The sequence below is a fragment of the Eumetopias jubatus genome, unplaced genomic scaffold (genome assembly GCF_037043125.1).
Source record: "Eumetopias jubatus isolate StellerSeaLion01/CBP00866 unplaced genomic scaffold, mEumJub1_p1.0 scaffold_5, whole genome shotgun sequence".
Lineage (NCBI taxonomy): Eukaryota > Metazoa > Chordata > Mammalia > Carnivora > Otariidae > Eumetopias > Eumetopias jubatus.
The window spans coordinates 33395891-33610435 of NW_028274811.1; the positions used below are offsets into that span (position 1 = coordinate 33395891).

Consider the following 214545-nt stretch of genomic DNA (forward strand, 5'->3'; position numbering starts at 1 on the left):
CCTCAGTGGCTCAGAATCTGAGACGGCAACTTGGGTCCCCTCCCCCACACAGACGCTTATAATCAGAGCAGACGCAGACACACCCAGCCCTGTGCCTGTCCCAGATCAAGGCAGGTCTGAGCCTGAGTCGCTCCACCCTGGTTGGGGGGGGGGGGTGTGTGTGCCTAGGGGAAAGGGCTCTGTACATCAAGAAGTGCGGGCGGGCCTCACCTTCCATCCCCTCCTCTTGCAGGGTGGGAGGGCCTCTGAGAACCAAAGTCCAGAGCCCCTGGCTCCAGCTCAACCCCCAGGGTGGTCCCCCTCCTTCTGCCCTTTTTTTAAGACACTGAGGTGCTTTGAACCAGCTGTGCATGCACACATACTGCTCCTACCTACCATCTGGGGTCTTGGAATGGGGGTAAGGGGTTATAGAAGAATGCCAATGCTAGGGTGTGCAGGTGAGGTACTCTTGGGAGACCCTCTCTAACTTGTCCATGGAACACCCTCTCCCAGCCCACACTCCCTGGGCGTGGCTGGCTGGTGTCACCTTTTGGAGCCAACCCCTGGTGGCTAAGTGTGGCAGCAGCCTTACCTGCCCTGCTGCTATCTGTCCTCATCTTCATGGACCAGCAGATCACAGCAGTCATCCTCAACCGTGCTGAATATAAACTGCAGGTAAGGCCTGCCAGGTAAGACCCTAGGTCCCTAGACCGAGGGACAGAAACTCTAGGATGGAGTCCAGGACCTCCCTCTCCCACTCCAGAGGAGAGAGAGCCCAGGTCTGGTTTAGTTTCACCCTCAGTGCTCCACCACTACCTGCAGAAGGGAGCTGGCTTCCACCTGGACCTCTTCTGTGTGGCTCTGCTGATGCTGCTCACATCAGTGCTGGGGCTACCCTGGTACGTCTCAGCCACAGTCATCTCCCTGGCCCACATGGACAGTCTTCGGAGAGAAAGCAGAGCCTGTGCTCTGGGGGAGCCGCGCAGCTTCCTGGGGATCAGGTGAGGCCAGCATTCAGGAGGCTAGAGTGAGAGGTGGTCAGTAAGGTGGTATGGTGGGATACAAAGCACTTATTTGGACAGCTTAAATTCTAAGCTGGTGACTCCAGAGGGCTCTCTCACTGCTCCATGAGCACTGCAGTGGAGTGAATGGATGGGTTCTGGGCTGAGACGGGTGTGTCAGATCTTCCCCCATTCTCCTTCAGCCATGGGATTGGGTGGGCCCTCGAGAGGAGCCTCATAGATGTAAAGGCAGAGGCAGCCAGGGCTGAGCGAGGGTGAGGTGCCAGCTAATTACCCACCCCCCTTCCCCTCCACCCCCCAACCCCCCCCCCCCGCTCAGTGTAGGAGTACCTCACTGATGTTACAGAGTTACCATCATAAAAACAATTTTGTAACTATTGGAAACACAATCTGTGGAAAGTATGTGAAATTAACTTTGAAACCGTGAAGTAAAAGTTTTTATGGCAGTGTAAAAATTGCTAACTTTTCATCAAAATCAAAATAAAAACCTATGAGCTTGAGCTGATGGAGAGGCCTGGGGCAGCCAAACTGAAGTGCCGTGCCCCTTCCTCTCCACCAATTTTGCACACCGTGCTAAGGCCCCCTCCCTGCCAGGTGACTAGTGGGGGATCCCTCCACTTCCCTCCTGCCAGTGCCTGTAGTAGTACCTGGTCCTCATCTCCAGTCCGGCACCTTGGGGGCTCTCCCAGACCCTGGCTAACTCTTCCCTCTCCGCATCACAGGGAGCAGAGGCTGACAGGCCTGGTGGTGTTCATCCTCACAGGAACTTCCATCTTCCTGGCACCTGTACTCAAGGTACCTTTGTTAGGCTGGCGTCAGGGGCTGGGCATGGCAGTACCAATAATAAAGAAAGCAAGAACTGACACTGGCTAAATACTGTGCACCAGGCACTGTGCTGTTTTCTCCACACTTGGTCTCATTTGATCCTCCCATGAACCCTGAAGGCATCCGTACTTTGCAAATGAGGAAGCTGAAGGTTAAAGAGGTTAGCTTACAAAAGATCACCAAGAGAGCTAGTTTCTCAGGTCCATCTGAGAACACAACCTCTTACCCAGAGGGCTTTCTACCCAGTGGAGCAGGGTGTGGGCATGCCACCTTCCTCTATGGGCCAAGTGGTATGGTACCCTTGCTCCAGCCTCCCAACAAAGTGTGATCATCACGCCCCAGAAAAACCTTGAGGCAAAACCCCTTCACTGCTCCCTTACCAGATGTTTGTAGAATACCTGCCATGCGCAAGGCTCTGCTAGGCACTTGGGAGAAGCGGGTGGGGAGCAGGAAGGGGCAGGAGTATTGAAAAAAGATATGGAGCCAAGTCCCTATCAGCAACATACACACATGAACAAAAATTAAGTAACAGGTAATCACAGAAAGTTTCAACAAGCCAAAGCAGCAAAGCAATCAAGGAGGGCATGGAGAATGGCATACAACAGTCACCAGTGAGGAGAGGTTTGGGGAGGGAAAGGTCATGGAGCTGGGTGAGAGTGGAGTAGTTGAAAGAGCCAGATGGACCGGATCAGCTGCTTACTAACTAGGTGACTCTCATTCAGCAGCTATTTACTGCACATAAACCATATGCTAGGCACTGTTCCAAAGACTGGGGATATAGTAGTCATCAAAAGAGACCATCAACTGCTTATAGTCTGGTGAGAAGAGACAGATGAAAAAAATTAATAAAATAGGATAATTTCAGATGGTGATTACTTCTAATGAAAAATATAAGAGGGTAAGGTGATTAAGAGTGCAAGACGTCTACTTTAGATTGAAAAGGTCTCACCCTTCTGGGATGTCAAGAGATGAGCAGTGAGAAAGCCTGAGTAGTGAGAAGAAAGTCAAGGAAGGCCATTGTAGGTGGAGGGACATAGCAAAGCAAAGCAAAGGGCTTTGCAAGGGGGTAGAAATAAGCTTGGGCATGTTGGGGGAAGGAAAGGAAGCCATATAGCAGGAACAGAGAGAGCAAAGAAGAACGTGATAGATAAGATTGGAGAAGAAGGCCAGTTAACTTAGTCTCTCTAAAATCCAATTCCCCCTTCTGTAAAATGGAGACAATTATAGAATTTACCTCTTCTGACTGTCTTGAGGATTCAGTATCAGGCATGCAAAGTCGGAAAGGAAAAGAAAGGGCTGGGTGGGCTTAGACGTAGATACTGGAGGCTGGAGTTGGAGGCTCAGTGGGGGGCGGGGGGCATCTGGGCAGCTGGCACAAGTGAGCTCCTTTGCCAGCTCTCCACTTCTTCCTACCAGTTCATCCCAATGCCTGTGCTCTATGGCATCTTCCTGTACATGGGGGTGGCAGCGATTAGCAGCATTCAGGTGAGCCCACTATATTTACCACGCAGTCCCACTCCTCCTCCTCTTTCCTGCTGCTACCTCCTGCCTACACTTGCCAAGTCCTCTCCCATCCTCTTTTCCTGACTCTCCTGGGCATAGGACCCTGCTGCCACGCTCTGAATGGGGAGGGGGCCTCCCCCCCCATGCTAGGCTTCGATAGCTAACAGTGACACCCTCCAGGCTGAACACCCTGCTTTCCTCCTCCTCTTGTTCCCCTAGTTCACAAAGAGGGTACAGCTATTATTGATGCCAGCAAAACATCAGCCAGACCTCCTGCTCTTGCGCCACGTACCTCTGAGCAGGGTCCACCTCTTCACAGCCATCCAGCTTGCCTGCCTGGGTTTGCTTTGGATAATCAAGTCTACCCCTGCAGCCATCATCTTCCCCCTCATGGTGACTTGGGGCAGGGCTGGGTAGTGTCCCAGGGATCCTGGGAGACTCTGAGCCTGGGAGGGTGGCCAAAGCCTCCACAGGAGGAAGACTCTCCCCCTCTCACTTGCCCTGACTCTGCCTGGTTGGGAATCTTAGGACAGAGAAAGATGGCTGAGAGATGCCCACAGATAGGCTGATCCTGGGATACCTGATTCAACTCCATTTACAACCTCTTTGGCTGATCAACCACAGACAGGGATATAAAGTCCAAAAGAAAACCGAGGCCCTGGGAGAGGCAATACTGGCACTTTTGTTACTCAGTGAGGCGATGCCACTGGTGGTTTTGGGCCTTATCCTTAGTCCCTGAGGAAATTAAGAGCCCTGGGCTTTCTAGTAGGACCAATCTGATTATCGGATCCCAGCTGTGTGACTTCTGGGAAGTTTCTAAACTCTTAGGGCTTCAGTTTCTTTCTCTATACAATAGGAACAATTATATATATATCATAGGAATGTGTTAGCATTAAATGAAACAATACACAATGCCTAGTACACAGGAAGTGCTCAATAAGTGCTACTGCTGCTCATGTTTCTGCTGCTATTGCTGACAGTCCTGGGTCTTGTTCCTATCCCTGCAGTTGCTGGGCCTGGTGGGGGTCCGAAAGGCACTGGAGAGGGTCTTCTCACCACAGGAACTCCTTTGGCTGGATGAGCTGATGCCAGAGAAGGAAAGGAGCATCCCTGAGAAGGGGCTGGAGCCAGAATATTCACTCAGTGGTGACAGTGAAGATGTGAGCCCCAGATGGGCCCTCTCAGGAGAAGGGGGCAGGGGTGGGGAGAGCACTTTTGTCCAGGAGTTATCCCTAAAGTCTAATATTTCTATTAAACCTGAAGATCTGATTAACACAATAATTCCCCTTAGGGGGACATAGGTACACTGAAGGGGTGAGGGAAATCTTTCTTTAGAGGGCAGGGGCCCTGGTTTATGAATCCATGGGGGTAGAAAGGTCTGGGGACAGCTCTGGTGGTCCTTTTCAACCATAATCTTTGTCTCAGTGTGGGTTTATATCCTTTCACTTTCTGGGCCCCTTTCTCTCTGCTCTGTCTCTGTCTACTCCCAACTTATCTTGGGATCTTTCTTTTGCAGTCAGAGCTGATGTATCAGCCAAGGGCTCCAGAAATCAATATCTCTGTGAATTAGCTGGAGTAGGAGTTTTAGGAATAGAGACTCCAGGAAACTGAGCACGAGGTGAGGATGTGAGGGAAGTGCCCCTGGGGTCGAGGATGGGGAGGTGGGGGCTCAGACCTTGGAAACCTCCAGTGTGCTGGCTACCCCTGTTTTCCCTTCATGTTCCAGTTCCTCACGAACTCCAAAGTAGGGGAGGGAATAGAAAGGTCTCTCCAGAGGCAAGAATGAAATAAGGGAGGATACCTGGGCTTGGCTCCCTGTGGCACTGAAGTCTGGCCAGTAGAGGGAGCTCAAGCTCACACCAAATTGGATGTAGAGATGTAGGGCTGGGGAGGAAGAGGTATAATGACAAAAGAATGGTAGGGAGTGGGGAGGAGAGGGAGGGAGGATAAAGCTCCCTGCTGCTTTCCTTTGCCCTGGAGGCCACTCCCTTAGGCTGCTGAGAACCACACTCCAGACAAGTGGAGGGATTCTCTGTCACTTGCCCACTTTGCCATTCCTTCCATTTTTATTCATCCATTTATCAAAACAGTTTATGAGTACTATACTTGAGTATCTAGATACGAGATACAGTGGTAAGTAAGATAATTATGGTCCCTGACCTCATCAGCTTAAAATCCACTGGGAAAGACCAATAGGGAGTTTTTGGAGTGGGATAGTGTTTGCTAAGGCAAGCATCAACTGTGGGAGCAGAGAGACCTCTAAGCCCTTCTTGGAGGATGGTGAAGGTGGGGTGGTGGGAGTTGGAGAAGAGGAAATGGTCCATAACTTGAAATTTGAAGAAGAACGAAGCATGGCCAGAATAAGGTGGAGGGAAATGTTCTAGGCAGAGGGTGCAGCATGTGCAAAAGCCTGGCATTTTTCCCCCTTGATAAGCTAAATTCTCTTCTTGCCACAGAAACCCTTCTATCCATGCTTTCCAAGCTCAAGAGCCCAAGAAGCCCCACCATTTGCAGTGGAAAATTCTAGAGGGCAATTCAGCAGCTATCCCAGAACAAGATCTCCCGGGCTTTCCATATCCCCTATAGCTCCTTTGCAATATTCTTTGCCGTACTGTGCCCCTGTGCACTTGCTCTGACCCCACGATGTCTTCTCTCAGTTCACAGGTGTTACTCGGAAGTCAGGATATTGTTAGCCTTTGGCTTAACTGCCACATGCTCAGTCGACTGGAACCAGTGGGGCAGGACTGGAGGGCAGCTCGCCAAGATTTCCGTCACCTTCCTGAGCAGGGGGTAGAGAGTGGCAGCGATGGCGCGCCTGCGTGGCTCAGTGTTGTTAAGCGCCTGCCTTTGGCTCAGCTCACGATCCCAGGGTCCTGGGATCGAGCCCCCGCATCGGGCTCCCTGCTCAGCGGGGAGCCTGCTTCTCCCTTTCCCTCTGCCTGCCGCTCTGCCTGCTTGTGCTTTCTGTCAAATAAATAAATAAATAAATACAATCCTAAAAAAAAAAAAAAAAAAGACAGAGAGAGTGGCAGGGAAGAAGCAGGTTTGCTGGTAAGCCTGGGGGACTGACCAGGCCCCCATTCACTCTCTACCCCATTAAAGGGACCCGGAAACCCTTCTCAATTTGAACTTTCTGTCCTCACAAATTCTCTTTTACAGAATTAGGGGTCTTTAGCGAACTCTTTTCAGTTTGCAAAAGGGGAAAAAATCTTTCCAGAAAAATTATTCCTCTATTTAAAATAGTTTTTATACGTATGAAAATAATCCTTACTGTTTTTTATCACAAAAGTAAATGAGATTAGTGCAAAATATTAAGACACTAAGGAAATATATAGTTTTGAAATGAAAACCATACCAGTGATGATCAGTGTCCAAATTTTAGTGTATATTGTTCAAATTTATTTCAAGGGACACATTACTATTTTCATTGAAGTGAGATTATACGTTGAGTTCTACAACATGCTTGTCACTTGATATGCATTGAATATTTTCCCCATGCCAGTACATACATATCTACCTCTCTTTTTGTAACCTGCATAGAATGAACAACCTAATAATCTGAAAAAGATACCATATATACAAAAGAGTATATAAGGGGCGCCTAGGTGGCTCAGTCGGTTAAGCGTCTGCCTTCGGCTCAGATCATGATCCCAGGCCCTGGGACTGAGTCCCACATCAGGCTCTCTGCTCCGCAGGGAGCCTGCTTCTCCCTCTGCCTCTGTCTCTCATGTATAAATAAATAAAATCTTTAAGAAAAAAAACAGAGTATATAAAATGTCTTCTGGAAGTATAAGAATTTCTTCAGAGCATATACCTAGGAGTGAAATTAAAGAACAACTAAAAAGAGAACACTTGTGTATGTCAGTTTATCTATGAATTCTAAAGTTAAAAATTATATTTAATCTAGCATTTTAGTTTTTTAGTTAGGAAGGTTGTTCAGAAATTTTAATCTATACAATGCCAGAAGTGGAAATTCTTTTTTATTTTATTACATTTTATTTTTAGGTAATCTCTACACACAAGGTGGGGCTCAAACTCATGACCCTGAGATCAACAGCTGTTTGCTCCACCAATTGAGCCAGCCAGGTGCCCCAGAAGTGGAAATTCTGATGGGTCTTTTTAATGTTTTAAAGAAGACTCCTAGGGGTGCCTGGGTGGCTCAGTCGATTAAGCATCTGACTCTTGATTTCGGCTCAGGTCCTGATCTCAGGGTTGTGAGAGCCTCAAATCAGGCTCCACGCTCAGCAGGGAGTCTGCTGGAGATTCTCTCTCTCCCTCTCCCTCTGCCCCTCCCCCACTCCCACTTGTGCTCCCTCTCTCATAAATAAATAAATCTTTAAAGAAGGCTCCTAAAATTATATCTAAGTATCTACTGATTGAGAGAAATATATGCCAAAAGTATAATTTAAACTAAGATAATTATATATTTTGCCCATTTCAGCAGCATCTACATATTGTTGAAAACATCTTCATTTAGTTTTACTTAAACACTGAACAAATACTTAGTGAATATCAACAATGTCCCATCAAATAAAGTTTCTAACTTCATGGAGTTTATACTAAAGGACAGAAATAACAAAGAAAAAATATGATTATCTGAGATAATGACAAGTATCCTGAAGAAAATCAAATAGGGTAATATGACAGGGACTGGGAGAAGATTGCTTGAGGTAGATGTTCAGGGGAGGCCTCTCTGAGTAGGTGACCTTTAAGCTGGGACCTGAGTGACAAGGAACCAACTAAATTATCATCTGCCTGCAGCCAAGACATGGTAAACATACACATGAATTTAAGTGCTCTACAGTCCCCACATTGGGAACCACTGTCATAAGGGAAAGACTGAGGTCAGCTCTGGCTTAAATCTTAGTCCTTAGCTTGCTCTGTCCAGGCCATATGAGCCTGCAGCATGCCTTTCCTGGCTCTAACCCATAGGCTTCAGTTTTCTGTCAGTAAAATGGGGCCAAGAGCCCAGATTGTAGGGTGCTATAAGGGTTAATTTATGCCTATAACATTCTTTAAGATGTTTAGATGAAAAACCTAGGGCTGTATAGTGGGTTATTAGAGCCTCCCAAGCCCCAGGGAAAATCTCTCCCTATCAGTAATGTAGGTCTTCTCTTCTCCAGTCTGTAGATGTGGGACAATGGTTTTCAAACTTTTGTGGGTATTAGAATCAAAGATTGTCATAATATGAATTCTTGGACTCTTGGCCTGAGGTTCTGGGCTCTTATCTTCTTAGTTCTATGTTCTTCTGTCTCCTCGTCCAGTGCCTCATGCTTCCCAATATTATAGATTTTTGTCTTTGCAAATGGACCTGAGCATGCACTTGTCCATATATACTATGATCGGAGACAACTTTGGTCATTTTTCCTAAGAGCAACCCAGAGCAGAGACTGGGGAAGGCAGGAATGTGTCTGTATCTACTTCTCAAATGTAGACAGACATTAGGAAGAGGGTCTAGGGGAAAACTTTGAACAAAAGAAGGGAGGAATTGCTGATTGGTAGAAAATGAGAGAAGAAGGTGAGTACAAGGAAAATAACCCTGGTGTGAGGGTCAGTTCACTGCTTCTTAACACTTTTCCTGGTGCTGAATCCCACTATAGGGGCTGTCCAGGGCTTGACTGATCAATTTACTCATTCATTCAATAGATAAATACATATTAAATGTCTATTACACGCCAGGTAGTATAGTCTATTATATTCCTATGTGTAGGAATTCAATGTGAAATAAGACAAGGTCTCTGCTTTCCTGAAGTTTCCACTCTATTGGGGGAGACAGAAAATAAATAAATAAATACAATGATATAAATATGACTATTTATTATATAATACAGCATAATGCAATAAAGAGGGAGGGTTTGGTGGGTGGCTACCTTAGACAGTGTTAATAAGGGCCTCTCTGAGAGGATAACATTTGAGCAGAGACCTGAATGACAAGGAGTCAGCCTTGGGATTAGGGGAGAGGCAGGGAGAAGGAGTGGAAGGAAAGCATTTTTGGCCAAGGGAATATCAGTGCAAAGGCCCTCAGGCAGGAAGGACTTTGGAATGTTTGAGAAGGCCCATACAGCTAGAGTGGAAAAGTGAGGGAAAGAACACTGCAAGGTGAGGTTGGAAAAAAATGGAGATCAGTATGGTAGGCTACATAATGAACACCTTGGAAGAGGCAGTGTGGATGAGGCCCTGTCCCTTGGGGTAAGAATAGTAGGGGCCAAAGTAGAATAGCCAAAACAATCTTGAAAATGAAGAACCAAGTTGTAGGACTCATAGTCTCTGATTTCAAAACTTACTTCCAAGCTATTATAATCAAGACAGTGTGGTACTTGCATTTGGAAGTACATACAGGATTGACAGTCTAGGAACACACACTCACACTTATGGTCAATAGATTTTTTTGAAGAGAGTGTCAAGACAATTCAATGGTGAAGAATAGTCTTTTCAACAAATGGTTCTGGGAAAACTGGGTATCTTTATGCAGAAGAATGAAGTTGGACCCCTACCTCATATCACATACAAAAATTAACTCAAAATGCATCAAAAACCTAAATGTAAGAGCCAAACCATCTCAGAAGAAAATAGGTGTTAATCCTCATGACCTTGGATTTGGCAATAGTTTCTTAGATATGATACCAAAACACAAGGAACAAAATAAAAAAATAGATTAGACCTCATCAAAAATTTAAAACTTGTCCTCCAAATGGCACTATCTACAAAGAGAAAAGACAACCTGCAGAATGGGAGAAAATACATGTAATCATATATCTGATAAGGGACTTGTATCTAGAATATATTAAGAACTCTTACAACTCAATAATAAGAAAGGGTGCCTGGGTGGCTCAATCGGTTAAGCATCCAACTCTTGATTTCAGCTGGGGTCATGATCTCAGGGTCATGATTTCAGGGTCATGAGATCAAGCCCATGTGGAGCCCTGTGTCAAACCCCATGTGGAGTCTGCTTAAGACTGTCTCTCTCTCCCCCTCTGCCCTTCCCCTCCCTTGCTTGCGCTCTCTCTCTAAATAAATAGATCTTAAAAAAAAAGAAGACAGGGGGCTTGGGTGGTTCAGTCAGTTAAGGCTCTGCCTTCGGCTCAGGTCATAATCCCAAGGTCCTGGGATCAAGCCCCGCATCGGGCTCCCTGCTCAGCGGGAAACCTGCTTCTCCCTCTCTCACTCCCCACTGCTTGTGTTCCCTCCCTTGCTGTGTCTCTCTCTATCAAATAAATAAATAAAATCTTTAAAAAAAAAACTTTAAAAAATTATTTATTTATTTACTTGAGGGGGGTGGGGCAGAAGGAGAGAGACAAGCAGACTCTGCTGGCATGGAACCTAACTTGGAGCTCTATCTCATGACCCTAAGATCACAACTGCAACCAAAACCAAAAGTTGGTTGCTCAACCAACTGACCAGCAACCAGGCACCCCCAAATAACTCAATTTAAAAATATACAAGAGAAGGGGTGTCTGGCTGGCTCAGTCAGTGGAGCATGCAATTCTTTGATCTCAGGGTCGTGAGTTTGAGTCCCCTGTTAGGTGCAGAGCTTACTGAAAAAAAAGTGGGGGATCCAAATAGACCTTTATCTAAAGAATATATATTAATGGGAGGCACCTGGCTGGCTTAGTTGGAGAAGCCAGAGACCCTTGATCTTGTGGTCATGAGTTTGAGTCCCATGTTGGGTGTAGAGATTACTTAAAAATAAATAAATAAGCTTAAAAAATTAAGATATATTAAATGGACAATAAGCACCTGAAAAGATACTCGACATCATTAGCCATCAAGAAAACACAAATCAAAACCACAGTGAGATACCATTCACACTCATTAGGATGGCTATAAATAATGAGTATTGGTAAGGATGCAGAGAAGTTGGAACCCTCACACATCACTGGGGGGGAATGTAAAATGATGCAGCAACACTGAAAACAGTTTGTGTTCTTCAAAAAGATAAATACAGAATTATCATATGATCCAGCAATCCCACTCATAAGTATATGCCCCCAAAGAATTGAAAGCAAGGACGAAAACAGATACCTTACACCAATGTTCATAGCAGCATTATTCACAATAGTCAAAAGGTGAAAACAACTCAGATGACTTAACAACCCAAAGTTCTGAATAAACAAAATGTGTTATATCCATACAGTGGAATATTATTTAGCAATAAAATGGCATGAAACACTGATACATGCTACAACATTGATGAACTTTGAAAACATCATTCTAGGTGAAAGAAGCTGGTCACAAAGGACCACATATTGCATGATTCCATTATGTGAACTATCCAGAATGGACAAATCTATAAAGACAGAAATTAGACTTTTGGTTGCCAAAGGCTTGGGGACTTGGGGAGGGTGTTGAGAGATAATAGCCAAGAAGTATAAGATTTCTTTTTAGGGCTGATGAAAATATTCCAAAATAAATATGATGGTTGTACAACTCTGCGAATATAATAAAAGCCACTGAATTGTACTCTTTGGGTAAATTGTGTGGTTTGTCAATCATATTTCAATAAATCTATTAAAAAAATAAAAACATTGGTGGGGCAGAGCTATATTTTAGCAGGTCACAACAGGGAGGTCAAAAACCTCTAGGGCCTCCAAGACCAAAGGAATTACAACTGCTGGGCAAGAACTGAGGGAATTTTCTAATACTGACTCCGGGAACCTTACAGTTAAGTGAACCCAAGGGAAGAGCCACAGTCTTGAGAGGTTTCTCCAGGTTGTTTTCAGAGACCTGTGTTTGTTCATCTCCTGTGACTATATCCATGTCCAAAGGGGATAATGTATAGTGATGCAAACTAGAGCTGTGTTCCCTTTCCAGATCCTTTGCTCTTTTCTTTTCTTCTTCTTCTTTTTTTAAAGATTTTATTTATTTATTTGACAAAGAGAGAGACAATGAGAGAGGGAACACAAGCAGGGGGAGTGGGAGACGGAGAAGCAGGCTTCCCACTGAGCAGGGAGCCCAAAGTAGGGCTCGATCCCAGAACCCTGGGATCATGACCTGAGCCGAAGGCAGATGTCCAACTGACTAAACCACCCAGGCGCCCCTCCTCGGCTCTTTTCAATGAGAATACATTTATGACAGAGTCCTTAGCTCCAGCCTGACCTGTCTTTTATTAATAACCACAGGATCACAGTGCTGGAAGATCATCTCATTTTAAAGACGCAGAAACTGAGGGTCCAGAGAAGGAGAGTTACCTACTTGATCACACAGCCAGTAAATGGCATTGAGGGGACTCAAATCATGGTATAATGACTTACCCCTAAATTCCCCCTCCTAGTGACTAAATCCCTAATGACTCAGTAACAGCCTAAAGAAGGACAGAGGCTCAGGCCAAGGTGGAGGTGTATGTGGAGGTGGATGCGATGTATGTGGCAAAGTAGTAGTTGTTACTGTGTTGGTTTACGTTTTTTTTCTCTTTAAGTTTGATTTCTTTCATGTCAGCCTATTCTAATTAACCATATGGGATTGTGGCCTAGAAGAATTATTGGTTCTTAAAAGTCATTGAAGGCTAGGTCATTTTAAGAAATGGGCCAGAACGGGAGGAAAGAAATACAAGTATCATTGCTCTAGGAGTCGTCCCTGGCTCCTCTCAGTTCCTGATATTGAGCCCAAGTGGACCAGCAGTGGCCCCTTATAGCTTGTCTTTACCATTTAATTTCAGGGTTTCTAAATAAACTCCTTAATGGCTGGGAAGTTCCCTCCCTGCCCTTTCTAGTCTCTCTCATCACCCTGTGCAACTGCTAAGTCTTGTCTGGAGACTTAGAGAGGGGCAAAGAAGGAAAGGAGTGCCTTTTCCCTTTCATAGATTCACACCAGAGATGCCCTAGTTCAGAGCTCTTGCTCCCAAGCTTTGACTGCTGGGTTAAAGATGAGAGTTGGCTGAGTAAGGAAAGACTGAAAACCCAGCAGAGCCTTCACAGGTCATCCCTTCCATCCTTCTGCCTCCCCTGCAACTGCTATATAGTATTGCAGCAGTTCGGAGACTTTCTGGTCTCAGAACCCCTGTACACTCTTAAAAATTATTAAAGACCCAAAGTCCTTTTATTTATTATTAAAGACCCAAAGAGCTCTTGTTTATATATATGGGTTTTATCTATTGGTATTCAGTGTAACAGAAATTAGAACTGAGGAATTTACAAAAATCTGTTCAGTTCATAAATGTGAACATAAGTAACATATTTTTGAGAAAAATATATTTTTTCTTTTCTTAAAAGATTTTTTAATTTTTATTTATTTGACAGTGAGAGAGACAGTGAGAGAGGGAACACAAGCAGGGGGAGTGGGAGAGGGAGAAGCAGCCTTCCCGTGGAGCAGGGAGCCCAATGCGGGGCTTGATCCCAGGACCCTGGGATTACGACCTGAGCTGAAGGCAGACACTTAACGACTGAGCCACCCAGGCGCCCCAAAAATATATTTTTTCAAAGCAAAATTTAGTAAGAGTGAATTTTAATGTTTGGCTTAACAAAAGACAGATTTTCCTATCTGCTTCAACATTCAGTTAATTGCAATATACTATTTTCGTTGAATATGAAGAAAATCTGGACTCACATGGATATGTAGTTGAAAAGGGAGGGATATTTTAATGTTTTTTTTTAGATAATTGTGGTTATTATCTTTTTTTAAAAAGATTTATTTATTTATTTTAAAGAGAGAGCAGGGGGAGGGGCACAGAGAGAGATAATCTCAAGCAGACTCCCTGCTGAGCTCGGACCATGGAGCGCAATGCAGTGCTCTATCTCATGACCCATGAGATCATGACCTGAGACGAAATCATGAGTAGGACACTTAACTGACTGAGCCACCCAGGTGCTCCTCATTATTATCTTTAATATCACGCCAAAATTCAATAACTGTTAGTTTTCTAAAGGTTGAAACTGTAACTATAAATTTTTCATACTCTGTTACATTAAAATCCACTGGTCTATCTTTGCATGTTCTTTTATTTATGCATGGTTTTATATCCTCATGTATTGGTCATTTGGGAAATACGGTTCACTGAGTTATACAGCTCTTGCAAATACTGACACAGTTTATTATATAATGTCAAAAATACATTTGGCATATCATCACCTATCTCATCAAAAAAGTCTTTAAGTTTGGGGAACTGTTAACCAATGACAGTGGATACAATTTTTCCAAAAATCCTCATTTTTGCCCCAAAGCTTGAATTTTATATTTGGAAACAAATACTGTCAGCTGTTTTCCTGCAAGTGGCAGAGTCCAGAAAATGTCTGCCAAATACACATGTCTGAATTACCAAAATTTATGTCAGTCATACTTTCAAGTAAAAATGATGTTCCATGAAAAAATGGTTAGTTCAATTTACAACAAAAATACTTGTATGAATGTTTTTCCTTGAGACAACCAATGTTCAGAAGTGCTCTATGTATACTTCCCATTTCTTCACATAGAATATTAAAAATATATGTACCCAAAGGTTGAGATTTAATGAATAAAATTCATCTTTACTGCTTTATCAGAACAGATTTTTTTAAACTTTTTATTTTTTATTTTTTAAAGATTTATTTATTTGACAGAGAGAGACACAGCGAGAGAGGGAACACAAGCAGGGGGAGTGGGAGAGGGAGAAGCAGGCCTCCCGCCGAGCAGGGAGCCCGATGCAGGGCTCGATCCCAGGACCAAGACCATGACCTGAGCCGAAGGCAGACGTTTAACAACTAAGCCACCCAGGCGCCCCTATTTTTTTAAACTTTTAAAAAATTTTATTTATTTTTGAGAGAGAGAGAGAGAGAGAGAGCACTAGCAGGGGGAGAGGCAGAGGGAGAAGGAGACTCCCTGCTGAGCAGGGAGCCAGATGTGGGACTTGATCCCAGGACCCTGGGATCATGACCTGAGCCGAAGGCATACACTTAACCGACTGAGCCACCCAGGATCCCATTATTAGGACGTTAAAAAAAAAAAAAGATTTTATGTATTTATTTCAGGGAGAGAGAGTGAGCATGAGTGGGAGGAAGGAGCAGAGGGAGAGGGACAAGCAGACATCCATGCTGAGCGTGGAGCCCTATGTGGGGCCTGATCCCATGACCCTGAGATCATGACCCCAGAAACCAAGAGTCAACTGACTGAACCACCTAGGTGCCCCCATTAAGGCATTTTTTTAAAAGACTTTATTTATTTTAAAAAAAGAGAGCGAGCATGTAGGAGCCAAGGCAGGTGCAGAGGGAGAGTGAGAGAAGCATAGTCCCCTCTGAGACCTGACCCTAAGCCAGCTGGATCCCATGAATCTGAGATCACGACCCAAGCCAAAATCAAGAGTTGGAAGCTCAACTGACTGAACAACCCAGGTGCCCCTTAAGTGAAACTTTTCTCTTCTCTCTTGAGAGCTTAGCGCTTGGATTTTGCACACCTGGGTGAGAAATCCATCTCTCACTTTCCACATGTACAACTTTTTTTTTTTTAAGTAGGCTCCATGCCCAGTGTGGAGCCCAGTGAGGGGCTTGAACTCAGGACCCTGAGATCAAGATCTGAGTGGAGAAAAAGATTCAGATGCTTCACCGACTGAGCCACCCAGCTGCCCCTATACGTCCCATTTTTGCAACAGCATTTGCTCACTTCATGTCTCTTTGTCATATTTTGGTGATTCTTGCAATATTTCAAACTTTTTCATTATTATATTTGTTATGGTGATTAGTGATCAGTGATGTTGCTATTGTAATTGTTTTGGGGTGCCCTGCATGAACTGTGCCCACAGAGGGCAAACTTAATAAATGTTGTGTTCTGACTGCTTCACCCACCACCTATTCCCCTATCTCTCTCCCTCTCCTCAGTCTCCCTAATCCCTGGGACACAACAATATTGACATTAGGCTGATTAACCCTATAGAGGTCTCTAAGTGTTCAAATGAAAGGAAAAATGGCATGTCTCTCACTTTAAATCAAAAGCTAGAAATGATTAAGCTTAGTGAGGAAGGCATGTTGAAAATCAAGATAGGCAAAGTAAATTGAAAACCTTCTGTAAAGGATTCACCATTCTAGATGCCATTAAGAATGTTCAGGATTTAAACTACCAACATTAACAGGAGTTTGGAAAAAGTTGATTCCAACCCTCATGGATGACTTTGAGGGGCTCCAGACTTCAGTGGAAGAAGTAACTGTAAATGTGATGGCAACAGCAAGAGAAATAGAATTAGAAGTGGAGCCTGAAGATGTGACTGAATTGCCACAATTTCATGGTAAAACTTTAACAGATGAGAATTTGCTTCTTACGAATGAGCAAAGAAAGCAGTTTCTTAAGATGGAATCTACTCCTGGGGCACCTGGGTGGCTCAGTTGGTAAAGCATCTGCCTTTGGCTCAGGTCATGATCTCAGGGTCCTGAGATGGAGCCCTGAGTCCAGCTCCCTGCTCAGCAGGGAGTCTGCTTCTCCGTCTGCCCCTTCCCCTGCTCCTGCTCTCTCTCCCTCTCAGATAAATAAAATCTTAAAAAAAAAAAAAAAAGAATCTACTCCCAATGAAGATGTTGTAAAGATTGTTGCAATGACAATAAAGGATTAATAATATTATATAAACTTAGTTGATAAAGCAGCAGCAGGTTTTGAAAGGATTGACTCCGGTTTTGTTTTGTTTTTAAGATTTTATTTTTAAGTAATCTCTCCACCCAACATGGGGCTCTACCGAGCCAGACAGGCACCCCTGGATTTTTCCAATTTTGAAAGAAGCTCTACTGTCTGACAGCATTACATGCTACAGAAAAATCATTCATGAGAAAAAGAGTCCTTTAATGAGGCAAACTTCATTGTTGTCTTATTTTAAGAAATGGCCGCAGCTACCCCAGTCTTCAGCAACCACCACCCTGATCAGTCAGAAGACATCAACATTGAGGCAAGACCCTCCACCAGCAAAAAGATGATGACTTGCTAAAAGCTGAGATGATGGTTAGCATTTTATAGTTGCACCACTACTTATTTAACTACTTATTGATGGACAAGCAAGGTTTAAGTGAACACCTTCATACACTATTTTTGAACTCATGTGTGAGTGTCTCTGTGCCAATTCCCCCAGAATTGGAAGTGGATTTTGCTAGATCAAAGGGTGAATGCATTTAAAAATGTGAAGGCAACTCCAAACTGATTTCCCTAAAGATTTTATCAATTTACACTCCTGCTAATGGCATATGAGAGTACAACAAGGAATTTGTGAAAATAATTGTTGAGAATGAGATGATCAGGCTCTGAATAGTGGTCTCACCAGTGCTTTTGAGGGAATCCCTCTCTAGGAATTCTGATTTTTTTTAAAGATTTTTATTTATTTATTTGACAGAGAGAGTATAGTGAGAGAGGGAACACAAGCAGGGGGAGTGGAGAGGGAGAAGCAGGCTCCCCGCTAAGCAAGGAGCCCGATGCGGGGCTCAATCTCAGGACCCTGGGATCATGACCTGAGCTGAAGGCAGACACTTAACGACTGAGCCACCCAGGTGCCCCTAGGAATTCTCATATTTATATGAAACCCCTAGTACACAGAACAGTATTGCTCCTTTCTTTGGACTCGCTTTTATGGCTCAATCTTGGTTAAAAACCCTGCCAGCTTATGAGCAGAGGCACTGGGACAGACTAGGGCTTTAACCAAACCCCAGCTTGCCCATTTCTCAGACTTTTGTCCTACATAACTCTTGTAATGGTGAAGCAATCCTCTTCAAATGACAAACCTTTTTCATCTACTAGATCTATGCTGGAGAAGTCCAACCCTGGCTGTTTTTTTCTTCCTTGTCACCAGTGGTGCCAATGCCAGGGTTTAAGAGGTCCCTCTAGGTGAAGAGTTTCAGAGTAGAGTTTTGACCACAATTTTTCTTTTAGCTTCTGTGAGCTTATACCAGACTCGTGTTTCAACTAGACTGTCTATAGGTGTCCTCTTGGAGCCACAGCAAACACCATGCCACTTCCTTGGGGAAGAACATCTGGGAGGTGGCACTGTTACCTGCCCTGCAGGTGAACGCCATGCTGCGTCTCTTGTTTTATAGGCCTGCCTTGATGAGCAAGGGGTGTGGTAAACAAAGTTGAGTTCAAACACTCCACAAGAGTCTCTAAGAACAGTCCTCAGAGTGACTCATTTCTCACTTATAAGCCAAAATTACTCTTTGAGTTGGAATCTGGGGCTTGCTCTCTTCTCACTTTGGTAAGCAATGATGTACTTCTGATTCTTACAGGAAACATCAGAGGGTGATGGATGGAAACATCACCTTAGAGATTTTTGCAGGAGGTATTGACCCTAATGCCCAGTCCTCCAGTTTCTTCTTTCTTAAAGGGGTAGTATGAGACCTAGAGGACTCCTTAAGGGTCCTTCTGATTCAAAAGTACTCATTCACTATGAGTTGGACCACCTGGAAGATAAGTTGAGTCTTGCTGTGGGGTTTTCTATCTAACTGTTCTCTCATCAGGAAAGTGCTCAGAAAATGAGATTCTAAACTTTTGCCAGTCCTGGGACCTTCTAGAGTCTGTGGCAGAATGCCCTGTACCTTGCAAGGAGAGTTCTAGAGAAGGTAGGTGTGGCTGCCCAACTTGCAGGGTATAAGAGGACATAAGGAAACAGGATGTTTGGAGTATTTAGTCTCAAGTTTCCCACATCTGTGGAATAGGAGAGGTAGGGGCTTCATTGTGATGCACATGGTAAAGTTCCGAGTTTCTTCAAAGGATTGATTGCAGGCTCTTAGAACCCTGTTATTCTCAATGAGCTTATACATGTGGATCAAGGTATCTGGGCTGACGGCCTATACACTTGCTGATACTTATTTATCAGTGTGATTCTTGGGCTTCCCTTTTAATTACTACTGAGGGTTGGAGAAAAGTATATTTTCAGTATGCATCTTTCTGTGGAGGCAATACCCAAAATATATTCACCAAGGACTCATATGGGGGAAAAGTGGCTTAATCTTCATTGCTCACCACATGACCTTTCTGCAGCAAGATGTTTTCTTTTATGAAAACCAAAGCTACGACTTGACATCTTTTAAAAATTTGTTTCCAGGGCCGCCTGGGTGGCTCAGTCAGTTGAATATCTGCCTTTGGCTGGGGTCGTGATCCCAGGGTCCTGGGAGCACTGGGCTCCCTGCTCAGTGGAGAGTCTGCTTCTCCTTCTCCCTCTGCCCCTCCCCACTGCTCATGTTCTCTCTTCTCAAAAATAAATAAAATCTTCAAAAAAATTGTTTCCAGTTACAGTAAAGATATTTATCTGTGTTTCTGTTGTGTATGTTTCTCTTGGGGGTTTCTGGAGGACTTACCATATAATGTTGTACATATCTAAGTTCTTTCCATTGCAGTCTGAAACCAACCACATAAAGTGAACCCATTACCATCTTCCTTACCTGAAAAAGAAAAAGAATCGTTCCTGCTTAATTTTCCCAACCCTGCCAATAAGGGTTTAATCAATCCTCTGATTTTACATCTATAGTGATTTTTTCTTAAAACCTTTATTACATATTTTTCTGATTACCAGAGTAATACATTACTTATAGAAAAATTAGAAACATAAATAAATAGATAAATAATAAATAAAACCCACTATCCCACCATCCATAGATAATCTATCTCTGTCTGATGTTTGTTATTTTTTTTGTTTTGTTTTTTTTGGTGTTTTTTCTGTATTTAAGTAATCTCTACAGCCACTGTGGGGCTTGAACTCATGACCCCAGGATCAAGAGTCACATGATCTTCTGACTGAGCCAGCCAGGCACCCCCTGATGTTTGTCATTTTGATGTATGGAAATACTCTATTCATTGTAGTATATTTAGAATATTATATACCTTTTGTTTTATAACTCTATTTTTATTTAATATAATGTGAACTTCATTTTTAATGACTGTAGAATCAAATTATATATCACAAGAGTTAGCCATTTTCCTGTAGATATTTAAGGTGTATTGATATTTTTTGATATATTTTTGTGCCTATGTCTGATTAACTTATTTTTTTAAGATTTTTTTTTATAAGTTATCTCTACACCCTAATAAGAGGCTTGAACTCACAACCCTGAGATCCAAGAATTGCAGGCTCCAATGACTGAGCTGGTTAGGCACCCCAACTCTTTTTTTTCTTTTTAAAGATTTATTTTTTCATTTCAGAGAAAGAGAAAGCACAAGTGGGAGGTGCAGAGGGAGAGAGAGAATCTCAAGCAGACTCCATGCTGAGCATGGAGCCCCCTGTAGGGCTTGATCCCATGACCATGAGGTCATGCATGACCTGAGTCTAAACCAAGAGTCTGATGCTCAACCGACCGCACCACCCAGGTGCTGCCACACCAACTCTTACACATAAATTCCTAGAAGTCCAAAGGAATAAGCATTATTTATTTATTTATTTATTTATTTTAAAAATATTTCATTTATTTATTTGCGAGAGAGAGAGACAAAGAGAGAGACAAGGAGAGCATGAGCAGGGATGGGGCAGAGGGATAGGGAGAAACAGACTCCCCACTGAGCAGGGAACCTGATGCGGGGCTCCATCCCAGGACCCTGGGATCATGACCTGAGCTAAAGGCAGATGCTTAATGACTGAACCACCCAGGTACCCCCCAAAGGAATAAGTATTTTAAAAAAATAAACTTTCACAAGAAGGTAGATCTTTATAACTTTTAAGTTACAAAGAAAAATTTGTAACTATGTGAGGTAATGTATGTTAATTAAACTTATTGTGGCAATCATTTTGCAATATATATGTATATCAAATCAAACTTAAGGTTGTACACTTTAGGGTGCCTGGGTCGCTCAGTCAATTAAGCGTCTGCCTTCGGCTCAGGTCATGATCCCAGAATCCTGGGATCAAGTCCTGCATGGGGCTCCCTGCTCAGTGGGGAGCCTGCTTCTCCCTCTCCCCTTGCTCTTTCCCCCTTCTCATGCTTTCTCTCTCTGTGTCAAATAAATAAATAAAACCTTTAAAAAAAAAGGTTGTACAGTTTAAATTAATACAATGTTATAAATTATATCTCAACAAAACTGAAAAAAAATCAAAATAAAACAATTTAAATTTTAGAATAGTTTTAGATTTAACATTTTTGGGGGGGGTGGAGGGAGAGAGAATCTTAAGCAGGCTCAGCATGGAGACCAACATAGGGCTCAATTGCACAACCCTGAGATCATGACCTGAGTTGAAATCAAGAGTCAGATGCTTAACCAACTGAGCCACCCAGGCGCCCCATAGAGTAGTTTTAGATTTTAAAAAAAGTTGGGAAGATGGTACAGTTTCCACACAGCCTATATCCAATTTCCTCTATTACTAATATCTTACATTAGCATGGTACATGTGTCACAATTAATAAACCAACATTGATATATTATTAGCTAACTGATACATTATTACTAAGATCCGTGCTTTATTTAAATTTACTTCATGTTTACCTCATGTCCTTTTTCTGTTCCAGTATTCCATCCAGGATACTATATTACATTTTGTCATCATGTCTCCTTAGGCTCCTCTTGACTGTGACAGTTTCTCAGACTTTTCCTGCATGTAATATCAAGGGTATATACTATCAATATGAGTTATCACTGTTGATGTTAATCCTGATAACCTGGTTGAGGTAGTGTTTGTCAGGTTTCTCCAGTATCAAGTTACTCTTCCCCCTCCCCTTTCCATATTTTACTCTATGGAAGGGTATCACTATGCACAACCCAAACTTAGGGAGAGGGAACTTCACCTCCTTAAGGGCAGGGTTTCTACATAAATTTGAAATTCTTCTGCTTGGAAGACTTACCTATTTGACCCATTTATTTATTTATTCAAACACTTATTTATACCCATATGGATTCAAGGGTATTTATTTTATACTTTGGGCCATCATTCAATACTATTTATTTGTTCAAATTATTCCAGCTTTGGCCATTGGAAGCTCTTTCAGTTAGCTCCTATTATCTCTCTCAGATGTCCTCATTAGTTTGTGTGTGTGTGTCTGTGTGTCTGTGTATGCATGTTTACTATTTTCTTACTTTCTGGCACTGTAAGATGCTCCAGGTTCATCTTGTATATTTCTTGCCCCAATCCTAGACTCAGCCATTTCTCCAAGGAGCCAAGGTTCCTCTTATTGGAGAATGTTATTAAAAAACAAGATGTGGGTACAAGGTATGCATGTTGCTACTGGAATGGCATTTCTTGGTCTAGTATCATACAGAATTTTACCAGTCTGAAAAGTCCCTGTGTTTCATCTATTCAACCCTTCCCCCATTCCAACCCCCGGCAGTTGTTGATCTGTTTACCATCTCCACAGTTTTGACTTTTCCAGAATGTCACATATAAATAGAATCATACAGTATGCAGCCTTTTCAGACAGGCTTCCTTTACTTAGCAATATGCATTTAAAATTCATCTATGTCTTTGCATGGCTTGATAGCTCATTCTTTTTTATTACTGAATAGTATTCCATGTATAGCGATAACACGTTTGTTTATTCACTTTTTGAAGGAGACCTTGGTTGCTTCCATGTTCTGGTGATTATGTATAAGGCTGTTATAAACAATCACATGCAGAATTTTATGTGGATGTTTTCCTCTCAGTGGGTAAATACCTAGGAGTGCAACTGTGGATTGTATGGTAAGACTATGTTTAGCTTTAGGGTTCTTTAGGGTTCTAGAGGGGAGGGGGGTAGGGGGATGGGTTAGCCTGGTGATGGGTATTGAGGAGGGCACGTTCTGCATGGAGCACTGGGTGTTATGAACAAACAATGAATCATGGAACACTGCACCAAAAACTAATGATGTAATATATGGTGATTAACATAACAATAAAAAATTTAAAAAAAAATAAAGACTATGTTTAGCTTTGTAAGAACCTTCCAAACTCTCTTCCAAAGTAGTTATACCATACTAGCAGTGAGTGAGTTCTTGTTGCTTTGCATCCTCATCAGCAATGAGTATTACCAGTTATTTGGATTTTAGCCATTCTAGTAGATGGAAATAAAAACTTAATGAAAGGATTTTTTAATCAACTCTATGCCCAAGTGGGGTGCAAACTCATAACCCTGAGATCAAGAGTCACATGCTCTACAGAGTGAGCCAGCCAGACTCCGGTAAAGAAAGGATCTTGATACATAATGCCACATTTCTCCTCAGAAATTTTGTATCCGTTTTTCTGGAGTAACTTTTGTTCCCATACTCCTTGTTCCCTACATTTAATCAGGTACGAAGTCATGCGGTTTCTTTATGATTGCTGACAGTAAATTTTACTCCATCTGATAGTCACTCCTCTGATCTGGCTTCCTTACCTCACACCTGGACTGAGTGCAACAGCAAGACTGCTTATTTCCCAGACTCCAGTATTTCCTTGTTCTAACAAAACTCATGCAATGCAGCCAAAACAAAACAAAATTGTAATCATCCCTTAACAATTTTTATCTTGATAACTTTACTTTTCAAGAACTATGGTGGGTAGCCTATTGAACCAAATTTAAAGCCCTTGGTCCAGTATTTAATATTTTTTTAAACCAAATTTCTCTTGAATTCTCATTTTGATTTCTCCGTATTGACCAAGTTAGTCTTTTTACCATCCTGACATACAATTTGAAGACTTACTTCTTTGTCAACATTCCTATCATTTCTTTCCATTTGGAATGCTCTACCTCTTCTGTTTCCCTCAGTCATTATCCTAGCTCAAAATGGTCATAATCAAGCTTTTCCCCAAATAAACTTACTCCATTTTAATTTATCTTTTATTCCCTATCAGTGCTGTAAAATAGTTTGTCATACTGTCTTGAATTTGTCTGTTTTCTATTATTCCCTGTGCATTTTATCTACCTAATCATCAACCAATATATATATACATATATATATGCATATCAGTAGAGTTGAAAGAAAGTACATTAACTCTTCTGTTTCTTTTGTTTTCTCTAAAGCAGTTGGCACACTGCCATGCACATAGCAGGAATTGAATGAATACTGGTTGAATGAACAGATGAGAAAATTGCAAAACTTATTTGAAATCAGTTTACTTAATTTAAATACTTAATTTTTATTACACAAAATATATGTTAACTATGGAAAATCCAGAAAGGCCTAGAAAATATAAATCTTCAAAAAAGAAAAATAATTTTATAAATCTCTGTATAATTCCATTACCCCGAGATAATTAGTACTTTTTTTACTGTTTTTTTAAAAACATATTTTTTAAAGATTTTATTTATTTATTTATTTGAGAGAGAGAATGAGAGAGAGAGAGACCATGAGAGGGGGGAGGGTCAGAGGGAGAAGCAGACTCCCCGCTGGGCAGGGAGCCCGACGTGGGACTCGATCCCGGGACTCCAGGATCGTGACCTGAGCCGAAGGCAGTCGCTCAACCAACTGAGCCACCCAGGCGCCCCTTAAAAATATTTTTTATTTTAGAGACAGTGCACATGTGAGTGGGAGGAAGGGCAGAGGGAGATGGAGAGAGAGAGAATCCTCAAGCACACTAACTGCTGAGTGTGGAGCCCGACATGGGGCTTGATCCCAGGACCCTAAGATCATGACCTGAGCCGAAACCAAGAGTCAGCTGCTTAACTGAATGAGCCACCCAGGCACCCCTTTTTACTGTTTTTTTTTTTTTTAAATATGTTATTTCTTAAGTAATCTCTGCACCCAACGTGGGGCTCAAACTCACAACCCTAAGATCAAGAGTGGCATGCTCTACCAACTGAGCCAGCCAGGCACCTCCCCCACTGGAGATAATTACTATTAATCTCAGTTTTACATGTAACTGACCATACTTTTTCTATGCATGCATGATATTTGAAGTGATGACTATGTCTTATAACATGAAATGCTTAAGTTATGTATAACTTTAAACTTTAAAGTATACCTTTAAAGGTCAAATGTACAAACTATCTAGGTCTAAGAGCGTCACATACAGAAGTATACCGGTCACCTGAAGTAGACTTGCTGTTTCTGATTCCCAGCTCAGAGATCCTCCCACCAAATCCTACTTCTTCTTGATAACCCTAATGTATATTCTCCTTGACACGCTGTCCTTTATATAACAATTCAAGGATTAAGAAATTCTCACAGAGCCCCAAGGAAGAAGGTGGATATTAATTATTCCATTGTCTCTCCTTTGTTGAGAACCTGGGTGATTCCACCACAAGAGGTATTTATATACTCATTAGTTTTAGAAGTTTGAAAAAAAAAAAACCCAAAAAACTATTCTTGGCACTAAAGGTGTATAATCAAATGGAGCAACATCACTTACTGACCTCATTCTCTTTTTTGGGGGGGGGAGGGGTAGAGGGAGAGAGAGAATCTTAAGCAGGCTCCATGCTCAGCACAGAGCTGGATGCAGGGCTTGATCTCACAATCCTAAGATCATGACCCGAGCTAAAATCAAGGGTCGGATGCTTAACCGACTAAACCATCTAGGCACCCCTACTGGGCTCATTCTTGTTGGGCAGGCAGTAAGGATAGAGCTTTTAGGAGGGAAGCAGACATTTTGTATATATATATATATATATGTATATCCCCTTTTCAGGAAGGGTAAGCTCAATAGCAGAAGAAACTCTAGGAAACTTTCTGAATAATTTTCTTAGGCTGTGTAATGTGGTAGTCTAGCTGCAGGCATAACTCCTTATTTTTCAAAATATGCCCACTTCCTAGATGTTGCCAGACATCTTGCAGGTGTATTCAACTATAGCTCAAATAAGTAGTAGCCTTCGGTTTCTCAATTAAACTAATATGTTCCCAGCACCTCCTTGAGGACAGACAATAGATTAGAAAGCTACACATCTGTAACACTGTTAAGGGGGCGGGGGGAGGGAAAATCTTAATATTCAACACTAAAGACTGGATAAATCATGTAAACAGAATACTATGAAGTAGTAAACAAGAATGACAGAGCTCTTTATATGCTAATATGAAATAGCTCTAGAATAAATCAGGTGAGAAAAGCAAGGTACAAAAGTGTGTATAGTAATATGCTGTCATTTGTGTTTAAAGGGAAAAAATGAATGGACATGTACGAAATTGCTTATATATTTAAAAATCTCTAGAAAGCTATTTTCTTTTTTTTTTCTTGGAAAGACAGAGAACGGGTGCATGAAAGACAGGAACGGGGGGAGAGGCATAGGAACAGGGGGGTAGGTGAGGAGAGGGAGAGAGAGAATCTTACGCAGGCTCCATGCCCAGCACAAAGCCTGATGTGGGGCTCAATCCAACAACCCTGAGCTTGTGACCTGAGCCAAAATCAAGAGTTGGATGCTTAATCAATGGAGCCATCCAGGTGCCCCTCTAGAAGAATACTTTAAAACCTAATAAGATGGTTTGGGCAACTCTTTCTGCCCACAGGTCCTGTCCCCATGCTTCAGTAAAACCATTCTAAGTAAGTAAATAAATAAATAAACAAATAAGACCTAATAAGATGGTTTGCTTATAAGAGGGGATCTGAGTATATAATGGGCAAAGTAAAATGACTCCTTTCATTGTATTTTTAAAATTCTTTCTGAAATTTAAACCACGTGAATATATTAACTATTAGATTTCTTAATGTGAAATTACATGGTCTAAGAAATTAACAATATAGTTGGAAAAACCAGAAAATGTTTTAAATTAAGTGTTTCCAGTTGTTATAAAAGAGAAAGATACTAAATTTGGTGGCAGTCAGGGATAACTCCACTAGAGTGCTAATAATTAGCAGGTCTATAAGAAAGATATAATGATTGGATTATTATATCAGTTTATCTGACTGATGAAGTTCCTCTGCCTTTGAGGGTACCAAGGAATCAATGTGATATAGTGGAAAGGGCATGGGTTTTGAGATCAGGTGGAAATAAAGTCAAATCCTAACCTTTCCATATATTGGTCTTATAAGCTTGGGTAAGTTATTTAACCTTTTTGGAGTTTCAACTTCCTCATCAGAAAATGGGTGAAATCTTAATAAGTTTATTATAAAGGTTAAATGACATGACATCCAAGTGCAACGTATTTTTTGGTTTACTTCCTTCCTTACATAGACAGGCTGACCTGAGATGCACTGACATGCAGAAATTAAGTGTCCTGAGAAAAAACAAGTTGCACATGACAGAACTACAGTTAAAGTAGTTAAAGTAGCTTAAGTCCCTGTATCTACAATTTGTCAATCTCATATTTCTTTTTCTTTTTAAGATTTATTTATTTATTTATTTATTTGACAGAGAGAGACACAGCAAGAAAGGGAACACAAGCAGGGTGAGTGGGAGAGGGAGAAGCAGGCTTCTCGCAGAGACCTTGGGATCCTGACCTGAGCCAGAGGCAGACGCTTAACAACTGAGCCACCCAGGTGCCCCCAATCTCATATTCCTTATAAAAAAATGAAGATTTTTTTATTACTTCAAAAGTTTTAAAAAAACTTGGGATATACAGTTTCTCCTTTTACCTTTCCCTTTTATGTCTGAAAGATGGTCAAAAGGAAGAGTGCTTTGAAATACGCTATAACTACACCTTAAACAATACTCCTGCTGCTTTTTGGAGGAAAACATTTTATCCTAAGGCTCATTTCTAACAAATATATGTATTTCCTAAAAGAGGGATTTTGCTCTCTACTGCTTATTTAGCATTTGAAAAACCAGTGTATTTTCTTTAGTAGCAAATACCATCTTAAGATACGATGTATCAAAACCAACATTACCCAATAAACCACATTAAACTTATTGATATTTTACATTGAATACTTTGAGTGTGATTTGATATATTCACCAAATGTATTACTTGATATAGTAATTGACTAAATGATTTCTCAGGGGCTCCTGGGTGGCTCAGTTGGTTGAGCAACTGCCTTTGGCTCAGGTCATGATCCTGGAGTCCCGGGATCGAGTCCCGCATCGGGCTCCTTGCTCAGCAGGGAGTCTGCTTCTCCCTCTGACCCTCTTCCCTCTCGTGCTCTCTATCTCTCATTCTCTCTCTCTCTCAAATAAATAAATAAAATCTTTAAAAAAATAAATGATTTCTCAGTTTTCACTTTTGTAACACCACATGATGTGGTATGTATAGAAATATTAAATTCGGGCGCCTGGGTGGCTCAGTTGGTTAAGCGACTGCCTTCGGCTCAGGTCATGATCCTGGAGTCCAGGGATCGAGTCCCACATCGGGCTCCCTGCTCAGCGGGGAGTCTGCTTCTCCCTCTGACCCTCCCCCCTCTCATCTGCTCTCTCTCTCTCTCTCTCATTCTCTCTCTCAAATAAATAAATAAAATCTTTTAAAAAAAAGAAATATTAAATTCATGTTTAATACAGTCTCAACAACAGTAGTCACCAAAATCTAGAAGATTGGGAGTTACTAAATCCTAAAATGATTACTCAATTGTTGTCAAACTCCTGGTAACAAGTGTCTCAGGTAAAGATCCAGGTGAAACAAAGATTATTGCTCAATCATATTTTCCTGGCTACACGCAGGGTTGATCACTAGGCACTGAGTAAAGAGTGTATATTTCTCTTTCAAATATATTGGGAAAAATGCATATGCCCAGATTTCCTTTCTCTCTGTTCTCAAGATTCGTTACATTTGTTCAAAGAATTTAATGAGTTTGTTCAGGGAGTTGCATCAGAAATTATTTTTGTATTAATGGTAGGAATGACAAGCAGTTCCTTTGTAATGTTGCACCAGTCAATACCTGTTTTTGCCTAGGGATGTATCCATACCAATTCTGGATAATCCAGCTTTGAAGTGGGTTGGGCAGAGCTGAGTTTTTTTCCTTGGTGCTATTAGTTTGGGTTTTGACCTCTCACACATGCCTTCAAAATTTAAACATCGCTGAGAATACAGGCTAATTAAATTCCATAGATTCTAACTAAAGACAGTACACAGGGCATTTATATCAAAATAGTTTTGTAGAAAAGGTACAAGAATTTTTTCCATTTCCTACAACTTATTATCTAGAAAGAACATTCACCTAACATATTCTGCTTATAGAAAAGACTCCCTTTTTTGTATGTGAAATGCCAAAATTAGAAATTACCATGCCAAAGAAATGTTCACAATCTCCAAAATGTTCTTTAAGCTTGGCAGAATCAAATTTTAAAAAATTGTTATGTATATATATTTAATATTTATTTTAGAGAGAGGGATCGCCAGCGAGTGGGGGGAGGGGCAGGGGAAGAAGGAGAGAGAATCTCAAGCAGAGCGGGAGCCTGACCGCGGCTGGATCTCACCACCGATGAGATCATGACCCGAACCAAAATCACCAGCCGGTCGCCCTACTGACTGAGCCACCCAGGCGCCGCCAAATCGTTATATTCTTTACAGAATTTTCAGATTACAGTTCAAGGTAGGTGAAATACTAAAAATTGCAAATCAAGATATACAAAGACCTTTGTTAGAGTTGTAAGAGAGGAGATGTGCCAAATCTTTTGCTTTTAGCCAACCTAAGTCATATGGACATTCTCTGGGTCAAAGGACATTTGCCATACAAACTTCACCAAACGCCTTTCTGTTGTTCTTTGATCATAGGATTAGTTGAAGCATGAGTATTTTAAAGGCCCTCTTTATTGACAAAGGAGATAGAGGCATAGAGATAGGGATAACAGAAGTAGAGACAGATCCTTAGAAGGGGGAAAGACACCTCCGCACGCCGCTCCCCACCCTCCCCGCCAACTGCGGCCCCCTGCCTTAGCTAGCTTGTTTTGCATCACCGAGATCTGACAAGAATTAGTTTGGTTGGCAGGACCCAGGAGCAGGTGGAAGACTCCTGAAGGAAGAGTAACTAACCAAAATGGGTCTTTAAGTTTGGCACTTTGCTAACCGCCCCATGTTAGTTATCTGATGTATTCATAACAACAACGCAATGAGGGACGTAATGATATTAGCCCCATTTTACAGATGAACGAACTGAAAGTCAGAGATCCAACATAAAACGCCCGTAGGTCACACAGCCAGTAAGTGGCGGCACCAGAATTCCTAACAGCTCCAGAGCACGCACTCTTCACACCGCTTTCAGCCCTACGGTCTGATTTCCTCGAGCTGCTCGCGGCCTTCCCACCTTCCTTGGTGGGACAGTTCCCAGTACTGAGGCATGGCGCTGTCCAGCCCTCAGGCCCGCCGCCTTCCACAAGCAAGAGAACGCGGCGCCGCGAGGCCATCCAGCCCGCAGGTTGTAGAACTGCCGCGCCCAGCCACGTCCCGGCACGCGGGCGGGCCGAATCGCCTCGGGGCGGCCATCCCAAGCAGCCCCCCTGGGTCCCCTCAGCTTCGCGCGCTGGGCTCCACTCGGAAAGGCTGGAGGTGCCAAGCAAGAAGAGCCCTGCCTCCTCGCCTGTCCCAGCCCCCTACACCCGCCCAAAGAGCCAGAGGCGTAGGTTACACAATCTCACCTGTCCCAGAGGTGGCGACCGCTCTAGTGACTGACGCTCCGCTCCTCCAACCAGGGGCTGTCAGGAAGGTGGAGACTAGCTGAGACTGATTGCTTCTTTCCTCCAATCCCCGTGCAGCAACTCTCCGGCCGCAGTCTCGGCGTCTGGCGGAGAGCGACAGGTGGGAGCTTCGTAACCTCCGTACCTCTTGCATCCTTGACGGATAAGCCCCACCAAACTCAGGGTGAATTCTACTCCAAATCTTACCAATCGTTAAGGGTCGTCACCTCTGCCATCATTTTAATCAGAAGTGGAAATTCCCCAACCCTTTCCCGTCACCTCAGAAGGGGGCGGGATGAATGGTACTATTGCGGGCCAATTGTACCACGCGACGTCCTGTGACAAAGTGATCGACACTTTATGGCGCCAATGAAGCCTCCCATTGTCAGGGGTCACTATGACTGACCACAAGGCGAACTAATCCACTTTCAGGTCGTGACGCAATAGTTAGAGAGGTTGACCAATAGACGTAGAAAAAGACCGGAAGTCGGCGCGTGGGGACTAGGAGGCGGGTGTTCGCAACCGCCTAGGCCTACGCGGGTCAACGCAGCTTGGGGGCCGCGAGCCAGCAAGCCGCGCGTGACGAAGAGCCTGAGCGACGGGTTACCTTGGCCAATGATCTGCAGCCGCTGGGGAGCTGCAGCCAGTGGCGAGTGTGGGGGGCGGGAGGCAGCAGGTTAGGCAGTGAGAAGTTAGTGGCGCTGCTGGGACGGGGGGAAGGAGAAGCTTCTTCCTCCTGCTGTTCCTCTCGTTCCCGGGATCGGCGGCGGCGGTGGCTGCGAGTGACTCGGCAGCGTCTCCGGCTCCGCGTGCGAACCATGCTGACCGATGGCGGAGGCGGCGGCACCTCCTTTGAGGAGGATCTGGACTCGGTGGCTCCGCGATCCGCCCCAGCCGGGGCCTCGGAGCCGCCTCCGCCGGGAGGGGTCGGGCTGGGGATTCGCACCGTGAGACTCTTTGGGGAGGCCGGGCCCGCGCCGGGAGCCGGTGGCGGCGGCAGCGGTGCGGCCGGAGGGGACGCGGCGCTGGATTTCAAGTTGGCGGCTGCCGTGCTGAGGACCGGGGGTGGAGGTGGTGCCTCTGGCAGCGACGAGGACGAGGTGTCCGAGGTACGCTTCCAGGACCCCCGCGTCCCATACAGTGTGAGGCATGAATTCTCTTTGGGCCGGCACAGGGCCCGGGCCACGCTCTGGCTCCCCGGGCGGAGCCGTTCTCTGACAGTGATCGGCTCCATGGCGGCAGTGGCAGCGGTGCGGGCCTAGTGCGCCCTCAGCTTACTCTTCAGCCGGCGGCTCGAGCCGGACCGGTTCCCGTCACCATCCGTAGACCCACAATGGGGAGTCCTCTGGTCTCTAAGCTTCGCGCGGGAACAAGGACTCCTCTCTGGCTACCTCCCGCCCACCCCGCTTTGGAGATGGGGGGGCGGGGTCTTGCCAGAGTCCCTGCCCTTGGTACTGAGAGAGCGAGCGAGACTTGGAGAGGGAGAGAGAGAGAGAGAGACGGAGACAGAGCTTGCTAGCTCAAAGAGCATTTCCACTGTATGCATGTTCCCAGAGTTGAGTTGTCTGTCATTTATTTGCCCTGTGCCTTACCTGTGTATGAAAGAAGTGTTCTTAATTTCCTTTTTTAGTTTGAGACAGGTTAGTATGAAGAAGCTCTCTGCTTTTACCCTAAGAAAGCACGTGAGTCTTGCACCTGGGACCTTTTGTGAAGTTATGCAGGAAAAGGAAATCCCAGTGCATCTTTGAACTTCAAAATAGCTGGATAGCTGAAGTCTGTATTTTTTAGGCTTGGAGAAGGTGAAACACTGAACAGCTTTTGCGGCAATTAATGATCAGATCCTTCATTTCTTGTAACTTTTTAACTCTTAACTGTGCCTTTCTAGGTCTGAGCAACCTGGGATGGACGGCATCGTCATCTTTTGGGCCCTAGGGAATAGGGATATATATATATATATATATATATATATATATATATATATATATTTATTTATTTGTATGTATATATTTTTATCTCGACCATGGCTTGGATATAGTACTGTTCCTTGATGGCTATTGTTCTAAGTGCCCAGAGTATTCTATTTTGGTTCTAAGGTGCCTGGTTCATTCCCCTATGGCCAATTATTTTAGCCTCTGATCTTGCTGTTAAAAGTACAGAGATTTCTCTGTGTACAACTATCTTGGCTGTTGTATTTGAGAGGAATAAGAAACTATTTATGGGTTGCAGAATACAGTTAGTGCATTGTCTTACCATTCTACCATTGTCTTACCATGTCTGAACAGGAGTTCATTTAGATTTAAAATGTTAGTAGATTTTAACTCCAATGTTTTGCTTTGGAAAAAATAGTGTATGGGATGTAAGGAAGCTAGTCCCTTGAATGTCTGTATCTTTGAATTTCACTTTAAGAGAAGTAACTTCTAAGTCAAAGTGGGACAGGATTTTATTTGAGTTATAGAGAGAGTCTCTGGAGCACCTCCACTCTTGTGCTTATGGAAGACTTTCTTTCCTTCTTTCAATGAAAATTGATGAGAGAGGAACCTAAAACACATGTACTTTTTACCTACAAAATGAAGTGGGAATACTTTTAGATTTTAAAGATTAGAGTCTTTTTTTTTTAACTTGTAAGAGAGCCTGAAAAGGTTTGCTTTGGTCTAAATGTAATGTCCTTGATTTTCTGGACCATTTTTACATAATTTTCATAGGTAAAGTGAAAGATAACTAATTCACTTTTACATAAATAGTATTCTTACATTTTTACAGAGGTAGAGTGATAGTGAGCCTCCAAAGTCATATATTTCTAACTCTTTTGGCTCATGTGTTGTATCTGGGAAATGAGCTTTTGAGGTAACCATTTCTGTGAGGCTTGTACACACACACACACACACACACGCATGCACGCACACACACACAGTCTCTCTCTTCTAAAGCTTACTGTATTTCATTTGGATTCCCCATACCATGTGATTAAAGCTGTGAGCAGAATCCACACCTTTTTGTTTTTTTGATGTTTATTGTGGAAGTTATTTATTGATGATTCTTGTATTCATTTAGGCTAATGGTAGAACTCCTTAGTTTCCTGTTAAGTTTTCTGTGCCAGGATTTAGATATAAAGTGTAAATGGGTGGGCCTCATTTTTGGAATGAATGTGTCTGGGATACCCAGAGACTTTATCATAGTCTTAAGATGATGCTCAGGGTGCACATAGATTCTTTCTTAAGCTGTAGAAAAAGGAAATTTTGTTTTTATGTCTTCTTTCTTCCATATCACGTAGAGAAGAAATTCCTGGAGTATCTAGTCTTTGCTGTACAGTATGTGTGGTATAGTATAGTCTATATGTTTGTGAGTGAAATGACCTATTTTGCCCAAGCAGATTTCTTTCTTTTTTCTTTTCTCTTTCAAAGGATTAGCCGTTTTCTCCCATATCATGGCCTTTGAATTTCCATTATGAAGAGATCGTAATGTTCAAAAAACACTCACCCAATTGGCATTTGATGAATAATACTAAAATCTTTATTTTTGTCTTCCCTAGATGTTTTAGAACCAAGTATTTAGAATCTAGACATCCAGAAACATAACGAGTTATTTTATAGATCGAGAGCAAAATTTGTCTTGTTCCCCAAATGGGGCAGGACTCGGTGAGAAATAAGAAATGTGGAGGCCTAGTTTATTTGCTCTGGAATTAATTGAAGTCTTATACATTTGGTGTACAGAGGCATAGATACTCTAAGGACCTCTCTTTTGTTCATTATGAGAGCCAATAGCTAAGAAAAACCATGCTGTTTTCCCTTGGCTGGCTAAGTTAAAAGACTTTTTAGTTTAAGGAATGGGTTTGGGTCTTTTTGTAAATTTTTTATTAGAATTATAGTAGCTTAGAGAATGCCACCATTTGGGATCTTTGGTTCTTGTTTTAAAAATTGGTAAATATCTGTTTTGTATTTCTTCAGGCATAGCAAGAATGTTCCTTAGCTGTCCAAGGCCTTGAATAGAAATCACAACTTGCATTGGATCCTATTGAAATGTACCATTGTTTAGAATAGAGATCAGGTTGAAAATCCTTTAAAAAAACAATTTTTAAATGTTGATTTTGGATTTGTAGTCTTTTTTAAGCAAGTAAAAAAGAAGAAAATAGTACCTGAAGAAAAGACTTTTGTTAGGCTTATGACTTAATTTTCTGTTATAAGAATATATGTATATATATATATATGCGTGATATTCTCCTTTTATTTTTTTTTTAAAGATTTTATTTCTTTGAGAGCAAGAGGGTGAGAGAGAGAGCACGAGCGGGGGTGGGGTGGAGGCAGAAGGAGAGGGAGAAGCAGGCTCCCAAGGAGCAGGGAGCCCAAGATGGAGCTCGATCCCAGGACCCCGGGATCGTGACCTGAGCGGAAGGCAGACGCTCAGCCAACTGAGCCACCCAGGTGCCCCCTCCTTTTAAAATTATAAAAGTCATGGGCGCCTGGGTGGCTCAGATGGCTGAGCGTCTGCCTTCGGCTCAGGTCATGATCCCGGGGTCCTGGGATCGAGTTCCGCGTCGGGCTCCCTGCTAGGCAGGGAGCCTGCTCCTCCCTCTGCCTCTGCCTCTGCCTCTCTCTCTCTCTCTCATGAATAAATAAATAAAACATAAAAAAAACGTTGATACTAAAAAAAATTATAAAAGTCATATAGTCTCATGTTGAAAAATTCAACAGTGTAGGTAGTAGATATAAGGTGCAAAGTAAAAGTCCTTCTCACCCCCACTGACCCTTCAAATCCCATTCTTCAATGATAACCAATATTATAATTTTTTTCATTAAATTTTCTAGGCCTATATGAGCCTATGTAGTGTGTGTATTTGTTTATATATATACACACACTTTAAAGATGGATACCCAGTTAGACAGCATAGCTTTATATCATATTGAGGTTTGGGTTTTTTTTTTTTCTTGAGGCAGGTGCCTTATTTATAAATGAGTAGAAACACACAAACTGTATACAGCAGTTTATAGGAAATTATAGTAAAAGCTTTGTAGGGAATTTTTTTTCCGTGAAAATTATTTTTAGAGGCAAAAGTACAGCCATACAGAATTTCCATTTTGATTTTCTCTCATTGAAGAGATGTATCATTTGCTTTAGAGTTACTTATAATCTATAATCTAGAGCAAGGTTTCTCAACAGCAACATATTGACATTTTAGTCCAGATAATTCTTGTTGTTAGAGGCTGTCCTGTGCATTAGCAACATCCCTGGCCTTTACCCACTAGGTGCCACTAGAACCCCTCCAGTTGTGAGAGCCATAAATGTCTCCAGACATTGCTAAATGTCTCCTGGGGACAAAATCACCCCCTGGTTGAGAACCACTGGTCTAGAGTCCATTCTTATCATCAGGGATGGCAATTTTATCATGAATACTCTGTATTCAAACTTTAGGTAAACAGGTGAGTCACTGCTTTTGGTAGCATCTCAAGGTTTATGTTCATAATCTGGACAAGAGAGAAATTGAAGGAGGGTACTGAAAGGTTTAATGCTGTAAATTTTCTATGGTAAATTTATCATTTTGAGTAACTTTAACTTAAAATACTGTATTATTTTTGAAAAATTCATTTATTGTCCATGAAAATAAATTTCTAAAAAACTTTTATTGGGACTTTGTGCAAGGTAGAAAGTGCTTTATTCCATAAATTATCAATACTACTGATAAAATAGGAAATAGAACTTTGTACTCTAGTGAGCAAATTTTGGAGACATTAGAAATGTTTACAGAAGGAAAACTACATGTTATTACTCTAACAATTTGTTATATTGCATGAGTATCAACTTTACATAAGTTTCATTCTGTAAAGCCTTAAGACTTTACATATAAAATGATGTGTTGATAAGTATGGTTATATGAATGGTGGGTCAAACCAGAGTTGATAAGATTTGGATTAGATTAGATTTCACCTAATTGTGAAACTTGAAGGATGTAGGGTTTTCTTACGGTTATTACTTAGTACATTTCAATAGGTGATTACATGCGTACAGTTTGAGTCACAGTGACATAAGGGCAAATACAGTGAAAAATCTTGAGCTAACCCTTCCCAAGTATCCTGCCCTTTACACTTCTAATGTCTTTTTTTTTCTTTCAGAATTTATGGAAATACAAATATGTATTTTTATTTTCCCTATTATTATACAAAAGATAACATACTGTATATGTGAGATTTCTAAGAGGTAAATTTGAGAAGGATTTAGACTTTTTCTAATTAGAATGATAAAACATTTTTAAGAATGAAGCATTGGAGATGAGTTTAAGCACATTCCTTCCTGAGTCTATCTGGTAGTAATGTGATAATGTACTAGATAACCTCTGAAAACTAATTCCAGCCTTCTGATTCAGTGATAGGTTAGCTAAATAAAATATTTTGCTTTAAAGAGAATGCAAAGCAGTTTTTAAAAAGTATTAGTCTTGAATTGGCAAGTAAAAAGAAAAGAAATGAAGAGTCTACCTTTTTGTTTGTTTGTTTTTTGCCAAATTTACCTTCCTACATAACCAAAAGTATAAGAAATAAAATCAGGGGTGTCTGGGTGGTTCAGTCGTTAAGCGTCTGCCTTCGGCTCAGGTCATGATCCCAGGGTCCTGGGATCGAGCCCCGCATCGGGCTCCCTGCTCTGCGGGAAGCCTGCTTCTCCCTCTCGGACTCCCCCTGCTTGTGTTCCTTCTCTCGCTGTGTCTCTCTCTGTCAAATAAATAAATAAAAATCTTTAAAAAAAAAAATTTAAGGTTATAAAAAAATCAATTCCTTTTTTTACCCATTATAAATTAACTCTTTTTTTTAAAGATTTTTTATTTATTTATTTGAGAAAGAGAGCATGAGTGGGGGGAGGAGCAGCAGGAGAGAGACAAGCAGACTCCCCCCTGCGCGGGGAGCCTGATGTGGGGCTTGATCCCAGGACCCTGAGATCATGACCTATGCGGAAGGCAGATGCTTATCCAACTGAGCCACCCAGGTGCCCCTAACTATTTCAATATATCTATCTTCTTCGACTTTATTATTTATAGTTTTCCTTTTCTGTTGCTTGTCTATAAAGTCATAGAATCTTGGTGATAATCCTGTCTCATCTCATTTTTAGGTAACTGCTACCATTTATTGAATGCATATTATATGCCAGTTCTATACTAGATACTTTCATTATTTAATTGTTTCAACACCCCTTTAAAGTAGATACCTGCATTTTTATAGATGAATAAATGTAGGCTCAGGGAAATGATGAATCCATAAAACAAAAAATTAAAAAATGGTTAAAATGTTACACAGCCAGGTAAAGCTAGGATTTGAATCTAGTACTGAATCCAAAACCCATGCTATTATTTTGCTTCTTCAGATTAAGAAATAGGCAGTTTTGGGTTATAAAATACTGTTTCTCCAATAAATGCTTGCTTAGTCCCTGTAGAAGTTTTCATTAAAGTGAAATGAGAAAAGTAAGGACAGTATAGTGAACTTCTTATAAAGCTATTTTTTCCATAATTTTCTCTATATTGAGATAATGCTCTTCTTACTGTTATGAAATGAATTTTTAAAAATAACCACATTTGACAAAATATCAAATTGGAAACTTCATGTCAGGACCCTGGGCAAAGCCTTACAAGTCTGGAAACAGTTGAGCTAATTGACTTACCCAGGATAACACAGCTAATTTGTAGGAGAAAATAGGTCATCTGACTCCATGCTAAAAGTTATCTTACTTGTCTTGCTGACTGTTTCTTTTCTGGTGCATTGTACCAATGAATTTAATTAGTTGCTTAAGACATGCCTGTCTCAAACTAGCACATAATCCATAGTTGACCTTGTTGGGAAAGTTTTCTATTATTTAATGAAATTGGTGACAGCTGTGTAGATCAGTATATTAAGAAGGCAGTTAAAAGTATACCATTGAGTACAGGAGGAGCACTATTCTAAGATAATTTTGTAATTGAACTTATTTGAAAAGTTCAGTTCTTGTCATCATTCATCTTAAAAGAATTAAATAAATATTAAAACTACTGATATAGAAAGACATATCCCCAACTTTGCACCTTTGCCAATATGGAAAACATTGATTTTGTATATTGTTACACTCTAATTAATTTGTAGAAATTAAAATCTATGTGCTGTTCTATTGGTAGTTAATTATGGTGTGTAGTTCCTATGAATGAAGATCATTTGCCTTGTGATGATTGACTGGCTTACCTTTTCCTGGCCAATTTTACCTAAACCAGGAAGAAAGTGAAGTTGTATATAAAGCTCTATTTTACTTCCTAGACTGAAATTTAGCAGCTCTTTGTCAAAGAGCACATTTGATCTTCCTCCTTTACATACACTTCTGTTCTCATAAAGTTTTTCCCTTAATGGATGTTTTCAGTAGTAGAAAGGGTGTTTTTGTTTTTGTAAGTAGATATCCCAGTGTATCCTGGCTGTTTGATTTACCTGCATTAGTGTGCAATTTTGAAAAGAGAAAGGCAGGTATACCCCTAGGGATTAGCCTTAAGAAGCAAAGAATTGGGGACACCTGGGTGGCTCAGGTCATGATCCCAGGGTCCTGGGATTGAGCCCCACCTCGGGCTCCTTGCTCAGCGGGAAGTGTGCTTCTCCCTCTGTCTGCTGCTCCCCCTGCTTGTGCTCTCTCTCTCTGACAAATAAAATCTTAAAAAAAAAAAAAACCAAAAACTTGTACAGGAAAGCAGTTTATTAAGTTGCCAAGGTAAGTTTGATTTAACAGTTTGTAATTGAGGACAGTTAGATTGAGAACGTTTTGTTTTTGTTTTTGTGTGTGTGGTAAAGTATACAGAGACAAAATTGACCATTTTAACCATTTTTTTAGTTGTCTTAGAATATACCTAACATAAAATTTACCATTTTAACCATTTTAAAGGGTACGGTTCAGTGGCATTAAGTACATTCACATTGTTGTGCAACCATCACCAGCAGCCATCTCCAGACTGTTTTCATCTTCCCAAATTCTGTATCCATCCCTATCATACTTCCCCACCCTCTAACAATCACAATTCTACTTTCTTTTTCTGTAAATTTAACTACTCTGGGTACATCAAATAAGTGGAATCATATGGTGTTTCTCTTTTTGTGACTGGCTTGTTTTGCTTAGCATTATGTCTTCAAGGTTCATCCATGTTATAGCATGTGTCAGAATTTCATTCCTTTTGGGCGCCTGGGTGGCTCAGTTGGTTAAGTGACTGCCTTTGGCTCAGGTCATGATCCTGGAGTTCCGGGATCGAGTCCCACATCGGGCTCCCTGCTCAGCGGGGGGTCTACTTCTCCCTCTGACCCTCTTCCCTCTCATGCTCTCTGTCTCTCATTCTCTCTCTCAAATAAATAAATAAAATCTTTAAAAAAAAAGAATTTCATTCCTTTTGAAGGCTGAATACTATAATATGTATATACCACATTTTGTTTATCCATTCATCTGTTGATGGACACTTGGATTGCTTTTACCTTTTGGCTATTATGTATATGTTTCTATGAACATGGGTGTACAAATACCTGTTCAAGTCCCTGCTTTCAATTCTTCTGGGTGTGTACCTGGTAGTGGGATTGTGGGATCATATAGTAACTCTATTTTTAATTTTTTGAGGAATTACCATACAGTTTTCCGTAGCAGCTATAGTATTTTACATTCCCACCAGAATTGCACAAGGGTTCCAGTTGCCACACATTTTAGCCAATACTTGTTTTTTCTTTTTGTTTTTGATAATAGCCATCCTAATGTGTGTGAAGTGGTGTCTCATTGTGGTTTTAATTCGTATTTCCCTAACGATTAGTGATATTGAGCATCTTTTTTATGTGCCTTTGGCAATTTGTGTATCTTCTTTGGAGAAATGTCTATTCAAATCCTATCCCCATTTTTAGTTGGGTTACTTTTTCGTTGTTTAATTGTAGATGTTCTTTGGGTATTAATCCCTTATCACATATATAATTTACACCTATTTTTTTCCCCTTCCATAGGTTGCCTTTTTACTCTGTTGATAGTGTCCTTTCATTCCTCAAAGTCTTTAATTTTGATGAAGTCCAGTTTACCTATTTTTTCTTTTTTTTTGTAGTCATATGCATGAAGTTGTTGCCAAATCCAGTGTCATGAAGCTTTTCTCCAATGTTTTCTTATGAATTTTATAGTTTTAGCTCTTAATTTAGGTCTTGGGTCCATTTTGAGTTAATTTTTGTATGCAATGTAAGGTCAGTGTCCCAACTTCATTTTTTTGCATATGGATATCATTTTTTCCAGCATGATTTATTGAAAAGACTATCATCTCCCAATTGATTGGTCTTGACATCCTTGTTGAAAATCACTGGGCCACATATTGGAGGGTTTATTTATTTATTTATTTAAAGATTTTATTTATTTATTTGACAGAGAGAGACACAGCGAGAGAGGGAACACAAGCAGGGGGAGTGGGAGAGGGAGAGGCAGGCTTCCCGTGGAGCAGGGAGCCCAATGTGGGGCTTGATCCCAGGACTCTGGGATCATGACCTGAGCCGAGGCAGACGTTTAAGCGTCTGAGCCACCCAAGCGCCCCTGTTTTAATGCAAATCTTAATGTAATTGTTTTGGGGCACCTGGGTGACTCGGTTAAGTGTCCAGTTCTTGATTTCAGTTTGAGGCATGGTCTCAGGGTTGTGGGATCGAGCCCCGCTTTGGGTTCTTTGTTTGGCGTGGAGTCTGCTTGGGTTTCTCTTTTTCCCTCTGCCTCTCTCCCTCACCCCCTCTCAAAATAAATAAAATCTTTAAAGAAATCTTAATGTGATTGTTTTATCACATTAGATATTAACAAATCAAAAGGTTTGAGTTTGACAAAATAATAAAAATCATATATAATAGGAGAGGCTGTATGAGCACTCAGTGGTGTCTTCCCTAAAGGCATTGAACCCATTTAACATAGGATAGTGTAGATGAGATGTTTCTGAAATATAATCCTCATTTTTTCCTGATTCATTCTCATATTGACTAACTTGTGATTGATCACAGTGCTTAATATATTGATTAAATGCTAAGAAGAGTATGTTTTATCCTTTATATCACTAGTGGTGAGTTCAGTTTTAAAAAAGTTATCTCAGTATGGTATTAAAGCTAGATAAATGAGCCTTAGTATTTTCTTTAATGATGTAGAATTGAAAAGTTTTTCATGTAAGCATTTTATGAAATCTCAGAAAGTAAAGGTTTGGCCTTGTCAGTTGATACGGACGCTTAACCCACTGAGCCACCCAGGCGTCCCTGTCAGTTGATACCTTGAGTGGTACACTTTGGAAGGAGTTTCAGCTCTTACCAGCTTCTAATTGATTTTTTCTCTGTTTACTTATTCTGCTATATCTCTACATTTTTATCTTTGCCTGTAAAAAATTGTACAGTCCCTAAATTCAGTAACATAGGTGAAACAAACTATCATTATCAAAGAGCAATCCCAAAAGAGGCAATAGTCCAATTATATTGGATACATTATCTTTGTTACTTTTTATTTTGATGTAATTTCAAACTTACTGGAAAGTTGCAAGAATAGTACAAGGAACTCCTCCCCATATCCTTTACCCAGACTCAACAATTGTGTTCATACTGTCCTATTCTCTCTCCCTCTCCATAAACAAATAAATGAATAATTTATTTTCTGAATAATTTGAAAATAGGTTGCATACATCATGCCTCTTTACCCTTAAATTCTTCAGTGTACATTCCCTAAACATTCTCTTACATAACCACAATGCATTTATCAAAATAGGAAATTGAACAGATTTCCAAAGTATTTTTCAAATTCAAATTCCCAAAGTTTTATTTTTTATTTATTTACTTTTTAAAGATTTTATTTATTTGTCAGAGAGAGAGAGAGCCCAAGCAGAGGGAACGGCAGGCAGAACAGGCAGAGGGAGAAGCAGGCTCCCTGCTGAGCAGGGAGCCCAATCCAGGACTTGATCCCAGGGTTCTGGGATCATGACCTGAGCCAAAGGCAGTCACTTAACCAACTGAGCTACCCAGGCATCCCTCAAATTCCCAAAGTTTTAAAAATTGAAATATAATCCACATATCATAGGTTCATTCTTTATATACAATGGTTTTTAATATATTTACAAAGTTTTACAACTACCACCATCTTTTGAAAACATTTTCATCACCCCCCCACTCCAAACAAAACCTTGTACCCATTAGCAGTGATTTGCTATCCATCCTCCTGCCCCCATCCTGCATTCCCTGATAATCACTAATATGCCTTTGTCTCTGGATTTGCCTACTTTGGGCATTTCATATAAATGGAATCATATGACATGAGGTCTTTTGTACCTCACTTCTTTCACTCAGTGTATTGTTGCCAGTGTTTCTACGTGTTGTATCTTGTATCAGTACTCCATTGGAAAAATATTCCATTTTGTGGATTTACCACATTTTGTTCATGGGTTATTTCTACATTTTGGCCACTATAAATAAAGATGCTGTGAACATTTGTGTACAAGTTTTGCATGAACATTTCTTGTCAGTTCTCTTGGGTGTCTACCTAAGGAGTGTAATTGCTAGGCCCTATGATAACTAACTCCATGTTTGACTTTCTGAAGAACTGCCAAACTGTTTTTTATGCAGCTGCACCATTTTACATTCCCATCAGCAATGTATGGGGATTCCAACTTCTCTACAACCTTGGTAACCTTTTTTTTTTTTTTAATATGGCCATCCTAGTGGGTATGGAATGGTATCTCATTGTGGTTTTGATTTGCATTTCCTCGATAACTAATGAAGTTGAGCATCTTTTCATGTGCTTATTTGTATATCTTTGGAGAAATGCCTATTCAGATCTTTTTCCCATTTCTTGATTGGGTTGTTTTCTTGTTGAATTGTGTTTTTTATATATTCTGGGTACTAGTCCCATATCAGGTACATGATTTGCAAATATTTTCTCTCATTCTATTGGTTGTCTTTTCATTTGATTATGTCCTTAACATTTTAAAATTTGGGGGAAGCTTAATTTTTATATCCAGCTATTTTTTTTCTTTTGTTGCTTGTGCCTTTGGTGTCATGTCTAAGAAACTGTTGTGTAATCCGAGGTCATGAAGATTTATGCCTGCTTTCTTCTAAGAGTTTTGAGTTTTAACTCTTACATTTATGTCTTAGATGCATTTTGAGTTAATTTTTATATAAGGTGTGAGGTAGAGATCCCCCCTCATTCTTTTGAATGTGAATAACCAATTGTCCCAACACCATTTGTTGAAAAGACTATTTTTTTTCTCCATTGAACTATCTTGGCACCCTTGTCAAAAGTCAATTGACTGTAAATGTGAGGGTTTATTTTTGGAGGTTTTATTTCTGTTAAATTCAGTTTATCTAAATGTCTTATGCTTATTCCATACCATCTTGATTACTGTAGCTTTTTGCAGTAAGTTTTGAAATTGGGAAGTGTAAGTCCTTCAACTTTGTTCTTTTTCAAGATTGTTTTAGCTTTTCTAGGTTATTGGATATGTTCTCCTTCTCTTGATCGGGTCTTCAGAAGAGTTTAATAGGGAGTATTTAATATGCTGCAGAATTTGTGGTCATATGTAAAAGACCCTCCCCTGCCATTAGTAATATTCTAACTCTTGAAATTTCTGCCCCTCTTATTATACACTCTTGTTGGACTAGGGGGATAACTCATGTGATTTAAACCTGTGTGTATCACGCTATGAGAAGAGCAAGTTGTCACAATACTAGTATTTGGGGTTTTTTTCATGTATCCTCTCCTTGACAAACTATGGATATATGTTTGAGAGGAGATAAAACTGAGGTGGCAGGAGATGGTTAGTTTCCATAGTTGTAGGCTGAATGCATCTGATGTGGCCTATAGTCTGCATGAAGATTGTGGATGGCATTTCTTTTTTTTCAGGGTAATAGATGAATAAGTGGAATAAAATATAAACCATAGTAATTAGAGTTTTTGCATTTGGTATCTTCTAACAACCACTTAAGAGGTGTGAATCCAATGTTTAAGTAACATACAATTTGCTTGACACTCAAGCTAGTGTTATCACCTATGTGATTAAATTGCAAAAACAAATCTTAGATGTCACTGCTCAAATGGTTGCAATTATTTTAAATTATTAGTTATTTTCATTCTATGAACAGTGAGAATCTGTACTATACTTTAGTACCTGTTTTACTTAGGATTTGATAAACAAAAGTTTATTTTCTTTTAGTTTGAAGAGAGCATTAATTAAGGCTATACTTAAATCAGGTGCATGGATTTGATCTATTATTCCTCCCCCAACAAAATTTTGAATAATATGATAATACAGTATCAAAGGTACTTTTCTATTGTGTATTATTATCTCCTTGTTGCTAATCTGTTACAATCATTCATTCATTCTCTAGAAAAGAAAATCAGAGTTTAGTTTTGGGTAATACCTCTTCTTCATGAATTCACGTCAAACAAAATAAAGTTATGTCTTTCAGAAATTAGAGTCCTTGGCAGTCTGTTTGATTCTGATAGGTATTGTAGAGTGGATTTGTTTATTTGACAATAATTTATGTAGAGCCTACTATTTGATAAACTTTGTGCTAGGTTTTGGAATGACAAAGATGAAAAATTGTGGTCCCTGCCCTTAAAGATATCAGTCTTTTCACAAGCATGAACATTTCAGGGAACTTCTTAAAACAAGATAAATTATTTATTCAAATTATATTTGTCCTTCCAAACTCCTCACATATTAACAAATTTTATTTGAGTGTGTTCAAGTCATTGTGTACTTTAATTGCATTACCTCTTTTAATATTTTCATGGTCTTGTGACAATCCCAGATCCTAAACACAAATGTATGGATCATTGTCCTGGGTAAGTTGGATGATCACTATAAAGGTTGACGTTTGGATGTCTTCAGGAGTTTGATGGGTTTTAAGTGGCAAGTTTAAAGGGGCAATGATGAAAAATGAAAGGATACAAAGTCCATCAGCATAAGCTTGTCTTGTGTTCATATTTAAGCAAAACCACATTATGTTCTGTAAACTTTCCAAGCATGTCCTGCTTCAGAGCCTTTGGCATTTGCAGTTTGTTCTCTCAGGAGCATATGTCTCTTAAATATCCATGTGGCTTCCATCTCCTACTTTTAGCGGTCTGCCAAGATGCCTTCCAACTGCCTACTATATGTTTATTGTATAAACACCTCAGGGTCACCAGTTTTAATTCTGAACTCATCATTTCCCCCTCCACCCCAATTATTTTTTACTTCCACCTTTGTAAATTACATTGTCCTAAAGTTACTTGCTGTAGTCAGAAACCTCACGTCTCATACTCGCATCTCATATCTGCTATTTCTTCTCACCGTACGCATCTAAGCAGGCATTAAGTCCTGTAGGTTCTTTCTTAACATCTTGTTTATTTGTCCCTTTCCCTGTTTCCTTAATGGTTCTGCCATAAATAAAACCATCATCTTTCACTGGCACTTATTTCAGTAATCCCTGGCTCTGTCTACCTTCAAGATTATACCCCTCTAATTCTTACTCTACCTTGCTATCAGAGTAGATTCTCTAATGTCAGTCCAGTCATACCACTCTTTTGACAAAAAGCCTTCTCATATCTTAGATAAAGGATAAAGCAAATTCCTTGATGTGGCATACAAGGCTATTTAGGATTTGGTTTCTATTTTTTAAACTCTATCCTTTTTTTTACCCTACTTTATTCGCTTTTTGTTTCCAGTCATGCCTAATTGTTGTAGTTCTCTGAACATATCAGGCTATTAAAGGCCCTGGTTTAATTTGCTTCTGCTTCTTTGGCTTCTAGAATCATAATAATAGCTACTGTATGTTGAGTGCTTATTGTCCACTGGGTTAAGTACTTACCTATATATTCTCAAACTTTACCAGTACCATATGAAGATTTTGATTTTAATCAAAAATCAAAATTGCAAAAACAGGGCATCTGGGTGGCTCAGTCAGTTAAGTGTCTGCCTTTGGCTCAGGTCATGATTCTGGAGTCCTGGGATGGAGCCCCACATCCAACTCCGTGCTCACCGGGGAGTTTGCCTCTCCCTCTGCCCCTCACCCAGCTCGTGCTCTCTCTCTCTTCTCTCACTTTCTCTCTCTTAAGTAATTTTTTAAATTGCAAAAACAATTGGTCCCAAATTACAGATGAGGAAACTGAAGCTTAGAGACATTGTGTGACATACACAGAGTCATATATCTAGTAATGATGGAGTTGGGATTTTACTTTATTTTATTTTTTAAAGATTTATTTGTTTATGGGGGGAGGGGCAGAGGGAGAGGGAGAGAATCCCAAGCAGACTCCCTACTAAGCGTGGAGCCTGGGGTGGGGCCAGATCTCATGACCCCAAGATCATGACCTGTGCCAAAATCAAGAGTTGGATGCCTAACTGACTGAATGCCCTGGAGTTGGTATTTTAATTCAGGTATCTTGGACTCTGAAGCTCATGTTTGTAACTATGACTATACACTGCTGCTGCTGTCACTGATGTCCCTTCTTACCCATCCTGTTGGATACCTTCTTGTTCCAGAGTTGTTATCTTTAACTCATGTCCTTTATTACTACTTGAATTGGAATTGACTGTTCCTTCTTCTGTGTTCTCATGTTGTCTGTATATAACTACTATAACATCTGTAATACTTTATTGTATTTATTGTCTATCTTGATTAGCAAGAGTCATGTCTTACTTATTTTTGTGCTTTCAGTATATAATACAATGTTAGGCATATAGTAGGTGCCTAATAAATGTTGAGTGAATATATCTGTAGTGCTTAATATACTCATGTTACTTGTTGGCCTAAAATGAGTATAATGGGTTCTGTATTTTTGTGGAGTGGGGAGTAAGAGTATAGGAAGGCAGGGCCAACTGACCTTAATGATAGTAGTGGTGGTGATATTAATAAGAATAATAACAACTAATATTTGTTGAGCAATTATCATGTGTTAAGTACTGTTGTGCAGTTTTAGATATAGTATCTAGCTTACTCATCAATAACCCTGTGATATGGTTACTGCTGTCCTTATATTATAGCTGAGGTAAATGAGGTTAAAGAGGTAAAACAAGTTAGCTAAGATCACACTGAGAGATGAGCTAGTAGTCTCAGAGTCTTTGCTCTTAGTCATTATGCTTTCCTCTCCTTATTGGTACTAATTGGAGGTTTATTGGTTTTTGAGGCTCTTTTTAACTTATTAAAATCAAGTATTACTTTGGAGTGTTGAATGCTTATTTTCTATTTGGGATAATGAGTAGAAGCCAGGACTCCTTTACCCATTTATTATGATAGAGAAAATATAAAGTTTATCCTTTCAACATTAAGATTTTCTTCGCTTTAATTGCCAGATACTTCATTTCTTGTGACTTTTCTAATGAGTATGTGAGCAGTCTTCTTTTTAAAAAACCTATTATGGCACAAATTTTGTTGTACATGTGTTGTAAGTGTACATTAGAAATAATGTAAATGTGGGTGCCAGAAATTACTAAACGAAAACATGATTTGTCTGTCTTTTTAAGAACTCTGCCAGAGAGGGGCGCCTGAGTGGCTCAGTCATTAAGCGTCTGCCTTCTGCTCAGGTCATGATCCCAGGGTCCTGGGATGGAGCCCTGCATCGGGCTCCCTGCTCTGCAGAAAGCCTGCTTCTCCCTCTCCCACTCCCCCTGCTTGTGTTCCTGCTCTTGCTGTGTCTCTCTCTGTCAAATAAATAAAATCTTTAAAAAAAAAAACAAAACTCTGCCAGAGAGTTGTTAGTGGGTTTGATAATCTTGATTACATTTAATTTTATTTAAAGAAGTTTTTTCCTGGGATGCTAGGTGGCTTAGTTGGTTAAGCCTTTGGCTCAGGTCATGATCCCAGGGTCCTGGGAATGAGCCCCACATCAGGCTCTCTGCTCGGCGGGGAGCCTGCTTCTCCCTCTCTCTGCTGCTCCCCTTGCTTGTACTTTCTCTCTCTGTCAAATAAATAAATAAAATCTTAAAAAAAAAAGGTTTTTCCTGACATTGCTACTGTTAAACTGAAGCATTACCGTACTTGTAGTTTTTGTGCTTACTTTGTTAGTATTTGTTTTAGTTATACTCCATTATTGAGAAGATTCACTTAATACAAAGAATATGAGCTTTGGAGTCCAAAATATATGGCTTCAGATCCTGTATGATTATGGGATATTGGGCAAGTCACTTAACTTTTCTGAGTTTCAGTTACTTACAATGAAAGTCAGTTAATCTACTAGTAGTTAAGATGATCGAATGGGGGGCACATGGGTGCCTCAGTTAAGCTTCCAACTCTTGGTTTCTGCTCAGGTCATGGTCTCAGGGTTGTGAGATTGAGCTCCTAGTTGGGCTCTGAGCTTAAGATTCTCTCTCTCTCCCTCCCCTCTACCCCTCCCCTGCTCTCTCTCTAAAATAAATAAATCTTTTTTTTTTAAAAGATGATTGATTGGAATAATATATAGAAAATGCTGGCAGATATGAGGCATTTTATTAACAGTAGCCTATTTTTTTTAATGAACTTAATTCATGGTAGCTATTTTTTTTAAACAGCAGAGTTTTTAATTTTTTTATTATTATTTTGTTAAGCAAATTCTTTGCCCAAGGTAGGGCCTGAACTCATGACCCTGAGATTAAGAGTCGCATGCTCTACCAACTCAGCCAGCCAGATACTTTTAAGAAGACCTTCCTTTCTCCCATCTTTAATTAGAAAAATAAAAAAAATAGATTCTGTATTAAAACTATACATTATAAATTAAGTTTTTGTAGTTGAGCAAAGTGAAGTTAATTTTCTCTAGCTTTAACTTAGAATTAGGAAAAGCACACTGGTTCTCTCTTGTACTGTGTGAAACTAATCAACTTCAGAAAGCCCAAGGTACTATTACTGTTTTTTGAGAAGAGGATTGTGGGTCTGAAATTGGGAATACAATTTTCCTTGTAGAAAGAAGCTTGAAAAGTTTTTATGTTAAGGAATATAGCCTTTTCATTCCAGTATTCCAAGATGTTTTTGCTGATTTTATTGGGTTTTACAGTATCAGCAAAACTCATTCCTAAATTTATCATTATTTGGTCCTAAATTGCAACTGTATTGCTTTCTCCCTTTGAATACATCTTGGGGCATTTTTGTGGTGATACTACTGTCAAAACTTTTGAATACTGTTTTTTGCAAAAAAGAAATGCTCTGTCTGTCAGTAATTATCACTTGGAACACTGATCCATACTTTTTGCTCTTCCAAGTAAAGATCAATAGTAAACCACCTGCATTCTAAAATGGTATAAATACTGATTCTGACTTAAAGTAGAGGACTTACTTTGGGTGGGTAAAAGTAAGACATACTGGTCTATCCAAATATAAACTGTACAAAAGAGAAGAGATATAGCAAATACATTTTAGAAAAATGTTTCAGATGTTTACAATGTTTTATTTAGCTTTTCATTTTAAATTATCAAATCTGAGTCCTTTTTTTCTTTTTAAAGAGAATTTTTTATAAATTTATTTATTTATTAGTAATCTCTACACCCAGTGTGGGGCTTGAACTCACAACCCCGAGATCAAGAACTACACACTCCCGACTGAGCCAGCCAGGCGCTCCTCAAATCTGAATCTCTTAAGGGAGCTTTATTTTTGAAAGTTTGTGAGAAGAGGTAGTGTAAAACATTTACCCTTCTCATAGCTCCAGTTGGAATTCATGAGAGTGATGATTAGTCTTAAAGGTTAGCAGACGTACTACAATTTGTGGCTACTAATATTTTAGTCCCCAACTCAAAATACAAACTTACTTAACATGTTTAAAATAAAAGTTTTGTAATTCATTGTTAGGTTAAAAGGTGTTCTATATAAAACAATGTATTTTCGACTTGTATTTGAGAGGTTGGTAGTCTTTATTTGCTTGTTGCATAATATGACCAAGTGACTGGAGAATATATAAACAAATATATATAATGTATATGTTTTATAATCAAATGTTCCTTTTTTACTAACATTTTCTCTAACTAGCAATTGCTATTTCCATTTGTTATTGACAAATGTATAGGTAAGGTTTTATTGTTTTACTTTTTTAAGACAAAACATATTAATATTGTTAACGTTTTAATTATAACACTGCTTACTTAGACTTGATAGAAACTGTATGCGGTTTTTGTTATTGTTGTTTTTTTAGTGGAATTGAGTTTTGGCCAAAGCATAGGTTGGTTAATAAGTGATTTTTCTAACTAGATTTTGGCCAGGTAACTGACTTCGTTTTTTTAAGGTGATAGTAGTTGAGTCTGTGGTTAATCTTCCTAGTAACTGTTGCCATCCAGTTGTTCCTTTCTGAAATGTCAAATGGGATAAAAAAAATAGGATAAAATGCTTATTCCCCTTTTCCACCCTGCCCCTCCCTTTGTTTAAATTCTAGTTGAAGCTATGATACTCATGTTTTTTTAAAGAAGGAAGGGTGAGAAAAGACTTTTGAGAAGGAAGACGTAGGGCGCCTGGGTGGCTCAGATGGTTAAGCGTCTGCCTTCGGCTCAGGTCATGATCCCGGGTTCCTGGGATCGAGTCCCGCATGGGGCTCCCTGCTCCTTGGGAGCCTGCTTCTCCCTCTACTTCTCTCTCTCTCTCCCCCCCTCTCTCTCCCTCTGTCTCTCATGAATAAATAAATAAAATCTTTAAAAAAAAAAAAAGAAGGAAGACGTAAAGTGTTTTACCTGTAGCATTTAGAAGAGATTACCTATAAAAGAAAAATAGTTTTTTGGGGCCAGATTCCCTCTCATCTTTTTTCTTCCACCTTTTGTTTTTGTACCTAATCAGAAGATAGAAAAAAAAATCTGCAATCTTAAAGACTTGAAATAAACTTTCTTGTCATTGGCAAAAACAGTACCACTATAGGTGGGTGTTTTATGTTTGCTGCTCAGTGCAGCTGCTGGATCGAGAGTTATGTAATTATCATTGGGTAGTAGGGACATTTCTGTGATCCTTTAGCTTTATGTAAGACACTCGGGGGCTTCTCTCTTCATTTATATGATAAAGACAAATTTGGTTAGGTATAACATTATTTTGGACTTACCCATTTTCTAGATGTGTTTTGGGGGACTATATCACCAAGTCTTTTATGTTAAATATACGGAATTGGTCTAATTTAGTATTTCCATGTCGCTATAAATGGTTTCCATGTTGGCTGGTTGAGGTAATGCTATTGCAATCTGAATTACAAAAGTATGTATTTCAACAGATTTACCAGGTAAGATATTTATGAACTGCCAAAAGCAACCCCCCAAATATTCCAAAAATAATAGGCATAACTGGATATTTTGTCCTTTTATTGATTCCACATTGAGGCAGGCTTTTAAAATTTTAGAGAGAGTAGGACAAAGGATATATTAGAGTTGAGCGCTTTTTGGCATATCTAATTGTATTCAAATCATCTGTGTGTATAGTTATGCATAATTACAACTCATGCTGGGAAACTTAAGATTTTTTCCCCACAAGTGTTATAGGTATTTAAATTTTGATCCTTTTATTATTCATTTATTTATTTTTAAGTTTTATTTATTTAAGTAATCTCTGCATCCCATGTGGAGCTCAAACTCATGACCCTGAGATCAAGAGTTGCACATTCCTCTGACTGAGCCAGCCAGGCGCCCCTAAAATCTGATCTTTTGGGTCAGAACTTAAATATAAAATGCCTAAAATAACACTTGAAAATTGGAAGTGATCATCACAAGAAAAAAATCGTAACTGTGAAGTGATGGATGTTAATTAAACTTTCTGTGGAGATCATTTCACAGTACATACATATATGAAATCATTACGTTGTACCCCTTAAGCTCATACAATGTTGTATGTCAATTATATCTTAATGAAACTGGAAAAAATAAATAAAATAAAAAGAATTCAAGTACATTCTGATGAAAATGTATTATGTGAGATTCTCAGTGAATATCATTCTTCCAGTTTGAAAGGGCGTAGAAGATAGACACTGGCAAGGGACAGAACAAAAAAGTAATTACACAGAATTAATATCCTAAAAATTACATTTATATAGTGTTTTATTATTTTCAAATTATTTTATCTTATTTCATCATTTCAATAGTGCTGTAAGATAGATGGGGCAGGTATTTTATTTATTGAGGAAGAAATGGAACATCGGAAAGGCAGAAAGTGACATGCCTAATGTCGTCACACATAGTGCCTCATGAAACTGATACTTCAACCTAATTCTGATCTGTATCACAGTATTCTTTCCATTATGTCATGTTGCCTAACTGAAACTCGAATTTACATGCATTTTAAGATGTAGGAGAATTAAACTGAATAAATTGTCTTATGAATTTTAATTTTTTTAAAGATTTTTTATTTATTTGACAGAGAGAGAGACAGCGAGAGAGGGAACACAAGCAGGGGGAGTGGGAGAGGGAGAAGCAGTCTCCCCGCTGAGCCAGGAGCCCGATGTGGGACTCGATCCCAGGACCCTGGGATCATGACCTGAGCCGAAGGCAGACACTTAACAACTGAGCCACCCAGGAGTCCCATGAATCTTAATTTTTAGAGAGAAGTTATAAGCCTTTTGGAGACTAGGGACACATCTCTCTTTTGTGTTTTTTTCTAACTTGATTCTTCCCAAGCACTTGGGAATGTGCTGTCTTGTGTATGTGATAGTAATATTACTGACATCCAGGATAACATTGCTGCTGGTTCTCTCTCTCTTTCTAGTGGAGGTGACCAGGTAGACCATGAGCAGTCTGTCACCTTTTGCATGATCTCATTTAAATCTATCGCCAGTTGTTCTTTCTAGCCCAAAGCCATAGTTGTACTCTAGGCTCTTTATTGTTTTTTAAAAATTTGAGATAAAATTTACATACCATAAAATTTAGCATTTTAAAGTGTACAATTCATTGGTTTTTAGTATATTTACAAGATTGTACAGCATTCACCACTATCTAATTCCAGACATTTTCATCATTCCAGAAACTTTAGACCCATTAATAGCTACTCCCATCCCTCCCTCTGTGTTTCTCCACTTAACCACCAACTTACTTTTTGTCTCTATGAATTTCTATACTAGACATTTCATAAAAGTGGAATCATACAATAATTGACTTCTTGTTTCTGGTTTCTTGCACTAAGCATAATATTTGCATGGTTTGTTTATGCTATGGCATGTGTCAGTACTTACTCCTTTTAATGGTAGAGTAATGTTCCACTATTTGGATATACCACATTTTTTTTTTAAAGATTTTATTTATTTGAGAGAGAGGGAGCACATGAGAGGGGGGAGGGTTAGAGGGAGAAGCAGCTCCCTGCTGAGCAGGGAGCCCATTGCGGGCCTCGATCCAGGGACTCCAGGATCATGACCTGAGCCGAAGGCAGTTGCTTAACCAACTGAGCCGCCCAGGTGCCCCCACATTTTGTTTATCCATTTACCAGTTGATGGATATTTGTGGGGTTTTTTTTCTACTTTTTGTCCATTATGCATAATAGAGTTAAGAACTTCTGTATACAGATTTTTGTATGGACATGTTTTAAATCCTTTTATGTACATAGAAGTGAAATTTCTGGGTCATATGTTTATTCTGTGTTTAATTTTTGGAGAACTGCAAAACTGTCCTACAGTGGCTGTGTCATTTATATTCCCACCAGCAGTATTGGAGAGTGGACCACTCATCACTTTCCAAATGCATCTTCAAGCCCTTTTTTTATTTCATTCCCTTTGATTTCTATCCCCATGTCTGACTGTCTAGTGAAATTCTATGCATCCTTCAAAGCCTAACCCAAATGCTGCTTCTTGTGCAAAGTCTTAGATTACTGGGGCTGGAAGCAAGTTCTCTCTCTTTAATGCATGTAGTTGTACCCATTTATTTCTCTTTGAGGCCTTTTGTGATAGTCATGTTGCCTTTGACTACTATCTTCTACCACATTTTTGTACTGTCAGGGCGCCTGAGTGGCTCAGTCCGTTAAGCGTCTGCCATCAGCTCAGGTCATGATCCCAGAGTCCTGGGATCGAGCCCCGAATCGGACTCCCTGCTCAGCAGGAAGTCTGCTTCTCCCTGTCCCCCTGCCCCTCCCCCCTGCTCGTGCGCACACTCTTTCTGTCATGTTATCTCTCTCAAATAAATAAAATCTTAAAAAAAAAAAACAGGACTTCAGTAAATACTGGGAAAATGAGTAAGAGAGAATATAGAATCCTTAACTTGGATTTTTTAAAACATTACACAGTACAAATCTGTATTTGTCTCCAAAATATGTGTAATACCACATTAGACCATTGCTTTTTATAAAATAGAAATGTTAACTTTGTTTAAAGATTTTTTTATTTATTTGTCAGAGAGAGAGAGAACAAGCAGGGAGAGCTGCAGGCAGAGGGAGACGCAGGCTTCCCGCTGAGCAGGGAGCCCGATGTGGGACTCAATCCCAGGACCCTGGGATCATGACCGAAGGTAGATACTTAACTGACTGAGCCACCCAGGCTTCTAAATACTATCTGTAATAAAAAATTCAGAATTTGGCATGATGGTTTGATCTGTCCTCACAATTGGCAAGTATATATATTTACAAATACCTAATAATTTCTTGGGCCTGTGAAATTTTTATTGTACAAACAGTTATCTTTTCATATCATTTAACAACTGATAGGATACATTTATCTACTGGCATGGATCTAGAATGGCATCTTTGTCTGTAATTACATATTAAAGAAGCTGTATTGCAGGGTGTTTCAGTCGGTTAAACATCTGCTTTCGGCTCAGGTCATGGGATCGAGCCCCACATCGAGCTCCCTGCTTGGTGGGGAGCCTGCTTCTCCCTCTTCCCCTGCTCGTGCTCTCTCTCTCTCTCTCTCTTTCAAATAAATAAATAAAATCTTTAAAAAAAAAGCTGTATTGCAGCATAGTAATGTGGTTCAGTGTTATTAGATGTGAAGTTAAAGGTGTATTTTGTAAAATTTTATCACTAGGTGATAAAATGTATCCAAATCATTTTAAGTTTACAGTCTTTCTTAGGATTTTTATTTGGTGGCCATTATGAAACTGATGACAAACTACCAAATTTGCCAAATAATGTAGTCCAAATCCTCTGGCTGTCTGAAGTAGCATTGCCTAGTAGTTCAGAGCATAGACTCTATAGCTATGTGGTGGGGTTTGAAACCTGTCTTTGTCATTTATTAACTGTGTGACCTTGGAGAAGTACTTAACCTTTCTGTTCCTTTTTTTCTATCTGTCTACAAATATGTTAACCTCCCTGGTTACATGTATTTACATATTGTAGACATATCTAGGTACATAAATATATACTCATGATTATATACATGATAGTCATGTTCATGTTTATATACATATATGTATACTTTTAGCAAAATAAAGATCATACTGTTTTGAATCTTGTGATTTTCACTTCACTTTATGAATATTTTCTCATGTCACCAAATTTGCTTCAGAAACATTGTTTTTAATGACTGCATGGTAGTCCATCCTGTGAATGGACAGAATGTGTTTACCAAATTACCAATTGTAGTTTTTTTCCTCTGATTTTTGGAATTTGCGTTAATGTGCAATGACCATCCTTGATTATTTTTGTCTTGCTTTCAGATACTTTTTAAAGGATAGATTCCTTAAAATGGAATTACAGAATCAATCAGCATGAGCCTTTTAAAGCATTTTGATACACACTTTCAAATTACTTCCCAGAAAGATTGTACATATTTTATTTAAGAAAATTCATTTAGAATTAAGTTGATTTGAAATTAGAGGGTTACATATTTATTTTTATTAGTTGCTTTTGCTTATACCATTCATTCATTTCAACAAATACGGATTTAATACCTACTGTACATGAGATATTCTTAGGCCCAGAGGACAGAGCAGTGACCAAACAGGTGTGGTTCCTAACTTCATGGAGCTTTCTTGTCTATAGGGCTCCAGATATTTGATAGCGTATTAAATCTTATTTTCTTTTAAGAATCAGAATTTAATAAATTGATTAAAAGAGAGGAAAAACTGAGCCTTAATGACCTGTCCATGCTATCTAGTCTTTTTACTATCTAGTCCTGTTTACATCTTCCCAGGGACTGTGGTCATGTACTTATTTCATTAAAAACAAAAACAAAAGCTTCTTTTCAAGCTCTGTGCTAGGCACAGAATGTACAATGTTCTTCAGGAAACTTGAATCTGGTGTGTCTGAGTTATACTGTAGTCATGTCTGAAGATAAGCATGTAGGAGTCTCCCTCAAAGTCCCTTCCCACAGCCCCATGTTTCTACAGTAATTTATCTGCTTATACTTAAGTTTCAAACCAGAGGTCATATTATCTTAAATTGCAGTTATTCTAACAATATCGAGATCAGTTTCATGGATATTGCATTTTTAATTCATAAACAGGTCGAATCATTTATTTTGGACCAAGAAGATCTGGATAACCCAGTACTTAAAACAACATCAGAGATATTCTTATCAAGTACTGCAGAAGGAGCAGACTTACGTACTGTGGATCCAGAGACACAGGCACGATTAGAAGCATTGCTGGAAGCAGCAGGTAATTTATTTTTTGTTTTCTTATTTTCATCTCTTTAAAAGTCAAGATCTCTGCACAAAGCTGTATAAGATTACCCCAGAATTATATGACATTATATGAAATTTGAACTCCTAAGATGTATTATATTTTTATTTCCTAAAGAAAATTCACATTTTGTATTTTAAAAATTTTTAGTTGAACATTTTTTTAAATTTTATTTTATTATGTTATGTTAGTCACCATACAATACATCATTAGTTTTTGATGTAGTGATCCAGGCTTCACTGTTTTCATATAACACCCAGTGCTCCATGTAGTACATGCCCTCCTTAATACCCATCACCAGGCTAACCCATCCCCCCACCCAGTTGAACGTTTTCAGTGGATGATTCTAGGGCTCAACACTGTTTTTAAGGTCTAAGATAATCAGCTAGTTATCAAGGAAAACTTACTTATTACCAATTACATTATAAATGTGGGAGATAAATTTGGTTCATCAAATTATGACTCTTTGATATTAACTGATTTAGGGTATTCTGCATGTGATTATTTACTTATTCACTTTCATCTAGGGGTAACTTAGTAATAAATTGCTATTTTTTTCTTAGAAGACAGTTAAATAAAAATTGAACACAAAATTAGACTGAAATATACCAATCAACTTCTCGTTCTATGGTAGCATAAGAGAAAAACCTGTGATAAGCATGCTTTCTAAATAATATATACTCATCACTATTTTATATTGTACAACCTGCATATTATTTGCTGTACCAAGTTTCCACTCCACTATAATGAAAGCCTTTTATCAGCTAAAATTGTTTTAAGAAGGAAGTTAAGTTTTTCTAATCTTTGTATATTGCTTTTCTTTTTTTCTGTATATTGCTTTTGAGATATGTTCACTTTGTATGACACTCCTTTTACTTATCTAGCATAAATATATGTGCATATTAAATACACGTAAGAATTTATTTAAAAATTTTTTAAGATTTATTTGTTTATTTGTTTGAGAGAGAGCACAAGCAGGGGGAGGGGCAGAGGGAAAGGGAGAAGCAGACTCCCCGCTGAGCAGGGAGCCCCGCTGAGCAGGGAGCCCCGCTCAGGGCTCAATCCCAGGACCACATAATCATGACCTGAGCCAAAGGCAGCTGCTTAACTGACTCGGCCACCCAGGTACCCTACATGTAAAAATTTAATCTAGAAGAGTGTGTAGGTTATTTTTGAAAATAGTGCCCAAAAAATAAAAAATAAAGTAGTGCCTAAAAGCTTGTTAGAGTGCCATATACATACCTTACCCATGTTAAAACCATTAAAATGCAGAAAATTCAAAATAAAAAGTTGTTTTTTTTTTAAGATTTTATTTATTTGTTTGAGAGAGTTAGAGAGAGTGCATGAATGGGGACAGGCAGAAGGAGAGGGAGAAAGAATCTGAGCCCGATGTGAGGTGAGGCTCAGTCCCACAACTTGTAAAATCATGACCTGAGCCAAAACCAAGAGTTGGAAGTTCAACCAACTGAGCCACCCAGATGCCCCATAGAAAGGTTTTAAAAGTATAGAAAATTTCGAGAGGACTGGGTGGCTCAGTCAGTTAAGCACCTGCCTTTGCTCAGGTCATGATCTTAGGGTTCTGGGATTGAGTCCTGCATAGGGCTCCCTGCTCAGCGGGGAGCCTGCTTCTCCTTCTGCCTGCCACTCCCCCTGCTTGTGCTCTCTCTCTCTCTCTGACAAATAAATAAATAAAATCTTTTAAAAAAAAAAGTATAGAAAATTTCATTCGGTTTCTGAGTACTTCTTTTAATTTTTAAATTTTTTTAATGCTTGTTTATTTAAGTACTCTCTATACCCAGTGTGGGGCTCCAACTCAAAATATGGAGATCAAGAGTCACAAGCTCTTCTGACTGAGCCAACTGGGTGTCCCCAGTTTCCAAGTACTTTAATAAATATGATATTAAAGAATGGTATTCAGAAAAATCACAGCAGCCTTTTAGCACATTTCATATTGACTGAAGAAAAACAGTATTACATTTGACCAAATAATGACTAGGACAAATAAGAGCTAAAATAAATTGAGCATTTTTATATTATTCTTGGAAAGATATAGATGTTATATTAAGGATGAGCTTACTTGATATCATTTTGTTATTTGTCCTGTTATGGAAAAGTATAGGTATAGTTTGTAGCAGATTGACTTTTAGTCTACTTACTGTGTCTTTTTGGAACTGATAGTAACTTAAAATTAAACACAACAAAATAAGACTGTTTAAACTAAGGCAGAACTAGTAATTTTTTTTTAAAGATTTTATTTATTTATTTGAGAGAGAGAGAGAATGAGAGATAGAGAGCACGAGAGGGAAGAGGGTCAGAGGGAGAAGCAGACTCCCTGCTGAGCAGGGAGCCCGATGCGGGACTTGATCCCGGGACTCCATGATCATGACCTGAGCCGAAGGCAGTCGCTTAACCAACTGAGCCACCCAGGCGCACGAACTAGTAATTTTTTTAAGAAAGGTATAAGGATCACATTAGTAATAACATTGAATGTCCCTCCCTTAGAGTCTGGATTTCTAGTGTGTCTCCTACTTGTGATATAGGGATATACTATATAAGATTCCTGAACTGGCAGTGCCATGATCACCCTCTAATTTTGGGTTCTTTGTTTGTTTGTTTTGCTTTGGAACCTTACATTATTTTGCTTAGAGCAGAGAGAAATGTGTAGAAAAGACACCTCTCTTCTCCAGGTCTTCTCTGCTTTCCTTTTCTTCCCCAGATCAAGCTTTGTTTACTGGTGGTAGTACATTTTTACTCTCAGGTTTAGGCTTGCGCTTCACACGTGTTGTGAGTATTACTTCTTAATCCCTAATTAAGGGTTTTAAACTCATTTTTCTTTTTTTCTGGGCACCTCATGATTCTCATTCAGGGCTGTTTTCTGGTACATTAAGCATTTTTCTTTCCCTGTTTTCTCCTTTTGTTAAGTAGCAAGATATCTTAGAATTGCTTATTTTTCATACCTATATTGATAGACAATAAACCTTAAAAATAATGATTATCTGCCTTCCAGGGGTTGTGAAAAACTATTGAATTTTTCAATTTTGTGTATTTTGACAATTTAAACTCCATACATGGTTGGATAGAGTGTTCTGTCTAAAGAAATTATCAGATTATTTTAAGATTTATTTATTTATTTCAGAGAGAGAGAGCTGGATAGAGGAGAAAGCACGAGTTGGGGGAGGAACAGAGGGAGAGATTGTCAAGCAGACTCCCCACTGAACACAGAGCCCGATGGCAGGGCTTGATTTCACAATCCATGAGATCATGACCTGAGCTGAAATCACCAGTTGGTTGCTTAACCAGCTGAGCCACCCAGGGCCCCAGTCAGATGTATTTTAAAATGATGTGGTCCTTTCGTTTGTTTTTGTTTTTTTTTAAGATTTTATTTATTTATTTGACAGAGAGAGAGCACAAGTAGGCAGTGCGGCAGGGAGAGGGAGAAGCAGGCCCCCCGCTGATCAAGGAGCCAGATGTGGGACTTGATACCAGGACCCTGGGATCATGACCCGAGCCAAAGGCAGATGCTTAACCAACTGGGCCACCCAGGCGCCCTGATGTTGTCCTTTCTAAGACCTGTGCAAGTTGACTGTTGGATCAATATTTTCTTTTTGTGCTTCAGTATTTTCATTTGCTTTTTGGATGTTTTGTTGAGGAATTTTTAGATTCTTTGTTTTTGTTTTTTTTTTTAAAGTAGTCTCTATACCCATGGGTTTAGAGGGGCTCGAACTCATGACCTTGAGATCCAGAGTCACATGCTCTTCCAACTGAGCCAGCTAGGTGCCCCTAGACTCTGTGTTTTTAATTATAAGAACATATTAGGGATTACTAGGCTTCTTAAGGAAGATAGAATTCTTGACACTATTTTAACTGAAAAAAGGAATTTGAAAAAAATTTTTCTTTAAAATTCTTTGATATTCTTAGAGAAAATTAAGAACTAAAATTATTTCAGGGGTGCCTGACTGGCTCAGTTAGAAGAACGTGTGACTCTTGATTTCAGGATTATGAGTTTGAGCTCCATGTTGGGTGTAGAGATATTTAAGTAAGTAAACTTTAGAAAAAAAATTAAAGCTATTTAAAGAAGAATTTTAAAATTATTTTCTTTCTTTTTTTTTTAAGATTTTATTTATTCATTCGAGACACAGATACAGAGAGAGAGAGCACGAGCAGGGGGAGAGGCAGAGGGAGAAGCAGGCTCCCCACTGAGCCAGGAGCTGGACGTGGGGCTCAATCCCAGGACCCTGGGATCATGACCTGAGCCAAAGGCAGACCCTTAACCATCTGAGCCACCCAGGCACCCCAAAATTATTTTCTGAATTATAAATGTAATACAATTAGAAATAGCTAAAGCAGTATGAAATGTATTAAGTAGATAATAAAACCTTCCCACTGTTAAAGTTTACATATGCTTCCCGATTTTTTCCTTTGTAGCTTTATAAATACATGTATATGTTTAAATATACATAATTTTTAAAATAATGAAGTAGGGTCCTAGTACACATAATATAACTTCCTTTTTTTTACTTTATTATGAGCATCCTTCTATAATATGGTATGTCTGTCTTTCTCCTTCATTTATTTATTTATTTAATTAATTTATTTTTTTAGAGTGGGGAAGGCAGGGGGCACAGGGAGAGGAAGAGAAAGAATCTCAGGCAGGCTCCATACCCAGCACAGAGCCTGGCATGGGGACCTGGAGTTCACGACCTAAGCCGAAACCAAGAGTTGGACACTCAACCGACTGAGCCACCCAAACAGCCCTATGTTTCTCCTTCTTTTAAAGGATAAGATAATATTCTCTTACTTAGATGTACTATAATTTATTTTACCAGTTCCTTATTGAGAGATACTTAGATTATTTCCTATTTTCCAATATCACAAATAATGCTGTAGTTTATATACATATGTAGCTTTTCTTATTTGTGCAAGTATCTTTATAGGACAAATTATTAGAAAGTGGTATCACTGTGTCAAAGGATGTTTATATATAAAATTTTGATAACTTGTCAAATTTGCCCTGACCCTGCCAACTTTGTACCAGTGGACATTCCTATCAGCAGTTTCAGAAGGCCTTACTCTTCAATTTTTTGGTCAGTTTCATAGTTTGTGTTCCTTTAATATCAGTAAGTTACATCATATTCTTTATAAATGATAATAAATTTATTGGGTATTGATTATTTTCAGTTTTTATTTTGCCTTAATTTTATGTTGTGATTAATTATATAGAAATGTTTACTGAAATTAGAAATGTTTCATATCACATGTATTAATCTTTTATTTTGTGGCTTTTGGAATTTGTCTCATACTTAGAAAAGTCTCCCCTAGGGGTGCCTGGGTGGCCCAGTCGGTTAGGTGGCTGCCTTCAGCTCAGGTCATGATCCCAGGGTCCTGGGGTTGAACCTTGCATCCGCCTCCCTGCTCAGCAGGGAACCTGCTTCTCCCCCTCCCTCTGTCTGCTGCTCTGCCTATCTGTGCTCTCTCTCTATGTCTCTGTCAAATACGTAAAATAAAAAATCTTAAAAGAAAAGAAAAGTCTCCCCTACATCTGCATTAGAAAAATGCTACATAGTATAATAGTACTTTTCTGGGTTTTTTTTTGTTTTTTGTTTTTACATTTAAATCTTCAGTCTACCTGTATTTATTTTTGTGAATGCTGTGAATTAGAGATCTTAATTTTCAGTTGGTAACCAATTTCTGAACAGTGTTTTTGAAATAAGCCCTCCCATCTCCTTTGATTTGAAATTGCATGTCTATACACATTGAATTCACAAATGATCTAGGGTCTTTTTTTGGTCTCTATTATATATCCTTGATAGAATTATCTATTTCTGTGTATCATACTGTTACAATTTGCCTGGCATCATAATACATTTTATATCTTAATGGGCAGGTTTTCCCTTCTTGTTTTTCTTGTTGTTCTCCAAACCTTTATTGACTATTTTTCTCTCATTTTCAACAGTGATCAGGCAGTGATATTATCATTGAAATTTTCTGTTACAGTTGTCACTGATTCCTCACTGAATCTAGAGAAAAAGTTTCATTCGCAACTTAGACATCTATTAGTCCTACTAGACTGAGCTCTGTAAGGATAGGAACTATGCCTTATCCCTTTTTGTCTGAGTGCCATGCACAGCATAAGCACATAATAAATATTAGAATGAATTTATTTTAATTTACACTGTTACCCTAGAAGATGATTCTAGGTGGCTATTCAACCAAAGGGAGAAACTGTTGGATTGTTTGTTGTATTAGTGCTGAATACCCACTTCATTACTACTGAAAATAGTATAAGTATGGTCTTCTACTAGAGATCTTATTGTATGACTATATATTTTGAAAGAACTTTCATTCATTTACGCCAATGAGCATCATGTTAAGTTACATTTGGAGTTAGGTACGGGACAAATTAATATTATATGCCTTGTAAAGATGTGGTTATGTGATGGCCTTTTGATGTTAGTGGCAAAATTGATACCAACCTTATATTCTGATTGTCAGCTTTATCTATGGAGACTATGCTGTTTTGCCCTAGATAATAGTGTTTAGCAATGTAATTACAATTTGCACTTTTTTGCTTTTTCTTCCCCTGCACTACCTGATTGATTGACGCATACTGAAGGAATTGGCAAATTGTCGACTGCTGATGGTAAAGCTTTTGCAGATCCTGAGGTACTCCGGAGACTGACATCCTCAGTAAGTTGTGCATTAGACGAAGCTGCTGCTGCACTGACACGGATGAGAGCAGAAAACAGCCACAATGCAGGACAAGTAGACACGTATGTGTATAATGACTTTTTCTGGGTATCAAACATTTTCTTGAATGGAATTTGGGGAAGTAGCAACTTTTGGTTAATTCTGTCTTTTGGAGGGGATTATAACTTTAAATGGATATTAGAATGGATATTATATTTTAAGTAGATACATATATATATGTTACATAGATATGAAATGGGATACTATATTTTTATTCTTGCATTCTACTCATATTCATTGAGCATTCTCGTGGCATTTACTATACTAGACTTTGTAAGAAATCCAAAGATCTTATTTCTCTTTCTAAGGAAATTACTTGTTCTAAAGATTATAGTAGTAAACTCTGAGCTGACTGCCTGAGTAAATAATAAATGAAATGGGTTGTTAATTCAGTAAATCCAGGTGCGTGCTACTCAGATATGGTCCATAAGTAGCAGCATCAGCATCACCTTAGCGCTAGTTTGAAATGCAGAATCCCAGACCTCACCTCAGAACCACTGAATCAGATTCCACATTTTAACAAGAAACAGGGGTGATTTGTATGCACATTAAAGTTTGAGATTTATTGATTTTGTTAACCATTGTGCAGTGAAATATTTACATAATTTACATCTTCTGTTACCAAATAAAATTTTAAGCCATAGAATTATATCCCAAATATCTTTGGGAATTATTGCATTGGTAGAGTTTAAAAACTTGAAAATTAATATGACGGGTGGGAGGGATGGGGTGGCTGGGTGATAGACATTGGGGAGGGTATGTGCTATGGTGAGCACTATGAATTGTGTAGGACTGTTGAGTCACAGACCTGTACCTCTGAAACAAATAATACATTATATGTTTAAAAAAAGAAGAAGAAAAAGATAGCAGGAGGGGAAGAATGAAGGGGGGGAAATTGGAGGAGGAGACGAACCATGAGAGACTATGGACTCTGAAAAACAAACTGAAGGTTCTAGAGGGGAGGGGGGTGGGAGGATGGGTTAGTGTGGTGATGGGTATTAAGGAGGGCACGTTCTCCATGGAGCACTGGGTGTTATACACAAACAATGAATCATGGAACACTACATCAAAAACTAATGATGTAATGTGTGGTGATTAACATAATAAAAAATAAAAATTAATATGACAATATGTTAGAACATTTTGAAAAATAAAAATAACAGCTGTTTTCATATTCAATTTATTGCCTTTCTGGCTTGGTTGGCCTACATGAATAATTAGTATTACAGACACACAAAATGTTCGTACAATTTTTCTCCTTACTGTATAAACATTTTTCTGTGTATGACTCTTTGTATTTAATATAATTTATTATCATAGGTTTCTGAGTCTTTCTTTGTTGGTTAATTGTTGATGGTTTTGTTTTCAGTCGTAGTCTGGCAGAAGCTTGTTCAGATGGGGATGTGAATGCTGTTCGTAAATTGCTAGATGAAGGCAGAAGTGTAAATGAACATACAGAAGAAGGAGAAAGTCTGCTGTGTCTGGCTTGTTCAGCAGGGTATTATGAATTAGCACAAGTAAGCAGAAATTATCTTGAGTGATTGAAATTGTGGAAGGATTTTGATGTTTTGTTTTTATTACTAATCAAAGAAATTATCATTAGAGGCCAAATTCCTTCCTTTTGGGCAGTAGGTAAAATAGAAACTGGTACATAATTAATTTTGTTGCCTACACATGTAACTGGGCATGGTGCATGTTTTTGCCCTTTACTCAAAACTGTCCCTAATGAATAAGAGTCTCATGCTCTACCAATTGAGTTAGCCGGGCAAAACTGTTCCTAATGAATAAGAAACACATAAAAGTAATAGTGATATTTTCAACTTGTCTTTAGAAATAATTTATTATACAGCTATAATGGAAAGTAGTGATTTATTGTCATTTCATCCAGATTACCTCAATTCTTTTAATTTGTTGTCTGATATAGCAATATTGGGAAATAACCATGTGTTTGCCAGTTAGTTTCTGTCTTGGGAGTATAGTTTTGCTGTTCTGTTGCTAGATAATCCCAAGTACAACACAAATTCTTTCACAAGAGCAGTTAACATTTTATGTTGCATTTATGCATTTATTTCTCTAGAAATACTATTAATAATAAGAACTGACAGTTTCTCTCTCTGTGTAATGTGTTTTAAAGGTATTGCTTGCTATGCATGCTAATGTTGAAGATAGAGGGAATAAAGGAGACATAACTCCCCTAATGGCAGCATCCAGTGGAGGTTATTTAGATATTGTGAAATTATTACTTCTTCATGATGCCGATGTCAACTCCCAGTCAGCAACAGGTAAGTAGAAAATTTTGTGTTAATTTGAGGAAAATAAATTGATGTAATTAATTATAACCTAAGAGATAAAAATTTTGTTTTTACAACTGGAAAATCACGCTACAGAAAAATCTTAGCCGTTTTCTAGAAACTCTGAGTAAAATATAAATTAATTTGCTATCTTCAAAAGACTGAGATTCTCTGCCTAAGATTGACAGTTTTCTGCTGGATACAGTTTCTTTTTTGCCATAATGTTATGTAACATATAAAGAGGCAAAATTATGAACTGTATGTCTTATATTTCTTTATCTCATTTAAATCCTACTGCCGGGCGCCTGGGTGGCTCAGTTGGTTAAGCAACTGCCTTCAGTTCAGGTCGTGATCCTGGAGTCCCAGGATCGAGTCCCACATCAGGCTCCCCGCTCAGCGGGGAGTCTGCTTCTCCCTCTGACCTTCCCCCCTCTCGTGCTCTGTATCTCATTCTCTCTCTCAAATAAATAAATAAAATCTTAAAAAAAATAAATCCTACTGCCTTGACTTTAGATTGTAGATTAACCTGAGGGTATTTACCTGTGGGGTTTTTCATGTCAGGCATACTGAATGCATTTACTACTAAGATATTCTTGTGGCAGAATGAAATCTATTCTAGTAAGAATTATTCTTTTAGTTATAGTTACCAGACACATAGATAGGAGGAGCGTTGGTCATGTGTCTTGAGTTACAGATACAGTTTTAGGAGTAAGATTACTTGGATTTAGTGAGGCAGCAACATATAATCAAAGTGTACGTTGTTCCATACCATTAAGTGAATATTAAATATAGATGAGCAAGACTTCCTGGAGGGGATTGTAGACTATTTTGCTGACCACTTTGTCTTAGTTGTAATGATAGTAACATGCATAATGTGTAAAATGGTTGAAAAGTTGAATTCTGAACATATTGGATTCTGGAATGTTACTTTTCTTTTTCTTGCTGAATTTTTAAAACCGTCTTCTTCAGTGCCATACTATTAGATAGTTAAACCATCTCCCTTACCTCCTCTAATAAATAAAAATCCTCAAAACAAAATCAGGAAAGAAATAAGTGGCAAACCAATAATGGGATAATGACCTTTTAAAGAAATTTTTCTTTTGAAGGAGTTATGCTGAGGGGTTATATCTTCCTACTTTATTAGCTTGTCAAGTAAGATGAAGTGTCATCTTGAAAAATCCCTTTCAATATGTTTTTATTTAAAATATTCTAATGTATCATTCAAAATTACTCCTTATTCTTTCAGTACTGTACAGCCTAGAAATCCTTAACATTTTCTTTCTATGTATATTCATTTCTTAATTTTCTTTTACCTTTCCTTTGTCTATGCAGATTTATTCATAAGACTTTCATTGTTTTAGGTACATTTTCCTTCTGACGCATATCTTTAATCTAGTAGGAAAATAAGTAAATTGGCCTGTTTATAATAAATCTTTTATTTATTTATTTTTAAAGATTTTATTTATTTATTTATTTGAGACAGAGAAAGGGAGAGAATGAGCCAGGGTGGGGGGCAGAGAGAGAGAGAGAAAGAGAGAGAGAAGCAGACTCCCTGCTGAGCAGAAAGCCCAACATGGGGCTCCATCCCAGGACCTGGAAATCATTACCTAAGCCAAAGGCAGACACTTAACCAGCTGAGCCACCCACGTGCCCCTATAATAAATCTTATAATTAGTGAGAAAATTAAGATGATGCTTCTAACCAAAAGAACAAAAAAACGTGAGATGATAGTTCTAGCAGTTTATAAGGGAATTGAAGGGGTAGAACTAGAGCATAATGTAGTTATAATTGTATCCACTTTATCATAATTCTGTATATCTTTTTTTCTTTGTTAGGAAATACTGCACTAACGTATGCCTGTGCTGGAGGATTTGTTGACATTGTGAAAGTGCTACTTAATGAAGGTGCAAATATAGAAGATCATAATGAAAATGGACATACCCCCTTAATGGAAGCTGCCAGTGCAGGTCATGTGGAAGTTGCAAGAGTTCTTCTGGATCATGGGGCAGGCATCAACACTCATTCTAATGAATTCAAAGAAAGTGCTCTTACCCTTGCATGCTACAAAGGTACTCTCTCTAAATATGAATATTTACAATTTTTTTCATAACAGCTTCGAATATTTAAATATATGAGTATTGAGTATTTGAATTAATTTTATACTTATGTTTTCCCTGTGCTGTCGAATTATGTAACTTGTAAGAGATTATATAGAAAGTCCATTTTAGCCTGTATTTCATAAAGTATAATTTCACAGTGTATGTTTATTATTTTAATTCAAATTTATTCAGGTAACTATGAAGTCAATGAAAACTTGTAGCACAGATTTAGAGGGTTTCCATTATTTAATAACTTGTTTTATATGATTTTTCCAACCTTTATTTCAAAAATAATACACGCTCAAATAATGGTAATAATCACAGTTGATACAGAAAACCTCAAAAACACAGAAAAGCATAAGGAAAAGAAATTTTACAATGACATGTATTGTTACCACGTAAAGATTAAAGCATGTAAGCAGTATTTTAGTATATCTATTTCCAGTGTTTTTTAAGCATATATATAAACAAATATATATATGTATATATATTTAAACTAAACAACCATACTTGTTTTATAGTCTGCTTATTATATTTAGCAATATATCATGAACATTTCCCATCTCAATAAGTATTTTTGTAACACAACTTTTGATGACCACATAGTATTTCACTATTTCAGCTAGGAGTGGGTATGGATGCATGTGTCATGAAATCTAAATTAATAATGATTTAAACAAAAGAGAAGCTTGCTTTTTTTTTTTTTTTTACATATATCAAGTCCAAGGGTATAGGCTGTCTAGAACTAGTATAGCTGTTCTGCTATCAAGATCTCAGAATTCTGTTTTTCTGTTCTACCTTCCTACTATTTGATTTCTATTCTCAAAATTACCTGTAATCCAAGATGGTAGCTAAAGCCCCAGCAATCTATGTTGTAGGAAGGACAAAGAGGCTAAGGGCAAAATGGGGAGTGCTTTCCAAATCAGTAAGCTACCTTTAAGGAATCTTCGTAGAAGTTCTGCCTTATAGCTCCCACTTACATCTCATTGGCTACACATAGCAAGGGAAGCTGGGAAATGTAGTCTTTTAGTCAGGCACGTTGCCACTCATAAAAGTCAGAGTTCTGTTACTATGGAAGACTGAAAGAGTGGGTATTGAGTAGGGAACTAGTAGTCTCTGCAAATACATCAGATGGATGTACCATAATTGCCTATTGTTGGACACTTGAATTGTTCCCAGTTTTCACTATTATTAAAAACACTGTAATAACATCCTTGTGCAGACATCTTTGCCTAATCTCTGATTATTTCCTTAGGATAAATTCCTGGAAGTGGAATTGCTGGGTCAAAGGGTATGGACATTTTTAAGGCTTTTGATACATATTGCCAAATTGCCTTCTAGAAAGGTTGAAACAATTTACACTCCCACCAGCAGTGTTTGAGAGTGCCCTTTATCCCACCCTACACCCTCACCAACACTGGGTATTATCATTCTTTTTAATATTTGCCATTTTGATAGTAAAAAATGGTGTCTTATTTTAATTTGCATTTGTTTAATAGGAAGGTTTAATTTTTTTTTTCAGTTTAGTATTCATTTACATTTCTTCTTTAATAACCATTTCATGTCCTTCATCCATTTTTCTACTGGAGTGTTTGTCTTTTTCTTACTGACTATTAAGGCTTTTTATATATTAAATGTATCCAGAGGGTTGAAATTATTTTGAATGGAGTTTTCTGTACCTGTTCATTGCCACAGTGAGTTTATGGTCATTATTTTAATGCTGTTTTTATGAAAAATATCCAAACATATTTTCCCTGGCATTCTATTTGATTTCAGTGTTTTGATTTGATAGTTTGATAGTTTATATAGATTAAGTCAAAGAATAAGTATTATTGCTTTACTTGAGTTATGTGCTTTCTACTAATTCAGTCTTTAAAACCTAGATACCTTGATGAGAGCGTGCTTATTATTTTGGATTGGCTTTGTAAAACTGTCATTCCTTTACTGAATGAAAAATCAGTTCTCATAAATTTTTGTATAGATACCTGAAAGAAAATGATTCCCCATTTTAATTCTTATGTATTAAATTAATACTCAATTCTTTAGAAATACAGTTTGAAAATTCATGTTCTTTTTTTTTTTTTTTTAAGGCCATTTGGATATGGTTCGCTTTCTACTTGACGCTGGTGCAGATCAAGAGCACAAAACAGATGAGATGCACACTGCCTTAATGGAGGCTTGCATGGTAATTTTAAATTGTACTCATTTGAGATGACATTGAAAAGCAATGCTTTGTTTAACCTTTGTTTTTGTTTTTAAATATTTTATTTATTTGTCAAAGAGAGGGGGAGAGAGAGAGAGCGAGTGAGCACAATCAGGAGGAGCAGCAGGCAGAGGGAGGAGCAGGCTCCCCTCTGTGCGGGGAGCCTGATGCGGGACTCGATCCCAGGACCCTGGGATCATGACCTGAGCCAAAGGCAGACACTTAACTGACTGAGCCACCCAGGCGTCCCTGTTTTGTTTTGTTTTTTAAAGAAAACTTGTTAATGCTTTTATGTACAGAAAATTCAACAGCATACACTTAGCCCAGTTTGGTAGCCAGTTCTTTAGCCTTTGTTTTTTCCATTTTGGCAATGTGAATCACTGAGTTTGGACCTAGGACCTTGCCTCCCCAGTGACAGCAGAGCTCATCATATCCGTCATTATAATTGGTCCTGATAGCTTCTGCCAGCTTAGCCAGAGCTCCTCTGTTTTCTGAGTTAACCTGTGTGAAGGCGACAGTGTTGCAGGTCTTCCTGTGGACCAGACACCCTAGCCTGACCTTCTCCTTGATAATGAAGTAGGAAGCCCCCATCTTATCACACAGGGCAGGCAGAAAGATAACCAACTCAGTGGGATCCACATCATGTGCAGTCACTATCAGCTAAGCCTTCTTATTTTCTCCTAAGATGGTGACATTATTAAGCCCAGCTGGAAGAATAGGCGACCTTAGTGGGGACATTCCCTTTGCCAAGAGCTTTCTTCTCAGCCCATGTCAACAATCACTCCTTCTTCTCTTTGTTTCTGGCGTGTATTTGTGGGCCAGCTTAAGCAGTTGGGTAGCTATTTGGCTGTCCAAGGCCTGGGTGAACTGGTTAATTGTGGGAGGCACTTTTAGGCATTTATAGAAAATAGCCCTTTTGCTGCTACAGGCAGATGTAGCAGCACCATTTGACAAAGCAGATGAGGTCCCTTTTGGGCTGGATGTCCCATTTGATGCCAAAGTTCTTGGGCCTTTTCTTAAACAGGATTGATGACCTTCTTGGCCTTCTGCTTCTTCATGATAGCAGGGGCTGGGGCTACTTTCTTCCCCTTAGCCTACTTTCCTTTCGGCATCTTGGATGGCTGGAGGAGAGTTGTTTAACTTTTTTTTTTTTATTAATTTTTTTGAAAGATTTTATTTGAGAGAGAGAGGGAGAGAGAGCGTGAATGGGGGGAGGGGCAGAGGGAGAGGGAGAAGCAGACTCCCTGCTGGGCAAGGAGCCTGCCTCGGAGCTAGATCCCAGGACCCTGAGATCATGACCTGAGCTGAAGGCAGAGTTTAACCGACTGAGCCACCCAGGTGTCCCAGCTTGTTTAATAGTAATAATACTTGATAGTAAATCTGTCAATGTAGGAAACAGTACATAAGGCAGGCTTGGCTCTGTCATTTCCAACGCACTGATAGATTTTTATTTTCTTCCCAATTTTTTTATTGTGGTAAAAGACACATAACAGAATTTGCCATCTTATTTTTTGTGTATAGTTCAGTGTATTTTTTTTTTAAGACTTTATTTATTTTTTGACAGAGAGAGACAGCGAGAGAGGGAACACAAGCAGGGGGAGCGGGAGAGGGAGAAGCAGGCTTCCCGCGGAGCAGGGAGCCCAATGTGGGGCTCGATCCCAGGACCCTGGGATCATGACCTGAGCTGAAGGCAGACACTCAGTTACTGAGCCACCCAGGCATTCATAATGTTATATAACAGTCATCACCATCCATCTCCATAATTCTTTTCATCTTGTAAAACTGAAACCCTGTACCCATTAAATAACAGCTTCCCATTCCCTGTTCTCCCCAGCCCCTGGCAATCACCATTCTACTTTCTGTCGATGATTTTGACTACTCTATCTCATTTAAGAGTAATCATACAAAATTAATTAGTTAATTAATTAAAAGAAGAGGAAGCATACAGGATTTGTCTTTTTCTGACTGCCTTATTTCACTTAGCATAGTGTTCTTAAGGTTCATCCATGTTATAGCATATGTCAGAATTTCCTTACTTTTTAAGGCTGTATAATATTTCATTGTATGTATATAACGTATTTTGCTTATTCAGTCATCCTTTGGTGGACACTTGGGTTGCTTCCATGCATTAGCTATTGTGAATAATGCTGCTTTGAACACAGATGTACAGATATCTGTTCAAGTCCCTGCTTTCAGTTCTTTTGGGTATATACCCAGAAGTGGTATTGCTTGATCGTATGGTATTTTTATTTTTAATTTTTTGAGGAATTGCTACCATACAGTTTTTCCACAGTAGTTTTTCCATTATTCCATTTCCACAATGTACAAGGGTTCCAATTTCTCTATATTCTCACCAACACGTGTTGTTTCCTGGGGATTTTTTTGGTAGTAGCCATCCTAATGGTTGTGAGGTGGTATCTCATTGTAGTTTTTTTTTTTTATTTTTTTATTGTTATGTTAATCACCATATATTACATCATTAGTTTTTGGTGCAGTGTTCCATGATTCATTGTTTGTTCATAACACCCAGTGCTCCATGCAGAACGTGCCCTCCTCAATACCCATCACCAGGCTAACCCATCCCCCTACCCCCCTCCCCTCTAGAACCCTCAGTTTGTTTTTCAGAGTCCATCATCTCTCATGGTTCGTCTCCCCCTCTGACATACTCCCCTTTTCTTCCTCTCCTGTTATCTTCTTCTTTTTCTTTTTTCTTAAAATATGTTGCGTTATTTGTTTCAGAAGTACAGATCTGTGATTCAACAGTCTTGCACAATTCACAGCGCTCACCGTAGCACATACCCTCCCCAATGTCTATCACCCAGCCACCCCATCCCTCCCACCCCCAACCACTCCAGTAACACTCAGTTTCTTTCCTGAGATTAAGAATTCCTCATATCAGTGAGGTCATATGATACATGTCTTTCTCTGATTGACTTATTTCACTCAGCATAACACCCTCCAGTTCCATCCACGTCGTTGCAAATGGCAAGATCTCATTCCTTTTGATGGCTGCATAATATTCCATTGTGTATATATACCACATCTTCTTTATCCATTCATCTGTCGATGGGCATCTTGGCTCTTTCCACAGTTTGGCTATGGTGGACATTGCTGCTATAAACATTGGGGTACACGTACCCCTTCGGGTCCCTACATTTGTATCTTTGGGGTAAATACCCAGTAGTGCAATTGCTGGATCGAATGGTAGCTCTAATTTCAACTGTTTGAGGAACCTCCATACTGTTTTCCAGAGGGGTTGCACCAGCTTGCATTCCCACCAACAGTGTAGGAGGGTTCCCCTTTCTCCACATCCCCGCCAACATCTGTCATTCCCTGACTTGTTAATTTTAGCCATTCTGACGGGTGTGAGGTGGTATCTCATTGAGGTTTTGATTTGGATTTCCCTGATGCCGAGCGATGTTGAGCACTTTTTCATGTGCCTGTTGGCCATTTGGATGTCTTCTTTGGAGAAATGTCTGTTCATGTCTTCTGCCCATTTCTTGATTGGATTATTTGTTCTTTGGGTGTTGAGTTTGATAAGTTCTTTATAGATTTTGGATACTAGCCCTTTATCTGATATGTCATTTGCAAATATTTTCTCCCATTCTGTCGGTTGTCTTTTGGTTTTGTGGACTGTTTCTTTTGCTGTGCAAAAGCTTTTCATCTTGATGAAATCCCAATAGTTCATTTTTACCCTTGCTTCCCTTGCCTTTGGCGATGTTTCTAGGAAGAAGTTGCTGCGGCTAAGGTCGAAAAGGTTGCTACCTGTGTTCTCCTTTAGGATTTTGATGGACTCCTGTCTCACGTTTAGGTCTTTCAACCATTTGGAGTCTATTTTTGTGTGTGGTGTAAGGAAATGGTCCAGTTTCATTCTTCTGCATGTGGCTGTCCAATTTTCCCAACACCATTTGTTGAAGAGACTGTCTTTTTGCCATTGGACATTCTTTCCTGCTTTGTCAAAGATAAGTTGACCATAGAGTTGAGGGTCCATTTCTGGGCTCTCGATTCTGTTCCATTGATCTATGGGTCTGTTTTTGTGCCAGTACCATACTGTCTTGATGATGACAGCTTTGTAATAGAGCTGGAAGTCCGGAATTGTGATGCCGCCAGCTTTGCTTTTCTTTTTCAGTATTCCTCTGGCTATTCTGGGTCTCTTCTGGTTCCATACAAATTTTAGGATTATTTGTTCCATTTCTTTGAAAAAGGTGGATGGTATTTTGATGGGGATTGCATTGAATGTGTAGATTGCTCTAGGTAGCATTGACATCTTCACAATGTTGATTCTCCCAATCCATGAGCATGGAACGTTTTTCCATTTCTTTGTGTCTTCCTCAATTTCTTTCATGAGTATTTTATAGTTTTCTGAGTACAGATCCTTTGCCTCTTTGGTTAGATTTATTCCTAGGTATCTAATGGTTTTGGGTGCAATTGTAAATGGGATCGACTCCTTGATTTGTCTCTCTTCTGTCTTGTTGTTGGTGTATAGGAATGCCACTGATTTCTGTGCATTGATTTTATATCCTGCTACTTTACTGAATTCCTGTATGAGTTCTAGCAGTTTTGGGGTGGAGTCTTTTGGGTTTTCCACATACAGTATCATATCATCTGCAAAGAGTGAGAGTTTGACTTCCTCTTTGCCGATTTGGATGCCTTTGATTTCTTTTTGTTGTCTGATTGCTGTGGCTAGGACTTCTAATACTATGTTGAATAGCAGTGGTGAGAGTGGACATCCCTGCCGCGTTCCTGACCTTAGGGGAAAAGCTCTCAGCCTTTCCCCATTGAGAATGATATTCGCTGTAGGTTTTTCATAGATGGCTTTTATGATATTGAGGTATGTACCCTCTATACCTATACTCTGAAGAGTTTTGATCAAGAAAGGATGCTGTACTTTGTCAAATGCTTTTTCTGCATCTATTGAGAGGATCATATGATTCTTGCTCTTTCTTTTGTTAATGTATTGTATCACGTTGATTGATTTGCGGATGTTGAACCAGCCTTGCAGCCCAGGAATAAATCCCACTTGGTCATGGTGAATAATCCTTTTAATGTACTGTTGGATCCTGTTGGCTAGTATTTTGGTGAGAATTTTTGCATCCATGTTCATCAAGGATATTGGTCTGTAATTCTCTTTTTTGATGGGGTCTTTGTCTGGTTTTGGGATCAAGGTAATGGTGGCCTCATAAAATGAGTTTGGAAGTTTCCCTTCCATTTCTATTTTTTGGAACAGTTTCAGGAGAATAGGTATTAATTCTTCTTGAAATGTCTGATAGAATTCCCCTGGGAAGCCATCTGGCCCTGGGCTTTTGTTTCTTGGGAGATTTTTGATGACTGTTTCAATTTCTTTAGTGGTTATAGGTCTGTTCAGGTTTTCTATTTCTTCCTGGTTCAATTTTGGTAGTTGATACATCTCTAGGAATGCACCCATTTCTTCCAGGTTATCTAATTTGCTGGCATAGAGTTGCTCATAATATGTTCTTATTCATTGTAGTTTTGATGTGCATTTCCCTAACGATTTGTGATGTTGAGCATCCTTTCATGTGCTTATTGGCCATTTGTATATCTTCTTTATTGAAATATCCATTTAGATCTTTTGCCTCTTCTTGAATCAGGTTGGTTGTTTTTTGTTTTTGAGTTTTAGGAGTTCTTTATATATTTTGGATATTAATCTCTTACACCCATTATAAATATATCCAAGTATTTTCTCCCATTCCGTGGGTTGCCTTTTTACTTAGGCAAATGATAGTGTCCTTTTATATATAAAACTTTTTAATTTCATGAAATCCAATTTATTTTTTCTTTTGTTGCCTCTGCCTTTGGTATCATATCCAAGAAATCATTGCTAAATGCAATGTCGTGAAGCTTTTATCCTATGTTTTCTTTTAAGAGTTTTAGAGTTTTAGGTTTTTGATCCCTTTTGAGTTAATTTTTATATATGGTCTTAGGTAAGGGTCCAGCTTCATTCTTTTGCATGTGGATATGCAGTTTTCCCATCATCATTTATTAAAAAGACTGCTCTTTCCTAATTGAATGGTCTTGACATCCTTGCAAAAATCATTGGCCATATATAGATGCAAAGGTTTATTTCTGGGATCTCTCTTCTATTCCTTTTGTCTATGTCTGTCTTTATGCCAGTACCAAATATTGTGATTATTGTAGCTTTGTATATGTTTTGAAATCAGGAACTGTGAGTCCTCCTGCTTTATTCTCCTTTTTCAAGATGGTTTTCGGGGTCCCATTAGATTCCATATGATTTTTAGGATGGGCCTTTATATTTCTGCAAAAAACACCAATGGGCTATTTATAGGAATTGCATTGAATCTATAGATTGCTTTAAGTAATATTGACATCTTAACATTATTAAGGCTTCCAATCCATGAAAACAGAATGTGTTTCCACTTATTGCTAGAAGAAATTAAAGAAGATATAAATGTTTTGGGTTTTCATTGTATTTTACTTCCTTGATTAATTCCTAAATATTTTATTCTTTTTGATGCTGTTGTAAATGGAATTGTTTTTCTAATATACTTTTCACAATTTTCATTGTTATGTGTTGAAATGCAACTAATTTTTGTGTTAACTTTCTATCCTACTACTTTGCTAATAAATTCATTTATAAGCTCTAACGATTTTTTTTTTGTGTGTAGTCTTTAGGATTTCCTACATATCATCTGTGAACAGAGATAATTTTACTTCTTCCTTTCTTATTTGGATTCCTTTTTTTTTCCCTCTTTTCTTGTCTATTTGCTCCGGCCAGAACTTCCAGTACTATTTGAATAGAAGTGGTGAAAGTGGGCATCCTTGCCTTGTTCCTGATCTTAGAAGAAAAGCTTTCTGTCTTCACCATTGAGTAGATGTTTCCTGTGGGTTTTTCATATTTGGCTTTTATTATGTTGTGGTAGTTTCCTTCTAGTCCTAATTTGTTGAGAGTTTTCATCATGAAAAGATTTTGAATTTTGTCAGATGCCTTTTTTGTATTAATGGAGAAGATACTTTGATTTTTTTCCCCTTTATTCTGTTAATGTGGTGTATTACATTGTTTTATTTTCTTACATTGAACCATCCTTGAATTCCAGGAATAAATCCTCCTTGATCATGGTGTATAAACCTTTTAATATGCTGCTGAATTCACTTTGCTAGTATTTTGTTGAGGATTTTAGCATTGAGTATTCATAAAAGACATTGGTCTGTACTTTCCTTGTAGTGTCTGTGGCTGACTTTGGTATCAGGATAACGCTAGTCTCATAGAATGAGTTAAAAAGTGTTCCCTCACCTTCAATTTTTTGAAGAAGTTTGAGAAGGATTGGTGTTAATTCTTTTTAAAATGTTTGGTAGAATTGGTAGAATTCACCAGAGAAACCATCAAGTCCATAAGTTTTCTTTGTTGGGAGATTTTTTTTTTTTTATTACTGATTCAGTCCCTTTACTAGTTAAAGTTCTATTCAGATTTTCTATTTCTTTGTGATTTAGTCTTGATAGGTTTTGTGTTTCTAGTAATTTGTCCATTTCATCTAGGTTATTCAGTTTGTCGGCATACAATTGTTCAATGTGCTATCTTATAATCCTTTTTATTTCTGTAGAATTGGTGGCACTCTCCCCACTTTCATTTCTGATTTTACTAATTTAAATTTCTTTTTCTTTGTCCATCTAGCTAAAGGTTTCTCAATTTCGTTGATCTTTTCAAAGAACCAGCTTTTGATTTCATTGATTTTTCTCTCTATTGCGTTCATCTCTGTTCTAACCTTTATTTCCTTCTGCCAGTTTTGAGTTTAGTCTTTTTTCAGTTCTTTTAATTGGTGTCTAGTTTGTGTAATTTTTTACAATTTTTATTAAGTTATTTTATTTCAATATAGTTAACATACAGTTTTATATTAGTTTTGGGTGTACAATATTCTTATTCAACAAATTCTATACATTCCTAGTGCTCATCATGATAAGTGTACTTTTTAATACCCATCGTGTATTTCGCCCATGCCCCTACCCAACTCCCCTCTGGTAACTATCAGTTTGTTCTCTGTAATTAAGAGTCTGTTTCTTGGTTTGTTTCTCTCTTTTTTTTTCCCCTTAGTAATTTGTTTTGTTTCTTAAATTCTGCATATGAGTGCAATCATATGGTATTTTCTTTTCTGACTTATTTTACTTAGTTGTATACTCTAACTCCATCCATGTTGTTGCAAATGTCAAGATTTCATTCTTTTTTAATGGCTGAATAATATTCTGTCGTGTGTGTGTGTGTGTGTGTGTGTATCTATATGTGTATCTATATGTGTATCTGTACACGCACACAGCACATCTTTTTTTTAAAGTAAAATGCCATTTTTTCTTTGTTCAGAATGCTTGTTTTTAAAGTTAACTGAAATTAAAAATGGTTTGTTTTCCATTGAAGTTAACACCCAAAACTATTAACTTCAGTATTAAAGGTCTATAACAAAAATGGACCTATATTTAATCTCAGCTGATATCTGAATAGTTATATATACACTATACAATGACATCTATTCTTTTTAACAAAGCACAGCCTCCCGATCAGACACAGAAATGCAGAAGTAACAGTGTTACTTTCATTTTTTCCCACTTGACTAAAATATTTTAATCTCTAGAATTCATAAACTCAAAACTGTTGATACAATTTTAATTGTTTTTTCTTGTTCATGTCTGAAGAGGAGCTTCTTTCTCTAAGAAATTTTATATTTTATAATCTTTCCTTTGAAATAGAAGAAAGATATGGAATCTCCTGAGTTATATATGCAGCTTATACATTATTTAAAAGTTATTTTTTTAAAGCTTTTTTTTTAAGATTTTATTTATTTATTTGACAGAGAGAGACAAAGCGAGAGAAGGAACACAAGCAGGGGGAGTGGGAGAGGGAGAAGCAGGCTTCCCGCTGAGCAGGGAGCCCGATGCGGGGCTCGATCCCAGGACCCTGAGATCATGACCTGAGCCGAAGGTGGACGCTTAACGACTGAGCCACCCAGGCGCCCCTAAAAGTTATTTTTAAAATATTACAAATTAATCATTATGTTCATAATACACATCCTTGTTATTCATATATTCCTTTAAGCAACATTCAAGTAAATTTGTGCTTTGTACGTTTACATTACTTTAGAGCCTATTTTTAGCTTTCAATAAAACGGTATATAAAGATTTCTCAAATATTTAATAAATGACCCAAAACAGCCATTATGAAAATATAAACTGCTATTAGAGCTTTTCCATCTCTCATTTTTTATGCATTTCCTGTCGACCATGTCATTTCCTATTCTGCAGGGCACACACCACATCTTTATCCATTCATCTATTGATGGACACTTGGGCCACTTCCATAATTTGGCTATTGTAAATAATGCTGCAGTAAAAATACGGGTGCATATATCCTTTTGAATTAGTGTTTTTGTATTCTTTGGGTAAATACCCAGTAGTACAATTACTGGATTGTATGATAGTTCTAATTTTAATTTTTTGAGGAACCTCTATACTGTTTTCCACAGTAGCTGCACCAGTTTGCATTCTCACCAATAGTGCACAAGGGTTCCTCTTTCTCTACATATTCGCCAACATTTGCCATTTCTTGTGTTTTTAATTTTAGCCATTCTGGCTCGTGTGAGGTGATATTTCATTGTAGTTTTGATTTACATTTCCCTGATGATGAGTGATGTTGAGCATCTTTTTATGTGTCTGTTAGCCATTGGTAATGTCTTCTTTGGAGAAATGTCTATTCATGTCTTCTGCCCATTTTAAATTGTATTATTTGTTTTTTGGGTATTGAGTTATACATATAAGTTCTTAATGTGTTTTGATACTAACACTTTATCAGATAGGTCATTTGCAGATACCGTCTCCTGTTCAATAGGTTGTCTTTCAGTTTTGATGAGCGTTTCCTTTGCTGTGCAGAAGCTTTTTATATTGAGGTGGTTGCGATAGTTTGTTTTTGCTTTTATGTTCCTTACCTCAGGAAACATCTAGAAAAATGTTGCTATGGCCAATGTCAGAGAAATTACCGCCTGTGCTCTCTTCTAGGATTTTTATGGTTTCAGGTTTCACATTTAGGTCTTTTATACATTGAGTTTATTTTTTTATTTTATTTTTTTTAAGATTTTATTTATTTTTTATTCGAAAGAACGCATGCATGTGCATGCGCGCAAGCATGTGCGTGAGCAGGGGGAGGGGCAAAGGGAGAGGGAGAAGCGGAGTCCCCACTGAGCAGGGAGCCCAACGTCTGGCTTGATCCTAGGACTCTGGGATCATGACCTGAGCCAAAGGCAGACTCTTAACCTAGTGAACCACCTAGGTGACCCCAGTGAGTTTATTTTTATGCATGGTGTAAGAAACTGTCCTGTTTCATTCTTTTGCATATAGCTGTCCAGTTTTCCTAACACCATTTGTTGAAGACACTGTCTTTCCCATTGCATATTCTTGCCTCTTTTGTTGAAGATTAATTGACTGTATAATTGTGGGTTTGTTTCTGGGCTTTCTATCCTGTTGCATTGATCTTTGTCTCTTTTTGTGTCAGTACCATACTGTTATGATTACTATCGCTTTGTAATATAACTTGAAATCTAGAATAGTGCTACCTCCAGTTTTTGTTTTCCTTTCTCAAGACTGTTTTGACTCTTCAGGGTCTTTTGTGGTTCTATGAAAATTTTAGGATTATGTATTTTAGTGTTGTAAAAAATGCTGTTGGTATTTTGATAAGGATTGCACTAAATCTGTAGATTGCTTTGGGTAGTATGGACATTTTAACAATACTTGTTCTTGCAGTCCTTGAGCATGGAATGTCTTTCTATTTCTTTGTGTTATCTTCAGTTTCTTTAATCAGTGTTTTATTTTTTTGAGTATAGGTCTTTCACCTCCTTGGTTAAGTTTGTTCCTAGGTTTTTTATTTTTGGTGCAATTGTAAATAGGATTGCTTTTTTTTTATTTTTTAAAGATTTTATTTATTTATTTATTCATTTTTAATTTTTTTTTTAAGCTTTTATTTATTTATTTGACCGAGAGAGACACAGCGAAGGAGGGAACACAAGCAGGGCGAGTGGGAGAGGGAGAAGCAGGCTTCCCGCGAAGCAGGCAGCCTGATGCGGGGCTCAATCCCAGGACTCTGGGATCATGACCTGAGCCGAAGGCAGATGCTTAATGACTGAGCCACCCAGGCGCCCCTATTTATTTATTTGAGAGAGAGAGAGCATGAAGGAGAGATACCACGAGCAGGGGTGAGGGTTAGAGGGAGAAGCAGACTCCGCACTGAGCAGGGAGCTTGATGCGATGTGGGACTCCATCCCAGGACTCTGGGATCATGACCTGAGCCAAAGACACACACTAAAATGACTGAGCCACCTAGACACCCTAGGATTGCTTTCTTAATTTCTCTTTCTCTTGATTCATTATCAGTGTATAAAAATGCAGTGGATTTCTGTACAGTGATTTTGTATCCTATGACCTTACTGAATTCATTTATCAGTTCTAGTAGTTTTTTGGTGGAATCTTTAGGGTTTTGTTTATGCAGTATTGTGTCATCTGCAAATAGTGAAAGTTTTACTTCTTCCTTACCAGTTTGGATGCCTTTTATTCCTTCTTCTTGTCTGATTACTGTGGCTAGGACTGCCAGTACTGTGTTGAATAAAAGTGGTGAGAGGGGCGCCTGGGTGGCTCAGTTGTTAAGTGTCTGCCTTCGGCTCAAGTCATGATCCCAGGGTCCTGGGACCGAGCCCCGCATTGGGCTCCCTGCTCAGCGGGAGACCTGCTTCTCCCTCTCCCACTCCCCCTGCTGTGTTCCCTCTCTCGCTGTGTCTCTTTCTGTCAAATAAATAGAATCTTTAAAAAAAAAAAAAAAGTGTTGAGAGTAGACATCCTTGTCTTGTTCCTGATCTTAGGGGAAAGCTTTCAGTTTTTCACCATCGAGTATGATAATTCCACTCTGTTCTTTAGAATTTCCTTCCTTCTCCTCCTTTGGGTGTGTTTTGTACTTCTTTTTCTAAGCTTTTGAAATGTGAGCTTAGGTTATTGATTTTTTTCTCTTCTAATTGTATGCACTTAGTGCTATCAATTTCCCTCTCAGTACTACTTTAGCTGTGTCTTACAAATTTTGTTGTTTTGGGGGTGCCTGGGTAACTCAGTTGGGTAAGCATCTGCCTTTGGCTCAGGTCATGATCTCAGGGTCCTGGGATTGAGCCCCATGTCGGGCTCCCTGCTCAACCCCATGTCAGGCTCCCTGCTTAGCAGGGAGTCTGCTTCTTCCTCTCCCTTTGCCCCTCCCCCTCCTAATGTTTTCTCTCTCTCAAATAAATAAATAAAATCTTTAAAAAAATTTTTATATGTTATATTTCATTTTCATTCAGTTCCATGTATTATTTTTTATTTCACTTTAGACTTCCTCTTTGACCCATAGGTTATTTTGATGTGTGTTTAGTTTCCAAACATTTGAAGATTTTCCTGTGATCTTTCTGTTAATGATTTCTGGTTTGTTTCCATTGTGGTCAGAGAATACATTCCATAAAATTTCAGTTTTTTTAAATTTTTGAAGTTTGTTTTATAGTCAGGATGTGGACATATATTCCCTGTGCATTTGTGGAGAATGTATATTCTGCTGGTTGTGGTAGAGTGTTCTGTAAAAGTAAATTAGATCCTGTTGATTGATGGTAGAATTCTTCTACATTCTTTCTGATTTTCTGTCTAGTTTTTCTGAGAGTTGTGTTAAAATCTTCAGTTGTACTTGTGGATTTGTGTAGTTCTTCTTTTAGTTGCTTTTCATTTTTTTCACATTTTTTCACACACTAGAGCTCTGTTGTTTGGTACCTATACATTTTTAGAATTGCTATGTTTTCTTCATGATTGACCCTTTTATCATTATATGACATTTCTCTTTGTCTGGTAATCTTTGTTCTGAAGTCTCTTTTGTTAACATAGCTCTTGATATTAATGTAGCTACTCTTGTTTTCCAGTAATTGTTTCCCTGATAAATGTTTTTATCCTTTCTTTTAAATCTTTGATATGTTTGATATGCCTCTATTGTTATACTGAAGTGAGTCTTTTGCAGACAGCATATTTTTAGGTCATGTTTTATAATCCACTCTTTAAGTCTTTGTTTTCTAATTGGTTTGGTTAGACTATTTACATTTAAATATAATTATTATTATTTTTTTTTTAATTTTATTATGTTATGTTAGTCACCATAAAATACATCATTAGTTTTTGATGTGGTGATCCATGATTCATTGTTTTCGTATAACACCCAGTGCTCCATGCAGTACGTGCCCTCCTTAATACCCATCACCGGGCTAACCAAGCCCCCCCCTTCCCCTCTAAAACCCTGTTTGTTTTTCAGAGTCCATAGTCTCTCATGGTTCGTCTCTCCCTCCGATTTCCCCCCCTTCATTTTTCCCTTCCTTCTCCTAATGTCCTCCCTGCTATTCCTTATGTTCCACAAATAAGTGAAACCATATGATAACTGACTCTCTCTGCTTGACTTATTTCACTTAGCATAATCCCTTCCAGTCCCATCCATGTTGATGTAAAAGTTGGGTATTCATCCTTTCTGATGGCTGAGTAATATTCCATTGTATATATGGACCACATCTTCTTTATCCATTCATCTGTTAAAGGGCATCTCGGCTCTTTCCACAGTTTGGCTATTGCAGACATTGCTGCTATGAACACTGGGGTGCATATGGCCCTTCTTTTCACTACATCTGTGTCTTTGGGGTAAATACCCAGGAGTGCAGTTGCTGGGTCATAGGGTAGCTCTATTTTTAAAATTTTTGAGGAACCTCCACACTTTTCTAAAGTGGCTCTACCACCTTGTATTCCCACCAACAGTGTAAGAGGGTTCCCCTTTCTCCACAACCTCTCCAACATTTGTTGTTTCTTTCCCTGTCCATTTTTGCCATTCTAACTGGTGTAAGGTGGTATCTCAATGTGGTTTTGATTTGAATTTCCCTGATGGCTAATGATGATGAACAGTTTTTCATGTGTCTGTTAGCCATTTGTATGTCTTCTTCAGAGAAGTGTCTTTTCATATCTTCTGCCCATATTTTGACTTGATTATTTGTTTTTTAGGTGTTGAGTTTGAGAAGTTCTTTATAGATCTTGGATACCAGCCCTTTATCTGTAGTGTCATTTGCTAAATATAATTATTGATATGATGTTCTTATATTCTGATTCTGTGTTGAAATCTATTGTTTTGTTCATTTTTTCCATTTTCCCCCTTTATTTTCTTTAATATATCATTAATAGTCCTTTTTTTCCATCTCTTATATTTGATTTAGTTCTAGGTCTGCTTTTTTTGGTTATTTTATATCTTGACAATCATCACAGTTTCCTGCCTTTTAATATGTCTGGTATTTTTAATTATAAGCCATATGCTATAGATGATCCCTTTTCAAGTATCTTGATTATCCTGTCCTTCTTATAAAACTGTTATGTTTTATTCTAGCAGGCAGTTAAATTAACCAGTGGATCACTCTGATCATACTGAGGCTTAATTTCAGCTTTATTCTTATACTCCTACTTCCTTGCACCTTGATCTTTGGGTATTCCTTAAGTATGGCTCTCTACCATCTCATTTGAAAGCCAGGATATTCACCATTGGTCTTTCTATTCTGGCTGAGTCTGAACTCCCAAGATCTCCAACCTTCCAGCAGCCATTCTCTCCTAGACTCCTAGACTGTCATCCTTGGTGTGTTCAACTCTGGAGTTGCCCAAGTATCTGAAAATAGTTTTATATAGATTTGGAGATTACTCTGTATTTTCTTTTTCTCAGGTATCCTGCCCATACCTCTCAACTCCTAACTATTTGGCTGCTTTGAATTCTGATCTTTGTTTTCTTTGTTGAAAGAGATCTTACACTCTTTGTTTAGCCTCAGTTTCCTTAGACCACGGTTTGGAAGATGCCTAAAGAGAAAGCTGGAGTGAATGTAGCGTTCATCTCATGTAGCGCCTTTTTTTGGTGCTTAGCCTTAAGTTGTTTGCTGTTCAGTGTCTCCAGTTGCTTTATCTCTGTTTCCCAAATTTTACAGTTGTTTATTATAGGAGAGTGAGTCCAGTACCAGCTACTGACCAGTCTTGGAATTTTAAAAAATTCTAGTAATTGTATTAGGCCTTTAAGATTGGATTATTCTGTTTTTACTTCTTTATTTTTTTCCTTTGACAAAATTAATATTTTTTATTAAAGCAAAAAGTGCTTAGTATAATTTCTATTTTAATATATGTACTCAAGATATGGTAGCAGAGGAGTGCCTGGGTGGCTCAGTTGGTTAAGCAACTGCCTTCAGCTCAGGTCATGATCCTGGAGTTCCTGGATCGAGTCCCACATCGGGCTTCCTGCTTGGCAGGGAGTCTGCTTCTCCCTCTGACCCTCCCCCCCTCTCATGTGCTTCCTCTCTCTCTCATTCTCTCTCTCTCAAATAAATAAATAAAATCTTAAAAAAAAATATGGTAGCAGAAATCAATAAAGAAATTGAGGTAAATTCACACAAAACTATTGGGAGCCTAGAGGAGCATAGCAGTAGTTATTTGATCTGTGAATACTTACAAATTCTATTTTCTTTTCAATTAGAAACATATTTCAAACACCAAATAACTTAATACAGTAATTTGGTTAAAATATACTGTATTTTACGTATATTTGAAGTATTAGTGTTTAATAGTAAAGCTAGAATTTTATTTGTTTTAGTAAAACTGAAATTTTAATGCCAAATCATTTGTTTTTGACATCATGTCAAAAGTGATCAAAGCTGAGCTAATCCTTTAGTTAAATAATGAAACTCTTGATGGATACTGAAATCTAACATTTAATTAAGGTTTCTTTAATTAATTCTTTAATAAAAGAGTTGCCCAATATAAAACCTTATTTTTATACTCAGTCTTTACCTTTCATTAGCAGTGTTTTGGTCCTTTTTGAAGTACAGAACAACACAACATTTGATTTTATATGCTACAACAATAGTTAAGGGCTATATAAAATTTTGAAGTAAAGAATTTAAAACTAAAGGTGTGCCTGGGTGGCTCAGTCGGTTAAGTGGCTGCCTTGGGCTCAGGTCATGATTTCAAGTTCCTGACATCGAGCCCCACAACGGGCTCCCTGCTCAGTGGGGAGTCTGCTTCTCTCTCTCCCTCTGCTTCTCCCCTTGCTTGTGCTCTCTTGCTCTCATTCTCTCTCTCAAATAAAAAAATTTAAAAAAAAATTGAAACTAAAGAAGAATACTTACGGTGATAGAAGGATAGAATGAATTACCCTCCATGAGAATGTTTTATTAATTGCCTTACTGTCTGTGCAGATGGACCCATGGTAATATTATTTACAAGTGAATAGATATTTATTTTTACATTTTTGTAAAATTCTTTCTTTCATTGCAATAAGCTAGTGATGAAGAAAAATATAGGGTACTATCAGCCCACAGGGGTTTTCCTTGGTGACATAATCCCAAGTGGGAATGACTTCATAGAATTTGTTGTTATTTTTTTGTCAAGTCTTTGTTTCTTAAATAGATCTAATACAGTTTCTACACTTAAATATGACACGTAGGTTTGAGGGTATAGTTATATTTGACTTGGCAGTAGTATAAACAGGAATTATTTTGAGGTACTATTGTGTATGGATTTAACAGTTTTTTGAACTTCAGAGAATGTGAAAATTTGAAATTATTTGGAACTGTTAATATACGTCGCAAGTCTGATTCTTGTGGAAAATTTTGGGTTGGTTCAAAAGTAAGGTAAAGTAATTTTAATGGAGTTTTTGATAAGACATCTCAGGTTTCTCAGATGGGCATGATAATATGTATATATCTAAGGTGCATCTCCTTTTCTTTTTCCCTTTCCATCTTTCCTCAATCTCTTCTTTTCTCCCAATTTAAAAATCTCAAAACAAAAAAATTCCTTCCTTCTTGCTTTACTTCTAAAAATCTGCAGGATGGACACGTAGAGGTAGCACGTTTGCTTTTGGATAGTGGTGCTCAAGTGAACATGCCTGCAGATTCATTCGAGTCTCCATTAACGCTAGCTGCCTGTGGAGGACACGTTGAATTGGCAGCTCTACTTATTGAAAGGGGGGCAAATCTAGAAGAAGTTAATGATGAAGGATATACTCCCTTGATGGAAGCTGCTCGGGAAGGACATGAAGAGATGGTGGCACTACTCTTAGCACAAGGTAAAGTAGTTTTACTTCTTTAATTAAAAAAATCTTTAATTAAAAAAAATAAATTTCTTTTGGATATTTTGTATTGCATATCAGTGGAGTTTACTACTCTAAAATATTTAGAGTAAATATTAGTAAATTTACTAATAGTAAAAATTAGTAAATAAAAAAATTAGTAAAAATTAGTAAATAAATAGTAAAAAAATTTACTACTCTAAAATAAAACTAAAATATTTTTTTGCATTGATGATAAAATTATTAGTACCCTAGAAGGAATCCCAGAAGCAGGGAGAGATGATTAACACAATTTAGAACAACATTTTTATCATTAAGTGTTGCAGCTAGTTTATTAATTTTTATGCTTTCCTCTTAGGAGCAAATATAAATGCCCAGACGGAAGAAACCCAAGAAACTGCTCTGACCTTGGCTTGCTGTGGAGGATTTTCTGAAGTTGCAGACTTCTTGATTAAGGCAGGGGCTGATATAGAACTTGGCTGCTCCACACCTCTGATGGAGGCTTCACAGGAGGGACACCTCGAATTGGTTAAATATTTATTGGCTGCTGGTATGTGAATTTAAAAATGCCTTTTAGAAAAAGGCTTTTATATTGCTTTCATAACTTTATCAATTAACCTTAGCTTTTTCATATCTATAAAAGTTGAAAGCCAGCTCCACAATTTGCTCTTCTTAGGCTCCTAAATCTCTAAAAATGTCATCTTTAAAACATTTTCTTATTGTTATTAATGTTTGCTTCATGACCATAGCTTTCTCATCGACCTTCTCTCTCCATTGAATAGTTTGTGGCTTCTGGAATGGAGAAGTTAGTTCCTCTTAGTCTCTGTTAATAAGTGGAGGTGGGGATGACATTATAGAGGTTATAGTTTGATACTTTCAAGCCTGTTCATTTCTTGACATTTTTAAGTCTTCTTAAGAGAAAAAAAAAAAGAACAAGTGGGAATTTAATTTTTGGCAGAAGTACTTAGTTTTAAAATAATTTGTGCTTTATGCATTGGTAAGCAATAGGAAGAAATAAATAGTTTTACATAAAATACTTGTAGTTTTATAGCATATAAAGAATATACCAGAGGGACGCCTGGGTGGCTCAGTTGGTTAAGCGTCTGCCTTCAGCTCAGGTCATGATCCCAGGGTCCTGGGATCGAGTCTTGCACCGGGCTCCTTGCTCAGCAGAGAGCCTGCTGCTTCCTCTGCCTGCTTCTCCCCCTGCTCATGTTCACACTATCTCTCTCTCTGACAAATAAATAAAAATCTTAAAATATATATGTATATGTATATATATATATATATATATATATATATATATATGTGTGTGTGTGTGTGTGTGTGTGTATATACCAGGAAAACATTTATCCAGATAGAAATATACTTTATATATATTTTAGAAATAATATAAAATTTTTCTTTTTATCCATGTCTAACATTGTTTAAAACTTGATATATGAAGGGGCACCTGGGTGGCTCAGTTGTTAAGCGTTTGCCTTCGGCTCAGGTCATGATCCCGGAGTCCTGGGATTAAGCCCTGCATCCGCGGGAGGCCTGATTCTCCTTCTCCCACTCCCCCTGCTTGTGTTCCCTCTCTCTCTGTGTCTCTCTCTGTCAAATAAACAAATAAAATCTTTAAAAAATATATGAAGAAATTAATATGTAAAGGAAAATAAAATATTTAGCAAAACTTTATTCAACATTTTTAAGCTTTTACTGTTAACATTAATTTCATTATAGCCCACCCTCAGTTTTTCCTTTGATTTATTATTGAAATAATTTCTTAGGATTGTTAATGGTTCAGATGATTGTGTAGTTTTTGAACAAAAGCATAAACCAGTCATACAAGCTGGCCTCTCCCCTGACTCAAATATTATTAATCACTGCAGTTAATGTATGCATTATTCAGTCATTGTACCTCAATTATTTTCAGCAACTGTCTTTGTCCCCTTCTGGAGTCCTCTACCAGTGGTTACCTTTCCACAGTCTTCCCACGTCCCTCTATGTAAAGTCTTGTTGTAAGAGGCTTTTAAGAGAATGCATAAATGTTTAATAAGAAATTATTGAATACCAGGGTTTCTGGGTGGCTCAGTCATTAAGCATCTGCTTTCGGCTCAGGTCGTGATCCCAGGGTCCTGGCATCAAGCCCCGCATTGGGCTCCCTGCTCAGTGGGAAGCCTGCTTCTCCCTCTCCCACTCCCCCTGCTTGTGTTCCCTCTCTCGTTGTCTCTCTCTTTCTCTGTCAAATAAATAAATAAAATCTTCAAAAAAAAAATTATTGAATACCACGACATTCTGCTCAGCTCTTACGTTATCTCTATTAATTACCACTGGTCCCTGTATAGTAAGAAAGATTAAACACAGTCTTATAGATATGGAAACAATACACAAACACGTTACCCTAAGGCAACCAAGCTAATAAGTGACAGAGCTTATGTGCATACTTAGAACTCTGGACTTTGTTTTTTCTGTTGTACCACCATGGAGTCTCATTTAGCTACTTATGCTAATTTGAAGTATATAGTTTCCAGAACTATCTCAGGGGTTTGAGAATCACTTTTTTATTCGAACACTATCTATAAATTTTTTTTTCCAGTTTAAAGAGTGTGCTTAATTTACATGAAGTTCTTCTGAGAGTGTAGCACTGAAAAAAAAAAAAATAGGTTTTTTAACATATTGCCTCTACATTTTTAAAAATTGAAGAACCTTTTTGTTATGGCGTTTTTTCAAACATAAAAAATAGTATAATAAACCCTAAGAAACCATCACCCAGCTTTACCAATTTTTAATTTATGGCCCATCTCATTTCATCTATACTCTTTCATATCCCCCATTTATTTTTATACAATTGTTTTTTATTGAGATGTAATTGATATATATAACATGAGTTTCAGGTGTACAACCTAATGATTTGTTATTTGTGTATGTTGTGAAATGATCAACACTTAGGTCTAGTGGACATCTGCCACCATATATGTTTATAGAAACATTTTTAAATTTAAAATTTAATTTTTTAATTTGAAAATAAATTATTAAAAAATAAATTTATTTCTATAAATGATCAATAAATGTTTTAATATGTATCTCTGAAAGATAATCTTTAAAAAATAACCACAATATCATTTTCCTACCTAAAATTTTTAAAATAATAATTCCTTTGTATTATTAAGTGTCTAAGCAGTTTTCCTATTTTTCTTACAAATATGTATCTGTGTGTTTAATGACTTTTTTGAATCAAGATTCAAGTAAGATTTATACAACAACTGTTGATCAGTGTCTCTTAAGTCTCTCTTGCCTGTGGGCTCCCCTCCCATCTTTCTATTTCCTTGCAAGCTTTGACTGAAGAAATGGAATATTTATCCTTTAGGTTTCCCACAGTGTGGATTTTGCCAATTGCATCTCCATTATTTTATTTTACTTGTTTTTTTTGTCTCTTGGATTTCCTATAAAGTAGTAGTTAGATCTAGAGACTTGATCAGAATTCGGGTATGATGTGTTTTTTGTTTGTTTTTTTACTAGACTGCTTCATAGGTAGTATTTGTATACTTTCTTCAGGAGGTAATAAATGTCTGATTAGCTCTCTTTTTGTGATGTTACTAGCCATAAATGATCAGTAGAGCCATTAATTCATTAGGAGTTACAAAGTGGTGATATCTCAGTTCTGTTATTCCTTTCTTCTTTATTAGCTGGAATATGTCTTTAAAGAGAAACTTCCCTTCATCAACTATTTGGTTATCCTTAGATATAAATCATATGAGAATGGCAGTTTGATTTTTTCCCCTTTTATTTGCCAGTTAACAAAATAATAAGGTTATCCTCTAGCATCCTTCAGTGGTGACCAGTGAAGTGTTGTTTTGTTTTTTATTTGAACATCATTTGAACTTTCAAATTTAAGCATATATGATGGCTTTTACTCCATCACAGTTATTCTTTTAGAAGCAAAAACTGTTCAAAGGTGGGACAGTTTGATTATTCCTGGTCAGTAAGGTTAGCTCCTAAGTCTTTTTTTTTTTTTTTAAGATTTTATTTATTCATTTGACTGAGAGAGAGAGCATGAGCACAAGTAGGCAGAGCAGCAGGCAGAGGGAGAAGCTGACTCCCCACTGAGCAGAGAGCCCAATGGAGGCTGCCTTCGACTCAGGTCATGTCCTGGGATCATGACCTGAGTCGAGGCAGCCACTTATCTGACTGAACCACCCAGGAGCCCCTCCTAAGTCCTTTTGTTGTGACCTCACTATAGTCTCTCGTAGTTCCCTTCCTTTCTGATATGGCAAGGTATTTCACACACATCTTACACAGATTCTGCCCCGGTCTTGGAACCAATTATTTTTCTAAGAAGCCCTAGTTCCATTTAGTAGAATATAGTATGTAGAGACCACAGTGTAATCTAGAGACCATTTCTGCTTGGTCTGTCATTGTCTTTAGGACTTACTGGTTTGTCAGAGTTAGGAATTATTTATTATTTATTATTTATTTTTCTTATGGATAAAATACATCATGAGTTCATGTCAGTACTTCCAATTCAGAACCATAGGGTTTTAACGTAACTTTAGCAGTCTTCTGTGTTTTCTCTCAATTGTGCCAAAATTTTCACTCTTCACCAAAGGATTACTCATTCATTCATTCATTCATTTATTTATTTATTAGAGATTTTATTTATTTATTTGACACACACAGAGAAAGAACACAAGCAGGGGGAGCAGGAAAGGGAGAAGCAGGCCCCCCACTGAGCAGAGAGTCTGATGTGGGACTCAATCCCAGGACCCTGAGATCATGACCTGAGCCAAAGGCAGACGCTTAACCGACTGAGCCACCCAGGTGCCCCAAGATTACTCATTTACTTGTTTGATTTTAAGGTATCCATAGAACTATCTCAGAATACAAACCAGCAGCAGTACCACCAATATGATTTCTGAGAACTGTTTGATATTTTTTTGTTTCTGCAGCCCCTCCCCCTTCCCGCTTGCGCTATATAAAATAATTCGGTATAGTTCCTTTCTTCTTTTTTTTAAAGATTTTATTTATTTGAGAGTGAGAGAGAGAGCACGAGATGGGGGAAGGCCAGAGGGAGAAGCAGACTCCCTACTGAGCAGGTAGCCTGATGTGGGGCTCGATCCTGGGACTCCTGGGATCATGACCTGAGCTGAAGGGAGACGCTTAACCGACAGAGCCACCCAGGCACCCCTAGTACGGTTCCTTTCTGTGTGCCTAAATGCATAAAAGAAAAACAGGATACTTAAAATACTTTATGATATTTTAATATTTGAATTCATCAATTTCATCAGATTGCAAAATTGGACTATTTAATAAAATTTTACAGTTTACAAAGTAAATGTTTGGTTTTTTTGCTGGCTAGGTGCTAACGTTCATGCTACAACAGCAACAGGAGACACAGCCTTAACCTATGCTTGCGAAAATGGACATACGGATGTTGCAGATGTTTTACTTCAAGCAGGGGCCGATTTAGTAAGATATTTTTATTTATTTATTTTTTGTGAATATTGATATTCATTTATTTTTAACATTCAGAATACCCTTGTAAAGCAGGTCAGTAGTTTGCATATTTTGTAGAAAATAACTTTAAAAAAAGTTATTGTAGTTGCGTTCATTGAATATATATGAAAGTACTTAGTTTTTAATAGGATATACTGTTTCTTTCCTACGTAAAACTATTAGTTGGTTTCTTCTACTCACCTCAGTCCCATTTGACTTTCCTGAACTTTTTAAACTGCTCTTTATTAGACATATCATAATTTCAGTGATACGTTTACAAAATAGAATAACCTGTCAAATCACTTTGATTTCTTTTGTTTCTTTAATTTGTTTGACTTTTGAAAACAAAGCTACTATCGTCTGCCTAACAACATTATTACAGCATTCTATTCTTTTTTTCTTCTTTTAGCGTTTTCTATTTTGGCTTTTCAAAATTTCAAATTAGATGGCAGGTTCATATGTGTAATAACCTTCACAACTGTGGGGAATTGTAAATAGTTTTTCACTTGAAAGGTTCATGCTTCTTGATGAAATGTGTGCTTTGACTAATTTTTATTTTGTGAGGGTACTTTAAACTGCTTTTTAGAGTTTGTCTCCAAATTTTCATATATATTTCTTAAAAACCTATGTGAGACATGCACATGTCAGTTGTAGAGAACCAATATATTAAAGTTATTTAGAAAAAACAGTGCAAATATTGCCCTTTAAACCATTTCAAGTAACAGACATTCCTACAGATACCTGAGAACATTGTTGGAAAATAATTATTGGTTAACATAAATGTATAGTATGATTATGCTATTTATCATTATTTCTACTGATACTAAATATTATAATAATAGGATTCATTCTCATCAATCAGGATCTGCCCCATCAGTTAGAATTTCTGAGAGGTGTGCTTTTTTTGCTTGAAAATTATGCAGAATGATATATTAAGTAGATCTTAACCTTCTGCCTTCTTTCCTTTTTTAGACTTGCTTTGGGTCATCCATAAAAATTAAGAATTGAAGTATTTGATCACTTAAAATAAAGAAATAGGATATAGCATAAAAGCTATATGCAGAGTTTAATACTCTTATCCTCTGAATTCTTATCTGATTCTCTCTTCTTTCCATTTTTCTATGGCAGAGTCATTTTCTTAATCTGTTGAGAATTACTCTGAAAATATTAAATAGTAAAAAGAGGAACTATCTGTTAAATAGAATCTAATATATAGCAAAACCTTATTGATTTCGACTAACCTAAGAGAATGTATTTATAGTAAAGATTTTGAGAATCTAATATATAGCAAAACCTTACTGATTTCGAGTTAAAAATGTATTATGAAATATTTTTAAACGTTTTATTTCTGTAGTCTTCTGGAATTACATAAACAGAATGTGATTAGAGTTCTTTGGAAGAATTACTTTAAATGAACAGAAAGATTTGAATTTATCATACTATTTTACATTCCAAATGTATGGTTAAAAAAGTGGCTCAGAAAAATATATATCTTAATTAAGTAGAACGGTAATATTGTTATTCTGGTATAATTGTTTATTCTATTTTGCAATCTGTCTTTACATTCATACTTATGTGTAATTATAACCATAGTGTAATATAGTTGTTTTCTATTTTTTCCACTGTGCATTCTATCATAATCTTTTACATATTGCTACATAGTCTCTATATTTATAGCTCTTCTGTTAAGTTAATGAACCATAATCATTCACTTATTATTGAACTTTTGACTTGCTTTACATTTTTCACTGTTATACTGTTAGATTTAGTAACTTCATGTGCATAGCTTTTTTTTCTTTTGAATAACTTCATATATTTTAATTTAAAAAATATATTGCTTGTTCCATGCTTTTGCTATCTGTGGCGAGAGACATTTCAATTTTCATATTAGTTCTTTTCCTGATTAATAAGCAGTACTCGTTCTTTATATAAAATGTGACAAATATGGAAAAGTATAAGTTTGGTATTTAAAACCTATAAATAAACTTTGTGATTTCAGGCTTTACTATGTTAGCCAGTGGGGGAAACAAGACATAATCAAAAATAAGAAGTGAGTAAAGTAGGCAGATCAGTCTGAATCCTGAGAAAAAGTGACTGTTACTAGCTGGACCTTACAAGGCAGTAGCATCTTTCTTGGCTTCCATTCTTTGCTGCCACCTCCAAGTATCTGTTTTGGGTTGTACTAATTTCCTCCATTGCTTTGCAGATAGAAGACTCTCCACTCCCATTCTATCCCTGGCATCTCATTGGTGTGTTCTGATACCTTTATTTGTTTAAATTAACTGAATTTTTTGTGAGTGTGGGCTGGCTGAGAACCTTCATTTTGGGGGGAACTATTTTTACCTTCATTTTTAAATAAGAATTTACAAGTCAACCTTTGGGACACAGTCTGAACCAACCCCTATGCTTTGTTAGATTTTAGAGCCTAACTTTGGCCACAGTTCAAGGTTTGGTATTATAGTTTGTAAAAAGGAGCTTAAAAGCTATTGTTTCTCATTCTTTAAAATAGCTTGTACCAGAATCAGTTAGGATATTAATTATGGTTTAAAAAACTTCTAATGCAACAATTTGGTTTTCTTGTATTGTTGCCTGAGATGAAACTGAAAACTTCTATGGCTTTTCATTCGAAATGTGTAGTAGGTATAATTGGAGGACTTAGTTTTAAGGGAAATCTAGAAATTTTCTTACTGATTGCTTTTAAAAAATTCTCAGCTAGAACTGGTGGTATACTTGAGCATTTTCAGATAGATCCTCAAAATACGTGCATGTTCTAATTTGAAACTTAGTTATTTAAAATGTCACTTTTTCTAGTTTTAAAAATATTTTAAAATAAACGTAGATATTATACTGAATATCATATTTAGAGGTTATAATTGATATGTAGCTTGTCTAACTTTTTAATAATTGAATAAATTTGAATAATCTATTTAAAACTTTTGGACTTGATTAGTATCCTTAAATCGGCCACTTAAAACGTTCTTTTTGAAAATAAAAAATTAAATTAAAAATTGTCCATTAATTCCAGAATTTTTTAAAGATTCTCCCTGTTTAGCGTGCAGAATCACTTTAACTACTCTATGAGTAGAAAACCTTGAGCAGGTCACCTAATTCATATCTTCCTGATGTTTACATCTTTTATTACCACAGTAATGGGAATCATTGTACATTGAAATAAAGATTATTCCTTTATGTGTTTTCTTTCTCTGCATAGCATCTTTGTTTATTGGGCCCAGGTTTATTTTTAGTATTTGATATGATTATAGGTACATGATGTAAACCCACTGTAAGAAAATTCGTATTAAAATGCATTAGCATTACTTAAAATCTAAAAAATATTTTTTTAAAAAAACTTCCTTTGGAAAGTACTTAATCTTTTTTCTCTGTAAAGGAATTTTCATATTATTTATGTCCTCACACATTTGATACTGAACTCTTTGATCAGAAATTACTAATAACACCATTTCATAACTGAAATTGACCAACTCCTATAGTCTTTTAGACACTACTCTGGTGTTCTTTATTACTCTAGGTTATTTTCCCCAATTACTAGTCTTTAGGCCAGAAGGCAAAGTTTTAGTATTTCATACTTATTCTTGTCTCTGTAGCTAGCTAGCTTTAGCTAAAGCACGTATGGCTTGATTTCTTTTACCACAGTCTTAACACTATTACTTTTCAAGTTCAAGGTGGAGAATTTGCATTGTTAACTATTCAGCAGTTTGATTTGATTGTAAAACTCTGCTTTTTTTCTCTTGCTTGCTTTTAATTTTGACTTTGTGTTGACTAACATGTCAGAGGTGTTTTGATTTGGTGTTTATGTTTTCCAGACCATTTGTGAAGATGATAGAATCTTACTCTTTTCATCATGACATGTTAATTTTAGTATTAAAACTTTGGTATATTTGTTAAGATAGAAGAAATAATTGTCATCTGTAGAATTTCCTTCACATATATTTACCAGCAAAGCTGAATTTGAAATAGAAATTTCAAATTTCTGAGAGAAAGAGTGATATATAAATCAGTTAAATAAGTCTCCAACTCCTTGGCCTTTCATTTCTAGAAGAGGTATATTGTAGTATAACTGATCAGTAAGTTCCGAACTCAAGGAGTACTTCCTATGATAAACAACTAACATAGGTATTAGGGAATGTAAGTACATTCTAGTTATGTTTATATAGAGAGATTTAGTGACCTAACTTAGCATTTTATAGGCGAGCATTGCTATTTGAAAGCAGAACTTAACTATAGGAAGAAAGGCTTATGAAAGATATCCTATAATCCTATATCTGAATGGAAGTCTAATGAGTGGCAAAGGCTACACTTAGTTGTTTGAAAAGAACTAATGCGGGGGCGCCTGGGTGGCTCAGTCTGTTAGGCGTCTGCCTTCAGCTCCCATCGTGATCCCGGGGTCCTGGGATCAAGCCCTCCATCGGGCTCCCTGCTTGGCGGGAAGCCTGCTTCTCCCTCTCCCACTCTCCCTGCTTGTGTTCCCTCTCTCGCTGTGTCTCTCTCTGTCAAGAAAATAAATAAAATCTTTTTAAAGATAAATAAATAAATAAAAAGAACCAATGCTATGGAACATTAGACAGGACATCTAAGTTTTCAGTATAGCCATCAAATCGCTGATTAATACAATAAGCAAACATTTCCCTCAATCTTCCCATTTGTAAAATGAAATTTAGTGGTATTTTGTGAGCTATTTTACCAAGTCATGTAAATATTCTTACTTTGGCTCTGCTGGGTATCCTTGGGCAGATCACTTTTAAATTGTCCAGGCTTCTTTGTTTCTCTTCCTTCTCTTCTTCCTCACCTCCTCCTCTTTTTCCTTTTCCTTTTTTTATGAGGGGTTTAGACCAGATGATCTTTAACTACCTGACTTAAATCTAATTTTGTGATTTCTGAAGAACAAGTGAGTTGCCTATTTGGAGGTATTAGATGGACTAGATGATCTTGAGTGTTTTGTTAGTCCAAGAATGTGTAAAGTGCTATGAGATCTTAAAGAAAATGAATTTTTAAGATTATAAACTGTCATTACTAATAATGGTATGAAGTATTATATAAATTATTCTCTCTCTCAAAATATTTATATACATATTAGATTATTTTAATTACCCCAAACATTATTTTGGGTGTTGATTATAATTAATAGCAGATTTAACTTGTCATAAAATATTTTATAGATTATCTTAATAGATAAAAGTCATCCCTGGGGCACCTGGGTGGCTCAGTCAGTTAAGCATTCGACTCTTTTTTTCTCTTTTTCTTTTTTTTAAGCATTCGACTCTCGACTCTTGATCTCAGCTCAGGTCTTGATCTCAGGGTCATGAGTTTGGGAGTCTACTTAAAAAAAAAATTATTAATCCCTAAAATACACAATTGACTTAGTAAGGCTACCCCAATAAAGACTAATCTGGCAGTATAATGCTAAATCATTACCTCGTTGATCCTAAGTCATCTATTAATATTTTATTCTACTTAAATACTGCTAAAGAAGTAGGAAGAGTTTCCTTGACATGGATTTTTATTTTAAATGAACTGTTTCCTCAAGAAGATAGGTCTCTCAGTTATCTTTGGAATTATTCAATTATGAATACATTCTTTTTTTTCCTTGCAGTTAAAGTTTATATCAGGTAGCAGGATAAACTTGTGTTACATCTTCTCATCTTACATACCTTAAAACTTTTCAAAATGTCCTTTATGTAGGATTATTTTTATAGCTTTGGCTTTCAAGTATACGCAGGCAGTGTTCAATGAGACACAAGGAATTTAGAATGCCATTTTACTTTAAGATGTGTGCCACCTTGAAGATAGGGGCGGAAGAGGGAGGAGGATACCAAAGACATAAGATAGAGCATGTTTTTTTCTTTATGTTCACAATGAATCTGTTTTAGATGAAATGGATCAGAGTAAATAAATAGAACCAACCTAAAGAAGTGTGGTAGGTACACAGCATTGCTAATTATGGTGTCTTTGCCATATTGAGTAGAAGTTGGTCTTGTACCAATTCTTATTTTCCTTGTTATTGTGGCTAAATTGTTGTTTTTTAAAAAAGTTTATAATTGAAAATTTTTTTCTTAGTTTTAAACAGGTGATATCTTTACATGGTTCAAAATTCAAACATAAAAGTGTCCTGTGGGCACCTACTTTCCCTCTCCATTGTCAATAGTGTTCATTTCCGGTATCCTTCCAGATACATTTTCTGTGTGTATGATGAAAAGTCACATATGTTGATAGAGACAGTTGTCAATGTTCACTGCTTTGTATAACTCCTTACTGAGATAGAATTTTGATTTTTTTCTATACTGATTTTCTCCATAGTGTTGACCATAGCTTTTAAGGATTTTTTTTTTACATTTTTAATATTTTATTAAAATTGAAGCATTTTGGCACTGATGAGGAAATTGGGTACTTTGAATATGTCATAATGGTCTATCACTGATTTGCATCCTAACCATATAGTAGGCTCTCTGACTCATTTTGCTTTCCTTGGATTGTATTCTACCAGCCAAATGAACTTTTTTTGAGCATTTTTTTAGAATAGTTGAAATTGAAGCTAAGTGACTTGGACATGGATGTGTTAACACTCTCTGGTTCTTATTCATGGAATTTATTTCCTTTGAAATGAGATTTGATATGGACTTCCCTCAAAAGAAAAAGTATTGAAAGATTAGTTTATCTATATTAAATCTTATGAAATAGAAATGTGGACCAGGTCCTCTTTCATAAATTTTCTTTTTGAATTTCAGCAATATGTTATTTGTCCTTCTAGACATTTCTGTACCCCAAGCATATATATAGTCCATGTATATGAGCAGTATGTCTTTTTTTACATGAATGGATGTGTTATCACATATACTCTTCTCTAACTTTTTTCTTATAATACTTTTCTGTGTTAGTTCCTATAGATTTCTCATTCTTTTTCACAGGTACCCAGGGTTCTGTGTAATTTATTGACTATTTATTCATAAACTTCTGGCTTATTATAGTTCTTAAATATTATAAATGTGCTACACTAAGTATTGTTAAACATATTTATATATTTTTGCTACTTTTGTGAATATATCTGTAGGGATAAATTCCTAGAAATGAAATTACTGGTTATCAGAGGATCCACATCTAAAATTTTGATAGCTGCTGCCAAACTGTTCAGAAATGCTGGACCAGTCTGCATCTGTAGTAACAGTTGAGACCTGATTCCCCACATTTTTATTAACATGAATTAAAGTTCTTTCTTTTTCTTTGTTTCTTTATTTCATGATGGTTTAATTTCCTAATCTTTGATCATAGTCCCCGTGTTTGTTTTATCTAAAAAATCTTTCTATGTTCCAAGTAGCTCTCTGAGCTGCTTATTAATTGCTCTCAAAGCTTTTGTGAACTATGTAAAACAAGGTGTAAAGTTACTTTCTGAAAGAGTATTCAGACATCATCTACAAATGCAAATTTTGAAATATTTTTTAATTTCCTTAACATTGATTTTTTTCAAAAAAAATCAGATATTCAGACAATATCTATTGACTTCATTCTGAAAGAGGAGAATAATGTATCTTCCACCATAGTATTTGCATGAGTTATTTTATTTTTGCATTGTCATGATTTTATAACATTCATATCTGCAGTCTGTTTTTTGACAGTATTTCTCACAGTTGTTTAACTGTATATTTAGGGGATTCAGTGTTTATCATACTACTCTTTTGTAGTGTGTAGCCTCATAATTCCTGAGTTCCTAAACCTGACTCACCTTTTGGCTGGCTGATACCGGTATTTTGATTTGAATTTACTTTCCTCTCCCAAAAAATGAATTCACAGATGCTTGCATTTTTGAGACTATTATATGTTGTATTTATAAATGAATGTAGCTATATATAGAATTATTGAATTGCTTCTTTTTTCTCCTCAAAGTTTTAAACCCTCTATTCTACTGTCTTCTGGTACTGAATTATTTCCAAAGCTTGCTAGAATATTGCCCATTATGTGTAAGTAACTTCCCTTTTTTGCCTGGATTATCATAAGAGTCTTTCATTATACTTTTAAACCTCTGTGATTTCATCAGAATATGTCTTGGTGTTTATTATTATATATTAATTTTTCCTTGAAATTAGTAAGAAGATTTTAGGTCATCCTCTTAGGTCTTCTCCCTCTCTTTCAGTTTTCTTGTTGTATTATATCCTTGAATGCTTCTTTTTCTATTCTGTTTTCTTCTGGGATATTTATTATTTGTATATTGGATTTTTCTTGTTTCTTTTATCTTTATGTCTAATTCTTTGCATTTCTTTTTTCCTCTGAATTGTTTTTCTTAAGCCCATCCTCCAGGTCACTATTTTTCTGTACATTTCTGCTTCTATGTGGTTTTCATAGTTTCATTATTTCATTATTACTTAGTTTCTTATTTTTTCTTCCAACTTACTTTTAGATCTGTTCTTGTTGTTATATCACTTTGTTCAGTTATTTAAAGAGTTCAGGTTCTTTTTAATTTATTTGGAAGTATAGGGGATATTTGACTAAAATTTTGTTTACATTTTTGTAGGAATTTCTTGGTAGGTTCTCTGTTGGATACTCTGTCCTTATTATTTGTATTGGAATGAGGCTTGCTATTTGTTGAACATCATGTGGGGATGGGACAGGGAGAGGAAGTGAATCCTAATAGCCTCTTCAAATTATATAGTTGTCTTAGCATACTTTCTCACCAAATCTCTATCATAGGAGCATACATCCCCTTAATAAGCACATCACCCAAGTAAGAGGTAGCAGTGACTTAAGAGTGAAGTTTTCTCTCGGAGCGCCTGGGTGGCTCAGGTGGTTAAGAGCCAGACTTACGATTTCAGCTCAGGTCGTGATCTCAAGGGTCATGAGACGAGCCCTGCCCCTGCACCTGTGAGCTCCCTACTCAGCGGGCAATCCACTTGAGATTCTCTCCCCCTTCCTCTGCCCCTCCCCTTGTGCATGCTGCATTTGCGCAAGTGCTCAGGCATGCATTCGCTCTTTTTCTCTCTCTAAAATACATAAATAAATCTTTTTTTTTTAATTTAAAAAAAAAAAGAATGAAGCTTTCTCTAGGCCATGTTTCTTTTATTTGGAGACTTAGTTGATCCTGGTTAGTGACTGAAAAGTTTATTGCTGTTTCTTCTACTGTATCCCTGTCTCACCTTCAAGTACTTCCTCTCTGTCACGAGTCTAGGTTGAGAGAAAATAGATCTATTCCATATATCAGGTTCTTTGAAAGTTCCTGTTTTAGTTGAAAAGTATGAGTACTAAGGACATTTATAATCAGGGAGAAAACTATATAACTATTTAAACACTTTATAAAAGTTTTTTCCTTACTTTTTCTCCCAACTTCTGATATTCCCAAATCCTTTGATTTAATTATTTTCCTTGGTTAGATATTAAGACACTACTCTTGATTCTGTGGCTCTAGTTGTATTTAAAGACAAAGGCATGAATTCAAGTAATTCAGCAGAATTTTTCTATTTGTTAAAGTTTATATTGAAGTTATATTGTAGAGAACCACATTATTACTCTGCTTCTGAGATTATGGTCTCCATAGATGAGAATCTTTTTAGTTGAAGATCCTGAGTTTACAAAGCCCAGCACCTGAAATACCAGTCACAAGGTCTTCATGGCCAAATGTGATTTTTATTTTTGGAATAAGATCCGTGAGTTCTTCTTTTTCCTTTCACAGGACAAGCAGGAGGACATGAAGACTATTTTGGAGGGCATAGATCCGGCCAAGCATCAGGTGAGGGAGGCCTTTGATGCTTGTAAGCTACTACATAAGGAATAGATGTTGTAGGTAACCAGAACTCTGGATATCTGAATTCCAGCCAAGAAGTTCCAGGACCTTGCTGGGTGACAAAGGAAATCTTCTTCAATTGAAAAAGATTATGAAGTTCCAATAAAAAGAGATTTATGTTACTAGTAGTTTGCTTCCTTAGTATTCTTTTTATGTGGTATTCCTAAAAAATTTCTTAGGTGAAAATAGATTTTCTTATTCAGATAGTTCTTTTGCATTCTTCCTTACTGGGAGATTCAACATACTACAGAGAGAAATTCTAGTCCTTTGCATTCAACTTTATATTCATCAAATATCTGAAACTCAGACTTAGGGAGTTATATTGGATTGTTTTTTATATAATCCTCAAACAAAAAAAACAGTGACATTTACTCTATTATTCATACCATTAATTTCTATAAAGTTAAAATTATCCTCTGTAATTTAATTTTGAAATTGGTTTTTAAGAAAGTAAATGCTTATTTATAAGCAAACATTTCTTTTTAGAAAATGTTTTGAATTTCTGCCTGATGTGGTTTTAAGAATCAATCAAATTTAGTGTCCATTTTAATCCAGAGAGATTTGTTTAAACTCAGGAAGCAGTGCTTAATTTTAAAATCAGGAATAAATTGTGATTGTATCACAGTTAGCTTAGGCCTTCTAAAATAAATTTTTCAGTATCAAGCCACTCTTAATCATAATCCTGATTAAGCATCTTCATTATTGGCTTGTTGAATGAGAAGTTGCTATATTCATTCTAAATATATTTCACAAAACATTATGTGAAAATATGAATTTTTACTCAGTTGTATAGTATCTCAGGCTCCTATCAAAAATGTAAAGCTGAGTGTTATTTCAAATAAAGTATTTCTCTCTCCTCAGATTGGTTAAGGGAAACATGATTATAAATCTCTCTCTCTAAGCTGTAAGTCTCAAAAACTTGGGATTACTTTTTTAAATGAATTTTGTGGCCCACTTTTATTAGAGGTTCAGATTCAGCAGATTTGAAGTGGGGAATCTGCATTTTAAATGATATCCCCAGAGATTCTGATGGCAAGTTTTCCATATTCCACACTTTGAGACATTGCTAGAGTCCGTAGATTATTCTGCATCAAGTGTTGAGTTATCTTCCTTTTCCATCTTTGCTTTATAATCCATCATTCTTCCTCCAGCCAAACCGAGTAAGTTTGGTTTTTCTCTTTGTTACTTGGTGATTTTTAGAAACTGAGCTAAACACAAGCCCTAGAATAGTACCTCAGTCTTTTTTCCATCTCAGTTGTCCTAAGGGTTATGAATAAGATCAGTAACAGCAGATCACTAAGGTAATAATTAAAATACAGTGGTGGATTGGAAGAACATACCCCCCAGGGGAGACCATCAGACTCCTCTAGTACATATATAGTATAAAACAGTCTCCCTCCCTCTCCTGTGATTCTGGTCTTTCCCTTGACAATCTCCTCCTCCAACTCAAAGAAATACTGCCTCTGTGATATAGTTACAATCCTTAGATGTATAACTTGGGTGTCCATGGCTGTGATTTTAAAGGAAATCAACTTACTTTTTAAAAAATAAACTTAATTTTAAATTAAATTTTGTTATCTAAGTCCAATTGGGAAAAAAACGCATTTATTTCCTCCTAGGTGCTTATTCATCAGAACCAGAACTTTGCAGTGTATTTTTCATGGATAAGATTTTAGGGGACTTATAAAGTTCTAATTATCCATTTATCAATATTTTCAACCATTATTGATTAGCTTACCTTAACTTTAAATATGACCTCCCACTTTTTATGTTAACTTTTTATTAAGGAATAACATATATACATATTTTTTTAGTTTTACTATTCAAAGCTAAAAAACTTATCTATTTTTTTCTTGATCTAAAGCTATTTGTGAATACACAAAACTCCTAATACCTTTTCTTTTTGAAGGCCAAGTTCTCTCTTTCTAGGTTATTGTATGTTGAATGAGTCCTTTTCAGCTATCTCAAGTTTGTTTAAATATAAGTACAAATGACATCCAGTCAAGAAGGTGAAGTCAGTGTTAGTATATTTTGAAAGCTCTCTGCTCTCTGTAGTTTCAAGTACGTAGATATAATAAATAAAATAAGGGAGAAAAATGAACTAAGCTAAAATTATGTAGCTATAGTCAGAAACAAGATTAAAGAACACTGGACTAGAAATGGAGCGTGGATCCACAGCTGAAGCTATAGGCCCAAGGAGAATTAAAATTTTTAAAAAGGGGGGCTATGGGGGATGGGATTCCAATTTCTTTAGGGCAGTGGGGACTGAATGCATTGCAAATGGAGCAGTCCAGTAAACCTAGTCTACTTGAATGAAGCAAGGAACTGGGATCTTATTGCCCCACCTGTGAACAAGGATGGAAAAAAAGCTGCAAGCAACTTCCTACGGTTGCAGTTAGAAATGACTTGTTCTTGGTAGAATGACGATGCAAAGACAACAGTGTAACTAAGAACTTGGAATACACTATTTTTTGATTTAGTGAGCAGAACTGAAATAACTCCAGGAGACCAGAAGTTTAAGTTGTCAGTGAAAGATCTGCTGAAATGGACTTTTAGGGCCAGATTCAGGCAGCTTTCAGGCTATTTGATGAGAAGGGATAAGTCTGTGGATAGAAATAAAAGAAAAAACTCTAATGCAAAATGAGCTTTTCAAAAAAATTATGAAGCTCAAGAGCAAATCTACATGGAGAGATAGTCAAAATGTAAGCAAACAAACAAAAAAGCAGCAAAACCGGAGAATACAAGCCCAGGAAATTGAAATAAAAGACTTTAAACATGCTTATTTTAAACTATAACCAGTAGCCATAAAACAACATGAGACAAACAAAAGCCAATAATTATGAATTAAGAACAGATGGGTATGAAATAAAAAATTTAAACTTTGTGAGAGGGAAAGTTGTGGAAATATAAAATATATGGGATAAATAGTATATTGGACACAGTTGAATAAAAAATTAGTGAATCAGGTGATTAAACAAATAACACAATAAAGCGCAAAGATAAAGAAATGGAAGATTTTATGAAAGAGAAATTGAGAAAAAGAGGGTAGATTGAGAAGCTCTACCACACATTTCAAGTTCCTGAATGAGAGGATAGAAATACAAAGTAGAGGCAATGTTTGAAGAGTTAATGATAGAGAATTTTCTGAAATTGAAGCCAGACATGAATACTTGATTGAAAAATTAATAAGTAAAACAAATGAAACTGTAGAATTTGAAAGATAAAAAACAATATCTTAGAAGCTACTAGAGGGGAAAAAATGCATTACTTCAAAGGAACAACAAATTTTTGACAGCAGATTCTCGTCAACAATAATAATCACAGAAGACAGTGGGAAGTAATATCCTCCAAATACCAAGAAAAAAGATAGAATTCTATACTCGACTACTCTTCCAGAGAAGGAAAAATAAGCTCATTTTCAGATCTACAAAGAATGAAAGAGCTTACCACCTCAGATCCTTGCCAAAAGAACTACTAAAAGATATGTACATCAATAAGGAGACAGATATATCCTGGAGGAAGGCGTGGGATACAGGAAGCTACGGTAAGCAAAGAAATTAGTAAAACATATTATAAATATAAATTTTTTAATACAAAACATAAATTTTTATGCTTAAAACCAAAATAATACTAAAATTCTAGACAGCAATAGCATGAAATTCAGAAGGATGTGTTAGAAGGTTGAAAAGCCATGCTAGAGTCCCTGTGTTGTTCAGGAGAGGAGGATCAGGTACTGAATAACTTTAAAGATTTCTTTTTAGCAAAATAAATCAGTAATCAGAACAAATATAAATCTATTGAACACAGTTGTTAAAGGGAAAGACTTTTGAATTAGATTAAAAATCAAAATCTAGCAAATTCTGTCTTCAGGGGATAAATCTAAAACAACTGATAGGGGAAGGTTGACAAAGTGATGGAAAAAGTTCTGTAAGGCAATATTAATATCCAATGAAATGAGATTTTAAGCCAAAAGCATTTTTAGAGATAAATGTTCCTTCAACTGATAATGTCAGTTATTAATCAGTAACTAATAATCTACCTTCTAAAGAAAATAGAAAATTACAAAGTTACAAGAAAGATAGGTCTACATTTGTGGTGATAGATTTTTTCCACAGACTTCTGTATGAAGCTGATCAAACAGATAAAACAATTATTAAGAGAAAAATGAGATTTGCTCTTGTAAATAGCTAACATTCTGTTTCCATTATATATACTATGTTTTCTTTTCCAGTACATGGAACATGTTTAAAAATTGTCTGTTTTAGGCTACAAAGTCTTTAAAACAAACTCCTTAGTCACATGGACTAAATTCTTTGATCTCTATTGCTTTAAAATTACAAATTAACAATAAAACCTTTTTTAAAAATCTCATTCACCTAGAAAATGAAGAAAAAACACTTGTACATAATTCATGGGTTAATGAGGCAATCATAGTAAAAATTACAAAGAAATTATCACAAAAACTATACATCAAAACTTAAGTGGGAGGATACAGCTAAAGTGGACCTTAGAAGGAAAGATTTTTTTATATATATAAAATGAAAGTAAATGAAGCCAATAAAAGAACAACAAATAGCACCACGAAGTAATGAACTAATAAAGATAAAAGCAAAATTAATAGAAAACAACAAAAAATAGGGATAAAAAATAGGGAAGAAAAGCAAACTTAAAAGCTGGTTTAACAACAACAAAACACAACTACTGAAATAGATAAAAATTTCCCCCTTTTTTTAAAAGGGGGAAAGGCACAGGTAAATGGTAGAAATTTAAAGGGAGTTATAACTATATGATACAGTAGAGATCTTTAAAATTTATAAGATAATCCTATGAACAATCAATACGTGAAATGAATGCTGATTTTTTTCTGTGAATATATAAATTTGTCAAAATTAACTCATGAATAGGAAACCTCAGTAGAACAATAAGTATATTACACATTGAATCGGTAGTTTAAAGTCATCCATCCAATGAAAGGAAGAAGCTCAGATGAATTTATAGGTGAGTTTTACCAAATGTTCAAGGAATAAATAAACCCTATATTGTTCCAGCTGTTTGCAAGAACAGAGAAAGAAGAAATGTTACAATGTGCAATATTTAAGTTTATAACTTTGAAAAATAACTTTCTTTGTTTATGAAGGAAAAAATGCCATAAATTATATCCTAAAATTTGATTGATCTGAACAAATATTGGCTTTGCTAACAAACCCAACATTCATAAGTAAGTAGTATATACAAATTTGATTCCTATTTTAGAGATTTATTTATTTAGTGTGAGAGAGCGCATGTGCGTGCATACAAAAGAGCAGGGGTTGGGGGGGGCAGAGAGAGAGAGAGGCTCAAGCAGACTCACTGCTGAGTGCAGAGCCCAATGTGGGGCTCTGTCCCCAGACCCCAAGATCATGACCCACGCCAAAATCAGGAGTTGGCCACTCAACCGACTGAGCCACCCAGGTGCCCCTGATTTCCTATTTTAAGAGAAAGATTTAATGGTCAGATATTTGGGGGCAAATTACATATGTTGTAGGATTTACATTATTGATTTTAGGACATGAAATATAAATACATTATAAAGTTGGGGCATTATTTTACCTACCATTTTCTCAAATATAATTATGTTTTTCAAAACCAAAGAATGCAAGGAAAATAGACAGCTTTTCGCACCTTTTATTTCAGGAATTTTATTAGTATATTGAATTTTGAAATTTAACTTGGGGTGAGGATCTTGGGACTATACTTTCTGATGTTTTATCTTATAAGAGCTATAGTAATATTTTATATATGCAGAACTAACAGTTATTTTAAAAGTTTATTCTAAAGGAGGGCTTTCACAGTCCTTTGTCTTTGCCATTACTCACAGGACCTAGATATGCTGCCGGGTGCCGCTGCTAGGCCTAAGAGATGAGAAAGAAAGAAAAAGGAAAAAAAAAGTGACGTTAATATTGCCCACCCATGTTCTAGTAACAGTGTATTATCAAATGCAGATAATGAATGTCTAATTCTGAGTTTAGCTACTAACCTTAATTTCTTGTTAAATTAACTTTTCTTTCTCTTATTTACCTAGTAGAAAATTAAAACTTCAAACCTCAGTACTAAGAGGGAAGATTTGAGAGGTCAGTTACACATAGGTTCCTTCTTGGTAAACCGTATTCACGCACTTTATTGTTTTAGACATTAGGTATGTAATGGTAAGCAAAAATGGACACGATTGGTGTTCTCATGGAGCTTACAGTTTAGTGGCAGAGACATGTAAGCAAATAGTTATACAAACTAATATATGATTGAAACTTATGAAGGAGTGCTTCATATAGCTATGTCCATACAGATGGTCCCGGACTTACGATGGTTCACTTACGATTTTTCGACTTTATGATGGTGCAAAAGTGATACGCATTCAGTAGAAACCATACTTCGAATTTTGAATTTTGACATTTTCCTGGGCTGGCGATATATGGTAAGATACTCTCAGGATGCTGGGCAACAGCAGTGAGCAGCAGCTACGGTGAGCCAAGGATAACAACCAATGCACTCGCAACCATTATGAACTCATAGAACCATTCTGTTTTTTACTTTCAGTACAGAATTCATTCATTACATGAGATTTTAAGTACTTTATTATGAAGTAGACTTTGTGCTTGGTGATTTTTTGTCCCAGCTGTGGGCAAATGCTCTGAGCATGTTTAAGGTAGGCTTAGCTAAGGTATGATATTCAGTAGGTTAGGTGTATAAAATGCACTTTGAACTTAAGATATTTTCAACTTAAAATGGGTTTATCTGTACGTAACCCCATCATAAGTCAAGGAAGATTTATAATAGAAAGAGTAATTGGGTCAGGAAGTTCAGGGAGGTCTACCTTGAGGAAATAACACTTGGCTTGAGATCTGAAGGATGAAAAGGAGCTAATAGAGAAGTGTTACAGGGAAGAAAGAACAGCTTGAGCAGAAAGGCCTTGAGTTAGGAGTGGAAATAACAAATTGCCAAAGGAGCAATTTATTTCCAGATTGTAGTTGATTGCATTGATAATTCAGAAAAAAAGTGAAATGGAAAAACTGAACAACTTTCAAGGTCTTTCTGACTAAGATCTTCATATGTATATTCCATTTTAAGTAAATTGCCAGAATGTTAGATTTGCCTACATTTGAATGTAAATTCACAATCCATTCTAAAGCCAAATGATTTTGGCATCACCTGTATTAACCATCTTCTATATTTTAAAGTTAGTAAAGATTGTCATCTCATCAAAATATATAACAAGAAGTCAAAACATAAATTAATTTTTATAAGAGGTTGAGATTCTGTACTATCAAGATAAGAATTTTTAAATCTCTTTTAGAGTGTAATTCTTGTCACTGCAGACCAGTTTAAAGTTTCCATTGGGTTGACAATCTACTTATTTCTCATTGTTAGTTTGCCTAAGTTGTAGATTAGGTATAGTTGTATAAACAGACTGAAAAGTATCCTATTAGCAGAGCACACTATGTATTTTTTTAAGATTTTATTTTTTAGGGGCACCTGGGTGGCTTAGCTGGTTAAGCCTCTGACTCTTGATTGCATCTCAGTTCATGATCCCAGGGTCATGTGAACAAGCCCTATATTGGGCTCCACACAGCATGGAGTCTGCTTGAGATTTTCTCTCCCTCTCTCTGCCCCTCCTGGTTATTCTCTCTCTCTCTCTCTCAAATAAATAAATATTTTTTAAAAAAGATTTTATTTTTTAAGTAATTTCCACACCCAATGTGGGACTCGAACTCAACCCCAGAGATCAAGAGTTGCATAGTCCACTGGCTGAGCCAGCCAGGCACCCTGAGCACACTATTTTTAAGTTGACTATGGTAGCTAAAGGATTCTCAGAGTTAATTAGAATAGAGCTGAAGTAAAGCTTGACTTAAGCACTGTTCTTTATCAAGTTTTTTTTTAAGATTTTATTTATTTATTTGAGAGAGAGAGAGCGTACACACTAGTGGGGTGGAGGGGCAGAGGGAGAGGGAGAAGCAGACTCCCTGCTGAGCAGGGATCCCTATGTGGGGCTCAGTCCCAGGAGTCTGGGATCGTGACCTGAGCCAAAGGCAGAGACTGAACCACCCAGGCACCCCTTTATCAAGTTTTTCTTAGTAACAAAAGAGGACCAGAACAACAGAAATTAATGTTTACATACATAATGAAACAGGATAAGTGAGCGAACTTTTCATAGAAGCAGTATATCAGCTACATTTTATTTTATTTATTTTTATTTATTATTTATTTGAGAGAGAGAGAACACAAGCAGAGGGAAGAGGCAGAGGAGAAACAGACTCCGAGCTGAGCAGGGAGCCTGATGCGGGACTTGATCCCAGGACTCTGGGATCATGACCTGAGCTCAAGGCAGATGCCCAACCGACTGAGCCACCCAGGCTCCCACTTTTTGTTTATAGTTAACATACAGTGCAAGATTGGTTTCTGGGGTAGAATTCAGTTGTAATACAACACCCAGTGCTCATCAGTCAGCTACATTTTAATACTTAGATGAATGTAATAAGAGTTCACAGTTCTCCCAGCAGTACTACTTAGCATATTAGCAAGCTCCTTTTAGGGGCATTTGATATTAGGATGGTAGCAAGCTGTTTTATCATTCACTTCTCTTGCTGGCAAACTTCCTAGAAGGAATAACAGTCTTCTGCTATTATAAAACTGCTTCTTTTGCCTTTCAGTATTCACATATTTAATTTCTAGTCTAATAAAATGTCTGCTTGTTGGTATGTCGTCTCCTTTTTTCTTTTCTCTTTAGTCTTGAAATACCATAGTGTTTAGTGTTCTTCTTTAGAGACTGGTTTCTGGATAAATAAAATTTTAAAAAAGAACTGGTTTCTGTCCTATGATAGAGTTCTTATTGGTTTCTAATATGGTAAGATCAGGATCTTCTTAATCATGTGTAAGACTAAGGTTCTTTTTTCACAATTGATGTGAATAGTTAGGAAAACATCTTTTTGACTTTAGGATTAGAAAAATGCAGCTATTTCTCTTTGAGGCTCAAACTAAACATAAGTAATATCTTTAAACGCTGTTTGGTATGCAAAAGTGAACTTGCCCTTGAAAAGTTATGCCATCTCCTGTGGACTGAAATTAATCCTACATTTTGAAGGAATTGAGATAGATATTATAAGTGGCTACAGTAAGTATTAAATCTTATTTCTCATGTCATTTGTACTGTGTTTAAAATAGATGGTTAATGAATCGGCACTGATGTTTCTTTAATAGGAACACGAATCTGAGGGTGGAAGAACACCTTTGATGAAAGCTGCAAGAGCTGGTCATTTGTGCACCGTGCAGTTTCTTATTAGCAAAGGTAAGGGAAGCACAAGTAAGAGGCTATCATTTCTGAAAAAAGAAAATCCTAAACTGGCGCAATTTGTGTTAGAGCTATTTTTCCTACAGTCCAAGTATTGTATCCTAGTCTTTTGTTGCTATATTTTATTTAGTAAGTGTAGAGTTCATGAGGTACTTATTGGGATTTTTCTATATTAGTTTTGAATTTGAATTTTGGCAGCTAAGCAGCATATTATTGCTACCCAAAGTTGGAAAAGCCAAATGTAAAACATCCAGTTATATTTAGTAGATAGAGTATTGTTCAGCACTTAATGATAAGGCAGTTCTGCTGGGAGGTGGGGTTGGGAGGCACTACTGTTTATTGTACAGTTGAATTAACCACATATACAAGGGTGTTATGTATATTTTTATATTCCTCCAGAGGTTGTATTATTAGAATATATTTAGGCAAAGAAGTTCACATGATGGATGGAGATAGTTCAAGACTGTTCACTAACAAAAAGTGAAATACTGCTGAACCCACATTAGGTTGAACCACAAAACTGTCATTTTATACATCAAAAATGGTAATATTAGCGATTTCATTTGGTTCAGCCTAACTGTGTGTTTAGTGTTAGAGGTACTCTAGCATTTGATGAAAGATCCTGGGGTAGGATGGTAAAATGCAAGGGAAGTCTGCTTGGGTGATGTCATGTTGTTAAAATAAGAATTTTAAAATGTGTTTTTTTAAGATTCTATTTATTTATTTGAGAAAGAGACAGAGACAGTGACAGAGATAGCAAGAGAGGACACCAGCAAGGGAGAAGAGGGAGAAGCAGGCTCCCTGCTGAGCAGGGAGCCCGACGCAGGGCTCAATCCCAGGACCTTGGGATCATGACCTGAGCTGAAAGCAGGCACTTAACCAACTGAGCCCCTAAAAAAAGAATTTTATTAAAAATAAATAAATAGGGCGCCTGGGTGGCTCAGTTGGTTAAGCGACTGCCTTCGGCTCAGGTCATGATCCTGGAGTCCCGGGATCGAGTCCCACATCAGGCTCCCCACTCAGCGGGGAGTCTGCTTCTCCCTCTCACCCTCTTCCCTCTCATGCTCTCTATCTCTCATTCTCTCTCTCTCAAATAAATAAATAAAATCTTAAAAAAAAAATAAATTGGAAGCCTTTAAAAAATAAATAAATAAATAAAAATTTTATACCTACATTCCAACAGAACTCAGATATTTTGTGCCACTACGAAAGCAGTATAAAATTTTATCTTTTAAATACACTTATTTTCTTGGGCGCCTGGGTGGCTTATTCGTTAAGTGTCTGCCTTTGGCTCAAGTCATGATCCCAGGGTTCTGGGAGAGTCCCACATCGGGCTCCTTGGTCAGCGGGGAGTCCGGTTCTCCCTCTCCCTCTGCCGCTGCTTTCTCCTCTCTTGCTATGTTTCTCTCTATTGAATAAATAAATAAAATAAAAAAAAATACTTCTTTTCTTCTTTAATTGGATTCCAACTAGGTTTATTTTCTTAATAGCACATTTGTGCTACCAAATAAGGTGTATCTTTTCATAGTGTTATAACATAGTCTGTAAAAGCTATTTACCTCAAGCATACTGAAGTAATAATAAAAAGATGGGTAACCTTTGGAATTCTCTCAGGCTCCTTGACTGAGGGGGTTATCTAATCATAGCCGACACCAACCCTGCTAAGCATGTAATCAGACTTGTCAGGAGGAGGAACACATTGATTATAGCCTTTCTAGACTGTAGTAACTGCTAAACAATCCTGCCATCTAAATTTATTATTAACAACTTTAAAAATAATTGCATGTTGCTAATATAAGAATGTTTATTGGTGTGTCTTGCTTGCCCTTCCCAAAAGGTGCTTTTATGTGAATTAGGATTAGGTTCAGCTGGATATTTCTGAAAATTAAATTAATTATATTGGTTTTTCCCATGGGTTTATTTTTCTCTTCAGAAACTAAGTCTGGAATTAAGGAAGAAAGAATAACTATCTAGTTGAGACTTCGGCACATTGTAATTTTTTTTAGGGGTCAAAAACAATTTATCAAAAAGGAGGCCAAGAAAGGGTTTTGCATTTAGACTTTCTTCAGGTCACGTTGAACAAAGCTGTTGAACAACTTACTAAATAGCCTTTCAGATAACATTTTTGGATATTCTTGTCTTCTCTCCATATCCAGGTCCCTCTGACACTTAAAATATACAATATAAAGAATTAAAGATCTCTTAAATATTGTTTAAAAAATCTGTTTTCTCGACTTTGAGACCTGGCTATATTGCCACATTCTAGAAGTAGATAAAAAATGTCTTTACAACATTTTGAGAGTTAGATACAATGATACTATTTGATGCTTATGTTAACCTGTATATATTTATTAATCTTAGTCTTCTAGATTTTCCATTTTAAAAGTGATATTGAATGAACGAACTACAGCTACGCGCAACATTGTGGATGAATCTCACAAATATTATATTGAGCGAAAGAAGCCAGACACAAAAGAGTACACTGTATGATTTCATTCATATAAAGTTCAAAACCTAAAACCAGTTTGGAAGTCAGAATAGTAGTACTATTGGAAGGGTGGGGCGTGACTGAAAGAGGGCACAAGGTGTGGGACTTGTGGTATGTGGATAATGTTCTGTTTCTTTACCTGGGTGCTGGTTACACAGGTGTGTTCACTCTGTGAAAAGTTTTCAACCATACACTTACGATTTGTGCACTTTTTTGTATCTATGTCATACTTCAAAAAAAAAAAATCTCTAAAGTGCTATTATTTGTGAACTTGCTTGATTCTACCTTTTTCTAAGATTGCTGTTTATATTTCTTTGAAGGTGCCAATGTGAATAGGGCTACAGCCAATAATGATCATACGGTAGTGTCACTGGCATGTGCAGGAGGTCACCTGGCTGTTGTTGAGCTACTCTTGGCTCATGGAGCTGACCCTACTCATCGACTCAAGGTAGCCTACCTAAAAATAAGTAAATGAATAATATAGTCATTATTATTAAAAGATACTGAAGATGTGTTTGCCTGGTCTCAGTGCTTCATATTCATTACTATTTATAAATGAGTTTTGGTTCTAGACAGGCTGCTAAGAAACTAAATGTTTATAGCAATTGTAAGAAGAAATTTACAAATAATTGATTAATGGCTTTGTCCATCTTTCTCAGGATGGCTCGACGATGCTCATCGAAGCTGCAAAAGGTGGCCATACTAATGTTGTTTCTTATCTGTTGGATTATCCAAACAATGTTCTGTCAGTTCCTACTACAGATGTGTCTCAGCTCACCTCACCTTCTCAAGATCAATCTCAGGTAAAATAAAACAGCTGATTTATAAATATAAAGCCTCCAAATTGGGAGTTTTTGTTTAAAATTAGTTTTAAGGAAAATGGATTTGTTTCTCTTTTCTATTACGTATTGAGCTAAACATGATCCTAAATTCTTTAAGATTTATTTTCTTCAAAAGTACATGAAAATTACGTATCGCCTTATTTACTGAAAATTTCTTTTTATATATAAATTTATATATAAATATATATATAAAATTTATATATAAATATAAATTTTCCAAGTTGTCAACCTACTATAGCTAGGTCTTTAGGGTTATTTGTTTTTAATGAATACATTAAGCATAACCTTAAACCAAGGGACAACTTCTTCCTTACTACCTCCCAAGACAATATTAGTTATTCTAGAGATAGTTACTTTTGTTAACCAGGAAAGTGTAATTAACCAGGAAATATGCACCAAAAATTGATAAAAGTAATTTTTAAACCTACCTAAAAATATGGAGAGAATAGAGTATACTAAGTATACAAAGTTATCCTGAGAACTGCTAAAATACCCCAATTAGGGACTATGTTGGATTTTCTTTTTTTGACCTGTACAGAATTTGAACAAGGGTAAATTGGCCAGTCAATATGTGACTTGTACTCCTGGCTATAATCAGAACAACCAAGGCCCAACAAGGCTTTCTCTCTAATAAGAGAGTAACACTAATTCTGTTTAGCTTAAATCATTCACTGCCTATAGAGCGCCAGAGTTTGTCCAATTCAGTATTCTCAGAAATTATTCCTTGGTGAAGGCTTTTGTTTGGTTCGTTTTTTTTTTTTTTTTTTTAGAAACAAAACAATGAAGTTGGTAATATATGAAGAACATCTAAATTTCCATTTGATTTATGGGCCCTTGTTTTATTCTTTGGTCTGAGATGATATTTTTTCTGAGTTAACTTTTTAGGTTCCACGTGTACCAATGCATACACTCGCCATGGTTGTACCTCCCCAAGAACCTGACAGAACATCACAGGAGAACTCTCCTGCCCTTTTAGGAGTACAAAAAGGTTAGTTATTGAATTATTTTCCTTAAAATGGGTATTTTAGCACCTAATTAATGAATTCATAAAAGTACTTTAATGGTATACAGTTAATGTGTACCCAGGATTAATTGAGGTAGGTAATTCTGACAAATGCTAAGTCTCACAGACTGTTTATAAAAGAAAGAAGATAAATACTAGGAAAAGTCACTTCTAATTATCTTGTTAACATACTGCTAGGTGTAGTTTTCTTCTGGCACAGATAAAAATAGTTAAAAAGCATATCAACTTGTTGATTATATTACAGTAACAAAAATTTATCAGACATTCATTTTCCATTTGACAGTTCTTTTGTTAAATAGTACAATATGAGGAATGGAAATGTGTGTTTGCTGTCTAGTTAAGTCTTTGTAGCATTGATGCAACTGAAAGAGAAGTTTAAGAATTACATTTAGTTTCTTTCATGTAATGCTGAATATGGTGGGCTAATATCTGTCATTATGTGAACCTAGACAAGTAACTATCAAAAAGTATATAGACATCTTGGCTCTTTCCATTGTTTGGCTATTGTGGACATTGCTGCTATAAACATTGGTGGGGGGAAGTATATAAATAATATCCAAGTAAATATTAAGAAGCATATACTATTTAAAGGACTCAAGTTTATGAACTCTGATATTTTCCTGCTTTTTCACTTGTAGATATAAAGTACTTTCCCTTGATACTCATGTATAGTTGTCTTATATGAGTTCCCTGAAATAAAATAGGTAATGTGTAAGGTATTTAAAAATTACATAAAAACAAATTTATGAGCATATTTCATTCAGTATATGATAACCAAGCTCTAGATTTTTGAAAGCACATTGTGGTGTATAAGTATATGTTAGTTTCTCTTTGATTTAAGAAAAGTTCGTTAGAGTTGACTGTTACAGCACCAAGCAGAAGCTTCTTTTAAATTATGTCAATTTGAGTAATTTAGAGTATTGAGGGCCTTGACCAAGGGTTACTTCATTTCTAAACTATTAATTTCAGAGATAAAATATCTGTAATCTCTCTGACTTAAGCTAATAATGGAGTTTTCCATTGGACACCTAGCTATTCAAACTCTTCAGAAAATGAAGACTGCTGTTTTTAATTTTAACAAATAAAAAGCAAATTAAGCATGTACTTGTTAAGGAAAATAAGCATCCTAATTGACTTTACTGTTAGTAAAATATTTAAACATAAATGTGTCTGTTTTTGTTTTTTGTTTGGCTATACATTGTAGAGGACTCCAGTAACTTTGGCTGGGGAAATTCAATACTAAATAAGAAATGATTCAGGGCGCCTGGGTGGCTCAGATGGTTAAGCATCTGCCTTCGGCTCAGGTCATGATCCCAGAGTCCTGGGATCGAGTCCCGCATCGGGCTCCCTGCTCCTTGGGAGCCTGCTTCTCCCTCTGCCTCTCTCTCGCTCTCTCTCTCTCTGTGTCTCTCATGAATAAATAAATAAAATCTTAAAAAAAAAAAAAGAAATGATTCAAAAACTATATTAATAACAGAGCCACAAAATAATCAAATAATCTGGGAAGGACATGGAATGTGTGCAGAGAAGAAGTAAAACATTTCAAATTTAGGTTTAATATGTAAGTCAACAGAAATGTTTGGGTAGGGTTTCTTCAAGTTGATGGTCAAGTGAATAATCATATTTTTTAATTACTGAAATACCATCTGATACTTGGTATCTACTTAATTTTCTTCACTTTGATGTTTTATTACTTATCAAATAGCATAAAAATGAACTAGCCTTTTGAGTAATCTTTCATTTACTAAATTATAAGAGAAGGAAAAAATTAACAGTTGTATTTAGATACTTGGGTACTTGCTGTTGCCAGATGCCACGTGGCATTGCCAACCTAATATTCCTTTATGTAGAATCAAACTGCGATGATGCACCGTATTTAGATGTTATTTTAGTATAAATCATGTGCATCATAGAATATTGTATCACTATGAATCAGGAAAAATTAGTTGATGATGTAAATGTACACACTGAATTACCCAGATAGGAAAACGTATCTTAAATCATAAAAGATATATTATTACTTTTTCCTCCTTAAAGTGGCTTTTTCTCCTTAAAACTTCTCATTTATGTCTCTAAAGAAGTTCCTTTGAGTGATGAAATCTCTCTTTGACCCAGTTGTTTTTGTTTCTTCTAAGGCCATAGATTATATCTGTATTGCAAATGTGATTAGGGATGAGGGAGAGTTCTTATTCTCTAGGACTTTCTTCCTTTCGTAGCAATCATCTTTTAAGTTCTTAGAACATTTTACTTCTGCCTGAAGTCTTTTTATTATTTGTATCTGCATCCTCCTAAAATATTTTCATGCCCTTAAAACTTACCTAGGTATTTTATATATATACTACCCAGATATTCTTTTCTTTCATGATCCATTTGTACCATTTGTTCCATCCATATTGACCCATATTCTCCTGATTTAGGCAGCTAATCTCACTTATCCTTTGTTGGTTTTCAAAGGATTTGACATTCTAGGTGGCATCTGACAAAGGCCTCAAGATCACCTCTATAAACAAAATGTGAAACCAAGTGATAGTGATATGCTCAGTTTTCTAGTATTATTTAGCTTTATTAACTATAGCTTTGAATGTTCAGTTGGGAAAGGATGCATAAGTAATATCAACCTTATGCCTTTCTGAATCAGTTTTGTAAATAAATTTGTTGATTAAAGCTACTGTTATATCTAACTTATTTGTTGTAACTGGTTCTACAGAGATTCTAAAAGATAGGACTCGTGATTATCCTCTGCAGGTTGTACAACTTAGAACTAATCTACCACAAGACATTAAATTGATGTCAGGATAAACAAAACACATCTTTTGTGTGCACCTCAAGCCCTCTTAAGGAGTAATTTCTTTCTTCTGGAGTACTACAGCTCCTTATTGGATCTTCCTTCTGACTCTGGTCACACCTGCCCCTTCCCTTCCCAAGCCTTGGACTTCAAGTGTAGAAGGTTGAGTTAATCATACTTCCCCTGTAGACAATCATTCTGTTGTGTATGATGTGAATTCTTTTGTTTTTATAAGTTCTTATAAAATGTTTCCTATTTTGTGTGTATTTTTAATTTATATGCATGGTATTATGCTATAGATCATGTTTTGTTTTTTACTTTTTTCACTCAACACTTTTACAGATCTATCCATGTGTCTACCTCTATACTGTTTCTGCTGGCAGCATAGTGCTTCATCCTTTATATCTTCCATTTTTCACTTGTCTTTTTCCAGTGATGGGTATCCAAATTGCCTCTCATCCCCCACCAATCTGTTTGAGAATCTCTTTGGGATAAAATCTTAAGGATCTGTTTGAGAATCTCTTTGGGATAAAATCAGGAACAGAATTACTGTCATAGGAGGAGCCTGGGTGACTCAGTCAGTTAAGCATCTGCCTCTTGATTTTGGCCCTGGTCATGATCTCAGGGTGGTGAGATCAAGCACGGTGGCCTGGGGCTCCGAGCTCAGTGGGGAGTCTGCTTGAGATTCTCTCTCTACCTCTCCCTCTGCCCCTCCCCCCACCATGTATGTGCTCGCTCGCTCTCTCTTAAAAAAAAAAAAAAAAATTACCTGTCATAGGACTCCATAATGTTTATCTGACCAGTGCCACAAATTGCTCTCTAGAATGGGTACAGCAATTTACACTCCCACTAGCAATGCATAAGGGTTCCCATATTACCCATATTATACACCCTCTCTCCCATTTCCAAGCCTGCCAGCCCTTGGCTTTACCTTTGTATTTGGTTTTGTACATTTTTATCTCCCCTTTTAGACTGTAAGCTCCTCAAGGGCAGGGTTTATGTTGCTTGTCTTTGTATGGTCCACTATGCCTTGCTTGTACTAGATGTTCAAATATTTGTTAAATAATGAGTGCCAGGCTAAGAATTTAGATTATTCTGAAGACAAAGAAAATTATTAAGAATTTTTTTTTAAGAAGAGAGACATTGTAATTAAAGAGGATGTTTAAAAAATTAATGAAGAAATAGTATTCTAGAATGGTTGGGAAAAGATGGAAAACAAATTTGAATATAAACTAAGAATTAAATTAATATGCTACTTTATATCCCAGAATTGTTTATTGGAGTAGGTAACATGAAAAGTTCTCATTTTCATATCAAATCATTAAAATTGTGTAGAAATTATAGGTACAGTGAATGAAATTGAGTGTTCCTCTGGAGATTTTACTGCTAATATTCTCTAATTTAGCAAATTTCCATTTTGTAATCCTGCTTATGTGAATTTACATATGGCCAAATTTAATGTCTTTTAACATATGAGATTTACAGTAAAAGGGAGGAGGTTCAATTAATCTTTTAGCATGTTACACAGATGCTGTCTCTTTGGACACTCTTGGTTATCCTTCTGTGTTAAAGATGTATAGGATGCCCCGCTACTTTGGGAAATTTTGAGACAGAAATCTAGGTATAAAGGAAAAATTAGTTATTTCTAGGCCAGTGGCTTTCACTTTTTACCGTGACCATAATAAGAAATATTTTATAGGGGCGCCTGGGTGGCTCAGATGGTTGAGCCTCTGTCTTCGGTTCAGGTCATGATCCCAGGGTCCTGGGATTGAACCCCACATCGGGCTCCTGGCTCAGCGGGAAGTCTACTTCTGCCTCTCCCCCTGCTCATGCTCTCTCTCTGTATCTCTTGTGTTTCAAACGAACAAATGAAAAATCTTAAAAAAAAGAAATATTTTATATTGAAACTTAGAACATAATATACATCTGTTTATCCAAATACAAATTCCATGAGACAATATATATGCTACTACACTTGATGTAATTATGTTACTTTCAACTGTATTTCATCAGTCTTTTTTTTCCACCTAAGACCCAGTTGGGAGTGTTGTTTAAAAATCATTCTAGTAAGGTGCTGTGTGGTAATGTAAGAAAGCAAGGGAATTGCGGGACAATGTTTAAATTTCCTTAGACAAAAAACAAGTAAGGAAATAGGAAACCAAACCTAGATCCATCTGTATGTCAGGTATTTTTCCCTTTGGTCTTTATTTTTTATTGCACAAAGTACTAATTTAGACACAAAAATGATTGATGGACTTAAACTCATTTTAATAGTAAACTCAATTTTTGGCAAGTATATGTCCACTTCATTCTCTCACTGTGCGTAAAATAAAGGCTATATTCAAAGCTGTCTCTATATCATGGTTTCCTATTACAAACTTTTTTAGTTTTATTAATGGAGGAAAAGGGAAAGCTGAGAAAGTAGGAAAACACCAGACCAAAGAGTAAGATGTTGGCTTTACCTGTATTCCTAAATAGTACTTTATGATGTCACTCAATGCTACTAGTGAATAGATTTAATTTATTTGTATCTGATAGTGGGAGATGTTTTAAAAAGCTAGAACTCTTATATTCTGGCATCTTATACTATAGCCTTCCTACCTACTAAAATTTTTGTTGCTAAAGGGATACTTGTCCCATTCTCTACTTTTCCCGAACATGAAGGTGTTGCTTTAGCTTCTAGGAATAATTGGGTGACATTATTTGTTTTTACCAACTTGTTTTATTCTTGATTTATAACTTGTATTAATGCTTTAATGTGTATCTATGCAATCCCACTAACTCCATGATTACAGATACTCAACTATTAGCTATTTTGGGAAGAACTGCTTTTTGTCCATTATTTTCACCATCCTGTTCTTCCCTGCTACGTATGTCCTGGGCTTAATCTTTATATTAAGTTAAATAAGTTAATTTTAGTAATCTTGTGCTCTAAGCTTATTGTATTTTATTTGTTAACAAGATAGGGCTTATTCCTATCTGTTACTGTCCTCAAAATTCCAATCTTATTTTGGGTCACACTGTTTATAAGATTTTAAGATCTGAGAATGTCCAGGGTGGTCATATAATTACCAGTCTGATTGGTGTTGACCTCTTACCTAGTTTTCCTTAATCTTAAATACAAATTAAATAGCATGTTTTAAAATTAATGAACATTTTAAAGGAACATTCAGTCTTTGCAGAGCTTGAATTGTCATTGAATTTATTACATGATTTGAAAATTTCTTTGCTGGATTAGCAGATATCTACATTGCTATTTGTGGCAGTAAATCTCCCTTTTCTTACCTGTTGATTGTTATTAGGTACTTGGAACAAATAAATCAAACCATGAATTCCTGTAAGATCGTATGGAAGTAGTTATTAAATTATCTCACAAGGGTGCCTGGGTAGCTCAGTCAGTTGAGTGTCTGCCTTTGGCTCAGGTCATGATCCCAGAGTCCTGGGATTGAGCCCTGCGTTGAGCTCCCTGCTCAGCAGGGGGGTCTGCTCCCCATCCTGTCCCTCCCCTTGCTAGTGTGTTCTCTCTTTCTCTCTCAAGTAAATAAATAATATCTTTAGAAACATTTATCTCACAAATATGATGGCTTTTGCTCTGAAAGGATAAGGTCTTGACCCATCCCTTTGCTCAGATATAAATTTGAAATTGAATCTGGGTAATACATTTTGCTGAAGGTTGCTTTTAAAGAATAATTAAGTCTCTTAAAGTGATTGCTATAGTTTGGGAAATGTGGTATCCTGAATCTGTTAAAGTCAGTATCTAGGGGGAAAACTGTTGGACTTTTTCATTAATAACATGTTGCAGATGTTTGAGGTACCTGCATTTTTGAGATTTCCTATTCTAGCAAAAACAAAACAAAAACAGTTGAATCTCTGATTTTTTTCCTCTAGTGGTTTTATTGCCCTCTTGTAATTCAGAGTATTTTAACATCAAATGGGTGATGACGTTTTTCCTTTGGACTTGAGAATCGTGCTGAATGCATTGGATGATCTTATTTTTAAAACTATTAAGTTACCAATGTTTTTCATATATGTTGATTGCAATTCAGAAGAGTAAACAACTATTTTTTACCCAGATCTTTTTTAAAAGTGGATTTACTGTTGTTTAGTTTATATACCATAAAGTTCCTTCATTTTAAGTGTACAGTGCAGTGAGTTTTAGTAAATTACCTAATTATGTAACAATCACCACCACCTAGTTTTAAACATCTCTATCACTCTGAAAATATCACTCATGCCAGTTTGTAATTCATTCTCAGTACCATAACCCCAGGCAACCACTACTTTCCTTTCTGTCTCTATAGATTTGCCTTTCTCTATAGATTTGATATAAATGGTATTGCACAATATGTTATCTTTTGTGTCTGGCTTCTTTCACTTAGCATGTTTTCAGGGTTTGTCCACCTTGTAGAATGTATCGGTAGTTTGTTCCTTTTCATTGTTGAATAGCCCCAGTTCTTCCTAAACAGGAAGAGTAAGCCTTGAGTTTGCCTCAAAGTAGTTATTGTTATATTTCCTTCATTTTATGTCCAGATGGTAGGATTGTTAATAATGATAATTATTTTGTCATGAGGGGAGTACCTTAATTTAAGTGCGATCTAAAATCTTAAAATAACATACATTTACTTCATTTTTAACATACACCATCAATATGAGAAATCTGATTTTCTCCTAGGTAACACTCATTGGTTTTTTTGTAGACTTTTACATGAAGACTTTATTTAAACTCAGAATAATTGTCCTTTGTGATTTAAGTTTAATGTAGTTTTCAGGTAAAGAAATGTTTAAGGCTTATTTAGTGGAAAATTTTAGAAGGGTAGGTCTGGAAAAAACTAATTTCACATCATATTTTAATATAAGACAAAGGTTTTGACCACTTGAAAAACACTTTTCACTATGTTGATTTACAAGTTATAGTTTCCTGTAGTAACCTTTACTTGCACAGTTAATATTGTAAAGAAACAACTGGGATATCTTTAATGATATCCTCAACACTATTTTGACACTATTTTAGATTTGATGTTCTTTAAAAGTCCAGTCCAATAAACAGAATTTTGAGATTCTTTCCTCTTTGATCTCCTTTCTCCCTGCCTCGTCTTAACTTCCAAAATCCTCCTATCCTAAAATTTTGATTTTTAACTTAAAAATTCACATTTTTTGAATTGACAACATCCCAGTGTGTGCTGTTTTGAAGTAGATGAGTACAGTCTTTAATCTACCTCCCACTGGTGTGAATCTTTGAACATTCAAGGGTTTTGGGAGGGAGGTCCGTGTGTGTGTGGGAGGGGGAGCTGATTTTTTTTTTTTTTTTTAGCATGGCACTTTTTCAAACATTTTTCATGTGCTTAGGTACATCCAAGCAGAAGTCCAGTTCCCTGCAGGTAGCAGATCAGGACGTACTGCCACCTTTTCACCCATACCAGCCTTTGGAGTGCATAGTAGAGGAGACTGAAGGCAAGCTGAATGAACTGGGACAAAGAATTAGTGCTATTGAAAAAGCACAGCTTAAGTCACTGGAGTTAATTCAAGGTGAACCTCTGAACAAAGATAAGATAGAAGAACTTAAAAAGAACAGAGAAGAGCAAGTCCAGAAGAAGAAGAAAATACTGAAGGAACTACAGAAAGTGGAAAGGCAGTTGCAGATGAAAACACAGCAGCAATTTACCAAAGAATACTTGGAAACCAAAGGTCAGAAAGACACAGTGTCTCTACACCAGCAGTGCTCTCATAGAGGAGTCTTCCCAGAAGGGGAAGGAGATGGTAGTCTCCCAGAGGATCACTTTTCAGAGTTACCTCAGGTTGACACAATCTTATTTAAAGATAATGATGTTGATGATGAGCAGCAGTCTCCACCATCGGCAGAACAAATTGATCTTGTCCCAGTCCAGCCTTTATCATCTCCACAGTGTAACTTTTCCAGTGACTTAGGTTCTAATGGGACAAATTCTCTTGAACTTCAGAAAGTATCAGGTAATCATCAGATTATAGGACAGCCTCAGATTGCTATTACTGGACATGATCAGGGGCTGTTAGTTCAAGAACCAGATGGACTAATGGTTGCAACTCCAGCCCAGACGCTTACCGACACTCTTGATGACCTGATAGCAGGTGGGTTAAGAAATATATCTGTAATAATTTCTCTTTAATCTGTGTGCTCAACTTCTTTACACGAGCCTCCAAAAACACCAACTTGGTATTTTCCATTTTAGAACTATCTTTGTAAAATTACATATTCCTTGAGGTGTTTTGGAAGTGAATTTAACTAAGCTGTACAGCACTAACACATAAAAGTGTGTTTTCCCCTTTTCTTTTTTGTTATTTGCAAAGGCAAAAAATAAAGTTGCCATGAGCTTTTATTTTAGAACTTTGTTATCAAAACCATCCTGTGGGGAGCCTGGGTTGCCCAGTTGGTTGAGCATGCAGCTGTTGCTTTGCAGGTCATGAGTTGGAGCCCCACACTGGGTGTAGAGATTACTTTAAAAAAAAAAACAACAACAAAGCAAAACATCAGCCTGTGTTGTATCTTGGGTAGGAGAGCTAAAAGTAGAATTTCTTTGTAGGCTTTAGAGATACTCACATAAGATTATACATTAAATTTTCCTGCTAGTGATTTTCATGTCTGAAAATCATAATTCTAAATTACATTGCTTTCTCTTTATTTATAATTTTATTAGATCAATTTAAATACTTTTAATTAAAAGGTATGTTCAGAGAAAACTATAAGCATTCCATGTTCTTGTATTTGTGGTTAGAAGATTCAAATTACATTGAAATTATTATCAACTGGATGATGATTTGGAGATTGGAATTTTTATATTAACTATCTTGATGAAAGCACACAGACACAACACACATACACACAGGAAAAGAAAAAAAGAAAGGCCTGATAACCTTAAAGTGTATGTTTCTGTTTATTGTTGTGTGGAAAATTACAACTAGATATGAAATGAGGTGCACAAGTTTACTTTCCCTTTCATTGTCCTTGCAGCAGTGGGAAAACAGTGCAATTAATCATTTACCTTCCTAAAGATGGCTGGTGAATGTATCACCTCCATGAGAGCCCAGTTCAGAAATGCAGCCAGAATGGCTGTTGACAGTGGATGAAGACCAAGAACTAAGATGTAGCTGGAGTGATATTCAAAGGCAGGCCAGTCCTCTGTCTCTTGATTGCAACATTTTTTTCCTTACTGTTGTCTGTTTCCTCTTGTCATATTCTCCTCCCCTCTTCCCATCCCAATTATACTATCCCAGTTTCCTTTCTTCTTTTGTGAGCTTTTAGCCTTCCTAATCTTTACTGAATCTTTAAAAATGTGGAATAAGCTTACTTAAATCAGGAATTTTATTGGGCATTTATATGACTTGCATTGGTTATAGAATTATGATACTGCCTATAAGCCTCCTCTGATATGTAATAAGTATCATTGTGCAGAGGAGAATACTTAGTTCCCCATAAAGAAAATAAAAATGCTGGGAATTGTTTTAAAGGAGTTAGATTCTTTATTCTTTAATTTGGGTTTTTATATCTTCAGCCCACAGCCATTTAACTCAAATTAACTTTGTGTTGTTGGTATTGAGAGTTGTTATAAATTATGAATAAACCCTTAGAGTTCACTTATAGTTCTAATTTCTAATCTGGGTAAAAGCAGATATTTGAGCGTCAAGTACAATTATGAATAATAACGAAACCGATAATATGGGAATAACATTTTTAAGATTTAGGATTACATAAATAGCATTATAATGTTCCTAATTGAATACTCAGTTTGCAGTTCTGAAACCCACATTACTGTTCAATCTAGTGTTGTTGTAACTTAGAACTTGTCTTTTTTTTTTTTTTTTTAATAATGTAGAAACCGCTGTAAAAGGAACTTGTAGATATTAACTTTATGGTAGTATTTATGGATGGTTCTTGTAGGGGAGGCAAGATTTATTTTATCAAACTATTTGTTACATTGAAATGGTCTTTTATAAAGTTCAAAAAATTTGTTTAGAAACATCGTTTAATTATGTATAGTGTTAATAAAGTAAGAAAGTTTAGTTTCTGTAGACATTAATGTCTAATGATAGGTGGCCTATCATTTTGTATAATATTCTTTTATTAACAAACTTTAACATATAAATCAGCCAGTAACTAAAAAAATTATGTTCACATAAAAAATTTCCATTTTTATGGTTACCTGTTTTAAAATATATAGCAATAATTAGATTTTCTTTGTTCAAGATGATGAACTCTCTCACTTAAAGTTAAAAACTGTTATTTTATTAAGACCAAGTTTCTCTTAATTTTCTTTATCAGAGGTGAAAGAAATTAGACAAGGCTGGAGTAGGTGAATGCCTAATTCTATAATTGCCTGAATACCTAATTCTATAATTGCCTGATGTATTAATATATCAGTATGATTATAGATTATACCAAAGATGTAATTAATTTCACCCAAATTTAGTTCTCATCCCTTGTATTTAATAAAGAAGAAAATACTGTATATCTTACAGTTTTAGAGAATATTCATATATAATAGCAATAAATTTCACTTTAAATATAGGAGTATTTCTTATTTATTGCTGTTATGTCAAAATATTTTCATGTAACTGAGTTAGTTAGATAAATAATTTATTAATATCATGACTGGATTAGCTGACTTAGTATTTTAGTATATAGTCTTATATGTGTCATACTTGATATAGTCCCAGACAGAATGTATGTAAACCCTTGATTGGGAGCATGGTTCTTGAGGTCCTTTTCTTGTGAAAGTAAGTGCTGGGCTTTTAGAAGGTATCATAATAACACGTGATTCTCAGTTCAAATGTCTAGAACTAAGATTTGGAAATCTAAAAAAATACAAAATAGCTTTGACCATTGAGCAGTTCCAGAAACATCTAGTAAAAATTTTATTATTAATATATAAAGATTGATTAAAAATCAACTCAATATCAATTTATTCACATTTATCGATCACTTACCATGTACTAAGCTCTGTGCTTAATGCTTTATATACATTATCTCATGGGCTATTTATAATAATCTTATAAAATAGGTCCTTTTCCCATCTCAATTTTTCTGTTGAAAAACTGAGGCTTATGGAAGTTGTTACCAGTAAGTGTCAAGACTCAAACTCAGTTCAGCCATGTTTAAGAACCTTAAGTGTAATATGCATGCATCTGATTCATGTTTAAGTTCTGAATTTATCTTAAAGACATTTGTTATTTCCTTAGACTGTTAAAAAAATTAACAATTTCCCTTATTGTTTTTATATTAAGATTTGGTATTTATGTAAGGTTTAATATAATTTTGTGGCTAGCACATTGTTACGATTGTTGGCACCTTAATAGATTTTCTTAAAACAAATTCCAATTCAAAAGTATCTTGCTTTAAGTAATCCTGTAGTAGTCAATGTAAGCTTAAGAATAAAAAGGTAGTTAGGAAACCCTCTTATTTTTGAAGGAATTTGCAATAAAATATCTTTTTAAATAATTTCTTCTAACAGATGTTAATGTTTTAGTTATGGATTTTTTATTTGTATTTATTTAATAAAGTTATTATATAAAACAGATTATGGTGATTTAATTTCCTAAAATCTCACAGCATACTTTATGTACACCTAGTATCTGAGATTTTTATATGGTAAGGTTTATTATTATCTTCCATATTGCCTACAAAACCATCTTAAATTTCATAAAGAATTAAGTAGAATATTGCAGTTAATTCTTCTATCACCCCATTTTAGGGTAGTGCATAAATTTAATTTGAATTATATAGTGACTTCTGGTGGTGATCTGTCAGTCATTTTCAGAGACATTTCATTCAGAGGTAGGAAACATTTTAGGATTTATGAAAATGTAATAGTCCTGGTATAATTTTATATTAATAAAACCTATATTCCACATGTACCTTTTAAATCTTGCTACTTTCTAGTCTTTATTACTTTTTGTGTGTAATTAATGCTATTAAAGTCACTTTTGTGTTCGGAACGTTTCTGATTGTCATTATTACAAGGAGGAAAAAAATGTTTCTAGGATAATGTACAAAAATGTGCAATAGTTGATGTAACAACACATTTTTGGTAATAGAACTGTTAAATGCACAAATATTTTTTAAAAGCCATCTCTGTAAAGAAGTCTTTTATAGTGTTACATCTGGCAGAGTACTCTAATCAACTTGAAAAAATTTTAAGTATCTGTTTTTCATAATAACAAAAAGATAACGTGGATAAACAACATTAATAATGATAAAAGTAGTTCTTTAGTAAGGTATTTGTTAGTCATTATGAGACCACTGTTAAAATCTTACTATTACAGAGGAGCTACATATCGGTCTTTAGTGTCTTTGTTTTCTAGAGCTGTTTTCCAAATATACCATCTCTTTTGAGGAGGTATAACAAAATACTGTCTGCTTTTAATTCACTGAATGACAAAGATTTTTAAAGCTTTGTTTCCATTTTGTGCATGTTCTTATAGGTGAAACAAATATATAAAATAATAATTCCTATTTGTAACCATGATAGAAGCTACAGAAGTTTATATAGCCAAGATGATTTTATATATATTGGTGGGGAGGAAGATGGGACAATTCACGTAGAAACATCTGAACATATTAAAATTTGTGAAGTTATTTAAAGAAATAGTGTACTAAACTTAGTTGTTTATACTTATGAACAGTATCCTTGATTGAGATCCAGTCATATCCAAATTCTAGAGACTAAACATTCTCCAACCCTTGAAATGCTTACATTTTCCTTTGAGACCTGTGTGTTTTTTATTTACTTTTAGTCTAGATGAGAGGTATTGCCATCACTGAAGCTTTGTCTTTTTTATATTATTAATGATTATAGGTTTTTTTATGAGTTTTTTCTTTAGTGAGTAGTAATGTTTTTATTTTTCAACACAGTGAGCAATATTACTGAAAGTCCTATAAAATATCTGATAATTACATTTAATGTAGCACTTCACATGTACCAAACACTGTATTTTAAATGCTTTTTGTACCTTACTTAGCAGACAGCTTATAACATCCCTCTGAGATGGGTCCTATTTCTCCCACTGTGGGGCAAACTCTGGCTCTTATGAAACATAAATACGTAGAGACATAAAGATATAATGTCACTTAACTCAGTTTTCAGACAGCAGTCTTGAACACCAAATTGAGATCCCTTATAAAAGTTCCAATGTTGATTTTAAAAATAGTTTTATTTTCAGAGATTGATTCATTTTAGAAAATTTTAAAAATAAATATTGAATTTTAAAAACACACACTCTCTGCTTTTTACGTGAGAAATATTTTAACGTGTTCTCCTCCCCCCTCTTTTGTGCATTGTCCTCAGGATATTTTTATCTAATTACTTTTTACAGACTAAGATATAAAATTTATTTTTTTATTGTAAACTGTTTTTTCCCTATTGACAACATAAAAGGCTATCATTTGTTGTGTATGCACTGAATATTAAGCACCATGCTACTAAGTATTTCACCTGCATTATCTCAAGTGGTGTTTCCAATAATCTTTCTAGGCAGGTACTGTTATCCCCATTTTACACATGAGGAAAATTGAGGCCCTAAGAGGTTAAATTACTTCTCTGAGATCAGAAAGTGGTGGAGCTGGGATTCAAACACAGGTCCATCTGATTCCAAAGCTTGTGATTTAACTACTACATTATATTCCTGCTATAAAATTTTGTTTTCTGTGTTTTTCTGTATATAAGTGACTTTACTCTTTTAAGTAGAATTCAACAATATGAATATTGTTTTTCAGCTGTGAGTAGCAGAGTGCCCAGTGGTTCAAACAGTTCCTCTCAGACCACAGAATGTCTTACACCTGAACCGTGTTCACAGTCTCCAAGCAATGTGGCTTCTCAGTCTATGCCCCCTGTGTACCCTTCAGTTGACATTGATGCACATGTGAGTAGATTGCTTGCTGGCCTGCTTGCTTTATTTATTTATTTAAAAGATTTTACTTATTTATTTTAGAGAGCAATAGAGTGCATGAGTGGGGGGAGGGGCAGAGGGAGAGAGAATCTCAGCAGATTCCACACTGAGCATGGAGCCCAGTGTAGGGCTCGATCTCATGACCCTGATATCATGACCTGAGTGGAAATCGAGTCAGACGCTTAACCGACTGAGCCACCCAGGCACCCCTAGATTGCTTGGTTTATTTTGCAAATTCTCATTTTCTTTGTTTGGAAAAGAAAATTGTCATTGTACAGTCATTGTGTAAATAAGTATTATTTGCTCTTCAAATGATAACCCCGTTGTAAACAAAACCTTTTTTTTTTCCCTCTAGACTGAGAGCAATCATGACACAGCATTAACATTAGCTTGTGCAGGTGGTCACGAAGAACTTGTGTCTGTACTCATTGCGCGAGATGCTAAAATTGAGCACAGAGACAAAAAAGGTAAAGAATGTCAGTGAGAAGTAAAGCCTGAGAGTAGTTACATCAGAAAACAGTTTTTTCTTATGTTTTTTTTTTTTTAGGAAACAGTTATGTTTTTTGATTATCGGTGAGTAGTTCCTAGACTATCTCAGTGAAAAGATGGATAAACATATTTCAGTTAGGAATATTCAGTGAAGTATAGCAAGTTGTCCTTGCCTTTCTCCTTAATCCAAAAGTAGAGCATACAGAGGTATCAGAGTTCATTATGAGTATAAACTTTACTAGTTTTGTGTGACTTAGCATTTCCTTTTTATCATGTATTTTTGGGTTTTTGTCACTAATAAATTAGTGATTAGAGCAGTTTTATGTTAAATGGTTATAAGTATCTGCCCTAAAGATCTTCATCTATCGAAATAATAGAGAATTAAAAACAATGGCTCAATAAGTAAAAAAACACAAATTGAGATTTTTATTTTCTGCTTTAGGTTTCACACCACTGATCCTGGCAGCAACAGCAGGGCATGTTGGAGTTGTTGAAATCCTTTTGGATAAAGGTGGAGATATAGAAGCACAATCTGAACGCACTAAGGATACTCCACTTTCATTAGCATGTTCTGGTGGACGTCAGGAGGTGTGTTAATGTTAATTTTCATTTTATAAACATTATGCTCATACTTTAAATATGCATATGCTTAATAATTTAGCTACATGAATAAAACTTGCGTGTGTTGTGACATGTTCCATACACTAAATTTAATGGGAGTAGTGAATCACCTTTTATGGAATCTGTTTCTTGCCCTTTAGGCAAAAAAATAATTCTGTTTATCCTTACATTTATTGAGGCTGAATGAACCACAGTCCTAATACATGTGAAATGTTAATTCATCACTCAACAATTGATGAGTAGAATGAGTAACATCTTGTTATTTCAGTATAATTGGGATTTCAAAGCTCCAAATTCCTGGATATGAAATTGAATCTATTTCTCTAGTGCTAATATTTGAATATTTAGGGCATAATTAAAATGTCAGATATTCAGACAATGAAAGTATAGGTTCCATTTCTTTGTGCTTCCTTCATTCAACTTATAAGTTGAACCCCAAGTTTAAACCGGATTTCTCTGTTTATATTTTCCTTTGTAGGTGGTAGACTTGCTGCTGGCTCGAGGTGCAAATAAAGAACATAGGAATGTGTCTGATTATACACCATTGAGTCTAGCTGCATCTGGAGGATATGTTAATATCATTAAGATTCTGCTTAATGCTGGGGCAGAGATTAATTCAAGGTATCTATCTTCATTTTATTACTCATGATTAGTAAATTACTACCTTGGGGTTAAGGGTCTTCCTCTAAATATTTGTACAGATACCATTATTAATTAAGGTAGTACTAAAGTCAACTATACTTTAACTAAAAATTAAAAATTTTTTTAGAGATAGTACTAAAGTTACAACACCAACAATTATTCCTATAATATACTTATAGGTAATCACAGCTTATTTCAGTTAACATTGCTGTTTTTAAAGATGTCTCATTTCAGAAAGTACTTCGTTATGTATGGTTGGAAATTTATAACCTCTAAATAGGGGTTTTAAATTGTGAGATTTTCCTATTCCTAGTTAGTAGACTACACAAGTAAAATTTATTCATTGGTGTTAGAAACCTTTCTTTTTACTGAATCATTTTCATCTTTTATATTCTCTATGCTTTTTAAAAAAACAATAGGCAACATATTATCTTAATTTTCTAAGCACATTTCTCCCCTTAGGACTGGGAGTAAACTAGGTATTTCTCCCCTGATGTTGGCTGCCATGAATGGACACGTTCCTGCAGTGAAACTGCTGCTTGATATGGGTTCAGACATTAATGCCCAAATAGAGACCAATCGGAACACGGCTCTCACTTTGGCATGTTTCCAAGGCCGAGCAGAAGTTGTGAGTTTGCTTCTGGACCGAAAAGCCAATGTTGAACATAGGGCAAAGGTAAGGATTTTATAACTTTTCAACTACTTAGGGTGTATTTCTAGTGTAAAGAGCATAGCATTTCGGGATACCTGGCTGGCTCAGTTGGTAAAGCATCCAGCTCTTAATCTTGGGGTCATGAGTTTAAGCCCCACATCAGGGGTAGAGTTTACTTAAAAATAGATATTTGTAAAAGGGCACCTGGCTGGCTCAATCAATAGAGTGTGTGTCTCTTGATTTCAGAGCTGTGAGTTTGAGCCCCATGTTTGATGTAGAGATTACTTAAACTCTTAAAAGGGATGCCTGGGTGGCTCAGTCAGTTGGACATCTGCCTTCTGCTCGAGTCATGATCCCAGGGTCCTGGGATCAAGTCCCGCGTTGGGCTCCTTGCTTGGTGAGGAGCCTGCTTCTCCCTCTGCCTACCACTCCCCCTGCTTGTGCTCTATCAATAAATAAATAAATAAAATCTTAAAAAAAAAATAGCATGGCATTTCAACTCAAATTGAATATGCTGTTTTAAATTGTCTTAAGTTAAAAATAACATCCCAAGGCAAGGTCCGTGATGTACAGCGGCCAATGACACACTGTCGTCATTCATGACTTTTATTAAGAACAATGAAGAAAGTAGAATCTGTACATTTTCCAATTTCAACCTTGGATAGCTCTCTGTTAATCCTCCAGTTTGCAATCTTTGAATATAATATCTTTGTAGTAAGATTATTTTGTAGAGGTTTTTTGTTTGTTTGTTTGTTTTTAAGTAAACTCTTATGCCCAACATGGAGCTTGAACTCACAACCCTGAGATCAAGAGTCACATGTTCTACCGACTAAGCCAGGTGTTCTGTAGGTTCCTTTAATGTAGATTTTTAAGGAACTCCTTCAATGAAGCATGTGCTTTACCTTGGTAAAAAACCCAATCAGAAAATTACCACATAGATCATAAAATTAAGATAGCTAAAATCTAGGGGCACCTGAGTGGCTCAGTCGTTAAGCATCTGCCTTTGGCTCAGGTAATGATCCCAGAGTCCTGGGATCGAGCCCCGCATCAGGCTCCCTGCTCGGCAGGAAGCCTGCTTCTCCCTCTCCCACTCCCCCTGCTTGTGTTCCCACTCTCGCTGTGTCTCTCTCTGTCAAATAAATAAAATCTTTAAAAAAAAAAAAAAAAAGATAGCTAAAATCTGATCTGATCATAACAGATTCTGACACATTCATGACTTGCCTTTAGAAAGGAGTTAGTATATCAGTGTTTTGAATTTCTGTGCTTAGAACTGTTAGGTACTTATAACCCTAGAAAAACGTAGCTTATATAGATTTCTTTATAGTCAGACAGTGGCAATTCTGATAGCCATTTCAAATTTTAAATATTTGAATGAAAGTCTCATTTTCTCCTCGAACTGCTTTAGTAAAATTTAATGCAACATTTACATTTTTGTAATCTATGAAATTAGGAAGTATAGATTTCCTCAGATTTTTCATAGCACAAAGAAAAATGAATCTTTCCTGCTATTCAGTTTATTTTTTTGTATTACACGTATTCAGTGTGGCCCACTTACCTATTAGAAGTCCTATAGAACTCTGTATTACTTTGGAAATGATACCAGTAGGAAATGTCTCTTGGCAAAAGTTTTAGAGGTTAATGAGCAAAAGACACATACGCATAAAATTTATGAAGTGATATTTTAATCCATTTTTCCCAAGTTTGAATAGGATTGAAGGAATTTATCCTGAGTTATTTAGCAAACTACATTCTCAGATAAATATTTTAAACAAAGTTTTCCCATTTAACAATGTGCTTTATTTAATTTTCTTTTTACTTGTTTTTCATATCTGTGCATCATTGTGCAGACAAGTTGTCTCGTGTGTAAATTTATAATAGTATAGAAGTTATGAAATTTTTTTTAAGATTTTATTTATTTATTTGTCAGAGAGACAGAGAGAGAGCACAAGCAGGGGGAGTGGGAGAGGGAGAAGCAGGCTTCCTGTGGAGTAGGGAGCCTGATGCAGGGCTCCATCCCAGGACCCTGGGATCATGACCTGAGCCGAAGGCAGACGCTTAACGACTGAGCCATGCAGGTGCCCCTGAAATTTTTTTTTTTATATGAGGTGGTATGTTATGATAAATGAATTCATTCTAGAATGCATGTCTAATTCAATCTTAACAGTTTTTGGTTCTTGTTTTGTAAAATTGAAGATTGAATATTGCTTAGCTCTTTTGTGACAGAAAATCAGAAATAGAATCCACTTATAAGTAAACTATCTTAGTCTGTTAACAAAATTTTATTAATTTACTTGCATAAATTTTTGGTTTAAACAGACTGGTCTGACCCCTTTGATGGAAGCTGCTTCTGGAGGATATGCAGAAGTTGGAAGAGTTCTCCTTGATAAAGGAGCAGATGTCAATGCCCCCCCTGTGCCTTCCTCAAGAGATACTGCTTTAACAATAGCAGCTGACAAAGGTCACTACAAATTTTGTGAGCTCCTGATTAATAGGTGGGTAAATTTTATATTTTTATAAAAAATACAAAAAATTATATAGAAGTTCTTGTGATCCTTTTCACTTTTCAGCGCCTTTACAGTTAATCAAATTGTTTTACTTTATTGACATTTTAAAGAACAGATTATTTAAAAAATGAACGTACTATTTGCATGCTATCTTATAAAAGATAAAAGACAAATAGAGGAAATAGAAAGCCCTTTCTTGTAGGAAACAAACTATATTAACATTCTTTGATCTTATAGGGGAGCCCATATTGATGTTCGAAACAAGAAGGGAAACACACCACTTTGGTTGGCATCCAATGGTGGTCATTTTGATGTGGTACAGTTGCTAGTGCAAGCAGGTGCTGATGTGGATGCAGCAGATAATCGGAAAATCACACCTCTTATGTCAGCATTTCGCAAGGTAATTTGATGTGGAGGGAAAAAGGTAAAATGTAATCATTTTTAACTAATTCTGAGTTGAAACCGTGTGAGAAAAATGAATTGTTCTTGGAGAATAGACTGAATTTCCGTACATAAATCACTGCTATCTTTCCACTCTCTTTGGGGCCAAATTTAAGAGCTACATGGTAGTTCACTTGTAAGCAACTTGGTAGTTAAATCACTTGTGTCTTGGAGCACCTGGGTGGCTCGGTGGTTTGAGCCTTCAGCTTGGGTCATGGTTCCAGGGTCCTGGGATCGAGCCCTGTGTCGGGCTCTCTACTCAGTAGGGAGCCTGCTTCTCCCTCTCCCACGCCCCCTGCTTGTGTTCCCTCTCTCGCTGTCTCTCTGTCAAATAAATAAATGTAATCTTTAAAAAAAAAAAGATAATCACTCATGTCTTGACTAGTTTTGTTATGTTGTACATAAAACATGAGATTTAAGTATGCAGATGATGTCTTCTCTACCTAAGAAGGAACAAAAAAGAGTGGACTGTTTCTTAAATCTCACTATACTACTTGGTTGTCTGCTGTTATTTTTAAAAGCCCTCCCATTATAATTATGATAAACTATAAACTACTTAACATGGCTTACAAAGCCCTGCATGATATGGCTCATGCCAGCCTCCCCAAAGCAGTCATTTATGCTATCCTTCATCTTTGCTCACTGCACTTCAGCTGCTGGTCTAGAATGCACTAAATATTTTTTTAATTTTTTTTATTAACATAATGTTTGTTTCAGGGGTACAGATCTGTGATTCATGAGTCTTACACAATACACTGCGCTCACCATAGTACTTACCCTAGAGTGCACTAAATTTTTATCTGCTGGCGGACCTTTGCTCACTGGTTTTCTCTCCCTTGCTCTTCAGTGGCTCATTTCTGCTCATCCTTTAGCTCCCATTTTAAATGTCACTTCTTAGAGAGTCCTTCCCTAATATCCATCTGAAAAAGGTCCTCTTGTTCTTTTTTATAGCACCCTATTATTTTCCTTATCCCAATTTGTAGTTATACATTCAAACATGTGTTTACTTTTTTAACGCTTATCTTCCCAAGTAGACTGGAAGATCCAGGAAGACCAAGCTTCATGACTATCATTGTTTATACACATTGTTTAGCATGGTGCCTGACACATACTAGGTAGTCACTAAATAGTTACTGAAAGAGAACAGTATAAGTTTTGTATCTTAACAAAAGAACTTAAAATATTTTCTAGACTTAATTCTTTTTTTAATTTTTCCTTTCCTTTTAATTGAGGGATCATTTATATATAGTGAAATATACAAACCTAAGGTGCATAGTTTAATGAGTTTTGATAAATGCATAATTACCTATGTAACCCACACTCCATAAATATATAAAATGCTTCTGTAATCCTAGAAAGTTCCATTATGCCCATTCTCAATTCCCTGCCCTGGAGGCAATGACTTTTCTGAATTTTGTCACCATCAGACTAATTCTTTTTTTTTTTTTTAAAGATTTTATTTATTTGACGGAGACAGACACAGCGAGAGAGGGAACACAAGTAGGGGGAGCAGGAGAGGGAGAAGCAGGCTTCCCGCTGAGCAGGGAGCCCGATGCGGGGCTCGATCCCAGGATCATGGGATCATGACCTGAGCCGAGGGCAGACGCTTAACGACTGAGCCACCCAGGCGCCCCACCATCAGACTAATTCTTGAAGGTGTTTTGGAACCTGGTAGGAGGAAAACTATGCAAGTTTGGTTATGTTAAAATAGATGGTACTTAGAATTAATTACATCATTCGCCTGTGATCATAGCATTTAGAAAGCGTTTTACCTAAGATTCAAGTCATGAGACTTATATAAATGTGAGCCTCTACCTTGTTTAGTAAGATGGACCTAAAATAATGCTTTGAAATCTAGAACATCTCTCTGTTTTAGTACCAATTTCCCTTTTATATAAAGGTTCATTTCACACCACCGATTTTTATTAATAAATTTACTCTAGGAAATACTTGTTTTCTACAAAAGTTTTTCTGTTTTCAGTGGGGAAATGCTAGATTAAATTTAGGAGAAATACATGAGCATGTTGTTTTTATTTTCATAATTTTAGTTTTCAGTTTAGTAAACTATCTGGAAGTAGTACCATACCTTTTACTCTTAAGTTGTTAAGCATATGGGCAAATTGTCAAGGAGTTCTTTTGTGCATTTTTTGTTGTACTTCTTTACAGGGTCATGTAAAAGTTGTTCAGTATTTGGTGAAGGAAGTCAATCAGTTCCCTTCTGATATAGAATGCATGAGATACATAGCAACAATTACAGATAAGGTAGGTTTAATATACTGTTGAAGCACATTTTTGTTCTTTGTGGAATTGTATGCCAAAGGGTGCAGTTAGCAACCTTCCTTTTGTCTTCTATGAAACTGATCACCTAATCTATCTCTGCTTTAGTTTCTCCATGGAGAATGGATATAATAATTTTGATAAATTATTTTGAGATTTCCTTCCTGTTGTGGGCTATAATCACAGTGAGTGTGGCTAAAGGTTATTGCTAGACTATTAGCCTGATTACAAAGTTTTCTAAGAACACAAACTTTTTAGGAAATAGTACCCTTTTTTGATGAAAGATTAATATATGACTAGATTCAAAGGATAGCTTATATTTGCCTTAGTAAATTTTCATTTGTTTGGGCTTTAAGTCCTGCACTTCACTGTGCTCATCAGTTCAAGTTTTTTTTGCCCTGTTGATGTAATGTGTTCCTATATTCATATAATTCCATTTTCCACTATAGGAACTCTTAAAAAAATGTCACCAATGTGTTGAGACAATTGTGAAGGCTAAAGACCAGCAGGCTGCAGAAGCAAATAAGAATGCAAGTATTCTTTTGAAGGAACTTGATCTGGAAAAGGTGAGTAAGAAAAATAATTTTTCTTTTTAGAAATTATTGAAAATTGGGCACCTGGCTGACCCAGTTGGAAAAGCATGTGACTCTTGATCTCATGGTGGTGAGTTTGAGCCCCACACTGGTTGTAGTAGAGATTACTTACTTATAAATAAATTTAAAACTTTTTAAAAAGAATTTCTGGAAATTTGCTGGAATAAATTTACCATCCTTATGACCAATAACCATAACAAAATCTCTTTCAAAGGAAATGATTAATAGTCAAATCACCATCAACTGTTTGATTGTGACCTCTTGTTCTTAAAAAATATTTTGAATCATATAAGTAAGAGACTAGTTTTCAAGCAGATCATAGTTTACCAGATGACATTACTACCTACGTGGGTTTTTTTTTAAGGTTTTCTATTTGTTTATTTGAGAGAGGGAGAGAGAATGAGCAGCGGGGAGGGGGAGATAGAGAGGGAGAAGCAGACTCCCTGCTGAGCAGGGAGCCCTACAGGGGGCTTCGTCCCAGAACCCCAAGATCATGACCTGAGCCGAAGGCAGTTGCTTAACCAACTGAGCCACCCAGGCGCCCCTACTTAAGTGATTTTAACATTGGTTTGAGAAAAAATTTAGTAAAATATTGGAAATCTTTTGGTAATTATAAGGTGTGTGCTATTAGTGGTTTATTAGATCCTCACTTAAAGAGTGTTTAATATCCTAGGTTGTGTGGTATAATGGAAAAGGTTAAAAAAACAAGACTGCTTTTCTGAGGGTCATTCCGCTTACCTGTAAAATGAGGGTGTTGCTGTTCAATCCACAAGTCGTATTAAAAGAACAAACACTATGATCAAGTAGAATTCTTTTAGGAATGCAAGAGATATAACATGAAGGTATTTTGTTGATAATTAAAAGAAGAAAAATATATGATTATTTTGAGAGATACTAAAATCTTGAAACCATTTCTTAGTTTAAAAAAAAGAAAAAAAAAACATGGGGTGCCTGGTGGCTCAGTCGGTTAAGTGTCCGACTCTTGACTTTGGCTTGGGTCCTGATCTCAGGGTTGTGAGATCAAGCCCTGCATCAAACTTCATACTGGGCATGGAGTCTACTTGAGATTCTCTTTCTCCCTCTCCCTCTGCCCTTCCCTGCCCCCCTCTCTCTAAAAACAAACAAAAAACCCAAAAAACATATAAGCTAAGAACAGAAGAAAAGGTTGCTTACAAATCAATGAGAAAAATGTAACTTGCCCAAAATAAAAAATGATCACATGAATGGGCAGTTCACAGAAAAAGAAATACAAATATTCAATTAATTTTTTCTACCACATTGGCAAAGCTTAAAATTTGAAGATTAGGTAATAGCTATTGATGGCAAGGGTGGGGAAAGATTAGCACTCTAGTGAATGATTTTTGATATATGGTGTAAATTACTATAACTATTAACGGAAGTGCTTTCACAAATAAATTAAAAAGGTCGATACCCTTACTCCCACCATTCATTCTACTTATAGAAATTTAGCCTAAGGTAAATAATTAGACAAATGCTCAAAAGATGTGAACATATAAGGACATTCATTACTAATAGGAGGAAAGTATAAACCTTAAGATTACAGTTAAAATCAGAAGGGAAAAGAAGTTTTATCATATAAAAATAAAGCAGAGTTCATAGATGACTATTAAGGTACCTTTCATGTCTATAATTTTGATTTTTGTGTAACTACCCAGGGATATGGTCAGCAATTCCCTATTTGTTCTTATGCCAACAGAGTGATGAAATTCAGTTTTTAGCTGAATATGCAATCTCTTCTCTCAGTCCTTTCTCATTTACGTAGGGAATTGGCAAACTTTTTCTATAAAATGCCAAACAGTAAATATTTTAGGCTTTGCAGGCCATATGATGTCTGTCCTAAGTCCTCAGCTCTGTTGTTATAGCATAAAAGCAGCCATAGGCAATAGCTAAATGAATGAGCATGACTGTGTTCCAATAGAACTTTATTTTTGAACACTGGAATTTGAATTTTATATAATTTTCAAGTGTCATGAAATACTCATTTTATTTTTTTCAACCATTTAAAATGTCAAAGCTAGTCTTAGCTTTCAGGCCATATAAACACAGCTGGTAGACTGGATTTGGCATTCAGGCCATAGTTTGCCAACCTCTGATTTGGATAAATAAAAGTTTCAAAGAATAATCAATTTATGCCTCAAAATGGTAAATTATAATTTTGAGGAAAATGCTTTCCTTAATTACCATAGAAGGATAAATAACTTGATGTGTTTTCTACTTGTTACAAACTTTCATGATGCTAGCAACTTATTACTATGTTCCCCTTTCTGAAAAAAATGACATTTTCTAGTACTAGCCACAGCAAAACCTAAAAGTGATCAGAATTATGTATGTGGCTTTAAAAAATTCTATAAAGTAGGAAAATAATTTTTATAATAGCCTCTGGTCAATATGTTTATAGTGAAATTTTTTAGTAAAACAGATGCTACATAAATGTATTTTTTAACAGTATTACTAAGATTTAATTCACATATCATACAATTCACCCATTTAAAGTCTACAGTTCAGGGGTGACTGGCTGGCTCAGTCAAGTTAAGCCTCTGACTTCGGTTCAGTTCGTGATCTCGGGGTCCTGGGATGGAGCCCTGCGTGGGGCTCCCTGCTCAGCAGGGGGTCTGCTTGTCTCTCTCCTTCTGCCTCTCCCCCTGCTTGTGCTCTCTCTGTCTCTTTCTCAAATAAATGCAATTTTTTTTTAAGATTTTATTTATTTGACAGAGAGATAGAAGAGCACAAGCAGAGGGAATGGCAGAGGGAGAGGGAGAAAATAAATACAATCTTAAAATATATATATTTTTTCAAACAAGCAAATAGATAAAGTATATAATTCAGTGGCTTTTAGTATTATTCACAGAGTTGTGCATTTATCACCACAGTCAATTTTAGAATATTTTCACAATCCTAAAAAGAAACCCTACACCCTTTAAGTGTCACCCCCTTCAATCCCTCCATCCTAGGTAACCACTAAACTATTTTTTGTCTTTATGGATTTGCCTATTCTGGGCATTTCATATAAATGGAATCATACAATATTTGTTCCTCTGTGACTGGCTTCTTTCACTTGATAATGTTTTCAGGGTTCAACCATGTTGTCACATGTATCAATACTTAATTTCTTTTTATTGCTAAATAATATCCCATTATAAACATACGCTTTATTTATCCATTCATTAGTTGATGGACATTCAGGTTATTTCTGCTTCATAGGTGTACAAGTTTTTCTTTACTTTTTTTTTTTAATATGGAATGCCTTATGAATTTGCATGTTATCCTTGTGCGGGAGCCATGCTAATCTTCTCTTTATTGTTAGAGATTTTTTAGTATATGTGCTGCCAAAGCGAGCACATGGTACAAATTTTTGTATGAATGTGTTTTCATTTCTCTGGGTATACATACACACACACACACACACACACACACACACGAAGGGAATTGCTAGATCATAGGGTAATTCTGTGTTTAACCATTTGAGGAATTGTCCGATTGTTTTCCAAAGCAGCTGCACCATTTTACGTTCCTATCAGCAATGTTTGAACTTTTAGTTTTTCCACATCCTCACCAATATTTGCTATTATCTGTCTTTTGATTATAGCTATCTAGTGGGCACAGAGTGGTTATCTTGTTGTGATTTTGATTTGCTTTTCCTTGATGTCTAGTAATTATTGAGCACCTGTCTTCATATGTTTTGGCTATTCATATATGGTCTTTGAGGAAATGCCTCAAGGTCCTTTGTGTATTTTTTAGTTATTTTTTTAGTTATTTGTCTTTTTATTATCGAGTCATGGGACTTTATGTACTCTTTTTTTTTTAAGATTTTTATTTATTCATTTGAGACACAGAGATACAGAGAGAGAGAGAGAGAGCATGAGCAGGGAGAGAGGCAGAGGGAGAGGGAGAAGCAGTCTCCCCGCTGAGCCAGGAGCCCGATGTGGGGCTCGATCCTAGGGCCCTGGGATCATGACCTGAGCTGAAGGCAGACGCTTAACCATCTGAACCACCCAGGCACCCCGGGACTTCATATATTCTTGATACAAATCCCTTACCCAGATGTATGATTTGCAAAAACTCTTTTCCCATTTTACGCATTGTCTTTTTATTTTGTTGATGGTTTTGTTGAAGTACAAAACTTAATTTTGATGTCCGGTTTATCTTTTTTTTTTTTCTTTTGGTGCTTTTATAAATGTGTTTTGAGACTGACACATGGGAAGCCCCATCTATCATACACAAAAGTATTCATTCTTTATTTTAAATGACTGCATTATTGGTGAAATGATATGCCTACTTAATTTGCAGTCAAGAGAGGAGAGCAGAAAGCAGGCTCTTGCAGCTAAAAGAGAGAAAAGAAAAGAAAAGAGAAAGAAGAAAAAAGAGGAGCAGAAAAGGAAGCAGGAAGAAGATGAGGAAAACAAATCTAAGGAGAATTCAGAACTACCAGAGGATGAAGATGAAGAGGAGAATGATGAAGATGGTAAGAAATGACCCTTCCAAATTAGTGATAAAATTCTGTGTTTATTTAACTTCATTTTGGGTACCTTTTACTCTAATTCTAGTTAGATATTCAGTACTTTAATCTGAAATTGACAATTGGCTTTTATAGTAAATATTTCTGAATATTCACGTTGTAAAGTGATACAGAGAAACAGAAAGGGTAAGGCAAGCATGTAATTTGAAGTTCAGTTGTCATTTAAGTCACCCTGTAAAACATCACGTATGTCCTAAATGTGATGCAGTAAAGAGATTTGCCACCTTCTCTTCAGGGTCTGTCCCACCCTTTCCTCCTCCACTTGGAAACTGGGGAGAGGTCCAGTTCCTCAATAAATTCTGAGCTAAGGTTCGGGCTCAAAGCTATACAGGGCTGGGGTTTATTACTCTCAGATCAGAGCTGTTTTTTGTACATTTTAGCGGTGCTTGTAGTAGACAAGTAATTGTTCTCTATTTGAATTCTAATTCGAAAATACTATCTGAAAATTTCCCTGAATTTATTATTTTTTAAAATTCTTATTTAAATTCCAGTTCATTAACATAGTGTAATATTAGTTTCAGGTGTATAATTTAGTGACAGCACTTCCATACAATACCCAGTGCTCATCACAGGTGCCCTCCTTAATCCCCATCACCCATTTCACCCACCCCCCTGCCCACCTCCCCTCTGGTAACCATCAGTTTGTTCTCTAGAGTTAAGAGTGTTTCTTGGTTTGTCTTTCTCTCTCTCTTTTTTCCCCTTTGCTCATTTGTTTTGTTTCTTCAATTCCACATACAAGTGAAATCGTATGGTATTTGTGTTTCTCTGACTGACTTATTTTGCTTAGCATATTACTCTCTAGCTACTAATTCAGAGGGGACCACGCACCCCAAAATTTATATCAGCGTTATCAACAATAGCCAAACTACAAAAATTTCCCTGAATTTAAACTATATTATGATTTTTTGCTTAGTTTGTGAGACTAGCACCTCAGATCTTAAGAATGTTAAGGTGTGAATGTTTTTATACCAAGTTAGACATCAAAATAGCATCTAGTACATTTGTTCTAACAATGAAGATTTCTTTATTTACTAGTGAATACTGGTGAAAGGAAAAAATGACTTAAAGGACTGAATTATTATGTATATCTTGTCATAGTTTGTTTTGAGATTTGTGGCTGTCAATGTGACTTTTATCCTTTTGATAATTTCAGTGGAGCAAGAAGTTCCCATAGAACCTCCTAGTGCAACAACCACCACCACAATTGGAATCTCTGCAACATCTGCAACATTTACAAATGTGTTTGGGAAAAAAAGGGCCAATGTGGTGACAACCCCTAGCACCAATCGGAAAAATAAGAAGAACAAAACAAAGGAGACCCCTCCCACTGCACATTTAATATTACCAGAACAACATATATCCTTAGCACAGCAAAAAGCTGATAAAAATAAAATAAACGGAGAACCCAGAGGTGGTGGTACTGGTGGGAATAGTGACTCGGATAACTTGGACAGCACAGACTGCAACAGTGAGAGTAGCAGTGGTGGTAAAAGCCAAGAGTTAAATTTCACTATGGATGTGAATTCCTCTAGTGATAGGAGATACCCCTCACTGCTACTCCATTCCCAAGAAGAAAAGACAAGTACTGCTACTTCCAAAACTCAAACACGGTAAATTTTTCTGATTTGTTAACTATACATCCACCTTTCCTTTTTCATGACCGGCACAAGAATTTGAGTACGTTTTTTAGCACAAATTGTATTAAACAATTTAGATCTACCACATTATCTGTCTTCAGTATTCAAAACTGAAATTCACTAATGTCCTAATCACATGCACGTTTTGAAGTGAGATTATTGGAAATTTTTATGATTTGATTTTGAAGTTGAAAATACTAGCATATGTTGATTTTATTTTCACTATGTCATTTTTATTTATTATAGTCCAACTTCTGGCTTCTGAGTAGATACTAAAGTAGATGATGAACTCTTTGCCCTGTTTTTCTGCTTTTCTGAACTGATATGCCAAATTTTAAATTAAATATTTCAGCATAACTTTGTCTGTAAATGGTCTCTTGAGTTTCTGTACGAAAATTTGTTTTATTGGACTTGATAATTCTTTCTTCTCAGACTTGAAGGCGAAACGAATTCTAATTCCTTATCAACAAGCTATAAGTCAGTGCCATTGCCATTAAGTTCTCCAAACATAAAGCTGAATCTAACTAGCCCCAAAAGGGGACAGAAAAGAGAAGAAGGGTGGAAAGAAGTTGTACGAAGGTAAGTAGAATTAGTCTTACCTTTTAACTGTCAGTTACCCAGTTAATTAACGAATAATTTGAATGTGGTTATTATTTGTGCCATACTCACTCCAGAGTCAGCTAGAGTAAAATGAAAGTAAAGTAAAATTTTGCAGCACATTTTATATGACACAACAAATGTTGGCTTTACAATAACAGAACGTATTTACAGACATTTCTAGACAAACCATACACAATGGTCACAAGCTTCTTTTAAAGTGAAGATTCTATACTGACTATTCTACAGCAAAGTCACAGTGTTATTAGTGAGGGCTATGATGTTTGTTTAATGGTTCCATTTTGGTAAAAACAATCAAGTTTGTCCATATACAGTGTTTAAATCAAGTTAGGCTTTGCTGGAGAGCGTATTCTAAAGAACTGGTTAGCCGCTATTAACTAATGTAATTGCTACAAGGGGGAAAGGAGCCCATAAAATTAAAATAAAACTGCCTTCACCCTCAAAAAAGAAAGAGGAAAGAAAAGTACCTTTAATCACAGTGTTTTATACTTAAACCATGAGGGAGGAAATGAATAAAAGCAGACAGGCCACTGCTTTCAAATGTTTTGTACAGTCCAGATGATACTTTTAGCCTCTGTTCCTGCTTTACAACAGGGAAGCAGGACAAGACAGATTTGCTAATGTGCCTTAAATCACCAAAGGACTGAGATGTCTCAGCTTTTATTTGGTACTATTTGTGTCCATTAAATGCAAACAAAACGAAGTCTTGGCAGAATAGGAGAAGTGATGTACACTTGATGATCAGATCAATTTAAGTATTACTCGTGGCATATAGCCTAGTCCATGCTTTAGCTTTCAAAATATCTGAATATATCCTTCCCAGCATTAAGGTGTGATAAATTTTGATCATGAAAAATACATTAAGTGCTGCCATCGATATTCTTCTGGACAGAATAATTCAGGTGTTTGAAGGTCCCCTCCCTGAAAGGAGGAATCCTGGGGCCCAGCACTGAGAACTTGAAAATAATGGGTGTTGCTCTCATCTGGTTGTGCTTTAATGCTTAAGAACTGCTTCTGCCAGCAAACACTGGGTTTCTTTGATAGTCCTTAGGGACATCCAGGCCATCTTATCAGATCCCAAGATCAGCCTTCTGGTCTTCTCTCCAGCTCTGCTCAGCTCACATATAAGTGGAAGTCCTGGGTTCCACTTGTGACTTCCTTTTTATGTAGTTCAAATCTGAGGCTATGTTTTTTTTATTGCTAAGTGTAAATTATGGATACTGATAAGCTAGACTCTCTTATTCAGTATGAAGTTTAACAGTACATTATGCATTATTTAAATTTAGGAAGAGTCTGTACATATGGTCATTGCAATTTAGTTGACGTGTGATGTTTGGGGCAGATCTAAATGCTTAGATCACGAGTTATTTAAAACATAATTTTGTTTTAAATGAGAAAGGAATTTTTACTTTCACTAAATTAAATTCAGTATGAGAAGAGGTCAGTTTCTAAAACAAAACCGTGTAATACTTTCCCCTTTAAGGTTTGAGAAAAATTATTCTACAGGTGTCCATGAACATACTCACCGAGACATCTTTTTAAATAAAGACATTTGTTTTCATAAGCTCATGGGTAGTCTTCATTTTCTAGGTCAAAGAAATTGTCTGTTCCAGCTTCCGTGGTTTCCAGGATAATGGGAAGAGGAGGATGCAACATCACTGCAATACAAGATGTCACGGGTGCCCATATTGATGTGGATAAACAAAAAGATAAGAATGGCGAGAGAATGATCACAATAAGGTATTTGTGAAAAATGTATATTACTCGTTCTGTGTGGAACTTAAATGTTTTTAGAAGTAAACTTTTTTGGGGTTATGGTACAATCAAGAATTTTATTTTATGGTTAAAATTACCTGTTTTTTATGTCTTTGATCTTGTTTTTGTGTTTTGTTTGTTTTCTCCCCAGGGGTGGTACAGAATCAACAAGATACGCAGTTCAACTTATCAATGCACTTATTCAAGATCCTGCTAAGGAACTGGAAGACTTGATTCCTAAAAATCATATCAGAACACCTGCTAGCACCAAATCCATCCATGCAAACTTCTCCTCTGGAGTAGGCACCACAGCATCTTCCAATAAAAATGCATTTCCTTTGGGTGCTCCGACTCTTGTAACTTCACAAGCGACAACATTATCTACGTTCCAGCCAACTAATAAACTTAACAAGAACGTTCCAGCAAATGTACGTTCTTCTTTCCCAGTTTCTCTACCCTTGGCTTACCCCCACCCTCATTTTGCCCTGCTGGCTGCTCAAACTATGCAACAGATTCGGCATCCTCGCTTACCCATGGCCCAGTTTGGAGGAACCTTTTCACCCTCTCCTAACACTTGGGGACCATTCCCAGTGAGACCTGTGAATCCTGGCAACACAAATAGCTCTCCAAAGCATAATAATGCAGGCCGTCTACCTAACCAGAACGGGACTGTCTTAGCCTCAGAGTCTGCTGGACTAGCTACTGCCAGTTGTCCTATCACTGTCTCTTCTGTAGTGGCTGCCAGTCAGCAGCTGTGTGTGACTAATACCCGGACTCCTTCATCAGTCAGAAAGCAGTTGTTTGCCTGTGTGCCTAAGACGAGTCCTCCAGCAACAGTGATTTCTTCTGTGACCAGCACTTGTAGTCCCCTGCCTTCTGTTTCCTCTGCACCTATCCCCAGCGGGCAAGTGCCCACCACATTTCTGCCCGCGAGTACTTCTCAAGCCCAGCTTTCTTCTCAAAAGATGGAGTCTTTCTCTGCCATGCCAGCCCCCAAAGAGAAAGTGTCCGCACAGGAGCAGGCCCTGGCCAACCTGTGCACCCCTTCTTCAACTGCAAATAGTTGCAGTAGCTCTGCCAGCAACACCCCAGGAGCTCCAGAAACTCACCCATCCGGTAGTCCCGCTCCTCCCTCCGGTAGCACACAGGAGGAGGTGCAGCCGTCCAGTGTATCTGACTTAAGTCCTATGTCAATGCCTTTTGCATCTAACTCCGAACCTGCTCCATTGACTCTGGCATCACCCAGATTGGTTGCTGCTGATAATCAGGACACCAGTAATTTACCTCAGTTAGCTGTACCAGCACCTCGAGTTTCTCATCGAATGCAGCCCAGAGGTTCTTTTTACTCAGTGGTACCCAATGCAACTATACACCAGGATCCCCAGTCTATTTTTGTTACAAATCCGGTTCCTTTAACACCACCTCAAGGCCCACCAGCTGCAGTGCAGCTTTCTTCAGCCATGAACATTATGAATGGTTCTCAGATGCACATTAACCCAGCAAATAAATCTTTGCCACCTACATTCGGCCCGGCCACACTTTTCAATCACTTCAGTAGTCTTTTCGATAGCAGTCAGGTGCCAGCTAACCAGGGTTGGGGAGATGGTCCACTGTCCTCACGAGTTGCTGCAGATGCCTCTTTCACTGTTCAGTCAGCGTTCCTGGGTAACTCTGTACTTGGACACTTGGAAAACGTGCACCCTGACAACTCCAAGGCACCTGGCTTCAGACCACCTTCCCAGCGAGTTTCAACTAGTCCAGTTGGTAAGTTATGATAACTATTACTGCAGCTCAATATGGGGCTCTACCAGCATAACTGAATCCTCCAAGATAATAAAGCAGTTCTTCTGTACATAATAGTGCATGATCTTAAAGAGATGAGAGTGTGTCATAAATACCAAAGATCTGTTAATGACTGCTGTTGGAGTGGGCAGAAATCTACCTGTAGGTGAATCACTCACATACAGTGAGGTGCTTTATATTGTCTTTATGATGTCTCCGTCCCTTGTGGCAAGGAGGTTATACCTTGCATCAGTCCATTTTCTAAGAACTGGTATGATGATATTACTAAGAAGGGACTCAGAGGATGTTTCAAGGAGTCCACATTTATAGACATTTTTAAAATCATAGTGAGTGTTTGGGCGCCTGGGTGGCTCAAATGGTTAAGCGTCTGCCTTCAGCTTAGGTCATGATCCCAGGGTCCTGGGATCGAGTCCCGCATCAGGCTCCCTGCTCCTTGGGAGCCTGCTTCTCCCTCTGCTTCTCTCTCTCTCTCTCTCTCCCTCTGTCTCTCATGAATGGATAAATAAAATCTTTAAAAAAAAAAATCATAGTGAGTGTTTGCTCACTAGTGTTTAAACCTTCTCAGGTTTAAAAGTTTATGTTACAAAAGTGTTTAGGTACCAGTCCCTAATCTACATTATTCTCTGTTCTCAGGCTTGGGTCCTCAGACTGGAATCTTAAGTGATGTTTAATAGTATTCTTTACTGTTGACATTAGATGGAGCTGACTGGAGAGATCTAGTCATTTGTGGGCTCTTACTGTAAAATGACCAATTTAGATTCAGCGATCTGGTTTCTCAAAATTACAAATTAGCTGCTGAGGCATTATATGGAAGATATAGGTAGATAGGAGTCTAGTGTTGGCTTGAAGATATTTAGAAAACCAGTCTGTTTTCTAGACTCTAAGAGCCAAATTTCAGTCTACTCTGCACTATTCTGAAAAAAATAGAAATCGCAGCTGACATGGAATGGCCACTTAGCATTTTTCTTTCAGTTGGAAAACTGTCTTTTTGTAGCCCATCCTTCCTTTTTGCTAATTATAAACTGATCTGTGGTGTTAAAAATTTGGGAGTTTATGGATATGGTGTAGCCTTAGCTTTCTTTTCAGATATGTTTTTATTTACTTGTCTTTTCAGGAAAACATAGCTGTTATATCATCTTTCAAGTAGATGTATAAGCCTACATAAGATCATCTATGGTCCAAAATATTCTCTAGGATTTTTTTCATCCATTTTTCTATTTTTTTCCTATAAATCAGTATGTATTTTAACTTTTCATTTTGGGGAAACTATGATAGAGGTTTTCAAAGGCCACAGGGTGAAAGAAGAATTCATTGCTAGTGCTCAGGCAATCAGTGTAGAAAGCATTAATTTTTGACTTGACTGGCACTAACATGTGAATTCCCAGTGCCTTAGCCAGTTTGGCTTCAGATCTCTCATATTCCAGTGTTGGAGCTCTTTGCACTCCACACAGTGCATCCCAGAAGATGTATGGATTATGAATTTCTAGAAAAAAATAAAAGAAATCATCCATCTGGTTTGGTAGAAAACAAGGTTTGAGGACCTTAAGTACTCAGATCTATAGCATCAAAATTATTTACTGCTAATAAAAAATAATCAGTTTTTAAAAAGCAAGCATTAATTCTGGACCTTCCCTCTGGGTTCCAGGATTGATAAGCTTAGCCTTTTATCTTAACTGCCTGTCTGGTTTCTTTTGTTGATCCTCTTCTTTCATGGATATACTTTAATTCTCCTGGTTCACAGGTAAGAAATAGTAATACTGAAGACAATAGAGAAGGATGTGGAGAAATTGGGAACCTCAAATGCTGCCGGTGGAAATTCAAAGTGATATAGCAACTTGAGAAAAACAGGTTTTGACAGTTCTTCAAAAAGTTACACGTAATTACCATATGATCCAGTAATTCCACTCTTAGGTGGAAGAGAAACATGTCTACACAAAAAACTGGTACACAAATGTTCATGGCAGCATAATAACCCAAAAGTGGAAACAGCCCACTGTCCCTCAACTGATAAATGCAAAAACAAAATGTGATGTATTGACATAATGGGATTACTACTCAACAGTAAAAAGGAAAGAAGTCCTGATGCACACTACAGCATGGCCAAACCTTGAAAACATTATGCCAAGTGAAAGAACCAGTTGCAAAAAGATCACATACTATATAATTCCATTTATATGAAATTTCCAGAATAGACCAATCTATAGAGACAGAAAGTATATTATTAGTTGTTTGGAGGATGGGGCGTTACAGGTAATCGGTACAGAGTTTCTTTTAGGGCAGACAAAAATATTCTAAAATTGATTGTGGTGATGGTTGTACAAACTCTGTGAATATGCTAAAAGCCTTTGAATTACATACTTTAAATGGGTGAAGATCTGCTTGAGATAAGTTTTGACAGTTTTTTTATGTTGATATTAACTTTTTTCCGGAAATGAGCACCTGTAATCCTTTTCCAGCCACTTGTTCACTTTCTTTAATACATTCTCCAAAGAAAGCAGTGGCATTTGAGAAGACTGCTAAATTCAGCTTTACACAAACTAGATAGAAACTTTCATATGCAACTGTTGATTTTTTTTTAATCAGATGGAATACTGAAATTATCTTTAATAGTATGCTTTTCCTCGTTAGGAAGGAAACATTGGTAGATCATGTTATTCATGTTCCATAGGAAATAACTATATTTATGTTGATGAACAGCTGTACTTTGAGATTTTCCACAAAAGGGAAAGCAGAAATTATTGATGGGTACCACTTAGTCACAACATGCTCGTATTTCATGTCCCCTCCAATGAAGAAAGCTTTGAGATTTATCCAGAACATTATTCCAGGTGACTGCCATTCTTAAACATTGGGTTCACTTTTATTTTTTTAATTTTATCATGTTATGTTAATCACCATACATTACATCATTAGTTTTTGATGTAGTGTTCCATGACTCATTGTTTGTGTATAACACGCAGTGCTTCCTCTTTAATACCCATCACCAGGCTAACCCGTCCCCCCACCCCCCTCCCCTCTAGAACCCTCAGTTTGTTTCTCAGAGTCCACAGTCTCTCATGGTTCGTCTCCCCTTCCGATTTCCCCCCCTTCATTTTTCCCTTCCTACTATCTTCTTCTTTTTTTTTTTTTAAAACATATAATGTATTATTTGTTTCAGAGGTTACAGGTCTGTGGCTCACTCTTCTATATCTAGTGCTGTTTGGTGATGATTCTTCTGGACTGCAAGAATAAAATGGGTTAGGGCCATAAAACAGTGCCACATAAGTAGATTATTTTTGCTGTGATCTACAAAAATAAACTGCATGCTTTCTTCTTTTTTAAAAAGGAATAAGTAAACTTTGGACTTTCAGTTTTAAAGCCTTGGCTAATTGGATGTCTTGGACCTGTTTTCTTTCAGGCTTACCATCCATTGACCCATCAGGCAGCTCCCCATCTTCCTCTTCTGCTCCTCTGACAAGTTTTTCCGGCATACCAGGAACACGGGTTTTCCTGCAAGGGCCAGCTCCTGTTGGGACTCCGAGTTTCAACAGACAACATTTTTCCCCCCATCCTTGGACAAGCGCCTCAAACTCATGTAGGAATCTGGAGGAACTCTTCCCAAAGAGTCTTGAATAAGCTATTAAACCATTTGTTTCAGGGAACACTGCGTAGTAACTCTAGTAAACTAAAGTAAATGGTATGATGGTATGCAGATACTTAAGGTTTGTATTGCAGTCCTGTCAAAAATTGTCAGTCATTTGTAGATAGAAAATTTGAGAAGGGTCAAGCTGTCCTTCTAAGCCAGAAATGTTTACTCTGGGAGTTGGGTCAAGAAAAGAGGTACTACACATAGTTTTATAAAACGATCCTTTGAGGGTAGTACTGCAAAATAATTTCTTAAGTCTGAAAAGTAGATTTATATATCTAGTTAATTTGGTATGATTCTTAGTTTATTTTTACAATTTAGGAAACCATATTATTGCCATTTATAAGTGAACATAATGCCTTTGTTCTTTCTTTTAACTTTTTTTTTTAAAGATTTTATTTATTTATTTGAGAGAGAGAGAATGAGAGACAGAGAGCACAAGAGGGAAGAGGTTCAGAGGGAGAAGCAGACTCCCTGCTGAGCAGGGAGCCCGATGCAGGCCTCGATCCCGGGACTCCAGGATCATGATGAGCCGAAGGCAGTCGCTTAACCAACTGAGCCACCCAGGCGCCCAACATATGCCTTTGTTCTTTGTTTTTTCAATATTTAGAATAGATGAAGTTCTCACAGTACTTGAACAGGATTTGATTTTTTTAAATGAGCATCGTGAGGCAATCAATGAGTATTGGCCCTTTTGACAAGAAAAACTACCAACATTACCTGAGAATCCTGTTAAGAAACAAAGCCATGAATTGAATCCAAGATATTTGCTAACATTTAACCTTTCTTCCTTATGGGAAAAAAGGGCTGTAGAAAGAGGAAAAAAGAGAACAGCTAAATATAGAGGGCCACCAGCTCTTTTCCAAACAATATGCTAGTTATTGTACAAATATTGCCTCATTTAAGTTAATTTAAAATTTGACAGGTTATATTTTGAGAAGATTATTTAGAACTAGAATAAAAATTAATATGGCCTTCATCCTTTCTAGCTTTGTTCAGCAATCTGGAGAACAATTTTTAGACTATTTGCTTATGCTTCATATGTGCAGAAGTAGTGTAGGATAATATTCATAAAACTTACATGTTTTCACTTGAATGATCTTATAAAATGAAATTTTTCTTTACAGAACCTGTGTTGTGGAATAGATCTTTCCAACAAGGTTTCTCATATTCTTATAGTTTTTAATGTAATAAAACAATAGAGAAATATTTTGCCACCAGGTGACTCTCCTATTCCATCTGTTTCTTCGGGATCATCTTCACCTCTTTCAGCCACCTCTGCACCACCAACTTTGGGCCAACCAAAAGGAGGCAGCACCAGTCAGGATCGGAAGATACCTCCCCCCATTGGAACAGAGAGGCTAGCCCGGATTCGGCAAGGAGGGTCTGTCGCCCAAGCCCCTGTGGGGACCAGTTTTGTCGCTCCCGTTGGACACAGTGGAATCTGGTCGTTTGGCGTCAATGCTATGTCAGGTATAGTTACCTTGTCCTCTTTCTGGGGGGATATCTCCAGTAAGTTGTGGGATTTTGCCATTAAAACTTAGCTCCTTAAAATAAAATGGCTTAGTTCCTACACTTAACAATCAGTAGGAATGTTTATACCTTTGAAGAATTCAATCCAGTCTCAGAGTTTGGAATGTTAGTTTGGTTTATACATAATAATATATGTAATATATATAATAAAAATAAATATAGATAGAAGTAAAAAATTCAAAGTGTACTTCCTTTCCCTTTTTTTTTTTAAAGATTTTATTTATTTATTCATGAGAGACAGAGAGAGAGAGAGAGAAGCAGAGGGAGAAGCAGGCTCCCAAAGAGCAGGGAGCCCGATGCGGGACTCGATCCCAGGACTCTAGGATCATGACCTGAGCTGAAGGCAGACGCTTAACCATCTGAGCCACCCAGGCGCCCCTTCCTTTCCCTTTTAAGCTTTCCAGTGCAGAATGGGATAATCATTTATGTTCTTTCAGAGAGCACTTGCTCTTTTGAAGGAGTAGGTAGAGTATTTGGGGTATTCAAAGGACTTCACTCAAGTTTTCCAGGAACTGTTTTTTTCGATTTGCAAAGATGGTCATGAACATGCACTGAGCTCTTCAGAGGAATGAATGTGATAAAATTTAGTATGGAAAAAGTTCAAGTAGTAATATTTTGTCATTTTACTCAAATAAATATCAAACCCTGTCCTCAATTCTTCTTTCCAGAAGGTTTATCAGGTTGGTCACAGTCTGTGATAGGGAACCATCCAATGCATCAACAATTGTCAGACCCAAGCACATTCTCCCAGCATCAACCAATGGAGAGAGATGATTCTGGAATGGTAGCCCCCTCTAACATTTTTCATCAACCTATGGCAAGCAGTTTTCTGGATTTTTCTAAAGTGAGTCAACAAACATCATTGTAACTTGTTTAACACTTTGCCAGCTAATGTTAAGGAATAGTTTGTATTGAAATAATTCTCCCTTTTGGTGTAACAAGTTTGTTTCCATCACTTGGCCAGATCTTTTAGTAGAGTTTCCCTTTTCTTAGCACAAACTTATTGATGAAACTAAAATGTAGAAAAGTTGAGGGTATTCTATGTGTTCATCAAAGCTGGGAAATTTCCTGATGATTTGATACTGGATTTAGTTGAGGGTATTTTCTTCTTGTTGAAAAGTGTTGCTAATGCAGGTAAACCACTTTTGGTTTTTCAACACTGTATGATGCTATATTTTAAAGGATTCTCAGGAGTTCTCTGGATAAAGGGAAATTAGAGAGATCTAAGCTGGTATTATGGAATCATCATTTCACTTCAGGATTAAACTTTTCTTTCGCTTTCTTTCATAGGGTCTGCCAATTTCCATGTATGGAGGCACCATAATACCCTCTCATCCTCAGCTTGCTGATGTTCCAGGTGGACCTCTGTTTAATGGACTTCACAACCCAGATCCTGCTTGGAACCCTATGATAAAAGTTATTCAAAATTCTACTGAATGCACTGATGCCCAGCAGGTAAAATAGACTTAGTGCTCTATTTTGTCATGTCATTCTTTTAATTCTTTGGGTAATGCAAATTCTGAATATCAAGTCATGACATCTGACCACCTTCATCTGAATTAAGTTTTTCAATATCAATATGATGCTACTAAACATTTTATCTCATGTATATGTATTCTTCCTAGGCAGAAACAGTGAATTGCCATTGCATTTATATATTCATTTTGTAAATGTCTAAAGATTCCTAATTAGAAATTCCAATTTTTCCTCCCCCTTTTCAGATTTGGCCTGGCACGTGGGCTCCTCATATTGGAAACATGCATCTCAAATATGTCAACTAAGTTAGAAGGTCTTATTCTTTAGCCTTGTTTGAGAAACCTATGACCTTGGAAGAACCCTGGGGATTTTTTTTTTTTTTAATGTGCCTAACTAAGAAATTTTCTCTGAGGCGTTAGCAATGGAAATTTGATTGCCCATTGTATAAGAACAAAGTGATTTCCTATCCACCTGATTATGTTCTCTGGTTAGTTTAGCCATTTTGAACTTAGTGCTTTTGGCTAAACATACTGAATGCTACTTGTATGCAGAAGAGAATTAGATGATTACATGTTTCAACCTTTTAGGGTGGAAAATACATGTACAATTGTTTACATACTTAAAAGGAAAAAGTTGAGTAAATTTCTTGTCATATAGTGGCTCTACTTAATGTAGCCTGTATTAATGTGAAATATTTACCAGAATATTCAATAAAAAGATGAACAGTGTTTAGAAGTGGGGTGTGATCCTTTCAGTGGTCATGCAGGTATTACCCAGTCCACAATCCTATGGAACCAAGTTGTTAATACTGTTATTTCTAACAGGTGTCTCACATTTTACACTTTGGAGATCATTTTTAGACTGCCTTGAAAAAGCGTTTGGAAGACTAGTTATCTACCTATTCTGTGTTAAACATTCCTTATTTTCTTGTTCTCTTCCATATCATTTTATAAGTAGGAAAGTTTCAAGCCCCTGCAATGTGTCTTATGTGACTTTAGCAGATAGGCCTTTGCTGGGGTTAGCTCCTTATGGATCATAAGTGTGTCAATAAGGTGTGTCAATAAGGACCATGGGATTGCAATCAGATGACCCTGAACAAACCTAGGAACACCCAAATCCTCAACTTCAGGTTCTTTTGTGCTTCCTGACTTTTATCTAAAGACTTATTTGGTTATACTGTTTTATGTTTTATTTGGGTTGGGACATAGGAGTGGGTGGGAGTGCCTCCTGGAATACTGTGGTATTGTTGAATCAGCGGAGTAATCTTTATAAATATGTGACTAATTCTGGGCTTAGTTCCACAGCCCCAAGTATGAAGAGCCAATATGTTTAACAAGCTAAACACAGGAACACTAGAATGGATTGCCTTGGCCAAACTATAGGCTTTGCCAAGAATCTGATGCAATAGAGAAGGAAAAACAACCTTCTGAAAAGAACAGTCATCAATTTTTTCATGTTTTAATATAGTGGAGTTTCCTGGTTTTATGTATAGGCACTCTAGAAAAGAAAACAAGAAAATGCTTCAGGCCGATAGAGAAATCAAAACACATATCAAAGCAAAGAAGAATGTACAAAAAAATAGTAACTAGCAGCAGAGCCTAACCAGCAGCACTTTTCAACTTCCATACCACCAGGAGTTCTTAATCTTCTCTGCCTGGCTCCTAAAGCCACCGCTAAATGAAACACCCAAGTTCTGTCTTAGACATGCCTGGTTCTTTTGTCTTCCATATCATCTTACATATGAGAGCTTCTTTAACCTCATTTCTTGTTTTCTATTTTGAATGGATTTGAAAAGTATCACAGGTGTTGAAGTTACTGCTTTTTTAGTGCTTGATAAGCACATCAAGTATTCTCAAGAGACCCCTTGGATCACCTATATCTCTTGCTGTTTCTATTTACCACTAACAACAACAACAACAACAAAAATCACCTAATATTAGTGAAGTGAATGAAACTACTCTTAATGAAGCATACACTAGTGAGAGATAATATTAAGTAAATTATTCAGTGGGACAAAACTGTTTTCCTGTCTTAACAGTCTACAATACATTTGAGTTATCTGGGAGAGCCCTTAACCCTATCCTCTGCACCTTGAGGATAAGAGAATGAGAAATTTTATCTCAGGTCAGGAACTAGAACCCACGAGAAGAGGGGACAATTAGGAGAAAGCCCTAGGAGGATTAGGAAGAAACAGGAGCTGTGCAGTCCCTGGTGGTTTTTCAGGATACCCTCCTCCTTGCCGCCTTACCAGCACTGCCTTCTTTTCTTTCTGTTTGGATCCCTCCTCCCCAACCCATTTTTCCTGCTATAATCTCTTCTTCCTCTGTCTTGCCTCTTCCTGGCATTACTTTACTGCTCTTTTACCAACCTGAACCTTGGATTAAACCTAGCTCAGGTAAGAACTTAATTACTTTAAAAATATACGAGGGATTTGGAGGGAGGCAGCATGGGTACAGTGGAAATAAGACAAGCCTAAATTCTGTTTTTGTTTCTTTTCGCTTGAAGCTCTGTGACCTCAGGCAAGTCATTTTTCATTTCTGGGCTTCACTTTCCTCATCTGAAAATAAAATTGAACGTAAATGAACTCAAAAGAGTCTACTAGTGCTAACACAGATTTCCTCCTTTTTCTTGTGAATGAGAATATACGGGATGGGAATACTCGAAGCCAATAGAATGTTTACATTTCTGAGGTTTGAGAGCCCCTACCATTGGTTCTCACCTGGAATCAGAAGCCTGCTGTTGTGTGGGACGGTACTGATCTTGAGATTTTAATAGAGGCAGAAGAAAACCTTGCACATTCATAGTGAGACCTCAAGTCATTAAGAAACATCCTGTTGAGGCATAGATCAAACCCCATGAGAGTAACAGCTCTTTCAAGGAATAAAACTATATCAACAAGGTTTCTGGACCCACTTATTTCAAGTAGTAGTGTAATAAAATTCCACCACCAATAAAATTATTGATGTTTTAAGACCCTTTAAACCTATTGTGGCTACAGTGTGCTGACTTGCCCTTTTATAGGCCAGTCTGCTTCCTTCAGTCCCTGCTCTCAAAGGGGAAATCCCATCACCTCAGCTAACCAGACCGAAGAAGAGAGTTGGACAGCCAATGGTGGCCTCTCCTAACCAGAGGTAAGAAATCTCAGGACTTGGAACTACAATTTTCATCTCTTCTTGTAGGTTCTGGCCAAATCCTCCTCCCATCCTCAAAGTTAGCCCATGAGGGGACTATCCTCAGTTTGAGGTGTCTTGTAGAAGGGGAAAGGCTAGTCATATTATAGTTTCAAGCCAAACAAAAAGGAGTAGTTAGGGGCGCCTGGGTGGCTCAGTTGGTTGGGCGACTGCCTTCGGCTCAGGTCATGATCCTGGAGTCCCAGGATCGAGTCCCGCATCGGGCTCCCTCTCTCCCCCCTCTCATGTACTCTCTCTCTCTCTCTCATTCTCACTCTCTCAAAATAAATAAATCTTTAAAAAAAAAAAAAAGGAGTAGTTAGTATACTTGGTTCTAGCCTACTGTTCAAGACCTTTGAACCCCATTGTAAACCCAGGAAGTGGCAAATAAGCCTGTAGAAAAACAGCTTCTGAACATCTTGTTCTCTAGCCTTAGATTGCTTCTATCAAGAAGTGTTGCTGGTTATGACGTCTTCCCAGTGGACCCTGTCCTGGGGTGAGGGGCTCTGATAACATTGTATTTTCTGTTCATCCTTAAAGATTTGTCACCATTTGCCATCAGGCAGATTCTTCACCTCTACTCTATTCTGTAGCAAATGAGTGAGAGAAAGATGATTTTAAGTATCCAGAACTTACGTGTATTAAGACCACTTCCAATCTAAGACCTAACTTGGAAAACAGGATCATGAATCTCACCACCAGACTGCCAACCTGTTTTGATTACTTTCACCTCCTGTTTTATTTTCATGGTATTGGTAAAAGTCCAAGGAGCTTGTCTGGTAGTAAAGACCTGATATTCCCTTATAGGCTTAATCAGATCTCTGGGGTTGGAGCCTGGGCATAGGTCTTTTTCTTTTCTTTCTTTCTTTTTTTTTCTTGTTTATGTGCTTGTCTGTTTTAAGCTCCCACATTCTAATGGGTAATCTGTGTTGAGCCTCTGATTTAAACTCTCGGTCCTTCATCCAGATTGCATGCATGATGTGTCTGGCTTTCTAAGGCCAACAACCTATCTCTAGTTCCCCAGCCCTTAGCGCACACAGCGCCTCAAGGAAAGTTTTAGAGTAGTAGTAGTATTAAAAAAAAAAAAAAAAAAAGACAACAGTATTATAGTAGTAGTAGTAACTACTGCTGTCATTTTGTAGTAGAAATTAACAGAAAGGTGACCTCACTTCCACAGTGACCCTTCTTGAAAACTTTTGACACTTCTCAGTCTCTTTTGGTGAATCCTCTCCCTTCACTGCCTCTTAAATAAATGTTGGTGTGCTTAGGCCTCTTCGTAGGCTGTACCTTCTGTCCAGGTGATCTCATCCCATACTCTCGGATTTCACTCCACCCAGATCTGAATCACTAGCCCAGATTTCTACCCCTGAGCTTCAGACCCATGTATCTAGCTGCTTCCTGTGCTGTTCCATCTCAGCATTCCACAGATAGTATACATTCCCCAGTATCAGATATGTGTCTCTTGTTTTCCCTGTTATATTAGGGAGTACTACTACCACCAAGACTTTTTTTTTCCTCTACCAAGACTTTCAAGTCAGAAGACTGGAAATTATCCTAGTTTAGTTCCCTTCCTCTCACCCCACCCTTCATCAGTCACCTTCTCTTTCCCCTTCTGTGTATGGGGGTCCTGGGGGATCCTAACCACTTCTCTCCGTCCTCATGCCTTTGGTCCACCCCATTTCACTAGGCTAGACTCTTCACCTCCAGGCTCACTGTCCTCCATCTTATTCCTCACTCCCCCCAACCAAACTTACCTCAAAAACAGAGTTGTGATAGAGGGCTCCCCACAATCTGCTCCCAAGCCTTACCCTCCAGCACTGTCAGGACCCTTCTTCTAGGTATACACCACTTTGTAAGAGGCTCAGAAACATTTGGAACAATAAAATATAAATATCCTTGTTACTCTAAGGACCTGCAGACCTAAGGGACTGCATCATCTGGGATCTTATGAAAAACTTAGAATCTCAGGTCCCACCCTAAACTTACCATATCAAAATCCTCATTTACAAGACCTCCAGGTGATTTATGTGCACATTGAAGTTTGAGAAGCACTGAGTTATAAAACAATTTTTAATGAGTGGAGAAATCAGAGCTATGGGAAAATCTGATGAAGTCAGAACTGAAGTAACATTAATACTGTTAAATGCATGAAGTCTGGTGGTCTGCACTTAATGGAGGGTGGGTGGTAATACTGATTCTGAGGAAATCGGAAGACAACTTGATCAAATCAAGATTTTTAGTATATGTAGGTACTAGGCTTAATACTTTCTCTTCCACCACCCCTCTCCTGCCTCCTTTCCTATCACAGTGCCTACATCAAAAAATCCCCTAAGGCCAGACTCTCTGATCTTCCTTTACAGGGGGCTAAAGACCAAGCCCTCCTCACCAGCCCCCTGCCCTTCCTTAGTTTCCTGAGGTTAGTTAGCTGTGGCAGCAAGATCAAAGAGCAGGCCTCTCTTATCCCCCAACATCTATTCATTATTCCCTCCAGGTATCACTTCTTCCAAAAAGGCCACCCTCCCTCCCTGACCTTCCCCTTCCTGCTGTGCACCAGGCCATCGGGCCACTTTTTACCCTGTACTGTAATTGATTAATGGGAGGCAGTCCCCAGCTGTGCTGAAGGGCCACAGGCTTTGGAATCAGATACTCTCAGGTCTGAATCCCAGCTCCCCCTCCTACAAGATAAGACTTTGAGCCAGTGACTTAAGCTCTCTGGGCTTTCCTCTCCTCACCTGTAAAATGTGGCCAATAATAGTACTTTACTGTCCAAAACCGTTGAGAGAAATGGGTGAATTAACACATGGCAGTAACGTGTGCCATACCTCACCGGGCCCCGGCGCCCGGTTTAAACAGTAAATAGCTGAGTGGCTGCAGCGCTCCGAGTCAGGCTGGCCAGTGTTGAGCCAGGAGGAACTGGAGGCCTGTGCGGGGCGCGGGACCCCTTTCACCTTTCGACTAGTCGGGCTTGCCCCCTCGCGACTAAGGCGGGGCCGTCGGATTGAGTGACGGCTAGTGGCCCGCCCCGGGCGTGACGACGTCCTGGTGTTGTTGCTGCGGCCGCACGTGGTCCACTGAGTTCGCTTCAGAGTTAGCTGCGCTCCGCGTCCTGGGCACCAGCTGCTTGCCTTCCTGTTCGTCCCGCTCACTATGTCCACATACACGAGCTGCCCGATTCCGGGGGGCAGGGACCGGCTGCCCGACTGCTACAGCACCACGCCGGGGGGCACGCTATACGCCACTACCCCGGGAGGTCAGCGGGCCGGGCTGGGGGTCCGCGGGCATTGTGCAGGCCAGCGCGTGCGTCCTGCCGCGGGGCGGGAGTGGGGAGGTGCAGGCCTTGGATTCTGTCCGCAGGCCCTTTTGCAGGTTGTACCTTTTGCAGGGGGTGGGGGATATTTGGAACTGAAGCCCAGTTCCCTGAAACCTCAAAGTAATGCACGATGGCTTAAAGCCTAGCTTCCGGGTGACTGTGGGCTGAAATCTTCGCTATGGCCTGGGTTCTGGGTTCCTTGGTCACCGGCTCCTCCCGACTTTGCCGCCTGGGATTAGGAGCCGAAGCCCCAGCAGTGCGTGGCCTCAGCAGGAAGCACCAGGTCTTACAAAGCGGCTAGAGCAGGACTCAGGCAGTTGGGGCCAGGAGCTTTGGGTATCTGCGGCTGGCTGGCTGGCTGGCTGGCTGGCTGTTTGGTTGGGCTGATTGCCTGGGATCTTGAGCTGCTGGGCTCCCGACCCAGGGTTTCCTGCCACGTGGAGCAGAGGGGAGGGGCAAGAACAGGGTAGGGCCCTTTGAGGACAGAACTGAGGCCAAGTTTCTGTAGGCTGGGGCTGAGCCTGATAGGACTAGGGAGGGGTCAGGATAAGAACAGTCTGTCCCTGTGTTTCCCGGGGAAAGCAGCTGTCCAGAGGAACACAGCTTCTCCCTGCAGGGTATCAGGATCCAAGGGGGCAGCGGGGTGAAACTCCTCTTTACATCAGCTACTTGGCTTCCTGAGCTCACTGCCTGAAGGACTAACGTCCCCCACCCCCAACCAAAGTAGGGAAGTCCCAGAGCCAGCAGAGCCAGAAGAGAACAGTCCAAAGTACCTGAGTTCTCCAAGTTTTGTGCTCCTAGAACTGAGACCTGAAGCTTCCCTAAATCAGAAGCCCCTGCCTGGAGCAGCTGGGATGCCCCCCCTTGCTTTACAGCACTTAGCCACATCTTGGTTGGACCTGGAAGTCTTTAAGAGCTCTGAAGGCTCATCAGCTGAGGTCCCAGCTGGGCTGCAGAGCAGCAGCCCTTTAATACATGAGGATGTGTGAGTCCCAGGTCCCTAACAGGCCTGTGTGTGACACTCCCTTACAGCTCTGTACCCAGGCTCCAGCCTCTTAACTGGTCCCTACCCCTTGACAGGCACCAGGATCATCTACGACCGAAAGTTCCTGCTGGAGTGCAAGAACTCACCCATTGCTCGGACACCCCCCTGCTGCCTCCCTCAGATTCCCGGGGTCACAACTCCTCCAACAGCCCCACCCTCCAAGCTGGAGGAGCTGAAGGAGCAGAAGGAGACAGAGGAAGAGATACCCGGTAAGGAAAGCAGGGCCTAAAATTAAATGCTTTGAGTCCAAATGCCCCTGTTAAGTAGAGTGGGGGTTTAATGCTGAGAGGGTTTTCTGCACTGATGCTTTCTGAGCTCGTGGCCCAGCCCAGCAACCAGTCCTGCCTTCTCTTTCTCCAGATGACGCACAATTTGAAATGGACATCTAATCCAGTGCAGATGATCCTGTGTGGAATTAGAGGAATCCCTCATACCGCTGCTGCCATCACCTCTTCCTGGTGTATTCCAGACACCAGGTGGCCTCATATAATCTGGAAGGGAGTGACTTGTTGGTTTTGGGCCTCCCTTAGTTTTGAGGTAGCTAGACCAGGGATAGGAGTGGGCAACTTGCCAAGCCCTTAGCTCTACTTTCCCTTCGGTCTGTAGGTACTCCTCCCAACCCCCAGCCCTCCAACATCAGGGGCTGAGGCTGGGACTAAGGGGTGGAGTTATGTCACTGTCTGATTGCTTAGTAAAAATTCAAAGAATGCTTTGACTCCGGTGTTCTCAACACTGACCTTCCTATCTCAGCCACACGGCCAAGGGCCCCAGCAGACCTGCTTAGGATCAGAGATCCCAGGTCCCTTCCCAGCTGTCATTGGGCCCACCCCCAGCAGCAGTTAAAGAGCCTAAGCCAGGCTATGGGGGCAGGCTACAGGAGCCGCCAAACCATAAACAGTAGTAGCCTGACCCCAGCCAAGGGCTGTTCCAGCCTTTCGAGGAAGCAGCCTTCCTGGAATTGGGCCTCTCCGGCAGTCCCTCCCTGTCTGTTCCAAAGCAGGAAAAAAGAGGCACTGCCTTAGAGTTTAACCTTCTCCACTCTCTCCCCATGCCTTTTCTGCCTCCCACCTGTAAGTATCATCCCGTTCCAACACTGAAAACCTATATTCCCCCTCTCTCCGCTTGATTTGAACCTTTCTGGCCCTTTCCACCTGGCTCTCTTGTCCTCAGAGGCTTAGAAGAGACTTTAGGGCCAAAAATGAGGTAGCAGCTCTTTTGGTGAGTCAGACAGAGTCATGATCCTACCCCTAACCAACCCCCAGCCCCCAAAAAAGTCATGATCCCATATCCTAGCAATCTGGTCTTTTTCTCCTTCAATTTATACCACTATGTTCTAATCTCTACAGCACTGTGTATCTCAAAGGTGACGGTGCTAACAGGGCGGTCTCCTTTTCTTGAGGGAAAAATCTCCCCTGCTATTTAAACCTCTGTTCTTCTGCTGAAACGAAATTATCCAAAAATAGAGATACTCAGCCCAGCAAGGAATGTGTGTTTCCGTCTATTTGGGGGGAAAGTGGCAGGCAGTAATTGGTCATGCCTAGCAAAGCCATTCATGACGAAAGGAAGGAGAGAGGTTTGTAGGGTACACAAGGAGCAAGGCAGTCAAGGACACCACAAGCAACTAGTTTGGCACAAGAAAGCCTTCTCTCTCCTACCCAGGGCCCACTATTAAGATGTTTTTATTGAAATGATATGTTATGGGTAACAGGCGGCTTCCCTGTGGCCCAGGTGGCTGACACCTCTTCCCCCAGAGATGGGTAGATCAGGCAAAGGATCCCAAGGAAGCAGTCTCCCAAATGGTAAGGGAGCCAGGTGAGAGAAGGCCCAGGCATAGGAAATGGTGTGAGTCGGGATCCCACGGGGGATTATGGAGCCTCTTGGACGCCTGGTACCATCTGGTTCTCCTCAGCTGTGGCTGTAGATTTCTCTTCATTGGACTCTTTCTCTGAAGACAGATTCCTCTTTTCTGCAATTAATCTTTTAACTCCCACCATCCACTGACTGACCTCAGTCACATGGTCAACCATGAGTGAGCGGTGGATGTCATCTGCTGCATCCCACTGGTGACTTGAAAGCTCTGAGGAAAGAGAGGAGGTAAACAAGCAGCTTGGGGCAAAAGACCTACCTCTCAGTCCTGTGATCCCAACCAGTCAGAATCTCAGCATCTCTTCCAGCTGAGCCGTCCATGACAAGTTGAGGGAGCTAGGCTAGACCAAGGACCTACCCATACCTTGCACCAGCAGAGCCATCCTCTTCTTCACAGGCACTGACAGCTTCCCTCCAGCCCACTGTTCCCGCAGCAGAGCCAGGCGGCGGCTGATGTCATCACATACTTGCTTCTGAGAGACAGAAGCCCCCTCCAAGTCAGTACTGCTAGCCCAACAGGAGCAGGGGAAAGGCAACGCCAAACAGGAAGTGGACCTGCTCTCTCTGGCCCAGAGAAACACTTAAGAGTTCTGGGTAGAGGCCCCACGGAGAATCTGACAAAACTCATGGATCTCCTCCTCCCAAGAAAAATGCATATATGGCTAGAATTTTACAATTTCCAGAGTTTCTCAGATCCTCGGAAACTCATTCTGGAGTGCTACTTTACAAGTAAGAAAATGAAGGACCGAAGTCCTTTTAACCCCCCACTGGTGTGCTAGGGCTTATTACCTTTGTGTGGCCACGGCAGTCCTCCAGTGCCTCTTCCAAAGGTTTGAGCACATCTTCCAGCAGAGTTTCAGATTCGATGACTGGGAAATTTGTTGGCTCCACACTGGAGGCAGGACAACTTCCCACAGGTGGGGGCCTGGAAGCCTTATTAGAAGGAGGTGGAGGCCCCACTGCGGGAGGCCCAGGAGAAGTCTGTGAGGTGGGGACTGAAAAAGTAAAGCGGGATCAAGCAAACATGGCTAAAACAGGTAAAAAGCTCGATTCTACCTTCATCCCTTCTAGAAGGCTACTCTCTGGGACAACTCGTTCCCTCAAAAATGTGTATTTATGAAGTCTCTACCATGTGCCAGACAATGTCCAAGGCACCAGACACAGAGTAGTAAACCAGATGGATTAAGTTCCTGACCTCAGAGCAGAAATCCTAGGGAAAGAAAACACACACACACACACACAAATTACCAAATTATGTTGCATGCTACAAAGAAAACGTGATGTAATAAAGAGGAATAGAAGGGGCGCCTGGGTGTGTAGCTCAGTTAAGCCTTGGACTCTTGATTTCGGCTTAGGTCATGATCTCATGGTTGTGAGATGGAGCGCCGAGTCAGGCTCCTCGCTCAGCATGGAGGCAGCTTGCTTGAGATTTTCTCTTCCTTTCCCTCTGTCCCTCCCCCCACTCACGCACACTCTAGCTCTGCTCTCTCTCAAAATAAAATCTTTTCAAAAGGGGGGTATAGTACAGGGAACCACCTAGACTGAGTGTTCAAGGAAGGCCTTCTGAGGTGACTTCTAAGTTTATCCTTGCTTACCCACTATGTGGCATTTGGCAGGTTACCCTTAACCCCTGAGCTTGGGTTCCTTTTCTATAAAATGGGGATATCATGGTAGTAGCACTTACTTCACAGGATTGCAGTGATGATTAAGTAAGAATATAGGTGCAACTGCTAGATTACTGTGTAACAAAAAGTGTTCACAAAGTTAATAGCTAATGGATGAGGTAGCTGCAGCCACAAAGAATCATGTACTGGGCAGAGGTAAGGGCAGTGCCTAAGAGCTGGGTAAGTCCTGACTTGTTCAAGTTACACAAACCAGCCCTGCATGGCTGGAAATTATTAACACTGAAGAAAGCAGTATTAGCTATCTCTGGAGAAGCAAACAGGAGTCCAGACCGTATAGGGCTTTGGAGGCTTTTGGTCTTGAGCCTAATGGTAATGGTAAGCCACTGCAGCTTTATAAAAGCAGGGGATGGTGTAACTAGACTTGTTTTTTAAGACATTCACTCGGTATGGTCTGTGAAAAATAGATGAGAATACGTCAAGAATGGTGTCATGGACAACAGCTGGGAAGTTAATGGAGTAGTCCAGGAAAGAGAATCCTGGCATGGACTAGAGAGCAGATGAGGGGAAATGGAGTGGTCCAAGATTTATTTAGGAGGAGAAAGCGACAGGACTTTGTGGATTGGGAGTGAGGGAGAGAGGAGTCAAGGACGACTCCCGGTTTTTCCCTGTAGTAATGGGATGGTCGAAAGCACTATGGAAAAAGAGAAAAGAAAAGTCAATTGACTTCTAGGCATCAACATTCACATGGATGATTAATTCATCTTATAGTCTGGCCTCTCAGTTTCTTAAGCTCCTCGTCTCCAATGATGATTTTTCCCACCCACCCTCAGCCTTTCACTCTTCTCTGCCTTGTTCTCAACAACACTGTGCCATCTCCAAAACCTGACCACCTCTCCTATCCTTCCAGCCCAATCAATCAGATTTCATGCATTAAAATCACTCCCTTATAGACACTCTTACCTCATTTTGTCCCCTCCCACTGTCCCACTTTCCTGGTAAACCCAACTTGCCCGCACTTGTTAGGAGGAAAAACAGAACCATGCTGTTGAGTTACACTTCAAATTCATGGGTACAGATACTAAAAGGTATCCAGCACTATCTGGAATTCCTATTCTTTGCCTCATTTTTCCATTCTTCAGAACTCTTCCCATATTTTCTCCCTGAATTTTTCTGTCTTCTCCCTCTACTTTTCCTTTCCCTGCATTCTACATCCGACAGTGCCTCATATTTCAGTGAGAAAAGGGAGGTGGTTAAACAGGAACTTTCTCCTCTTACCACCAGTTCTACTAATCTGCCTGTACCTGTGGCCACTTTCCTTCCTCTGATAAATGAAAGTTTCCTGCTCCTTTCAGAGGCCATCTTTCCAGCTATACTAATGCCAGCCTCGTCTTCTCTAGGTTTCTCTCCTGTAGTTAACCTGTTTTCCTGCCCCACCAGTTCTCCCACTAGAGAATCATCCCATCAGCACACAAACATGCTCCAGTGTTTGCCATCTTAAAAACAAAAATCCTCCCTTACCTCACATTCCAACCTTAGGCACAGCCTCACAGCAGAATTTCTTGAATGACCTATAGTCTATAGTTAGTCTCTCTACTTTTTACATTCTCTCCTCAGCCCATCCAACTGGGTTTCTACTCTCATCACAGACTGCTTCTGTGGTAATCAGTGTCTTAATTTAGTTTGACTCATCTAGTGGTCCCTTTTCTCGATCTGTCCTGACCTCTCAGCATCATCCATCATGGTTGAGTCAAAATTTTACTCTGAGTAAATTTTACTTTTCTTCTTGCTGCTTTAGCTATTTCTCAAGGCCCTTTGTAATTCCTTTTCTACTCAACCTTGAAATGCTAGAGAGCCTTGGGGCTCCATCTTGGACCCTCTTTAGGCCTCTATCCACACATTCTTTTTAAGTAACCTCATTCAAGCCCACACCAAACACCAACCATACAATCATGACTCATTTCTGTAATTCTGGCCTAGACCTCTCCCTATAGTAGCAGCCTAAATTTTAACATGTCCAAGACGAAGCTTGTTTTTCCCCTCCCCCCAAACCTTTATTGCCCCCCAGCCCCTGGTTTCCCGTATCTATGAACAATATCAGCCAGTTCAAGCGAAAAGTTTAAGTTATATTGGTTCTTCTTTCTCTCATCTATATCTACCCTACTGACCTCCTCAGTAACATACGCCACATCTATCCAATCCCTGCTACCGCTATAACTCTCACTCTTGGCCAAACCGTTCAATCTTGCCCATGTTACCGAAATAGCCTCTTAATTTGCCTTTCCACATCTTCGCTAAAATCTATTGTCCATACAGCAGGCAGTGATCTATTTTAAGATGTACATCAGTCAGTGTTTCTCAAGCTGGGGAGAGTTTGCCCCCAGGGACAAATGTCTGGAGGTGCTTTCGGCTGTCACAACTGAGTGAATGCTACTTGGCCTCCAGTGGGTAGAAACCAGGAATGCTACAAACATCCTACAAAGTACAGGACAGTCCCTCACAACAAAGAATTATCTGGCCCAAAATGTCAGTTGTGCCAAGGTTAAGAGACCCTGGTTTGTGGGGCACTTGGGTGGCTCAGTCATTTAAGCATCGAATCTTGATTTTGGTTCATGTCATGATCTCAGGGTCGTGAGATTGAGCCCCGGATCAGGCTCTCCCTGTTTGGGACTCTCTTGCTCCCTCTGCCCCTCCCCCACTCACTCTTTCTTTTAAAAAAATAATTTAAAAACCTTGGTTTGTGTCATTCTCTGCAGTGCTGAGTATGGTTAACACAGGGGTGCTGAAAGAGCTAAATCTGAGCCCCTTTTGCGGGGCCATAGCTCCAGCTGTTCGCACAGGACATGCTCAGAAGTAAAGGTGTCCCTCTAAACTTTTCAGTGGCTTCCAACTTTACCCAGACTAAAATACAAAACTCCTTATCCTGGTTTATAAAACCCACTATGATCTGGCCCCTGCCTACTTCTCAGATTTTAATTTCTCTACTTAACCCACTGTGCTCTAGCCATTAGGTATTCCCTCAGTCTCTGAATTTGCCAAACTTTTTCTCAGGGCCTTTGCACTGTTTCCAGCACCTGCAATGCTCTTACACCTGATCTTTGCTTGGCTAGATCTTAACCATTCAGCTTAAACTCAGCTCCTCAGCCACCTAACTTAGTTACAAAGTCACTCTTGCATTACCCTGTTTCTTCTGCAGAGCCCTTACCACTACTTAATTTGTCTATCTCCAAAGCTAGAGTGTAGCCTAGCTTTGGAGATAGACATGAAAACAGAAACCTTTTTTGTCTTGTTCACTGCTGTCTAGCTTGTCCTCAAGCAGTGCGTGGCTCAGAGATGCTCAGTAGATAACACTGGATGAATGAATGAATGAACACATTAAGTCTGGATGCTTATCATAGAACCAAGTGAAGACGTAGCACAAGACAAAGAAATATATCGCTACGGTATTCAGGTTGGAAATAAAATGTGGAAACAGAATAAAAACTGTATTAAAAAAAAAACATAGGTCTGGATGAGCTCACCTACAGTGAAAGCAAAGACAGATTCTATTGAAACTTACAATTTATTGACATAAATGTCAGTAGAGAAGGGGCCCGGAAAACGGCCTGCCCTGTGCCCCTTTATGGAGCTCAACCTCTCAGACCTAAGAGGAGCACAAAAAGGGCCCTCGGGCCAAGTTTATCCCTGGCACCGCCCTCTCGGCCGGTCTCCGCGTACAGGGCCCCCACGCACCTCTAGGGGAGCCATCCTGGGGAGCGGCGACCCTCTTGGTGAGCGGCGTGCGCTTGGGTCCCCCAGCTAGGGTCTGCAGCCCGTAGGAGAACTGCGGCGGGTCGTTCCAGCCACGCTCCTTGTTGCCTGCAGAAGTGAGGGGACATGTGAAGCGAGCCCCAGAGAGACGACGGCTCCACCACCCCCCCCCCCCTCGTGCAGTAGCCGCCTTCAGCTTGGGTAGGGGGACGACCCAGCGCTCCTAGGCCGCCGGCCGCGCTCACCCGGCTTCACGTACAGCTCCGCCATCTCCACTTCCGCAAGGCCGGCAGCACAGCGCGTCACTTCCGGGCCGGCCGTTCACCCGCGCGGGCCGGGGCCGCCTCTGGGCCGGCCGGTTGCCAGGAGCCCTCTACGTTGAATGGCTGTTCAGAAATGCCGGGAGCCGCTGTGGGAACGCTGCCCCAGCTCCCTAATGAACTCGAAATCTCCAGCTAATAAAACATCGGGACCCTGATCACAAGGCACTAAAGGGGGCTGTTTTCCAAGAGGCGGCGCTCTAGGAGTCCTAATCCCCTGTAGGTTCAAACTCCGTCACAGTTGCTCTCAGGCGTAAGTTTTAACCACCAGAAACTCCTGCTTCACAAATGTCCCTGTGTGATCTAACCAGCTGGAATTCTAGAACCTCACCTCTCTCTACTGCCCTGCACATTTATACTCCCCAGGCTCCGTAACTAGTATTCACTTTCCTTCAGTACTTAAGTATCTTACTGGAGCCTCCACAACCCTGAGATTTCCTAGTTGTACTATATGTTATCTACCTTATTTAATGCTTGTTCATCTCCCCTTCTGAGAGTGGAACCCATATTTTATATCCCCACTGTCTAGCAGACCTTAAAAGATACATTTGTTGAAAGAATGAAGTCAGATTTCTGCCACACCCATGTCCTCATGTGACTACAGGCAGCCAACACCAACCAGAGACACAGACACTCACCTCACGCAGGTGTTAACCCCCAACCCTGTCCCAGGCCCAATATACTCACACCCAGTGAGGTCACTGAGGGATTTTTATTTGTACTGATTTTGCTATAAAGTGTTGCTGAGGTAGAGCCAACGGTCCAGGGCTGGACAGGGGCAAGGAACACAGGGACCCAGGGAAAGGGCAGCCAGGGGCCTGGGTTGTAGTGCAGGCCTCTCAGTCATCCCTATAAACATTTAATAAACCGGGCAATAAAGAGAGGGTAGGCAAGAGCCGGAGGGGCAGGCAGAGAAGGCTTCAAGGAGAGGCTACAGGCCCCTGCAGAATGAAGGGGTATAGAGTTGGGCATGGACCCAGAGCCTCCTTACCCAGTCCTCCTGGATTAACCTAGGGCATATGGAGCAGAGAGGGTTTCAGACGGAAGGCATCAAGAAAAGAAAAGACACCCCGCTTTCGAGGGGCCGCCCCTGCACCCCCAACCCCTCCTTTGAGCAGGGGGAGCGGGAGGGGACCTCCTGGGGAGTCCACGGAGCTGGTCCGCTTGAGCCGCAGGCGGGCACGGGCCTGGGCACCCCAGGCCTTGCCTCGAGCTGCAGAGGCCACAAGACACTTCTGGTACTGAACCTAGGGAAAAGGGGAATGTGAGGATCCAGCTCCTTTCTGCCCCTGGACTCCCTGACAGCTTCTGCAGAACAGGCAACCGGCCATGGCTTCAGTCCGCTATGAATGAGGCTGGTAGTCGGCCCCATCTGGAGCCCCTACAGCATTCCCAGGGAGCTCAATAACAGAAACAGAAAATTTGACATTTCCTGAGCATTTAAGGAGGGCTGGACACTGTGCTAAGTGCTTCGCATAAATTTAACTTAATTCAAAGTTATTTATCAGGTGTTATAACCATTTTGCAAATGAGGAAATTTTGGTTCAGAGAGAATATACGTTAACTTGCCCAAGGTCACCTAGGCAAAAAATGATAGAACTGGTATTCAGACTTACCCATAATGTACCTTAAGTGATCTTCCTGACCCACAAACTTAAATTCACTGCTCAAAACCTTTCAACGGCTCAAAGTGACTTGGGACAAAATAAACTCATGACCACAATCTCTAAGTTCTTCCATGACCTGATGTTTTTTCTGCCCCCATCTCTCACTTCATCCGCCCCTCCAGATACACGAGATTCTTTTAGATACCCTAATCCACCAATATTGCTCTCATCTTCACAGCTGGGTGTCCGTGTATTTGGCACACCTTCTGTCCCAGTCCCCTTTACCGAACTTCTTCCTTAGACCTTCAATTCTCAGCTTCCTATCACCTCTTTCAGGTGGCCTTCTGGAATGGTCCATCTCCTTCATCATCCTGTGGTGTACCACTCCCTTCTGGTCTGTCTCTGATCTAACCTGAGTGTTGTGTGAGGGCAAAGTCTGTGCCTTCTCTATCAGTAAATTCCCAGGATCCAGTATGGTGCCTGGTACCCTGTAGGCACTCATGTTTGTTAAGGAAAGAGTAAGCTGAATTCATAGAGTGCAAGCATCCCACATTCCAATGCCCACAGATGCCAGGAAATAACCTAAACGAGAGAAACAGGAGAAACAGTGCCCACCCTAACGCAAACAGTCCCTACACAATTCAGCTGAATGTTGAAATTTATATGTGTGGACCCAGTATCAGAGGTTCTGATATTTTAAGAGAAACAGGGATAGCAATTAATACATGAAATATCCTGGCTCTAAATATCAGCAACTAACTTGAACTTATTAAAAACAGCACGAAGGCCAAATAAAAGAGTAGTTTACTATAGTCAGCCCTGGGATTACTGGTTTGTGATTTCTGGGGGTGCCAATCCCGAGCCCCAGTCACCAGTACAGAGCAGCTGCAGGGCAACCCCACCCACCCATTCCCACCCGTAACTCACCATGCAAGCAGCCTGCACAGCTTCAGAGAGTCCCCCTGCGTGGGGCTGGCACCAGAAGGCTGCACACTGGAAGCTCTGACGGCCCAGGTCAGCAATGAGGCCAAAGGTGTGAGGGTCACGGCCAACACCAATAAAGGTCACAAGGCGCACAGGGCACTGCCATAGTGCTTCCTCCTCTGCACCAGCTTCTGCCTGCCCACACCAGGCCTGGTCACTAGAGGACCGGGCACTGGCTGGACCCAGTGAGCTCTTCCAATAGCAAGCAATGAGCCCCTGAGCATCCCTCCCACCCCTCCACAGCCCCCACCTTCACCTTCTTCTGGTACCTGAATGGGATGTGCAGTCATTAGAGAGTCAGACACACTGAGCATGGCAGGGACCCAGGTATCCTGGTCCCCCCGGGTGGTGAGGGTACCAATGGCCTCATTCAGCACGTCCATGCCTGAGGGGACATGCCCACCATAGTGTCTCCCAGATGTAAAGAAAAAAGGGATCTGCGGGGAGTGTCTAGGCCCCTCTCACGGACTTGGGATTCAGAGAGATGGCAATAGAAGGGCTGGGGCTGGGCTTAGAATCCTGAGTTGGGAAGGATGGCACACTGTAGGCCGGACAGGGCCATGGGAGCACTCTTGAGAAATTGTGGTAGATACTACCATACCCACCTTCCCTGACCCCATGTAGCCCACCTCCTCAGCTAGCTCAGTCCTCACCCATGGCTTTGTTGACTGGCAAGGTCCCCATGTACAGTGCCTCGTACTTCTGAGCAGCCTGGCTCACTGCATCCAGCAGCTCCACTGAAATGTACACGCAGCAAGTTGGCCTGAGCACTCTCTCAATGACCCCCTTACCCACCCTTCTGAGAACTGGCGCTAGTAGAAGGAAGGCCATGGATGCTCCTCCAATTCAGAGTTTGGGATCCCTGGAACCAGCACACATCAGAAGTCCCACATCTCCAAGGAAGTACTAAACAACCATGACTAAACAGCCCAAACTTGCACTAAAGTAGCCTCTTACTGCAGTGCAAGACCTCCCTCCCCATACCTTGCCGTGGCAGGTCTTCAGGGGAGATGGGGTCTAGGGAGGAGCAAGGGGAATCACCACTGACACCTACTCGCTCTGACAAGATCTGAAACACAGTGCAACCAGCATGAGATAAAGGGAGAGGGTCAATACTTCCCTGACCCAACCACCTTGGAAGCTTCAGGCCAGCTCCATACCCACATTCCCTGCCCCATTCTTGGCCCTTACCTGGGCACAGAGCCCATGTAGGACACTGGCGATGGCCTTGGCAGGGACATCACAGCGAAACACATGGCACTTGAGCATACAGCTGTCTTTGTCACCCGCCACAAAAGCGAAGTCCCTGGCAGGGTGAGAGATGGGGCTGGGGCAGGGGCAGGGGCAAGGACAGGGGTGGAGATTGGGGTAGGGTAGAGGCTGGGTAGGAACAGGGACCTGTAGTGCCTGCAGGAGACTGGAGAGTCAGGCAAGGGACATGGTGGGGACAGAATAGGGAGGTCAGGGCTGGGGCTCAAGGCACCGGGCTGTCGCTCACCTGTCACTGTTCCGGAAGCATGTGGGAGCACAGGAGAGAATCAGCCCAGCCTCTCAGGCTCTCCCCCATCCGTCCCTGCTGAGCTGGGCCCACCCTCCCCAACCAGAGCTGGACCAGGCAGGGGAGGCAGAGCTTGGGTCCATGTCAGAGAATCTGTGTCCAGGGGTTCAAGTACAGAGGATCAGCATCAGTGGGGACCACAGCCTGCAGGAGGGAGGGAGGAGCAACTCTCACTTGGGGGGGGGGGATGTAGGGGTCCTCACCGGCCCTTGGAGCTGCCCACACCCCACACACGGATGTGCACCAGAGGTTGGCAGTGGATCAGACTGTGGTCCAGAGGATTCACCAGGCTCATGGCATCCTTCTTTAGGATCATCAGCATGTTCTGGCCCTGCCAAGGAAAGGTCAGTCCAGAGCTCAGATGAAGGTGGTTGCCACGGAGAACAGGCAATTCAGCAACAACTGTCTCTGCTGGGCCCTGGGCTGAATCCCTTGAAGGGCCAGCCAGCTCACCTCACCCCAGGCACCAACTGGGGGCTGGCTGCGGCTACAGCTGCGAGTCTGGGCCAGTTGCTGGATGCAGTTATTGACTGCAATACTGCTCTTCCCTGGTACCAGATCCTCTTCGGGTACCTCTACCCAACCCAGGGAGCGGACTGCAAAGCACTGATGGGTTAGGGGAAAGGACAGGAGGGCTCTGAGTAAGTGGAGGTGGACATGGAAGTGGAACAGGAGGCAGAGTAGGATGGGAGATGTTGCAGCTTCCACACACACAAACCTTCTGGTACCCACTCCCTTCACGCTTCATCACTTCTTCCCAGCCCACTCCCACCCCTGACCTTGCCCTTGGAACAATCCACCACCCCCACCACCATTCCTTGGGCCCTCAGGCCCAAAACACTACCTTAGCCCCTGGCTCCATACTCTGGATGTAGGACTCCTCACCATACCAGGACAGAGAGTTCCTGGAAGAGAGCCAGAGCTCATAAGGTGACCACACTTCCTACAGAAGGGACAGTGGGGAAGCCCTGACTGCTTGATGGGCATGAGATATGGGATAAGACCCAGAACATAGTGCCCCAAATATAAAACCAGAGTGGGAGAGGGCCCAGGACATATTAAATGAATATAACACAGAGTGAGGTTCAAAATTCAAACAAAAACTCAGGACATAGAACATAGAATAAAAGTTGCAAACGTGGAACAGGATCCAAAACTTGGACCAAAACCCCAAATTGAGACAAGACTCTCTAGAACACAGGACAGGAACCCCCACAGAAAAGAGCTTAGTACAGTGGCCAAGATCTAGAATGTGATTTGTCAGCACCCATAATAGGAAAGAACATGTAGCAAAACACAGATCATGGAACAAGGGACAAACTTCAAAATACTAAGTCTCAAGAAATGGGACAGAGCCAAGAACCTGGGCTTGAAAGCAGAATGTGAGTCCAACTGCATCTCTGAACACCATGGAACCCCGAGTCTTTCATTCTGCCTGGCCTATCCCTGTTACCTGCGGTCCAGTGAGCTCTCCAGACTAGAAAAGGATCTCCCCTTGGGGGGCCGAAGTCCCCAAATCCCCTCCGTCCTCTGTGGAGAGGGAACTAGGTCAGTGTGGCAGCAAGCCTAGATCCACACACGGGCTCAGACACCCCTCCTCACACTCCACCTACCGTGCCTGGATCCTCTGCATCTCCTGTCTCCCAGGTTGGGCGCTGCCACTGGGTGCTGCCACTGGGTACATGCCAATAGTAAGTACCTGCAGCATCTCGTATCTTCCTCCAGCCAGGGGGCAGTCCTGGCTCCCCCTCCAGACTCTGGTCCCCCCACAAGTCATCTACAGGAACATGGGATGGGGAGAGGAATCACGGGATTGGAGAGGGAAGGAATATTGGTGGGTTCAGAATAACCCTGTCAGAACCAACCTCCGGGGGCGCCTGGGTGGCTCAGTCCTTTAAGCAGCTACCTTGGGCTCAGGTCATGATCTCAGGGTCCTGCGATCAGCCCCACATGGGGCTCCCTGCTCAGCAGGGAGCCTGCTTCTCCCTTTTCCCGCTTGTGCTCTCTCTCTCAAATTAATAAATTAAAGTTAAAAAAAAAAAAGAACACTCCTTCCAACCCAAAGCGGACAATCCTTAGGATGGAGGTCCAGGAGGTCCTTTACAGCGCAAAGATCCAGGGTTCACTTGTCCCCTGGTCCTCATCCTGAGACATACCCCGTCGACTCCCTCGTTTCCCCCTCAGCTCCCCATCCTCCCATCGGGCCCCTCCGTGCACACCATCGCAGTTGACCAGAATGATGGCCAGCATGTAATCCTTGCCCAGCATAGCCCCGACCGCGTCCCCGCCGGCCTTCGCCGGCCCGCAATCTCAGCCCAGCTCGACCTCCGGAGCGGCTGCGCTCACAAACCCAGCCTCTGCTCTGGCCAGGCCAACGGGCGCCGCACAAATACAAGGTGGGGTAAGAGCCGAGTCCCAGGGGCGGGAAAGGACGAGTCTGAGCAGCGCCGCCCGCCGAGGGGTGGCGCGTGTAAACAGGCCTCTGGAAACCCAAGTGGGTGCGTGTTTCCGTGCGTGGCTCGAGGAAAAGCGCACCGACCGATGCCAACGCCCCCGCTGACATCACGGCGCAACTATGAGCTCATCAAGGGGCGGACGACCAGCCAGACGAACGTGCGCGGTGCGCACATGCGCACGAGTGAGCTCACCACGTCCACGTCGTGAGCGCGCGCGGACACGCAGTTGTGTCGCGCCGGAGGCGTCACGTGGGAGTACCTGAGAGAAGGAGACTACCCGGGCTCGGCCGTCGGGAGAGCACCTCCACCCTTGCCAAAAATGCCCCGGAAGTGCCTTCGCCCTCAGTAAAGATGGCCGTAGCACTTGGCATGAGGGAGGCGGGGCTGCGCCTGCGCAACAAGTTCGGCGGGGAAGATGGCGGATGACAAGGTGAGTGGACGTGAGGGTTTTCTGCAGTGCGGGGTGGTCTTCACACCGTTTTAGTCCTTGGGAGAGGCGATACTTGGAGCCTCTCTTGCGTAGGAGTGCCCTTTATAGGGTTTTTACTCTGGTCGGGTTTATACTCTTGTCGACTGCCTCAACACTGGGGAGTGGAGTAGCGGAGCACTACACGAGGCAAGCTGAGCCGGGCATCTCCCAGGTGTCCTCTCCCGGGACCCTCACGCTCCTTAATTACTGGCACACACTCAGACACACTCACCCTGACATACTCCTCACTCTTGCATTCCCTAGCCCCCCGAAATTTCCCTCCTGGAAACACGATGTTTCCAAGCCACACGGACACGGACATTCTCATTCAAACTCTCTTGCGCACAACACTGAATTTTATACTTTGAGGTGATCAGAGCCACTTAGTTCATTTACCCACACTCCTGCAGACAGCCACCCCCCACCCCCACCCCAGCTAGCGCATCCAGGCACACATTCAGTTTGGGAAGCCCAGGCAGAAATCAGGTTTACCCCAGAGCGTCCAGGGAAGTGCCTCAGGCCATGATTCACCGGTTGGTCTTAAGTTTAGCACCATCTGCACATTTACTAAGTACTTAACAGTTTTTGTGTTAGGCTTGGGGACCCTGTAGGCAAGACGGACTGGTTGCCACTTTCATGTAGCTTATAGTCGAGTCAGTCAGCCTGATAAATCCAGCTGAAGGTATCCTAGCTGTGTCTTTTGCCTCTCTACACACTGCTTGCTATATAAAATTCTGTAAGGATTGTCACAGATGCAGATCCCATCTGTCACCCCCTCCATGACCCCCGTGTGAATTCACTTTTTTTTTAAATATTTTATTTATTTATTTGACAGAGAGAGACATAGCTAGATAGAGAATACAAGCAGGGGGAGTAGGAGAGGGAGAAGCAGGCCTCCCGCTGAGCAGGGAGCCCAATGCGGGGCTCGATCCCAGGACCCTAGGATCATGACCTGAGCCGAAGGCAGACGCTTAACGACTGAGCACCCAGACGCCCCTGTGAATTCACTTTTGAATGTCTTTTTTTTTTTTTTTCGTTACCACCATCATCGCAGGAAGTTTTTATAAGAGATTTCTCATGCTCACACCCCCACCCACCCAGCCTCTGATAGACCTGAACAGAGAATAAGGCTGCGTTAACCTGCTGGAGCTGGCTTCTTTCTTGTTCTAGGATTCTCTGCCCAAGCTTAAGGACCTGGCATTTCTCAAGAACCAGCTGGAACGCCTGCAGCAGCGTGTGGAAGACGAAGTCAGCAGTGGTGTGAGCCAGGTAAAGTTGCACCTGCCTACCACTCCCCCTGCAACCCACCCTTGGGCTGCATTGCCCTGTACACTTCTGAATGGGTAATAGAGATTTATTCAGCAAATGGTTATTGAGGGCCAGTTCTCTGTGACCCCCAAGGAAAGTTTCCCTAAGAAAACGACACTTGAACTGGCATCTTAAATAGAAGTTAACTAGGTAAAGAGGAGAGAAGAGAACATTTCAGGCAGATGGAACAACATATGCAAAGCTCTCATGGTTGGAGGTAGCATGATGAACACGGGGAGTGACAATAACTTAGTTTGGCTATAGTAATGGGGAGCGTGATGGGAAGTGATGCTGGAAAAGCCAGCAGGGGTCAGATTCCTCAGGGACATCTCTGTAGCTTTGTGGTCGTAGGGTTCTGTGGTTGGAGTCTTCTAACCACAGGGTTCTGAGATTGTGTGATCAGGACTTCTAGGTTCTTTTTCTGCCTCTAGAACCTTGAAAGAATCTTTGGAGAGAATACTGCAGCTTTTTAGAGTAAGGAGGAGGGGGTGGTGGGATGCTCTAGGGCGAGCTTGAGTAGACCCTGGATAGAGAAGGGAGACCCTGGCTGAGTTTTCTCCTTCATTTTGCTCCACAGGATGGCTCACTCTTGTCCTCCCCATTCCTCAAGGGCTTCTTAGCCGGCTATGTGGTGGCCAAACTGAGGGCATCAGCAGTATTGGGCTTTGCTGTTGGTACCTGCACTGGCATCTACGCAGCTCAGGCATATGCCGTGCCCAATGTGGAGAAGACATTGAGGGACTATCTTCAGTCATTGCGAAAGGGGCCTGACTAGCTCTGGATCCCATGGGGAAGGAAGGATGAGCACCTCGGGCCTGCAGGTAGAGGCCTTTCAACCACAGACACCGTATTTGGCTTCCCCACCTATCACCCTTTTGCTATCTGCAACTTGCCCACAGTCTTCATCCTTGCTTTCCTTCCTGCAGAGGGTAAACAGTGGCTTATCAGCCAGCAGTTGGGACGCCCCTCCTTAACCCCATGGGACTGGCCCTGAGACTGTGGCTTCTAGGGCCACCAGCCCCTTCCTCTTCCAGCCCTGACTGTGGGGTTTGCAGCTGACTCTGATTCTCAGTATTCTCTCTAGCGATGTACCACGGCTCCTCCCTCCTGCAAGCTGGCTCCGTACTGATTTTCCCCAAACTTGTTACAATTCCCACCGCCTCCTTGCTAGCTACACAGACTACCTGGGGGCTGGTTTGGGCATGAGTGTAGAGGACGGGGGTACGCCAGGCCTGGGCCGTCCCAGGCAGGCCCGCTGGACCCTGATGCTACTCCTGTCCACTGCCATGTATGGCGCCCATGCCCCATTGCTGGCACTGTGCCATGTGAACGGCAGAGTGCCCTTCCGGCCCTCCTCGGCCGTGCTGCTGACTGAGCTGACCAAGCTACTGCTGTGCGCCTTCTCCCTCTTGGTGGGCTGGCAAGCATGGCCCCAGGGGGCCCCACCATGGCGCCAGGCTGCCCCCTTTGCACTATCAGCCCTACTGTATGGAGCTAACAACAACCTGGTGATCTATCTTCAACGTTACATGGACCCCAGCACCTACCAGGTGCTGAGCAATCTCAAGATTGGAAGCACGGCCCTGTTCTACTGCCTGTGTCTCCGGCACCGCCTCTCTGCACGCCAGGGCTTAGCACTGCTGCTGCTGATGGCAGCGGGGGCCTGCTATGCAGCTGGTGGCCTCCAGGACCCTGGGAACACCCTTCCTGGACCCCCTTCAGCAGCTGCTGCTGGCCCTATGCCCCTGCATATCACTCCACTGGGACTGCTGCTTCTCATCTTGTACTGCCTCATCTCGGGCCTGTCGTCTGTGTACACAGAACTGCTTATGAAGCGACAGAGGCTGCCCCTAGCACTTCAGAACTTCTTCCTCTACACTTTTGGTGTGCTCCTGAATCTAGGTCTACATGCAGGTGGTGGCCCTGGCCCGGGCCTCCTGGAGGGTTTCTCCGGATGGGCAGCGCTTGTGGTGCTGAGCCAGGCACTAAATGGACTGCTCATGTCAGCCGTCATGAAGCATGGCAGCAGCATCACACGCCTGTTTGTTGTGTCCTGCTCACTGGTGGTCAATGCTGTGCTCTCGGCAGCCCTGCTGCGGCTACAGCTCACTGCTGCCTTCTTCCTGGCCACGTTGCTCATTGGTCTGGCTGTGCGCCTATATTATGGCAGCTGCTAGCCCCTGACCACCTCCACCCAGACTCCTGACCCTGTAGATTGGGTACGATCATGAGAGCCACCTCCCAGGCCTCCGGACCCTTCCTCAGCAGCCAGCCCTGTAACAAGTGCCTTGTGACAAAAGGGGGTGGTGAGAACAGCCAGGTTAGTCTCTGGAGGTGGGTGAATGAAGGGTTACCCCAGGAGACTTAAAGACTGGGTTTGATTAAAGAAACTTAACTTCCCAGAAGTCCATCCACACTCTAAGGAATTGGGGAAGCATCAATACCTAGGCCTTAGAAATGACCTCACCCCGAATGGAGGAGGCTCCCTGCCTCATCCTGCATGAATGCAGTTGTTTCAAGTGGGGTATGGGCACCAGTTGGCTTTCCTTGCCTCCTGTGGTCACCCCAGCAGACCCATTGCGTCCAGGCCTGGTGCGGGCTACTCCAGCCCAGCTTTGGTACATGACTCCCCCCCGTTAGAGACATTCACCCCTCACTGTAATGCAGGAAAGCCCGATTGCCACAGCTTTTATACCGATCGCCCAGGCCACTCTTCTAAAGCTCCCCCAGCTCCAGCAACACCTGGAGACAGTGCTCCATGCTCCTTCCACCATGCTGCTCTCCACACCCACCCAGCCTTTGTTCTGGAAACCCCAGAGAGGACTGGAGCTTGACTCATCTCAGGGAATGTTGCCCCTGGGCCCTGGCTTAAGGCTACACTCCTGACCTCTCTGCTCACTCCAAGGCCCCTCTCCAAGCCCACTGCCCCCTCTACAGCTCCTAGGAGGTACCATTCTTCTCACTCTGGGTCCTGCCCCTGCCTAGCAGTGTCCCAGCTCTTTACAGTTTAGGGAAGCTCTACCCAGAATGACCTGGAACCAGGCACAGGGAAATTTGGTGTAGCTCAATCAGTGTCTCTATGTAAGCAATAAAGTCTTAATAAAGTGTTCTGGGGTGCAGGTGGTTCCTGCAATTGGCTATGGTGGTCCTGTGTCTTCTGTGTTGTGTATCTTCACTCAAACGTAATTTTGTTCCCCTAGTGCCCTGAATGTCTTAATGCTGGAGTAACTTACAGACTAGGAGGAAAGACTATTTTCTCCTAGTTGTTGCCAGGAGCATTATTTCCTTTAGGGATCCAGGGAGTGGAGACTGTTCTCTGTCGTAGAACTCTCCAAATTTCTCTGAAGCACAAACTGGGGCGCTGGGGAATTTGGAGGGATTCTTGGGAATAGAAGGTACTGGGCCTGGCAGGACAAACTAGATTTTAGGCTAGAGAACTCATGGGTTCAGTAGGGTTTTGATTCTCATTTCCGCTGGTTCCCTCATTGATATTCCTTCCTGTCATCTCTCCTCATGGCCAGAGGAACATGAGGCCCTGCTCCCATGGGAGAATACCTAGTAAACTTAAAAAAATTTTTAAAAAGAAAAAAAAAAGTGAGACCTCTTGGAGAATCTTAGGAAGTAGGGCAGGGTTTGGGAATCTTTTTTTCTTTTTTCTTGTTCTTTAATAAGCTCTCTAATAGATTCCAATGCACACTGCATCTTGTGAACCACTATGTGCAGTGTAGAACTATGGCCAACCAGGCTTGAATTTGAATTCTGGCTCTGTCACTTATTAGCTGACTGTCCTCAGGCAGTTACTTAACCTCTCCAAGCTTTAGTTGCCTTACCTCTGAAATGGGGGTCAAATGGCACCTATCACTATATAGGGTAGTGGGAAAGGCTAAAATGAAGTTGTGGATATTAGGCGCTTAACAGGGACTGACACAGTGAGACCTGGTTTAGTAGTAGTGTTAATTTATCGATAACGAAGTTTAACTTGGTTATTGAGTCCCATCTCCCTCTCCCTTCTAGGCCCCTTAATAATGAAGAGAAAGGAAGCCGACCTTGCAGGATTACTGATCAGATTTCTCCCCAGGGCAGTAATCTGGCAATGACTGGCCTCAGCCTACTCTACTCCCTGCTGAAGCTGCTGGTTCTGGGCTTGGAGCTCCTGGTTCTGCATGGCCAGGTTGATGTTGTCTTGCAGGACACCAGCCAGCAGGCTTCGGTGGTGATGCTCTGTGGTCATGGCCTGCTCCTCCCACAGCCTTCGCCAGGCTCGGAATACCTGTGGCCAGGTTCAGAGATGTCTGTCAGTCAGTCAGCCTCGGAACCGTTTCAAGGCCTGCCTTCTGACCTCACTGACCTGCAGCATATGACGTGTCTGAGCTCGGGCAGCCTGCACGTGCAGGTCATAGAGGGCTGCGAGGTCCCGCTCTGCAGTATTCTGCTCTGCCTGAAGGGCCTCCAGCTGGAGTCTCAGCACCGTCTGCTCCCGGGGCCATCTCTGCCTCTTCTTGGAGGCCTTCAGTGATAATGCATAGTCTTTGTTCAGTGCCACCTGTGTGCCAGGCTCTGTTCTAAACACTTCATGTGTGTTATTTCATTTTATCGAATGAAAACCATATGAGGTAGTTGCCATTTTAGTTTTCCAAATCTGGTAGATAGATTTGGAAACTGTGTATCAGAGAAGGGACCTAACCTTGCCAAATTCACATGGCTAGTGAGAGGCAGAACTGAGATGACACATGCCTTTCAGTGGTTCACTGTCATTCTTAGGGTAAAGTCCAAATCAGAGGCATGGCACACACTGGTCTCTTTAGCCTCGCCTTTGACCCTGCACCTGCCAGGCCCCACCAGATGGACGATTTGCAATACCCAGACTACTTTGCCACTGCTTCCCTCTGGACTTTTGCTCATATAGTATTGTCCTCAGAACATCCCCACAGACACAAGTTTTGTTTCTTAATTTGTTCAAACAAGTTATATGTACTCTGCCTCTATGTGATAAGTACAGACTGCCCAATTCAGCCCCGTGAATTCCTTTGGCTGATTTGTTTTTTGTCTCAGCTAATGTCATCGTCTGTGATCCACTCCAGCCTGGGTCTGGCACACCTCTCTGTTCCCGCAAGCCCTTAGCTCCCTTCATCACAGCACTTTAGCACTGAAAATGGCTTCATCTGTCCCCCACAAAGCTGTGAGGACCAGGAGAGAGGGTATGGCCCACTCTGTTGTGCCTGAGGCTGGATCCCAGCCCCCAGCACAGTGCCTGGACCAATTAAAAGAAGCCTCAGGTCCCCTACTTGACCCTCCTTACCTCCTCTCCAGCCCCCAGGCCTTTGACCTGGTCACCTGCCACCTCCTCCTCCTGTTCCAAATGCTTCAGTTCCTCTTGGATCCATATTTGGTGCTGTTCGTGCAGTCTCTTCCTCCGTGCCTGGGCCAAGAAGAACTGCAGGGCCACATCTGGGACCTGCCAGGGCTAGGTGGCATTAGTCTAGACTCAGCCAGAAGCCCATGTGTGTTCACAGCCTTGGGACTCAGGGTCCAACTTTTCAACAAAACCTCACTACCAGGGCTGCTCCTAGAGCGCATCCAGGACCTAACTGGCCTGTAAGAGCCAGGAGCCTGGACAGACACTTGGAGGTCATAGGGAGAAAGGAGAGGTATTGGCTCTGCCAATAGGTGCCATGGAGGCCTGAAGGATCCTATGCCCCTAATGTGACCCAGTAGCAAAATAGCCTTCCCGTGCCCCTCCCTTAGGAATCACATAGGCTTTTGGGTCTTCTTTTTGCCAGAAGCTCCATATTTCTCCCTGATGTTGGGGCAGGGAAGCAGTAGACATATTAACTGGGCTCTGCAACTCCACTCCCCCAACATCTTCAGCTGTTCTGGGGCACGAGGTATTACCTGTTCCTCAGAGTCCCTAAGAGGATGATTTTGGTGGAGCCCAGTTCCTAGAGATGCTGTTTTTCCTACCACTGGAAGAAAACGCAGTTAAGCCCAGTAAGGGTGGAGAAGACACCCAGCTCCACCCCAAGCCCCAAACCCACCTTTGGGCTCTCCCTGGAAGCCTGGGCTGTGGCTTGCTGTTGAATCTGTCACCTGCTGAGAATATTGTAGGAGTGAGAATTCCATACCCTTCCTCCCAGGATAGTGTGAGCTGAGCTCAGGGCTTTAAAATCAGACAGATCGGGGTCCCAGCCCTTTCTCTCCTCAACTGTGTGACCTCAGGCAGGTGACTAGTCTTTTGAATCCATGTAAAATAGAGCTGATGAAATTTGTAGAGAGCATGAAATAAGACAAGGCACCCAAAGCACAAGTGGCAGGCACTGCTCAATAACTGGGAGCTTACGTGCCTAATTCCCAGAACTCAGGGCTGTAAAAACAAGTAATTACAAAAAGAGAAGGACCCGGAGGCGGACAGGAGCAGCACTCCAGCCACACTGCGGCAAATCCTGGAAGACAGTGCCCTCTTCCGCACAGGAGAGGCCATGCATTCTAAACGGATGCAAAAATACCATATTGAGTCTAAAGACTAGGGTATGTTTGCCCCTCTGCTACCTTTGATTATATCAGTGACCCTGAGATACTCAGATCCCTTCTCTGAGCCTCAGTTTGCTCACCTGAAAAATGTAAGCAATGTTGTCTTCTCTGCTTAAAAAAATTCTATGGTTTCCCCTTCAAGATGAAGTCCAAACATCTCTAATGAATTTACAAAGCCCTTTATGACCTGGCCCCTACTTCACTCTTTAATCCTTCTCTCTTGACTCTTCCTCAAGCTATGCTCCAGCAAAATGAGCAGCTTGCAGTCTCCCAAAGAGATCAAGCTCTTACTTATTTCTGAGACTTTGCCTGTTATCTTCCGTACCTGGAATGTTCTTCACTCATTTTTCCTGGCCACCTCCTTCAGGAATCAACTTCCATGAAATGTTCCCTCCTTCTCTTGCCAAGACTAACTTAGATGCCCCATAGAACCCTGTGCTGATAAGGCCTTCAGAGCACTGATCATGGGGTTATAATGGTTTCTTTCCAGAAACTATAAACTCCATGAGGACAGGGATTTCCCAGGGTCTACATAGCACTGTGCCAAACACATAGTGAGAAGTCAATAAATGTCTGGGAATCAATAAATTAGTGAATGAAGGAAGGGCCTCCTCATAGTGCTCTCTAAACAGGAGAAGAAGGCAGACATCAATGGGGCTCCTAAGAGGTTGAACAGGAAGACCTACCTGTAGTTCTGGAAGCCCCACAGCCTCAGCTTTTACCCTTTTGAGCATCCGGTGTCCTGGGTGCCGGCTCCAGGCTTTTACCACCTATGGAGAGAGGGTTCAGGGTAGGCTCCAGCTGTTGCTCTCTCAGGCACCTCCAGGCCTCACCTTGCTTACCTGCAATTCTCGCAATGCCCTGCCCAACTGGCTGAGCCCACTGTCTGTCAGGCTGTCTCCAAGGAGGCCTGAACGCAGGCTCTTCAGGCCAGCCCGGCGGGCCTGGGCCTCCGCTACAGCATCCCACAGGGTGGGCCTCACCTGTTTCACCTGCATCCTCCTTCTCTCGGCCCCCAACAGAGCAGCCCAGAGCAAGCTCAGGGAGCCACCTAGTGAGGGGAGATTCAGAGTGAATCACTCCTTCTGGATTCCAAAGCACGCTGCCTGTAATACTTGTAATTTTTATTATTTATAAAAATAGCTAATACCTACCAGGCGTTTACATGTGCTTGATGGCACTGTGCCAAGGCTTTTCATGGATTCTCTTTTTTTATCCACATAACACTCCAATGGGGCAGCAACTCTAATTTGTCTTACCCCCACATTTTCCAGATGAAGCAAAATGAAGCTCAGAGAAGTCAAGCAACTTCCTGGTGAGTAGCAGAGCTGAAACTTAAGTCCAGTTCTGTCTGACATTAAGGCCTGGGCCCTTAATCATGATACCAAACTGGCCAGTGGATAAACACACTTTTATCCTTCACTGCTTTATCCTTGAGGGCATGAACTGCCCTATTTTATCCTCCTCTCTCCACAGGCCTTGGTACAGTGCGTGGTCTGGGAGCATATTAGCCAAATTAATGTGTGTTCATTAGTTTTGGAGACAGAGAGCCAGGCTCTTTTTATTATTATTATTATTATTATTATTATTTTATAGAAAATTTCAAACATATACAAAGTACAGGAAACCCATCTATTTATCACCCAGCTTCAATAATTATCAACTCTTGACCATTCTTGTTTGATCTATACCCTCCACTTGAACCCCCCCACGTCTCTGACGTCATACCATTTCACAGAGGCCTGATTTTTAATAAGTGTGTGAAAACAGGCAAGTTCTTTCCCTCCTTTGATCCTCCCTTTCCTCATTTATAAATTAGGCTTCTCTCTCTTTCCTCATCTAACTTAGATGTGTCTCATGGGCTTGTGGTAAGAATAAAAGGCATTAGTATAAAAATACGTGGTAAACTGTTGAAAGTCTCTGAAGGGTGAGGGGTTGCTTTTCTATTGGCCCGGCCTCTGAAGACTTTGGCAACCTAACCATCCTGGGACCTTTCTGAATCCTGGCCCTCCCAGAGGGTTAGGCTCTCTCTGGACTGCGGTTGGGGCTGCAGCTGATTTAGTAAGAGGGTGCGTCAGGCATAAGTCATATCCCAGAGCTTCCCCCAAGAACCCCACACCCTCCCCGCCCAGGCCACCTTGAGGGTCCAGGCGAAGAAGAAGTCCGCTGTAGTTGTTTCCTTCCAGGAGCCGTGAGACAATCCAGGGCAGAGAACCCTCCACCTGCTCACCAATAACCTTACCAGCCAACACCTGCAGCAGGGGGCAATCTCTACCAGAAGGAGGGAGGAAGAAAGGAGATGTCCACTGGTGGATGGGGAAAGAAACTGGCCCAAATCACACCCTGATGAGAAGGTTGACTATTCCAGTAACTTTTGGGCACCACCAGGCAGATTTGCAACCTTGCATAGATCTTTATTTTATTTTATTATTTTTAAAATTACACAATGTATTCTCATAGTACAAAATTTAATTCATCTATCTGATAAGGGACTTGTATCCAGAATATTTAAAGAACTCTTACCCTCAATAATAAAAGGCTAATCACCCAGTTTAAAATGGCAAAGCAAGGTGACATCCACAAAAATGGCAGGAGGGAACTCTGGGAGTCTGTCTATTGCCAGAAACATCTGGCAAAAATGGTCAGAATCAACCTTCCTGGAATTCTGGAGTACAGTCAAAGGTTTACAGCAACCAAGTGAATGCTTCACTGGGAGAAAGCCAACTTAAATATGTTGAGATCTTTGTGGTGTTTTAACTTACCCCAGCCCCAACCTCCTCCCCAGCACAGAGGTGGTCTTGAAGACAAGAGCCCACATTTCTGGTGGGGATACTTGGCTCTGGAGGGAGCTGAGCAGATCTTGTTCCCAAAGAATTGTGTTTGTTGTTTTGACTATCTAGGGTTTCCCCCAAAGGACTAACAAAAAGGGCTTCCCTTTGTTTCACTTACCTTGGAACTCTCTCAGGGCAGAACAGCTATGCTAGAGAACAGTCCCTCAAAACATTGCAAGATGAAAGAATGAGCAAAAATAACAGTTGGAGCAAACAATAAATGCATGGAAAGACTGGGAGGAAAAGTTGGGAAGTGAGATTTGGGGGGAATAAGGAAAAGTCCCCCACACACTAGGGAACTAGAAAGCCACACACATGCCCAGGGCAGGATGCATGCTGAGAAAACACCTGAGAAGATCATAAGTTTTCATTTATGGATGATTTTTTCAGCTCAGTGCAAGCAGGAAGTGAGGCTAAGGCAGAGCCGTAAATGGACTGGCTAAGCACAGAAGGACTGACCCAATACAGAGCCAATCTATGGAATGTTGGAGATTTTTTTTCTTTTTTCTTTTCTTTCTCTTTTTCTTCCTTTAGAAAAAAAAGGGGGGGGTTGGCCCCAGCAGTTTAAGGAATTCAATGTCAGGTCACTAGCTAACCACCGAGATAATGGAGACTCCAGTGACCACAAAGAAAACAGTCTGCAAAAATTTTTTGAAACAGTAATTAAGCAAGCAGATAGCTGCAGCCCACAACAAGCAACAATGCCAATCCTAGAGAGGATGGAGAATTTGGTTTTCAGAGTTATCACATTATCATACCAAAAATGTCAGAGCATTAAGGAAAAGAAATGGAGACTTAAGAGACCAGCACAAATAAATAATATAATCTTTATAAAAATAAAAATTCTCAAATTGGTCAGTTTCCAACCAAAAAGGTATCAGGCATGCAAATAAACAAGAACGTATGGCCCACAAGGGGAAAAAAATTTTAACAGAAACTTCCCTGAGCAAGTACAGACATTGGATTCACTACACAAAGACTTTAATTCAACTATCTTAAATATGCTCAGAAAACTAAAAGAAATCAAGAAAATGATGCCTCAATGAATAGAAAATATCTATAGAAGCATAGAAATTATAAAAAGGAACCAAGTAGAGGGGCACCTGGCTGGCTCAGTTGGTGTAACATGAGGCTCTTGATCTCAGGGTCATGAGTTCGAGCCCCACGGAGGGTGTAAAGCTTACTTTAAAATAAAATAAAATAAAATAAAATAAAATAAAATAAAATAAAATAAAATAAATAAAATAAAATAGGAACCAAGTAGAAATTCCAGAGCTGAAAAGTACAGTAACTGAATTCATAAATTCCCTAGAGGGCAGATTTGAGCAGGCACAAGGAAGAACCTCAGCAAAGTTGAAAATAAGTCAAATGGAATTATGCAGTCCGAAGAGCAGAAAGAAAAAAGAATGAAGGAAAATAAGCCTAAGGGATCAGTGGATGCATCAGATGTATAAACATATGCAGAATGGGAATCTCAGAGGGAAAGAGAGAGAAAAGGGGGCAGAGAGATTATTTGAAGAAATAATACTCAAAAATTCCCCCAAATTATATGAAAGACATTAATCTATACATCCAAGAAGCTCAACAAATTCCAAGATGGATAAGCTCAAAGAGATCCATGCCAAGACACATTATAATCAAACTGTCAAGGGCGCCTGGGTGGCTCAGTTGGTTAAGCAACTGCCTTCGGCTCAGGTCATGATCCTGGAGTCCCGGGATCGAGTCCCGCATCGGGCTCCCTGCTCAGCAGGGTGTCTGCTTCTCCCTTGGACCCTCCCCCCTCTCATGCTCTCTCTCTATCTCATTCTCTCTCTCAAATAAATAAATAAAATCTTTAAAAAAAATCAAACTGTCAAAAGCTAAAGAGAGAATCTTGAAAATAGCATAGGAGAAGCAACTTGTTATGTACAAGTGATACTTCATAAGACGAGTTTCTCATCAGAAATTATGGAGGCCAGGAGTGCCTGGGTGGCTCAGTCAGTTAAGCATCTGCCTTCGGCTCAGGTCATGATCCAAGGTCCTGGGATAGAGCCCCACATTGGGCTCCTTGCTCAGGAGGGAGCCTGCTTCTCCCTCTCCCTCTGCCTGCCATTCCCCCTGCTTGTGCTCTCTCTCTTTTGCTCACTCTTTCTCTCCTTCTCGCTCAAGTAAATAAATAAAATCTTTAAAAAAAAATTATGGAGGCCAGAAGGCAGTGAGATGACATACTTAAAGTGCTATAAGAAAAAGCCTGTCAAGAATGGGAGAAGATATTTGCAAATGACATATCAGATAAAGGGCTAGTATCCAAAATCTATAAAGAACTTATCAAACTCATCACCCAAAAAACAAATAATCCAATCAAGAAATGGGCAGAAGGCATGAACAGACACTTCTGCAAAGAAGACATCCGAATGGTCAACAGACACTGAAAAAGTGTTCAACATCACTTGGCATCAGGGAAAAACAAATCAAAACCTCAATGAGATACCACCTCACACCAGTCAGAATGGCTAAAATGAACAAGTCAGGAAATGACAGATGTTGGTGAGGATGTGGAGAAAGGGGAACCCTCCTACACTGTTGGTGGGAGTGCAAGCTGGTGCAGCCACTCCGGAAAACAGTAAGGAGGTTCCTCAAAAAGTTGAAAATAGAGCTACCCATGACCCAGCAACTGCACTACTGGGTATTTACCCCAAAGATACAAATGTAGTGATTCGAAGGGGCACCTGTACCCTAATGTGTATAGCAGCAATGTCCACAATAGCCAAACTATGGAAAGAGCCAAGATGTCCATCAACAGATGAATGGGTAAAGAAGATGTGGTGTAATGAGATATTATGCAGCCATCAAAAAATGAAATCTTGCCATTTGCAATGACATGGATGGAACTAGAGGGTATTGTGCTGAGCAAAATAAGTCAATCAGAGAAAGACAATTATCATATGAGCTCACTGATATGAGGAATTTGAGAAACAAGACAGGGGATCATAGGGGAAGGGAGGGAAAAATGAAACAAGATGAAACCAGAGAGGGAGACAAACCATAAGAGGCTCTTAATCTCAGGAAATAAACTGAGGGTTGCTGGAGTGGAGGGAGTGGGAGGGATGGGGTGGCTGGGTGATGGACGTTGGGGAGCATATGTGCTATGGTAAGTGCTGTGAATCGTGTAAAACTGACCTGTACCCCTGAAACAAATAATACACTATATGTTAATAAAAAAAAGAAAGAAAAGAAAAAGCCTGTCAACTAAGAATTCTCTAGCTGGGAAAATTATCCTTCAAGAATGTGGGAGAAATTAAGGTATTCCCAGATTAGTAAAAGCTGATGGAATTCATTGTGAATAGACCTGCCTTACAAAAAATGCTAAAGGAAAGAGTCCTTTACCGTGTCAGAGGTGAGGAAAGGAGACTCTGGGGCTGGCCTGGGTCTCTGCATCCATATTTCAGATCCCCACCCCCAACCGCCACTCCCCAAAGCAGTCAGAAGACCCCATCAGACTTACAGGGCTCTGGGGAGCTGCAGGATCCTCAAGGCCCCTCGCCACATGCCCTGGATCCCAGGCTCCTCAGAAGGATCAGGCCCTGGGCAGGACATGGTGACAGTGAGCAGAGAGCAGGCCCTGTGGAGGAGAGGGTAAGATCAGGCCAAACACCTAAGGGATGGTGGGAGGTGACAGGTGCCCTCCCATCCTCACCTGCCTTCATCCCCTGCAGCCTGTAAGTACAGCTCCAAGGCAGATCTTGAGTCAGACACCTCCACTTCACTGGCATTTTCTACCACCCTGGAGGAAGGGGAGCCTGAGCTCAACTCTTAAGGGTTGAGCACCAGGGTTCTGCCCAGCCCCCCAGAACCTCTTCATGGGGAGTCCATTTGCGATCCCAAGAGCCTGTTAGAATCGTCCCCAAGGTTCCAAGCTCACAGTACATCCCCTAAAAGCCTCTCATCTTCATGATCTCTTTTTCCCTCCTGTCATCTGCCCAGTGAGGGAAATAGGCTAGTTGGGATTTCTCCCATTTTACAGATGGAAAAACTGAAGTTCTGCTCAGTGAGATGCTCACATCTCCCAAGATGATAATGAGTGAGTTGAAGAGGCATAGACGGGTAGGGTAAGAAGCGTGAGAGGGCTGGGGTTATGGGATGCAGGGAAGAGGATGAGAGGGCGTGATAAGCATGACCCCAAGTGCATGGCAGTGGGGAGAAACCTCCAAGGGCTGGGTTTGGGGGTGTCAACCCTGCTTTAAGACAAGCACCCTCAGATCCCATTGGGCCCTGGACACTCACAAGCCTAGGGGGGACACATCTAGCACTGACAGGTTCTCTGTCCCTGGAGAGAGCATGTCCCGAGTCCTCCCACTGGGGCTGAGCTGGAATCACGCAAGCACAACACCGGTTACAAACAGAGTCTTTCCCGGACTTCAGCTCACACGGTCCTCCCACCGGGGCCCTGTGGGCCAACCAGGGCACCAAAATTCAGCCATTTGAGGCAGGAAAAAGGAGGCCTCAGAGAGGCAAGCCTACGCTGATGAGAAGCTGAATGAGGCCAGGCTCAAGCTTTTCTGGCTGCTCATTAGCCTCAGGCATTTTCTGCAGCACTGCCAGGGCCTTGGCTCCCAGGTCTCCCCTCCCTGCAGGGTCTCACCTGCACCAGGCTAAGGGTAATAAGCACAGGATCAGGGTCCCCGTGGGGCAGAGCTTCCTCAAACAGCATCTGCAACAGCTAAAGTGGAGAAAGGGGTTCCATAGGGATGCAGAAAGGATGAATCCGTACTTCAACATTTCCTGAGGGTGCAGTTCTTCACCCAGTTCTGTGCTATGGGCACAGTGTCCGGGACAGAAATAGCCCCGGCCCTCATGGTTCACAGAGAGCCAGTCAAATGAGTAGACATTTTCAGTGAGACCTGCTGTTTCCTATGGCAGGGGCCTATGACAAGTTTCTGAAGCTGCTATTTTGATTTGGGGGGCATTTTCATGAAGCCCTAAAAACAAAACTGTCAAGTTTATTATCAGTATTATGAAAAACTGTGAAGATTAGACTCCCTGGATATTTGATCTTTGCACACCACCCCTCCCTGACCCTCACTCCCTTGGACCCCAGCCTCCAACCTTCCCCAGCCTCTTAATCACTGCCCAAATTGGTCCTGGCAAAACATTCTGTATGGACTGCAGTGCACTATAGGAACCCCAAGGAGGGGAACCTAATCCAGCTAGGAAGGGGAAGGCAAGTTTCTCAAAGGTATCCAGGAGCCTTGTGAAACCTATGCCGGGTGGCTCCTCTGGGACTCACCTGAGGTACGAGCCGGGGTGTCTCTGCTTCCCGACCCCGAAGCAGTAGGGCTACACTGTACCCTCGGGCCACCAAGCCTAGTGTGGACTGGACTTGTGCTAGCAGCTCCTGCTCAGCCTCCTGCAGGGGACGCACAGACATCTCCTGATCTCAGGTGCCCTGACCCAGTCTGTCTGAGCAAAGGGCTTGGGAAGCACTCAGCACTGAGCACTGAGCACTCTAGGATCCAGGAGCCTAAGGACTCCCACGCTCTTCCCATCTCCCTACAACCCCCCTACCTGAGCAGCATCAGAGCCCAGCACTCTGTCAAAGGTGATGCATTGTTCCTGTTGGGGGGGCTAGGCTCAGCATTGTCATTCCCATCTTCCCCAGCCCTCACCCACACCCCATCCCATTTTTACCTGAGCGTCTAGAGTGCCCGGCTGAAGCAGGCAGATGCTCTTGGGCCCCTCCAGAAGGAGTGTGGGGCAACAGGTCTCCTCAGGGCCTAAGAAAGATGGGCTGTATATCAACTCTCATGGGGAAAACTGCCAGGACTCCTAGGTCCTGCTCTCAACTTTGGCCTCAGTTTCCTAACCTAGGGTACTATGCACAGGATCAGAGCCCCTGAGAAGCAGAGCTTCCTCAAACAGCATCTGCAGCAGCTAAAGCCGTAAGATGACCTACTTCCCCTCTCCCAAGGGGCTCCCCCAGGCTGCACTCCCTCTAAGAATGAATGTGTAAGGACCTCTTACCTGATCCCCTCCCTCGCTCTACTTCCACCACTATAGTCAGCCTGGTCTGGGGGTTGCCCGTGAGGGCTGGGGTCACTGAGCTGTCCTGGCCCAAACCAGCCCCTGTGCTTGCTGCCTCTCCACACTCCATGGCTTTCATGCCTCTCAGATTCCTCTCAATAATTCATCTCCCTGATCTGAGGGCTCTGGGGAGGGCCTCTAAATAACAACTTATCAAAGGAGGTGGCAGTCCCCTCTTTTCTTTCTTTTTTTCTTCCTTCCTTCCTTCCTTCCTTCCTTCCTTCCTTCCTTCCTTCCTTCCTTTCTTCCTTCCTGTCAGGAGTGAGGGTCCTGACAGGGTTAACCTCTTTCTTTTTCTTAAAATATTTTATTTATTTATTTAAGAGAGAGCACGCGCACAGACGCACAAGTGAGGAAGGGGCAGAGGGAGAGGGACAAGCAGACTCCCCGCTGAGAAGGGAGCCCAGCTGGACCCCCAAGATCATGACCTGAGCCAAAGTCAGACACTCAGGTGCCCCAACAGTCTCCTCTTTTCCGAGTCAGAACATTGCATCAGATTCTTCTTTTTTCCTCTTTTGAAAAATGTCAAACACATACAAACTGTAGAGAGAACAGTATGATGATCCTCCAAGCAACCAACTTCAGCAATTATCAACCTATGGTCAGTCTTTTCTCTTCTGTTCTCCTCCCCGTTCCATAGCAAATCCCAGACATCTTATGTGTCATCTATAGCTATTTCAGCTTATATTTATAGAAGATAACTACCCCTTTTTTAAAAAAAAAATGATGGCTTAATTTGGTGAGGATGCAGAGAAAGGAGAATGCCCTTACACTGTTGGTGGGACTGCAAACTGGTGCAGCCACTCTGGAAAACAGGATGGAGATTCTTCGAAAAGTTAAAAATAGAGCTACCTTATGATCCAGCAATTTATCCAAAGGATACAAACATAGGGATTCAAGGGGACACGTCCTCCCCAATGTTTATAGGAGCAATGTCCACAATAGCCAAACTATGGAAAGAGCCCAGATGTCTACTGACATATGAATGGATAAAGAAGATGTGAGATACACACACACACACACACACACACAATGGAATGTTACACAGCTCTCAAAAAGAATGAAATCTTGTCATTTGCAATGACGTGGATAGAACTAGAGGATATTAAGCTAAGTGGAACAAGCCAGTCAGATTAAGACAAATATCAAATGATTTCTCTCATGTGGAGTTTAAGAAACAAAACAGATGAACATAGGGGAAGGGAGGGAAAAATAAGATAAAAACAGAGAGGGAAGCAAACCATGAGAGACTCTTAACTATAGGAAACAAACTGAGGATTGCTGAAGGGGAGGTGGGTGGGGAGCCAGGGTAACTGGGTGATGGGCATTAAGGAGGGCATTTGGTGTAATGAGCACTGCATGTTATATGCAACTGATAAATCACTAAATTCTACCCCTGAAACTAATAATATACTATATGTTAACTAAATTGAATTTAAATTTTTTTAAAGATTTTATTTATTTATTTGAGAGAGAGAGAATGAGAGATAGAGAGCACGAGAGGGAAGAGGGTCAGAGGGAGAAGCAGACTCCCTGCCGAGCAGGGAGCCCGATGTGGGACTCGATCCCGGGACTCCGGGATCATGACCTGAGCCGAAGGCAGTCGCTTAACCAACTGAGCCACCCAGGCGCCCCCTAAGTTGAATTTAAATTTAAAAAAATTTAAATAATGGCTTATCAAGATATAATTCATATACCATATATTTTACCCATTTACAGCGTATATTTCAATGGCTTTTACTATCACCATTTTAGAGCATTTCCATTACTTTATAAAGAAACTTGGTTTCCTTTATTATCACCTCCCTAACCCCACCCTACTACAATCACTAAACAACCATTAATCTATTTTCTGTCTCCATAGATTTGGCTATTCTGGACTTTTCATATAAGAGGAATCACAGTCTGTGTTCTTTTTGTGACTGGCTTCTTTCACTTGACATAATGTTTTCAAGGCTCATCCATGCTATAGCATGCATCAGGACTTCTTTCCTTTCTTTTTTATTATTATTATTTTTTTTTAGGACTTCTTTCCTTTCTATGACTGAATGATTTTCTTTCCCCCCCACCACCTTCCTCGTCCCCTCCCCCTCCTCCCCCACTGAATGAATGCTTTTCCACATAGAGGTGAAATGACTTCTGTCACCAATTATGCAGAGTTTGGCCAACCCTGAAGGCTAAGAGCACGTCTCCACAAGATTGCCCTTACTTCAGACACTAGTTTCAAGCTTGGGGTCCCCAGGTCTTCCTCATTCTGACCAGCTAGTAAAATTTTTAGGTGTTCCCACTATTCCTGCAGGTTCCATAATTTGCTAGAATGACTTACAGAACTCAGGAAGGCACATTATACTTACTGTATCTGACACCAATTCTCTGACACCAACTGGGTGTCCTATATATATATTTTTAAGATTTTATTTATTTATTTAGCAGAGAGAGACACAGCGAGAGAGGGAACACAAGCAGGGGGAGTGGGAGAGGGAGAAGCAGGCTCCTCTATGAGCAGGGAGCCCAAAGTGGGGCTCAATCCCAGGACTCTGGGATCATGACCTGAGCCAAAGGCAGACGCTTGACTGACTAAGCCACCCAGGTGTCCCAGGTGTCCTATATTTCAATCCAATTTTGACACTAACTACCTGGAGTTACCACCAGTTCCCACAAGGTCCTCAACAAGACTGCCCTTATTTTTTATGACAGCCACAAGTGGGGTCCCCTAGTTGCTTGCACGACTGTCTGACTTGGCTACAGATTTGGGGGTTCTGGTAACTACCCTTCGGAGTTCCATAATTCACTAGAATGACTCACACAACTCAAGAAGGTGCTCTACTTATGATTACCTTTTTATTATAAATAAACAACTAGGGGCACCTGCGTGGCTCAGTTAAGCGTCTCTCTTCGGCTCAGGTCATGATCCCAGGGTCCTGGATCCAGCCTCGCATCAGGCTCCCTGCTGTGCAGGAAGCCTGCTTCTCCCTCTCCCACTCCCCCTGCTTGTGTTCCCTCTCTCGCTGTGTCTCTCTCTGTCAAATAAATGAATAAAATCTTAGAAAAAAATAAACAATTAGATGAAGAAGTACATAGGGCGAGGTCTGGAAGGGGCCTGAACACAGGAATTCCTGTTCCTGTGGAGTCAGGCTATGCCACAAGAGTTATTTTTAATTGAGATTTCATTATGTAAGCATGTTTCATTAAATCACAGGCTATGTGACTGAACTCAACTCCAGCCAATTACATGGCTGTTTTTTTCTGATGAGCAGCCTTCTCCATCCTGAAGCTATCTAGGGGTCCAGCCAGAAGTCACCTCATTAGCATAGCAGAAAGACTCCTATCATTCAAGAAATTCCAAAGGTTTTTGAAGCTCTGCTCCTCCAGCTGGAGACAAAGACCAGATATATTCTTTATTATATCACAAGCCATTTGATGGTTTTTCACCAAGGATCCCTTACAGCAAAAGGATCATACCTGTTTGATTATCTACATTTCATAAAGTATTTATATAAGAGAACAATAATAAAAACATGAACGGTAGTTCCCCCTTATTTATGGAGGGTGTATTTCAAGACACCCAATAGATGCCTAAAACCACAGATCGTTCCAAACCCCATATATACTATGCTTTTTCTTATGCATACCTATGGTAAAGTTTAATTTATAAATCAGCCACAGTAAGAGATTAACAACAACAATAATAAAATAGAACAGTTATAACAATATACTGTAATAAAAATTATGTGGATGTGTGTTCTCTCTTTCAGAATATCTTATTGTTGGAGCACCTGGTTGGCTCAGTTGGTTAAGCATCTGACTCTTAATTTTGGTTCAGGTCATGATCTCGGGGTAATGAGATCAAGCCCCGCATTTAGCTCCATGCTGGACATGGAGGCTGCTTAAGATTCTCCCTCACTCTCTCCCTCTGCCCCTCCCCCTGCTTGCTCATGCTTGGCGATCTCTCTCTCTCTAAAAAAAAAAGAAAGAAAAGAAAAAAATTATCTTACTGTACTGGACTCACCCTTCCTTCCTCTTCTTGTGAGGATGTGAGATGATCAAATGCCTACGTGAGGAGATAAAGTGAGCTGAATGATGTAGGCATTGTGACATAGCCTTGAGGAACTGAAACTGCAGAGATAAACTGTAGCTAAGGGGGTAACGAATTTATGTATGCGAATTCGTTATATATGACGAATTATGTATGTATAACATTTGAAGGAATCAGTGTGGGGTAGGCATAGGAGGCTGTTAATTAAATTTCTCAGTCTATTGATATTATAATCTTAGCAACAATGCCAGTGGTACATTATATCTCATTATGTAGATGCAATACAAAAAGTAAGAGTAATTAGTCCAGTCCATTACTCTATTTTGTGATCAAAATGTCTTCCAGGGCAAGGCTACCCAGGTTTGCAGTCTTCCATTTTAATCTGGTCATACAGTTGAGTTGAACAGTGCTGCTATGAACATTTTGGTACAAAATTTTGTTTACATATCCCTTTTCAATCCTTTTGCATATATACGTAGAAGTAGTATTGCTGGATCATATGGTAATTATACATTTAACTTTTTGAGGAACAGCCAAACTGTTTTTCACAGTGGCTGTCCCATATTACATTCCCACCAGCAACATGTGAGGGTTCTTATTTATCCACATTCTCATCAACAGTTCTTTTTCTTCTTTCTTTTTATTAGAGCCAAACTAGTGGGTGTGAAGTGGTGCTTCATTATGGCTTTGATTTGCATTTTCCTTAATGACCAATGATTTTGAGAATCTTTTCACATGCCTGTTTGGCCATCTGTATAGCTTCTTTGGAGAAATATCGATTTAAGTTCTTTGCCCAGGTTTTAATTATTGTTTGTCTTTTTGCAGCTCATTAATGAAGAATGATATTAAGCATCTTTTCATGTGCTTTTCAGGCATGTGTATAGTTTCTTTGGAGGAATGGCTATTTAAGTCTTTACCCCACTTTTTACTTGAATTGTCTTTTTTTGTTGATGAGTTAAGGAGCTGTATATATATCCTGGATACTAGACCATTATCAGATATTTAATTTGCAAATATTTTCTCCCGTTTTGTAGGTTGTATTTTCATCTTTTCGATAATGTTCTTTGATGCAGAAAAGTTTTTATTTTTTTTAAGACTTTATTTATTTATTTGACAGAGAGAGACAGTGAGAGAGGGAACAGAAGCAGGGGGAGTGGGAGAGGGAGAAGCAGGCTTCCCGCAAAGCAGGGAGCCCGATGCGGGGCTCGATCCCAAGACCCTGGGATCATGACCTGAGCTGAAGGCAGACACTTAATGACTGAGCCACCCAGGCACCCTGAAAAGTTTTTAATTTTGATGATTTTCAGTTTATTGGTTTTTTTCTTTTGTTATTCTTGTTTTTGGTGTCATATCTCAGAATTCATTGCCAGATCAGAGGTCATGAGGATTAATTTTTGTGTTTTCTTCTAAGAGCTTTATAGTTTTATTTTTTAAAAAATAGTTTATTTTTTCATTTGACAGAGAGAGACACACAGAGCAAGAGAGGGAACACAAGCAGGGGGAGTGGGAGAGGGAAAAGCAGGCTTCCCACGGAGCAGGGAGCCCGAAGCAGGGCTTGAGCCCAGGATCCTGGGGTCATGACCTGAGCCGAAGGGAGACACTTAACGACTGAGCCACCGAGGTGCCCCTGAGCTTTACAGTTTTCATTCTTATATTTGGGTAATTGATCCATTTTGAGTTAATTTTTGTATACAGTCTGAGTTAAGGATACAAATTAATTCATCTGTATCTGGATATCCAGGGGTCCCAGTGCCATTTGTTTGAAAGATTTCTTCATTGGGCACCTGGGTGGCTCAGTTGGTTGGGCAACTGCCTTTGGCTCAGATCATGATCCCGGAGTCCCGGGATCCAGCCCCGCATCGGGCTCCCTGCTCAGCAGGGAGTCTGCTTCTCCCTCTGACCCTACCCCCTCTTGGGCTCTCTCTCTCTCACTCTCTCTCTCTCTCAAATAAATAAATAAAATCTTTTAAAAAAAAGATTTCTTCATTGAATGTTCTCGACGGCCTTGTCAAAATCAGCTGTCCATAGAAACATGGGTTTATTTCTGGACTCTCACTCCTCTTTCACTGATCTCTCTGTTTGTCCTTATGCCGGTTTCACAGGGTCTTCATTACTATTGCTTCACAAAAAGCTTTGAAATCAGGAAGTGTAACCCTCTAACTTTGTTCTTGTTTTATAAGATTGTTTTGTCTACAGCATCTGTGGAAATTCCATATGAACAAAAAGCTTAAATTCTTATAAGACATTAATTGAATCTGTGGGTCAATTGGGGGAGAATTGACATCTTAACAATATTAAGATCCATGTATGTGAGATGTTATTCCATTTATTTAGATCTTGTTTAATTTTTTTCAACAGCATTTTGTAGTTTTAGGAATGTAAGTTTGCTCTTCTTTGGTTATATTTACTCCTAATAATTGTATTCCTTTTGATGCTATTGTAAATGAAATTTTTTTGAAATTTCATTTTCGGTATGTTCATTGCAAGTGTATAGATATAAAATTGATTTTTGTACATTTGGTGCAAGCCAAGCTACTCATGCTGTTTGACAAAAGTCCAAGTATAGGGGACAATCCTGAAAATCAGGAGACTCCACAGCTGGCTCCTCCTACTTCCTTTCATTTTATTTGTGGCAATCTTTATAATCATGGGATTTTTTCTGGGGTTTCATGATAAAATGATTTATAAATTTAGTTATGCCTCTGTAAGCAATCACAATGAAACTGATTCCCAAAAGGCTGACGATGGGCCAAGAAGTAAAAATACCCAATGTCCTCCAATCCGTAATTCATCTAACATGAACAACGCGGAGTTCTTTAATAAGTTTCGCTTAAGGAAGCTGTTGGATCCAGGCCCAGTAAAAGTCCCTATTGATGAGATTCCTTGGGCACCACTGAAACATCAGAGTTCTAGGAAAGGAAAATCTCATGTCATTCCCACAGTACAGGGACCTCCCTATGTTACTTTGATAGGATAGGGTGCACACATTGTAAGTTGCCTTGGGAGCAAGAATAAACTTTAGATAATCTTTAAGCAAGAGTAAAAATATAACTTTTTCCGCATTAGCACACACTAGCAGATAGGTTACACTTCGTCTCGCACGGTCACACTCTGTCTAGTACCTAGTTTTTAAATCCAAAATGATTTAAGATGATTGTAATAAGATGTAAAAAATAAAATCACATGTTATGAAAGAATGGAAAAAACAAGGAAATATTCTAATGTATAAATAAAGTCCCTCTGAGGCTATCAGTAGGAGATGCTTGCAACCTGATCCTGTGTCTGTGTCTCCTCACTCGCCGACACTGTCCTTTCCTTCAAGGACCCCTCCCCTGCTGGAGCTGGACTCTGGCATACGTTGACCTTGTATCTTACAACTTTATTGAACTTGATTAGTTCTAATATATTTTAGCAAATCCACAAGTTTTTTTTTAAGATTTTATTTATTTATTTGAGGGAGAGAGAATGAGAGAGAGAGAGCATTAGAAGGGGGAAGGGTCAGAGGGAGAAGCAGGCTCCCCACTGAGCAGGGAGCCTGATGTGGGACTTGATCCTGGGGCTCCAGGATGGTGACCTGAGCCGAAGGCAGTCGCTTACCCTACTGAGCCACCCAGGTTCCCCTCCACAGGATTTTTTAAATATACATGATCATAAAATCTATGAATTTAGATAGTTGTATTTCTTGCTTTTCAAACTGGTTGTAATTTATTTCTTTTTCTTGAGTAATTACCATGGCCAGAATCTCTAGAACAATGTCAAATGAAGGTGGTAAGGACATATATCCTTGTTTTGTTGCTCATCTCAGGGCAAAAACACCCAGTCTTTGATTATTAACTATGATATCAATTGACTTTTTTTTTGTAGATGCCCTTGATCATGTTGAGGATATTCCCTTCTCTTCCTAGTTTGTTGGGTGGTTTTTTTTTTTTTTATGAAAGATGTTGGATTTCATCAGATGCTCCTGTGTTTATTTAGATGATCGTGTTTTTATGTTTTATTCTGATATATGGTGTATTACATTAACTGATTTTCAGATGTTAAACCAACTTTGCATTCCTGGGATAAATCCCAATTCGTCATTGTATATAATTCTCTTTATACATTCTTCTTATAAATTGCTGGAGTCAATTTCTAATATTTTATTGGGTTTTTTTATTCATATTCATAAGGGAAATTGGACTGTAGCTTTATTTTCTTTCTTTTTTTTTAAGATTTTATTTATTTATTCAGGAGAGAGAGAGAGAGAGAAGCAGAGGGAGAAGCAGGCTCCCAAGGAGCAGGGAGCCCGATGCGGGACTCGATCCCAGGACCCTGGGATCATGACCTGAGCCAAAGGCAGACGCTCAACCATCTGAGCCACCCAGGCGCCCTGTAGCTTTATTTTCTTGTGATTTTTCAAGCAGTCTTTCTTAAACATTACCACAATATCATACCTATCACATACAATACCATACTTAAAAAACACTAGTGATTTTTTTTATATCCTCAAAGATCCAGATCAGTGTTCAAATTTCTTCCATTGTCGGTAATTTGAGGTGGCTTATAAAGAGCCTCTCCTGATTTAGAGAATAAGGGGGTTCTGATTTTGATAAGTAGCAGGGGGCTTGTTGGAGAAAAGAAGACTCGGTGGGAAAGAGCAGAAACTCTTGACTCAGGGTATAAGAACTTCTGAGAAAAAGAATTGACGTCTGTTTGGTTCCAGATGATAGCACAGAAACAAAAGAGGAAGCTATAGGGAGACTTTCTGGCTCAGAAATGGAAGTCCTATGACCCCAGTCCTACTCTTGCAACATACAATTCATCACACCACACCAGATATCCAAATTCATTGTACATGTGGAAGTAGAACTGTTGCTTCTCCTTTTTTTTTTTTTTTTTTTTAAGATTTTATTTGTGGGCGCCTGGGTGAGTCAGATGGTTAAGCGTCTGCCTTCAGCTCAGGTCATGATCCCAGGGTCCTGGGATGGAGTCCCGCATCGGGTTCCCTGCTCCTTGGGAGCCTGCTTCTCCCTCTGCCTCTCTCTCTCTCTCTCTCTGTCTCTCATTTTTTGTCTCTTTTTTGTCTCTTTTTTTTAAAGATTTTATTTATTTATTTGAGAGAGAGAATGAGATAGAGAGAGAGCATGGGAGGGGAGGGTCAGAAGGAGAAGCAGACTCCCTGCTAAGCAGGGAGCCCGATGAGGGACTCCAGGATCATGACCTGAGCCGAAGGCAGTTGCTTAACCAACTGAGCCAGCCACCCAGGCACCCCCCACCTGTTGCTCCTCTTAAACCATGCTTCACTCCTTGTTACTTCTTTCCCTTTCTAGGGCACATTTTTCAGCCTTGCCCTTATCAACACAACCTGCTCAATCCTTGGGTCTCAGTTGGGCTGCCCTGTGCACACACCCTCAATTTTGCTCTGCCAGTTTTTAAGTTGTTGTTTTTTTTCCCCAGAAGAAATTGTTTCATGCATAGCTGTAGATTCAGTGTATCTGTGGGAGAAGATGAGTTCAGAATCTTCCTGCATCACCCTTTTGAACAAGAACCTCTACCCACCCCCAATTTTGAATGTATGAGCCCTACTCCTAGGCTGCTGTACACTGTCAGATCAGAAAATGCCACATGCCTTGTGACTGGAACTGTGACACATACTTTATGACCTCCAACCTCAGTTAGAAAAATATTTTTATTTGACCTTAATGAAGCAAAACACTAATCAGTTTTTTCTCACTTACCTCATGGCAGCAAAAACGCCTCAGCCTGCTCTTTCCATTCATTCAATCAATTTTTTTAAAGTTATATATTTATTTGACAGAGAGAGACACAGCGAGAGCAGGAACATAAGCAGGGGGAGTGGGAGAGGGAGAAGCAGGCTTCCCACGGAGCAGGGAGCCCGATGCGGGGCTCGATCCCAGGACCCTGGGATCATGACCTGAGCCGAAGGCAGACGCTTAACGACTGAGCCACCCAGGCCCCTCATTCAATCAATTTTTTAGTAAAGATTTATGGAGCACCTACCGTGTGCCAGGGACTGTCTTTGGGACGAGAAATTCAGAAGTAAACAAGATTGACACTGCTGCTGCTCTGAGCAGTTGTCACGGAACTTCCAACACAATACTCAACAAACAAAAAAGGCACAAATAAAGAAGATGATTTCCAACTGAGATTAATGCTGTGAAGAAAATAATGTATAATGTTGTGATCAGGATAACGAGGCAGGAGGGACTCCTTCAGATGAGATAACATTTAAACTGAATCCTGAACAGTGAGGTGCCTGCCATAGAAAGATCTGTATTTAGAGCTTCAATTTGGTAGAAGTTCCATAGTTTCCTGTTACCGCAGGACCATCTTTACCCAAATACCCTGCCTTCCAGCTGGTGACTATAAGTTGACTGCTTGTGTGCTTATCTGAAGGCCAACCCTTTTACTGGTGAATTAGGTACCAGTCCTCTTCTACCTATTCAAGGACATTCCTCCGGCAGGACTCTCTTCTTTCTCCTATATCATCAAGTTCCTTTTCTACTGAATTAGTCCCAAGCTATTTCTCTTATCTTAAAAGCCAATTAACATGGGGTGCCTGGGTGGCTCAGTCAGTTAAGGACCTACTCTTGATTTTGGCTCAGGCCATGGTCTCATTGTCGTGGGTTGGAGCCCCGTGTCAGGAATCTGCATGAGATTCTCTCTCCCTCTCCCTTAGCACCTCCCCCCACTTGCACGTGCATGATCTTTCTCTCTTTAAAATATATAAATCTTTTTAAAAAATCAATTAACGTAACACCATACTCAATAGTGAAAGACTGAAAACTTACCCTCTAAAATCAGGATCAAGACAAGGATGCCGACTTTTGCCACTTCTATTTTTTTAAAGATTTTATTTACTTATTTGAGAGAGAGAGAATGAAAGAGAGAGCACAGGAGAGGGGGGAGGGTCAGAGGGAGAAGCAAACTCCCCGCTGAGCAGGGAGCCCGATGTGGGACTCAATCCAGGGACTCCAGGATCATGACCTGAGCAGAAGGCAGCCGCTCAGCCACCCAGGTGCCCCTTGACACTTCTATTTAACATGGTGGAATCCTAGCTAAAGAAATTAGGCAAGAAAAAGAAAAAAAAAAAAGTAAAATTATCTCTGTTCGCAGGTGACATGATCTTATAAGTAGAAAATCGTAAAGAGGGGCGCTGGGTGGCTCAGTCAGTGAGGCGTCCAACCCTTGGTTTCAGCTCAGGACATGATCTCATGCATTGCGGGTTCGAGCCCTCTGATGGGCTCCGTGCTCAGTGGGGAATCTACTTGTAGAGTCTCTTCCTCTGCCCCTTCCCACTCACTCATGAGAGCTCTCTCTCTCTCTAATAAATAAACAAATCTTTTTTGTTAAAGAAAATCATAAAGATTCCACACACAAAAAACTGTTAGAATAAACAAATTAAGGAAAGTTTCAGGATACAAAATTAACATAAAATCCAGTGAGTTTTGGGATGCCTGGGTGGCTTAGTCGGTTGTGTCTGCCTTCTGCTCAGGTCATGATCCCAGGGTCCTGGGATCGAGTCCTTCATCAGGCTCCTTGCCTGCTTCTCCCTGCTTCTCCCTCTGCCTGCCACTCCCCCTGCTTGTGCTCTCTCTCTCTCTGACATATAAATAAATAAAATCTTAAAAAAAAAATCCAGTGAGTTTCTATACACTGATGATGAACAATCTGAATAGGAAATTAAGAAAAACAATTCCATTTACAATAGCATTAAAAAGAATAAAATACTTAGGAATTAACCGAAGACTTGTGGGGTGAAAACTACAAAACATTGCTGAAAGAATTAAAGACACAACTAAATTGGGGCACCTGGGTGGCTCAGTTGTTTAAGCGTCTGCCTTCTGCTCTCTCTCTCTCTCTCTCTCTCTCTCTCTGAGACAGAGAGCACAAGCAGGGGGAGGGAAAGAGGGAGAAACAGGCTCCCCGCTGAGTAGGGAGCCCAACTTGGGGCTTGATCCCAGGACCCTGGGATCATGACCTGAGCCGAAGGCAGGCGCTTAACCGACTGAGCCACCCAGGCGCCCCTAAATAAATATTTTTTAAAAAGTTTCTAACCACTCATTCTTGACTTTTTAAACTTTTTAAACTTACCTCCTTATAGTTTGGTAATTAAACAGTGTGTGGGCTGGCACTTGCCTTAGATGATACTTTGAATAGCATTGCTTTACAAGGCCCTACATAATCTGGCCCTGCTACCCTCTCATGTTTTCTCTTACTGTTCTTCCCTACCACCCCTGCTCACCCTGCTTCAGCCACACTGGCCTCCTTTTTCTTTCCTTTAACATTCCAAAGACCTCAGAATTGTTGTGCTTGCCATTGTTTCTGCCTGAAATGCTATTCCCGCAGATATCCTCAAGCTCACTTTCCCAATTCACTCAGGAGTTTGTTCAAATATCCCCTATCAGAGAGACCTTCCTAACACTCTCATATAACATATCAATCCTCAACACTCTGTCCTCTTCACAACACTTATCATAGTCTGATATATTATATGTTTATTGTCTTCCCCTCACCCCCACTATCCAACTAGAATCTGAATTCCATATGAACAAGAACTTCTGTATTATTCCTGCTCTATCCACAGGGTTTAGCATAGTCCCTGGCACATAACTGGCACTTGAATGAATCAGTGTCTCCAGCTTCCATCACTGTGATCTCCAGCCCTACCTATTCAGTTATAATTCCCAGATCTGGCCATGTACTTTCAGGTTTCTGAGCCTTTTAAAGTACCCATTTTTGCCTGGGAATGTCCTTCCTGAGGAAGTGATATTCAACTCTCAGACCCAGATTAAATGTCTCCTTTCCTGTACAGCCTTCCAGAGGACCTCATAGAGTTAATCCCTCCCACTCATTGAATTACAACTATCTTTTCTGTGTACATCTCCCTTATTGGATTGAGAATTCCCTGAGAATGTGGATGTTTTGGATTCATCTCTTTGTATATCAGGATCCTAACACAGAGCCTGAGGTTGAGCAGGGGTTCTATAACTTTGATGAAGAGTGCTCAAAGCTATTCAGATGTAAGGAGCTGCTTGAGGTCATTAGTTCTCTGACACTGGAAATGTTCCACGAGGCTGGATTAAATCCTCTTGGAGATGTTCCAGGCGGTTTCCTGACTGGGGTTGGCAGTTTACCAGTTCCCATGGATTCTTTGAGTCCGTGGTCTGGTTACCTGTGTAACTCTTCCAACAATGTTATTTTGCATCCTCATTCCTACCTGTGTGGCTCTGGACACTGGAGGGAAGCAGGCCAGAGGGTTGTGCTTATATTCTACCGCCCCCCATCCCTCTCCCAGGTCCTCTGTGAGGCAGGTGTCTAGCTCTCTAATGGATGTGGCTGCCTCCTCGATGTGAAGAAGGGACTCCTAGGAGGAACAGTACCTCTTGGCTGATGCCCTGGGTCTCTGAGATAATGTGTTTTGGAGGGCACATGTCATTAATTGCCCTGTGAAAGGTCTAAGAGGCTGTGATGGGTCTAAGCTATTATCCTATCTGCAAATTAAAGATCCAGCCAGAAACAATTATACACACATTTACTAACCTAATGACAAGATATCTGGTTCAGAGATAGACTGTTTAATGACAGCATCTTGGAACAGTCCTCCATGCCAAATTCCCCATTAGATGACACAGTGAAAGCCAGTGCACCTGTGTGTGCAGAGGGGCTTTACACAGCAGAAGAGAAACCCTGAAATTATGAAACTCAGAACTTATGTAGGACAGGTAGCAGAGCTGTCCCTTCTTCCTGGAGAGTGGGAGAGAGAAAGAGAGAGAGAATAAGCAAGTAACTCCGGGTTTTATTACCTTTAAAAGGGGGAGCAGCTGGCTCTTGGAAAGTGCACCAGAGAGGAAACATTCTGTATCTTCCTAGGCATGTTTACCATTCAAATATCCTTTAACGTGGGTGTAAGTAATCTCAGAAAGCCAGATTGTATAGAAACCCCTGTTTCTCAGGCGCAGCGCTAGACAGGAAACATTCCCTGCCTCTTCCGCCCTTTAAATTCTATTCTTAGGTTTCTAGGGAATTAGGATGAAGAAAGCTAAATATAATGGATTCCATAGCCAGCACTGTGCCCCAGCAGATCACAGACACCCATTGAGTGAATGACACAGATCGTTGTTTCAGATTTTAATGAAGATGGGGCAGAGGGTTGGTTGGTTAAAAAAAAAAAAAAAAAAAAAGACGTCCCGATAAGGCTTCCCTGGAGCCAGGGCAATCCGAGCCAATTCATTTGTGTCTCGTGGGCCTTAGGTGAAGCCTCCCACCCTTTGAAACACCACGAAGGTTCCTGACATCCCCACCGCCAGGGCCGAATGCGCACAGGCTGGGACCACGCCAGACTTCATCGGGTCTTCTTGGTAGTTGAAGCCTTCAGGGTCCAGAAAGGGATTCCCATCCAGTGTCAGGTTACTCACCTTGGGCAGCTCTTCTGGCCGAGGCTCTCTGTTCAGCTTGTTGCACCTAAGATCAAGCACGCTAAGCCTGGCCGGTAGTCCCTTAGGCACCTGCTCCAGCCCAGCGAAGGACAAGTTTATAGAGTTCAGTGTTTTGGGCCAGACACACCCAGGAGCGCCGGGGGCGGTGGCGCGCAGCGAGTTGTGGCTGAGGTCTAGGTGGTGGGGTTGCACACCCGCCACCGCCATCGCCAAGCACACGCCGTTGGGCGTCTCTATCCCGGCGTTCCGTAAAACTAGAGCCTGGAGGGCCGGGAACTTGTGCGGACAGAGAGCTGCTGTCAGTCCGCGCTCGCCCAGTCGGGGATTGTCGGATAGGTCTAAGGTGGTGAGTGCCGGGAAGGTGCTGAGTTGTGCGCAGGAAAAAGCAAGCGAGTGTGCTTGCGCAATGTTCAGTACCTTGAGGCCCGGCTTCAGCCACTGCTGCAGTTCGGTGAGCCAGGCACCTCCCGTTGCCCACGACACGTTCCGGAGACTGAGGGTGGAGAGCGCAGGCCCAGTGGCTTCCCGAGGCGGCGGCGGCGTGGCGCCGGTTACCTCCAGGTCCTGGAGCGTCAGTTCCTTGAGGCGGGAGTACCCCAGCGCCCGCAAGAAGGCGGCCACAAGGACAGCGGGAACCTGTGCGGAGGCCACTGTGAGCCGCCGCAAGCGCAGAGCCTTGACCATGTCAGCGTACTGCTTCGGGTCCGTGTCTGCTCCTTTTAGGAATTGTTCCAGGCTGCGGCCGCCGCCATGGATCTCCACCTCGACCGCACTTACGCACTGGAAGGCGCTAGACCACTCGGGCTCCGGATCCGTGAAGTTGCAGAAGCAGCGGAAATCCTCGTCGTCTACTTCGCAGGGCTCTAGTGCGGTCTCCGAGACGCACAGCACTGGCTGCAGCAGTAGCAGCAACCAGCAGGGCGCGCGCACCTAGGAAGAAAGCGGAGGTCAGGGCGGCCCCACTCAGCCCCTGGGGTTCCTTGAGCAGTTTCAAGGAACCATGGAACCAAGGAACCCAAGACCGTACACTCACCATGGTCGATTGGTGCTCCGAGCCTCTGCGTCCAGGCAGGCTCAGGGAAGGGCTCCGGCTTCTTTTCTACACAGCCACACTCGCTGGTTTCTAGGCTCCACACACGTTATCTGTCCTCTTGGGCGGCCTGAGAGTTTATGTAACCCTGGGATGTCACTCTGTTCTTTTCTCTGTGAACCCTGGTCACTCCCCACCTCTCTGCCACCCAACTACTCCATGCAATGTACCCTTCCGGGAAGTTTTGCAATGAAGGATGTTGCCAGGACTGTAACAGGGAGGATCATGTAGGGCATGTAGAGTGCCCGCGGCAGTGCCCTGATGAATCAGACACCCCAGGCTTGTTTGCTAGCTTTGGGGAAAGAAAAATCCCAAGTGCGTCAGGCCAGAACTCTCACCTCCCCCTGCCTTTATCCCAGCGATTCAACCGGGGTAGTTTTTTAACTTTTCCCTAGTCTTGGTGGTTACTATTAACTTACCGACACCCAATCAAATCCCCTGAATACCCTCGGATATTTAACTAGATATGTTGCGGAGGAGATTGCAAACTTCATCTGTTGACTCCAAGGGATAGAGTGAAATTCAAGAGGAAGTTGGTCTGAAGGACAACTCCCTTCCTTTTTTTTTCTCCGACTTATTCTTTGTTTATTAAGAAAGTAACAGCTTTATTTTTCAAAGATTATTTATTTATTTATTTGAGGGAGGGGGGTGAGGAGCAGAGGGAGAGGGGCAAGCTGACTCCTCACCCAGCACCCAGCCTGATAAGGGGCTGGATACCAGGATCCTGAGATCATGACCTGAGCCGAAACCAAGGGTGGGACACTCAGCCGACTGAGCCACTCAGGCGCCCCAGGTTTCTTTCTTTCTTTTTAAAAAAGATTTATTTATTCATTTCAGAAAGAGAGAGAGAGAGTCCTCGAGCAGGGGTGTGGGGGGCAGAGGGAGAGGGATAGCAGACTCCCTGCTGAGTGGGGAGCCCCACGTAAGGCTCAATCCCAGGACCCTCAGATCATGATCTGAGCTGAAATCAAGACAAGATGCTTAACTGACTGAACCACTCAGGCTTTCTTAAAATAATAGCTTTCTTAAAAGTAGAGGTGTTTAACAGAGACACATTGGCCAAGTAGCTCCACCTCTTGCAGTTTCCATTTCCTTGCCCTGAAATTGAGAAAGGGGGTATTTCTAACCTAGTTTTCCCCCTTGCCCTTCCCCCTCCAACACAGTTCCTGTGTCCCGGGAAGGAAAGGCTGGACCTATGTTGAATGAGGTTAATTAGTAACTCACCTGTTTTGCCAAGAAAAAAAAAAGCAGGTGTCCCAGAGGGTGAATAGGGGCTGTGCTTTTACAACCACCCTCACAGTTCTTCACCTGTAAATTCTGGGGCAAGAGTTATATTAAAGATGTTTGAATTCTCACTTCTCCTATTTTTTAATTTTTTTTATTTTTTATTTTTTATTTTTTTAAAGATTTTATTCATTTATTTGAGAGAGAGAGAATGAGAGATAGAGAGCACAAGAGGGAAGAGGGTCAGAGGGAGAAGCAGACTCCCCGCCGAGCAGGGAGCCCGATGCGGGACTCGATCCCGGGACCCCAGGACCATGACCCGAGCCGAAGGCAGTCGCTTAACCAACTGAGCCACCCAGGAGCCCTCCTATTTTTTTATAAATGGCTTCACATCTCATTCCAAACCAGGAGGTTTCATTAGACCTCACTGCTCCCTGTGTATCTTGTTGGGCATGCCCTGATATCCTGAACCATGCCCCAAGGCCAGCCAGGCCAGGTCACTGGAACATCCCCAAGGACCAAGAATGTGAGTATAGTTCAGTGTTAAATACACTGACTCTGTGGTCAGACAGCCAGGCTTGGAATCCCAGCTCTACCACTGAAGTTGTAATATTTGGGCAAGTTTCTGGGCCTCAGATTTCTGGGGTCCTGATTTGTAAAATGGAGAAAATGGTAGTACTTGTCTATGACTACAGAGCCACACCTATTAAGAGTAGTCCTGATTTTTATGTTCTTCATCAGTGCCTCTACATTCAGAAGACTCAGGCCACTGAAGCCTGGCTCCTTAGCAAATCCCATTATTTTAAGGGAGGCACTCTGGATGACAATTGCAAGCAAAGAGGGGCAATAATGGTTCTGCAAGGATCCTCAACTCACACCTTGATTCAACAAATATCTATCATTTGTCTACCAAATGTCAGGGCTGGTACAAAGCCCAGGGATGCAGACATGACCATCACACCATCCCTCAAGTACTCCAGTAGATGGGGAAGGCAAACACAGATCCAGTCTACAGTCCATAGGGAAGAGGACTCACAGAGGAAAGAAACTAAGGACTTGTGGGAGCGGTGGAGAAAGGAACAGCTAGCTCTGTATTAGAGAGGACATGGGGCTGTTTTTTATAGGGTTGACAGTGATGTTGGGCAGATAAGTGCAAAAAAAAAACAGGGTGAGCAGCTGTAACTGTCTGGGCAGGCATTTTGCCTGGTGAATTGTCTTACCTTCCTCACCAGGGGAAACATGTAGGTGTTGGAAGCAGCCCATCCCATGACAAAGGAGAGAAGATCCAGACTCTATTCCCAGCCAGAGCATGGTGCATAGCAGTTGCTCAGTAAATGGTTGTCCCGGAGATGGATGGATGCTAGGCCTGGAGAGATGTGGGGGCAGGATAATGGTCTGCAGATATTTAACTAGGTGGTTTGTGGAAGAGATTAAAGGCAATTGACTCCAAGAGGTGGAATTAAATTTTAGGGAAGGACGTTGGTTTAAAAGTGCCAAATCCTAACCACTAGACTACCAGAAGAAGTTGATTTGAAGAACAGTTCCCTTTCTTGGATTTGTTCTTACTCGTGCATTTCCCTAAATAATAGCTTTATAAAAATTAGAGACCTCCAATAAAAATTAATTTTTTAGATTTTATTTTATTTATTTGAGAGAGAGAGAGAGAGAGCACAAGCAGGGGGAGTGGGAGAGGGAGAAGCAGGCTCCCCGCTGAGCAGGGAGCCCGATGTGGGGCTCGATCCCAGGACCCTGGGATCATGACCTGAGGTGAAGGGAGACGCTTAACCAACTGAGCCACCTAGGCACCCCCTCCAATAAAAATTCTTAAGTGCTACCAGGACTCCACTCTCTTGGAGCTGCGAAGGGGATTTAGGGAGGAGACAACATCAAACAATTACACTGTAACTTCATTGCAGTAAAAATGGTTATGAAGTATATGGTGCTATAGGCTCTCATGACAGGGACAGAGGTCCAGTAGTTCTGAGTAGGGGACATTGGAATTGAGATCTTGAGGGTGGTGCTAATTAAGGGAAGGGTGCTGGTTGGGTGGGGGGACGGTCAGGCAGAGACAGGGCTCTAGACAGGGCAACAGCGTGGCCAAAAGCCTGGAGGAGAAAAAAAGGAGGGCTTGTTTAGGGAACAAAGAGAAGATCCCAGGAGAGATGAATAAGGCGAGGTGCCCTTCCAGTGAAGACTGGAGAGGTATGCAGGGATTAGACCATGTAAAGCTTACTTTGCCACAGTTCGGATTTCGAGGGTGAGGAACATGGTTTTTTAGTTCACAGTGTTTCCCCAGTACGTAGTAGTTATTGGTGCTCAAAATTTGGTTTAAGAATTACTTTATCCCCAAAATAATGCGATTCACATTTATGCAGGACAGTGAAATAATTATATTTGTCTCATTTTCTTCATACGCGCATAATGGGGATAATTGTTGTTGTGTAGAACATTCAATACGATAATGCAAATCCAGCGTTCATCAGTGGGAGCGGAGTTTTTGGTGAAA

General features: G+C 39.8%; 9 protein-coding genes, 1 long non-coding RNA gene and 1 other non-coding gene across 21 annotated transcripts in view; 5 read left to right on the forward strand and 6 right to left on the reverse strand.

Moving 5' to 3' along the window:
* SLC4A9 (solute carrier family 4 member 9) overlaps positions 1-4899 on the forward strand; it is an 11374-nt gene extending 6475 nt beyond the window's left edge. The window contains exons 15-21 of the mRNA XM_028103752.2: positions 493-654; positions 802-980; positions 1724-1796; positions 3243-3311; positions 3549-3722; positions 4337-4489; positions 4846-4899. Coding sequence (XP_027959553.1) covers positions 493-654; positions 802-980; positions 1724-1796; positions 3243-3311; positions 3549-3722; positions 4337-4489; positions 4846-4899 — 864 coding nt within the window. The remainder of the gene's footprint in view (positions 1-492; positions 655-801; positions 981-1723; positions 1797-3242; positions 3312-3548; positions 3723-4336; positions 4490-4845) is intronic.
* Positions 4900-19421: 14522 nt separating this feature from the next.
* Positions 19422-30840, reverse strand: LOC114209389 (uncharacterized). The gene is made up of 3 exons (XR_003609347.2): positions 30566-30840; positions 21669-21774; positions 19422-19639 (listed from the first exon to the last, which is right to left on the reverse strand). It is a non-coding gene; the product is annotated as an uncharacterized LOC114209389 (long non-coding RNA).
* Positions 30841-31288: 448 nt separating this feature from the next.
* On the forward strand, positions 31289-157094 carry ANKHD1 (ankyrin repeat and KH domain containing 1). Of its 5 annotated transcripts, none has more exons than XM_028103463.2 (35): positions 31289-31713; positions 56870-57023; positions 63661-63817; positions 65164-65311; positions 65929-66076; positions 67921-68154; positions 70275-70369; positions 87284-87521; positions 87883-88074; positions 92866-92975; positions 102676-102732; positions 112018-112105; positions 114917-115044; positions 115256-115399; positions 116324-116426; positions 124594-125352; positions 130991-131136; positions 131519-131630; positions 132095-132240; positions 132752-132894; positions 133378-133591; positions 135884-136059; positions 136309-136471; positions 138679-138774; positions 139239-139355; positions 143691-143865; positions 145073-145529; positions 145989-146135; positions 147765-147914; positions 148081-149693; positions 153130-153306; positions 154579-154830; positions 155559-155734; positions 156181-156345; positions 156612-157094. In XM_028103463.2, exons 1-35 carry the CDS (start codon positions 31423-31425, stop codon positions 156669-156671), a joined length of 7731 nt encoding a protein of 2576 aa, XP_027959264.1. In that variant the 5' UTR covers positions 31289-31422; the 3' UTR covers positions 156672-157094. The 5 variants fall into 5 exon arrangements, with proteins under 5 accessions (XP_027959264.1, XP_087879400.1, XP_027959265.1 ...); XM_088023274.1 differs by having other exon boundaries at positions 154630-154830; XM_028103464.2 differs by lacking the exon at positions 102676-102732.
* On the reverse strand, positions 142633-142742 carry LOC114209645 (U6 spliceosomal RNA). The gene has a single exon (XR_003609377.1). It is a non-coding gene; the product is annotated as a U6 spliceosomal RNA (small nuclear RNA).
* Positions 157095-162433: 5339 nt separating the features above from the next.
* Positions 162434-164600, forward strand: EIF4EBP3 (eukaryotic translation initiation factor 4E binding protein 3). The gene is made up of 3 exons (XM_028103477.2): positions 162434-162786; positions 163927-164100; positions 164252-164600. Exons 1-3 carry the CDS (start codon positions 162684-162686, stop codon positions 164278-164280), a joined length of 306 nt encoding a protein of 101 aa, XP_027959278.2. The 5' UTR covers positions 162434-162683; the 3' UTR covers positions 164281-164600.
* Positions 164601-165365: 765 nt separating this feature from the next.
* On the reverse strand, positions 165366-171463 carry SRA1 (steroid receptor RNA activator 1). The gene is made up of 5 exons (XM_028103475.2): positions 171375-171463; positions 171112-171237; positions 166547-166752; positions 166122-166230; positions 165366-165968 (listed from the first exon to the last, which is right to left on the reverse strand). The coding sequence occupies exons 1-5, from the start codon at positions 171397-171399 to the stop codon at positions 165757-165759; spliced, it is 678 nt and encodes a 225-aa protein (XP_027959276.2). The 5' UTR covers positions 171400-171463; the 3' UTR covers positions 165366-165756.
* Positions 171464-172453: 990 nt separating this feature from the next.
* On the reverse strand, positions 172454-178283 carry APBB3 (amyloid beta precursor protein binding family B member 3). Its single transcript, XM_028103468.2, has 13 exons — positions 177818-178283; positions 177212-177375; positions 177052-177128; positions 176443-176503; positions 176052-176204; positions 175802-175929; positions 175539-175544; positions 175232-175346; positions 175025-175109; positions 174694-174777; positions 174310-174425; positions 173984-174175; positions 172454-172696 (listed from the first exon to the last, which is right to left on the reverse strand). Exons 1-13 carry the CDS (start codon positions 177864-177866, stop codon positions 172460-172462), a joined length of 1467 nt encoding a protein of 488 aa, XP_027959269.1. The 5' UTR covers positions 177867-178283; the 3' UTR covers positions 172454-172459.
* On the forward strand, positions 178266-180606 carry LOC114209431 (SLC35A4 upstream open reading frame protein). Its single transcript, XM_028103476.2, has 3 exons — positions 178266-178484; positions 179694-179792; positions 180409-180606. The coding sequence occupies exons 1-3, from the start codon at positions 178470-178472 to the stop codon at positions 180604-180606; spliced, it is 312 nt and encodes a 103-aa protein (XP_027959277.1). The 5' UTR covers positions 178266-178469.
* Positions 180607-181026: 420 nt separating this feature from the next.
* On the forward strand, positions 181027-182969 carry SLC35A4 (solute carrier family 35 member A4). Its single transcript, XM_028103474.2, has one exon. It carries the CDS (start codon positions 181034-181036, stop codon positions 182006-182008), a length of 975 nt encoding a protein of 324 aa, XP_027959275.1. The 5' UTR covers positions 181027-181033; the 3' UTR covers positions 182009-182969.
* Positions 182970-183771: 802 nt separating this feature from the next.
* Positions 183772-199346, reverse strand: LOC114209428 (uncharacterized). Of its 7 annotated transcripts, none has more exons than XM_028103471.2 (16): positions 195034-195133; positions 194858-194943; positions 194735-194782; positions 194457-194576; positions 193812-193889; positions 193454-193536; positions 192867-192953; positions 192675-192791; positions 188497-188630; positions 187202-187410; positions 187046-187129; positions 185867-185918; positions 185724-185794; positions 185131-185295; positions 184180-184338; positions 183772-184101 (listed from the first exon to the last, which is right to left on the reverse strand). In XM_028103471.2, the coding sequence occupies exons 1-16, from the start codon at positions 195089-195091 to the stop codon at positions 183940-183942; spliced, it is 1713 nt and encodes a 570-aa protein (XP_027959272.2). In that variant the 5' UTR covers positions 195092-195133; the 3' UTR covers positions 183772-183939. The 7 variants fall into 7 exon arrangements, with proteins under 7 accessions (XP_027959272.2, XP_027959273.2, XP_027959270.2 ...); XM_028103472.2 differs by having other exon boundaries at positions 185131-185286; positions 185867-185921; XM_028103469.2 differs by having other exon boundaries at positions 185867-185921.
* A 10058-nt stretch (positions 199347-209404) lies between these two features.
* CD14 (CD14 molecule) lies at positions 209405-211337 on the reverse strand. Its single transcript, XM_028103557.2, has 3 exons — positions 211235-211337; positions 210759-210885; positions 209405-210655 (listed from the first exon to the last, which is right to left on the reverse strand). Exons 2-3 carry the CDS (start codon positions 210759-210761, stop codon positions 209537-209539), a joined length of 1122 nt encoding a protein of 373 aa, XP_027959358.2. The 5' UTR covers positions 210762-210885; positions 211235-211337; the 3' UTR covers positions 209405-209536.
* Between the last annotated feature and the right edge of the window lie 3208 nt (positions 211338-214545).

Excerpts from the sequence above, each read along its gene's own strand:
- ANKHD1 (XM_028103463.2), top strand. The coding sequence starts at position 31,423 with ATGCTGACCGATGGCGGAGGCGGCGGCACCTCCTTTGAGGAGGATCTG. Across the intron at positions 136,060-136,308 it reads TGTGAGCTCCTGATTAATAG|GGGAGCCCATATTGATGTTC; the intron begins GTGGGTAAATTT and ends TTGATCTTATAG. Across the intron at positions 153,307-154,578 it reads GACAAGCGCCTCAAACTCAT|GTGACTCTCCTATTCCATCT; the intron begins GTAGGAATCTGG and ends TTTTGCCACCAG.
- EIF4EBP3 (XM_028103477.2), top strand. The coding sequence starts at position 162,684 with ATGTCCACATACACGAGCTGCCCGATTCCGGGGGGCAGGGACCGGCTG. Across the intron at positions 162,787-163,926 it reads ATACGCCACTACCCCGGGAG|GCACCAGGATCATCTACGAC; the intron begins GTCAGCGGGCCG and ends ACCCCTTGACAG. Across the intron at positions 164,101-164,251 it reads GACAGAGGAAGAGATACCCG|ATGACGCACAATTTGAAATG; the intron begins GTAAGGAAAGCA and ends CTCTTTCTCCAG.
- SRA1 (XM_028103475.2), bottom strand. The coding sequence starts at position 171,399 with ATGGCGGAGCTGTACGTGAAGCCGG. Across the intron at positions 171,238-171,374 it reads GGAGCTGTACGTGAAGCCGG|GCAACAAGGAGCGTGGCTGG; the intron begins GTGAGCGCGGCC and ends TCACTTCTGCAG. Across the intron at positions 166,753-171,111 it reads CCAGGATGGCTCCCCTAGAG|TCCCCACCTCACAGACTTCT; the intron begins GTGCGTGGGGGC and ends TTACTTTTTCAG.
- APBB3 (XM_028103468.2), bottom strand. The coding sequence starts at position 177,866 with ATGCTGGGCAAGGATTACATGCTGGCCATCATTCTGGTCAACTGCGAT. Across the intron at positions 176,504-177,051 it reads GAGAGCTCACTGGACCGCAG|GAACTCTCTGTCCTGGTATG; the intron begins GTAACAGGGATA and ends GCTCTCTTCCAG. Across the intron at positions 174,176-174,309 it reads TGACTGCACATCCCATTCAG|GCAGAAGCTGGTGCAGAGGA; the intron begins GTACCAGAAGAA and ends TGGTGTGGGCAG.
- LOC114209431 (XM_028103476.2), top strand. Across the intron at positions 179,793-180,408 it reads TCAGCAGTGGTGTGAGCCAG|GATGGCTCACTCTTGTCCTC; the intron begins GTAAAGTTGCAC and ends TTTGCTCCACAG.
- SLC35A4 (XM_028103474.2), top strand. The coding sequence starts at position 181,034 with ATGAGTGTAGAGGACGGGGGTACGCCAGGCCTGGGCCGTCCCAGGCAG.
- LOC114209428 (XM_028103469.2), bottom strand. The coding sequence starts at position 195,091 with ATGCTGTTTGAGGAAGCTCTGCTTCTCAGGGGCTCTGATCCTGTGCAT. Across the intron at positions 192,954-193,453 it reads GATGTGTCCCCCCTAGGCTT|GGTGGTAGAAAATGCCAGTG; the intron begins GTGAGTGTCCAG and ends CCCTTCCTCCAG. Across the intron at positions 187,411-188,496 it reads TCTTCGCCTGGACCCTCAAG|GTGGCTCCCTGAGCTTGCTC; the intron begins GTGGCCTGGGCG and ends TCCCCTCACTAG.